General features: G+C 46.8%; 2 protein-coding genes across 2 annotated transcripts; one reads left to right on the top strand and one right to left on the bottom strand.

Annotated features, from left to right (window-relative positions):
• Positions 1–6,516: 6,516 nt before the first annotated feature.
• On the top strand, positions 6,517–124,081 carry SERINC4 (serine incorporator 4). Its single transcript, XM_075343721.1, has 13 exons — positions 6,517–6,925; positions 7,111–7,238; positions 7,513–7,620; positions 27,736–27,914; positions 32,027–32,106; positions 37,719–37,812; positions 56,187–56,398; positions 65,134–65,229; positions 68,527–68,653; positions 98,868–98,940; positions 99,220–99,265; positions 116,424–116,577; positions 123,544–124,081. The coding sequence occupies exons 1-13, from the start codon at positions 6,517–6,519 to the stop codon at positions 123,755–123,757; spliced, it is 1,920 nt and encodes a 639-aa protein (XP_075199836.1). The 3' UTR covers positions 123,758–124,081.
• A 9,360-nt stretch (positions 124,082–133,441) lies between these two features.
• Positions 133,442–285,538, bottom strand: ADAMTSL5 (ADAMTS like 5). The gene is made up of 13 exons (XM_075342792.1): positions 285,204–285,538; positions 226,518–226,587; positions 215,847–216,010; positions 211,403–211,463; positions 207,217–207,319; positions 200,582–200,709; positions 187,591–187,714; positions 185,465–185,548; positions 173,408–173,571; positions 170,152–170,320; positions 164,027–164,122; positions 134,721–134,792; positions 133,442–134,617 (listed from the first exon to the last, which is right to left on the bottom strand). Exons 1-13 carry the CDS (start codon positions 285,218–285,220, stop codon positions 134,283–134,285), a joined length of 1,587 nt encoding a protein of 528 aa, XP_075198907.1. The 5' UTR covers positions 285,221–285,538; the 3' UTR covers positions 133,442–134,282.
• Positions 285,539–288,358: the final 2,820 nt, after the last annotated feature.

The following is a 288,358-nucleotide window of genomic DNA, read 5'->3' as shown; positions in this document are numbered from 1 at the left end:
TTGTTGGAGGAAAATTATGATATGGTGGGGATAACAGAGACATGGTTGGAAAACAGTTATGAGTGGGCTGTCAATCTACAGGGATATAGTGTGTATATTGAACCTATCCTGTATATGAACCTAGCCTATGTGATAATATATGTGAGGCTAATGAAAATGTAGAGTCCCTGTGGGTAAAGATAGGAGGGAGAAAGTAATTGTCACGGGTGTGTCACGGGTGACAGACAGTCATGTGATTTCTAGCCATAGAAGGTCACAGTGTTTGGCTGTGCAGAATTCTCCCTGAATTTCCATTGTTCCTGTTGTCAGTATTCATTGGTATAGGTAGCTTTCCTGCTGGATTCATCTCTCCCCCTTTTGGACCCAGCTAGAGCTCGCCTTCCACCCAGCTGCTGATCATCAACATTCTCTTGGTGCTTAAATAACCTTTCCTTAGACTGATGCTGATGATATTTTTAAGTTCATTCAAGCCATGGTTGGAAACAGGTGGCTTGTACTCCACGGTGGTATCGTTGCTGAATTTCCACCTGTGCCATTTGTAGATAAGTTCATGCATTTTCACCCTGTGTGTCCTCCTTTTGTCATCTGTAGTTGTTTAGTTGGGTTGATGAAGAGCTCATCCCATCTGTTCCCTATTTAGGGCCCAGCACTAGGGAGACCTAGGGTCAGGTACCTCGGCGCATAGGTGTGGAACCTATCTCGGGTGGTAAGGGACCCAGGGACCAAAAGCAGGTTTCCATTCCCATTCGTCGCTCACTTGGTACTTCCCCTTACCTAGCGTGATGGTAATAATATACTCATAGACGTTTGTTACAAGTCTCCAAATATAATGGCAGGCGCATAAAATACCCTCATAAAGCAAATAGATAAGGCAGCAAATCAAGGAAAAGTCATTATTATGGGGGACTTCAACTACCCTGAAATAAATTGGGGACCAGAAACCTGCAGATCCAACAAAGGAAACAGGTTTTCGACAATAATGAAAGGCCATAATATTTCACAACTACTGCAGGACCCAACAAGAGAGGGACACTACTAGACCAAACTTTAACCAATAGTCCAGACAAAATATCAACTCTACGTGTTGGGGTCACTTGAGTAACCTCTTAATGACATCCACCGTACATGTCCGGCGCATGTTGGAAACGGGTGTATGGAGTGGGCTCACGGGATGAGCTTTCCCTAAACTCGGCAGGTAATGGCTGTGTGTTACAGACAGGACCTCCTGCTAACAATTCGGTGTAGCGAAGCTCTGTGCGCCATTGTCAACCTGTTAAATCCCGCTATCAAACTCTGACAGTGGGATTTAACATTCGTCACATGGCAGCGCGCCATTTTAAGCGCCCAATCGGCGCACCCATGTTGTGATCACACGTCGCCGATAGGTTTCTATGACAGCAGGGAGTCTGTTAAAGACCCGTGCTTTTCATAGCAGCGACTCCTGCAATAGTATTGTGAGTATCACAAGCGATCAGACAATCGCAGGTTATAGTACCTTAAGGGGACAATTAAAAACAGTGAAAAGTGAAAAGATGTTTTTGTTTTTTTTTTATAAATTTAACTTTTCTTAACATTATCAATAACACAGGAAACACCGTATTGTACAGAGTAAAGCACAATGTCAGAACACAAGCATTGTATCGAGGAAGTGTGAGCAAATGTGAAAAGATGTTTTAAAAAATATGAAAAAATGTAAAAAACATAAAAGTTCAAATCACCCCCTTTTTGTCTCATTAAAAATAAAGATAATAAAAAATATAAAAAATACACGCATATTATCGCGTTCAGAAATGCCCGATCTATCAAAATATCAAAACAATTGACACGGTCGGTAAACACTGTAATCAAAAGAAATTCAAGAATGCCAAAATTTCATTCTTTGGGTCACTGCAATGTCACAAAAAAGTTATAACAAGCGATCAAATTGTCATATCTATCCCAAAATGGTATCAATAAAAATGTTCTCGCCAAGTGGAAAGTAAGCCATCACACATCTCCATCGATGGAAAAATGAAAACATTATAGGTCTTGGAAAAAAAAATGTAACCACTAAAATAAGTTAAGAAAAACTGGATATGTTTGATATCGCCGTAATTGTACTGAAGAGGTGAATCTTATTGCAGGGTATTTTTTTACCACAATATACTGTATATACCGTAAAAACATTTCTCAAAAAACCATGTCAGAAGTCTGTTGTTTTACCAATTTCTCCATATTTGGATTTTTTCCCCCGTTTTACAATACATTATGGGGTCAAATGAATGTCATTCCAAAGTACAACTCGCCCCTCAAAAACAAGCCGTCATATGTCTTTGTGGACAAAAAATGTAGAAAAGTTATGTCTCTGGCAAGAAGGAGAGGAAGAAACGAAAACACAAAAAGGAAAATTGACCCCATTGCAAAGGGGTTAATAGTGATCACAAAATAAGTTTTCACATATCCTTTAATAAGATATACAGTAGAGGTAGCACAGAAATATAATAAAGTATATATATACCCCATGGGAATAAACAAGGCAGAAATAGGAGGAAACCACTACAGCTAAATAAAAATGTAAGGGGCCCAATAAATGACAAACAGAAAGTGTTTAGAAAATTAAAAACAAGAGGGTAGTGACGAGGTACTAAATAACTATAGAGAAGAAAAAAAAGCTTTGTAAAAAAAAAATCCAGGGCAGCAAACACTGAGACCGAGAGACTCATTGCAAAAGAAAGTAATCTAAAAATATTCTACACAACAGCAAGAAACTAAAAAATGATAGTGTTGGCACCCTCAAAAATAATCTGGGAGAAATGGTGGAAGATAAATGTAGCACCCAGGGGGCAGGGGTTGTCAGGCACGTGGAGTCTCATACCTGTATTTCTTGTCACCGAGCCAGTGTGATTATCTGGGATGTCGCGGTGCCCCGAGGTGTACACCAATAAGAAGGGAGGATGATGGGGGTTGTAGTAGGAAGATTGTCGTGACGCCACTTGTGGTACGCGGCCAGAGATTAGCCGCCGCTGTCCTCCAGGGCAGATGGTAGTAGCAGCCAGAGATGTTATCGCTCCCCACAGGTGGAGTGGGCCCCGGGAAGGATGATAAGGGGAGTAGTGATGGCGTTTCATCGCCAAGGTGCGGGGCGGTGGTGCCAGTAATAAGAGTCCGAGTCAGTGGCTGCAGTTCCTTTTGCTCACTCTTTGTGCTGTGCCGCTCGCCCGGATAGTACTGGACACCCGCTGTGATGGGCTCTGTCAACCCCGGATAAGTTAGAAGTCACCGGTGTTCGAAAGAAGAAGAAAGTCCTTTTTCAGAGTTGCCCTTCCAACTGTGAGGCACCTGGGCCGAGCATTCCGCTCCAAGCCCCAGGCCCCGTGAAGAGAAGAGAAGAAAGAGGTTTTGGTGTTGTGTCCCAGAACTGGTGTCCCGGCTAGACTAGCTAGTAATTGTGTGAGTGTGCTCCTACTTCTACCGTAAGTGGAACCCGGCCCCCAGGTGGCTGGCTTCAGTGACCGGGGAAGTCCCATGACTCATGATGGCAACCCCCTGCCTACCCTGAGCCATTTTTCCCTGGGAGAAGGCTCCTAAGTTTTATGGAAAGTGTGAATGTGGAACACCGGTGATTAACCCCCTCCTTACCTCGAGGCGAATAACGCAGCTTAAATGAGCTGCAATACTCTGTGGTGACTGAAGCCTCGGGGGCGCCACATAAAGAAGGAAAGGCCAATGTACTAAACATATTTTTCTGTACTGTATTTAAACAAAAAAATCCCATGACAGATGTCATGATCACGGATATCATGAATTCTCCATTAAATGTCACCTGCTTAACCCAGCAGGAAGTACAGCACCGCCTCAAAATCCACTAAAATAGATAAATCCCCTGGCCCGGATGGCATACTCCCATGAGTACTGCAGGAATTAAGTACAATGATAGACAGACAATTAATTCTAATTTTCAAGGATTCCGGAATAACAAGGTCTCTAACACAGGACTGGCACATAGCAAATTTAGTGCCACTGTTCACAAAGGTGACAAAATGGGAACCTGGAGATTATAGGCCAGTAAGTTTAACCTTTTCTATGAGCAAAATCTTTGAGGGTTTCCTAAGAGATGCGATCCCAGAGTTTCTAAATAAGAATGACCTCATGACCTAACACCAGCATGGGTTTATTAGAGATCAATCCTGTCAGACTAATCTGATCAGGCTCTATGAGGAGCAAAGTTCCAGACTGAACCAGGGTAACTCAGTGGATATTGTCTATCTGTACTTTTCAAAGGCATTTGATATGGTGCCACATAAAAAGTTGGTACATAATATTAGAAAAATGGAAGTAATAGAGAATATATGAAACTGGGTTAACAACTGACTTTGTGATAGGAAACATAATGGTTATTGGTGGAAAACACTTGGATTGGGTCACATTTAACAGTAGCGTATCATAGGGGTCTGTATTGGGCCCTCTTCTTTTTAGCATATTTGTTAATGACCTTGCAGAGGGCAAAAAGTAGAATTCCAATATTTGCAGATGATACTAAAGTCTGCAAGGCTATTAACACAGAGGAGGACAATGTAAGATTAAAGAGGGATTGATGGACGTTAGAGAAATGGTCTGAGTAATGGCATGGGACATTTAATATACATAAGGTCAGGCACTTGGGCACAAGAAATTAAATGTATAACTGTGTACTAAATTGTAGAATGCTGAATAAAACTGTCAACTGAAAAAGATACTAAAATAGATTTAAAATTCAACGGCTGTTGCTAAGGCAAAAACAATCATGTGATGCCTTAAAATAAGCATAGATGCTCCTGATAAAAACATAGTTTTGCCTCAATACAAATTAGCACCAGAGGTATGCTTAGAATACTGTGTAAAATTTTGGGCTCCAGTGTATAAGCACATAGCTGAACTAAAGTGGGTGCAAAGAAGAGCGACCAAGGTTGTTGAGAGAATGGGTGAACTGTAATACCAAGATAGGCTATAAAGCTTGGGCTTATTTTGTTTGGAAAAATGGAGGCTTGGGGAGGATCTTATTACAATGTGCTGTATAAATATTGAGGGACAGTACAGAGACCTTTCTAATGATCTTTTTACACTTAGATCTTCAATGGGGGGAACAACGTGACAAGGGGGTATTCTCTAGAGGAAAGAAAGTTAAATTATGACTAATGGTGATTCTTATTGTAATAGTAGTGAGATTATCGAACTCTCTGCCTCATGATGTTGTAATGGTTAAGATACTGCATAAGTACAGGGAGGGCCTGGATGCCTTTATTGAAATACATCATATTAAATGTTAAGGTTACTAGATTCTGTGATGGGACATTGATTAGGGGAACTGGTTTGATTGCCGTATGTGGAGTATGTAAGGAATTTTTTCCTCTATTATGGTGCAATTGGCATTTGCATCAGGGGATTTTTGCCTTACTCTGGATCAACATGTTAGCTTATAGGTTAAACTTAATGGACTTATGTCTACCTACAACCTTAAACCTATAAAACTATGAAAAGAGATTTGGTCACCAATGTTAGTTCGAAGAACCTTGTGGTCACCAAAAAGCAGTCTTCAATCCCCTGTTTAATATGAGCTGTATGATTGCCCTCAAATGTAAAAGGGTAAATCTACAAAGTTAAGTAAAATAAAAAGTGAGTATTTCTAGAAATTAAAAAGAGTAGGCTTATTTGTAGCAAAATAGGTTTGTGGGTTGATGTGGATATGTAGAATGAAAGCCGCTTATCAGCAATTGCTTCTTGTTATATGTACAAAGAAACCCCAGGTTGAAGTAAAAGTGGGCAACCATAAGATGTTTAGGGGGCTGTATGGGGACATCATAAGATGGTGTCATGGCCGTTTCCCTGTTTTTGGAAACTAGTCGCAGCTTGAGAACTGAAGCCCCTTATCTCTATCTTCAGTCTTACATTTTTCCCTGTGCCTCTATGGCTCAGGTTGCAGCGCTCTCACAACTGATGCAGGCCCTGTCTCAGGAGTTCTTAGACATGTAGTCCAAGGTTCTGCAGCCACTGCAACAAATTGCAGGGTTTATGGTCTCGGCACATGCCCAGGGGCAACCAAAACTTAATATAGCCCTCCCGGATATGTTTTCTGGTGGGAGGGACAAATTTACCACATTCAAGGAAGCCTGTAAGTTGTACTTCATGCTCCACCCTCATACTTTCGAGAGTGAGAAACAGCGAGGGGAGATTGTTATCTCTCTGTTGCGGGGAGATCCCCAGTCCTGGGCCTTCTCTCTGTCTCTTGACTACCAGTCATTGCGGTCGGTAGATTAATTTTTCACAGCTTTGGACTTGATGTGCGGAGACCCTGACGGCGTCACGCTCATGGAGTCTAAACTCCGAAAACTCCACCAGAGGGCGCGGCTAGTGGCAGAGTATTGCTTGGCGTTCCGGAGGTGGGCTACTGACACCCAGTAGAATGACCCAGCACTTAGTAGTCATTTTTGTCAGGGGTTATCAGGTAGGCATAGGGACTCTCTGGTGCAAAACTCCGCCCCAGAGTCACTGGAGTCCGCCATGGCCCTCGCTATCAGAGTGGTTCGTTGCCTCAGGGAGAGACCCTCTAAGACCCTGTCTCCTGTCGTTCTCCCCAAGGAAGAGTTCCTACTGGTGCAAGCCAACAAACCCATGCAGTTGGTGGGAGCCTGCCCTCAGACTGAGTCGCTTCTGGTTTGCATTGGTTCTGAGTCCTGCTTCTACTGTGTGTCTCAGTTCACCATTACAGCAAAGGTGGTCATAGGTGGAAAAACTGAGACGATCTCTGTGCTGGAAGACAGCGGAAACGGTGCCAATTTGGTGGATTCTTGCTTTGCTCAGACTCTGGGTCTGATTCGTAGTGCACTGACAAGATCCATTCACATACAGGCTATTGATTCAGCTCCTCTCAGCCAGAGAGAGTTCACCATACCGTGCCTAATATTAACCTGTGAGTGGGCTCGGTACATAGTGAGCGTCTGTCCTGTTATGTCTTGGAGGGTCTGCCCACTGCCATCGTATTGGGTCTTCCCTGGTTGAAAAGGCATAACCTTGTGATTGACTGGCAGTCAGGGGAAGTAGTCAATTGGGGCAGTTTCTGTGAAACTTTGTGTCTGTTTGCTACCTTCTCTGCAGTACTTATTAAAAACCCGTCACCCTGTCCACCAGTAGTGACCACCATGGTGTCTAAAAAAAGTAAGGATGCGCTACCCCCACCTCGAGGGAAGAGTAGGGATCACTGTGGCCACAGTAGAGGTGATCCGGTGAGGGTAGTTGTTCCCTTTAAGTGTGCAGTACGGGAGCATAAGGTGTTGAGTGGACAGAAAGATTCTTCTGTTGTCAGTTCAGTCAGGAATTTTTCATCTGCTACTAGTTGCACCCATGGAAATAAACATTCAGATCCGGACCTGTTTAAGAATGACTATGTGTGGGTGTCCACTATAAACACTAGGTGGAAGTGTGCATCTGGAAATCTAGGCTTGAGGCTTATCGGTCCCTTTAGAGTAACTGACATTCTTAACCTTTATGGCCGTACAGCGGGAGCTCCCCCCAGCATTTAACACCCATGAAGTAGTCCACAGGTCCTTACTTCGGAAATGTGTTGTGTCTCCTACTGGTTACCAGAGGGTCCTGTTCACATTCAAGGTGAACGATATTACAAGTCTTGAGAGTCCTGAGGTTTCTCGTTAAAGGGGGGGTACTGTAACGGCCGTCTCCATGCTTTTGGAGACTAGTGACAGCTTGAGGACTGCAGTCCCTTATCTCTACCTGGGACTCTGAATTTAAATGTAGTTACATTTCTTTTGGTTTTGAAATAGTTAATGCTAGTTTTTCTGCTTGCAGCTCTCCTGCAGTTAAGGTCAGCCGCACCTGCTTTGTAGCCATGCCCTTTCAGGAGTATATAGAGGTGTTACCCAGCAATCATTGCTGAAGATATAAATTCATTTGTTCTCTGGCCCCTTGGTGAAAGTACCTGTGAAGGAGTTTTCCAAAAGCCGGACTTTATCCTTTTGTGTTGTTTTTCCACTGTTAGTCTCCCCTACCCTCTTGTCTTATTAGTGAAGCAGTGGGTTTAGTGAATCTTACCTGCCTCTTACTAGTCAGGGCATCTATAGGGTTTCCCAGGGTCTCAGAGTGCTGCTCAGCAATAGTTGCGGAGACTGTATAGGGACTGGCTTGTAGAGTAGGGACAGCTACAGGTGAGGATAGGAGGTGTCCCATATACCCTCTCACTAGCGCCAGGGCCCACCGTTGTTCTTGTGCCCCCCCCCTGTTTGTGGTGTTGTTTTTGTTTTTTTTTTCGTTGTGCGTCAGACTCCTTTTGATCTGAACGTGCTCGGCACATTTGTAGCGTGACAGAAGGACATTGGCTGAACCTTCAGACTTTAGTTGGCCATCTGTCCATCTAATGCAGACCTGAGCAAAGTGTGGCCCATGGGTCCAAGCAGCACTTTTGCTGTTCCGGGAAATCCAAAGAGCTATATGCAGTGGCATCCCGTACCACATGACAACCACCTGCACAGCATCTCACATTCTCCAGCATCTGTATCCTCCGGATATACCGGTAACCATGAGGATGGAAGAGGAGGTGTCAGCTCCCTCTGCCATTATTGAGCCTGTGCATCTAAGAGCAGAGCAGGCGTTATTATGTAGCACCCTTGAGGCTTCAGGCACCACAGGGTACTGCACCTCACTTAAGGTCCAGTATTCATCTTGGATGCGGAGGAGGTTGTCTCTGGTAACAATCACAACCACACTCACCAATACATAATACAGGAGTTCTGTCACTGGGACCGGGCTAGGGTAGGTGCTGGGGTGGCCATCATGAAGTATGAGACCTCATACCCACTAGTTCAGGGATCTGGAGTCAGGGCTTTCACAAGGGGAAGTTAGGAGCCATCCGACACACAATAGGCAGTCTGCACCGGACAGTGTCCATGTGAAGTCGCACTTTGGAGGAGCAGCAGACAACGAACAGTTTGGGGCCCGTGGTCTGGAGCTGGAAGCTTGACCCGGGTCCTTAGGAAAAGAAGGGGAATCCCAGGATTTGCGGGGAGTGCAGAAAGCACCCATGACCCGTTTCACGGCCCAGGAGCTGGGGTGCAGGGAAACCATCCTAATGAGACGCACAGAAGGAAACACCGGCCTCGACCTCCGAGTATCCGGGATCGGCTGAAGCCCATCACAGCATAGCTCGGTACTCCAACGGCAGTGTGTGACCAGTGAGTAAAGACCTTGAACTGCACCTTCTGTGTTGTCCCATCACTGCCGTTGCTCTCACCATCATGCCCCTGCGCCATAAGGCGACTACTACCACCACCATCCTCCCTTGGGACATACAGCTTTGCCTGTGGAGAACTGAACCATCCGAGCAGCCTTGTAAGCCGCTGATATTGGCCGCACACCACAGTTGTCACGAACAAATACCCCCATCGTCCTCATACCCAGCCACCGCGGCATCCCAGGAGAAGCACCGTGGCCCAGCGACGAGTAACCCCCGACCCCGTGGGCGCATCAACTACGTCATTAAATCACATCAACTGTGCCTCAGAATACACATCGCAGACCGGAGATGCGGGCGAAATGGATGAGGACTTTTTCTACTTCATTTTCTGTTAAGAAGGGGAGGGTTGACATCTGTAAAGGATTACTCACACACAGTAGCTTGTAGCAAAAACTGATAGATTAATTAACCCCTTCATGCCATGGCCATTTTCCATTGTGTTTTGTGCTTTTGTTTTTCCTCCCCTTCCAAGAGCCATAACATTTTAATTTTTCCTTCACTATAGCGAAATAGGGGCTTGTTTTTTGCGAGATGAGTTGCACTTTTGAATGAAACCATTCATTTTACCATGCAGTGTGCTGGAAATTGGGAAAAAAAATTCCAAGTGAGGTGAAATTGCAAAACAATTGCAATTACATGATTGTTTTTTTGGGGGTTTATTTACTATGTTCACTGTATGGTAAAACTGAGCTGGTAGTATGATTCTCTAGGTCAGCACAAGTACGTAGAGACATGTATATTTTTTTCATATTTTTAAAAAACTTTTTTTTCTTCCATTTTTTATTGTTTTTACTAGTCTCCTTAGGGGACTTGAAGCTGTGATCATCGATTGGGCTGTACAGAGCAGAACATCAGCACAGTTATTTACAGCAGAAATGTTGACTCCCTGTGAACGCTGGCTCTCAGCTGGCATTCATAAAAAGTTCATCATGACAAACACAGGGGTCATCAGCTGACCCCCTGACTGTCATGACAACACATAGGCGCCCTGCGATCATGTCACGGGATCTCCAATGGGAGCGGAGAATGGCACGTTACCAGTGCCAGCACATATTAATCCCACTGTCAGATTGGTTAACAGCTGGAGGTATGGGAATGGCCAGTCTCACCCAGCTCTTCTGGCTGTTCTTAAAATCTGGACCGAAATTTCCAGGTCCATTTAAAAAACCCTTTCAGCACTACTTGTGCTGGAGCCTGCTTCTTCAGTTCCTACATTACCGAGGCTAACCACCTCGGTGGCACATACCTCCTTTCTAGGATTTGTTCGGCTGTAATTTTACACATAATATTGTGTTAGTGGACTGTATGGGGACATCATTCTCAATGGAGGCTGTGTGGGGACCTTTTTCTCAATGAGGGCTGTGTGAGGACATAATATGGTGTAAAAGGGCTGTGTGGGGACATTATTCTTCATAGGTGCTGAGGGGACACAATACAATACGTTAGGTGGCTGTGTGGAGACATCATTCTGCATGGGAGCTGTGTGCGAGACATATTACTGTCTAAGGGGGCTGTGTGTAAACATAATTTTGAATGGGGGGCTTTGTGGAACATCATTCTGATTGGGGGGCTGTGTGGGGACATAATTCTGTTCAAGGGAGCTGTGTGGGGACATCATTCTGCATTGGGGCTGTATGTGGTTATAATACTGTGCAAGGGGTTGCGTACAGACATCATTAGGAGCTGTATAGGGTCAGAATGCTGTATATGTGTAACGCCTGCCTGGATCTACAGACTCAGATGGGCTGTAAAGGGGAGGCTAGAGGGAAGCCACTCACCAAGTAGGACCCCCAGAACCCTGAAACCCTTTAACCCCTATACAGGGATTTGGAATTACACAGGACCCTGGAGATCACTATCTGTGGAAGGCTGCAGTCCGATGAGAGTAGTAGTCAGGCAGGGTCAAACCAGGAATTGTGGAACAGGGACAGAATCGGCAGGCAGTACGTAGTCAGCAAACGTAGCAGAGATCAGATCCGGGTCGGGCAGCAAGGTACAAAAACAGTAGGCAGAAGGGTAGTCAAAAACACGCAGAAGTCAACACAGGAATCACCAACAGAATAGGAGGTAACAGGAGCCAGGAAAATCAGAACTATATCTGGCAGTAATCATGTGACAGGAGGGGAAATAAGAAGGGTGTGGTGTCTCTTTCCATTGGCTGTAGCTGAACGCTGGCAACTTCAGCTGGAAGACACATGCCACCCACAGTCAGCCAGCGGTACTGCAGATCCCAAGCTAACCCAGCCCAGTGGATGATCGGAGCCTGCGCCCACTGGTGCCGCTGGCATCGACTTCTCTCCCATCACCAGCACCATCCACGGCAGGAACACGGCGTCGCCTGGCGATCGGAGCAGAAGTCGCTGGAGCAGACTCCAGCGGTGACGTAACAATATGGGGGCTGTGTGGAGACATTCTGAGTGGTGGTTGTAGGGGATCATAATGCTCTGTAAGGGGGCTGTGTGGACACATCATTCTGAGTCTGCTGCAGACCCACAAGGCAAAGGAACAATCCAAGAATGAAACCGAAAGGGTTAATTCCTGCGCCGCCTGGATGAAGAGACTGCTGACAGATGAAGTCAGAAACTCATGTAAATTAGAATTAAATTAAGTTAATTTATCAACACGTTACCAAATATCAAACTTCTTCCTCAGGACAAACCACACAGGTTGGATTGTTCTTTTTGCATTATGTAACATTGCGGGTTAGGTTTGTGCCATTCTGTAGTACATCGTATGGTAACATTATTGGAGTCATTCAAAAACTACAATTCACTCTGCAAAAAACAAACCCTTGTATGGCTAAGTTAATGAAAATAAATAAATAATGGCTCTTGGAAAAAGTGGAGTGAAAAACTAAAATAAAAATTGTCTTTGGCAGGATGGGCATAACATTTGGTTTAGTGGTTGAGATAGATCTACCGTATTTGCTACCTTAGGCTGGTCTCGCACGGACAGACCACAATGCATGGATGGTCAGGGGGTCTCCCGCTGTGAGTTCATCATCCTCATTTATGGCTTTGAGGATGACAAGTTTTGGGTCAGGAATCCCGCAACAAGAGTCAGTACATCGCAGTTCGATTTAGTCAAATCATAAAAGTCTGATAAGTAATATTGATTATCTTGTGACAATGGCATACTGTCAAATGGTGGAATATACAGTGATACCTCAGTTTTCATTGACGTTGGTTTCGGTTTTTGTCGACTTTTTTCCACTGAAAATTTGACTCTGTTTTTGTTGGTTGCCTCGGGTTTCGTTGCTTTTTGTCAGCATACCCACGTGATCGCACTGATAATTTTGTGACAACAAAGGGCGACCCACGCATTCTCCTGATCTGTTTGGCATTGTGTATCACCACGCACATTAGCTTTAGCTTCAAAATCTATGTACCACATGTAAGATAAAATTTATTTATTCTTTATATCAATTTCTTATTGTTTTTAGTATTAAACATTATCTTTATTCTTTATAAAATGTGTTTTTGGTGTATATACAGTTGAAACCACAAGTTTACATACACTATCTAAAAAGACACATCTGCAGGATATTGCATCTCCAAGGGGGGCGGGGACTATCGCGCTCGGCATCGCTACAATCGGCTAGCGATGTCGCAGCGTGCAAAGTACCCCTTACACATGATGTATTAATGCATGATGTATTCTACCCCTTTACTGGGACTTGTAGTACTTTGCATATAGCACCTTTTTGCTTCCAGTGATCAGTTTACTGCCTTTTGCAGGCTATATTACTAGCAATTTTAGGCTATATCCACTACAGCCTATTTTGGCTTCTTGTATAACTGCAATTTATGGCAAGATGCATCACTTTATGTCTCTTTTGTTGATTTAAGTTTTACACATGATGTATTAATGCATGATATATTGCATCACTATTACTATTACTATTGTAACCACTGAGGACTCTCTGTTCTTTTAAACAACACACAATTAGAGAAAAAAGGATGGATCTACCTGTGGCCAAACATTTTTGTAACTCAGACCACAGCATCATGGACATGAAATTGCTGGTATTGAAAGGAAATTTCAAGTCCCAGAGAGATAGGAGACTATGGGAATGCAAACTTATGATGACCTTTGACATATTCAGAGTAGGAATGAATGTGTCCCATGGATTCATGTCTTTTTACATCAGTTAAAAGATGTGCTCCTCTGACCATCCGAGCGCGTCACAGCCTGGACCAGACTCTTATCAGAGGACAATAAAACTTTCACACTGAACTGCAGCAAAATTTATGGCCACAACAGTTTGCCCCCTGCCATAGAGATAGTTCTGTTTTATATAACTTGTTTTTTGTTTTTTTTTTTACTGCACTATTCTAAGTCCTGTTGTGTATAAATATGTGACTCTTCAGATTTTGTGTTATACCATGCCTGATGAAGAGACCTGAGTAGTCTCGAAAGCTTGCAATTATTACCATCTTTTCAGTTAGCCATTAAAAGGTATCAACCACTGAGGACTCTCTGTTCTTTTAAACAATTTTTTTTTATATATTGTATATGAGAGTTATTACTAGTTCAGGTTACTTATATTGTACATCTATGTAGCTGTATTCCTGTCCCACTTTAAGGCTACTTTCCCCTTGTCTATGGTGTTTTACAATGGCCATTTTTTCCTTTTGTGTGTCTTGCGTGTTTGTACATAAATAAATATTGTTATGTTCTTTAGAATGAAGACAAAATCCCCTATAAAGTGATTTACAGAGTTTCATAACTTTTGATGCTGGACAAAAATTAAAAACACTCCCAAAAGTTTAGTTTACTTACTAGTCTTCCTCAACACCAATTCTCCAAGCCAAACAACAGATCGCGATTTCAGGATTTCCTTAGTATTACACAAGTGATAATTCCACCACCTGTGCATACCTAAGAAAATGCTGAAAACATGATCTGTCACCTGTGCAGTACTAAAACATGAATGGAGTTAAGAAACACCACTTTAAAGCACCACTCTAGTGCTTTTTTTTTAATTTCCCCCCTGGAGTGGTGCTTTAATTGTAAGTCTCTTGCCCGATGTATTATACTTAACTACCGCCATCTTAATCTTTTTCCAGCATCACACCCATCGATCTCCAGCGATTTGTGACCTGCGGGCAGCTCCATTATTTTACGGAGCACACCGGAGGTCACAGATCAATACAACTCTGGCCTGAAACACACATCCGTGAAACACGTGCGTGTTTGGTCCGTTTCCGTATATACCGGAGACACGGCCAAACGTGCACCAATGTTATTTAATGTTTGAGGACACATGTGCGTTTTTCATTAAGGTCCGTGGGTTCGTGTGCGTGCTACGTTTGTGTCTCCGTTTTGCACGGAAGCATGTCCGTTTTCAGCACGCAACACGCAGCACGGACCCAATGAAAGTCAATGGGTCTGTGCGCACGTCCGAGTGACACGGACGCATCTCTGTTTGGACACGGCTCCACGGTGAGTGACAGGTGTCTCACTGCACCCAATCACAGCAGCCGGTGGGCGTGTCACTATGGAGTATAGAAATAAATAAATAAATAATTTAAAAAAACGGCGTGCGGTCCCCCCCAAATTTAATACCAGCCAGATAAAGCCATACGGCTGCAGGCTGGTATTCTCAAAATGGGGAGCTCCACGTTATGGGGAGCCCCCCAGCCTAACAATATCAGTCAGCAGCCGCCCAGAATGGCCGCATACATTAGATGCGACTGTTCTGGGACAGTACCCGGCTCTTCCCGATTTGCCCTGGTGCGTTGGCAAATCGGGGTAATAGGGAGTTATTGGCAGCCCATAGCTGCCACTAAATCCTAGATTAATCATGTCAGGCGTCTCCCTAAGATACCTTCCATGATTGATCTGTAAATTACAGTAAATAAACACACACAACTGAAAAATCCTTTATTAGAAATAACAAACACAAACACATTCCCTGGTTCACCAATTTAATCAGCCCCAAAAAGCCCTCCATGTCTGGCATACTCCAGGATGGTCCAGCGTCGCTTCCAGCTCTGCTGCATGAAGGTGACCAGAGCAGCAGAAGAAACCGCCGCTCCTGTCACCTCCACGCAGCAAATGAAGAGAGCCGCTTGATCAGCTGTGCTGTCACTGAAATTACCTGGATCCAGCGGTGGATGCAGCGGTGGCAGCGGGTAACCTCAGTGACAGCTCAGCTGATCGCGCTACTCACCTCAGTTGCTGCGCGGAGCTGACCGGAGCGGCGGTGAGTAGCGCGATCAGCTGAGCTGTCACTGAGGTTACCTGCGGCCACCGCAGCATCCACCGCTGGATCCAGGTAACCTCAGTGACAGCACAGCTGATCATGCGGCTCTCTTCATTTGCTGCGTGGAGGTGACAGGAGTGGCGGTTTCTTCTGCTGCTCCGGTCACCTTCATGCAGCAGAGCTGGAAGCAACGCTGGACCATCCTGGAGTACGCCGGACATGGAGGGCTTTTTGGGGCTGATTAAATTGGTGAACCAGGGAATGTGTTTGTGTTTGTTATTTCTAATAAAGGATTTTTCAGTTGTGTGTGTTTATTTACTGTAATTTACAGATCAATCATGGAAGGTATCTCGGGGAGACGCCTGACATGATTAATCTAGGATTTAGTGGGAGCTATGGGCTGCCAATAACTCCTTATTACCCCGATTTGCCAACGCACCAGGGCAAATCGGGTACAGTCCCAGAACAGTTGCATCTAATGGATGCGGCCATTCTGGGCGGCTGCTGACTGATATTGTTAGGCTGGGGGGCTCCCCATAACGTGGGGCTCCCCATCCTGAGAATACCAGCCTTCAGCCGTATGGCTTTATCTGGCTGGTATTAAATTTGGGGGGGACCGCATGCCGTTTTTTTAAATTATTTATTTATTTCTATACTCCATAGTGACACGCCCACCGGCTGCTGTGATTGGGTGCAGTAAGACACCTGTCACTCAGCGTGGGGGCGTGTCTCACTGCAACCAACCATAGGCACCGGTGGGCGGGGAAAGCAGGGAATACGAGATTGTTTAATGAGCGGCCGGCTTTTTCAAATTAGAAAAAGCCGCCGGAGCAGTGTGAACGCCGTGCAGCGCCGGTGATCGGGGATCGGTGAGTATGAGAGAGGGGGGGACACTTCAGTCACTTGTGGGATTAGTGGTCACCGGTGAATCCTTCACACAGACAGACAGAGCTGCGGCATGACAATGAAGTCGGGTGAAGTTCACCCGAGTTCATTCTCATTGCGCTACTCTGTCTGCTGTCTGCAGACATGTAGTAAACGACATTTTGCATCACACACGGACATTCCACACGGACAACACAAACACATGTCAGTTAAGTTTCACACGCACACACGGACATTTCACATGCACATTTCATAGTTTCATAGTTTCATAGTTTTTAAGGTTGAAGGCTAGCATACGGGATACGTACGCAGGCCACACATACCATAAAAATGGACCTAAAAAACGGAAAACGGACCCGAAAAACGGCCTGTTTTACACGGACGTGGTTTTAACGGATGTGTGTTTTCGGCCTCTATGAGAGCCTCGTTCTGTCTCTCATACAGTTACTTTGAGTGCTTGTAATGTGACTTCTGAATTCTGGCCAGTCAGAGGTTACATGCACAAGATGGCATCGTGGGACTGGGGCGCCGCAGAAAAAAAGATGAAGACAGCTGCAAGTGAGTATAATACCAGGGGTAGGGGACTTAGATTTAAAGCACTACTCCATGTCACGGTCGTCTCTCTGCTAAAAGAGATTAGTGACAGGTTCTGGGTCTGAGTCTCACTTTACCTGGTGAGACTCTGCTATTTAAATGTGGTTATCTTTCCCTTAGGAAAAAGAGGGTTAATGTCAGTTTGCTTTCCAGCAGCCTCAGATTCCTGGTCAGATGTTTCTGGTTTGGACCACTCCCAGTACCTTTATAAACCCTCTGCTACCAGGAGAGGGTGCCAGTTATTCTTGATTCATTTGGATTCTGGCCTTGGAGGTGGAAGCAGCTCCTAAAACCCTCTCTTGGAGTTGATGGTGTGGCTGCAGTCTCGGTGCTGGCTGCAGCAGTCTGTTGGGGTGTTTTCCCCACCTTCCTTTCCCGGTGGTTTGTTTCAGTGCAGTGGTGAGGCTAGCATCCATCACCTGCCCACTCCCTAGCCAGGGACTATTGTAGGGCCATCTTAGGCCTTCAGCTTCCGGCTTGGTGACAGGTGAGGAACCTGTATAGGGACTGGCTAGGAGTGCAGGGTACAGGGCCAGGTAAGTGAGGAGGCGCCCATTTTCCCTCTAACTAGCACTAGGGCTCACCATTGTTAAAGTGTCCCCGGCGTACCGCTTGTTTGTCGTGGTGTTACCCCTGTTTTGTTGTGTATTTGGCCTCACGCCGGAACTCCCCTAGTCTGTGCGTGACACTCCAGCTCTGAAAAAAAAGCCTCTGGAGTGGTGCTCTAAAGGGTCTGCTGCTTATGTCATGGTGCCAGGTACCTCAGAACACATTTAAGAGTTTTATAGAGTCTAAACCTTGAAAGATTAGAGCTGTTTTGGTGGAAAGGACAACATCAGCATGAGGTTTGTGCATTCTCCATGTGTTTGCATGGGTTTTCTTCAAGTACTTTGGTTTCCTACCACACTCCAAAAACATACTGAAAGAGGATGTAGATTGAGAGCCCCAATGGTGTCAATGAGTGATGACAATATCTGTAAAATTGGGTGCAATATGCTGATGCAATATAAATAAATATTTTACATATAGACATAGTGCATGCATTACTCTGAACATACCTTGTCTGTACGAGGGGCTTCTGATATTTCTTTGGCTTTGTGATCTATTTTTTTTCTATGGTTACGAATGTTAGATCACATGAAAGTCTTATGTGTCTAATATATGTTTTCAAAATTTAGTGTTTGTTGCTTATGGTAACAGTGTTCTTCACACGCGGGAAAACAAAGTGGTGGAATCTAATGCGATATTCACAGCAATTTAGAGCAGAGGAGTGATAAAATTCTTGTTTCTGCAAGGAAAGTCCGCAAAGGATATTCATAGTGATATGTCGCAGACATTGGGGGATCAATTCCCTTCATATTCCACGCTTAAGAACTGGTTTGCCAAATTTGAAACAGGCCATTTCAGCACCAATGATGCGGAACGTCCTGGACAAAAAAGAGTGGTTGTTCTTCCGGAGATTGTCAATGCTGTGCACAACCTCATTCTGAAGAATCTCAGTTAAAGCAATTGCAGACATCATGGGATTTCCTGTGAACGTGTTTGTATCATTATCCATGAACATTTGGACATGAGGAAGCTATCTGCAAAGTGGCTCTCTAAATGTTTGATAACAAATCAAAGAAGCAAGCGAGTGAAAACTTCCGGATCCATTTGTCAGCGTTTTCGGACTGATAAGAACTTCCTGGATCGACTGGTCACTATGGATGAGACCTGGATTTATTTGTATGACCCTGGAAACAAGGAGCAGTCCAAAGAGTGGAGGCATGGTGGTTCTCCTCGTCCAAAGTTCAGGGTACAAAAGTCAGCCACTAAGATGATGGTGTCTGTGTTCTGGGATAAGGAGGGCATGCTTCTAGTGACTAGTGGACTACCTTCAAAAGGGTTTCACCATCAATGCAAGGTATTACATTGACCTTTTGGACCAATTGAAGGCAGCTCTAAAGGCCAAAAAGCTGTCCAAAGGAATCTTGTTCCTGCAAGGCAACGCCTCCGCTCACACTGCATAAGCGACCACAGCAAAACTGGCAGAGCTGGGCTTTCAACTGGTTGACTACCCACCTTATTAACCAGATCTAGCTCCATCCGACTATCATCTGTGTACCAAATTTCACACCATTTCTGATGCCACGGCTACTACGGATGCCTGGTTTGAGGCACAACCAAAATTCTTCTTTTTGCTAGGGTTACAGAACTTGAAAAACCGATGTAAGAAGTGTGTGACCAGAAAAATGCCCACACGTAAAATTGCCCACATGTAAAATTGCCCACACGTAAAATTGCCCTCATGGAAAATAGCCCACATGGAAAATTACCCACACGGAAAATTGACCACATGGAAAATTGCCAATTGCAGCATCACAAAGTTTCAGATCTAGGATATTTGAGGTGCAAGGTGAGGATGTTAAAATTATATGTGAAAAATGCCCACAGAAAATTGCCCACAGACATGAATGCCCACAAGAAAACAGTATAGCATTATAGTTGAGGTGCTCTGCAGGACAGAGAATAGTATAGAATTATAGGTTAATGCGCTGCAGGAGAGTGGGATAGTATGCAGCTATATGTGAGATGCTCTGCAGGGCAGGACAATAATATAGAATTATAGGTGAGATGCTTTGCAGGACAGAAGAATAATATAGAGTTATAAGTGAGATGCTCTGTAGCCCAGAAAAATGTTGTCGAAAATTGGCCACAGAAAATTGCCCACAAGTTTATTAAGAACAGTTTATTAAACAGGTCTAATAACAACAATAACTTCAGTTTATTAAGATCTGAATAAAAAACTACTGTGAGGCAAATCCCGGGATATGAAGATGAATTATGACTCCAGTCATAATCCCTCATCACTCCCTGGCAGTGCCCCCTCCCTTCTTGTTCTCAGTGTTCCACTTACACCTCCATGGCCATGTCCTGTGATATGGAAATTAGGTGGCTTAGGAACAATGGACACAGGATGACTCCCTGCCGTCACCCTGTAACAAGAGTTGTATCTCATTAGCAAGGCTATGGAACTAGCCAGACAGAACGACTCCAGTAAAAAATGGTTCATATCTCGCAAGCCATATTTCCGATAAATATGGCAACCATAAAAATGGTGTCTCCGCATGCGGACGATGCCGGCACACCCTTTTTATGGGAGCAGGACATTGGGAAATGCCCCAGGCGTGATATCAGCCAATGGGGAACTGGCAGACAGGTCATGAGTCCCCTCGTTCTGTAGCTAAATTCATAACTGTCACAATGAGAGCATTGGCGTCCGCCTACGACGCTCCCAGGCAAAGTTATGGCCCATATTCCATGTTGGGATATTGTCCATAACTCAAGCCAGGGGTGGAGCAGTGCTCCCTGTGAGGTCACGAAGGTAGGAGGGGACCTGGATTGGCCCAGGTTGATAACCCTACTTCGGCCATTTTCCAGTGTTCTTTCGCTGGGGGTCACGTGTAGGAAACATCTGTGGGAGTTCCTGGAAACCTGGTCTACAGCGCCCCCCTGTGGCCAGACGCAACAAGGTAACTGCTGGAACTGTGTATGCCTGTTTGTAACCCATGCTTTGATTGTAACTGTACTCTGACATATGTATATTCTGTAGATTCCCTATTGTATATATTGTAGTTTCTAGTGTGCTTTAGGCTGATTAAATTATATAATTAATCTTGGGCTGTTCTGTTATCTCGATCTTGAATCCCACGTCTGTGTGTTCGGCTAATAGTTACCGTAAATCGGTTGGTGGCAGCGAATTGTGCCAAGGATTATTGTGGGGAGGCCAGTGAGATTCGGGGAGATTTTATATATTCCGTCCGCGGAGGTCGGGGGAATATATACCTTACTCTCACCGGGGACCCTTCAATAATCGGCATAAGTAGTATAGCGGCCTCCTTGCTTATGGTCGGGCAATTCCATAATTGGCCTGACTATAAGAGGGGCGCTAGAGAGCGCGTCACGTGCTCTGTCTGTCGGTCGGGAGGTATAAAGGAGGGGTGACCCCCACTTGTTACCCCCCGATTGTGACGTACTGGTAGCCAGCGCGGGGGATTTCTGAGTGACCCCCCCGGTGGTTTGTGACATATTGGTGGCATAGCGGTGGGATCGAGATAATAGTGTGTGTGAGTGTGAGACCCATACTCCCAGACACTAAAGACTGCCTGCAGCAGCTGTGGCTGCTGGGGTCTTCAGACTAGCTCAACACTAGAGTGTCAGAGTGCAGATACTGTAAGGTGTGTGGAGGCATCAGGTGTCAGTTCTGTGTCAGTGACCAAAAGTCTGCAAGAATGGCTGATGGCACCAGGAGCAGAGCTATGCAACTGGCCAATGCTAAGGCAGGAGCCGAAGAGAGGGAGGACGGTGCTGTGGACAGCAATGAGGAGGTTGCCCACGAGTCCTCCAGGAGCTCGACGCCAGAAAACCGTTCTGCCGAGGACATTGCGCAACCTGGCACTGCTGGACAAGATGAGGAGGAGCTCACCCAAGGTTCCTCAACGAGCCAGATGCCAGCCCTCCGCTCTGAAAGGGACAGTGAATCGCCTAGCTCTGCAGCGTGCCGCAGATCACCACGTGCCATTCCACCGAGCCTGGGAGGCTCGGATAGCCTTCTTCAAATGGCTATGGCCCTTCTCCAGGCTGGAGACCAGAAGGGCTACAAGGAACTCCTGGCAGAGCGCAGGGCAGAGCGGCAGGCAGCGCGTGACGCTGAGGCTGCGGAGCGGCACGCAGAGCGTGAGGCTGCGGAGCGAGAGCGGCAGGCAGCGCGTGAAGAGCGAGAGCGACAGGCAGACCGTGACTACCAGCTGCAGCTAGCTCAGCTCCGGCCCTCATCAGCCACATGTGACCTTCGAGACACCAAACTTCCAAAGGTCCGTGTTGAGGACTTCCCAGTGCTGGAGAAGGATGGAGACTTGGACTCTTTCTTGACTGCTTTTGAACGGACTTGCTTGCAGCACCATCTGGACAAGGACCAGTGGGCCAAATACCTGACCCCCCGTTTAAGGGGTAAGGCCCTGGATATCCTTGGGGACTTGCCTGCTGAGGCAGATCAGGGCTACGACACCATCAAGCGGGCCCTGATCCAACAGTACAACCTCACTCCAGAGTCCTACCGCAAGAAGTTCCGGAGCCTACAGAAGGGACCAAAGGACTCCTGGGCTGACCACCGGCGGGCACTTGCCCGAGCTGCCGACCACTGGACCCAAGGCCTGCAGCTTTCCACCGGACCGGAGATCCTGGACTTGTTCATCACGGAGCAACTCTTGTGGAACTGCCCTGAGGATCTCCGCCAGTTCATCCGAGACCAGAAGCCAAAGGGGTCCACGGCTACAGCTGCCCTTGCCGATGACTACACCAACAACCGGGCCCCTGAGGCCAGGAGAGCGGCCACCAGCAGCACCTGGAGAGGGGGTAAGATGAATTCTGCGACTGCCCCACCTGCCCCTAGACTGCAGGGGGTGTCCCCCTCAACTCCCCTCTCCAGGCCCGTGGCGGAACCAAGACGGTGCCACCAGTGCAACCTACCTGGACACTTCAAGGCCATGTGCCCTCAGCGTCCCAAGGCCCCGGCTCCGTCCCCGTCCCAAGGGCCGCCCAAGGTGTATTGTGTGGGTGGGGGTGGTGGTAGGTCCCTGGACAGCTTCCAACCTGTCACCGTCGGCCGGTCTGTGACCATAGGACTGCGAGACAGCGCCTCGGAGGTGACTCTGGTGCGGCCTGAGATGGTGTCCCCCCAAGACTTGATCCCTGGAAAAACCCTCGCTGTCTCCGGGATTGGAGGCACTGACCCGGCGCTGCCTGTTGCTGACATTTATGTGGACTGGGGCGCAGGGCGGGGGGTGAGGGAGGTGGGGGTAACTGATCGGATCCCTGCAAACGTGCTACTTGGGACAGATTTGGGGCAGATAACCTCCCAGTTTGGGCCCCCCCCAAGGGCTGAACCTTCAGCCCGTACTGACATGACTCCTAACAATGTTAATGTGTTATCTATGAATGATGTAAGGGAGGAGGGAGTGAACTCTGATATTTCTGCTTGCATAGACACCATAGACACACACTCAGCTGCAGCTGTGACAGGGGAGGGGGTCAGAGAAAGGTGTGACAATGCCTCTACAAGTAACCAGCCTGTGAGCTGGGATCTGTTGCCCTCTGCAGGGATAAGCAGAGAGCAGGGTGCTGCAGGGGGAGGACCAGTGTGTGGGGTGGGGGCTACCACAGCAAATGTGGGGTCCCCAGAGATTTCACAGCGGGGTTCTGTTGCTGCAGGAGGGGAACAGGCAGGTGAGATTGGGGCCGGTCCAGGAGCGGAAGTGCTCCCAGGTAAGATCTCGGTGCATGGTTCCCCCACAACCGGGGTGTCAGGAAGCCAGGTAGGTCTGCCTGAACCGGCGACTTGGTCAGGAACGGAGGAGGAGCAGGCACGACCCACGGTCGCAGCGGCTGTGGCCGCTGTCACCCGCAGTGGGAGTGCTGGAAGCCAAGGGGCCTCCCGGAGGTCCGATAGCTCTTCCCCTTCTGACCAAGTGGCAGCCGAGTCAGGTGGAGGCCAGGACACAGGTCCCGGGGTACTGACTGAAGATGTGACAGTCTCGTCGATTCTGGCCACATCTAGTCAGGGGTTTCAGGCAGCGTTAGAAGCTGACGACAGCCTGAAAGCTCTTAAGGAGCAGGCGGCACAGCCTCCCTCGGACTCGGACCCGGAGCGAGTGGTCTGGGACCAAGGACGGCTGTACCGGGCCACGGTCCAGCAGGGTTCACCGGAGGCGTGGCCCAGGGACCGACAGTTGGTGGTACCCTATCCGTTCCGGACGGAGTTGTTGCGGATCGCACATGAGATTCCGATGGCCGGACACCTAGGGATCGCTAAGACCAAGGCCAGGTTAAACCAGCATTTCTACTGGCCAAAAATGGGGGCCGATGTGGCTGCCTACTGCCGTTCGTGTGAAACCTGTCAGAGAGTGGGGAAGGCGGGGCCACGCCCCAAAGCCCCACTGGTATCTCTGCCAATCATCGATGAGCCTTTCAGGAGGGTGGCTGTGGATCTGGTCGGCCCGCTGGCCATCCCCAGCAGCTCCGGGAAACGCTTCATACTGACGGTAGTGGACTATGCCACCCGGTACCCAGAAGCAGTGGCCTTGTCGTCCATTCGGGCTGACAAGGTGGCCACCGCATTGCTGGAGATTTTCTCCCGAGTGGGTTTTCCCCAGGAAATGCTCACTGACCGGGGGACCCAATTCATGTCCCAGCTGATGGAGGCCCTCTGTAAGCAAGTCCAGGTGCGACATCTGGTGGCCAGCCCGTACCATCCACAGACTAATGGCCTGTGCGAGCGGTTCAATGGCACCTTAAAGCAGAGGCTTAAGATGTTGGTCGACTCCCATGGGCGTGACTGGGAGCGGTATCTCCCACACCTGTTATTTGCTTACCGGGAGGTTCCACAGGCCTCAACAGGATTCTCACCGTTTGAGCTCCTGTACGGGCGACGTGTGCGGGGCCCCCTGGCTCTGGTGAAAGAGGCTTGGGAAGGGGATTTGGCCACCCCTGGAGTGTCGGTTATCGAGTATGTCATGCGCTTCCGGGACAAAATGCAGGCCTTGACGCAACTGGTACACGACAATATGGCTCAAGCCCAGGCCGATCAGAAGCGTTGGTACGACCAGAACGCTTGTGAGAGGACCTACCAAGTGGGTCAAAAGGTGTGGGTACTGGTCCCCGTACCACAGGACAAGCTTCAGGCAGCCTGGGAAGGCCCATACCTCGTGTACCAGCAGCTCAACCCTGTAACGTACCTGGTCACCCTGGACCCTGCCCGTGGAAGGCGGAAGCCCTTCCATGTGAACATGATGAAGGCACATCATGAGCGGGAGGCATGTGCGCTCCCCGTGTGCAACCTGCCCGAGGAGGGAGAAGCGGAAACCCTCTTGGATATGCTAGCCCAGGTTAGGGCAGGCGGATCCATTGAGGATGTGGAGGTTGGCCACCAGCTCTTGGAAGACCAACGGTCCCAGCTGTGGGCCACCCTCCTCCCCTTCCGGGGGTTGTTTACCAACCAGCCCGGAAGGACTGACTTGGCTGTCCATCACGTGGACACTGGGGATCATCCCCCGATCCGGCGTTCAGCATATCGGGTCTCCCTGGAGGTGCAGCAACACATGCGCCAGGAGATTGACGAGATGCTGAAGCTGGGGGTGATCCAGGCATCCAACAGCGCTTGGGCCTCGCCTGTAGTCCTCGTCCCTAAGAAGGACCGAACCACTCGGTTCTGCGTGGACTACAGGGGGCTCAATGCGGTCACGGTCGCCGATGCGTACCCAATGCCACGCATCGATGACCTGCTCGATCAGTTGGCCGGGGCTCAGTACCTGACCATCATGGATCTGAGCCGGGGATATTGGCAGATCCCCCTGACTCGCAAGGCCAGGGAACGCTCTGCCTTTATTACCCCATTTGGACTGTACGAGTCCACGGTGATGCCATTCGGGATGAGGAATGCCCCTGCCACTTTCCAGCGGATGGTCAACACCCTGCTCAAGGGACTTGAAGGGTACGCGGCCGCGTACCTGGATGACATTGCCGTCTTCAGTCCCACCTGGGAGGACCACCTAGAGCATCTAGCACAGGTGCTCAGGCGGATCCACCGGGCAGGTTTGACCATCAAGCCGGGAAAGTGTCAGCTGGCCATGAGCGAGGTCCAGTACCTCGGTCACCGGGTAGGTGGGAGAACACTGAAGCCCGAGCCTGAGAAAGTGGAAGCCATCGCATCCTGGCCCACCCCCAGGACCAAAAAGCAGGTGATGTCCTTCTTGGGGACCGCTGGGTACTATAGGAGGTTTGTTCCATGCTATAGTAGCCTGGCAAAGCCCTTGACGGACCTCACCAAGAAGAAGCTGCCCTCTGCAGTCGATTGGACAATGGACTGCGAGACAGCCTTCCGGGCCCTAAAGGACGCCCTGTCCAGCCCGCCCGTGCTACAGGCAGCCGACTTCACGCGGCCGTTTGTAGTACAGACCGACGCCAGTGACTTCGGCCTCGGTGCGGTGCTGAGCCAGGTGGACTCTGCGAGCCAAGAGCACCCAGTCTTGTACCTGAGCAGGAAGCTGTTACCAAGGGAAGTTGCCTATTCCACGATGGAGAGGGAGTGCCTGGCCATAGTGTGGGCCCTGCAGCGTCTGCAACCCTATCTATACGGGCGCCACTTCATCGTGGAGACGGACCACAATCCCCTCAGCTGGTTGCACACCGTCTCTGGGACGAATGGGCGATTGTTGCGATGGAGCCTTGCGCTCCAGCAATACAACTTCACCATTCGCCACAAAAGGGGCCGTGACCACGGTAACGCAGACGGGCTGTCCCGACAAGGAGAGGTCGCGGACGGGCGCACAGGGGAACACCGGAGTGTGCTGCCCCCTAGCGCCCTCAAAAGGGGGGAGGTGTGAGGCAAATCCCGGGATATGAAGATGAATTATGACTCCAGTCATAATCCCTCATCACTCCCTGGCAGTGCCCCCTCCCTTCTTGTTCTCAGTGTTCCACTTACACCTCCATGGCCATGTCCTGTGATATGGAAATTAGGTGGCTTAGGAACAATGGACACAGGATGACTCCCTGCCGTCACCCTGTAGTAGGAGCTGCTATCTAATTAGCAAGGCTCTGGAAGTAGCCAGACAGAACGACTCCAGTAAAAAATGGTTCATATCTCGCAAGCCATATTTCCGATAAATATGGCAACCATAAAAATGGTGTCTCCGCATGCGGACGATGCCGGCACACCCTTTTTATGGGAGCAGGACATTGGGAAATGCCCCAGGCGTGATATCAGCCAATGGGGAACTGGCAGACAGGTCATGAGTCCCCTCGTTCTGTAGCTAAATTCATAACTGTCACAATGAGAGCATTGGCGTCCGCCTACGACGCTCCCAGGCAAAGTTATGGCCCATATTCCATGTTGGGATATTGTCCATAACTCAAGCCAGGGGTGGAGCAGTGCTCCCTGTGAGGTCACGAAGGTAGGAGGGGACCTGGATTGGCCCAGGTTGATAACCCTACTTCGGCCATTTTCCAGTGTTCTTTCGCTGGGGGTCACGTGTAGGAAACATCTGTGGGAGTTCCTGGAAACCTGGTCTACAGCGCCCCCCTGTGGCCAGACGCAACAAGGTAACTGCTGGAACTGTGTATGCCTGTTTGTAACCCATGCTTTGATTGTAACTGTACTCTGACATATGTATATTCTGTAGATTCCCTATTGTATATATTGTAGTTTCTAGTGTGCTTTAGGCTGATTAAATTATATAATTAATCTTGGGCTGTTCTGTTATCTCGATCTTGAATCCCACGTCTGTGTGTTCGGCTAATAGTTACCGTAAATCGGTTGGTGGCAGCGAATTGTGCCAAGGATTATTGTGGGGAGGCCAGTGAGATTCGGGGAGATTTTATATATTCCGCCCGCGGAGGTCGGGGGAATATATACCTTACTCTCACCGGGGACCCTTCAATAATCGGCATAAGTAGTATAGCGGCCTCCTTGCTTATGGTCGGGCAATTCCATAATTGGCCTGACTATAAGAGGGGCGCTAGAGAGCGCGTCACGTGCTCTGTCTGTCGGTCGGGAGGTATAAAGGAGGGGTGACCCCCTCTTGTTACCCCCCGATTGTGACGTACTGGTAGCCAGCGCGGGGGATTTCTGAGTGACCCCCCCGGTGGTTTGTGACAACTACTTTCAATCAATTTCACGTTATTTTGTTATTCTGCATTTTGTTTGTCTTCTTGGACCACATTTGATTTACGTATTGTATGTTTGGAACTACAGGTGCCTTGGATTTCTCTCCTGTGCAAACATTTGCCTGGTGGTAATGACTGTGACATTCTTGTTGGGTACACGGCCGTCTACAGAGTCTGCTTTGGCACCGCATCTTTCTACTTCATCCAGTCTGTGTTCTTTGTCAATGTGAAGTCTACTCAGGAGTTCAGAGCCATGGTCCACAATGGGTAAAGTGCACTATTATATCATATCACCACTGATTTTTAGACTCCATGGGATGTAATTGATATACACATTTTGTTGTTCTGTTCTTGCATATAGTTCTGCATATTTATTTATCAAAACAGTAAAAGCTAAATAATGTAGGTCAGTGATGGGGAACCTTTCTGAGACAGAGTGCCCAAACTGCAACCCGAACCTCAATTATTTATCGCAAAGTGCCAATAAGGCAATTAAAGCTGAATAATGAAACTTTAAAAGAATCTGGCATGCTTTTGAACAAGTAATGTGATTTTTGCATTGCATGCATGCTGAGAACTTATCTAATCTTGGCTCTTACTTTGTAAGTTTGAGAGCAACACATTCATCACTCAGATCATCTGTTAGTCTGTTTCTGATGTCAGGTTTTACGTAATTCAAATATGGAAACAGTGACATCCTGGTATAGATGTCCCCATCATGGCCCCATGCTGGTATAGATGTCCCCATCATGGCCCCATCCTGGTATAGATGTCCCCATCATGGCCCCATCCTGGTATAGATGTCCCCATCATGGCCCCATCCTGGTATAGATGTCCCCATCATAGCCCAATCCTGTTATTGATTTCCCCATCATGGTCCCATCCTTGTATAGATGTCCACATCATAGCCCATTCCTGTTACTGATGTCCCCATCATGGCCCCATCCTGGTATAGTTGTCCCCATCATGGCCCCATCCTAGTATAGATGTCCACATCATAGCCCAATCCTGTCACTGATGTCCCCATCATGGCCCCATCCTTGTATAGATGTCCCCATCATCACCTCATCCTGGCATAGTTGTCAACATCATAGCCCCATCCTGGTATAGATATCCAAATCTAAGCCCCTTCCTGGTATAGATGTCCCCATCTAAGCTGCATCCTGGTACATGTGATCCCCATCACGCCGCACACAGTAAAATGAAAAATTAAAAAAAAATTATATTCGCCTTCCCTCTGCTGCCCGATGTCCACCTCCAATGCTGTCATGCCAGCAACTGACTTCAGCAAATAAGCGGCAGAGCACATGATGTCACTGTCATGCACACCCAATTACACCACTGTGCGCTGCCGGCATAGTCGCTGCTCCACATGCTCGGCATTACGGGCATGGGGAGCAATGAATAATCATTTTCTTTAATAGCAGCACATGCTGGGGCTGGCTGGTACAATTTAGCCTGGGGGTAATCACAAAACAGTGGCCCTCGAGTTGCGGTAGCCCATCTTTGGCCTGTTCATCTCTGGCTGCTGCATTAAAGCAGCAGAGATAACAGGCTTTAGGGCTCTTTTCCACTTGCGTTTACAAATTCACAGCGACACTCGGCTAAAAATGTGAGTCGAGTGTCCTGTGTATGATCTGCGTGTGGTCTGCGTACGGTGTGTGGTTTTTTTTCCTCACATAGGATCCGTATGTCATGCGAGTGTCATGCGAGTGCTATGTGAGTGTTTATGCAAGCAGCGGTGAACTGACTACTTGAGGAATTTCCAATAATGCAAGGCCTGGCCGTGGTTAGCTGCACTGAACTCCGGAGCTGTCACCTGAGCTCCAGAAATCAGCCCGGTCTGTCTGCAGCTGTGCTGAACTGAACAGCAATCGCCGGGGAATCAATAACTTGGCGCTCGCTGTTCAGGCTGCACTCTGGAGCTCAGGTGACGCTCCGGAGTTCAGTGCATGTAACCACGGCCAGGCCTGGTATTACTGGAGATTCCTCCGGTAGCCAGTCTGACGCGGTATGCAAGTGTCAAGGATCCATGTGACATGCGTATGCCATCTATATGACATGTGCATGCCACCCAGATTCTTATTTTTTTTTTTCGCTCCCATAGGAATGCATAGGGGTGCGAGATCTGAGACTCGGTGAAATCGCAGCATGCTGCGATTTCACCGAGAGCACGAGACGCCGTAAAACATTTAGCAAGAGGACACGGCCTCATTGATTAACACTGGTGTGAGTGCGATCCGATTTTCTATCGGATCGCACTCGCACATAGAAATCGCAAGTGGAGAAGAGCCCTTATGAACAGGCTGGTGCATATATATGTGAACAGAACTGCGCTTACTGAGTACATAAATACGAGAATAGAACCAAGATGACTACATAGATATGGGAACTGCAAGGAGCTTCCTACAGAGATAAAGGTGCAGAACCGAGCTTACTACAGCGATATGGGAGCAGAGCCAAACTTACTACAGAGATACAGGACTAGAACAGAGCTTACTACAGAGATACAAGATCAGAACCGAGCTTATTACAAAGATATGGGAATTACAAGAAGCTTACTACAAATGTAAGGGTGCAGAACCGAGCTTACTACAGAGATACGAGATCAGAACTGAGCTTACTACAGAGATATGGGAGCAGAACTGAGCTTACTACAGACATAAGGGTGCAGAACGAGTTTACTACAGAGATATGGGTGCAGAACCGAGCTTACTACAGAGATAAGGGAGCAGAACCTTGTTTACTACAGAAATAAGGGAGCAGAACCAATCTTACTACAGAAATAGGGGAGCAAAACCAAGCTTACTACAGAGATATGGGAGCAGAACCGAGCTTACTACAAAGATATGGGAGCAAAACCGAGCTTAACACAGAGATAAGGGGGCAGAACTGAGCTTTCTGCAGAAATATGAGAGTAGAACCGAGCTTACTATAGAGATATGGGAGCAGAACCAAGCATAGTACAGAGATATGGGAGCTTAACCGAGCTTACTGCAGAGATATGGGTGCAGGACCGAGCTTACTACAGAGATAAGGGACCAGAACCGAACTTACTACAGAGATAAGGGTGCAGAACCTAGCTTACAACAGAGTTAAGGGGGCAGAACCGAGCTTACTGCAGAAATATGAGAGCAGAACCGAGCTTACTATAGAGATGAGAGCAGAACCGAGCATGCTTACTGCAGAGATATGGGAGCTTAACCGAGCTTACTGCAGAGATATGGGTGCAGGACCGAGCTTACTACAGAGATAAGGGACCAGAACCGAACTTACTACAGAGATAAGGGTGCAGAACCTAGCTTACAACAGAGATAAGGGGGCAGAACCGAGCTTACTGCAGAAATATGAGAGCAGAACCGAGCTTACTATAGAGATGAGAGCAGAACCGAGCATGCTTACTGCAGAGATATGGGAGCAAAATCGAGTTTACCACAGAGATAAGGGGGCAGAACCGAGCTTACTGCAGAAATATAGGAGCAGAACCAAGCTTACTATAGAGATATTGGAGCAGACCCCGAGTATACTACAGAGATAAGGGAGCAGAACCGAACTTACTGCAGAAATATGAAAGCAGAACCGAGCTTACTAAAGAGATATAGGCGCAAAACCGAGCTTACTACAGAGATATGGGAGCAGAACCGAGCTTACTACATAGATACATGAACAGAACCAAGCTTAGTGTATGAATACAGGAACAAAATTGCACTTACTCAGTCTTCTACATAGAAACAGAAACAGAACCAAACCTCCTACATAAATTCGGGAACAGAACAAGCTTACTGCATATAGATAGTACCAGAACTAGGCTTACTGCTTAAATATAGTACCATAGTTGAGCTTAATATATAGATATGGGAGCAAAATCACTCTTACTACATAGATACAGTACCAAAACCCAGCTAACTACATATAGAACAAATAGAAAGCTTCTCCTATATTCAATGTTAAACACGTACAGCAAACTGATGGCGTACGTGCCAACAGAGAAGGCTCCGCGTGCCCACTTTGATATGCGTGCCATAGGTTCGCCATAACTGATCTAGGTAAAAAGATTTTTCCGAAAATATTATGTTATGCTCAGCACAGCACTTGGCTATTTCTGGCAGTCACCTAGATACTAAGTAGCGGATTTGAGCATACACACTTCTGCTTCATTCTAGATGAGGATGCAGATCCTGTATCCTGGGTTCCAGGGCCCTGATCTCATGATTGCTTAGGGTCTCAGCAATCAGACTCTCAGAGATCAGTGAGTGATCTGCCATGATATATATATAATCTATTATTTTGGAAATACCCCTTTAATTTAAGGAAGCAATGGTATCCATAATATTACATTGTGGACATAATTGTAATTACATTTCTATTATGATTTGTAGGTTTTGGTGTCTGAAGTTCCTGATTTTAATTGGAATGTGTGTCGCTGCTTTCTTTATCCCAAATGATTATTTTATACGAGGTAAGAGATGAAAACCTGATATGACATAATGGATGGTAGCTGACTGTGTATATTCATATTTCTGTACATAGAGCACAACAAGTATATGCACAACCTAAGTCTTATTGCACAAGGTTTGAAAATAAAAAAGGTGTAACCAACTTCAGACCCAAGTAAAACAGAGCGGTTGTAGTTAGATGCTATAATCCTAGTTCACCCCTTCAAATGCCATTTTCCATAGATGACATTTATCACCTGTCCACAAGATAGAACATGCAGTCCTGATTGTTGCATGTCCAAACACTGGGACCTTAACTGATCACTACAATGAAGACCACAGACCAAATTCCTCCTGGCTGCAGTTGTGATTAAGAAGAATGCTGTATATTTCAATAAAAACTTAAGTAATATAATTATAAGGGATGTCAGGGACTATTCAATTTTTTTCGCAATGTGCCTAAGTACTAATAGGCAGGTAGTTGTCAACTACGTAGCCTGTTGTGCCCGATGCCATTTTCCACCGGCACAGACCGCTCCTGCCAGCGTTTCTGTGGCTTTCGCTGATGTTACGTCAACAGAGCGGCGGCTTCTTTTCTGCTCTAGTCTGACGAGGTTGAACAGTCTAATGCAACCACAAGTTTACATTCTTAGAAGAGGATAATTATTCAGTCCTAGTAGATATGTGAACTAGTTTAACCTAGAAATTGATTTACAAATTTATTTTAGTTCTGTTAAATTAAAACATTGGTTCTCAAGTAATAATTTAGTCTATAAACCACGATTAGAGTTTACAACAAGTAACACTTTCCAAGAAAAAATTTACCTCACAAATTAATGTCCAAGTTATTGATGCTTTTATGACGTCTGTGTGTGAAGTTATAAAATTAGTCCACATTCACACGTTCAGTTTTTGGTGAGTTTTTTACCTCAGTATTTGTAGCCAGAACCAGGAGTGGAACAATAAAAGGAAAGTATAATAGAAACACGTCACCACTTCTGTATTTATTACCCACTCCTGGTTTTGGCTTACACATACTGAGGTAAAAAAGTCACCAAATACTCAACATGTGCACGTGGCCTTAATACTGAGGTAAAAACTCACTAAATGCTGAATGTGTGAATGTGTCCTAAAACTGAGAAATCGTTAAAATCATTAAAACACCCTAACATGACGATAGGTGTGCAAGTCTGAACTTGGTCTTGATTGCGGCATCACCATAAGATTTGCGATCAAGGGTGATGCTGTCGTTCTCATCATGGACACAGTGGCATAAATTGTTAAAATAAAAGAACAATTACATGATGCAGAAATCACAAAGGAACTCATGATCCAAAATTTGCCAGGATTTGAAAATTAAAGACTTTCTTGGATGAAGCTAAGAAGGACGGATCATCTCTTAACTGAAAATTTCACTACAGCAGTATTGTATGCATTACCAAAAATCCACAAACCTCTAATTGACCCTTCGGGGTAACCAATAGTATTGGGATTGTTTTTTGTATTTAAAGGGAACCTGTCAGCTGGTACATACGGCCTAAACCATGGGCAGCATGTACCAGCCATGGGCGGTATGATTACAGCCAGGTATATACTGTATATCACTCTGAAACACATGCTTTTACTAGTTGCCGGGGACCCAGCCACACTGTACGCTAGTCGTGTAGGCAGTTCCTCAGTGGCCCATATGGCCCATGTTTCAGATGACAGGTTTTCTTTGACAGAAATGGGGACAAAATATTTACACACGTTGTTTATAGAAGACTAGAAGGTGGCCCGATTCTACGCATCGGGTATTCTAGAATTTACGTATTGTGTAGTTCATGTATGATTTTTGTTATATATATATATATATATATATATAGATGTTGTTGTGTGTAGTTACCAAGTGTTTGTGTAGGGCGCTGTACATGTTCTGGGTGTGGCGGGGGGTGAGAGCGGTGTTGTATGTGTGTTGCGTGTGTTGCGTTGTTTGTGGAGCGCTGTGTGTCTGTAGCGTTGTGTGTGTGTGTGTTGTGCGGTTTGTGTGTGTGTGGTGTGTTTTGGGGGAGGTATGTTTTGAGCAATGTGTGTGTTGTGTGGTATGTGCGTATATTTGTGTGTGCTGCGGTGTTTGTGTGTTGGGTGTTGTGTGTGTGCAGCGTTGTCTGTGTGTGTGGGTGTCTGTGTAGGGCGTTGTTTGTGGTTCCCAGTGTGTGTGTGTTGTGCAGTGCGCGTGTGTGTGTGTGTGTTGGGGGGAGGTGTGCACCTCCCATCGTGCTCCATCCGCCATGCTGCGCACCCCCCATCGTGCTCCATCCCCCATGCAGCGCACTCCCCATCGTGCTGCATCGTCCATGCTGCGCACTCCCAAACGTGCTCCATCCGCCATGCTGCGCACTCCCAAACGTGGTCCATCCGCCATGCTGCGCACTCCCAAACGTACTCCATCCGCCATACTGCGCACTCCCCATCGTGCTGCATCCCCCATGCTGCGCACTCCCAAACGTGCTCCATCCGCCATGCTGCGCACTCCCCATCGTGCTCTATCCGCCATGCTGCGCACTCCCAAACGTGCTCCATCCCCCATGCTGCGCACCCCCCATCGTGCTCCATCCCCCATGCAGCGCACTCCCCATCGTGCTGCATCCCTCATGCTGCGCATTCCCAAACGTGCTCCATCCGCCATGCTGCGCACTCCCAAACGTGGTCCATCCGCCATGCTGCGCACTCCCAAACGTGCTCCATCCACCATACTGCGCACTCCCCATCGTGCTGCATCCCCCATGCTGCGCACTCCCAAACGTGCTCCATCCGCCATGCTGCGCACTCCCCATCGTGCTCTATCCGCCATGCTGCACACTCCCAAACGTGCTCCATCCGCCATGCTGCGCACTCCCAAACGTGCTCCATCCGCCATGCTGCGCACCCCCCATCATGCTCCATCTGCCATGCTGCGCACTCCCAAACGTGCTCCATCCGCCATGCTGCGCACTCCCAAACGTGCTCCACCCGCCATGCTGCGCACTCCCAAACGTGCTCCATCCGCCATGCTGCGCACTCCCAAACGTGCTCCATCCGCCATGCTGCGCACTCCCAAACGTGCTCCATCCACCATGCTGCTCACTCCCAAACGTGCTCCATCCGCCATGCTGCGCACTCCCAAACGTGCTCCATCCTCCATGCTGCGCACTCCCAAACGTGGTCCATCCGCCATGCTGCGCACTTTCAAACGTGCTCCATCCTCCATGCTGCGCACTCCCAAACGTGGTCCATCCGCCATGCTGCGCACTCCCAAACGTGCTCCATCCCCCATGCTGCGCACTCCCCATCGTGCTCCATCCCCCATGCTGCGCACCCCCCATCGTGCTCCATCCCCCATGCTGCACCAGCATCAGCCTCTCTGCCCACAGCATCAGCCTCTCTGCCCGCAGCATCAGCCTCTCTGCACACAGCATCAGCCTCTCTCCTCCCAGCATCAGCCTCTCTCCTCCCAGCATCAGCCTGTCTCCTCACAGCATCAGCCTCTCTCCTCCCAGCATCAGCCTTTTCTGTCCCTAGCATCAGCCTCTCTCCTCCCAGCCTACCCCAGCCTCAGCCTCCCTCAGCATCAGCCTCTCTTCTCTCAGCCTCCCCCTCCCAGCCTTCCCCAGGATCAGCCTCTCTCATCCCAGCATCAGCCTCTCTCCTCCCAGCATCAGCCTCTCCTCTCTGTCCTCAGCATCAGCCTCTCTCCTCCCAGCCTTCCCCAGCATCAGCCTCTCTCCTCCCAGCCTCTCTCTCTTCCCAGCCTCCCCCAGCATCAGCCTCCCCCAGCATCAGCCTCTCTCCTTCCAGCCTCCCCCAGCATCAGCCTCTCTCCTTCCAGCCTCCCCCAGCATCAGCCTCCCTCTCCCAGCCTTCCCCAGGATCAGCCTCTCTCCTCCCAGCCTCCGTCCTCCCAGCCTCCCCCAGCATCAGCCTCCCCCAGCATCAGCCTCTCTCCTTCCAGCCTCCCCCAGCATCACCCTCTCTCCTTCCAGCCTCCCCCAGCATCAGCCTCCCTCTCCCAGCCTTCCCCAGGATCAGCCTCTCTCCTCCCAGCCTCCGTCCTCCCAGCCTTCCCCAGCATCAGCTTTCCCCTCCCAGCCTCCCTCAGCATCAGCCTTCCCCGGCATCAGCCTCTCTCCTCCCAGCCTCAGCCTCTCTCCTTCCAGCCTCCCCCAGCATCAGCCTCTCTCCTTCCAGCCTCCCTCAGCATCAGCCTCCCCTTCCCAGCCTTCCCCAGGATCAGCCTCTCTCCTCCCAGCCTCCTTCAGCATCAGCCTTCCCCTCCCAGTCTCCCCCAGCATCAGCCTCCCCCTCCCAGCCTTCCCCAAGATCAGCCTCTCTGCTCCCAGCCTCCTCCAGCACGCCGTGCTCCTCTGCCGACACTCACACACACCCGATCGCATACACTCACACACACAACCGATCGCATACACTCACACACACAACCGATCGCATACACTCACACACACCCGATCGCATACACTCACACACACCCGATCGCATACACACACACACAGACACTGACGAAATCACACATACGCGCTCACACTCACAACATCCGGAGATACCACATGCTTCTGGCCATGTGATCCTCCGTCAGGTCCTGGAAGGTCACAACAGCACAGTATCGAGGCCGAGAAGCAAGCGATATCGCCGGATGCTGTGAGTGTGTGGATGCGATGTGATGTGTGTGTGAGGTGTGTGTGAGAGTGAGTGTGATCTGATGTGTGTGTATGTGTGTGTGTGTGCTGTTATGTGTGTGCGTGTGGATCTTCCGCCGCTGCAGGACCTTGATGCGCTTGTAACCATGCTAGCATGGTTACCAGCTGGTAACTATGCTAGCATGGTTACCAACGTATCCCGTCCCCCGCTCGCACGGGAGCCCACACCAGCATACGGCGGCAAAGCCAGCAATGCGAGGGTAAGTGTCGGCTGGGTTGGCGGCGTACGCTGATGTGGGCTCCCGAAGGGGGGGGGAGTACAGTACTCACCTGGGAGTCGTGGCTCCGTGACAGCCGTGTCAGTTCGGGGAATGCGCGGGGGGAGGGGGGCGGGGCCAGAGCTAGCGTGCATTGCGTGAGGGGGCGGGGCGTGGCCGAATTGCCAATGCCTGCAGGGTGCCGGGGCGAGAGGCCAACCTGTGGGGGCGGCGGAGCCTGGGCGAGCGGCTGGCCAATCCGTGTGGGGGCGCAGCCTGGGCGAGCGGCCAATCCGTGTGGGGGGGCGGGGCCATGGCGAGCCCAGCCGCCAATCAGCTTTGTGTCACCGTAAGGACACAATTTTGGAGCATGACAGACAGACAGACAGACAGACAGACAGAATAAGGCAATTATATATATAGATACTTCTGACTTCTTTGATAAATTACAAGTACATTTAAAAAAAGATGTTGTTAGCGTCTCTAGACAATGATAGAGGAATGATAGCCGTGAAACAAAAACTTTTATGTACAGCGATTGAGGGATAGATAGAGGGATAGATGGATAGATGGATAGATAGATAGATAGATAGATAGATAGATAGATAGATGGATAGATAGATAGATTGTTAAATGTCCCTTAAAATGTTTTAAAGAGGGGTTGATTGGGTACATTGCATAAATGACTTTTGGCATTTGTCTTTGTAGTATGGCATTATGTAGGTGTTTGCGGAGGCTTCTCTTTTGTTATCATCCAGCTGATACTGATAACAGCATTTGCTCATACCTGGAACAAAAACTGGTAAGATTTTTTTTTTATTCCGCTCTAGATTTTATTAGTTTTTCAGCTGATAAATTGTCACAGAAATGTTTAGGTTTCTGTATGGAGAGAACGCACCACAAGGGGGCAGTATAGGCAGTGTCTGTAAGATCTCGGCTGGTTTTTACTTTATTCAGTTTATTTCAGTTTTTATCATCTTATTACTATATATGCATATCTTTTTATACTGACAGTGGAGTTTAAAGTTTGTAAACCCCTGAGAATTCTCCACATTTCTGCATAAAACCTCAACAGATTTTATTAAAACTTCTAAAAGTAAAATGAATCCAATGTAACAAAAGATTCAAAATTATTAGACTGTATGTTTTTTAAATGAGAAAAATGATCCGCTATCACATATCTGTGAGTGGCAAAAGTAAGTGAACCTTTGCTCTCAGTATCTGGTGCGATACTCTTGTACAGCAATAAATGCATCTAAACGTTTCTGGTAATTCATTAGTCCTGATCATTGCTTGAAGGTGTTTTAGCCCATTTCTTCCTACAGAACAGTTCATGTTGGTGGATTTACTCACATGAACTGCTCACTTCAGGCCCTTCCCGTTTCTTGATGCGAGGGACTCGCATCCTGCTGACTACGCCAAATGTAACGTAGGCTGAGATGGTAGCCATGGGAGAGGGCCCCATCTCCACACCCAGGCACACTACAGAAAATTGGGGGTAAGGCTACTTTCACACATCAGGTTTTTTCCATCAGGCACAATCCGGAAAAAAACGGGTAAAACGGATTCGGCACCGCATCCGTTTTATCCCCATAGATTTGTATTGTTACCGGATTGTGCCTGATGGCTTTGCATTGCATCCGTTTTTTTCCGGATGCGGCAAAAATAATTAAAGCAGCGACCGAAGGCAACGTATCTTGTAACTTTTTTTGTCCGGCAAAAAAAACGCATCGCGCCGGATCCGGCGCGATACGGCGTGTTTTACAATGGAAGCCTATAGACGCCGGCGTAATGCGGCAAAAATCGGATGCGGCTGCCGGATCCGTTTTTGTAAACTGAGCATGCTCCAATGTTTTGAAAAAACGGATCCAGCAAAAAAAAACAGACAAAACGGATGCAAAAATGGATGCAAAACGGATCCAACAGATCCGTTTTTTTACGTATCCGGCATAACGGATCCGTTAAAAAATGGATCCGGTGGATACGGTTTTTACATTTTTTACCGGATCCGTTGGATCAGGAAAAAAAAGGATTGTGCCTGAATGCAGAAAACTGATGTGTGAAAGTAGCCTTAGGTGTGTGTGACAGTAACTCGAAGTGTGAGCTCTCCATTGTCTATCTTGATGTACTTTGTGCAGTACCGTCCCATTTGGATCTTAAAATAATGAAAGCAAACCAGCTGTCACGCTCCCCGGGTCCCGACGTCGTTTCTCACTCACCGCTCCTGTCCCCGGGTCCCCTGCCTCCAGCCACACGTCCTCATCGGCACCGCTCCCTGCTCTGGCCTCCGGCACCCGGGCGTCACACATGTGCATTAGGGCGCGCGCGCGGTCACTGACTTCCTCTTAAAGGCCCTGCACTCCCTAACAGGATATTGCATCAGTCAGGGTCAGGTATATTAGGAGCTCCCTGCCTGGAGGGCGTCGCCTGTTCGTCAAGTTCTGCAAGCTAGGAGTCCAGGTCCTCTTGTGCCTTGCCTGTGCTAACTCTGTCTCTTTCGTAGAGTCTGCTCTGCCTCCGTATCCGGCTCCTGAATCCGGGTTTGCCCAGAGGTCCTCCGGTGTCCGTCAGCGGGGAATCCCACCACCGTTACGTCTGCCTGTGCCTGTCTGTGATCCCCGGCTTCACCCGGCTGCCTCCCCGTCACATCCAGCTAACCCGGATCCCGTCTAAGCTTCCTAACCAGCACCCGTACCGGACTCCCGTAATTGTCTCCAAGAACTCTGTGGCTCTAAAGACTCCGTTCTACCCGTTCCCTGAGGGACGCTATCCCGGTCCCGCTAGTACTCCGGCTACCGTGTACCTAGGCCCTCTGGTGGGGTGACCGGACAGTCCCTGTATAGGGGTTAGCTCCAGGTTGCCTCACTGGGGGAGTCTGGTGCACGGCCCAGAAGATCCACCATCACCCGGACCTAACAGAACGAACAGGCCATGGATCCCGCCGAAGCACTAGCATCCCAACTGGCCGGATTGCAGCAGGAGCTGGTATGTCAGCGAGAGACCAAATCCCGTATGTTGGCCTTCATGACGTCAGTGGACACCCGCCTGAACACACTGCAATCCACAGCCACGTCCCTGTCCACTTCCGCCACATCCACGGCTTCCGTAGGGACAACTTCTGCGACCTCGCAACTGAGACTAGCCTCTCCGCCTCGGTTTGCCGGGACCACAAGAACTGCCGTGGGTTCTTGAACCAGTGCTCGCTGCACTTCAAACTGCTCCCACATCTCTTCGCTTCCGACCAAGCTGAGGTTGCCTTCATCATGTCTCATCTGGAGGGTGAAGCACTGGCATGGATGAACCCCTTGTGGGAGAGGGAAGATCCAGTAACCACCAACATCCAGGACTTCCTGTACACCTTCCGCACCGCGTTCGATGAACCCGGACGTGCTTCTTCATCCGCCTCATCCCTCCTCAGGCTACGCCAAGGAACTTTGACAGTTGGTCAGTATGCCATCCGGTTCCGCACGCTGGCATCTGAGTTGGGGTGGAACAATGAAGCCTTGACTGCCGCCTTCTGGGAGGGGCTTACCGGTCGTATCAAGGACGAGCTGGCCGGCCGAGACGTCCCCTCCACCTTAGACTCCTTGATCGCCCTCGCAACCCGGATAGACCTCCGCTTTCAAGAAAGGTCTAAGGAAATGTCCCGCGAGCGGCGCCATGTAAGGCACTCCGCTTCTCCACAGAAGCCTATCCTCTCCTCATCCGGGCTCTCTGGCTCCTCCATCCATGAGCCCATGGAGTCCATGCAAGTGGACCGGCTACGGTTCTCCGAGCAGCGTCGAGCGGAACGAGCCGCCAAGGGTCTCTGCTTCTATTGTGGAGACGGCGCACACCAGGTGCGTGCCTGCCCAGCGAAACCGGGAAACTCCAAAGCCTAGGGTTGGTAGGAGAGGCCACCCTAGGTACTGGGAAGCTCTCTGACCCAGTGACATGGACTGTACAGGTGACAACAGGAGAAACCCGCTTCACGGCAGAGCCATATCTCGACTCCGGGGCAGCGGGTAACTTCATCCACCAGGCCACAGTTGACAAGTACCAGTTACCTGTCACCCCGCTGCAGACACTGCTTGTGATAGCCTCTGTGGATGGGAAACCCCTCTCTGATCCCGTCCTGTTCGTCACTAAACCTGTGAAACTGCGTATCGGTGCGCTACACACCGAAGAAATCGCCTTCTATGTTCTGCCACGCATGTCTCATCCGCTTCTGCTGGGATTACCCTGGTTACGGGTACATGAACCTACGGTCAGCTGTTGTACTGGAGAAATCATCCGCTGGGGCCCGTCTTGTCATGAGAACTGCCTCCAGTCAGTCCAGCCCGTCCGTCGTCCTCCTGCCCCGGACTCCTTACCTGGTCTTCCTCCAGCCTATTGGTCCTTCGCGGATGTGTTCGATAAAAAGGAGTCGGAGGTATTGCCTCCACATCGACCCTACGACTGTGCCATTGACCTTCTGCCGGGAACCACACCCCCTCGGGGACGGATATACCCTTTGTCTCCTGCTGAGACCCGGGCCATGTCTGAATACATCACCGAGAACCTGGCACGGGGGTTCATTCGAATGTCCTCGTCCCCGGCTGGTGCGGGCTTCTTCTTCGTCAAGAAAAAAGAAGGCGACCTACGGCCCTGTATCGATTACCGGGGACTAAACCAGATCACAGTGAAAAACAAATACCCCCTGCCTCTCATCCCTGAACTCTTCGATCGGCTCCGGGGAGCCCGTATATTCACCAAATTGGATCTCCATGGGGCTTACAACCTGGTTCGCATACGCTCCGGGGACGAGTGGAAGACCGCCTTCAACACCCGGGACGGGCACTATGAATATTGCGTGATGCCTTTCGGCCTTTGCAATGCTCCGGCAGTCTTCCAGGAGCTGGTGAACGACGTGTTCAGGGACCTCCTCTATGTCTGTGTAGTCGTATACCTGGACGACATCTTAATCTACTCCCCAGACCTACGTACCCACAGAGAGCACGTGCAAATCGTGCTACAGAGGCTGAGGAAGAATCGCTTATACGCCAAACACGAGAAGTGTGTGTTCGAACAATTATCCCTCCCCTTTTTGGGCTATGTAATATCGGACACCGGACTGCAGATGGATCCCGGGAAGGTCTCTGCTATCCTCGACTGGCCTCCTCCTTCGGGACTAAAAGCCATCCAACGTTTCCTCGGTTTTGCTAACTACTATCGCCAGTTCGTCCCTCACTTCTCGACCCAAACTGCTCCGCTCTCCGCCCTGACCAAGAAGGGGCCAATCCGAAGGCTTGGACACCCGAGGCCGAAGCCGCCTTCTGCTTTCTGAAGCGATCCTTTGCTTCTTCTCCCGTCCTTCACCGTCTTGAGTTGAACCGCCAATTCACCCTGGAGGTTGACGCCTCCTCCGCAGGGGCAGGAGCCGTACTTATGCAGAAATCCGCCACCGGGAAGATGGTCACCTGCAGCTTCTTCTCCAAGATCTTCTCAGCCCCAGAACGCAATTATACCATTGGTGATCGAGAGCTCCTGGCCGTTAAGATGGCGTTGGAGGAATGGCGATATCTCCTGGAGGGAGCGGTTTACCCGGTGATCATCTATACTGACCACAAAAACCTGGAGTATATACGCTCCGCTCAAAGGCTGAATCCGCGCCAAGCACGTTGGTCTCTCTTCTTCGCCAGGTTTGACTTTCAGCTACACTATCGGCCTGCGGACAAGAACGTACGGGCAGATGCCCTGTCTCGGTCCTTTGTTCCGGTAGACCAAGAGGAGGAGCCAAGCCAGCCCATCATCTGTCCTAGCAAGGTCATCCCAGTGGCTCCCGTCTCCCTGGCACAGATCCCTCCTGGGAAGACGTACGTCACGGAGACCGACCGACTCAAGGTCCTCCAATGGGGACACTCCTCGAAAGTGGCCGGACACGCCGGTCAGAAGAAAACCTGGGGCGTCATCGCCCGTCACTATTGGTGGCCGTCTCTTCGTACGGATGTCACCGCCTTCGTCTCTGCATGTTCCTCCTGTGCCCGGAACAAGACGCCTAAGCACCTGCCCTTTGGTCCTCTTCTCCCTCTGCCGACTCCTTCCATTCCATGGCAACACATAGCCATGGACTTTGTCACGGACTTGCCCTTGTCCTCCGGTCATACGGTCATCTGGGCCTGGTGGACCGATTCTCGAAAATGGCTCATTTTGTTCCTATGGCCGGATTGCCCTCTGCTCAAGAGCTTGCGGACGCCTTCATACAGCACATCTTCCGGCTGCATGGCTTTCCTGCCCATATCGCGTCCGACAGAGGAACCCAATTCACCTCACGCTTCTGGAGGGTTCTCTGTGAACACCTGGGGGTGTCTCTGGACTTTTCCTCTGCCTACCACCCTCAGTCAAACGGACAAGTGGAACGAGTCAACCAGATCATGACCACCTTCCTTCGTCACTACGTCAATGTCCACCAGGACAACTGGTCCACGCTCCTTCCTTGGGCTGAATTCTCTCATAACCACCAGGTCAGCGAATCTACCTCCAGTTCTCCCTTCCATGTTGTCTATGGTCTCCAGCCTTCTGTGCCGTTACCAGTCTCTCCAGCTTCCGATGTACCTGCAGCAGATGCCCTGGCCAGAGACTTCTCCGCTATATGGGCCTCAGTCAAGACCTCCCTGGGACATGCTGCTGCACGAATGAAGAAACATGCGGACAAGAGACGTCTTGATCCTCCTTGCTTCTCTCCTGGGGACTTGGTCTGGCTTGCCTCCAAGTACGTCCGACTCAAGATTCCTTCGTACAAGCTGGGTCCGCGGTACATCGGTCCCTTCAAGGTCCTCAGGAAGATCAACGAGGTGTCCTACAAGTTGCAGCTACCGCCTTCCATGCGGATACCCACCTCCTTCCATGTGTCCTTGCTGAAACCTGTTGTCCTCGGTCCCTTCTCCTCTGATGCCTGTCCTCCTCCTCCCATAGCCGATGATGACATCTATGCGGTAAGAGATATCGTGGCCATGAAGACCGTCAGGGGACGGCAGTACTTCCTGGTCGACTGGGCAGGTTATGGTCCCGAGGATAGGTCCTGGGAACCCCGGGAGAATGTGGGTACTCCTCTGATTCGTGCCTTTCTGTCCCGGTTGCGGGGAGGGGGGCCTGGGGGGGGTACTGTCACGCTCCCCGGGTCCCGACGTCGTTTCTCACTCACCGCTCCTGTCCCCGGGTCCCCTGCCTCCAGCCACACGTCCTCCTCGGCACCGCTCCCTGCTCTGGTCTCCGGCACCCGGGCGTCACGCATGTGCATTAGGGCGCGCGCGGTCACTGACTTCCTCTTAAAGGCCCTGCACTCCCTAACAGGATATTGCATCAGTTAGGGTCAGGGATATTAGGAGCTCCCTGCCTGGAGGGCGTCGCCTGTTCGTCAAGTTCTGCAAGCTAGGAGTCCAGGTCCTCTTGTGCCTTGCCTGTGCTAACTCTGTCTCTTTCGTAGAGTCTGCTCTGCCTTCGTAACCGGCTCCTGAATCCGGGTTTGCCCAGAGGTCCTCCGGTGTCCGTCAGCGGGGAATCCCACCACCGTTACGTCTGCCTGTGCCTGTCTGTGATCCCCGGCTTCACCCGGCTGCCTCCCCGTCACATCCAGCTAACCCGGATCCCGTCTGAGCTTCCTAACCAGCACCCGTACCGGACTCCCGTAATTGTCTCCAAGAACTCTGTGGCTCTAAAGACTCCGTTCTACCCGTTCCCTGAGGGACGCTATCCCGGTCCCGCTAGTACTCCGGCTACCGTGTACCTAGGCCCTCTGGTGGGGTGACCGGACAGTCCCTGTATAGGGGTTAGCTCCAGGTTGCCTCACTGGGGGAGTCTGGTGCACGGCCCAGAGGATCCACCATCACCCGGACCTAACACCAGATTTTACAAACAAAGTCCTTTTTATAAATGGCCAAACTTGTGAGCAGGGGGTTAACGTGGAACACATGTGTCGCGGGCGGAGGAGGGGACGCCGCGCTCTCCCTCTGCTCGGGTCCGGCTGCCGCGGCTGCTGCGGCCTGCTGCTGCTCGGTGGCTCGAGCGATGGGCCGGATCCCGGGGACTCGAGCAGCGCTCCTCGTCCGTGAGTGAAAGGGGATTGGGATTTGGGATAGTTTATTGTTCGTGACGCCACCCACGGTTGTGGTGATTTGTTGACACCACCGCTGCTCTGTATGGGGATCCCGGGGATTGATGACAGGGAGCAGCAAAGTTGTTGGCTCTCCCCTCCGTGGGTAGGGGGGTAGTTGTCCCGGGGCCCAGTGATGAAGTGGGTGATGCAGGGCTTGGTGGGGTGCAGGGACGCGGGGGCAGCGCTGTGCCTTGCGGCACCGTGGTACTCACTCAGCCTGAGACGATGACACAGTTCTCGGTAAAACACACGGCTGGAAAGACGGTTCCCACGGACGGCTGCACTTGCTTTCCCCAGTAGGTGACGGTGACGGTCCCTTTTTCCTGCACCTAAGATGATGATGGTTTCGATGGGTTCCCACCGGTAACCCGCTCCTCGGCTTGGATATGGGCCGGAGGAGCCCTACTTTGCCCGCAGGTGCTGGCCCTGAGAAACTGGTGCCCTGGCAGTGGCGGTGTCTCTCTGTAACGGTTGGACTGTTGCCTTCAATCGGGACTTGCTTGTTGGGAGACCCAGAGGTCCCCTTCACTAACGGATTTGGCAAATTCACAGCGACTCCTAGCCTTGCCGGGATCCGAAAGGCCCCTGCCACTGGTGCTGACTGCTCTTCGTATACCGCTCCGGTACCGCCGGGCCACCACCCGTCCACGGTCCTTCCAGCAACCTCCAAGCAGTCACCCCTGCAGACAGTCACTGCCGTCTGCTGACCTTGCTGTCTCTCAGTCCGGGGCACACATCCGGACCAGCTTCAGGCTTTCTTAACTGTTCTTTTTTACTCCTTCACTCAAGCTCCTCTACCACTTCCTCCTACTTCCTCCTCCTAAACTCATCTGCCTGGTTCTCCCGCCTCCAGGGCTGTGAACTCCTCGGTGGGCGGAGCCAACCGCCTGGCCCACCCCCTGGTGTGGACATCAGCCCCTGGAGGAAGGCAACAAGGATTTTAGGTTAGCCTTGGTGTTCCTAACTGGGGTGTAGGGTGTGGTGGTGTTGTGACCTGTGACCCCTGGCTTGCCCAGGGCGTCACATTCCCCCTTAGCAAAATGCAGACCGTCCGCGGGCTGCCCGTCCAACACCGGTTTTATTTTCTGTAAATATATAAAAAGGTAAACACTTAATACAAGTTATGACATCATCCCACATCGGGAGGTTCGGTTCTTAAACGTTGCAAACATTTTAAACGGTTGCGGCTGCCGCTCTCTCCCACCCAAGTAAACTGGCCCTGATGCTGCCCCTAAAACCCAGGCAGCACCCCTTGACCCCAGTCCTGAACCAGTTACCCGAGCGGGATCTGTCCTTCCCCTCCAGAGGGTAGCCACCGGTTCCTGTGGTGGCTGGGCCCCAGCCTGCTCCACTGCGGGCCCTCCCTCCAACCTGCCTCTCCGGAGGCGGTAACGGTAGCTGCACAACATATCATTTTTATTTACAAGCCACTTAACGTTTGTGGTTGCCCTGCAAGTTCACGGGCTTGTCCATAGGAGTTCCTATGCAAATTTTTCAAACGGTCCCCACGGGGACAACGGTGCCGGCAACGGCCGGTTTCCAAATCACGGTGCAATCAGGTGACTGTTCGGTAATCAATTCTTCATTTTCACAACTTTTTCAAACACACTTTAACACACATGTTTTCTTCCCCCCTCCCCCTTTTAAAGAACGGTTTCCCTGTACCTAAGTGGGGGCCTACCTAGGTTGGGACGGGTGGACCTCCGGGGTCCGGTGTCAGTGGGGCTAGGCAGTGGGGCAGAGGGAACAATCGGTTCCTCCTCCCTGCTATCGTGTGGGGCAGGCGGGGGCATAGGGGAGCTGGGCACAGGTTCATCCCTGGGCACTGGCACTGGTTCTGGCTCACTTCTTCATCCACAGGTTGTGGGAACAGTATCACTGGAAGAATCACTGCTCCGTTCTGTGTAGGCCAGTCTGCTGGGAAGTCACCCATCACAGTGTGGATCACCTCTTTTGCCTTCTCTGCTGGTGGAGGAACTGGTACTTCAGCCGCCGCCCTCAATGCTGGTGGGCACCTTTTCAGATGGTCCCGGGAAACCGTGGCCAAAGTGCCCCCTTGGTCACGACTGATCTGGTAGGCCTTTCCATCTTCCCATCCTGTGGGTTGGATGACGTATGGGATTTGTTCCCATTGATCATCCAGCTTGTGGGTCTTTCTCTTCCGTTTTAACACCACATCTCCAGGCTGGAAAGGGCCCGCAGACGCTTTCTGATTGAAGCACTGCTCCTGTTGTTCTCGACTCCGACTTAGATTTTCCTCCACATACTCCTGAATCTGTCGGTACTGCACCCTCCGCCGGGTGTCCCATTCAGCCGTTGAGGGGAGTGTCTCTGGGGCTTCCAGTCCCATTTCCAGGTCCACCGGCAGTCGGCCGGGCCGAGCCCTCATCAGATACGCCGGGGTGCACTTCGTTGAGCTAGACGGGATATTGTTGTACATATCGACCAAGTCAGGCAGCTTCTCCGGCCACAGGTTCCGCTCCTCCAACGGCAACGTTTTGAGGAGGCCAAGGACCAGATGGTTCATCTTCTCACACATACCGTTGGTCTGGGCATGGTAAGGTGTGGTCCGGATCTTCTTGCAGCCGTACAGCTGACAGAACTCATGGAACACCTCCGCCTCAAAGGCTGGACCTTGGTCGGTAAGCACCTTCTCAGGGTATCCATGGGGTCGACAGAAGTAAGCTTGGAACGCTCTAGCGGCGGTACGGCCGGTTAAGTCCTTGACCGGGACAACCACCATGAACCTGGAGTAATGATCTACTATGGTCAGAGCGTAGGTGTACCCACTTCGGCTGGGGGTGAGCTTCACATGGTCCAAGGCGACCAGCTCCAGCGGTTGGTGTGTAATGATCGGGCGTAGGGGAGCCTTCTGGCTGGCTTCATCCTTCCTCCTCAACGTACAAGGACCGCACTCTCGACACCAGGCCTCCACAGACTCCCGCATCCCACTCCAATAGAACCGCTCCCTCAACAGCATCTCCAGCTTCTTCTATCCGAAGTGGCCGGCACCATCATGGTACGCCTGCAGAACAGTGGGTACATCAGCTTGGGGAATAACCAACTGGCGGACCTTCTCATGGGTCTTTGGGTTGATCAGCTCACGGTACAACCTCCCCTGATGTAGACACAGCCGGGTCCGTTCCTTCCACAAGCGTTGGGCTTCAGCTGGAGCGGCAGGGTCCATCCCAGCAGCGCCTTGCTCCACTAGGGTCTTGACTAGGCGGACAGCGGGCGCCTGATTTTGAGCTTCCTGCCACTCCTGACTGGGCAGCGGATCCAGGTTCACCCGTTGCTGGTGGACATGTACCTTCTCAGTTGGTGGCCAGTGGAATGCAGGCAACTCGATCTCTTCGAGGTCATCATCCTCGCACCCACCTTCTGACAAGTGGGGCATCCGAGAGAGGGCATCAGCATTAATGTTGACGCGACCGGCCCTGTATTTGATGGTGAAGTCATAGTTGGCTAATCTGGCCACCCACCGCTGCTCCAACGCGCCCAGCTTGGCCGTGTCCAGGTGAGTCAACGGATTGTTATCCGTGAAAGCGGTGAATTTTGCTGCGGCCAAGTAGTGGCGGAACCGCTCGGTGATAGCCCACACCAGTGCCAGGAGCTCGAGCTTGAAGGAGCTGTAGTTCTCAGGGTTCCTTTCAGTCGGCCGGAGTTTTCGGCTAGCATAGGCAATTACCTTCTCCTTTCCTTCCTGGACCTGGGACAGGACTGCCCCCAAACCCACATTGCTGGCGTCTGTGTAGAGGATGAATGGGCAGCCGTAGTCAGGGTACGCTAGGACCTCTTCTCCAGTCAAGGCCGCTTTCAGCTGACGGAAGGATTCCTCATGCCTGTCCTCCCACACCAGTGGGGCTCCGATGGGTCTACCACCTTTGGTCTGTCCCACGAGGAGGTCTTGCATGGGAGCAGCCATCTTCGTGTACCCCTTGATGAAGCGCCGGTAGTACCCCACCAGACCCAAAAACTGCCTTACTTCCCTCACGGTGGTTGGTCTTGGCCAGTCCTGGATGACAGTGATCTTCTCAGGGTCGGGGGTGACACCTTCCGCACTCACCACATGCCCAGGGTACTGCACTCTGGGTTTCAGCAGGTGGCACTTGGAGGGCTTCAACTTCATCCCGTATTTGGCAAGGGACGCGAACACCTCGGCTAGGTGCTCCAGATGGGCTTCATACGTCTGAGAGTACGCAATCACATCATCCAGATATAACAGGACGGTCTCGAAGTTCAGATGTCCCAGACAGCACTCCATCAGCCGTTGGAAGGTTCCAGGGGCATTGCACAGCCCAAACGGCATACTATTGAATTCACAGAGCCCCATTGGGGTGGTGAAGGCGGTTTTCTCCCGGTCTTCCGGGGCCACTTCCACTTGCCAGTACCCACTGGTGAGGTCAAGGGTAGAGAAGTAATTTGCGGTTCTCAGTGCGGCCAAAGACTCTTCAATACGGGGCAGTGGGTAGGCATCTTTATGTGTTATCTGATTAATATTCCGGTAGTCCACACACATCCGCATGGTACCATCCTTCTTCTTGACCAGTACCAACGGAGCGGCCCAGGGACTACAGCTGTCCCGAATAACCCCTGCCTCCTTCATGTTCCTCAACATATCTTTGGCACACTGGTAATGTGCAGGGGGAATAGGCCTGTACCTCTCTTTGATAGGGGGGTGTTCACCGGTGGGGATGTGGTGTTGGACCCCTTTGATCTGCCCAAAGTCTAGTGGATGTTTGCTGAAAACTTGTTCATACTCCCGCACCACCCTGTATACCCCTGCTTTGTGATGTGTAGGGGTATCATCAGTGCCCACGTGTAGCTGTTGGTGACACTCATTTACCTCCCCTTGAGGCGGGGGAGTGCTGGTAATAGGTGGGGAGACTGAGGCCTCGTGGATGGTGTGGGGATCCAGGGTGAGCAGCTTGGCAATGGTGGCATACCGGGGAAGCCTGACTTCTTCCTCCCCACAGTTCAGCACCCTCACGGGCACTCTCCCCTTCTTTACGTCTACCACCCCTCGGGCGGCCATTACAGTGGGCCAGTGCTCGGAGGGTATGGGCTCCATCATGGCAGGGTAGTCACGCCCCTGAGGCCCTACTGCTGCCCTACACCAAATCATCATCTCACTCCTAGGGGGCACAATCAACGGAGCAACATCCATCACTCTCACTCCACCAATCTCTCCTCCTGTTGAGTTTACATGCTGGCGGTACATCAAGGCTCGGATCTAACGCTGCACAGCTCTCTGTCGGCTCCCCGCCGCCGTGGCGGCCAGCTGTTGCAGTAGGGCCAACACATCACCCATACAGTGCTCCATTACATTGGTTCCTAGCACTATCTTCGGGTTATGATCACTGGGTTCATTCATGATCACAATCATACCCTGGTGTTGCAGTTCAGCTTGCCCCACTGTCATAGCCACCTGTTTATACCCCACTTGGGTCAATGGGAGTCCATTAGCAGCAATTAGCGTTATACTAGTATCTGGGGGTGCCAGCTCGTCTATCCCCCAATACCGCTGGTACAATGTGTATGGTATGGTGGTTACCTGTGATCCAGTGTCCAAGAGAGCCATCACCGGTATGCCGTCCACAGCCACGGGGATGATGGGCCGGGCCCCGATATACCGGTCCCACCAGTCTGGGGGGCCACGGTGTTCTACTCCTGAGGATTGGCCCGGGGCCCCAGGGGTTGCTCGTTTAACGGGCACTGTCGGAAGTAATGCCCAGGCTTACGGCACTTATAGCAGGTTGGAGGTCTGCTCCGCGGGTTGTTAGCACTTCTCCGCTGCATCCAGGGGACATCCTCAGGGCTGTCGGCAAGCTGTATCTGTGCTGGAGGCTGAGATCTGGTCAAAGGTTGGAGTGCAGCAAGAATCTTGGCGAGGTCTCCGTCCATGCGACGGACCTGGGCTGCCAGTTCCTCCATCGTGCTGCTTGGGGCTGTAGGTATTGGAGAGGTTGGTAGGGCAGGGGCCACCACAATGGGGGCCGTCTCAATGGGCCATGGGGCTGGCTCCAAGATTTCTGAAGCTGGGGGCTGCAGTGCTTTAATGGCCCGTTCCTTTAACACGGCAAAGTCCACATCAGGGTGTTCTAGGGCCCACAGCCGGAGTTGTTAGCGATCATCAGGGGATCTCATCCCCTGCACAAATTGCTCTACTAACATCTTGTTGCTGTCCGCCTCATTGATAGGATTCACCCTCTTTAGCGTGCGGAGGGCGGTTTGCAGACGTAAAGCATAGTCCTGAATGCTATCCATAGACCGTTGCCAGCACTGGTAAAACTGCATCCTCAGCTCAGCTTCAGTCCGGGTCTCAAAGGCAGTCTGTAGCTTCTCAAAGATGGTGGCTACAGAGAACAGGTCCCCCTCGGCCCAGGTCTCCGCCTCCTGCTCAGCCGCACCGGTTAACTGGCCCAGCACTACCGCTGCACGTTGCTTATCGGTCAGGGGGTACAGTTCTAGCAACGGGTTAAGCTTTTTCCGGAAGACCTGTAAAGCATCAGGTTTCCCGTCATACTGCGGTAGCCAGGTAGCTCCGGGCGCATAGGGCAAGGAGAACGGCATCACCTGAGCGAGCGCGGGGGCCGCGGCACCTCCCGCCAGCGTGTCCGGGACCTGGGCAGGCCCATTCCCATCCACGGGTGCCACTGCGGCTGCGACCACCGCTCCTCCAGCGGCTCCGTCGGGCGCAGACATCTTATCTCCGTCCCCCTTAGCCTCTTTCCGGCCCCTCCTCTATCGGGGCGGGGTTTTGGCCTTCGCGTCTCTACTACTCGAGAAGACGCTTGAGCGGGAACTTTTCACGCCAAAGATGGCGGTTTCTGAAATTTTCCGGCCGGACACCTCCGGCGGTAAAAAGGCGCACCTCTACCCAACGGCAGAGCGGTAAGATCCTGTTCGTGACGCCAAGTTGTCGCGGGCGGAGGAGGGGACGCCGCGCTCTCCCTCTGCTCGGGTCCGGCTGCCGCGGCTGCTGCGGCCTGCTGCTGCTCGGTGGCTCGAGCGATGGGCCGGATCCCGGGGACTCGAGCGGCGCTCCTCGCCCGTGAGTGAAAGGGGATTGGGATTTGGGATAGTTTATTGTCCGTGACGCCACCCACGGTTGTGGTGATTTGTTGACACCACCGCTGCTCTGTATGGGGATCCCGGGGATTGATGACAGGGAGCAGCAAAGTTGTTGGTTCTCCCCTCCGTGGGTAGGGGGGGTAGTTATCCCGGGGCCCAGTGATGAAGTGGGTGATGCAGGGCTTGGTGGGGTGCAGGGACGCGAGGGCAGCGCTGTGCCTTGCGGCACCGTGGTACTCACTCAGCCTGAGACGATGACACAGTTCTCGGTAAAACACACGGCTGGAAAGACGGTTCCCACGGACGGCTGCACTTGCTTTCCCCAGTAGGTGACGGTGACGGTCCCTTTTTCCTGCACCTAAGATGATGATGGTTTCGATGGGTTCCCATCGGTAATCCGCTCCTCGGCTTGGATATGGGCCGGAGGAGCCATACTTTGCCCGCAGGCACTGGCCCTGAGAAACTGGTGCCCTGGCGGTGGTGGTGTCTCTCTGTAACGGTTGGACTGTTGCCTTCAATCGGGACTTGCTTGTTGGGAGACCCAGAGGTCCCCTTCACTAACGGATTTGGCAAATTCACGGCGACTCCTAGCCTTGCCGGGATCCGAAAGGCCCCTGCCACTGGTGCTGACTGCTCTTCGTATACCGCTCCGGTACCGCCGGGCCACCACCCATCTGCGGTCCTTCCAGCAACCTCCAAGCAGTCACCCCTGCAGACAGTCACCGCCGTCTGCTGACCTTGCTGTCTCTCAGTCCGGGGCACACACCCGGACCAGCTTCAGGCTTTCTTAACTGTTCCTTTTTACTTTTTTACTCCTTCACTCAAGCTCCTCTACCACTTCCTCCTACTTCCTCCTCCTAAACTCATCTGCCTGGTTCTCCCGCCTCCAGGGCTGTGAACTCCTCGGTGGGCGGAGCCAACCGCCTGGCCCACCCCCTGGTGTGGACATCAGCCCCTGGAGGAAGGCAACAAGGATTTTAGGTTAGCCTTGGTGTTCCTAACTGGGGTGTAGGGTGTGGTGGTGTTATGACCTGTGACCCCTGGCTTGCCCAGGGCGTCACACATGTGTCATCTTGTTCTTTGCAGTATACCAGCTCCTTTCCCAGAGTTACAGACAACATCTTGTTTGTGGCAACAGAGACAACAAATAGGGAGAAATCTGGATCACCTGTGTAGCACCCAAGGGGCAGGGGTTAAATGTGCTCGTCGCCTGGCCAGTGATGTCGGGTCTGGGATGTCACAGGCGGCCCTGCCCAGCTTTGTGGCCCCGAGGTGTACAATAAAAGGGATGGATGGTGGATGGGATGAGATGATGGGGATGAAAGATGTTGAGAGTAGTAGTTGTCGTGATGCCACCTGTGGTACTTGGCAGGGATTAGCCGCCGCTGTTGTCGTTGTCCTCCATGGCAGATGGTGTCACAGCAAATATGGTTCTGCTCCGTACAGGTGGAGTGGGCCCCAAAGAGGATGATGAGGGCTGTAGTGGTCGTTGGCACCTAAGCATGGGACGATGGCACCAACAATATGAGGCTGAGTTAGCTGCTGTGGTTCCAGGTCTTTTTACTCACAGTTCAAGTGCTGCCCTCAGAGTTCTGGTCTCTGCCGTCATGGGCCCCAGCCAATCCCAGATAATTCGGAGGTCACCATTGGTGTTCTCACTGTGTGTCCTTTCTTTTCGGAGTCCCTCCAATCCCGTGGATGAAATGTTGAACAGGCTGCAGGTGTTTCCTGCACTCGCTGCAGACTCTAGAATCCTTGGTAGCTGCTGTAGAGAACCCGGGCTGAGCTACCTGCTCCAAGCCACGGGTCTTGTAGTGCTCCCAGAAGTGTGAAGGTAGAGAGAATATGCTTGGACCGAAGTCCTAACTGTGCTCCACACCACAAGCTGCCCCCGGGGCTAACAGCTCTATATGTAGAGATGCTCCTTCCTTTTCCCCAAGTGGTGCCTGCCCCCCAGGTGGTTGTCCTAGTGACCGGGAAAGTCAAAAGCCTCGTGATGGCCACCCCCTCTCTACCCTAAGCCAATACTAATGGGAAAGCACCTGACTGTGTGTAGTTTGTGAATGTTAGAAACACCAGCAATTAACCTCTTCCTTACCCGGGATGAGTACCGCACCTTAAGTGAGATGCAGTACCCTGTGGCAACTGAAGCCTCAGGGGTGCCATACCTGCATCTTCCAACATATAGGGGCACACAGGTCCATGTGTGTCGCTATGGGTACTATACCCCCATCACTTGCTTTGCTCCTTCCTTAGGGCCACTCATAGAGCCATTACTGTATTCCCAGTGTCCCCAACTGGTCGCCACCTTTTTCTTCCAAATTCCCTTTACAGCTGGCCAACACTAATTCCACAATTTTTTGGTCTGTTGTAGAAGTGTGGAAAATTATGGAGGGTTCATAAACTTTCAACAACAACTGTACGTATATTTATTTATTTTACTCACTTATATAACACCATTAATTCCACCAATTATGGGAGGAAACCGGAGTACCCGAAGGAAACCCACACAACCAGAAAGAACAAACTGGTGGGATTTGAACCCAGGACTCCAGCGCTGCAATGCAACTGTGCTAACCACTGATGCTCGATATACCCACATAAAGAGGATCCAGCTTTGTGGATAGTGAAAGGGGATTATTCAGTGTTTAAAGACTGTACCTTTTATCCTCTGCACTTTCCTCTCCACAGATACATATGGTCAATTCAGAGAAATATGTTGAAAGATATTACACTCTTTTAGAGACTCATGAACATATCATTATTATCATTATTATTATTATTATTATTATTATTATTATTATAGCACCGTTTATTCCATGGTGCTTTACATATGAAATAGGGACATACATAGATAAGTACAATAATCATGAACAATTCAAGATACAGACTGGTACAGAAGAAGAGAGGACTCTGCCCCCGAGGGCTCAAAGTCTACAGGGGCAGAGATGGTCATGCAGCGCTATAGTGGACTGAGGGTTACTGCAGGTTGTAGGCATGTCGGAAGAGGTGGGTCTTCAGGTTCCTTTTGAAAGTTTCCAAGGTAGGTGAGAGTCTGATGTGTTGTGGCAGAAAGCATGTTTCATTCTCTGTGATGTAACTGTAGCGGTATTGCCTCCACTAAATGGTTAGAGCACTGTGAATTTAAGAGGAGAGCTCCCCTGTATTCTGTATGTTATGGATTGCCTGGCTCAGCCTGTGAACTGAACTTAACTGTGAACTTGGTCTAACCTGGCCCCAAAAAGGGCAGGAGAGGGAGAAAGAGTTTGACAAGAGTTTAAGCGAGAATACTAGCAGGCGAGTCCCCTGAGGCAAGTGAGAGAGCAGGGACGCTGTCTGTATGCTGTCCAAGAGTGGTGGTTTGTTAAAATACATGGTGCTGGCTGTGAGAGAGATTTCGAGCCAAATTGTGAAAGAGCCCCGATCACCTTCAAAAGTTCCTGAGATTGGAAATTCCAAGGAAGAAGAGTTTCCCTGTGCCCTGCAAGGAGAAGATCACACCAATGAGCATCACAGCAATGAGCTCCCAGTAGTAGACCTGTCACCCCCTTATCTAGACCGTGAGTCTTACCGGTGTGTGCATTTGATAAGTCATGGTGTAGGCCTCCATAACTAGAGCGTGGTATTCGCACGGCCAGAGTAGCGAAGGCGAGCTCGGTTGCTAGTGCAGTGTACTTGTGCTTAATTAGTGTCTCCCAAGTTTTTTGTTGTGGTGTTCGTAACTGGAGCGACATACTGTTGGCCTGCAGCAGCTAGGACTTGCAGTGTGTTAAAACTTCATTATTGTCAGAATAATTACCCCGTTAACTTGTATAATTTCTGATTCCCTGACTGTTAATACAACCTACCCTTGGTTCTGCAATCTCGTTTTGTGTGCCGTAATTGCATCATGCAATGTGGTGATTTCTAGGTCACCATTACATAGCCAATGGCTATTAGAATGAAGAAATTTTAAAGGTAGCAGCTTATATCTGTTTCTCTCTTCTCAGGCTAACCGGGGCATCTAAAGACAAACGCTGGTATTTTGCGGTCCTGATTGCCACATTGCTCTTCTATTCCATTGCCTCGCTGGCCTTCTATTTCCTTTATACTTACTTCACCCATCCTGCTGGCTGTCACCTGAACAAAGGATTGATAAGCATTAACATCAGCCTATGTCTAATCATGTCATTCATTTCCATCACCCCATGTGTACAACTCAGTAAGTACAGTATATTGAAAAGGTTCTTGTTAGTTGCAACTTGCCTGGTAAAGACAAGGAATAGAAAATCCATTAGTTGTATACAATATTATCAAAGGTTTTATAATTTATTAATTTATATTCGTTGCATATATAGTGCCTAGGAAAGTCTCTTCACTAGGAGTAGCATTTTTAGAAATCGTAGTCTGATTGTTAGTTAATAATTTTCCAACATGTGATTTTTTTGCCTGGTCTTTATTAGCATTTTCACTTATACACTACCGTACTTATAAGTTCAGTTGCATCACCCAGCCAAAAGTTTGGGCACACCAGTTTATCCAATGGTTTTCCTTGTTCTTATTGGGATGTGCACATTTTAGATTCACACTGAGGGCAGCAAAACCAAGACCGAACACAAATACAAACAAGGAAGAAAGAAATTTGTGTGAAGCAAATCAGAATATGTGTTAAACTTTAGATTGATGAAAGTACCCCCCTTTACTCTGATGACAGCTTTATATACTTAGTGCAACAGAGCCTCAATTTACAGTTTGAACATTGTCTATGATCCAGATTGACAGTACTTGCTTTCCCATACTGCGCACTGTCTGAACTTAATCTGTATTACACTGTTACCGAATGTAATTTTTGTTCTGTGCTTTCTGGAAGTGTCTGGATATATTTTACCTGTATCAAAATGACTGTTACCGAAGGAGTCTAGCTGAACAATAGCTTTCCTTGATCTTATTAGAATGTGCACAATGTAGATTCAGAGTAAAGGACCAAAAAGTACCCGGGCAGTGCCCAGGATAGTAACTGTCTCTCTTCGAGTTTATGTCTGCCTCTGTGTGTCTGTCTCTGGCCTCTTTCACACGTCCGTGTCTCCGGTACGTGTTTGGTCCTTTTCCTCACGTACCGGAGATACGAGCACACATAGACCCATTAAAATCAATGAGCCTGCGCTCACGTGCGTGTTCTGCCATGGACAGTGTGTACATGTGGAGCATACGTGTGTCCGTGTGCTCCACACATCAACATGTCTGTTTTTCTCCGCCATTACAGGTGTTACATGGAACGCAAACTGACCACACGGAGGTGTTCCGTGTGACACGCGCCGGAGAAAACACACGTGTTTGAGAAAAAAAAAAAAACTTTACTCACCTACTCCAGCCCTGAAGTCTCTGCCGCTGCTGTCACTTGCTTCCGACCGCTGCTCATTATGCTCATTGCATATTCACTTCACTGCGGCCGGAAGCTGCAGCTGCGGGGAGGCAGCATAACTGGAGACCGAAGATAAGCACCACGGACAGCGACACCAGGGACAGGTGAGCAGAAAGTTCCTGTTCTCTGTGTGTTATCACGGATAACACACGGAGAACACAGGTGTGCCATAAACACGGCTCACGCAGGGCAATACGCACCTTTGACACGCCCGTAAAAAACGTGCGTGATTTTCACGAACGTGTAAAAGAGGCCTCTGTCTGTATCAGTTTCTCTGTATCAGTCTCTCTGTCTGTCTCTCTCTATCTCTGTGTCTCTCTCTTTCTCTGTGTCTGTCTCTCTCTATCTGTCTGTCTCTTTTCCCATCTGTCTATTTCACCATCTGTCTCTTTCCCCATCTGTCTCTTTCCTCATCTGTCTCTTTCCCCATCTGTCTCTTTCCCCATCTGTCTCTTTCCAGGGCTGTGTCTTTGCTTGGCTGTCACTTTGCCTATCTGTCTCTTTCCAGGGCTGTCTCTTTCCAGGGCTGTCTCTTTGCCCGGCTGTCTCTTTGCCCGGCTGTCTCTTTCCAGGGCTGTCTCTTTGCCCATCTGTCTCTTTGCCCATCTGTCTCTTTGCCCATCTGTCTCTGTGCCCATCTGTCTCTTTGCCCATCTGTCTCTATCTCTCTGTCTCTTTCTCCATCTGTCTGTGTCTCTGTCTGTCTTTTTCTGTCTTTCTCTATCCGTCTCCCCACCGACATCATATTACCTCACACACAAGCTTCTTATACTAACAGTTTATTTTGTTCCACTGACAGTTGCTATTAATAGCCTCTAGCTCCCACCTCCATTCAGTTTAATGGAGACATGTTTTTTGGAGAGTAACTGTAAAGCGCGGGGTTACATTTTCTACATGGGGCGTCTGTGCAAAATTTCGTGATTGTAAATGCGATGGTGCGGATTCCTTTAGCGGACATACATACACACACACACACACATAGACATACACACACACACACACCCACACACACACACACACATATACACTCAGCTTTATATATTAGATACAGGAACAACTTAACTGCCCCTCTATCTCCAATTGTGGAAAACAGAATTTGGAATAGTGAGAATTTCCCCCTAGGTTTTAGGAGATTTTGCAGTGAGACAAAGAGTGGCAGAGGTACTTGGCCGATTCTAATCTCTGTCTTCCCCTCGCCTTACAATGTTTATGGGGGAGCTATCATATATCTATACTTTTCTTTGTGCTTTGACTGCTAAGTTTCCTGCATTGACAAACCCATACATTTACCTGCTTCTTGATCTCAGAATATGTAAGACTCCGTTATGGCAGCGTGGTTTTGTAGGGTCCACATGGCCATTAACAGTCAAGCAAGCCATTAGCAATTTATTTGTAATGATGCAGTGGAAAGCCTTTGCAACATTTAGGAAGTGGCTTCTCAGGAAATGCACCTTGGGTGCGTGCTACTCACATGCCGATCTCTATGTGTGACTTCAGCCTAAAGGGGGCTTTATACGGTAGCGATATCGCTAGCAATTTGTAGCGATAGCGAGCGTGTAAGTACCCGCCCCCGTCGCGCATGCGATTGTTTGTGATCGCTGCCGTAGCGAACATTATCGCTACGGCAGCCTCACACATACTTACCTGGTCGGCGTTGTCGCTGTGACTGCCGAACAATCCCTCCTTCAAGGGGGAGGGACGTTTGGCATCACAGCGACGTCACCGCAATGTCACTAAGCAGCCGGCCAATCAAAGCGGAGGAGCGGAGATGAGCAAGACGTAACATCCCGCCCACCTCCTTCCTTCCGCATTGTGGCCGGCGGCAGGTAAGGAGACGTTCCTCGCTCCTGCGGTGTCACACACAGCGATGTGTGCTGCCGCAGGAGTGACGAACCACCTGGAAAACTTGTATCATATTTATAAAATAATTCTTATGGAAGCCTAATTTTCAAGCATGTAAGGTGATCAAGTGATTTAAACACCTGTTTTACCAATTGGCATTTGCATATAAACCCTGTAGCACCGTCTCTCCAGCATCATGATTAAGGCCTGCGACACACATCCGTGCCGCCGGCACGTGTTTGTCATTTTTTACACGTACCGGCGGCACGGAGACACGTACAGCAATGCTACCCTATGGTAGCAGGCACACACACGTAAAACCACACGGAACGTGTGTCCGTGTGCGTTTGTACGTGTGTGCGTTTTTCAAAGCGCTGACATGTCCGTTTTTTCTCCGGCAGCACGGGTGTCACACGGCCCGCACCCGTACTACACGGGTGTAGTGTGGATGCGGTCCCGTGTGACACGCGCCAGAGAAAACACACGTGTCAGTGAAAAAAACAAAAACATTAACTCACCTTCTCCAGCCCTCCTGTCTCTGCCGCTGCTGCCTCTTGCTGCCGACCGCCGCTCATTAATCTCATAGAATATTCACTTCACTGCCTGGCAGCAGCAGCAGCGGGGAGACGGGAGGGCTGGAGCCCGAGGATCAGCACCACGGACAGCAGCGCGGACATCAGGAAGGACCAGGTGAGTATGATAATTACCGGTTCTACGTGTGCTATCGCGGATAGCACACGTAGAACACACGTGGCCCGCACGTACCAGAGACACGTACTTACCTGCACGCAACACGCAGGGGAAATACGTGTCTCTCGGCACGTGCGTGAATTTCACGTGAATGTGGCAGAGGCCTTAGGGTGAGTGTTTCACCTGAAACGTGTAGTGCTGGTCATGTCATTCGTTGTATCTGCATGATGAAATAAAGACCTTGGTTTTCTCTGCCTGAAGAGCTGGACATCCTTTCTTCTTCTATGCTATATCGGGCTGTGGCAGTGCCTGTCCGTGCTCCAGGACGAAACCAGGACTGAGCTTCCACACGGTGAGCTGATACACATAATTGAACTCTTAATGAATCCCACACCCGTAGTAAAAAAACGCACCAAAACCGCATTGAAATTCGCATGCGTTTTTACCACGGTTTGCATTGAATTTTGTGCGGATTTGCCGCGGATTTACCACGGATTTTCCTCAAGTTGGTCCCTGCGGATGTTTACCATTATCTATACCAAAAAACGCAGGTACCTGCGGAAATAAAGTGACATGCTCATTAATTCCGCAGCAGAAAATCCGCGGGTATAAAAAAACGCAGTGTGCGCACAGCATTTTTTAAAACCCATAGGATTTGCTGGGGAATGACTGCAGCAATGTTAGACACAATTTCTGCAGCAAATCCGTGGCAAAATCCGCGGTAAATCCGCAGCGTGCGCACAGGACCTTAGGAAGATTTTTGGTTTGGTTGAATTTGAACCTGTCAAACTGCTTTCTATTTTTGAGTCAAATCTACAGGGATCTACATCTAAGTGTTTTCTTCTGTAGAGTACGCCAACAACAGAGCAAAATTTGCCTTTGTTTCCAATATAAATGAAATAAAAGAAAAAAATATATAAAATAAATATATATATATATATTTGTATAATTATTCTTTCCTTATATAGCACTAACATAATCTGCAGTGTTGTACAAAGATCATAATCATTCAAACCAGTCTCTGTTCTCAGCTCACCTTACAATCTAATTTCTAGATCTCAGACACATATTGGGGCTAATTATACTGGAGACCATTTAAGCTCTCAGCATGATTCTGTATATGGTAGAAAAGTGAGAACCTGGAGAAAATCTACAAATGTGCAGGGAGAACTTGCAGTCTCGTAGGACTAATACCCAGTGTAAGGTTCCCTTTTGTAAGTGTAGTTTGCAAACCCTGAACACCAGTAACAGACATAATGTGGAGACTATTGCCTCCTACACGCAATGTGTACTGCTCCCTTAGAGGCCAATGGCAGTGGCCTGTGATGTAGTGTGGTTGAGGTGATGATCAAGGAAGCAGAAGAGGCGATCATAACTAACAACACAAAGTTCTGTACTGAGGTAGATGGACTTGTAAAGACATAACAGCGGGTAGCAGACTTGATGGTGCTCACAGATTATCTTGATGGTGCTCACAGATATTGACAGAAATGTTACACAGATGGTTATATATGGCAACGTTTTACATTTTTTTTTTACATACGATCTCTCAATAATACAGATCTATGACCATAGAATCCTTCTTTACTACTTTCCGCAGCTACCTTTAGAGATGCTTCTGTGTCGCCCTGGGCAAGCCAGGGGACACAGGTCACAGCACCACCACACCCCACACTCCAGGTAGGCACATCACAGCTAACCACAAATCCTTGTTGCCTTCCTCCAGGAGTCTGATGATGCACACCAGGGGGTGGGCCAGGCAGTTGGCTCCGCCCACCGAGGAGCTCACAACTCTGGAGGCAGGAAGAAACCAGGCAGATGAGTCCAGGAGGAGGAAGTGGAAGGAGTAACAACGGAGATAGCCCAGGCAGGGCAAGTGTGAGGAGCTAAAGTGGAGGAGTTAAGAAAGGGAAAGTGAAAGTAGTAAGGGAGGAAAAAGCAAGTAAAGTGACAGAGGAGAAAGAAGCCTGAAGGGTCCAGCTTTGTGAGGGCCAAAACAGCAAGGTCAGCAACGGCGGTGACTGTCTGGAGGGGGACCGTTTGGAAGTTCCTGGAAGGACCCCGTTGGCTGTGTGCCCGGTGGTCTGGAAAAGTGTTCCGAAGGACAGTCAGCACCAGGGCAGGGGCCTCTCGGACCCCGGCAAGGCTAGGAGTCGCCAGATTTGCCAAATCCGTCAGTGACGGGGACGCAGATCCCCCAACAACCAAGTCCCGGTTGAAGGCAACAGCCCAACCCGTATTGGAGAGACACCGCCACCGCCACGGCACCAGTTTCTCAGGGCCAGCGCCTGCGGGCAAAGTGTAGAGCTCCTCCGGCCCAGATTGCAGCCGGGGAGCGGGTAACCGGAGGGAATCCACCGCTACCATCAGTCAACACAGGTGCAAGGAAGAGGGACATCACCGTCACCTACCGGGAGTGCAGGTGCAGCCGTCTGTGGGACCGTCCTACCAGCCGTTGGTTTACCGTACAAACTGTGTCCGTGTGTCAGGCTGAGTGAGTACCAGAGTGCCGCAAGGCACAGCGCTGCCCCCGCGTCCCTGCGCCCTCCAGGCTCTACACTTTACATCTCATCACCGGGCCCCGGGATCACCAACCCCTACCCACGGAGGGGCAACACAACACCTGGCTGCTCCGCATCACCATCCCCGGGACCCCCACACTGAGCAGCGGTGGTGCAATCACCACAACCGTGGGTGGCATCACGAACTATAACAATCCCTACACCCAACAAACACCCCCTTTCACTCACGGGCGAGGAGTGTCGCTCGAGAAACCCCGGGATCCGGCCCACAGCTCGAGCCACCAGGAGCAGCTGCCGGACCCGAGCAGAAGGGGTGAGCGCGGTGTGCTGACACCCTCCTCCCCGCCCGCGACACTTCTATGAGGCAAGAAGTAGGCCCTGATTCACCATTACTGCCGATGTTCACTCCGGTCTTCATGAGAGGATGTGCTGGGGAGAAAAGCTCCTGGTTTATTAAGTGGCACACTCATCTTAATGAATCAGGAACAAGTGGCGTGCACCTCTGTGCATAGTACCAGACATTTTTCTCCTGTCAGTGACTGGAGTAAGATTTCTGGGGTAAGGAACACCACAGCTCATAATGAATAAGACGAGCTGTGGCACCATGTCCTCGTCACATCCCAGATCCAACCATTCTGATGGTGCTTAAAGAGAATGGTGTAAAAAAGACAAAGTCATAAAATGTGGTAAAATGTTGGCGACTTTTCAAAGCAATTTACAATAGTTTTCTGGAGTAAAACCTTTAATGAATGAGCCTGAAATTTTTTTCTCTAAGGGGGGCTTTATACACAACGATATCTCCAACGATATGTCGTCGGGGTCACTGAATTCTTGAAGCACATCCGGCGTCGTTAGCATCATTGCGTGTGAAACCTATGAGCGAGTGTTAACGATCAAAAATACTCACTTAATCGTTGATCGTTGACACGTTCATTTTCAAAAAATCGTTGCTGGTGCTGGACGCAGGTTGTTCATCGTTACTGAGGCAGCACACATTGCTATGTGTGACACCCCGGGAACGACGAACAGCAGTGTTCCTGCGTCCTCCGGCAAAGAGGTGGGCATGTCATTAATGTTGCTGCTCTCTGCCCCTCCGCTTCTATTGGTGGTCTACTGTGTGACGTCGCTGTGACAGCGCACGAACCTCCCCCTTAAAAAAGAGGTTGTTCGCCGCCCACAGTGACGTCACTAGGAAGGTATGTGTTACGCGTCCTACCGATATTGTGCGCCACGGGCAGCGATTTGCCCGTGACGCACAAACGACGGGGGGCGGGGGCTTTCACGAGCGACATCGCTAGCAATGTCACTGCGTGTAAAGCAGCCTTAAGTCTTAGGACTGCCACTATCTCTGCACCACTGTTGCTCCCCCTTATGTTCCCATTTGGGCCTTTCAGCTTCCCACTTCCCACTAAGCTATAGTCACTTTCCAGGATCAGTGCTTTTGCCACTTTTCCTAAACTTTTGTTCTGTAGGGTTTGTTGTCTGGCTAACTGATGTTCCCAGTACAGAAATGCTGGTGTACTAGACCTCTCCAGCCCTTAATATTGCTGAAGCCTCCCTGAACTTCCCACTTATTGCCAACCCTTTCCTCACCAAAATCCATTCAGCTAGTATTAGTTTTCATCATACATCTTATTAAACAATGCTGCAATTAAAAATTGTACTAACATGACCCTTCACATTAATGATAACACCTTCAGGGATGCTGGTCATTTTTCACGATCTTACACCAGACCTCTATGGCTGTGATGAACCAGTGCTAACCACTGTGGTGTCTTTCTTATCATATCATTTTTATCATTTAGAGTTGTAAATTCAATTACAGTTATTATTAGAATATAATTCAGTTGATAGGCAATATCTTAAAAAAATATGTAAAACTCATTGCTCTGAGCCTCATACAACACATCTCTTTTTATTTTAAATCTGACCTGGGAGAATACAAGGGAATCTGACCGATTACTAGAGACACTTTTTGTAGAATAGTGTTTATGCCTCAGATCCCATATATTTTAAGCGTAATCCTATGACAAGCTGTGTTCTTCCTCAGCAGTGTGAATGATGGCTAGATATTTCCAGCTGTTTGGGTCAATCTGATAACTTCTTGCCCTCTGATCCTGCAAAGAAATAAGCAGACTAGATTTATGTATAAACTATTCTTCTAAATCTCATAAGAGCCCATAGCTCCCAGCGTCCCTTCATATAGTGGGGCCATGTGAGGTCATGACTTTGGCTACTTAGCATGTGAATGGTATTCCCGTATCTTGACATTTGGACCAAAGGGGGCTCTGACTCTCCATGTGTTTGATGTCGTATCCCCTGCTGTTTCTGGAGTGGCGGGATTTTCCCGGTTTAGAAGCTATGATACTGGAGTGATACTACGCTTTATACTTCCACACTAGTTTACAGCGTACGGTGTTACCAGACATTCCCATTATATAAATAGATAAATAATAATAATACTTGTTTTTTGTTCCACAGAGCAACCTCGATCTGGACTACTACAAGCCTCGATCATTAGCTGCTATGTCACATACCTTACATTTTCGGCCCTATCTAGTCGTCCTCCTGAAAGAGGTCAGTGGAAATCTAAATCAAAGTGATATTACACCTCAGCATTCATTTATCTCATTTTAATGTATTGATTAAATGGAAAAATGGATGGGATAATATCATAGTAAATGCTTTTTAGTGTGTACAATACAGTTAACCACTCCCCACTGTCACTCTGTTTGATCCTGTGTGTACAAGGGCTAATTGTGGCTTCATACACTTGCCATGGCCTTGGTTGAACCTTTGTATTGTAATGCTGTCAGCCCGTTTATATGTGTCTGTATGAGATGACAATGACTCCCCCATCCCTATTCTTCATAATAATGGGGATTGTATTCACGATGGGGGTTTTATATCAGTCTCCCAGATAGATCAAACACTGATTGTCAACACATTAAACTGAACATGGCCATTCTGTCACAGGACAAGTTCACAACCAGCAGAACAGTCATTTCCTTCCTTTAGGCTACTGTTTCCTCAGAATTACTTTCTCTTCACATTGTTTCCTTATCACTTATTTTATTATCTTGTCACCATATTATATCCATTAACTGATATCAATGTCTATGATGTACTCCATGCAAACGAGCAAGTTCCCCTGGTTTACCCATCTTTTAATTCTATCCCAGATGATGGCTCTTACAAAGCTCTAAAGATTTCCGAATATTTTTTAGTAATGAAACATATGCTATTTGTAAGGAAATATGGCACTCCTCAGGGATATAGGTGCTCAGATAAGATCCTACCCCGTAAATAGCAGTATTAGGTGAATCTGGCACTTTTAGGAAGATAACGAAGAAAATATTTATTTGTGTCATCCAGTGAATGTTACGTTTCAGTCTCAATGGCCCTCATCCAACATACACTGGTGTAGATGGAGCAGTGAAAGCTGGATGTTAGCAAGAAAGTGTGCACTTCGTATAGAGCTATCGATAATAGATGAAGGTCATTGAGACTGAAACATCACATTTCTTACACTATACTACTCTGGATGACATGAATAAACGATTTCTACATTACGGTATATTCCTAAAAGTGCTGGATTCATTCAATACTGCTATTTATGGGGTAGGACACAATCCAAGTACTTATATACTCAAGGAGTGTCGTATTTCCTTACAAATTTCATGTTTCATTTTTAAACAGATATTTAGAACTCTTTATAGAGTGCTGGATTCATTCAATACAGTTAATAATGAAAAAATGTAACATCTTACATTACCTTCTGCCAACGACCTGTCCAGATCTACACATGTAATGCTGTACCGTGAAGCTTCTGGGTCACAATGTAAAATCTCCAACAGGATTCCAACTATGATAGATATTTACAATGGCTTGCAAAAGTATTCGTCCCTCTTGAATTTTTCAACCTTTTCCCACATTTCAGGTTTCAAACATAAATATAAAAAAATTAAATTTTATGGTGAAGAATCAACAACAAGTGGGACACAATTGTGAAGGTGAACGATATTTATTGTTTATTTTAGATTTTTGGAAAAAATAAAAAACTGAAAATTGGGGCGTGCAATATTATTCGGCCCCTTTACTTTCAGTGCAACAAACTCGCTCCAGAAGTTTATTGAGGATTTCTGAATGATCGAGTGTTGTCTTAAATGACGGATGATGATAAATATAATCCATCTGTGTGTAATGAAGTCTCCGTATAAGTGCACCTGCTCTATGATAGTCTCAGTGTTCTGTTTAAAGCGCAGCTAGCATCATGAAGACCAAGGAACACAAAAGGCAGGTCCATGATACTGTTGTGGAGAAGTTTAAAGCCGGATTTGGTTGCAAAAGATTTCCAAAACTTTAAACATCCCAAGAAGGACTGTGCAAGCGATCATATTGAAATGGAAGGAGTATCATACCACTGCAAATCTACCAAGACCCGGCCGTCCCTCAAAAATGTCATGTCGAAAAAGGAGAAGACTGATCAGAGATGGAGCCAAGAGGCCCATGATCACTCTGGATGAACTGCAGAGATCTACAGCTGAAGTGGGAGAGTCTGTCCATAGGACAACAATCAGTCATACACTGCACAAATCTGGCCTTTATGGCAGAGTGGCAAGAAGAAAGCCATTTCTCAAAGATATCCATAAAAAGTGTAATTTAAAGTTCACCACAAGCCACCTGGGAGACATCCCAAACATGTGGAAGAAGGTGCTCTGGTCAGATGAAACCAAAATCGAACTATTTGGGCACAATGCCTAACGATATATTTGGCGTAAAAGCAACACAGCTCATCACCCTGAACACACCATCCCCGCTGTCAAACATGGTGGTGGAAGCATCATGGTTTGGGCTTGCTTTGCTACAGCAGGGACAGGGAAGATGGTTAAAATTGATGGGAAGATGGATGAAGCTAAATACAGGACCATTCTTGAAGAAAACCTGTTGGAGTCTGCAAAACATGAGACTGGGACGGATATTTGTCTTCCAACAAGACAATGATCCCAAACATAAAGCAAAATCTACAATGGAATGGTTCACAAATAAACATATCCAGATGTTAGAATGGCGAAGTCAAAGTCCAGACCTGAATCCAATCGAGAATCTGTGGAAAAAGCTGAAAACTGCTGTTCACAAACGCTCTCCATCCAACCTCACTCAGCTCCAGCTATTTGCAAAGGAAGAATGGGCAAGAATTTTAGTCTCTCGATGTGCAAAACTGATAGACACATAGCCCAAGCGACTTGATGCTGTAATCGCAGAAAAGGTGCGCTACAAAGTATTAACTTAAAGGGGACAAATAATATTGCACTCCCCACTTTTCAGTTATTTATTTTTTTACAAAACTTTAAAATAAGCAATAAATATCATTCACCTTCACAATTGTCTCCCACTTGTTGTTAATTCTTCACCATAACATTAACATTTTTATCTTTATGTTTGAAACCTGAAATGTGGAAAAAATTTGAAAAATTCAAAGGGGCCGAATACTTTCACAAGGCACTAGTATCGGTCTTCTTAAATGGGCCAGAGAGACCTTTTGGATCCCCCTAGGCTCCTGGGTCAATGTTCTTTCCACCCACTGTAGCTACATCCATGTTTATACGGCCACAGACCTTCTATTTAACTCAAAACAAAGTAATGCAGTGACCGGATGATGTTGGCATATGGTGTCTCTTGGTGGAACCAAACCATGGGTCATCATTGACATCAAACTACAAACCTTATATGACCTTTCCATCTGCACTACAAAGTGGATCCTTGTTGTTTACCATCTGCCTTAAAATAATGCAGCAATTTCTGAATTTGGTGCGTGTACTTACGTGTGATGTGTCGTAGTCAGATATTGATGTTTTTTATGTTTTTTCCTAGTTCAGTACAGAGGCCAGAATATCACAGTGTGTTTCCCAAGCATCAGCCGAAACGGGCTACAGACAGAAGATACATCTATTGCTGTTATTGGAGCCTGCATTATGTATGTCTGCGTCTTGTTCGCGTGGTATGTATAAACTAAGCTATTATATATAGATACCGTAGTAAAAGATAATTTAAACCCATAAGGATGAGCTGTGTGGGGAACTGCAGCACAGCTTCATTCAAGTAAATAGGATCACTGCTGTTCTGTGTAAAGCCAGCTCTCCGGCAGAGCTGTTGTGCTGCATAAAACACACTGAAGGATGATTGTCAGAATGACGCTTTACACAGTGCTGTCCCGCGATAGTGCCACTGGGCATGCGCGAGACCTCGGGAGCACTGGGCGGCATCCTCATGTATGGAAATTAGCAATGGGGGACGGCGTAAAGCGGCAGGAGGCGAATAACGGATGCAAGACAGCCCGCCCCCGTGACCATAAAAAAAATTTGCATACAAAAAAGTAAGACTTTATAAAGTATTTATTTAGGTCTCAAAGGGGGCACAATAGCAACAGGAACCTTTCTAGAATGCAGCCCAGGAGCTGCAGAAGGGGAATCTTTTAGGTTTATTGCGAAATTTCTGCTGACAGGTTCCCTTTATGCATTTTGTTACATTTTTATGTGCCATTATGTTCTTTGGACAAGTTCAGGAGATACATACGCACAGTCCTGGTTAATCAAGCCAGGTGCTCATTATCTGCTCATTCTCTTTCATTACTTTCAGAATTTTCATCCAGTTTTAACTTTATAAATAGACCTTAGGAATAATTTACCTTATGCATTTATGCAGAGGCTGTCTCTGCAACAGACCTTTAAAAAAAACTAATAGACTGCACATAAAATCATCTTTCACCATATAGTAATGTGTAAAGATTAAGAAGAGTTGAAAACAGAAGTGATGCAAACATATTATTTTGGAGATAATTTACTAAATCCTGTCCCATACATGTCTATGAGTCATGGTCTAACAAGACAGCACAAGTGTTAGTCTTCATACGTGAGTAATGTCAGCATTTCACCCCATTCATTATTGCTTCATGAATCAGTAGATGAAACCTCTCATGACCCAATCTTATATTCACATTCCTAGTCAAAGGGAACAAGTCACTAGACATTATTCTTTAAGAAAGAGCATCTCTAACACTTTCTAAAGGCCGCTTATAAAAAGTGGATATACCAGAAGTGTCTGATAGTTGCAAATCCCACATCTTGGACCCACAACTTGGATCCCCCGTCCAACCACCAGTGAGTGGAGAGGTTCTGACTAGTGATGAGCGAGTACTAAAAAGCTCGGGTGCTCGAAGCTCGGGCCGAGCCTCCCAAGATACTCGTGTACTCGGGCCGAGCAACGAGCCCAATGTTATCCTATGGGAGACCCGAGTATTTTTGTGAAATGACCCCCCGGCAGCATGGAGAAACCCTAAAAATGGCACAAAAGTCTCAGAAGAGTGCTCAAATGACATGGCAACAGCATGGGGAAGACCCCTTGAAGCATTTATCACTCAAAAGTCACAGCTGTGAACAATTTTGTCCGCGTTTCACGCCATTTTTACGGACTCACCAGAAAACCTTCCAAAATGACCCCAAAATGATTTTTCATGGCAGAAATGTTAAGGGCACATACCCTATAGTGAGATAGAGCTGGTGTATGTTACTTTTTGAGATTAATACATGAAAGATTTTACGTGAAAACATTGTGTGGCACTCCGATGTCCCTGAGAAGAGACGTACATGAAGGCCTCTTGAGTCTAATGTGCCCATTTTGAGGAAGTGAGTCTTTGTAGTATTTTCCTTTGCCAGGGCAGTCCAAAATTGTGAGGTTCACCAATGCCCCTGCATACAGACGTGCATGATGGCCTGTAAACCTGAAGTGCCCATTGTAAGGAAGTGGGTCTATTTCAGTATAGCCCTTTGCCAGGGCAGCCACAAATTGGGAGGCTCCACATTGTCCCTGGATAGAGACGTGCATGATGGCCTGTAAACCTGAAGTGCCCATTGTAAGGAAGTGGGTCTATTTCAGTATAGCCCTTTGCCAGGGCAGCCACAAATTGGGAGGCTCCACATTGTCCCTGGATAGAGACGTGCATGATGGCCTGTAAACCTGAAGTGCCCATTGTAAGGAAGTGGGTCTATTTCAGTATAGCCCTTTGCCAGGGCAGCCACAAATTGGGAGGCTCCACATTGTCCCTGGATAGAGACGTGCATGATGGCCTGTAAACCTGAAGTGCCCATTGTAAGGAAGTGGGTCTATTTCAGTATAGCCCTTTGCCAGGGCAGCCACAAATTGGGAGGCTCCACATTGTCCCTGGATAGAGACGTGCATGATGGCCTGTAAACCTGAAGTGCCCATTGTAAGGAAGTGGGTCTATTTCAGTATAGCCCTTTGCCAGGGCAGCCACAAATTGGGAGGCTCCACATTGTCCCTGGATAGAGACGTGCATGATGGCCTGTAAACCTGAAGTGCCCATTGTAAGGAAGTGGGTCTATTTCAGTATAGCCCTTTGCCAGGGCAGCCACAAATTGGGAGGCTCCACATTGTCCCTGGATAGAGACGTGCATGATGGCCTGTAAACCTGAAGTGCCCATTGTAAGGAAGTGGGTCTATTTCAGTATAGCCCTTTGCCAGGGCAGCCAAAAATTGGGAGGCTCCACATTGTCCCTGGATAGAGACGTGCATGATGGCCTGTAAACCTGAAGTGCCCATTGTAAGGAAGTGGGTCTATTTCAGTATAGCCCTTTGCCAGGGCAGCCAAAAATTGGGAGGCTCCACATTGTCCCTGGATAGAGACGTGCATGATGGCCTGTAAACCTGAAGTGCCCATTGTAAGGAAGTGGGTCTATTTCAGTATAGCCCTTTGCCAGGGCAGCCAAAAATTGGGAGGCTCCACATTGTCCCTGGATAGAGACGTGCATGATGGCCTGTAAACCTGAAGTGCCCATTGTAAGGAAGTGGGTCTACTTCAGTATAGCCCTTTGCCAGGGCAGCCAAAAATTGGGTGGCTCCACATTGTCCCTGGATAGAGACGTGCATGATGGCCTGTAAACCTGAAGTGCCCATTGTAAGGAAGTGGGTCTATTTCAGTATAGCCCTTTGCCAGGGCAGCCACAAATTGGGAGGCTCCACATTATCCCTGGATAGAGACGTGCATGATGGCCTGTAAACCTGAAGTGCCCATTGTAAGGAAGTGGGTCTATTTCAGTATAGCCCTTTGCCAGGGCAGCCACAAATTGGGAGGCTCCACATTGTCCCTGGATAGAGACGTGCATGATGGCCTGTAAACCTGAAGTGCCCATTGTAAGGAAGTGGGTCTATTTCAGTATAGCCCTTTGCCAGGGCAGCCACAAATTGGGAGGCTCCACATTGTCCCTGGATAGAGACGTGCATGATGGCCTGTAAACCTGAAGTGCCCATTGTAAGGAAGTGGGTCTTTTTCAGTATAGCCCTTTGCCAGGGCAGCCACAAATTGGGAGGCTCCACATTGTCCCTGGATAGAGACGTGCATGATGGCCTGTAAACCTGAAGTGCCCATTGTAAGGAAGTGGGTCTATTTCAGTATAGCCCTTTGCCAGGGCAGCCAAAAATTGGGAGGCTCCACATTGTCCCTGGATAGAGACGTGCATGATGGCCTGTAAACCTGAAGTGCCCATTGTAAGGAAGTGGGTCTATTTCAGTATAGCCCTTTGCCAGGGCAGCCAAAAATTGGGAGGCTCCACATTGTCCCTGGATAGAGACGTGCATGATGGCCTGTAAACCTGAAGTGCCCATTGTAAGGAAGTGGGTCTATTTCAGTATAGCCCTTTGCCAGGGCAGCCACAAATTGGGAGGCTCCACATTGTCCCTGGATAGAGACGTGCATGATGGCCTGTAAACCTGAAGTGCCCATTGTAAGGAAGTGGGTCTATTTCAGTATAGCCCTTTGCCAGGGCAGCCAAAAATTGAGAGGCTCCACATTGTCCCTGGATAGAGACGTGCATGATGGCCTGTAAACCTGAAGTGCCCATTGTAAGGAAGTGGGTCTATTTCAGTATAGCCCTTTGCCAGGGCAGCCAAAAATTGGGAGGCTCCACATTGTCCCTGGATAGAGACGTGCATGATGGCCTGTAAACCTGAAGTGCCCATTGTAAGGAAGTGGGTCTATTTCAGTATAGCCCTTTGCCAGGGCAGCCAAAAATTGGGAGGCTCCACATTGTCCCTGGATAGAGACGTGCATGAGGGCCTCAAAACATTAAGTGTCCATTTTAAGGAAGTGGGTGTATTATAGTATAGCCCTTAGGCAGGGCAGCCAAAAATTGGGAGGCTCCACGTTGTCCCTGGGTAGAGACGTGCATGAGGGCCTCAAAACATTAAGTGTCCATTTTAAGGAAGTGGGTGTATTATAGTATAGCCCTTAGGCAGGGCAGCCAAAAATTGGGAGGCTCCACGTTGTCCCTGGGTAGAGACGTGCATGAGGGCCTCAAAACATTAAGTGTCCATTTTAAGGAAGTGGGTGTATTATAGTATAGCCCTTAGGCAGGGCAGCCAAAAATTGGGAGGCTCCACGTTGTCCCTGGGTAGAGACGTGCATGAGGGCCTCAAAACATTGTTCCCATTGCAAAGGAGCGGGTCTCCTGTCGTTGTAATGTCCATTCTGCAAAGAATGGGCGAAAAAATTTACCACTGGGGGTATACCTGAAACAAAGGCCTAAGTATTGCAATTTGTAACGGTCATCATCATGGTGGCGCATGAGGAGAAGGAGGAGCAGTCCAGCGATTATCCAAAGTCCAGAAGTGTGTACCCATGGGTGAGTGGAGGTACATGGCAAACTTTAAATTCCGCTCTCATTTGCTGGTGGTGTGGTGAAGTCTGGCCCAATCCAACCCTTGTTCATCTTGATCAGAGTCAGCCTGTCAGCATTTTCAGTTGACAGGCGGGTGCGTTTATCTGTAATGATTCCACCTGCGGCACTAAAAACACGCTCTGACAAAACGCTAGCAGCAGGGCAGGCCAGGACTTCCAAGGCGTAGAGAGCCAATTCATGCCACGTGTCCAGCTTGGATACCCAATAATTGTAAGGCACAGAGGAATGTCGGAGTACAGTTGTTCGATCTGCAAGGTACTCCTTCAGCATCTGGGCAAACTTAGGATTTCTTGTGGCACTACCCCGCACCTCAGGCGCTGTGGTACGTGAGGGGCTGAGAAAACTGTCCCACATCTTAAAGACTGTTCCCCTACCTCTGGCGGATTGGACTTGTGCCTCTCTCGGCTGTACGCCTCGGTTGTCCACTGATTCCTGACCTATGCCGCTAGCGTTTTGTGAGGGGAATGCTTTGCCTACTTCCGTGAGTATGGCCTTCCGGAACTGCTGCATTTTGGTTGACCTCTCCTCCACGGGAATAAGAGACAAAAAGTTCTCCTTGTAGCGTGGGTCTAACAGTGTTACCAACCAGTAATGATTGTCGGCCAAGATGTTCTTAACGCGAGGGTCACGAGACAGGCAGCTTACCATAAAGTCAGCCATGTGCGCCAGACTCTTAACAGCCAGGACTTCAGTAGCCTGACCAACAAGATGACTGAACATGCTGTCCTCCTCCTCCTCCTCCTCCTCCTCCTCCTCATCTACCCTGTCCTCTGGCCAGCCACGCTGAACCGAGGATATGACTGGTGTGCATGTCATATCCTCAATTTGGCCGGAGAGTTGCTCCATGTCTTCATCCTCCTCCTCGTCATAGTCCTCCACTGCACGTTGTGATGAGACGAGGCTGGGCTGTGTGTTATCACCCACACCCACTACTGTTTCTTGCTGCAACTCATCGCGCTCCGCCTGCAATGCATCATGTTTGTTTTTCAGCAGAGACCGTTTTAGAAGGCAGAGTAGCGGTATGGTGACGCTAATAATGGCGTCATCACCACTCACCATCTTGGTGGAGTCCTCAAAGTTTTGGAGGATGGTACATAGGTCTGACATCCATCTCCACTCCTCAGGTGTTATGTGTGGAGTTTGACCCATTTCCCGACGGCTTAGGTGATGCAGGTACTCAACAACTGCCCTCTTCTGCTCACATATCCTGACCAACATGTGCAGAGTTGAATTCCAACGCGTGGGGACATCACACACCAGTCTGTGAGCCGGAAGATGCAAACGGCGCTGAAAGCCGGCAAGGCCGGCTGAAGCAGTAGGTGACTTTCGAAAATGTGCAGACAGGCGGCGAACTTTTACCAGCAGATCAGACAGCTCTGGGTATGACTTTATAAACCGCTGAACCACGAGGTTGAGCACATGGGCCACGCATGGAACATGTGTCAGCTGGCCTCGCCTCAAAGCCGCCACCAGGTTCCGGCCATTGTCACACACGACCTTTCCTGGCTTTAGGTTCAGAGGTGTGAGCCAGTGATCTGCCTGCTGTTTCAGAGCTGTCCACAGCTCTTCTGCATTGTGGGGTTTGTCACCTATGCAGATTAGCTTCAGCACAGCCTGTTGCCGCTTCGCCGAGGCAGTGCTGCAGTGCTTCCAGCTTGTGACTGGTGTGGAGGGCACAGTGGATGAGGATGCGCAGGAGGAGGAGGAGGCTGAAGAGCATGACATTCCGGAGCTGTAGAGTGTGGGTGAAACACTGACTGAGGTAGGGCCTGCAAACCTTGGTGTGGGAAGGACGTGTTCCGTCCCTCGCTCAGACTGGGTCCCAGCTTCCACAATATTAACCCAGTGTGCCGTCAACGAGATGTAGCGGCCTTGCCCACAAGCACTTGTCCACGTGTCTGTGGTTCGGTGGACCTTGGGTGAAACAGCGTTGTTCAGGGCACGTGTGATGTTTTGTGACACGTGGTTATGCAACGCGGGGACGGCACACCGGGAGAAATAGTGGCGGCTGGGGACCGAGTAACGTGGGACAGCTGCCGCCATCAGGTCACGGAATGCTTCTGTCTCCACCAGCCTAAAAGGCAACATTTCCAGCGCAAGCAGTCGCGAAATGTTAGCATTTAGAACTGTGGCATGTGGGGTGTTGGCAGTGTATTTGCGCCTGCGTTCAAAGGTTTGCTGAATGGATAACTGAACGCTGCGCTGGGACAAGGACGTGCTTGATGATGGTGTTCTTTCTGCGTAGGCAACTGCAGGTGCAGGAGTGGAGGAGGCTTGTTCGCAGGCAGCATGGACAGGGGATTGGCTCGCATGCACAACCAGCGAAGACGTAGCAGTGACATCAGCAAGCACTGCTCCTCGACTCTGTTGTACTTCCCACAAAGTCGGGTGCTTGGCTGACATGTGCCTGATCATGCTGGTGGTGGTCAGGCTGCTAGTTTTGGTACCCCTGCTGATGCTGGCACGGCAGGTGTTGCAAATGGCCTTTTTTGAATCATCTGGATCCAACTTAAAAAACTGCCAGACTCGGGAAGACCTAACATTTGTACAGGCACCTTGTGTCGTCGTGTTGTTCCGGGGAACGGTTGCCTGACTTCTGCCTGGGGCCACCACCCTGCTTCTTACTGCCTGTTGTGATGCTACGCCTCCCTCCCCCTGTGCACTGCTGTCCTCGCTCTGCATATCCTCCTGCCAGGTTGGGTCAGTTACTGGATCATCCACCACGTCGCCTTCCTCTTCCGCACCCTGCTCCTCCTCCTGACTTCCTGACAATTGTGTCTCATCATCGTCCACCACTTGTTGAGACACGTTGCCAACTTCGTGAGAACGTGGCTGCTCAAATATTTGGCCATCTGTACAGACGATCTCCTCATGACCCACTTCAATATGAGCTGGCGAGAGGCCAGAATGTGTGAATGGAAACGTGAACAGCTCTTCCGAGTGTCCAAGTGTGGGATCATTAATGTCCGAGGAGGACGTGTACTCAGCCTGGTGGTAGGAAGGAGGATCAGGTTCAGAAATGTGCGGTGCAGTATCACGGCTACTGACACTTGACCGTGTGGAAGACAGAGTGTTTGTGGTGGTGCCAATCTGACTGGAAGCATTATCTGCTATCCAACTAACAACCTGTTGACACTGGTCTTGGTTCAAGAGCGGTGTACTGCTGCGGTCCCCAAGAATTTGGGACAGGACGTGCGAGCGACTAGATGTGGCCCTTTGTTGTGGCGAAATTAGAGCTTGCCCACGACCTCGGCCTCTGCCTGCACCACCATCACGTCCACTTCCTTGTTCCTTGCCAATGCCCTTGCGCATTTTGCAATGCTGTGCACTGCTGACGTGTATATTCACTACTTGTGCGTTATATTAAAGTTTCTGGAAATTGCACACAAGTGCACCTGTACGCTGCCACCAACAGGCACACACGTGCGGTTTTAAAAACCAAGCACGGACGCAATAAGAACCTAACAGGTTTTTTTGGGGAGCGACAATTACAGACAAGTCAGACACTATCTGGACTGTTTTACACTGTGTACACCAGCCCCAGATATGATGAAGGCTGGTATACGGTCACCACTACCCTGCCTGCCTGCCTGCCTGTATACTGGTACAATAGTCCTGACAAGGACTCTTTTGGTCACTAGCCTGTATTCAGACCTGGCTATCCCCTGCCTGTATATAGCAACAGTAGTCCTGAGAAGGACTCTGCTACTGTACTCCGACCTGGCTATACCCTGCCTGCCTGTATACAACTAGAATAGTCCTGAGAAGGACTTTTGGTCACACTGTTTGCAGCCCTGCAACTGAAAAAGCTATAAAGGGCCGCAAAGCTTTCCCTGAATCAGCGACACTCTCCCTGCACTGACAGTCTGGATAGCTGTGAGCAGAGCACAGCGCGCCGGCCGATATAAAGGCTCGGTCACGCTGTGCAGGCCGGCCAATCACTGCAATTCCACAACTAACAGGGCTGTGGCATTGCAGTGGTCTGCCAGCCAATCCCTGCATGAGGGCTGACTCTCAAAAGAGCGCCAACATGCAGAAATGAAGACCACGAGTACAGCACGAGTATCGCGAGATTACTCGGTCCCCGCCGAGCAGACCGAGTACAGCGATACTCGTGCGAGTACCGAGTAGTGACAAGCATGCTCGCTCATCACTAGAACTTCTGACTCAAGCACTGGCTCTTTCTTTTCACTAGTATGGGAGTTCTGAATACAGCCAAGATTATGTGCGATTTCCTGTTGGCCACTTATGACATCTCCTATGGATATACCATTAATGTCTTTTGTAAGGGGTACTTTGCACGCTGCGACATCACTACTGTGATATCGTCGGGTCAATTCGAAAGTGACGCACATCCGGCGCCAGTAACGACGTCGCAACGTTTAAAGCCTAGATGCTCCAATAAACGATCGCAAAAACGTTGAAAATCGGTGATCTGTGTAGCGTCGGTCATTTTCATAATGTCGCACCAATAGGAGATACGATGTTGTTCCTCGTTCCTGCGGCAGCACACATCGCTGTGTGTGAAGCCGCAGGAGCAAGGAACATCTCCTTACCTGCCTCCACCGGCTATGCGGAAGGAAGGAGGTGGGCGGGATGTTTACGTTCCGCTCATCTCGGCCCCTAGGCTTCTATTGGCCGCCTGCCGTGTGACGTCGCTGTGACGCTGCACGACCCGCCCCCTTAGGAAGGAGGCGGGTCGCCGGCCAGAGTGACGTCGCAGGGCAGGTAAGTGCGTGTGAAGCTGCCATAGCGATAATGTTCGCTACAGCAGCTATCACAAGATATCGCATGTGCGACGGGGGCGGGTACTATCGTGCTCGGCATCTCTAGCCGATGCTAGTGATGTCGCAGCATGCAAAGTACCCCTTAGACCAGAGGTTCCCAACTCCAGTCCTCAAGGCACACCAACAGTGCATGTTTTCAGGATTTCTTTAGCATTGCATGGGTGTTGGATATAGGCACCTTTGCAGGTGATTAAATTATCACCTGTGCAATACTAAGGAAATCCTGAAAACATGCACTGTTGGTGTGCCTGGAGGACTGGAGTTGGGAACCTCTGCCTTAGACTATGCTTTTAAAATCACACAACTTGGTGGTTGTGTACAGCATGTGTGTGGTGTGGAATGTGTATAGAACAAGATTCTTACAGATAGAGGCTCATTCTAAAATTATGATGAATTCCTTTGTAAGAGATGGTCTGTTGTAGAAGAAAATGTTTCTAATCCCTTAGGCCGGTTTCACACGTCAATGAAAAACACTGACGTTCTTCACTGATGTGTAAAACACGCACATGTCCCTCCGTGTTCCATGATTCACGGCACACGTGGGTTGTCCATGTGCAATCCGTGATCCGTGATTGCATATGGACATTACTCACCTGCCCCCGCTCCTGCTGTCCATGGTGCTGAACTCCTCGGCTCTGCAGCGTCCGCCCACCGCTCTCTGCAGCTACTTCCGGGTCAGCTGTTCCTGCTTTCATGAATATTCATGAGCCGGGCAGGAGCTGCAGAGAGCGGAGGCTGCACAGCGCGTCGCTGGAAAGGTGAGTTGAAAATGTTTATTATTTCATATGTCAGTGTTTTTCTGGTACGTGTTTCACGGATCACACACGGATCACACTATAGTGTGGTCCGTTGGTCATCAGTAATGCCAGAAAAAAACGGACTTGTCTCCGTGCAGAATCACGGACACGCATGTACGCTGCATGGAGACACGTTCAGTGAAAAATCACTGATGTGTGAACAGACCCATTGATTATAATGTGTCTGCGTATGTCAGTGATTCTGGTACGTATATAAAAAAAAGCACATACGTACCAGAATCCCTGACGTGTGAAGGGTGCCTTATTCTGAGATCATAAATGAGGCCCTCATCTAAAAATCACAGGGAAGACCTGTAATAAAGAGTGAAGGAAAATAACCCGACATTCCAATATCTTCAACCCATTTTCTTGCTTTATTCACCTCTTGAATGTTTCAGTTCCATCCCGAGGTTTCAACAGCAGTATTGTTTTTTTTTTTTCTTCTTTCCTGTACTGCTTTCCACGTGCACCAAGGTTTAAGGGTGGAGTGCCGATCACCTGTTGGATCTTAGGCCGGTGTCACACTTGCGATTGCTTCACGTGTATCTCGCGGTGCATCAAGTGTCACAGACTCACACTCTCCTCACAGGAGCGGGTCGGTTGCATGCATCTCTAGAAATACTCCTGTGAGGAGAGTATGAGTCCATGACGGGTGATGCACCGCGAGACTCGCGCGAGATACACGCGAGGTAATCGCAAGTGTGACACCGGCCTTACTGTAATAAAGTGTGTCTCTTGTTCTGGAGAGTCCATCACGTCCATTCCGTTCATGTATTTGGTAGTAAACCATGTAATGCTTAATTTATCCTTTGGTTGGGCTTTGGTGAAATTAAATACTTACGCCATGGGTTCCTAGATTACATTTGATCACTGGTGGTCCTAGCAGTGTTTCTTCTTATTGTTATGGAACTCTAAAAATAAAAAGGAATAGTGGAAAACTTCCATCTTTTTTTACCATGCACGTAACTATATGCTGAGTGAAAAGTACTAGGAAATAAATTATTGCAGAGAGTTGTGGCTCCATGTCAAGGCTTCATCCAGATATAACTTAAGTAAATAGTTTTTCTTTTATGTTGGTGCCTTGTTGCTATTCAGCACTATAAGCAGCAATGTCCACAGGGATCTGTTGGTTTGACCTCCACTGGTGTAAATGTTTTCTTCCTTAGATAACAGTCATCGGCATGTTGCAGTGAAGGGAGAGGGAGGAAGCACGTTAAATAAAGATGATGCCCACGGTTGGTGAATACAGGAAAATATTTACAGCTATCTCAGTGAAGGCAGCAGTCTTCGCCAGCTGTTATAAATAATGGTGCTTACTATACTTAACTGAGCTCCGAGTGGAAATGTGGAGAGGTCATAAACACAGCAACAAGAGAGCCAGAGGGAATTGCTGGTTCTCAAAGTATGCAAAATATCTTTTCTAATTAAGCCAACGATATTAGATGTTGAAAACACAGAGGCGAGAAGCAGCAGCTGCCCTCCTGATATCAGTCCTCCAACGCATGCCTACTACCCACATTTCCTAACTCTGTGGTGCAGTAAATAAGTAAATACCATACACTATATTGTATTGTATTATGCAAGTAAAGGCTACTTTACACACTGCGATATCGGTCCCGATATCGCTAGTGTGCGTACCCGCCCCCATCTGTTGCGCGACACGGGCATATCGCTGCCCGTGCCGCACAACATCGCCCAGAGCCGTCACACATACTTACCTGTCCGGCGACGTCGCTGTGACCGGCGAACCGCCTCCTTTCTAAGGGGGCGGTCCGTGCGGCGTCACAGCGACGTCACTGAAACGTCACTGAACCGCCGCCCAATCGCAGCGGAGGGGCGGAGATGAGCGGGACGTAACATCCCGCCCACCTCCTTCCTTCCGCATAGCGGCCGGGAGGCAGGTAGGGAGAGCTTCCTCGCTCCTGCGGCGTCACACGCAGCGATGTGTGATGCCGCAGGAACGAGGAACAACCTCGTTACTGCTGAAGTAACGATAATTGGGAATGGACCCCCGTGTCGCCGATTAGCGATTTTTCACTGTTTTGCAACGATGCAAAATCGCTAATCGATGTCACACGCAACGGCATCGCTAATGCGGCCGGATGTGCGTCACGAATTCCGTGACCCCAACGACTCCGCATTAGCGATGTCGTAGCGTGTAAAGCCCGCTTTAGTCCTTATACTGCCACTGTAGATAACAAGGGGGAAGAGCTGTCCATAAAAAGCTGGCGGCTCCTAATAATATAAGTTCAGTGGCTAAAATCTATCTCTCCATTATAAATAAGGATCATGGGGTTGGGCCTTCTCTAGCACCAAAAAGCAGCTGTAAGGGTATATTGGGTCCCAGACCTACATGGTTTCTTCACTTTATTGTGCTTCTAGGAGATACATAACCATTATTGCTTTACGTTAATGAACAGAGAACAAGTCGTAGAATAGATTGCGTTATAGTATATCTCCCTTCAGCCTCTATTTCTGCTGACAGATGACTCCTTACAGCCACTAATTTTGTAAGATTGTACTCACAGATATACAAACACAGTGGCTTGAACATGTATTAATACTCCGTGACATTTTCCACATTTTTTCATTTTACACCCACAAACATAAATTTTATTGGGAATTTATATACAGTTAGGTCCAGAAATATTTGGACAGTGACACAATTTTCGCGAGTTGGGCTCTGCATGCCACCACATTGGATTTGAAATGAAACCTCTACAACAGAATTCAAGTGCAGATTGTAACGTTTAATTTGAAGGTTTGAACAAAAATATCTGATAGAAATTGTAGGAATTGTACACATTTCTTTACAAACACTCCACATTTTAGGAGGTCAAAAGTAATTGGACAAATAAACCAAACCCAAAAAAAAATTTTTTATTTTCAATATTTTGTTGCAAATCCTTTGGAGGCAATCACTGCCTTAAGTCTGGAACCCATGGACATCACCAAACGCTGGGTTTCCTCCTTCTTAATGTTTTGCCAGGCCTTTACAGCCGCATACTTCAGGTCTTGCTTCTTTGTGGGTCTTTCCGTCTTAAGTCTGGATTTGAGCAAGTGAAATGCATGCTCAATTGGGTTAAGATCTGGTGATTGACTTGGCCATTGCAGAATGTTCCACCTTTTTGCACTCATGAACTCCTGGGTAGCTTTGGCTGTATGCTTGGGGTCATTGTCCATCTGTACTATGAAGCGCCGTCCGATCAACTTTGCGGCATTTGGCTGAATCTGGGCTGAAAGTATATCCCGGTACACTTCAGAATTCATCCGGCTACTCTTGTCTGCTGTTATGTCATCAATAAACACAAGTGACCCAGTGCCATTGAAAGCCATGCATGCCCATGCCATCACGTTGCCTCCACCATGTTTTACAGAGGATGTGGTGTGCCTTGGATCATGTGCCGTTCCCTTTCTTCTCCAAACTTTTTTCTTCCCATCATTCTGGTACAGGTTGATCTTGGGCTCATCTGTCCATAGAATACTTTTCCAGAACTGAGCTGGCTTCATAAGGTGTTTTTCAGCAAATTTAACTCTGGCCTGTCTATTTTTGGAATTGATGAATGGTTTGCATCTAGATGTGAACCCTTTGTATTTACTTTCATGGAGTCTTCTCTTTACTGTTGACTTAGAGACAGATACACCTACTTCACTGAGAGTGTTCTGGACTTCAGTTGATGTTGTGAACGGGTTCTTCTTCACCAAAGAAAGTATGCGGCGATCATCCACCACTGTTGTCATCCGTGGACGCCCAGGCCTTTTTGAGTTCCCAAGCTCACCAGTCAATTCCTTTTTTCTCAGAATGTACCCGACTGTTGATTTTGCTACTCCAAGCATGTCTGCTATCTCTCTGATGGATTTTTTCTTTTTTTTTAGCCTCAGGATGTTCTGCTTCACCTCAATTGAGAGTTCCTTAGACCGCATGTTGTCTGGTCACAGCAACAGCTTCCAAATGCAAAACCACACACCTGTAATCAACCCCAGACCTTTTAACTACTTCATTGATTACAGGTTAACGAGGGAGACACCTTCAGAGTTAATTGCAGCCCTTAGAGTCCCTTGTCCAATTACTTTTGGTCCCTTGAAAAAGAGGAGGCTATGCATTACAGAGCTATGATTCCTAAACGCTTTCTCCGATTTGGATGTGAAAACTCTCATATTGCAGCTGGGAGTGTGCACTTTCAGCCCATATTATATATATAATTGTATTTCTGAACATGTTTTTGTAAACAGCTAAATTAACAAAACTTGTGTCACTGTCCAAATATTTCTGGACCTAACTGTATAACACTAAGTGAAGTGCAAAGGAAATGATACATGGTTTTATAACACTGGGGAACGCAATTTTTTAGGAGTTAGGTCAGACAACTGTTCTTAATTAATTTTTGGATGCTGAATCCAGAAATGATCTCAGTTTTTCTCTATCACGTCAAGCTTTTGAACTATAGGATTTTTGTCTTCTCAAAAATATGTAAACTACTGTACCTAAAAAGTGTTGTTGTTTTTTTAAATAGTACAAATATGAACAAAAAATGAAATATATAAGAAATAGGCATGACAAATACGTTTTTTAGTTGTGACTACTCTTACAAGTTGCCACGTAGCTCGAATTGTACTCAGATAACAAGTCTTATTACAGAAATCAGTGCAATTGTGCTTCTATGGCAGGGAAGTTGAGGAGGAAAAACTTGATGTGATAGAAAAAAACTGACTACATTTTTGGAATCAGCATGCCAATTTTAGTATAAATCAGCTCAAAAACCTAACTCAACAGAAATTTTTTTTCAAATTGTTCCCCAGTGTAATTGTTTTAAAGATATCTCTCTGAAAATTGTGACATGGCCTGACGAGACATCATATGTATGTCACGCTGCAATGCTGGCTTGCTCCATGCCATCTGGTAAGAGGCCATTCTTCAGTCTCCCACTCAGCAGCCACACATAACTGATGCAGCCGACGGACCAGGTCATGTGAATTGATTCACACAAACTCCACTCCTGGAGTAAGATGTGACAAATATTACACGAAGGTGACGCCGAAACGTGCGCGTCGGGGCTGGCGTCAAATGTGTATACAGGCCCTCTCCTGCACAGGTAAATACTCCTTATCTATCATGTTTATACATGGGTGGCTTCCCTACATACTTGCTCTGGACATTAGTGAATAACATGCTGTATTTGAGCTACCCTATGCTGTAACTATACTATATATTTTTTCTTCACAGTTACATTTATCAGCATATTAATACTATGTACTACAGCTACAACTGTTATATATACTAATACAAGCATTATTAGCAACATACATAGTTCCAGCCCCCAATAACATTAATAGCCAGCTTTATATCACTACAACAATATATACTATGGCTATTGCATGATTACTATACATACCACATCTGTGTACTCTGTGTTCCAATCTATATATATAATTGCCTTATTCTGTCTGTCTGTCTGTCTGTCTTGCTCCAAAATTGTGTCCTTACGGTGACAAACAGCGGATTGGCCGCTGGGCTCGCCATGGCCCCGCCCCCCGCATGGATTGGCCGCTCGCCCCGGCCCCCTGCACGCATTGGCAACTCGGTCACGCCCCGCCCCCCCTCACGCATTGCACGCTTGCTCTGGCCCCGCCCCCCGCACGCATTCCCTGAACCGACTCCCAGGTGAGTGCTGTACCCCCGGGAGCCCACATCAGCGTACGCCGGCGCACGCTGGTGTGAACTCCCATGCGAGCGGGGGGGGCGGGGTACGCTGGTAACCATGGAACACATCGAGTAATATTGTAGCATGGTTACCAGTGTACACCGGCTCCCAGGTGAGCGCATCAAGGTCCTGCAGCGGCGGAACACACACACACGCACACACATAAGAACAGACACACACACACACATCAGATCACACTCACTCTCACACACACCTCACACACACATCAGATTGCATCCACACACTCACAACATCCCGTGATATCGCTTGCTTCTCGGCGGCGATACTGTGCGTGCAGTGACCTTCCAGGACCTGCCGGAGGATCACATACCCGGAAGCATGTGGTATCTCCAGATGTTGTGATTGTGTGAGCGCGTATGTGCGATATCGTCAGTGTGTGTGTGCGTGTATGCGATCGGATGTGTGTGAGTGTGTTCTGATGTGTGAGTGTGTGTGTGTGAGTGTATGCGATCGGATCTGTGAGTGTCGGCAGAGGAGCACGGCGTGCAGCACAGCTGCTGGGACCGCCCACCATTGGGCACAGGGAGAAGTGGGGTGTGTGTGTGAGTGTATGCGATCAGATGTGTGCGTGTATACTGTCTGATGTGTGACTGTGGAGCACGATGGGGGGTGCACAGCATGGGGGATGGAGCACGATGGGGAGTGCGCAGCATGGGGGATGGAGCACGATGGGGAGTGCGCAGCATGGGGGATGGAGCACGATGGGGAGTGCGCAGCATGGGGGATGAAGTACGATGGGGAGTGCGCAGCATGGGAGATGGAGCACGATGGGGGTGCGCAGCATGGGGGATGGAGCACGATGGGGAGTGTGCAGCATGGGGGATGGAGCACGATGGGGGAGTGCGCAGCATGGGGGATAGAGCACGATGGGGAGTGCGCAGCATGGGGGATAGAGCACGATGGGGAGTGTGCAGCATGGGGGATGAAGCACGATGGGGAGTGCGCAGCATTGGGGATGGAGCACGATGGGGGGTGCGCAGCATGGGGGATGGAGCACGATGGGGAGTGCGCAGCATGGGGGATGGAGCACAATGGGGGGTGCGCAGCATGAGGGATAGAGCACGATGGGGAGTGCGCAGCATGGGGGATAGAGCACGATGGGGAGTGAGCAGCATAGGGGATAGAGCACGATGGGGAGTGCGCAGCATGGGGGATGGAGCACAATGGGGGGTGCGCAGCATAGGGGATGGAGCACAATGGGGAGTGCGCAGCATGGGGGATGGAGCACGATGGGGGGTGCGCAGCATTGGGGATGGAGCACGATGGGGGGGTGCGCAGCATGGGGGATGGAGCACGATGGGGGCTGCGCAGCATGGGGGATGGAGCACGATGGGGGGTGCGCAGCATGAGGGATGGAGCACGATGGGGGGTGCGCAGCATGGGGGATGGAGCACGATGGGGGGTGCACAGGATGGGGGATGGAGCATGATGGGGGGTGCGCAGCATGGGGGATGGAGCACGATGGGGGGTTCGCAGCATGGGGGATGGAGCACGATGGGGGGTGCACACCTCCCCCCAAAACACACACACCGCCACACACGCACTGCACAACACACCACACACACACTGGGAACCACAAACACTGCCCTACACAGACACCCACACACACAGACAACGCCGCACACACACAACACCCAACACACAAACACCGCAGCACACACAAATATACAGCACAACACACACATTGTACAAAACATACCTCCCCCCAAAACACACACACACACCCCACACCCACACAAACCGTGCAACACACACACACAACACTACAGACACACAGCGCTCTACAAACAACGCAACACATAAACAACACCGCTCTCACCCCCCGCCACACCCAGACAACACCCAGAACATGTACAGCGCCCTACACAAACTCTTGGTAACTACACACAACAACATCTATATATATATATATATATATATATATATATATATATATATAACAAAAATCATACATTAACTACACAATACGTAAATTCTAGAACACCCGATGCGTAGAATTGGGCCACCTTCTAGTTCTAATATATTTTTCTTTTTTTTACCCTTAATGACCCTGATTTTCACAGCCAAATGTTTTTCTTATTTTTTGGATTTTTTGTATCTAATCTTATACCTCTGCAGAGATACCTGTATTTGACTTTTAAATATTTATACATGTTACACCTCTGTTTTAGTCATACTACCAGTTGGCATTCATTAATTTTTAACCATTAATAAAATTTGTTATCTTTGATCAATTCCGTTTTTCTTAGAATTTACTGTTCTAAAAAATGGGTGCCTTCTATCATTCCCGTAGGTCTATTACATCCATATGACCCACACACTGCTTCAACATATGCACTTGTCATCTAACATTGTAATTTTTATCGTGTTGTGTACGGTCGTTTTTACTTTGATCAATTTCTGTATGATATAATGGAAAGTGTACAGATCAGCCCAAATATCAGATGTCAAATCCATCTACAATGGACGAATACAATGAATATGAAGCTGGATTTAACTGTTTCTCCATTGTCTTCCCAATGATCGTTCTCTTTTATTTCAGTTCTTTATACCTTTGCTACATATCATTTTGGGAGAATATTAACCCGATCTATAGGATTTTGCAGAGCAGGCTTATGTGGCAATTTCCATACTTTCTAAACCATTGAAAATCAAACAAGGAATCGTGAAATCCCAGTGACACTCATTGTTACCCTTCTGCAGTGAGGAAGTTGGAATTAAATTAATGTGGATTGTTGTTGATATTGAACACTAACATTGAAGTTTGTATTTATCTGTTTTCTCTACCTTGTTCTTGAATTATGATATAATATCCCACTTACCGTATTACAGAATGAAAATATATAAACTTTGGGTTATAATTACATTTCAAGTTCCATTTTTTATAGAGCAAATTGCATAAGTTGTACAAACTCCCTACAGAGAGGCTCACTCCAAGGGTTAACTGTGGGGTGAAGAAAATGCTATATGATGGAGTACAGAACAGGGAATTGGTTATTTTCCTGAACCATAACACACGACTTCCGTCAAAGAAACAGACCCCACACGATTCCTCATTAGCTGTTCTGCCATCTGCTTTCCATCATCAGCCCATACTCAGCAGTCTGACTGACACAAAGCAGAAATTTAGAAGATTAGGATAGTTATTTTGCAGATGTAAGAATATACAGTTAGGTCCAGAAATATTTGGACAGTGACACAATTTTCGCGAGTTGGGCTCTGCATGCCACCACATTGGATTTGAAACAAAACCTCTACAACAGAATTCAAGTGCAGATTGTAACGTTTAATTTGAAGGTTTGAACAAAAATATCTGATAGAAATTGTAGGAATTGTACACATTTCTTTACAAACACTCCACATTTTAGGAGGTCAAAAGTAATTGGACAAATAAACCAAACCCAAACAAAATATTTTTATTTTCAATATTTTGTTGCGAATCCTTTGGAGGCAATCACTGCCTTAAGTCTGGAACCTATGGACATCATCAAACGCTGGGTTTCCTCCTTCTTAATGCTTTGCCAGGCCTTTACAGCCTGGTCTTGCTTGTTTGTGGGTCTTTCCGTCTTAAGCCTGGATTTGAGCAAGTGAAATGCATGCTGAATTGGGTTAAGATCTGGTGATTGACTTGGCCATTGCAGAATGTTCCACTTTTTTGCACTCATGAACTCCTGGGTAGCTTTGGCTGTATGCTTGGGGTCATTGTCCATCTGTACTATGAAGCGCCGTCCGATCAACTTTGCGGCATTTGGCTGAATCTGGGCTGAAAGTATATCCCGGTACACTTCAGAATTCATCCGGCTACTCTTGTCTGCTGTTATGTCATCAATAAACACAAGTGACCCAGTGCCATTGAAAGCCATGCATGCCCATGCCATCACGTTGCCTCCACCATGTTTTACAGAGGAGGTGGTGTGCCTTGGATCATGTGCCGTTCCCTTTCTTCTCCAAACCTTTTTCTTCCCATCATTCTGGTACAGGTTGATCTTTGTCTCATCTGTCCATAGAATACTTTTCCAGAACTGAGCTGGCTTCATGAGGTGTTTTTCAGCAAATTTAACTCTGGCCTGTCTATTTTTGGAATTGATGAATGGTTTGCATCTAGATATGAACCCTTTGTATTTACTTTCATGGAGTCTTCTCTTTACTGTTGACTTAGAGACAGATACACCTACTTCACTGAGAGTGTTCTGGACTTCAGTTGATGTTGTGAATGGGTTCTTCTTCACCAAAGAAAGTATGCGGCGATCATCCACCACTGTTGTCATCCGTGGACGCCCAGGCCTTTTTGAGTTCCCAAGCTCACCAGTCAATTCCTTTTTTTCTCAGAATGTACCCGACTGTTGATGTTGCTACTCCAAGCATGTCTGCTATCTCTCTGATGGATTTTTTCTTTTTTTTCAGCCTCAGGATGTTCTGCTTCACCTCAATTGAGAGTTCCTTAGACTGCATGTTGTCTGGTCACAGCAACAGCTTCCAAATGCAAAACCACACACCTGTAATCAACCCCAGACCTTTTAACTACTTCATTGATTACAGGTTAATGAGGGAGACGCCTTCAGAGTTAATTGCAGCCCTTAGAGTCCCTTGTCCAATTACTTTTGGTCCCTTTAAAAAGAGCAGGCTATGCATTATAGAGCTATGATTCCTAAACCCTTTCTCCGATTTGGATGTGAAAACTCTCATATTGCAGCTGGGAGTGTGCACTTTCAGCCCATATTATATATATAATTGTATTTCTGAACATGTTTTTGTAAACAGCTAAAATAACAAAACTTGTGTCACTGTCCAAATATTTCTGGACCTAACTGTATGTATGACTGTGTGTAATTTCATTAACAATTAAAAGATGCAGTGGCTGACACAAACAGAATAGGGCCACTGAGTCCTGTAGTCCTGTTTAGGACATAAGCTGCCTGCTGCTTTGGAGGTGATAATAGGCCCTCTTACCTTTTGTGCCCCTGTACATCTATACTGGTTGCACCTATAATATGTCCTGGAAAGATGAGAATGTGTGGCTTTCATTTGTGAATGAAGCTGGGGAGTTTTCTTTTGAAACCAGATGTAGCTCTCGCAGGACAGGTAACGGGTTAATGGATCTGGACCAAGACACCGATCACTGACCTGGAGGAGCATACCTGAACGGCTACTGCTCTATTTTTGTAGAGCAGTTAATCTATTGCTTGACTCCTAATTTAATATATATTTTAATTTGCAATTTAATGTGAGTACATATTTTTATACATAGGCACAAGAAATCAATAGTCAGTTTGTCAACACCCTCTATGCCACCTTAGGCATCTAACTCTTGGCAACTAAGATCTCCTATGGTATTATTTAAGACAGTTTTAGATTAGATACATCAATGTAGCAAAACATGAAAAATCTTCTTAAAATTTATGGTGGATTTTGCCTCTTTATGAGCTTTAGAGGGCTTATTTTATTTTATTTTATATGGAGCTAAGAACTAAAGGCCCAGTCACACACGACTTACCAGCGATCCCAAAAACGATGTGACCTGATAGGGATCGCAGGTAAGTCGCTGGGAGGTCGCAGTTGAGATGTCACACAGTCAGATCTTACCAGCGATGCAGGAACAATACAGGTCGCAGTAGCGACCTGTATAACGATCTCAGCAGTCACTGTGACCCTGTCACACGGTGTCAAACACAGCGATGGGTCCTGCCCAGCAGGACATTGCCTTTGAAGAAAATAGCCTGGACCATTCTGCAACGACTAGAGATCTCACAGCAGGGGCCTGATCGCTGGTAGGTGTCACACATAACAAGATCGCTAACTGGATCGCTACTGCGTCACGGAAACCGTGACTCATCTGCGATCTCGCTAGCGATCTCGTTATGTGTGACGGTACCTTATTAACAGACCGATGCCAGAGCGCTAACGTCAAAGGCAGAAGCCGCTTGCCTCTGATTGGTCAGCACGCTGCCTTTGAGAAGCGGCTGACAGCGGAAGTTCCTCCATCAACGCGATGGTTACCCGATACACATCCTCTACCGGCGAACTACAAGAGCACGGTGAAAGTACGGAACCGGAAGTGTGTGCGGTGAGTAGTTGCTCGTACAGCAAAGCTTGCTTGTAAACGGAGTTACAAATTTACAGCAAGCTTTGCTCGTGTAGCGAAATACTCGCACACCAAGTTATTCATAAACCGAAGTTCCACTGTATTCATATGGTTGTGATTGAGCACCATGTGACCAGGCTCGTATTAAGACCGGTTCAAGGGTAGCGAAGCCATTCTATTCTGAACCTGGTGCAGAAAGCCCTAATAGAGTCCGGTGCACAGCACTCTTAATAGAGCTCAGTGCACAACATCCTAATAGAGCCTGGTGAACATCACTTAGAGCCTGGTGCAGGGTGCCCTAACAGAGCCTGATGCACCGCACCCTAATAGCTTGGTGTAGAGTGCCCTAACAGAGCCTGGTGCAGCAGAATGCCCTAATAGAGTCTGATGCAGAGTGCCTTAACAGAGCCTGGTGCACAGCCCCCTAATATAACCTGGTGCAGAGTGCCCCAATAGACCCCGGTGCAGAGTGCCCTAATAGAGCCTGGTGCAGAGTGCCTTAATAGAGCCTGGTGCACAGCAGCCTAATAGAGCCTGCTGCACAGTACCCTAATAATGTGCCGGCCCCACGTCAGTAGCAGCCGGGCTGCTCGGATCCGGACCCGCAGTGTGGCTCGAGGGATTCTCTGGACCCAGGGGTCACACGGACACTCCAAATCAAAGGGGGACGTATTTGTACGGGATTTGCCGTAGTCAGTCTGTGACACCACCCACGGTGTGTGGTGAAGTATGGCACCACCGCTGCTGCTGTGAGACACCCGGGGCGACGGGAATGGCAGCTGGTTGTTAACCCCTCCATGGGTAGGGATGGTTGCCCCGGGACCCGGTGACTTGGTGCAGGGGACGGTGATGGCAGGGTCCGGCGCGCCTGGTCAGACCAGGGAGTCTCAGCTTACTCACGGTTAAAGAAATCAGACAAGTCCAGTGGTTAACCAAGGTGCTGGTTGACGTCCGCCGCAGACGGGTGTACTCTGGTCCCCCACTTGGGCTGGTGGTCTGTGTCACTTTCCTCTGCACTGTGTTGTGATGTGGCAGACTTCCCGGTGTGGAACGCGGAAGTCCGCTCCCAGTACTATTGTTGGGAGCCGTGCCCACTGACGCTGACCCGTGGGATCTACTGGGCCCTGGCGAATGCCCTATCCCTCTCTGTGGGTGGTTGTCTGCTTTTAGGACTTTGGTTGGGACAGGACCTATAATCCTGCCTCAATTGGTTAATTAGCTAGGCCGTTGGTTCCGGTCCTGGCTTCAGGGTCCAAGTACCCCCTCTGTGCACAGTTTCCGGGTCTTTTCTCCGGTGTCGGTACCGGCGGGCTACAACCCTGCCCCGGTCCACCTCGGATCTCCAGCTGCTGTCTTCCCGTCTCCTGCTAGACACGGACCACCGTCTGCCGCCTAGCCAATGCACCAGGGCTCCAACCCCGGCGCCTCTGCTCTCGAGCTTCACCTCCTCCACTCCACTCAACTTGAGCTCTCAACTTGAACTACTCCTAAACTTGACTGACTGTTTTCCTGCCCCAAGCTCTCCAGACCCCTAGGTGGGCGTTCTCCATCCGCCTGGTCCCGCCCACTGGTGTGCCTGTCCTTCCTTGGGGGGGGCTGACTAGGGTTTCAGGTCGGCTGTGTGTAACCCTGTGAGGGAAGGTGTTGTGCGGGGGCCTAATCTGTGTGACTACCTGGTTTGCCAGGGTGTCACAATAGAGGCTGTTACAGAGTGCCCTAATAAAGCCTGGTGCATATTACTCCAGTTGAGCATGGTGCAGAGTTCCCTAATTAAATCTGGTGCAGAGTGCACTAACAGCCTGGTGCACACTACCCTAATTTAGCCTGGTGCAGAGTGCCCTAATAGGGCCTAGTGCAGTATACCCAAACAGTGCAATAATCTGCTGGGTAGTCTCTTGCTTCTCTACTGTGCACTTTTTGGGTTGCAAAGAATGAGGAGAGCATCAAATAGGGGATGTGGACATGTCCTTGGTGCTGCTGGTGTTGGTGGTGTAACTGTTGTAGGTAGAAGATGGGATCGATCTGTGCCTGCAATGCGCTCAAATGAAACTCCTTTCTCGGGTGCATGCAGGTGACAGGACGTTGCAGGTAATTTCGTAGGCCCGAGAACTGCTGCCCAAATGGTAAGACCAGAACAAGTAGAGGCGGTTTTTGATTGGATGTCTGAGCGTGCTTCCAATTCTTTTACTTTGTATTCCACCCCGTTCCCCGCCGAAAGTGCACAGTTTGCACCTGCAGCCCTTGGGCCTCTGTCTTCCGCCTCATCCCCTTGCAAATCAGCCAAGCAGTTTGAGACAAAAGTTATGCAACAGTCAGTTCAGCTTTTTGATAACTCCTCTGGCTGGGGTTCAATGGGCCATCCACCTGACCCTGTCCAAGAAGTGGAAAAGATTAAGCGCACTGATACCCACCTACTTGTTGTATTGGAGGATGAGTACATGGGAGGGCTAGTGCACATGGTCAGCGGAACACCGCAGCACATCTCTGATACTGACAAAACACAGGTGCCAACTGCTGTGGCTTTCTGCAATGTGCAGATCAGCAAGAAGGGCAGGAGTGAGAAGTGGGTAGAAGATGATGTGGGGATGATGAGGTTCTAGACTCCACATTGAGTGAAGGCTATCCGAATGACATGCACAGTTTGGAGGAAGAGGAGGTGGTCATGTTGCCTTAGCTCCACAGCAAAAGAGGGAGCTGGGTGTAAAAGCACAGCAAGCAGCCCCTAGCTGCTACTGCACACCGCAATGACGAACTGAGCACACTAAAGCCAGCAAACAACAAAATAGAATTGGAGTCCTATTCCATTATTCCAACTAGGAGTATTCAGGTGTGGCTGCCTGCTTTGAACAATATTTTTTCAAAAGTCAACACTTCAGGGGCTCAGGCAACAGCATAGGGGAGGTTCCTCAAGGCAAAGGGGCTGGAACTGGCAGAAGCAAACCTTGTGGAGGACGACTAGCTTGATCCCAAATCAAACAGGCTTTTTATCTGCAGCAGATGTAGTGTACTCAGGGGCGTAACTACCACAGTCGCGGCGGTCGCCATTGCGACCGGGCCCGGGAGCTCAGGGGCCCGGCGGCCGCCAGGCAGATCAGCAGCCATCTCCTTTCAGTGAGAGAGGAGCTGCGCTGATCTGTCACAGACCACGCGGCCGCTATATGACCCGGTGCCGCCGCCGACACCGGGCCCCCTGCCTGGTGTCAGCGGCGGCACCGAGGCCCCCTGCCTGGTGTCAGCGGCTGTGGCGGCTCCCCCATCACCGAGCACAGTAATGATGAAGCATAGCGCGGCCGGTGCCGTGCTATGCATTACCATTCTCCCCCTGTGCTGAGTGCACAGAGCGCAGGACGGGAGGACGCCGACCGGAGCACCGGGAGAACGAGGAGAGGGGAGGACGAGCAGCGGTGGAAGAGGAAAGCGGTGAGGACAGAGCGGCGGTTGGGGAACGAGAAGAGAGGTGAGGACAGCAGCGGTAGAAGGAAGAGAGAGGGTGAGAACTTGTTTTTTTAATATAAATTAGTGAGTACACAGTGGCCAGAGGCTTGGGAAGGCTGCATTATACATGGAGGCCTGGAGAGGATGCATTATAAATGGAGGTCTGGGGAGGCTGCATTATTCCTGGAGGCCTGGAGAGGCTGCATTATACATGGAGGCCTGGAGAGGCTGCATTATACATGGAGGTCTGGGGAGGCTGCATTATTATACATGGAGGCTTGGAGAGGCTGCATTATACATGGAGGTCTGGGGAGGCTGCATTATTATACATGGAGGCCTGGAGAGGCTGCATTATACATGGAGGTCTGGGGAGGCTGCATTATTATACATGGAGGCCTGGAGAGGATGCATTATACATGGAGGTCTGGGGAGGCTGCATTATTATACATGGAGGCCTGGAGAGGCTGCATTATACATGGAGGTCTGGGGAGGCTGCATTATTATACATGGAGGCCTGGAAAGGCTGCATTATACATGGAGGTCTGGGGAGGCTGCATTATTATACATGGAGGCCTAGAGAGTCTGCATTATACATAGAGGCCTGGAGAGGCTGCATTATACATGGAGGCCTGGAGATACTGCATTATACATGGAGGTCTGGGGAGGCTGAATTATACATGAAGGCCTGGGGAGGCTGGCTGCCTTATTCTACATGGAGGCCTGGAGAGGCTGGCTGCTATATTATTGATGGAGGGTTGGAGAGGCTGCATTATACATGGAGGCCTGGAGAGGCTGGCTGCTATATTATACATGGAGGCCTGGAGAGGCTGGCTGTATTATACATGGAGGCCTGGCGAGGCTGCATTATACATGGAGGCCTGGGGAGGCTGGCTGCTATATTATACATGGAGGCCTGGAGAGGCTGGCTGCTATATTTAACATGGAGGCCTGGGGAGGCTGGCTGCTATATTGCACATGGAGGCCTGGAGAGGATGGCTGCTATATTAAACATGGAGGCCTGGAGAGGCTGGCTGCTATATTATAAATGGAGGCCTGGAGAGGCTGCATTATACCTGGAGGCCTGGGGAGGGTGCATTATACATGGAGGCCTGGGGAGACTGGCTACTATATTATACATGGAGGCCTGGAGAAGCTGACTGCTATATTATACATGGAGGCCTGAAGAGGCTGGCTGCTATATTATACATGGAGGCCTGGGGAGGCTGGTTGTATTATTATAGATGGAGGTCTGGGGAGGCTGGCTGCATTATTATACATGGAGGCCTGGGGAGGCTGGCTGCATTATTATACATGGAGGACTGGGGAGGCTGGCTGCATTATTATATATGGAGGTCTGGGGGGGCTGCATAATACAAAATGAAGGACACCTTATACATGGAATATAGGGGTGCATTATGCATGGAGGAGTATGGGGCTGCATAATACAATATGAAGTTTTATGGGGTTGTGTTATAATACATATAGGACTATATGGGCTACATTATAATATATGGAGGACTATGGAGCCTACCTTATACATGGACTATGGGGGTGCATTATAAAACATTGGGGACTATGTGGTGCACTATAATATGTTGAGAACTATGGGATGAATTATAATATATGGAGAACTATGAGAAATTCATGATAATAATTGAAGGGCTACTTTATACATGGAGGATTATGGGGTGCATTATAATATATGGAGGGCTATGTGGTGCAATATTATATATTGAGTACTTTGGGGTGAATTATAATGCATGGAGAACTATGGGAAATGCATGATAATACATGGAGGACTATGGAAGTGTATTCTAATATATGAAGGGTTATGTGGGACCCTTTATACTATTTGGAAGGCAATGTTGGGGCCATTATTGTATTTGGAGAACTATATACAAGGGGGGACAAAGATACAATCAGGGGATGGGAACGTTTTGTGCTAAGGGAAAATGGCTCTTTCCTTCAGCACCCAACTTTCCCATGCTCTGCTATACATCTTCTCTCAGCACCCAGCTTTCCCATGCTCTGATATGGAAAAGCTGGGTGCTGAGGGAAAGATGTATAGCAGAGCATGGGGAAGCTGGGTGCTGAGGACAAGATGGATATCAGAACATAGGAAAGCTGGATGCTGATAGAGGGATTTCAGATCATGGGAAAATTGGGTGCTGTGGGTAAGAGCCAAGTGTCAGCATCATTATCCTGTACCCCGAGTGTCAGTGTCATTATCCTGTACCCCAAGTGTCGGTGTATGTGGAGGGGGGGGCCCAGGTTTGAACTTTTCACCAGGGCCCATCAAACTCTAGTTACGCCACTGAGTGTACTCTACTGGAAGTGAAATGTTTGCTCTCTGGGGGAACTATGAATGCAGGCTCTGTAGGGGCACTCTTTAAACTGTTGCTCTGTTGGTTAAATATTCCAATTTTGGTTGTGTGGGTGTACCCTGAAAACAGGCTCTGCAGGAGCATTCTTTGAATTATTGCTCTGTGGGGGGGGCTCTTCCAAGCCTCACTGCAAGCCGCCAGCTCAATTCCAAATCCAACTACGAGCTTTTTAGCAGCAGCAGCTTTTGTGTATGCTACTGGAGTTTAAATTTTGACTGTGGGGGAACAGTGAAAACAGGCTCTGTGGTAGCAGTCTTACAATTTTGGATTTGTGGGGGAACTCTGAAGTCTGTGTCTGTAGCAGTACTCATAAAATGTTTATTTTACTAATTTACTTCCTATTTAACTATGATTGCTAATGAGAAAGAACTCCTTTAAGTAATTTCCTTATCGACATTTGTTTGCAGGGCAATTCTCCTGATCTTAAGCTGGTGTCACACACAGCGACAACGACAACGACGTCGCTGCTACGTCACCATTTTCTGTGACGTTGCAGCGACGTCCCGTCGCTGTCGCTGTGTGTGACATCCAGCAACGAGCTGGCCCCTGCTGTGAGGTCGCCGGTCGTTGCTGAATGTCCAGCTTCATTTTTTGGTCGTCACTCTCCCGCTGTGACACACACATCGCTGTGTGTGACAGCGAGAGAGCGACGAAATGAAGCGATCAGGAGCCGGCACTGGCTGCGGTAAGCTGTAACCAGCGTAAACATCGGGTAACCAAGGGAAGACCTTTCCCTGGTTACCCGATATTTACCTTCGTTACCAGCCTCCGCTCTTGCTGCCAGCGCCGGCTCCTGCACTGTGACATGTGGCTGCAGTACACATCGGGTAATTAACCCGATGTATACTGTAGCAAGGAGAGCAAGGAGCCAGCGCTAAGCAGTGCGCGCGGCTCCCTGCTCTCTGCACTGTGACATGTAGCTGCAGCACACATCGGGTTAATTAACCCGATGTGTACTGTACCTAGGAGAGCAAGGAGCCGGCGCTAAGCGCGGCTCCTTGCTCTCTGCACATGTAGCACAGCGACGTTATGATCGCTGCTTCTGCTGTGTTTGACAGCTAAGCAGCGATCATAACAGCGACTTACAAGGTCGCTGTTACGTCACCGAAAATGGTGACGTAACAGCGACGTCGTTGTCGCTGTCGCTTAGTGTGAACCCAGCTTTAGCCTCATATTGCTTCCTTTTACACCCACCTAGCTTTTACTATGACCATTTTATAGCATATACTAGAGGTGGGGAGACAGAAGGCGCAATAGGGTCTTACCCGGTATAACGTGAGATAAAGAGAGGAAATAGGTACACTCATCTGATGGGGTTGTGCCAGTCACAACTCTCTTAAGCACATGTGAGTGTCCGAGTGGTTCAAGCAGCGGCCCCGTAGAAACGTGGTGAATATATATGCAGGAGGAAAACGGGTATAAGCCGCGCTTAAAAACCACTGATGCAGAACTGATGTAAAATTTCTTTTTTATTTCAGCATTCCAACGCGTTTCAGAGACAAGGACCGTCTCTTTCTTCAGGGAAATAGAAATCACGGTCCTTGTCTCTGAAACGCGTTGGAATGCTGAAATAAAAAAGAAATTTTACATCAGTTCTGCATCAGTGGTTTTTAAGCGCAGCTTATACCCGTTTTCCTCTTGCTTATATAGTCACCATTTTATAGAACAGAAGTGCTGGTCCATTGACTTCTATGGGGTTGAGGATCAAGTTCAAGGACTGAACCAAACTTTCAACTAAAGTCTGGCCTAACCTGAAAGTCCACGGTCCACTCAGCCCTATCCAAGACCTCTCTGAGCTGGGAGAGACCAGCATCAGCCAGAACAGGCAGGTAGTTATTAGATCCATATGCAAAAATAGTAGAAGTCTAGGATAACCATTTTCTAGCTACTTTGCTAGTCATGTTTTATTCTTTCCATTCTCCCTCAATTCTTCCTAACTTATAGACGAAAAAAAACAAACAAGTGACTTATGGACTGCAAGATCAGGCTGAACATAGGATGTGTTTGTAGTCTGTAACAATGGAGACACATGGGTCTGTACAAGAGCTGTATACACAAAACGGCAATTTTAATCAAGACTATTTGCACTGCTGCTGTTTTTATTACAGATACATTTCGAGCAGTTAAGAATCAAAATCGTGTATATATCATATAAGATTGCGAATGATTTAATGACTTCCAGAAAACTTGTAATTTACAATCTGTGTCAGTGCTGTCATCTTTAATGTTACTTGTATTCTCATATGTTTACAGCAATGAAGCCTCCTACTTGGCTGAGATGTTTGGTCCAATGTGGATGATAAAGGTTTACACATATGAGTTCCAGGTGCGTAACTATAATTCTGTACTGGAAATACAGTTTGGTGTATTCAGAAACTCCATAACTTGTTATCGCTCAGAGTCATTTTCTCACATTTCCTTCCTGGTGAGTAATGATTCTGTGAGCTCAGGATTTTAAGAGGTTCATTACTAGTTCAGATCAGCAATACTGTAGGAGTGATACACAGTGCAGACATGTCACCTGGTCTGCGATACGCAGATTGTAATGTGAGAGAATATATTACATTATCTATAAATTGCACTAATTTTTCTATCTTATTTGTAGAAAGCGTCCTGCTGCTTCTGCTGTCCTGAAGAGGATATGGAAGGAGGTGATAACATTTTTCTGTTTCTTTTATGTGAACTTATATCCAAACAATTATCCACATATAATATATGATATAAAGGCCTGCGGTTTATCATTTTCATAACTCATCACAATGACGTTTACGCTATGTGCCCACGGGGAAAGTGTCTTGCGGATATATCCGCAGGACATTCCGCAGGAGCTCCCAGAAAACCGCAGCACAACTTTGTCTGTTTACATGCTGCGCTTTAATTGCGGAATGTCCTGCGGATATGCTGCGGTCATTCTGCATTGAGGATACAGTACCATGGCTTCGGCACTCCATCCTCAATGCAGAACAAGTGCTGAGTGATCGGGGAAGTTCATACTTACCTCCATCACGCAGCACTTCACTTTCCGGCCGTGTTTCTCTGCACTTTGCAGGAGAAGGTGGGCGGGCCTGAACTAGCTTCAGCTGTCACATGACCGGAGCTCGTGCAGGCCCCGCTACTCCTTGCTCCACTGCGCTCCTCCCGGTGTCTTCTATCAAGGCAGGTAAGTATTGGATCGTGCGGAAAAATCCGCATGAGTAATTGACATGCTGCAGATTTTTCCGCAGGGAAATCCGCATTATTTCCGCTGCAGAAAAAAATGCAGCATGGGCACAGCAGTTCCAAACTGCCATAGATATGGCTGGGGACTCGCTGTACTGCGGATTTTTGAAAAATCCGCAGAATTTCCGCGAAAAAATCTCGGCAAATTCAGCAAATTTTCTGCAGCCTTACAGTTTTTATAGGTCAATTTCTAAAAGGGTTATTCCTAATATTCCTTCTTCACCTGAAGTCAGCTTCTGCCTTAAAAGGCGACGTTCGTTTTGGAGTTAGGGTAGGAGCCCAAGTGTTTGGACCTGCATTTATTACAAGTTTATAGTATTTTTTTTGGCTATACCATAAATATCGGAGTGCTGGCTGTGAGTGTTTAGTCATGTATTTTTCAGCTGTTCTTTGCACTGTTACTTATTACTCCTGTCGAAGGCGAATCTACGTTTCCCGGCAGCCGGGACAAGAATTCAGTTTCTGTCATGCGTTGTTTGGATCCACACTCACGGGTTGCCGCGATGGCATCAGACTCTGTTCAAATTGTAGCGCTTGACAGGCAACCTGTTGTTTCCTAGTTGCTCAGCTAGAGCCTGGCATTGGCTGATAAATTTCTATTTCTAACCAGTCCTGCAGGAGTTAATTTCTTTGGATTGGTGTGCAGCTCCTGGGAGTTCAGGTTGCTGATTACCACCCACTCCTTCCTATTTAAGGCCTCTGTCACACGTTTGTGCCTCCGGTACGTGTTTGGCAGTTTTTTCACGTACCGGAGGCACGTACACACGTGGACATATGATTTCATAATGTTTTGGATACACGTAAGTATTTTGGAACGGAACGTGTGTCCGTTCCGCACTTACGCGTGTCCGTGTGTTTCTCACGCCGACATGTCCACGTTTTCTCCGGCAGCACGGGTGTCACACGGCCCGTACCACACGGATGTAGTGTGGATGCGGTCCCATGTGACACGCGCTGGAGAAACAGGTGTTATTATTTTAAAATAAAAAAATCACATACTCACCTCTACCAGCCCTGCAGAATCTTCCGATGCAAATAGTTGCTGACGACCGGCACTCATTATAAGCGTGTTATGGAGGTGGGTGTGCTGTCACAGGCTGTAATCTCTGCCCCTCCGCTCGGTCGGAAGCAGCATCAGTGGGGAGTGGGTGGGGCTGGAGCCGAAGTTCAGAACCCTGGACAGCAGCATCTATCACGTGAGTATGCAAATTACCGGTTCTCCGTGTGTTATCGCGGATAGCACACGGAGAACACATGTGGACTGCACGTACCGGAGACACGTACTTACCACACGCAACACGCAGAGAAAATACGGGTCTTGTGGCACGTGTGTGATTTCCACGTGAGTGTGGCACAGGCCTAAGGGATGAGAGTCTGTTTCTCTTAGCCGATAATAGCTTCAGCATAGCTCCAGCGATTCCGGTCTTTTGTGGTGATCCAGTTCTTGGTGATTTGTAGTTGCTATTTTGAGTGGTGTGGACGTTTCCCTGTTGTATGTTTACTTCCTTTTTTCTTTATTCCCTATGTGAACATATAGTCTCTCCTTCGTGTGTGAGTGCGTGTGTAGGAGTTTTGGTTCTCCCTTGTCTGTGTCATGTTCGTGGGGTTTTGTTACTGTGTTTTCTGGCCCACCCAAAAGGTGGTGGAGATGGAGAGTAAGATCAGGGCTCAGACAGGAGTTGAGGTCATGCTGGGGGCTCAGTCATTGCTTCCATCAAGCGTACCTCTGAGATAAGGGACAGCACAGGATCTCTAGTCTGAGAGTCAGTCTAAGAGCCCCGGTACACTCATTTCATACCCAGTGACAGTTTGGCTCAAACCTATTCCCCTGCTCTCTTAAGTGGTTTGATTAGTCGTCATGAGACCACTAATATGTAATTTGTATATTTACAGTCACGTGCCATCTAGCTTCTCTCCCTAAATCTTTCAATGTTCAGTGGAAAACTACAACTCCTGCTTCATTGAGAAAAGCAGAAATAAAAGTTAGTTGACCATCAGTATGAAATTCACATTTCAGTGGCCTTGTGATGACTGCTAGAACCAACAAGCAAAGCTGAATCCTGACAGTGAGTATATTACACACTGTTAAGATTGACCATAGAACATTGCTTAATTTTAGAATTAAAGTTATTATCTAGGTTTGGGAAAAAAGTCTGCATATACTTTAGTTGACTGCAGATTTTTTAATTCTCACAGCACACACTCTGCAAACTTTCAGGATTTTCCCATACCAGAAGGTCATGTGAGCAATTATGTGATTTGCATACTTCTGGCAACATTCCAAATAGAAGTGTCTGGCCTTGTTTAATTCACTTGTATTAGGCGAGGTCAAGTATGTCATACTTGCAATTTTATGGCCTTCCGTTCTCATCACCTGTACCAAAGAATCCTGATATCCTTCAGAGCATGTGCTGTGAGAATTCAGAAGTCTGCAGCCACAAAGAGTGACTGCAGACTTTCATCACAAACTTGGACAAAACCTTTAATGCTCTTAACATAAATACAAATCTAGTAGCCCCTAACTTTTCAGAGGGCACAATACTTTATTAACATAGTCATGTATCGCAAAATCTTACAAGTTATAATGGATTGTTACAGGTGTACAGGATCAGAACCAATAACCGCGTAAGAATACATCACAAAAACCATTAGCAGTACATTCATCCATCACCAGAAACACCATCAGTACAGGAATACATCACAAGAACCACCATTAGTACATGAATAAATCAGCAGAACCACCATCGGTACAGAAATACTTCACCAGAACCACCATTAGTACACAAATACATCAGCAGAACTACCATCATTACATTAATCACCAGAACCACAATTATTACATAAATAAATTACCAGAACTACCATCATTATATGAATACATCACAAGAAACACCATCAGTACTTGAATACATCACCAGAACCCCCATCATACAGAAATAAATCACCAGAACTATCATTAGTACAGAAATACAACACCAGAACCATCATCATTACATAAATAAATCACCACAATCACCATCAGTATGGAATACATCACCAGAAACATCAATAGTACATGAATAAATCACAAGAACTACTATCGGTACATGAATACATCACTAGGACTACCATTCATACATGAACTCCGCACCAGAACCATCTTCAGTTCATGATACATCAATTGTAATGTCAGATCAGACCCATGTACATTTGTATCACATTAACTTACAACTCCCAGTATGTCCTTAACAATTGTAAAGAGATACTGAGAGTTGTTGTTATCAGTCATCATTAGACTGCAGACCATACAGGAACTACAGTTATGATGAGAATTAGTCAGCATCACAAATAAACATTTACATACAGGTACTTGATTGGGCTTGTTTTCTTTCTTTTTCTTCATCTTGTCCAGACACTATGACCACTTTTGGCAATCACAGCTTGTTTCTGCACACTACCATCTTTTCCATTCTTCTGCAACTCATCCCAACACGATGCTCTTAAAAATAACAGTGTCGTTATAATGTTCCTGAATAAAAATAACTGCCCTACACTGTGCTCTTGAATAAAGAATTGCCCCTCACTGTGTTTTCTGCACAAAATATGTCCCACACACTGTCCCTCTGTGGTACATGTCCTCCACACTGCCTTCTTTTTTCCACACTTCACACTGACCTCTCACACTGTATCCTACTTCTACTGCCCAGTCTCTATCATCATACTCAATAACTTCAATAGTCTCTTCATACATTTCCCCCCTCCCTCATACTGTTTCCTCACACGTTACCCACGCTCACCATACTGTCTCCTCACATATTTATATCTTCGCGCTCCATACTGTCTCCTCACACATCACACCTACTCTCCATACTGTTTCCACACCCATTCCTCCCTCTCGCTGCTCATTATATTTCCTCAGATATTCTCCCCCTCACTCACCATAGTTTATCCATACTCAATCCCCCCCCCACTCACCATATTGTTCCATAGTGTTTCCTCATACATCCCCCTCTTGCTCACCATAATGTTTCCTCATGCATTTCACTCTTCTCTATCTATACTGTGTCTGCACCCATTACCTCCCCACTCACCATACTGATTCCTCACACAATCATGTTGGGTAGCTCATGCATACATTTGACTGGCAACTATTTAGATTATGATTAGTTATGCAAATTTTTTTTAACAAACTGCATCATGTGATTGCATAGTTGGAAGAATATGAAATGAAGTCTATCCATTCAAAAGCCAAGGTGTGGTCATCCAGGCAAAATATCAACAAGTAAACAAGTTGGCTCATCACAAGGTCTATTAGTTCTGGCGCTACAAACAGGACAGTGGAGGTGGCTCGTATGCATTGTAATAGTGAAATCAGAGACATTCAAGTAAGCACCGTGCAATGTACATATAGAGAAGTCTATAATGTACGTATAGAGAAGGCCTGTAAAAAAGTGAAGAAGCTTTAGGTTCAATATCGTCATAAGAAGTGTTGGCTCAATTTTGCAAGAAAATAACGAAAAGTGGATAGTAGAAGATTGGAAACAGTTGATTTGGAGCAATGAGATGAAAGTCAATAGACTAGGCTTTGATGGGTGCAAATGGATCTGAAAGAAACAAAGGAAAACGGGCTAACAGATTGGGAAATTAAATGAACTGCCAAATTTTGAAGAGCAAAAGCAGGTTGATGATATGAGATTGTTTGACAGCCAAAGGCATTGGATACTTGACCGTGATCAATGGTGGTCTCACTGCTGAGCTATATATGAGTATCCTACAAAATAAGTTACTTCATACACTGGAGTACTGAGTATGAAAAAGACAATATAGTGTTCCAGCAGGACAACAGCCCAAAGCATATGTTGAGATTGGCAAAGAAATGGTTGAATGACAATGAGGTAGAGGTGCTGGATTGGCCCCCACAGTCCCCAGGCCTTATATCAAACACTTGTGGGAAGAGTTGAAAAAAAAGCTGTTTACATATGCAAGTTAGTCGATCAAAATGCACCAACACTCGGAACATGTGGAAAAGACCTGGGATCAGGTTTCGGTCAAGACATGCTTAAATGTGATCGAGAGCATGCGCAGAAGCATTCAGACAATGTTGAAAGCAAAAGGTGGATATACAAAATACTAACAAAATAAGAAAACTTGAAATTTAGATTTTTAGAAGCAAAATAGTAACAATGTAGTAACGTGACAAGAATCTGCATAGCTAATCATATGCTAAATAGTTGCAAGTCAAATTTATGTATGAGATAGCCAAGATGATTGTCTATAAAATGAAGGGAGTCTCATGTTCAAAGAAAGTATTGAATACATCAGCAATTGTCTAAGTAAATATATTTCTAAAAGTGCTATTAACATGAAATTTTCACCTGATGTTGATAAAAACCTATCCAATCCACAGAGGCAAAGAGTTCAAACGATAGATGTCCATGAATTCAGTTTATGTGAAATAGTGTGAAAGAGAGGGGCAAAACAACATGGAAAGTCATGACACCAGCTGAAATTTATCAGAAATTAGAAAGCAATCCTGCCACCTAGTGAACAATAATATCATCTGGTTCAATTGATTGACCATAGAAAGGTGTCTGATTACCAGCTAGCCATGACCAGGTGCCCCCCATGAGATTTCAGACAGAGTATTGAAAAGATCATCAGAAGAGTTGTCCAACAGCCAAAAGATCACCTGTGGAGAGGTACAGAAAGACCTGGAATTAGCAAGTACAATTCTTTAAAAAAAAAAAAAAAACCAATAAGTAATGCACTTAACCTCTATGGGCTGTATGCAACCTCACAATACAAGACTACATTCCTGAACAAAAAAGAATGTTGAAGTGCGTTTAAAGTTTGCTCAACAACATTTACACAAGCCTGTGAAATACTGGGAGAATATAGTCCGGTCAGATGAGTCCAAAATTGACCTCTTTTTATGCTATAATACACACCATGTTTGGAGGACAAAATGCACTGCATGTCAAGCCAAAACACCACGCCAACAGTGAAGTTTGGAGGTGGGAACATCATGGTGTAGGGTAGTGTTTCAGCATACGGCACTAGGAAACTTCATATAATTGAAGGAAGGATGAATGGACAGATATACCAAGACATTCTTGATAAAAATCTGCTGCCATCTACCAGGATGTTGAAAATGAAACATGGTGGATATTTCAGTAAAACAATGATCTCAAACACACAAGCAAGGAAACTCTCATATGGTTTCAGAGAAAGAAAATAAAGCTGCGAAAATGGCCCAGCCACTCACCTGACCTGAATCCAATAGAAAATTTATGGAAGGAACTGAAGCTCAAAGGTCAAAGAAGGTTTTGATGGAAACTTCAGGATTTGAAAAGTGTTTGTGTTAAAGATTAGTTCAAAATCACACCTGAGCAAAGCATTTTCTAGTTTCTCCATACAGGAGACATCTTGAAACTGTCATCACCAACAAAGGCTTTGTATGAAATATATATTTAATAGGGATGATCGAATACTTAGATTATTCGGCTTCGCAAATATTTTCCGAATACCTTGCCGCTATTCGCGAATATTCGATGCGCAATGTAAGTCTATGAGAAACCCCAATAACAACTATTCGAAACTATTCGGGCTTCCCATAGACTTACATTGTGCGTCGAATAGTGGCGAGGTATCCGAAAAATATTCGTGAAGTATTCGATCATCCCTAATATTTAACTTTCAGTCTGCTTGTTCAATACTTTTTCCTTTTGTCATTTCTCATTAAAACAAATAACTTTATTTGTGAACAACTTTGGTTTGATTTCTTTGCCTGTGTGGATTGGATGGGTTGTTACTTACATCTTGTAATAATTTAATGTCATTAGCAAATTTGGAAATATATTTACTTACAAAATATTTGACGTGTTTAATACTTATTTAATCTGCTGTGTATCTAATAATCAGTGTAGTGAGCAGCGGGCGCAGACAGGGCCAGGGATGACAATGTTCCTGTACAAACTTTTTGTGAGCCTTTACTGGGCTCCTTCAGCAGCAGCGTACTACGGATTGAATTAAAGCAGCACTCAGTGTGAGGAAGTGAGAGTTGTCAATCAGGATCAGTGACAGTGTTCAGAATGCAAATTGAAGGGCCGTAACGGAGACCTTGGCCATGCAAAAGGTGAACCAGAGCATCCTCATTTGCATATGAAATGAAAGTATATTTTTGTCACGATTTCTACAGAGGCTACATTCCCTTTGTAACTGTTTAACCCCTTCACCCCCAGCCTGGTTTTCACCTGCATGACCAGGCCCATTTTCTTTCAATTCTGACCAGTGTATCACTTTATGAGATTATAACTCATTGGAACGCTTCAACTGATCCCAGTGATTCTGAGATTGATTTTTCATGACATATTATCCTTCACAGTAGGGGTAAACTGAGGATGATATTTTATATGTTTTTGTTTTTTTTGCTTATTTATGAAAGTATCGTAAATTTGGCAAAAAAAATAGCAATTTTCAAACTTTTACATTTTTATACCCTTAAACCAGAGAGTTATATTACACAAAATAGTTACTAAATAACATTTCCCACATGTCTACTTTACATCAGCACAATTTTTGAACATCATTTTTTGTTAGAAGGTTAGAAGGGTTCAAAGTTTAGCAGCAATTTCTATTTTTCCTACAAAATTTACAAATCATTTTTTAGGGACATCATTACATTTGAAGTGACTTTGAGAGGCCTATGTGATAGAAAATACACCATTACACCATTCTAAACACTGCACCTCTCAAGCTGCTTAAAACTAGAGATAGGCAAAGCCACCACAGATGTTCGGGTTTGGCGGGTCTGGCTGGACTTAAAAAAAAAAAGTCTGGTTTGGGACAGGACTTGAACCTGAACATGAGCACAGACGCCAAATTCTATATACGGTAAGTCTATGGCAGGGGTCTCAAACTCGTCAGAGTAAGTGGGCCGCACATAAAAAAAATTTAAGGCAGAGGGCCGCATTCCTTTCAAATTTAATACAATATAATTGCTAATCAATTATTTCAACTATTATAACAATGCTACATTAGTATGCGCTGAGAATCAAAAATACCATGAAGCGAAACGTCATTTTTTTATATTATTTATTTGTCAAAGAGAGTGGGCATCTGTGATTGGCATCAGCATCAAAATGTATAAGCAGATTCCAGGTTATTCCAACAGCCAAGCACAGACACTCATTCTCTGTCACAGCATTAAAAAAATTACATAGCGCTCCGCAGTATTTTTGATTCTCAGAGCAGATAAAGCGGACAGGTACGGGCTGCCACCCCCAGCTGCCTGGCTTTACCTTAGCTGGCAATCAAAATACAGGGAAGCCCAATTGTTTTTTTAATTAAATAATGGAAAAAAAATGCGTGGGCTCCCGCCATATTTTGATCACCAGCCAGGTAAAACCAGACAGCTGAGGGCTGGGATTCTCAGCGTGGCAAGGCCCAAGCATTTTGGGCCCCCCGCAGCCCACAACCGCCCCTGGAAATGGCGCATTCATCACAGCGCTATTTCCAGGTGCTTTACCTGGCTCTTCCAGCATCCCTGGTGGCAGTGGCACGCTGGGTAATAATGGGGTTAATACCAGCTTTGTATTCTCAGCTGGTAGTAAACCCGAAATTCATGGTGTCATGTCAAATTAGATGTGACCACCATGAATTTTTAGTAAACAGTAAAAAAACACAACACAGAGAAAAATATTTTTATTAGAAATGAAACAAAAAACACATTTAGGGACTCCATCTTTTTTAGAAAAAAAAAAGCTTCCCTCTGACGTAGTTCAAAGTCAATGTCAGCTCAGCTTCATCGCTCTGAACAGATGAGCGTCTGTCCAGACCGACAAGAAGGCTGAGACTGAAAGTAACATTTTCCGGTCTTCCAGTCACCATCAAAATCATTTTTATCATCATCATACACACACAGCCACCATCATCATCATACAAACACACACGGCAATCATCATCATCATCATACACAGCCATCGTCATCATCATCATCGTCGTCACTCACAAACAGCCACCACCACAATCATCATCAGTCACACACAGCCACCACCGCCATTATCATCAGTTGCACACAGTCACCACCACCATCAGTCACACACAGCCACTACCGCCATCCTCATCAGCAGTCGCACACAGCCACCACCACCACCATCATCATCATCAGTCACAAACAGCCACCACCGCCATCATCAGTCACACACAGCCACCACGCCATCATCATCATCAGTCGCACACAGCCACGATCATCATCATCATCAGTCACACACAGCCACCACCGCCATCATCAGCATCAGTCACACAGCCACCACCGCCATCATCATCATCAGTCACACACAGCCACCATCACCATCATCATCAGTCGCACACAGCCACCATCACCAGTCACAAACAGCCACTACCACCGCCATCATCATCATCAGTCACACACAGCCGCCACCACCATCATCATCATCAGTCACACAGCCACCACCGCCATCATCATCATCAGTCACACACAGCCACCATCACCATCATCATCAGTCGCACACAGCCACCATCACCATCAGTCACAAACAGCCACTACCGCCATCATCATCATCAGTCATACACAGCCACCACCGCCATCATCATCATCATCAGTTGCACACAGCCACCCCCGCCATCAGCATCATCAGTCGCACACAGCCACCATCACCATCAGTCACAAACAGCCACTACCGCCATCATCATCATCAGTCACACACAGCCACCACCGCCATCATCATCAGTCGCACACAGCCACCACCGCCATTAGCATCATCAGTCGCACACAGCCACCACCGCCGTCATCATCATCAGTCCCACACAGCCACCACCGCCATCATCATCATCAGTCACACACAGCCACCACCGCCATCATCATCATCAGTCACACACAGCCACCACCGCCGTCATCATCATCAGTCCCACACAGCCACCACCGCCATCATCATCATCAGTCACACACAGCCACCACCGACATCATCATGATCAGTCATACACAGCCACCACGCTATCATCATCCTCATCATCATCAACACACAGCCATCATCATCATCATCATCATCCACACACACATACAGCCATCATCACCATCAACACACACAGCCATCATCATCATCACACACACAGCCATCATCACACACACAGCCATCATCATCACACACACAGCCATCATCACACACACACACACACACACACACACACACACAGCCATCATCATCACACAGCCATCATCACACACACACACAGCCATCATCACACACACACACACACACACACACACAGCAATCATCATCATACACACACACACACACACAGCCATCATCATACACACACACACAAACACCACAAACGTTCTAACGTGCCCTATGCTCTTGTTCCTTCCGCTGCACCCGCCGGCAAAGCAGCTGACGTCAGCGCTGCTCGGGTCGCGCTGCTGAGCTCGAGTTGAATGCCGCCGTCGATTGCTTCACCCTGACATCTGATTGAACTCCGGCTTTGATTGCTTCTCCCTGGCGGCTTCTCCAATGCGGAAGTGTGGCCGGCCGTGGCTGCAATGTGAAAGTGCGGCTGGCGACCGCTAAATGACTGGAGGCAGTGGAGGGCAAATATCAAGTGTTCTGCACTGTGAGTCTGCGGGCCGCATAAATCAGACTGGCGGGCCGCATGCGGCCCGGGGGCCGCGTGTTTGAGACCCCTGGTCTATGGGGACATAAATATGTGCACTGTAAAATGGTGTCAGTAATGCTAGAGGGATAAGAGCAGGAGAATTATACTTACCGAGCCTCCTGCACCACTTTCACACTGCTTCCACGTCCCCTCATTAAACCTCATGCATAGTCACCCTGTGTGACACTGCCTGCGATTGATTGCAATCGGACTACTGGAGTGCCGACATCTGTGATTGGTTTTGGAATGTAAAAATAAATAAATTTAAAATAATGATGTGGGGTCCCCCGTATATTGATTGCCAGTGCACATAAAGCAGACGACTTCTGGCTTCAGCCCCCAGCCATGTCCTTATCATGGCTGTGTATCAAAATATGAGAGACCCCATGCGGCTTTTTTTAAATTACTTAAATTGGGTCCCATTCAATTGGGTCTCAGCCAAGTTTGATACCCAGCCAAGATAAAGCCACAGCTGAGAGCTGGTATTCTCAGGTTGGGAAGGCCCATGGTTATTGGGCCCCCGAACCTTAAAATAGCAGCCTGCAACCGCCTTATAATTGTCACATCCATTAGATATGACAATTCTGGTGTTTTACCTGGTTCATCCCGATTGCCCTGGTGCAGTGGCAATCGGAGTAATATATGTGGTTAATTACAGCTGTAATTTGTCAAAAAAAATCACAGCTGTTATCAAACTCGAATTTAATAGGGGAGAGGGGTCTATAAGACTCCCCATTACTATCCCTGTAAGTAAAAAGAAAGAAACACAAAACACAGAGAAAAATCCTTTATTAAACAAACCCCCCCCCCCAAAAAAAAAACACTGCAGGTCTGACGTAATCCACACGAGGTCTCATTACAATCACAGATCTGCCACATCTGAGGTTGCAGTGCACAGACATATTACAAAGCGTTACCACTCACTGTGATGTTAGGGATACACTGAGCCACAGCTGTGAACGGTGAAGGCACTGACTTCCCCTGAGCTCACAGCTGGAGTTCCCAGGGTACCCCAGCTGTGACCTCAGGTGAATTGACCTGACATGAACTCATTGAACTCAGTCACCTCACTTCTGGTGAAGTCATTGAAGTCAGTACTGGATTACCAGATTAGACAATGTGTGCACATTGAGTATTTTGGTGCAGACATTTCTGTAGCAAATCTGCATCTCCTGGCAAAAAAAACACACCGAAACTGCATCAGAACGCAAACAGTTTTGATGCATTTTTTTACTAGAAGATGCAGATTTGGTATAGAAATGTCTGCACCCAAATATTCAATGTGCACACATTTTCTAATCAGGTAACACGGCATTTAGTTCAATGACTTCCTCTGAGGTGAGGTCACTGAGTTCACCTCAGGTCAGGTCACCTGAGGTCACACATGGGGTACCAAGGGAACCCCAGCTATGACAGGTAAACTCACTGACGTCACCTCTCACAGCTGCAGCTCCATCAGTGTGTCCCTGACATTGCAGTGAGCGGTCACGTATTTTTAAGGTGACCCCCACACTGCAACCTCAGATGTAGCAGGATCAGGATCATCATGGGACCTCGTGTGGACCACGTCGGACCTGCAGAGTGTTTTGGCGGTTAATAAATTGGAGAAAGAGGGTGTTTGTTTTTTCTTAAAGAATTTTTATGTATTTTGTGTTTATTTCTTTTTACTTACAGTACAGAGTTAGTAATGGGGGGGTCTCATAGTTATCTCCCCATTACCAACCTTGGGCTTGATAACATCTGTGATTTTTTTTTTTTACAAAAAATACTACAGTACAATCGAGATGAGCTAGGTAAGCACCAGAATGGTAGCATCTAATGGAAATGACAATTCTGGGGCAGCTGCGGGCTGCTTATTTTTAGGCTGGGAAAGGCCCAATAACCATGGGCTTCCCAAACCTGAGAATACCAGCCCCCAGCTGTCCGCTTTTTCTTGGCTGGGTATCAAAATGGGGGACTGCAAGCCCTTTTTCATAAATTATTTATTTAAATAATTTTTAAAAAGTTGCATGGGGTCCCTCATACTTTGATACACAGCCAAGATAACGCGCACAGCTGGGGACTTCAGCCTGTAGTTGTCAGCCTTATCTTTGCTGAGTATCAATATATGGAGGACCCTATGCCATTTCTTTTAATTCTTTAGTTATTTTTAGAATACACATCCAATCACAGACGCCGACACGCTGGCATTCTGACTGCAACCAATCACAGACACTGTCATAGAGGGTGGACGGGGGAAGCATTGAATGTGCATGAGGGTTAATGAGCAGACCCAGAAGTACTGTGATAGCTGTTCGGGAGACTTGGTAAGTACAACTGTCCTGTTTTAATCTCTATGTTGCTTCCTTTTTACTTTTTTTTTCCAAAGTTTGTCCAGGTGGCAGAATCTGAACAGTAACATGAACGTCCATGAGAAGTCTGTGTTCGGGGTCCATGCACAGACGATAGGAGTCCAGTATGGACCCTGAACTTTACAGTTTGGGTTCACCCATCACTACTTAAAACCACATTCAAGAAGGTTATTAACCCTTTAGTTGCTTCACAGGAACTAAATCAATGTGGAAGGGAAAAATGAGAATGTTACTTTTTCTCACAAAAATGTTACTTTAGCCCCAAATTTTGCATTTTCATAATGGTAACAGGAGGAAATGCACTATACAATTTCTTGTGCAATTTCTTATGAGTACGCAAATAACTCAAGTGTGGTGGAAATCTACTGTTTGGACGCTCGGCAGGGCTTGGAAGGGAAGGAGTGCCATTTGAATTTTAGAGTGCAATATTGACTGGAATAGATACCAGATGCCATTTTGTGTTTGGAGAGCCCCTGATGTGCTTAAACAGAGGACTTCCCCCACAGGTGAACTCATTTTGGAAACTAGACCCCTCAAGAATTGAATCTAGATTTTTGGTAAGCACCCGCAGCGGCTTCACAGAATTTTATAACATTGAGCCGTGAAAATGAAAAAATACATTTTTACTACAAAAATGTTACTTCAACCTCAATTCTTTCATTTTCGCAAGGGAAAGAGGAGAAAATACACGTAATTTCTTTTTTCTCCTGAGTACGCGGATACCCTATATGTGATGTGAATCTACTGTTTGGACTCATGGAAGGGCTCAGAAATGAATGCCATGTCATGTTTGGAGAGCATCTGATGTACCTAAATGATGGAGCTCCCCCACAATTTGTTGTGCAATTTCTTCTCAGTACCCAAATAATCCAAGTGTGGTGGAAATCTACTGTTTGGATGCTCGGCAGGGTTAGGAAGGGAAGGAGCACTATTTTAATTTTAGAGTGAAACATTGACTGGAATAGATACCGGACGCCATTTCGCTTTTTGAGAGGCTATGATGTGCTTAAACAGTGGACCTCCCCCACATGTGACCCCATTTTGAAAAACTAGATCCCTCAGGGAATTAATCTAGATGTTTGGCGAGCACCTTAACCCCCTCCCCCCTCTTTATGGGCTTCACAGAATTGTAAAACATTGAGCCATGAATCTGAAAAAATACAATTTTACCACAGAAATGTTGCTTCAACCTCAAATATTTCATTTTCACAAGGGAAAGAGGAGAAAATAGATGTAAAATATGATTTTTTTCTGCTGAGTACACCGATGCCCCATATGTGCTGTGAATCTACTGTTTGGGCTCATGGCAGGGCTCGGAAGCGGACACCATGTCACTTTTGGAGAGCATCTGATGTACCTAAACGGTGAAGCTCACCCACAATTTGTTGTGCAATTTTTTCTGAGTATGTAAATAACCCAAGTGTGGTGGAAATCTGCTGTTTGGGTGCTCGGCAGGGCTCGGAAGGGAGGGAGCAACTTTTGAATTTTAGAGTGCAACATTGTCAGGAATAGATACGCCAATTTGTGTTTGGAGAGCCCCTGATGCTTAAACAGGGGACCTCACCCACATTTTGAAAACTAGATCCTTCAGGGAATTTATGTAGATGTTTGGTTAGCAGTAGCACCTTAACAACCCCCCTCAGGTGCTTCACAGAATTTTATAACGTTGAACCGTGAAAATAAAAAAAAAAAATACATTTTTACCACAAAAATGTTGCTTTAACCCCAAATCTTTCATTTTTACAAGGTGTAACGTTGCGCCCTGCAACGTGGGGGTTTCACTCGCTTGCAGCGGTGTGAGGTAGCTTCAGCAACACACGTACACAGTCTCTTCATAGAAATTCTGGCAGTTTATTAAAAACACTCAGCATAAACTGCCCTCAAACATAAACAATAAGTCCATATTGGAAGTTTAGCAACTTCCCCACTCTCTGGCTCCTGCCAGCGTACAACTCTAGCCAAGGTTCCTTCCAGCACCCAGGGCCCTCTGCAGACCCCTGTCTGTCTCTCCTCCTGGAGAGATTCGGCCCTACAGCCCTGGCCTGGCTGCACTCACCTCAGACTCAATATCAGAGCCTTGTGATCAGCCTCCATGCAGGCTGATACACCGAAAGCTCCTGGCTCTGCTTTCACTTGTTTCCAGTCCACACACTGGACATCTAGAGCCAGTCTCTCTCTAGACTGCCCTAGACACACTTCCACCCAGGTTCAGAGACAGGATTGCTTTAACCCCTGGAGCCTCACCCACAGGTGGTAAGGAGTGTGTAATCAGCATCACACACCCTTCCATGGCTCTGCATGTAATGCAATCCTGTGGAACCACAGGTCACAGCCAGCTTCACATTGCAGAGCACCCACGCTTCTGCAAAACATACCGGCCCTTTGTAATACAGCCGGTTGATACCTCACAAAGGGTAACAGAAGATAATGGACCATATATTTTATTGTGCAATTTCTCCTGAGTTCGCCAATACCCCATATATGCTGAAAACAACATTTGAGGCACAGTACAAAGTGAAGAAGGGAAGAAGCTACATATTTGAGTTCAGATTTAAGGCCCCGTTACACGCAACGACATCGCTAACGAGATGTCGTTGGGGGTCACGAAATTCGTGACGCACATACTGCCTCGTTAGCAACGTCGTTGCGTGTGACACGTATGAACGACTGCTATCAATCACAAATACTCACCTAATCGTTGATCGTTGACACGTCGTTCAAATCCCAAATATCGTTGCTGGTGCTGGACGCAGGTTGTTCGACGTTCCTGAGGCAGTACACATCGCTACGTGTGACTCCTCAGGAACGACGAACAACAACGTACCTGCGTCCTCCAGCAACGAGGTGGGCGTGACTTTACTTCGGCTGCTCTCCGCCCATCCGCTTCTATTGGACGCCTGCCGTGTGACGTCGCTGTGACGCCGCACGAACCGCCCCCTTAGAAAGCAGGCTGTTCGCCGCCCACAGCGACATCGCTAAAAAGGTAAGTATAGTGTGACGGGTACTAGCAATATTGTGCGCCACGGGCATAGATTTGCCCGTGATGCACAAACGACGGGGACGGGTGCTTTCATGAGAGACATCGCTAGCAATATCACTGCGTGCAAAGCCCCCTTTAGTTTGAATTGCGGGTGCCATGTCAGATTGGCAAAGCCCCTGAGGTTCCAGAAGAGCTTATCAGACAATGACGGACAGATAATGTTTTGCAGAAAACCATAATAAATCATTATTAATAAAAAAAACTATCCATGTCTACAATCCATAATTCTGATTTGACAACATCAGCTACATTCACTGTAAACTGTCAAATGAGTGCAATCAGAATAATCTGTATAAGTTTCTTCGGCCTCAAAAAAATCATGGACGTTTTAAATATTTTTTACAGACAGAGCAAAATATTGACCAATTTTTATGGACTGCCCTGAAATTTCCTCGAAGGAAAGCTATTTTCAAAGTGACAGTTTGCTCAGCTATAACTTCAGTGGTTTTGTCAGATTTTGTGCCATGACCAAATGTGCAGCAATAAGTAGAGAGTAGGTCATGCTGCATGAAAACTGAATCACCTTTTATTTACTTTTTATAACAGGGCAAAAGAGCCGCGAGGAGGATGTGGCCACTGGAGGCGGACAGACAGTTATCCATGACGAGCACGAGCAAGTGATCTACAGCTACTCCTTCTTCCACTTTGTATTTGTGCTCGCCTCCCTCTATGTGATGATGACGCTGACCAACTGGTTCAGGTGCGCATTCCGAACATTCCCAGGTGCTTAGTCTCCTCGCTGGGCTGGATGAAGGGCCTGCTGAGAAATAACTCAACGTGATTTACAGAATGCTTAGATACAAGCCAGAAGAGCCCTTATACGCCATTTGAGCCACTTATTGACATTCTCTCCTTACATGTTGATTGAGCAATACAGGCAACTTGTCTCATAATAATAATATAATAATGCCCAGTATTCCTTTGTTGGTTCTGATTTGGAAACTGTTCAGGAATGTAAGTGGTCTAAGGGGTGCTTCACACACAGCGAGCTCGCTGCCGAGATCGCTGCTGAGTCACGCTTTTTGTGACGCAGCAGTGACCTCATTAGCGATCTCGCTGTGTGTGACACTGAGCAGCGATCTGGCCCCTGCTGCGAGATCGCTGCTCGTTACACACAGCCCTGGTTCGTTTTCTTCAAAGCCGCTCTCCTGCTGTGACACACAGATCGCTGTGTGTGACAGCAAGAGAGCGACAAATGAAGCGAGCAGGGAGCAGGAGCCGGCGTCTGACAGCTGAGGTAAGCTGTATCCAAGATAAACATCGGGTAACCAAGGTGGTTACCCGATATTTACCTTAGTTACCAGCCTCCGCAGCTCTCACGCTGCCTGTGCTGCCGGCTCCGGCTCTCTGCACATGTAGCTGCTGTACACATCGGGTTAATTATTCCATGTACCACTATAGCTGGCCTTTGTTCTTTTATCTAGAATTGTTTTACAATCTCTAAAGTAAAGACAGAAAGGAGTGGCAGGTTGTTTGTCACATCAGGTCAGAACATTTGGCATGAAAAATGTTCTTTCTCTTACAAACACAGTATAAATTTATCTGTTACATGAGGTGTGTGATAATTATTGTGTATGTAATTGCCATAAAGTATCCCATAATAACATAATCCTTGGATCAAGTCTGTTCCGGATCTGCAGAGACTTGACAAGAATTGCACAACGGTGTATATTAGGTACACCTTGAAAAGCTCAGATGACAATGCTAAAGACTGTCAAAGAGCCATTCAGAGTCCACCCATTTCCCAAATAGGTGCAATAATATGGCAGTCTGTATCTGCTGAAAAAACACACAAACTAAGAAAACCACTAGAATTTGTAACTGAGAAGGGCTTATGTACCATTCAACTTTTTCACAAGAGTAGCATTGCTCCTGAAGAAAACCAGTTGTTTTTTTTTTTATTTGAAATGTCCCATTATATTAGGGTGGTCTCATTCAGCAGAAAGGATATATGCAGTCATGGCCGAAAGTGTTGACACCCTTGAAATTGTTTCAGAAAATGAAGTATTTCTTCCAGGAAATTATTAAAATCACACAGTTTGTTACACACGTTTATTTCCTTTGTGTGTACTGGAACAACACAAAAAAAAACATAAAAAAGACAAATTGGACATAATTTCAAACAAAACCTTCAAAATTGGTAGGACAAAATTGTTGGCACCTTTGCAAAATTGTTGGTAAACAATATTGTTCTGGTCGTTGAAACTCACCTAAAGCAAGTAACCAGATAAAAAAGGGAGACGTTGACTCAATCTTTTCATTGTATGTCTTTGTCTGGCACACTAAGCATAGAGGATAGAAAGAGGAGATGAGAACTGTCCGAGGACTTGAGAACCCAAATAGTTGAAAAAATGTCAATAATGTCAAGGTTACAAGTTTATCTCCAGAAATCTTGATGTTTCTTTGTGCCTGTGTTGTAACTATGTGCAACATAATCAAGACGTTTACAGCCCATGGCACTGTGGCTAATCTCCCTGGACATGGGTGGTAGAGAAAAATTGATGAAAGGTTGTATGGGGAGCTGGCTGCTGAGTCTGACTAAAGACTATTAGACCAATGAATGTAAAGTGCAGTCCACAACTCCAATGGATGCAGACTTCGAGCCAGGCACAAGATTGGTAATTAGAGTAAAACAATCATTCGATTACTCTCATTAGTGTCTCAGGGGCCTCAATTAAGTCATTGTTCACCCAGCCACTAGTCTCATTATGTGGATGGGGATTGTAGACCCAATACCTCCACCAATGCACAGTTAGCTTTAGGGGAGGGGGTGATTTCCTGAGTACTGGGCTCAATACCGGGGTACTTAGGACACTGACAACAGAATGGGGGGATGCTTCCAGCTGGAGCTGGATACATGTGCTATGGTCGTGGTATCCATTGTCTGGTAGAGCATAGGCTGTGACTTCACAATATACCGGCAGAAAATACAAAAGATGTGGGCCCACCAAAAGTTGGGAGACAATGGGTATCGTATGGTACGGTGACAGTAGAACTACCTGTCCCAGTTTGGGATCTTGTAGACTTGGGGCATCTCATTTTGGCCATCTTCTTGTAGTTGCTGTAAGAACATGGACAGAAAAATATAAATAATTGCATTGTTAACATGCCTAGGTGATTAATACAACCCACAACCTCAGATCTTCAAACCACAGGATGGTCCAGATGGTAAATAAGCAGCCCCTATCAAGTTCAAAAGAAATTTAAGCTGTCCTGCAGGTTCAGGGTGCATCAGTGTCAGCGCAAATTATCAATCCACATTTGAATTAAATGATATACTATGGCAGGAGACCCATGAGCACCCCACTGCTGACACAGAGACATAAAAAAGCTAGACTGCAGTTTGCTAAAATGTGCGTGAGTAAGCCAAAATCCTTCTGGGAAAGTGTCTTGTGGACAGATGAGACCAATATAGAGTTCTTTGGTAAAGCACATCATTCTACTATTTATTGAAAATGTAATGAGGCCTACAAAGGAAAGAACACAGCACCTACAGTCAAATATGGTGGCGGTTCAAAGATTTATTGTGCTTGTTTTGCTGCCTCTGGCATTGGGTGTTCTGACTGTGTGCAAGGAATCATGAAATCTGAAGATTACCAAAGAATTTTGGTTCGCAATATAGTGCCTACAGTCAGAAAGCTGGGTTTGCGTTCTAGGTCATGGGTCTTCCGGCAGGACATTAACCCCAAACATACTGTAAGAAGCACCAGAAATGGATGGAAACAAAGCGCTTGAGATTTCTGAAGTGTCAGCAATGAGTCCAGATCTAAATCCCATTGAACACCTGTGGAGAGTACTTAATATTGCTGTTGGGAGAAGGCACCCTTCAAATATGAGAGACCTGGAGAAGTTTGCAAAAGAAGAGTGGTCCCAAATTCCAGTTGAGAGGTGTAAGATGTTTCTGGATTGTTAACGGAAACCATTGATTGTGGTTATTCATTGCAAAGGGTGTGCAACCAAAGATTAAGTTGTGGGTGCCAACAATTTTGTCTGGCCCAATTTGGGGGTTTTGCGTGAAATTATGTCCAATTTGCCTAATTTCTCTGTTTTGTTTTGGGGGTTTTTTTTGTGTTGATCCAATATACACAAAGGAAATAAACTTGTATGACAAAGAATGTGTAATTGCAAACATTATTTAGAAGACATACTTAATTTCTGGAACAATTTCAAGGGTGCCAAAATTTTCAGCCATGACTGTAGATGTCCTTTCTTTATATTTCATAATCCCTTTAACTTCACGTTAGGCTTTGGTTCAGTGCACCTTAGGCTGGAAACACATCTATGCGAGTAAAATCGGTCCGAGTTGGCTGAAAAAAACTCGGCTGATTTTAGTTTACGTTAGGTCAGAGTGCAATGCAACTGCACTGCGATCCTGAGATTTTTCTCATGATTGCAGTGCGTGTGCAATGTGTGTGTGATCCATGTGTGATCCTTTTTTTTCTCAGCAGCTGTCATCTGCCATTCAGCTATGCTACATGGCCGCTGACAGCAGCCACAGACAGCTATGTAGCAGAGCTGAATGGCAGAAGGCAGATGACAGCACACACAGACAGAGCCGCACGATCAGAATGAACTCGGGTGAACTTCACCCGACTTCATTGTCATGCCGCGACTCTGTCTGTGTCGCGTCCTGATTAGCGGTCACCCGTGCAGGACTCACCGGTGACCGCTAATCCCCTGAATGACTAAATTGAGCAGCGCGATTAGTGCTGCCGTCACTCAGATTACCCGCGGCTAGCTGGATCCTTCCCCCGTGACCGCAACTCACCTGTGACTTCATCGCTGTCACTCGGGCGACTTGCTGTCACTGTTGGAGGATCCAGCGGTGGCTGCGAGTAACCTGAGTGACAGCTCAGCTGATCGCGCTACTCACCTCAGTTGCTGCGTGGAGCTGGCAGGAGCGGTGGTGTCTTCTGTCACCTTCATGTAGCAGTGCTGGAAGCGACGCTGGACCTCCGTGGATTACGTCGGACAAGGATGGGTTTCTTGCGCACTTAATAAAGTGGTGAACGAGGGTCTTTGTTATTGTTTATTATTTCAAATAAAGGATTTTTTCACTGTGTGTGTTTATTAACTTTAATTTACAGGTTAATCATTGGGGGTGTCTCATAGACGCCTGCAATGATTAATCTAGGATTTACTGGCATGCTATGGGCTGCCATTAACTCCTTATTACCCCGATTGCCAACGCACCAGGGCAAATCGGGAAGAGCCGGGTACTGTCCCAGAACTGTCGCATATAATGTATGCAGCAATTCTGGGTGGCTGCTGACTGATATTGTTAGGCTGGGGGGCTCCCCATAACGTGGAGCTCCCCATCCTGAGAATACCAGCCTTCAGCCGTATGGCTTTATCTGGCTGGTATTAAAATTGGGGGGCCCGCACGCCGTTTTTTTTTAATTATTTATTTATTTTACTGCTCAGCATAGACACGCCCACCGGCTGCTGTGATTGGTTGCAGTGAGACAGCTGTCACTCAGTGTGGGGGCGTGTCTGACTGCAACCAATCATAGGTGCCGGTGGGCGGGTAAAGCAGTGAATACGAGATTGAATAATGAGCGGCCGGCTTTTTCAAAAGAGGAGAAGCCGCCGGAGCAGTGTGAACGCCGTGCAGCGCCGCGCTGGTGATCGGGGATCGGTGAGTATGAGAGAGGGGGGAGAGGGATAGACCGACATGCTCAGAGAGAGAGGGACAGAGATAGTGACCGACCGACAGAGAGAGAATAGAGAGCGAGAGGGAGAGACCGACTGACAGAGAATAGTGATTGACAGACATTGTGAGACATCACTCGTTTCCAGTGTTTTAGGAAACATGCGAGAAATGTATTTAGAAAATCAGATGTCACTAGGATGGTGTGAGTGCCGTCCCGTGACATCCGATTTTTTACATGCTCCCGTAGACTTGCATTGGAGAGACTCGCAGTAGAAACTCGCAAAAAAGCAGCATGCTGCGATTTTTTTCTTACTCCAATTTGGACTGGGAAAAAAAAATCGCAAATGGGAGCTGAATCATTCACTAACACGTGTCCGATTCCAATGCGAGATTTTCTCGCATTGCTCTACTGCGAGAAACTCGCAAGTGAGAAGCAGCCCTTACATCCGTGCTCCAATATCCATTGCTGGTTGTAGGATGAGTTAACTGAGAATCATTTGGTCAGCTAGCTATGGCAGCCTGACCTAGTTTGGAACTTTAGCTGTCTTTTGTCTGAGCTTCTCTCAGCTGATTTATAACCACAGACCACATCAAAGTGGAATGTACAGGAAAATATTTTTTATGATACTCAGTTGAAAAAAATATATATTTTGAGCTCCAAATACATGCATTTTAGTGAAAAAAAAAGTTTTCCTGTATGTACAAATTCCTGTAACTTTCTACATATAAAACATTAATAAACATAGGCCATCTAATATGTTAGAATGCCTCTGAAATCAGCAGGTTTGCCCAACCTTAAAGAGGTGGTTCACCCCTTTTCATTACTGGCCAAATCCATATTATGTTGAGAAACAAGGTTTCTCTCAAATACCTTGTGTTCCCAATAATGCCTGTGAGCGGCACTATTGCTGTCCCCTGAGCTCTATGATCTCTAATGTCCGGTGAGGTCACATCAACTTCCTGTTGACCTGACTTCACCGCGGCTGGCCCCCGTCTCTGTGAGTCACTGGGCTGTGGGCAGAGTTTAACCACTCGTCACAGCCCAGTATCACTCCTGCTTACTTCACTCTGCAGTGAAGAAGGATGCGGCAGGGAGCTGCTGGGCTGTGATGAGTGATAAAACTCTGCCCCCAGTCTAGCCACTGAGGAAGACTAGAGTTCGCCTCAGTTGACGTGACATCACTGGACATCAGAGGTCACGGATCCCGGAGGTCACGTGAAGGGGGTGAGTGGACCACAATAGCGCCGCTCACAGGCACTATTGGCAACACAAGGTATTTGAGAGAAACCTTGTTTCTCAACATGATGTAGATGTGGCCAGTAATGAAAAGGGGTGAAGCACCCCTTTAAGTGTTTAAAAGAAAAAAAGAAATATAAAAAAAAAAACAAAAAAAAACGCTCATGGGGTCCAGTCCCAGGGAGGGTGCTTGAAGCCTCAATTACACTCAATAGGCTTTGTTGAGGACAGGCCGTCAATAAGATTCAGGTGGTTAACATTCCCATACACTGGTATTTTTGGTATGTTTGCTGGCATAGAGTAACATATTACACATTTTAATTTAGTGGGGGGGGGGGGGGGGGTTCCATCATGATAAATTGTGACCAGACCCACTAACCTATGGACTGTGTATAGTTATGTGATAAAGGCAGCATATAGTTATGGTACATTTTATCCTTCCCACTTCCCAGCATTGCATAGAACACATAGAGTTGGCTATATCCCAGTTTCATTATTTATCTGGAGGGTGGAATGATTTCTGTGTCTTGCTTGTTGTGATGTGGACTTTGCATTAAGTATCAGCAAATCTATACACTCTCTCTACATTGAATTGCATAGAGTGGCCAAAGGGCAAAATAATTGTTCAGAAGTGCTGAGGTTAGTATGTATATAAAGTCATGCACAACATGCATAGCTTCCAGCCTTCTGAACACCTCATTGTGACTAATGTTTAAGTATCACTGTGACTAATGCTAGACAATTGTGCATTCTAATGCAATGTTTTGTGGTTGCAGCTACGAGAACTCTTCACTGGAGACTGTGTTCACCCATGGGAGTTGGGCTACATTTTGGATCAAGGTGGCATCCTGTTGGACATGTGTCTTACTTTATTTATGGATACTTCTGGCACCGACATGCTTTTCTGGAAATGGACATAACCAAAAGAATGGCCCACCACAACAAATACTGAGACGAAGACAGTTTCGTAGGGTCACAGTGTCCAAGTGAAATGTCCTAACACCTTCATCTGATCTAAGGACATTGTGATAGGATTTATAATGGGCATGTGAGATTAAGGATTTAACAAAATGTGGAGGGAATACATGCACAGAAATTGGATTGTTCCCATGTTCATTACTATGACTTTCTTTGATGGCACTGAGGAAGTAGAAGTAATCTGGAGCTGATAATGAGGGCATCTCACCAATGACACAAACTTTACAATTTTCAGACTTTTTGAGGGGGATATTAGTACTCTAAGGGGTACTTTGCATACTGCGACACCGCTAGCCGATTGTAGCGATGCCGAGCGCGATAGTCCCCGCCCCCGTCGCAGATGCGATCTCTTGTGATATTGTGATAGCTGCCGTAGCGAACATTATCGCTACGGCAGCTTCACACGCACTTACCTGCCCTGCGACGTCGCTCTGGCCGGCGACCCGCCTCCTTCCTAAGGGGGCGGGTCGTGCGGCGTCACAGCAATGTCACACGGCAGTCGGCCAATAGAAGCGGAGGGGTGGAGATGAGCGGGACGTAAACATCCCGCCCACCTCCTTCCTTCCTCATTGCAGGCAGGACGCAGGTAAGATGTTCCTCGCTCCTGCGGCTTCACACACAGAGATGTGTGCTGCCACAGGAACAAGGAAAAACATCGTACCTGTCACTGCAGCGAAATTATGGAAATGACCGACACTACACAGATCACCGATTTTCAACGCTTTTGCGATCGTTTATCGGTGCATCTAGGCTTTACACGTTGAGACGTCGTTACTGGCGCCGGATGTGCGTCACTTTCGATTTGACCCTGATGATATCGCAGTAGCGATGTCGCAACGTGCAAAGTACCCCTTAGGCTATGTGCGCACGCTGCGGATTTACCGTGGATTTTCCCGCGGATTTGCTGCAGAAAATGTGTCTAACATTTCTGCAGTCATTCCCCAGCAAGTCCTATGGGTTTAAAAAAATGCTGTGCGCACACTGCGTTTTTTTTTATACCCGCAGATTTACACGAGGATTTTCCGCTGCGGAATTAATGAGCATGTCACTTCTTTTCTGCGTTTGTTGCAATGTTAAAAAGGGTGCGTTTTTTTTTCCGGGGTGTGGGATTCTTTAAGAGGGTCCGGATTTTCCTTAAGAAAAAGTCACTTTCTAGTGCGCACATGGCCTAAGTTCATTTTTCAAATGTCTTTGTAATACATTATATGGATGAAAGTACACTGAACATAAATATAACCGCAACGCATTTGTTTTTGCCCCATTTTTTCTTGGGCTGAACTCACAGATCTAAGACTTTTTCTATCTACACAAAAGGCCTTTCTCTCTCAAATATTGTTCACAAATTTGTCTAAATCTGTGTTAGTAAGCACTTCTCCTTAGCTGAGATAATCCGTCCACCTCACGTGTGTGGTATATCAAGACGCTGACTAGACAGCATGATTATTACACAGGTGTGCCTTAGGTTGGCCACAATGAAGGCCACTCTAAAATGTGCAGTTTTATCACATAGCACAATGCCACAGATGTTGCAAGATTTGAGGGAGAGTGCAATTGTCATGCTGACTGCAGAAACGTCCACCAGAGCTGGTGCCCGTGAATTGAATGTTCATTTCTCTACCATAACCTGTCTCCAAAAGGTATTTCAGAGAATTTGCCATTATATCCAACTGGCCACAGAACCAAAGACCGCCAATCCACCCAACCCAGGACCTCAATATCCAGCATCTTCACCTCCAAGATCATCTGAGTCCATCCACCCAGACAGCGCTTGAAAAATGGGAGCAAAAACAAAATTGCATTTATATTTTGGTTCAGTGTATTAAGACACCTATACATTACAGCTACAGGAGCTTTTATGAAATCCCATTGAAAATCCATCGGCATTAATATGGAGTTGGTCCTCCCTTTGCAGCTATAAAAATTTATACTCTTCTTGGAAGGGATTCTGCAAAATTTTGGAGGAATTTTTCCCATTCATCCAGAAGAGCATTTGTGACGAATGACAATAATGTTGGATGAGAGGACTTGGCTCACAATCTGCAAAGTGAAGTTCTAACACAACAAACTCATCCAATCATGCTATTATGGACCGTTGTGCACTCCTGCACATTTATTCTGAAAAAGAAGAGGGCCTTCTAAAACTGTTTTCACAAAGTTGGGAATATAATATTTTTGAAAATGTCTTGGTATGCTGAAGGATTAAGATTTCCCTTCACTGTAATTAAGAGTTCTATGCCAATCCTTGAAAAATAACCCCATAGTATTGTCCATCCACCACCAAAATTTACTGATGGCACAACGCTGTCAGACAGGTAATGTTTTCCTGACAATCGTCAAATCCAGACTCGTCCCTCAGACATCTAATAGAGAAACCTAATTTGTCCCTCCACAGAACACATTTCCACTGATAAATAGTTCAGTGGCCGCTTACTTTACACCACTCCATCCAGGACTTGCCTTTGTTCTTGGGTATGGAAGGCTTAATTGTGGAGAGAGCGCATTTCACAAATGGCATCCTTTGACAGGACCACATTTGAATTAATTGAGCTCTGTAGAGTAATTTATTTCAATTTTTTACAGTAATTCACAAATGTTAGTATAGGCAGAGTACATGGAGAAGGGCTGTATTATATATACAGTATATAACAACAAAAGTGAGTACACCACTCACAGTTTTGTAAACACTTTATTATATCTTTTCATGAACAACACTCAAGATATTACACTTTGATACAATCTAAAGTTGTCAGCATCCAGCTTGTATAGCAGCAGGAATTTGGTGTGCCCTCTAAATAACTCAACACACAGAAATTAATGTCAAAACTGCTGGCAACAAAAATGAGTACACCCCTAAATGGAAATGGCCAAATTAGCCATTTTCCTCCACGATGTCATGTGACTCATTAGTGTTACAATGTCTCAGGTGTTAATGGAGAGCAAGAAAAATAGAAAGAGACGTCCAGCGCAGCCCTCAGGTTATAAATAAAATCCATGTTCTTTATTAGTATAATTCCATTAAAAAATAGCGGTGTGCAGAGTGACAAGAATGGTCTAATGCCCCATCAAACTACGCGTTTCGACACAGACATGATTTTGAACATGACTAAGAATGTCGAAACGCGTAGTTTGATGGAGCATTAGACCATTCTTGTCACTCTGCACACCGCTATTTTTTAATGGAATTATACTAATAAAGAACATGGATTTTATTTATAACCTGAGGTCTGCGCTGGACGTCTCTTTCTATTTTTCTTGAATCATTGGCAGCCAAGCCTTCTGTGCGCTGGGTCCAAACAGTTAGCGGTGAACAGCAGGATCGGTGAGCTGAATTTCTCCTTCTTTCTTTAATGGAGAGCAGGTGTGTTAAATTTGGTGTTATCACTCACACACTCAAACTGATCACTGAAAGTTCAACATGGCACCTCATGGCAAAAAATTCCCTGGGGATCTAAAAAAAAAAGAATATTTGCTCAACATAAAGATATCATAGGCTATAAGAAGATTGCCAATACTGTAAGACTGGGGTGCAGCACGATGGTCAAGACCATTCAGCAGTTTAACAAGACAGTTTCCACTCAGAACAGGCCTTGCCTTGGTCGACCAAAAAAGTTGAGTGAATGTGCTCAGCGTTATAGCCAGAGGTTATCCAAATGTATGAGTGCTGCCAGCATTGCTGCAGTGGTTAAAGGGGTGGGGGTGAGACTGTCACTGCTCAGATCATGCATTGCACACTACATCAAATTAGTCTGCATGGCTGTCAGCCCAGAAGGAAGATCTTCTAAAGATGATGCACAAGAAAGCCCACAAACAGTTTGTTAAAGACAAGCAGGCTAAGGACATGGATTACTGGAACCAAGTGCTGTGATCTGACGAGACCAAGATAAACCTATTTGGTTCAGATGGTATCAAGTGTATGTGGCAGCAACCAGCTGAGGAGTACAAAGACAAGTGTGTCTTGCCTATAGTCAAGCATGGTGGTGGGAGTGTCATGTTTGGGGCTGCATGAGTGCTGCTTGCTGTGGGAAGCTACAGTTCATTGAGGGAACCATGAATGCCAACATGAACTGTGGCATACTGAAGCAGAAAATGATCCCCTCAGAAACTGGGCATCAATGCAGAATTCCAACTTCATAACAACTCCAAACACACCTCCTAGATGACCACTACTTTGGTAAAGAAACTGAAGGCAAAGCATGTCTCCAGACCTAAATCCTATTGAGCATCTGTGGGGCATCCTCTAACATATACCAGCTCCATGATTTCATTATAGAGGAGTGGAAGAGAAGTCCAGTGGTTCCTGTGAAGCTCTAGTGAACTCCATGCCCAAGAGTGTTAAGACAGTGCTTGATAATAATTGTGGCCACACAAAATATTGACACTCTGGGCACAACTTGGCCATTTTCATTTAGGGGTGTACTCACTTTTTGCCAGCGGATTTGGCTGTGTTGAGTTATTGTGTTGAGGGCACACCAAATTTAAATTATCATACAAGCTGTACACTGACTACTTTACATTGTATCAAAGTGTCATATCTTCAGTGGTGACCCATGAAAAGATATAATAAAGTATTCACAAAAATGTGAGGGGTGTACTCACTTTTCTTATATTCTGTATATAAAATACAGCCCTTCGCCATGTAGTCTGCCTATACTAACATTTATGAAATGATTACTGGAAAAAAAAATTACTCGTACCTGTGACTTTGGGAGTAAATGAAAAGCCTGAATTCAGAGAGTAAGACGTTTGTCCCAATGCTTTTATCCATATAGTGTAACAAGCAGAGAAAAATGCTTCATTAATTGATTCCGCCATGGACTACTTAGAACCATAACTTGCTTTTACTAGTTCAGTTTTACATCTTAACTAAACTCTAGTGATCTCCATGTACATTTCAGCTTGTGATACACAGCACATCTAGCTATCCAAAAGACATGGAGCCATATATTTTGATGTATTAAGTGCAGTGAATTGGAGGATCCCTCCAAAGTCCAACAGTTTAGGTATCACTGATGAAAATCTGTAATAAACTGACCTTTGTGGACTAAATCTTAAAAAAAAAAAAAGTACCCAAAACTCCTGAAGTGGCTAAAGACGACTTATTATGGTGTGTATTTGTAACTCTATAGCATGCTTGTTGTGAGTTTCAGTGAATGACTAGTCATTTCCAAAACATTATCCTTTTTTTCTGTCCCAAATGCCAAACTAGTTTTACAAAGAACGTATCCTGAGACCAAGCAATGTAGAAATGACGCCTACAAGCAACACAATAGGACTTGCGTACAAGCTGTGCAGTCTGCATACCTCTGCTCTCATCTATACATAATGGGATTAGTGCACCAAAGCTACCTGACATGTCCCATGAAAGCCCCAAGCTAAAATCCGGGGAGGGAATTACCTTGACTCGCAAGGTCAGGCAGGATCTGCACTGAAATATCGTTAGAGCAGTTGTCCTTTGTGTAGCAGGGGGGTCAATGTCCAGTATTTATAGCTGCCGTGATTGCATGGAATACAATTACTGTTTACATGGCGTCATGACAACACTTTTCAGGCTGTTGTAACAGATATATTGGGAAAAGGGAAATTTACTTTTGCTTTATTGTTTTGTTGTTTAGGCTTCAATTAGGATTATGTGGAGAACATCAGGGTTTATAATGCTGCAATCCATGCCCTATTCTTTTACAACCATGAATGGTCGAAAGCAGGCATCAGCTTCAAGGCGTTTCTGAATTTAGGGGTTACATTAACTACAAGACAAATAGATTTATTTAGCATTTTCATGATGCATAACAAAAAGTAATAGATTGATAGCACTAGCTAGAAAAATAATCTAGGACCACACAGTAAGATTCCTAAAGGGTTTGACCACTACTCGCACAAGCCTCTCTCAATCACTTTGTTTCCCACAAATAAAATAATACCAGCTATACTCCCCTCCTTTTGCAGGGCACCATTACAGCTGTGTTGGTACAGACTCTCCCGGGGCTCAAGTGACATTGTTGTGACACTTGATCCCTGCGGCCACTTTATTTTCCCCTCCATTGGACTTAACGGACATCCAACGGAAGTGAAAGCTGCAGCTGTTCTCTCACTTCCTCCAAGTGTATGATTTGTCCGAAGATGGGGACAGTGAAGTGGCTGCTGATTGTTCTGTCACACGATCCCTGCGGCAAATATCATGTGATCCCTGGGAGAGCTAGTGCCAACACCGCTGAAATGGCGCCAGCATCGAAAGAGAGTATAGCTGCTATTATTTTTACTTTTGGGGATACATAATGATTGAGAAGGGGCTGTCCGAGTATTGGACAACCCCTTTAAAGGAGTTATGGAGGATTTGGATAACATGACTGCTTTCTCTCATGTGTGCACACAGGATTTATGTGATGTTGTACCCCAACCGTATTCACTTCAGTAGAGCTCAGCTCCAATATCAGAATTGCACAGTTGTGGCTCTTTTTCTGTAGGAAAACACTCATGTTTTAGTACAAACCCAACAGTTCATCTGAATTGAGCACCAATAATTTGCAGAATATTAATAAGTAATGAACAACAATCTGTTAAACATAAGAGGCTTTCGGCATCTTTTATTTACTACTACACGCAATGCCAACATAATGGTCTCAAAGCAAAAGCAAAAAGCAAATTTGTGGGATTGCGGACTATATGGAATTTTTTTTACGGTTGGCTATTTGGCTGATTTCTTTTTACCTTTGCGAGTTATGACCTATCAGTGATCAGTTACAGATTTCCCTTTAAAGAGAACCTGACACCAGTTGAGAAGTGACCATTTTTTGCTCTGACTATTCCGGTTTCTCCTTTGAGTAATTTGCATTTTTTTTTTATACTTTCACCATACGGTTGCAGGGATTTGGGCCTTAATTCATCAAGACTTGTGCTGTGTACGACAGGCCTGATGAACATTGGCGTAAGATGTGCCAAATTCATTAAAAGGTGTGCACTTCTTAAAAGGAACCTGTCACCTGATTCATACTGGTCAGACTGCAGACAGCTTGTATCAGAGCCTGACTGCACAATAAACGTTAAAGAGAACCTGTCACTAGATCTGGAGACTATAATCTGTAGCAACCACCAGTGAGCTCTTATATACAGTATTCTAGAATCCTGTATATAAAAGCCCAGGCCGCTTTGAATAACTTAAAAAACACTTTTAAAATACTCACCTAGGGGTGGTCCCGTCCGATGGGTGTCACTGGTCTCCGGTCTGGCGCCCCATCTCTACAACAATCACCGTCCTCCTTCTTCTGAGGCCCATGTGCAGGACGTGTCCTACGTCATCTACACTGGACGGCATTGAGTTCCTGCTCATGCGCACTTTCTGCTCTGCTCAGGACAGATCAATGTACTGAAGTGCACATGTGAGGACTGTCTTTAAGCTTTCCAGGCACATGCGCTTTAAAGTACTTTGATCTGACCTCAGCACGGGAGATCAAAGTGTGCCTGCGCAGGACTGCAATGTCGGCCTTTGTGGATGACGTAGATGTGTCATCCACACTGGGTTGGGTACAAGGAGTACGGAGATCAGAACACAGAGTAGGCACCAGACCGGAGAGAAGAGGCGCCCATCAAATCGGACCGCCCCTAAGGTGAGTATCATAAAAGTGTTTTTCACGTTATACAGAGTGGCCTGGGCTTTTATATACAGTATTCTGGAATTCTGTATATAAGGGCTCACTGGTGGTGGCTGCAGCTTGTAGGGGCCAAATCTTGTGACATGTTCACTTTAAAGATTGGCCTCCCAGCAGCTTTCCCTGCACCGCTCCAGATGATTGCTAGGTCTTTCGCAATGGGAAAGACCTGTCAATCACCTGTAGCCACATTGGGAAAAGCCAGTCAGAGGCAGCGACGGACTTGTCTTACCTCTTTCAATGCTCCCAAGCTGGATCATTACAGCATATCTTCTCTGAAACACTCTGAGTATTTGAGAGGCTCGGATTCATGTTGCACGCGGTTTGTTCAACATGAATCAGGTGACTTGTTTCTTTTAATGAATCTGGCTCTTCTTTTAGCTGCCGTGTGCAACCATAAGAATTGTACTCCAGTCAGACAACTGGAGTACATTTCTGTCATGATTTATTCTACTTTTGTGGCATAAATGAGGAATTTACAGGAACAAACTTGGCCACGCTACCTTTTATCAGAGTTCCGATCACTTTTTAAAGTGTTGCCAAAACTGGTGTAATAAATGCCAAAAGGTAGCAATATTTTGGGCAGCTATGAATTGTACAAAAATCTTGCTCCTTTGCAAAACAGTTTTATGCCAGAATTTTGTTCAAAACTGTTTGACGAATCACTTATTTTTAATGTGCCCAATCTGCTTATTTTTTCCCCATTACCAATGGGATGTACATTGCTTTGGAGATGCTATTGCGATGTGTCTTAAGGCTGCTCTATATAAATTCCCTGTGAGCAACGTTCCCTTGTAAAGACCATAAAATTAGCATATTGTGCATTCTAAAAAACCCCCACTACATCTGGCTACTTTTGACAGGTCCTCTTTTAAGGCTTTCTCAACTAAGTTTCTGACTATGAGTGACTGCAGATTGCAGCATGCATACAAACAGTGCGCAATGTGCACACTGTTAGGTTTCAGCTCTGTCATCTGCTTGAATGGTTGTCACAAGCAAACTCTTTTTATATCCATTTAATAAATAATTGAGGAAGCAAAAAATGTTGCTATTTTACACGTCTGTGCAACTATGCAAATCACATACTGGCGGTCAAGTGACGGCAACTAGGGGGACGCAACATTGCACACAGTTAGGATTTGATAATCTGCATTGACATAGAGTGACTGCACATATATATGGGGAGTCCGGAAAACCTCTTTAAGCTGCATGGCCGCCCAGTGCAGCTCAAAGTCTACACTTTACACAAACTTTGCATGTGGAGGAAGAATTACAATTGACCCCATCACCTTACTGCCATCCAGGAAAAGGGACTGACAGCAGAGGAAGCAGCTAATGATGAAGAGGACCCTTGGCCCTGCAGGAAGTGGACTGAGAAAATTGTGGGAATTAAAGAAAGGAGCAGAACAAGCAAGTAGTAAGGAGGATAGAGAGACCTCGTGACTTAGCGGAAGGGGTGGAAAAGGAGGGCTTGAACTGGAAGCAAAACACTAAGTTGCATGGAAGGGCAGTGGCTTAGAGAGCAGTACCTGCTCACAATGAATAAATTACTGGATTAGTGACATTTTAAAGCATTTTAGAACTTAGCAAGTGGCGTCTAATACAAGTAACTCATGGAAAAGTGTGCAAAACCTTGCATTAACCTTTTGTAAAAAAGATGGACCCCCAACCCTGCGTCTTTTATAAAGAAAGAAGCAAGACAAGTTTAGGTTTTATGTTATTTTTTAATAAATGCATTGTAAACATATGTCATACATACCGCTGCACTCGTACGTACACTCACACCTTTCCGTTACACATATCACCTTGTATAAATAGATATTCTTGCACACTGGTGCACGACGCTCGCTGCTTTAATAAGAAAAAGTTCATTTTGCAAAGCATGTGAAAATAAATTATGCATACCGCATATGCATCTCTGCGTTTTTGTCTATAAATATATGGCTGAATATACATTTTAATACAATCTGGTAAAAAATAGGATGTCTAGGATTGGAATTTGGTTTATAAAATGTAAATAAACGTGATATACATTTGGCAAGTTTTATGGTGAATATACCATCCATCGACATGTGAAGCAGTATAGCAAATTACAAAATTATGGTATTGCTGTGTAATGTGGAGAAAATATAGGCTTCTGTCCACACACCACTCTGTGTATATGCATATATCCTTTTATATCCTAAATATATGCATATGTATACAAAATAACGGTGTGTATTTGGAGTATCCTATTGTGTATTGCCCTTTCATATTCCTTTCTTAGCTATTTAGCCCTTCCCAATCACTGTTTCCCACAAGTAAAACAATAACAGCTATACTCACCTCTGGTGCTGATGCCATTCCAGCAAGGAAGGCACTGACTCTCCTGAGGCTCATGTGACATTGCTATGTCATGCAATCCCTGCGGTCAATGAGTAGGGTCTTCACTGTTTCCACTTTTGAACGTAACGGACATCCGAAGGTATGGAGAGCAGCTTCTCTCTAACTTCCTCCACACGTCTGATTTGTCTGAATTAGGGGACAGTGAAGCAGCTTCTCACTGTCTGCAAGGATCGCATGACATTGTTATTGTGAGCCCCAGGAGAGCCAGTCCTGACACTGTTGGAATAGAGTTTGCACTGGATAAGAATATAGCTTTTATTATTTTACTTGGGGAAAACAGTGATTAAGAAGCGGTTGTCCTGAGTAGTAGACAACCAACCCCTTTAAGACTTCTACAATTAGGTAGACTAGCAACACATGCCATTATAATCACGTTATATGTCCTAGCACCAGTATGAAATAGTACATAACATCTCAAATAGAGATCTGTCCAAAAATACTTTAAATAGTCTATACACATGGACAGTACATACTGCCTGTACATAGTGAATTCTTGATTTTCAGAAAAATTATTCGTTCAGTTTTGGATGTAGTTGATACCCGTACTTGGCACATTCTTGGTCAAGATCTCGAAGCATCTGGTCTTCCTTTGGTTTGTATGGACGTACAAAACTGTCTGTTTCAAGCAATATCCTGTTCAGCGTCTTTTCGTAGTTGACATGCCTCCTGGCCATCAGAATATATTCCCGTTTCTCTAGTAAACTGGGGCAATCACAGGTGTTGGGGACCCACATGTATTCCCGCCTCAGGATGGGGAAATTGTTCTTGTAGGTAATTATCACCTGAATATCATAGCAGGTCTCCTTACCCACAATCCTTTTGCTGACAATTCGCCCTCGGAAAACTGCAAAAATCCAAGTGAAAACATTCAAGCTTATTAAGATCGCAGCCAGACATAATGGTCTCTTCTGTTGGCAGAGGAATAAAGGAAAATCATTTTGACTTACCGAAGTCCTTCTGACAGTATTGCTTGATTTTGTTTTGCCGTCCCTTGACTTTCCTGCACTTTCCACAGTTATCTGCAATTAGAATATTAATCTGGTGATTTCTCAGAAGAAAAAAACCCCAACATAAATATTATAGTCTTATCAGACTGTCTTACTGTTTTTCCCATTTGATCATTAAGGCTGGTTTCACACTACGTCTTTTTAACATCCGCTGAAAACGTTATTTTAGCGGAAGTACGGATCCTGTTTTTACAGCAAATAACGTATGCAAACGCATCTGTTATTTTGCAGGATCCTGCACTGGATGTTTAGGGGCGGGCATTGGAGTCATGTGATCGGGAGTGAGGGGAACTAGACTGGGAGCCGGCTTCTGACAGCTGCAGAAGCTGGTAACCAAGGTAAACATCGGCCTTGGATACCCGATATTTATCTTGGTTACGAGTGTCTGCAGCTGCCAGGAGCAGGGCTGCCTGCACACGTAACCAACGTAAACATCGGCCTTGGATACCCGATATTTATCTTGGTTACGAGTGTCTGCAGCTGCTAGGAGCAGGGCTGTCTGCACACGTAACCAACGTAAACATCGGGTAACTAAGAGAAGTGGTTACGCGATATTTACCTTGGTTACGAGTGTCCGCAGCTCTCAGGTGGGAGAGAGAGGAAGGGGGAAAGACATAGATAGAGAGAGAGAGGGTGAGGGAGGGAGGAGGAGAGAGAGACAGATCACGCGAGACTGGTTCTGGGCATGCTCAGTACTTTCTGGGCATGCTCAGTACAAAAGCAGGATCCTGTCTATCAGCACGCCAGCGTTCACCTGCGTTCGCGTGCTGTTTAGTCAGGATCCGGTGACTTGCAGTATTTTGACGCAGCTCAAAAACGCTACAAGTAGCGTTTTTGAAACATGTTAAAAAACTGCAAGTCACCGGATCCGCACTATAACGCACGCAAACGCAGGTGAACGCATGTTAACGCGAGTCCATTGCAAATGCATTGAAATTAAAACGCATTTGCACTGGATCCGTACTTCCGCTAAAATAACGTTTTCAACGGATGTTAAAAAGACGTAGTGGGAAACCAGCCTAAGCTAGCTGTTGCTCTTATATTTTTATGTTACATATCAGGATACAGTTTAAAAAAAAATAGAGCCAAATTATGCCCTAAAGAGATCTCCAATGGGTGGAAATATCTGAATATAGCTCTCCTGTACATGAAGAACACAGCCAAACCCCTCATACTGTGTAAAATCATCAGGAGCGTAGTGGTTGTTACGTATGTAGATAACGTGGCATCTGAACACTATTTATTCAAAAACAGAACAGATCTTGGCTCCACAGAAGGTATGCAAGCTTTTTCCTCTTCTTACCAGGCAACACAGATCATGAAAATGAAGAAGAAATGAAAGCCATTTATACAGTGCCTTGAAAAAGTTTGCATACCCCATGAACTTTTACACAGTTATTCACGTTACACCCACAAACAAAAAAATTATTTTATTGGGATTTTATCTGATATATCAAAACAAAGTAGCAAGAATTTGTGAAGTGTAAAGGAAATGATACATTGTTTTCTAAATGTTTAAAAAATGTCAATACTTTGTAGGACCATATTTCACTGCAATTACTACTGCAAGTCTTTTAGGGTCTATCTCTACCAGCTTTTCACAGCTAGAGGCTGAAATTTGTGCCCATTCTTCTTCTTGGCAAAATAGCTCTAGCTCAGTGAGATTGGTTGGAGGCGTCTATGAACAGCAATTTTTAAGTCTTGCCACAGATTAATAAATCTAAATAGGATTTAGGTCTGGACTGTGACTGGGCCATTCACACAAATGAATATGCTTTGATCTAAACCAGTGATGGCGAACCTATGGCCCGCGTGCCAGACTGGGTACGCAGAGCCCTTTCTGCCGTCATGCGCGCTGTCGCCACATTCAGCCACTTTGAACTGCCGGTGTGATTGCGCCGGCAGTTCAAAGTTGTGTTGGAGCGGAGGAGACATTTCTCCTCCCTCTGACACTCCTCTTCCCCTACGTCGCAGGCCCGTTACCTAGGAGACGGCAGAGCATCAGTAAGCAGCGCCGGCATCTTGTGGCCACGCGGGCACTGACTGAGGACCCAGCGGTGGAGCAGGTGCTGAAAGGGGAGTTTTTTTTTAATTTTTAAACTGTGTGCGGCTGTGCCAAGGTGTGGGGAGACAGTGCCAGCACGGGGCAAACATGGAGAGCACGGGGCAAACATGGCTGCAAGGATGGGGGAAACATGCAAGGATGGGTAAAACATGCAAAAATGGAGGGAAACATGCAAAGATGAGGGAAACATGCAAGGATGGGGGGGAAACATGCAAGGATGGAGGAAACATGGCTGCAATGATAGGGAAATATGGCTGCAATGATGGCGAAACATGGCTGCAAGGATGGGGGAAACATGCAAGGATGGGGGAAACATAGCTGCAAGGATGGGGCAAACATGCAAGGATGGGGGCAAACATGCAAGGATGGGGGCAAACATGCAAGGATGGGGGCAAACATGCAAGGATGGGGGGAAACATGGCTGCAAGGATGGGGGAAACATGCAAGGGTGGGGGAAACATGGGTACAAGGATGGGGCAAACATGGCTGCAAGGATGGGGGAAACATGCCTGCAAGGATGAGGGGAAACATGGCAGGATGGGGGGGAAACATTCCAGGATGGGGGGGGAACATGCCAGGAAGGGTGACATTTAACAGGATGGGATACATTTACCAGGATGGGTGATACATTTACCAGGATGGGGGGAAACATGCCAGGATGGGGAACATTTAGCAGGAAGGGGAACATACCAGGGAAGGGGACATTTACCAGGATATGGGAATATGCCTGGATGCGGTACATTTACCAGCATGGGGGAACATGCCAGAATGGGGTACATTTACCAGGATGGGCGAACATGCCAGGATGAGGTACATTTACCAGGATGGGGTTATTTAACAGCATGGGGGAACATGCCAGCGACGAAATACATTTACAATAATGGGGTAAATGGGGTACATTTACCAGGATGGAGAACATTTACTAGGAATGGGGTACATGCCGGGATGGCGGAACATTTACCAGGATGGGGAATATGCCGAGATGGGGTACATTTGCCAGGATGGGGCCATGATGGGGACAAATATACCAGAATGTTGGAAATATATGTAAGGATAGGGGACATGTTTACCAGGAAGTGGCCCAGGAAGGGGGGCATAACTACACAATTAAAGGGTAGGACAGAAACTCGTACGTCTTTATGGGTTTTCAAGATATTCAGACTTTGAAATGTAGATGTGGATTACAGGGTGAAATCTGATTGCATTCCATGCTAAAATCTCTGTCTGTCTAATATGCTGCAATTTTTTCCAGAAACATCAATCCAACTGCTGTGTCTGGAAAGTGCAGTGGGAGAGGCTCAGCTTCAATGTGTGGTAAGCATGCATGAGTGTGATGCCTCCTGCTGAAGAGAAGACTGCAAAGGTAAAGGCCCCGTCACACTAAGCAACATCGCTAGCAACATCGCTGCTAACGAACAACTTTTGTGACGTTGCTAGCGATGTTGCTGTGTGTGACATCCAGCAACAACCTGGCCCCTGCTGTGAGGTCGTTGGTTGTTGCTGAATGTCCTGGGCCATTTTTTAGTTGTTGCTGTCCCGCTGTGAAGCCCAGATCGCTGTGTGTGACAGCGAGACAGCAACAACTAAATGTGCAGGCAGCAGGAGCCGGCTTCTGCGGAGGCTGGTAACCACAGTAAACATCGGGTAACCAAGAATCCATGTCCTTGGTTACCCGATATTTACCTTTGTTACCAGCCTCCGCCGCTCTCACTGTCAGTGCCGACTCCTGCTCTGTGCACATGTAGCTGCAGGACACATCGGGTTAATTAACCCGATGTGTGCTGTAGCTAGGAGAGCAAGGAGCCAGCGCTAAGCAGTGTGCGCTGCTCCCTGCTCTGTGCACATGTAGCTGCAGCACACATCGGGTAATTAACCCGATGTGTGCTGTAACTAGGAGAGCAGGGAGCCAGCGCTCAGTGTGCGCTGCTCCCTGCTCTCTGCACGTGTGGCTGGTCACTGGTTGCTGGTGAGCTCACCAGCAACTCGTGTAGCGACGCTCCAGCGATCCCTGACAGGTCAGGTTGCTGGTGGGATCGCTGGAGCGTCGCAGTGTGACATCTCACCAGCAACCTCCTAGCAACTTACCAGCGATCCCTATCGTTGTTGGGATCGCTGGTAAGTTGCTTAGTGTGACTGGACCTTAAGGTTAAAATCAATTATTTACATAATAGGATTGGTTGGCACTTCAGAAAAAAAATTGGGTTTAGGGCTACAGTTTGGGCTCTTGGCCTGTGAAAGGTTCGCCATGACTGATCTAAACCATTCCATTGTATTTCTGGCAGTATGTTTAGAGTCGTCCTGCTTCTGCTGAAAGGTGAACTGATGCCTTTGTCTCAAGTCTTTTGCAGCCTCTAACAGGAAAAACATCCCCACAGCATGATGCTTTCACCCCCATGTTTGACGGTAGGGATGGTGTGTAATGTTAAGGGACACCCTGACTGAGGGTAACTTTCATATCGTTAAACAGTATAGAAAAAGGGGTCTCCTGACTGTGTGTGGTTACCTCTTGTAAATGGAACAGTAAACCGCATTCTGCAGCTTAACAAGGCAGGCAAAGTAGAGACGAATGAAAGGGACAAGAGTACGAAAATAAAATCTTTACTAAACAAACTGGTAAAACATATGTACATTCAATAGCAGGCATGGCACCTAAAAAATAAGTCTTCTGCACAGATCAAAGGTATAGGCTTGATGGTTGCATGTAGCTGTCATTGCTGATTACACTGAAAACGCAGGTTACTATGGGGGCCTCTATTTTCCTTCTTGTGCGAGCTGCATGGGTCGACGCATCACCGACACAGCCGCACACACTTCTGACAGGAACGTGCATGTGTTTCTAGGTACATGCACGCTCATGCTCAGAGCGCGGCAGGCCATGCCGGCTGATGTCATGTCAGACTTGTATGACTCTGACAGCGCATCACCGTCACAGCCGCACACACTTCTGAGAGGAGCGTGCATGTATTTCCAGGTACATGCACATTCATGCTCAAATAGCGCAGGCTGTGTCGGATGAAGTCATGTCAGACTTGTACAAATCTGACAGTGCATCACCGACACAGCCGCACAGTTCTGACAGGTACGTGCATGTGTTTTTGAAAGACACGCACGTTCACCATACTGACCCGCAGAAACTTGCACTGCTTTCCCCGCACACCGGCATCCTGCCGCCTGTGATTGGTTGCAGTCAGCTGACACGCTGACACTCAGGGTGGGGACGCCTCTAGCTGCAACCAATTACACGCGCCGGTGGGCAGCCAAAACAATGAATATTGAATTGTCGGCTCCGGAAGGGACAAGTGTGACCCGGAAGGAGTTTGCTGCCATGACACAGCCTCGGGTGAGTATACTGCGCACACTCCTACCACCCTCCACAAACGTTTTTAATCTCCGGATTCTGATCCCCATAGACTTATATGGGCACCGGAATCCAGAGCGGATCCGGATTTTTTGTTCAATCCGGCAGGGATCCGGATTTTGTCAGATTCAATCAGCCCTACCGAAGACCACAGAACAGATAAAATAACATACAACACAGGTCAATGCATTATATCGCTATAAGATCTTCAAGAGGGTTGTCAACGCATCTCCTACACTCCATTACAGGGGTTTTCAGGGTGATGTGCAGTGATAGTTGTCTGCCACACATAGCACTTGGCATTTAGCCCAAACAGTTCTACTTTGATCTCATCTGACCAGAGCACCTTCTTCTATGGACCAGCTGTGTCCCTTACATGTTTTATTTATTATTTATATTATTGCAACCCGCAAATGAGACTTTTTATGGCTTGCTTTCAAATATGGCTTTCTTCTTGCCATTCTTCCATAAAGGCCAGATTTGTGAAGTATACAACTAATAGTTATCAGATTTTCCCACTTGAGCTGTGGATCTCTACAGCTGCTCTAGAGTGAACATGGGCCTCTTGGCTGCTTCTTTATTTAGTGCTCTCCTTGCTTGGGATGTCAGTTTTGGTGGACAGCCGTGTCTTGGTAGGATTGCAGTTGTGCCATTCCCTTTCCATTTTTGGATGATGGATTGAACAATACTCTATGACATGATCAGAGCTTAGGCTATTTTTTGGTGACCTACTTTGCTTTTATCTCTTCTGCAACTTTATCTCTGACCTGTCTGGTGTGTTTCTTGGTTTTCATGTTGCTGTTTGAGCTCTAATGCTCTTAAATAAACCTCTAAGGCCTTCACAGAACAGCTGTAGTTATAATAAGAAAAAATTACACAGATGTGGCCTCAATTTACTAATTCGGTGACTTCTGAAGACAATTGGTCACTCAAGTTTTATTTAGGGGTATCAGACTACAGGGAGCTGAATACAAATGAAGGTCACAATTTTCAGTTATATGTTTAAAATATTTAGAAAACTGTGTGTTATTTTCTTTACATTTCCCAAATACTTGCTGCTTTGTGTTAGTACATCCCATAAAATCGAAATAAAAGACATTTAAGTTTTAGCTGTAATGTGAAAGATGGAAATTTCACGGAGTATGAATACAGTTTCAAGGCACTGTATCTATACCAATTAATTGTCCCATGTTTCGCTAAATATGAAGTTCAGAGGATTACCTAAGTTGATCTTCACTTTCCTAAATCAATGATGATCGATTAGTAGTCCATATGTGCTGAGTGTATACAACATATAATTCACTTAAGAAGTTTTCAGGTTTTGAGTAACAGGAGCTTTCCCATCATCATAAATTGATAAAATTGCAAAGTGCTCGTCAAAACAGGCATCTTTGTTATTAAAAAATTTTTTTTATTAAAAATCCTCTCAGTTATCAAGAATAGTGGGATTTTTATTTCTACTGTATACTGCTCATAACCTAAAGGGCCATTTACCCACTTCGACATCGCTAACGATATATCGTCGGGGTCACAGTGTAAAAGGGGCTTTATACGCTGCGACATCACTACCAATATATCGTCGGGGTCACATCGTTAGTGACGCACATCCGGCGCCGGTAGAGACATCGCAGCGTGTGACACCAATGAGCGACGATCAACGATCGCAAAATCGTTCAAAAATGGTGATCGTTGACACGTCGCTCCTTTCCTTAATATCACTGCTGCCACTGGTAGGATGTTATTAGTCATTCCTGCGGCACCTCACATCGCTATAGGTGACACCGCAGGAACGACGAACATCTCCTTACCTGCGTCCACCGGCAATGAGGAAGGAAGGAGGTGGGCGGCATGTTACGTCCCGCTCATCTCCGCCCCTCCGCTGCTATTGGCCGGCCGTTTAGTGATGCCGCAGTGACGTCGCTATGACGCCGAACGCACCTCCCCCTTGAGGGAGGGATTTTTCAGCGGTCACAGCGACGTCGCTGACAAGGTATGTGCATGTGACGCTACCGTAGCGATAATGTTCGCTACGGCAGCGAGCACCAAATGTCGAACGAACGATGGGGCAGGTGCTATCGCGCTCAAGATCGCTAGCAATCACTAGAGATTGTGGCAGCGTGTAAAGCACCCTTTAGTGACGCACATCCGGCGTCGTTAGCGATATCGCAGCGTGTGACAGGCTGGAGCGACTTTAAACGATCACAAAAGAGGCAAAAATCATTTGTCTGTGAGAGGTCGTTTATTTATGAAAAATCGTTGTCTGGTCAGTAGCGATGTTGTTCGTCGTTCCTGCGGCATCACACATCGCTATGTGTGACACCGCAGGAACGACGAACATCTCCTTACCTCCGTCCACCGGCAATGAGGAAGGAAAAAGGTGGGCGGCATGTTCCGGCCGCTCATCTCCGCCCCTCCTCTGCTATTGGATGGCTGCCGTGTGACGTCATTGTGACGCCGCACGAACCGCCCCCTTAGAAAGGAGGCGGATCGCCGGCAACAGCGACGTCTCAGGGAAGGTAAGTCCGTGTGGCGGGTGTAAGCGAAGTTGTGCGCCAAAGGCAGTGATTTGCCCGTGACGCACAACTGACGGAGGCGGGTACGCTCGCTAGTGATATCGGTACAGATATCGCAGCGTGTAAAGTACCCTTAAGTTACCGGCAGCAACTTTTGTTGCCTAACAGATGTGTTTCCTAGGAGTGTGCACTTTCAAGCTCTTTGTTAAAGACTAAGCAAGCCCTGCTCTGAATCTTGAATGCTATAATGCAATAATCTTGTCAATATACAATTCAGCAGTTGCAAAAATCTCACCAATAGTTTATTACAATGTATCAATTTGGAATTTCCGCTTTTTAGCTTGCAGAACATTGCCCTGACACTACACAACTGTATTGACTGCTCAGCTGATAGCAGGAATAGTTTTGTAAAGTATGTTTGCAGTGAAGCAGACGAAGACAGAAGAGGGCCCATGTGAAAGAACAATATATGGCCTATTTGTGGTCCAATAGCTGACCAAAATTGCACAATTCCACCTGCTTTGGAGATAGAATTGGGCCCACTCATGTCTTGGGACACAGGTTGCACCAACGGTATGTCCATCCTTGTTTTGCAGCCTCTGCCTGAAGAGGCTTTAGTAAACACACTTCTTGAAATGGAACTGAGAGAAAAGTATATATTAGACAGTTGTATTAAAATTAAAAACCCTTTTTAATAGTGATTACATAAATGTAAGCCTAATGTCACAATCACTATGCTACTTCTCCTATAGGACACTGATAGGATATTCTCCAGGTCACCAAAGGCATTTGTATTTTGTGAGCAAGAAGAAATAATCCTTTCTTGCATCTATCCCACAAAAGTAAAATATTCAAATCCTTTTTAAATTAAACCCTTCAAAATCTATATGGTGATGGCAAGTTACTTATAAACTTCCTCTAGAACAGAGGTCTCAAACAGGCAACCCGCGGGCCGCATGCGGCCCCTGTGGGCTGCTTGTTGCGGCCCTCAGACCCCGTGACAATTGCAGCTCTATGCCCGGGAATCAGCACCGGCAGGACTTTACTACAACTGAATCATTTACGGCGCGGCGCAGGAGAAGCTGTCTGCACTATATCAATGGCTGCTGCCCGCCAATCAGATGCAAGGAAGTGACGTCACTTCCTTGCATCTGATTGGCCGGCGGTAGCCATTGGTATAGTGCAGACAGCTGCTCTGCGCAGCACCGCAAATGATTCAATTGTAGTAAAGTCCTGCCGGTGCTGACTCCCGGGCATAGAGCTGAGATCGTGACGGGCCGCAACAAGCAGGTACGTGCTCACAATCAGGACCCGCTGCATCCTGGACATGGCTGGTCCTGACCTGCGGGGCCACAAGTCTCCTCCTTAGGAGACCGCAGCTACCGATGCTCGCGATCAGGGTTTGGGGTGCTGCAGTCTCCTCGCTGTGTTCTCCCTAGGGAGAGCATGCGACTCTGCAGCATAAATTCACATGCTGCGGGCCTCTGCAAGCTGCACCGCAGGTCAGTTTTCACTGCTGACCACACAAGCACAGAGAGCATGGGATTTTGTACTGTACATCGCAGCTTTTTTTTGGATGCAGCTGAAAAATGCTGCATTCAAAATGCTGCAAACACTGATCGTGGGCACGCAGGGAATGGAGGAAAGGTGAGGAGAATTTTTTTTCTTGCGTATTACTAAAGGATGGCCACAATACCACAAGACTGAGCACAGTACTGCAAGACACAATACTGCAGGGCACAAGGATGAGCACAATACTATAAGGATGGAAACAATACTGTAGGGCACAATACTACAAGGATGGACACAATACTACAAGGATAGGCACAATATTACAGGGATGGAAACAATTACTACTGGGCACAATACTACAAGGATGGGCACAATACTGCAGGGCACAATACCAAAAGTATGGACACAATACTACTGGGCACAATACTACAAGGATGGGCACAATACTACTGGGCACAGTACCACAAGGATGGGCACAATACCACAAGAATAGGCACAATACTGCAAGGATGAGCACAATACTACTGGGCACAATATTACAAGGATGAGCACAATACTACTGGGCACAATACCACAAGGATCGGCACAATGCCACGAGGATGGGCACAATACCACAAGGATGGGCACAATACCACAAGGATAGGCACAATACCACAAGGATGGGGGACAGTACTACAGGGCACACAGATGGGGACATTACTACAATATTTTGGCTAAGGTTACTATATGATGCTACCAATTTTAAAACAATATTACAAGGTGATAAAATTCAAAATAAAGCATGAAATTATTTTTTTTGTGCCATTAAAAACTCATATATTTATATTATAAACTTAACTAAACAAAAAAGTGCAGGTTTGTTCTAACAAGCAAAAAATGTTCAAAAAAGTGATCCAAAAGGTGTATAAAAAAAAAAACAACATGGAATCATTAAAAATGTCCCTTTGTCCTGCAAAGAATGCGGCCCCTCTCAATTTTTTTTTTCTATATGCGGCCCATACACCCAGCTGAGTTTGAGACCCCTGCTCTAGAAGAACCACCTGTTCTGCAGGGTTCAGGTCATATATATATGAACACATTCTCCCCAAAGTACACAGGAGAGGTAGAGACAGAATCCAATAATTGAATCTGCCCTGCTGAAGCCAGAAAATGTGACACTGATATTCCTCAACCATTTCCACATGTCTAGCATTTATCAGTCTGATACACTATCTTCTCAAAAAACAACAAGGTCCTGAACACTCACACACCCCATTCCTTTCCACACTGTTGGAAGTTTACCATACAACAGCCTTTGGGAAATGAAAACCTGGCAAAGTGCCAGCGTGTTTTTGCCAAATAGCTGACATCCTGACATTTTTTTTCCAGATAATTTTCTGCATCTTCGCTTTGCCACTCCTGAAATGATATCCTGCTAACAGATCAAAGGTAACATTTACAGGCAGCCAAGCAGAAAGTATGAAGGAAAATGGACTTCAACACTAAATCAGGAATATAATAAAAGATAAGTACATTTATATATCTGCATCTCCCCGACTGCCATGACTATTTATTAGCTGTGCAGGGCTTTATTTATTAAGTATTAAAGGTGACCCCCATTCAGTGTTGTCCCATAAAAAAAATATATTAAAATATTTACAAAAATGTTAGCTTTTGTAATATACTGTACATATCTGATCATGTAATATTGAGCTGTGATGAAAAATGTGTCGTCTACCACCCAACACTGGGCCCTGTTCACAGGGTGTTCGTGCTTCCTTGAGCAGGCACTGGGAATGTGACACTGAGCTGCAGCACTAGCTTATTTCCATCACAAATATGTTGGGTTAGCAACCTTTAAATATTTTAGGCTAAGTTAATTATGAAGGACAATGAACTTCCCGGATTCAAGTGAAATTTGGCAAAAGCCTCTAATGGCAGTGGCCTATGTATGTGGCATTGACCCAGAGTTATGGCTTTATGCCAGTATATATAGAAGATTGCTTTTCCTAGTGTTATAGGTAGTCATGTTTTGTAAGTCGCAGCTATGAGCTTTTGTTTCCAGTAGTTTTAGTGTCATGTACCATGGATCATGTGGTGTGGGGTAGTTATCACGCCACCATGGCAGTGATAAAAGAAGAAAACAAATAAAAAAAAGGAGTTTGTGACGACAGGGTGCACTCAATTTACCTCTATTTCCTGGCAGTGCTGTGTTATATGGTGCACTACAATTAGTCTAGAAAACAGGGAAGCCATTGGGACAGTAGGAAAACACATTTACTCATTGTACGTTTACATAGGTACAGCCAGATGATTGATGCTTGCACACAGGCTCGATTCCTATTCAGCAATCACAGTTATTTTCCAGGGTAGTCATGGGGTGATACATCAGTAATTCCTTAGCTTCGCATTCTGCTGATGTGCACAATCCTAACCAAACAATTCTCTGCAGTGGAAGCGCTGGGTTAGGATATATATACCAGGAGCTATGGCTTCTCCCTTACCTTCCCCCTCAGCTTCACCAGATCGACTCACCCACAGATAAAATGTCTCCTGTCCTTCCTGCTAAGGCCCCTTTCACACATCAGTTTTTTTGCCGTCAGTCATAATCCATCAAATTTTGAAAACTGATGCTGCTGGGTCCATTTTTTTCTCATTGACTTGTATTAGCGATGGATTGTGACAGATGGCCTCACGTTTCATCCGTCATTCGACTGATCCGTCGAAAATTGTCTGTCGGACAGAGACGACGGACAAAATAACGTTTTTTCGTCTACGTCGAAAAAATGTACTGCAACAGATCCGTCGCCGTCCATCGTTTGGTAGAATGGAAGCCTATGGGCACAGGATCTGTAGTAATCCATCAAATGACAGAATCCAGTTACGGATTCCTTTTCTTTAAACTGAGCATGCTCCAATTATTATTTGGCCCCCAGCTAGTCGGATCTGTAGAAAAATGGATCTGTCGCATCAGTTTTTCCACAATCTGCGACGGAACCCTCGATCCGTCGAGAAAGCAAATTGTGACTGACGGCAAAAAACTGATGTGTGAAAGGGGCCTAAACCCAGAGACATGGTCATTTGGTTTTACCATGTGACATGCCCAGGGCCGGCGTCAGCACCCGGCATACCCGGGCAAATGCCGGGGCCCTGGAGAGCCGGGGGGGCCCACTCGGCCTCGTCAGCTCTGGTGCACCTTGGCCGGGGCCCACTCTCCTTAGTTCTGCGGTCCCCGGGCCGAGTTCCGGGGACTGCAGTTCTCGGCAGGAATCTGCGGCGCCGTCTCTTTAAGGCGCGCAGACTTCCTGGTTTGAACTTCATCTGTGGGCGGAGCTACAGACCAGCATCCTGCTCAGTCCCACAGATGAGAGTTGCAGTGCCAGCCAGCGACCCCCAGCCCAGCGTGTCCCTCCGGCGCTGTGTGGGCCCCTTCTCCACCGTGACCTGAGCGGTATGTGCCCTCCCCAACCCCGATTTATGCCCCCCCCGGAGCCGCGCGTGTCTGTCTCTGTCTGTATGTAGCAGAGCTAGGTGTGTATGTATATAGCAGAGCTATGTGTGTATGTATATAGCAGAGCTATGTGTGTATGTATATAGCAGAGCTAGGTGTGCATGTATATAGCAGAGCTAGGTGTGTATGTATATAGCAGAGCTATGTGTGTATGTATATAGCAGAGCTATGTGTGTATGTATATAGCAGAGCTAGGTGTGTATGTATATAGCAGAGCTAGGTGTGTATGTATATAGCAGAGCTATGTGTGTATGTATATAGCAGAGCTATGTGTGTATGTATATAGCAGAGCTAGGTGTGTATGTATATAGCAGAGCTATGTGTGTATGTATATAGCAGAGCTATGTGTGTATGTATATAGCAGAGCTAGGTGTGTATGTATATAGCAGCGCTGTGTGTATGTATATAGCAGAGCTAGGTGTGTATGTATATAGCAGCGCTGTGTGTATGTATATAGCAGAGCTAGGTGTGTATGTATATAGCAGAGCTAGGTGTGTATGTATATAGCAGAGCTAGGTGTGTATGTATATAGCAGAGCTATGTGTGCATGTATATAGCAGAGCTAGGTGTGTATATAGCAGAGCTAGGTGTGTATGTATATAGCAGAGCTAGGTGTGTATGTATATAGCAGAGCTAGGTGTGTATGTATATAGCAGACCTATGTGTGTATGTATATAGCAGAGCTAGGTGTGTATGTATATAGCAGAGCTATGTGTGTATGTATATAGCAGAGCTAGGTGTGTATGTATATAGCAGAGCTAGGTGTGTATGTATATAGCAGAGCTATGTGTGCATGTATATAGCAGAGCTAGGTGTGTATATAGCAGAGCTAGGTGTGTATGTATATAGCAGAGCTATGTGTGTATGTATATAGCAGAGCTAGGTGTGTATGTATATAGCAGAGCTAGGTGTGTATGTATATAGCAGAGCTAGGTGTGTATGTATATAGCAGAGCTAGGTGTGTATGTATATAGCAGAGCTATGTGTGTATGTATATAGCAGAGCTATGTGTGTATGTATATAGCAGAGCTATGTGTGTATGTATATAGCAGAGCTATGTGTGTATGTATATAGCAGAGCTATGTGTGTATGTATATAGCAGAGCTATGTGTGTATGTATATAGCAGAGCTAGGTGTGTATGTATATAGCAGAGCTAGGTGTGTATGTATATAGCAGAGCTATGTGTGTATGTATATAGCAGAGCTATGTGTGTATGTATATAGCAGAGCTATGTATGTAGCAGAGCTATGTATGTAGCAGAGCTATGTGTGCATGTATATAGCAGAGCTATGTGTGTATGTATGTGGCAGAGCTATGTGTGTATGTATGTAGCAGCGCTGTGTCTGTATGTATGTATCCAGCAGAGCTGTGTGTGTTTGTCTGTATGCATGTATGATGTGTATCTATGTATGTCAGTGTATATGACTGTATAGATGTGTCAGTTCTATATGTATTTTTGTGAGTTTGTCGTTAAATATGTATATGTATGTGTACGTATGTGTGTCTGCGTGTGGATGGGGCCCACTGGGACTCTTCCGCCCGGGGCCCACAAAAACCTGGAGCCGGCCCTGGACATGCCATATATGGAAATCTGGACTGCTTCATTAACCATTAACAACCTCCTAACAGCAGTACTTAAAGAGAACCAACTATCTGGATTTTCATATATAAAGTAAAGCCAGTGCTATACTGGAGCTAGGATGCTGAATATAAGCACGCATTTTGTTCTGAGACTGGATGTTTTATTTAAAAAATATGTGCAAGTAAAGTTCCATTAATGCACTGCTATTTGACTGACAGGTGCAACAGGAAGGGAATATGTGGTTTGGGTCTTGCTATGTATTCCCGCACCTGTCCGTCTGTGCCAGAATTAACGTCTATGATAGTGACGGGAAGGAAAGCCAGGCAGGCAGACAGTGGCGGGAATAGATAGCAAGACCTGACCACATATTCCCTTCCTGTTGCACCTGTCAATCAAATAGCAGTGCATTGCTGGAACTTTACTTGCACATATTTCTGAAATAAAACATCCAATCTCAGAACAAAATGTGTGCTCAGCATCCTAGCACCAGTATAGCACTGGCTTTACTTTATATATCAAAATCCTGCTGGATGTTTAGATAATTTTGTGCATATGTAAACCACTTCTATGTGCTGAATTTTCATATACATTATCTGCAAGGATAACAAAGTGCAAACATAATAATGGGGGTTGTTAGCTCTGCGTCATCTTAACAGCACATATCCAACAACTTTGGGGCATTACCTTAGGCCAATACGACAATCAGGAGTAACCCTACGTCTGGTGACTGGGACCTAGTCGCAGTTAGTGCCGTATCGCCCTAGGTATGAGAGGCATTATTTGCTGAAATGGTAATATCAATGTAAGAATAATGAAAATGCTCTGAGTCTTTCCTACTGCTTGTATTGTGATGCTTACAAGTGCCTGCAGCATCTGGTGTTGTGCAATTGAGGACTACAAATGAAAAACAAATTTGGTTTACTGCAAGTTGCCATTGTTTCAGGATGCAGCACTTTTTAGATTTCCAACTTCTGCTAACTTAAAATTTCATAAATTAAAAATAGCAACAATAGTAATCCCTACATTTTATTTTTTACAAGATTCATGCAGTTTTCTGTTTATTTCATAGGGAGATATGACCCTTTGATACAATGTAAAGTAGTCAGTGTACAGCTTGTATAACAGTGTAAATTTGGTGCCCTCTAAATAACTTAGCACACAGCCATTGATGTGTAAACCACTGGAAACAAAAGTGAGTACACCCCTAAAATGGCCAAACTGTGCACAAAGTGTTAATATTTTGTGTGGTCATCATTTATATCAAGCAATGCCTTCACTCTTTTGCGCATGGAGTTCACTAGAGCATCACAGATTTCCACATCAAGGAGCTGGGGGGTGTTAGACACCTTGTGCTCCTCCTCCATCTGAGGATGCCCCACAGATGCTCAATACGATTTAGGTGTGGAGACATGCTTGGCCAGTCCAGCATGTTTCAGGTCATGATCATGTTGCCCTGTGATCAGTTTCTGAAGGGAGGGGATCCTGCTCTGCTTCAGTATGTCACAGTACATATTGGCATTCATGGTTCCCTCAATGAACTGTTTCTCGTCAAAGTCGGCAGCATTCATGAAGTCCCAAATCATGACACTCTCACCACCATGCTTGAATGTAGGCAAGACATACTTGTCTTTGTACACCTCACTTGACATCACCTGACACAATTAAATTTATATTTTATCATCAGATCACAGGACATGGTTCCATAATCCATGTCCTTAGTCTGCTTTTCTTCAGAAAACTGTTTGCAAGCTCACTTGCGCATCATCTTTAGAAGAGGCTTCCTTCTTGGATGACAGCTATACAGACTAAATTTAGAGTGTGTGGTGTATGGTCTAAGCACTGGTCAGTCTGTCCCCCCACCTGGTAACCTCTGCAGCAATGCTGGCAGCACTCATGCTTTTATTTTGAAAAGACAACCTCTGGATATGACGCTGAGCATGTACAGTGCACTCAACTTCTTTGCTTGACCATGGTGAGGCTTGTTTTGAGTGGAACCTGTCTTATTAAACCACTATATGGTCTTGGCCACCGTGCTGCAGCTCAGTTCCTTGTTGTTGGCAATTTTCTTATAGCCTAGGCCATTTTTATGTAGAGCAATTAGTCTTTTTTCAGATTCTCAGGATTTTTTTTGCCATAAGGTGCCATGTTTAACTTCCAGTGAACAGTATGAGAGAATACGTGAGCAATAACACCAAATTTAACACACCTGATGCCAATTCACACCTGAGATGTTGTAACACTAAAGAGTCACATGACATGGGGGAGGGAAAATGGATAATTGGGTAGACTTCGGCCATTTTCACTTGTTTCCAGCGGTTTAGATATTAATGGGTGTGTGTTGAGTTTAGAGGGCACCAAATGTACACTGTTATACAAGCTGTACACTGACTACTTTATATTGTATCAAAGTGTCATATCTTCAGTGTTGTCCCATGAAAAGATATAATAAAATATTTACAAAAATGTGAGGGGTGTACTCTACTTTTGTGATATACTACATACCAATACCTATAGCCAACACCTCAGTAAATCATATTATTTCTTGCCCTTTCTAAGGCACCAAATTGCAGGACTCCTCCATCCATCTCTGATGAAAGACAACACTGACACTCAGTCAAAACATGTTTGAAGTTCTCATACGACCCAACAGATAAGAGGACAGAAACACCTCAAATTCTAAGATAAAAATACATTGCAAGCAAATTTGGATAAAACGAGCTACAGTATAAACCAGTAACCACATTTTTTTGTGGAAGAAGGAGAAGGTAAAAGGGGTAGCCATGCCAGTCCTCTCACACAGTGGGGACCACCCAGAACCACCGCCACTCTTAAATATATTGCATGCATATGTTAAGGTCTCCCTGACTTATTACTCACTGTTGTGTAAGCCATAAGTCGACTTTGGCCTCCAGCCACCAGACTGGCAGTGGCACACATGAGATGTCAATGTCCCGGCACAGGTAGTATCATGACATAACCATGTCGCTCTGCCCCTAGATTTGTCAGGTCTTGGTGTTAGGTGAGATATATTATATATATATATATATATATATATATATATATATATATATATACACACACACACACACCGTGTTTTTCCAAAAATAAGACAGGGTCATATTATTTTCATTTAAAAAAAAAAAGGTCTAGGAATTGCTTTTAGGGGAGGGCCTATTTTTTTCCATGAACAGCAAATCACACATTTATGCTTCAACTTATCTTGAAGGTGTTTTTAGGGTTAATAACTTTAACCCTACTTTAAAAGCAATTGCTAGTGCAGGGTCAGTGTCTCTTATGGTAACATTTACTGGCACTCTGAAAAAAAACAAAGGTTTGACACCATTTCGGTGCAGTTTTCTTCAAGGAGGTGAAAATTTGGTGTTGAGATGTGTGCACCAGGTTTCAGCACCAAATTTGCACCTCGTGGCAGAAAAAAAAAAAGTTTTTTTCCATTTTGGGCCAAGAGATGCAAAATTGGTGATGAAATTTTTACACCATATTCATGCACACAATCTACACCAACAAGCCTGAGATATGATACGGTAGTGATGCAATGTTTTTGCCAGGAGGTGTAGAATGGGTGCAGGAATATGGTGTAAAAATTTCAGCACCAAATCTGCATCTCTTGTCAAAAAAAGCGTTTTTCTGCCAGGAGATGCATGTGAGCTCACGGAGTTTAATGAGTTCATCTGATGTGCACTGAAGTCAGGCTACCTGTGGTCAGAGGTGATGGACCATGGGAACCTCCCGGTGCAACCACAACTAACCTTAGTGACGTCACTGCTGATCGCATGGCTCATTCATTTTCTGCCTGGAGCTCACAGCGGCCAGTCATGTTCCATGATCGTGCGCTGTGCCTTCAGATGTTGTAGAGCTGGAATCATTGTGGGACCTCCTGTGAATTACGTCGGAACTGCAGGAGTGTTTTTGGGGTTAATAAAGTGGTAAAAGAGGTTTTTTTTTTGTATTTTATTCCAAATAAAGGATTAATACGGTGTTTGTGTTTATTTACTTTCACTTACCGATTAGTAATGGGGGGGTCTCAATATAAGAGGATAATGGCAGCTGTGGGCTGCCATTAACCTGTTATATTGCCCCGATTGCCACCACACAAGGGCCGGGTAAAGCGCCGGGCTTGTCGCATCTAATAGATGCAACAATTCTGGGCGGCTGCAGGCTGCTATTTTTAGGTTGTGTGGTGGCCCAATAACCATGGGCCTCCCCAGTTTGAGAATACCAGCCCCCAGATATCGGGCTTTATCTTGACTGGGTATAAAGATTGAAGGGGACCGCACGCCATTTTTTTTTTTTAATTATTTTTTTAAATAATTAAAAAAAAAAGGATGTGGTTCCTCCTATTTTGATACAAAAAAAAAGGATGTGGTTCCTCCTATTTTGATACACAGCCAAGATAAGCGCATGGCTGAGAGCTGCAGCCTGTAGCCATATGCTTTACCTGTGCTGGGTATTATAATATGGGGGGAACCTATGCCAAATATTTAATTTATTCATTTTTATACCACGATAGATGCACGCAGAGCCTGTGATTGGAAGCATCAGACAGGCTGTCACTCAAGGTGGTGGCGCATGTGACTGCAACCAACTGCAGAAGCTGAAGGTAGGGAAAGCAGTACATATGCAGTGAACGTAATGCTCGGCCCTGGAAGTGAATGAATGGCCATGGGAGCAGTGTACAGCCATACCAGAGTATCAGTAAGTACAGTGCACTTGCTCCTATACCCCTATCCCTTCTACCAACATTTTTAATTGCCAGATTCTGGTCCTCATAGACTTATATAGGGGGTCGGAATACGCCAGTTCTGGTTATCTGCGATTCCGCTCATCACTAATCTCCAGATATCTCTAGGCCCAGTCTTGATGTTTCAACTTCTGTATCCTGTTCAGTGGTAGTTGGCTTCCAGCCTTCCTTACCTTGGACATCTCTCGGAGTACTGAACCCCTTGTTCTTCTATGCTCTCCAGGGAGGCTTGCAGCTCTGGAATATGACTGCACTGGAGGATGATGGATGGGTTCCTGGTTGCTTCAAGTTCTTGTCAAATCTTTAGCAGTTACTGTACGTATATTTTTCTCAACACATTTTCTGTTCGACTATTTGCAACAAAACTTTTGTTGGTTCCGTGATCACACCCCAATATTTTAGGAGTTTCCAAAGTGTATATTCATAAAAAAAAGTGTGTAAATTCATAAATGAGTTCAAAAAATTTTGTTTAAAAGAACAGAGTCCTCAGTGGTTGATACCTTTTAATGGCTAACTGAAAAGATGGTAATAATTGCAAGCTTTCGAGACTACTCAGGTCTCTTCATCAGGCATTTTAAATGAGTTCACCATTTTTTACATTTCACTCAGCTAATTCTCTTTTTTTGGCCCATTTTGCCTGAGGAAAACAAGCTGCCTAGTAATTATGCAACCTTGATGAAGAGTGTTGATTGAACAGATGGAAAAAGTGAACAACTCCATCAGAAAGAATGTCAAGTGTAAGTCACTATCTGTAACTATTCTGTAATATCTTAAGTTCTGCAGAACTAGTATAAACCACCATATGGTAACTCTATAGCAGTAATATCATTCTTGGTCTTTGCATAGTTATTAATTTTCAGTATCTGCATGGCCATCTGCTGAGGGTCTTGCCCAGTAGTGTTGACGTGCACCACTGTATTTGTAAATAGGGTTATCTAGGTTAGGGGCCCACTCAGATGTGTTTTCCCCCTGTGCTGAATCCTTAGCTATGTTTCTGACACTAACAGAGCTTTCCTAACACCTATGTACCACAGTTTCAAAAATTCTTAAAGGCACGCTACTGGGTGGAATAAGGAAACAGTGTTATATCAGCTAGGTGGGGCTACAGTACCAGCCTTCAAGGCATTCACACCCAGATTGATATTAACATTTATCAGTTGCCATGTCCCTTCCCATAGTAGAGGCAATTTGAGGACTCAGTTCATGTAAAGAGAACAGGGTAGAACTTTGTTGATATCCAATATTAAACTACGAGACAAGCTTTACATTAAGGGGAAACGTGATTTTATACTTTCATACCTAGTAGGAAGACTCATATTAATTTAGTATGTATATATACTATCTGTGTATATGTATATTATATACATCTACACAGATAGTATATATACTGATGAGCAAAAGGGTAACAATCTTTTGACCGTTTCACTTTCAGGCTCCATATCTCAGTATCCACTACAGCTTTGAACACGACATTGCCTTACTTTTTTTAGGCAATTATCTTGGGTACCTCAAACATAAACTTGATTTGCAACTGTTGATATATATGATTAGTTGTGCAGATTTGTGTCAGGTCACTGCATTGATACTGTTTTGGTCCTGGTAGTGGAAATATTTTTTCTTCGGGTACACTACAAATTACAACCTGTTCTCATGCTCCCTAATCAATGAGTTATTAGGTTGATTTGCAAGCAAAAAGTCGTTGGTTTGAATTGAGGAGCAGCCATGAAGATTTCCCAAGCAAAGAGAAACAGCATCACCTAACTCATCCATAGCAGTTTCTCGGCCAAGAAAACTGCCAGTCTGCATCATGTGAGTGCCATGATAAGTGGAAGAATATGAAATGAAATCTATCCATCTATTTCTATTCAAAAGCCAAGAGGTGGATGTCCAGGCAAGATATCGGAGTCAACAAGTTGGCGCATCACAAAGTCTATCAGTTTTGGTGACACAAACATGGCAGTGGAGGTGGCGCGAATGTTTTGTAATAGAGAAATCATAGACATTCATGCAAGCACCATGCGACACGTTACACAAGTCTAGAATAGTGCCCCCAAAAAAATGAAGAAGCCTCAAATTCAATATGGTCATGAGAAGCGTAGGCTCAAGTTTGCAAAAAATATGAAAAGTGGACAGTAGAAGATTAGAAACAGGAGATTTTAAGTGATGAGCCAAAAGTCAATAGACAGCTCTGATAGGTGCAAATGAGTCTGGAAGAAAAAAGGAAAAAAGGGGCTAACAGATGGAGAAATTGAAAGAACTGTAAAGTTTGGTTGAGGAAGCTTGATGACATGGGGTTGTTTCACAGCCAAATGTGTTGGATACTTGACCAGGTTCGATGGTTAAATGCTAAGCTTTATGTGAGTATCCTACAAGATGAGTTACTTTGTACACTTGAGTAGTATGGATATGAAAAGGAGCGACATAGTGTTCCAGCAGGACAACGACCCTAAGCATTTGTTGAGAATGGCAAAAAAAATTGTTCAATGACAATGAAGCAGGTGCTGGAATGTCCCCCACATTCCCCAGACCTCAACCCAATCAAACACTTGTGGATAGGGTTGAAGAAAAAGCTGTATGCATACCCAAGCGAGACAACCAGTATGCACCAACATTGAGGCAATATAGAAGAGACCTGGGATCAGATTTTGGTCTTGTATTTGACTGAGAGCATGACCAGATGGGGATTTATAAAATACTAACAAAATAATAAAAACTAAAATTTAGATTTAAAGAACAAGAGGAATGGAGTAGTGAATGCAAAAAATACCGTATTTCATTAAAGTGTGGTGGCAAGTTAAAACACCAATGGTTTACAGAAAAAAAAAGAGGTTAAGAATTGGAAAAAACAGCACACTGACTATATATGAGAAATATATATACCGTACAGACCAAAAGTTTGGACACACCTTCTTATTCAAAGAGTTTTCTTTATTTTCATGACTCTAAAAATTGTAGATTCACATTGAAGGCATCAAAACTATGAATTAAAACATGTGGAATGAAATATTTAAAAAAGTGTGAAATAACTAAAAAGATGTCTTATATTCTAGGTTCTTCAAAGTAGCCACCTTTTGCTTTGATTACTGCTTTGCACACTCTTGGCATTCTCTTGATGAGCTTCAAGAGGTAGTCACCGGAAATGTTTTTCCAACAGTCTTGAACCAGTTCCCAGAGATGCTTAGCACTTGTTGGCCCTTTTGCCTTCAATCTGCGGTCCAGCTCACCCCAACCCCAAACCATCTCGATTGGGTTAAGGTTTCGTGACTGTGGAGGCCAGGTCAGCTGGCGTAGCACCCCATCACTCTACTACTTAGTCAAATAGCCCTTACACAGCCTGGAGGTGGGTTTGGGGTCATTGTCCTGTTGAAAAATAAATGATGGTCCATCTAAATGTAAACCGGATGGAATAGCATGCCGCTGCAAGATGCTGTGGTAGCCATGCTGGTTCTGTATGCCTTCAATTTTGAATAAATCCCCAACAGTGTTACCAGCAAAGCACCCCCACACCATCACACCTCATCCTCCATGATTCATGGTGGGAACCAGGCATGTAGAGGTCCATCCGTTCACCTTTTCTACCAAGACACGGTGGTTGGATGCAAAGATCTCAAATTTGGACTCATCAGACCAAAGCACAGATTTCCACTGGTCTAATGTCCATTCCTTGTGTTCTTTAGCCCAAACAAGTCTCTTCTGCTTGTTGCCTGTCCTTAGCAGTGGTTTCCTAGCAGCTATTTTACCATGAAGGCCTACTGCACAAAGTCTCCTCTTAACAGTTGTTCTAGAGATGAGAAGGTGTGTCCAAACTTTTGGTCTGTACTGTATATATAATATATATACATACACATAATAGGTCCTTTCCTTCTCCCTGAGCCCTGAGGAAGCTGTTATGTGACCAAACAATGTGAAATGCATATTGGGAATCTTGCTTCTGGAACTGCATCCATGCTGACCTTTGATGCCTGTTAACCCTTTCTACCCCACATATACTGTACCCTGGTATGTTATTTGGAGTATTTTTTGCTCCCCTTCACATTTGTGGCCTCTACATTTGGTCAGTTACAGGTGTTTGTTATACTCTCTCTTTATGCACTTTAATTTTTTTTAGGGCTATGTGCAATACCCTGTTGATGTCCATTATGTGCATATATACTCGTATAATAATGTCATAGTCAGTGTACTAGTCAGTGTACTGTTTTTCCCAATTATTAACCTCTTTTTTCCTGTAAACCATTGGTATTTTAACTTGCCACCATATTTAAATAAAATATTTTTTGCATTTAATACCCCATTCCTCTTGTTCTTTAATATGCTTTCGGAGTATGCACTATACCATTTTTTGTGCACAATCGTGTAGTTTGGGTTAGCTTGTCTTAAATCCACATGGATATTGTTATTTAAAATTTAGATTTGTAAGAGTAAAACAGTGACAATGCAGTGACATGGCAAGAATCTGCATAACTAATCATATGCTACATAGCAGTGGCGTAACTAGAGTTTGATGAGCCCCGGTGCTAAGTTCAGACCTGGGCCCCCCCTCCACATACACCGACTTGGGGTACGGCATAATGACACTGACACTCGGGGTACAGAATAATGACGCTGACACTTGGCTCTTACTCTCAGCCCCCAGGTTTCCCATGATCTGAAATCCCTCTATCAGCACCCAGCTTTCCTATGTTCTGATATCCATCTTGTCCTCGGCACCCAGCTTCCCCATGCTCTGCTATACATCTTTCCCTCAGCACCCAGCTTTCCCATATCAGAGCATGGGAAAGCTGGGTGCTAAGGGAAAAGGCCTTTTTCCCTCAGCCCAAAACATTCTCATCCCCTGCTTGCATCTTTGTCCCCCCTTGTATATAGTTCTCCAAATACTATAATGGCCCCCACATAACCTTCCAAATAGTATAAAGGGTCCCACATAACCCTTCATATATTAGAATGCACCTCCATAGTCCTCCATGTATTATAATGAATTTCCCATAGTTCTCCATGTATTATAATTCACCCCATAGTACTCCATATATTATAATGCACCCCCATAATCCTCCATGTATAAAGTAGCCCTCACAGTCCTCCAATTATTATAATTCATTTCTCATTGTTCTCCATGTATTATAATTGACCCCATAGTTCTCCATATATTATAATTCAATCAATAGTTCTCCATATATCATACTGCACCACATAGTCCTCCATATATTATAATGCACCCCTATAGTCCTCCATGTATAAAGTAGCCCTCAGAGCCCTCTAATTATTATAATGAATGCTTCATAGTTCTCCATTATAATCCACCCCATAGTTCTCCATATATTATAATGCACCCCATAGTACTCCATATATTATACTGCACCACATAGTCCTCCATGTTTTATAATGTACCCCCATAGTCCATGTATAAGGTAGGCTCCATAGTCCTCCATATATTATAATGTAGCCCCCATAGTCCTATATGTATTATAATGCAACCCCATAAAACTTCATATTGTATTATGCAGCCCCATACTCCTCCATGTATAATGCACCCCTATATTCCATTTATAAGGTGTCTTTCATTTTGTATTATGCAGCCCAATAGACCTCCATGTATAATGCACTGCTTGTCCATGTATAAGATGTCTTTCATATTGTATAATGCATCCCCATAGACCTCCATGTATAATGCAGCCCCATAGACCTCCAGTATAATGCAGCCCCATAGACCTCCATGTATAATTACATAGTTACTAAGGTTGAAAAAAGACCTAGGTCCATCTAGTTCAACCTTCCTCCACCAGTTCTACATTTGGTCACTAAGTCATTTATAACCAACAATGTTTTGTATACTGAGGAAATCATCCAGCCCTTTTTTAAAAGCTGTTATAGTAACTGCCATTACTACCTCTTGTGGTAGTGTATTCCACAGTCTGACTGCTCTAACTGTAAAGAACCCTTTCCTATTTAGCTGTCGGAATCGCTTTTCTTCCACTCGCAGTGAGTGCCCCCTGGTCCTTAGTATTGTCTTTGGAAGAAATAAGTCATGTGCCAGTTTATATTGACCACACATGTATTTATACATATAAATGAGATCTCCTCTGAGACGTCTTTTTTCTAAGCTAAACATATCTAACTTTTTCAATCTGTCATCATATGGGAGGCCCTCCATTCCTTGTAGTAGTCTATTTGCCCTCCTTTGAACTGATTCTAACTTCTGAATGTCCTTTTTAAAATGTGGAGCCCAAAACTGGATCCCATATTCCAGATGTGGCCTTACAAGTGATTTATAGAGGGGTAACAATACGTTGGGATCACGGGATCTAATCTCTCTTTTTATACACTCTAGAATCTTGTTTGCTTTAGCAGCTGCTGCTTGACATTGAGTGCTGCTGCTCAGCTTATTTGTAATGAGAATACCCAAGTCCTTCTCCTGTTCTGTAGTCCCGAGTTTACTTCCATTTAATGTATACGCAGTTATAGGATTACTCCGTCCTAGGTGCATTACTTTACATTACATTACATAATACACCCCTATAGTCCATGTATAAGGTGTTCATGTTTATTATGCAGCCCCCAGACCTCCGTGTATAATATGGCAGCCAGCCTCCCCAGGCCTCCATGTATAATAATGCAGCCAGCCTCCCCAGGCCTCCACATATAATAATACAGCCAGCGTCCCCAGGCCTCCATGTATAATAATGCAGCCAGCCTCCCCAGGCCTCCATGTATAATATAGCAGCCAGCCTCTCCAGGCCTCCATGAATAATAATGCAGCCAGTCTCCCCAAGCCTCCATGTATAATGCAGCCTCCTCAGGCCTCTGGCCACCGTATACTCCCTAATTTATATAAAAAAGACAACAACAAGTACTCACCTCTCTCCTTCTTCCACTGCTGCTGTCCTCACCTCTGTCCTCCAATCACCCACATCCTCCGGTCTGTGTCCTCCCGTCCTGCGCTTTGTGTGCAGTCAGCAAAGCAGTCACACAGGAGTGACGTCACCGCGTAGGCACAGGGGGAGAGTGATGATGCATAGAGCGGCGCTGGCCGCTCTATGCTTCTTCATTGCTGTGCGCGGTGACGGGGGAGGGGACCTTGGTGCCGTCACTGACACCAGGCAGGGGGGCCCGATGTTGGCGGCGGTAGCGGGTCATATAGTGGCCACGTGGTCTGTGATAGATCAGCGCAGCTCCTCTCTCACTGAAAGGAGCTGGCTGCTGATCGGCCGCGGTAGTTACGCCCCTGCTAAATAGTTGCAAGTCAAATTTATGCATGAGATAGCCAAGATGATTGTTTATAAAATGAAGTTAGTCTCATGATCGAAGCTGTAGTGAACGCTGAGATATGGAGCCTGAAAGTCAACAGTTCAAAACATTGTTACCCTTTTGCCCGTTAGTGTATACACATACATATATACATGAGTGGCTTTTCATTGGCTGCAGCTCAGCATTAATTCTTCTGGACGGAAATCCCCGCTGATGAAAAAGTAAAACTGCAGCTGATGGGTAGTAACACAAGTCAAGTCACTCTTCAGGAACTGTTGTCAGACATTGCTGGTACGGCACCGCTTCAGGAGGGAAGTATATATTTACCATTTTATATGGGATCCTGAATTGATTTCACTGGGTTGTACAGTAGTGTACAACCCCATTAATACCGAAGTACCCGATCTTTGCTAGTGCTGGCCTTAAAAGGCTTTGAATGATGATGTTGATGGAGTTGGCTTGGTTACCTGAGAAAACCAGCGGTGGACTACTACAGGGAGGTGCCATAGGAGAAGGGCGCTAGACACAGTGCTTGTGCCAGGACAGGTGAGCACTAATGTATATGAGGGGCTTAAGGTTGGCAGTTGTGGAAGCCAAAGCCACAACTGGACCCAAAGGGAGAAAAAGTATAAAGGAAAAATTTTAATTGTCCAGAATATTTTATATCAAATCCTTTGTTTAATTAAAAAAAAAATTGTAGTAAAAACCTTAACTAAAACTGCAGGTGTGATTCCAGCTTTAGAGGCCTAAAGTGGGCTTTACACGTTGCAACATCGCTAGCAATTGCTAGTGATGTCGAGCGCGATAGCACCTGCCCCCGTCATACGGCCGATATGTGGTGATCGCTGCCGTAGCGAACATTATCGCTATGGCAGCGTCACATGCACATACCTGCTCTGCGACGTCGCTGTGGCCGGCGAACCGCCTGCTTTCTAAGGGGGCGGGTCGTGCGGTGTCACACGGCAGCCGTCCAATAGAAGCGGAGGGGTGGAGATGAGCGGGACGTAAACATCTCACCCACCTCCTTCCTTCCGCATTGACGGTGGAGGCAAGTAAGGAGATGTGTGTCGTTCTTTCGGTGTCACACACAGCAATGTGTGCTGCCGCAGGAACGACGAACAACATCGCTAACATGCAGAGAACGATTTTTTGTTTCAGGACAACCTCTCTGCAGCAAACGATTTTGCCTGCTTTTGCGATCGTTTAAGGTCGCTTGAACGTGTCACACACTGCAATATTGTTAATCACGACGGATGTGCGTCACTAACGACGTGACCCCGACGATAATTCATTAACGATATTGCAGCGTGTAAAGCCCGCTTTACACTCAGACTGTTTTCTTTAGTGATCGTTCCCACAAATGTATTTACAGTGGAACCTTGGTTAATGAGGACAATCCGTTCTGGGACTGTGTTTGTTAACCAAGTTACTTGTTCAGCAAAGCAAGATTTCCCATAGGAAATCATTGCAATGCAGAAAATTCATTCCTCAACTTGTTAAATGTCCCATCCTGGTCCCCTATTGTGCCATTCCACACATGCACAAACACACACAAACACGTACAAACACACACAAGCACGCACGCACACGCACATATTATGCTCACCTTACCTTCCGTTCCATCGCCAGTATCCTGGGACTCGGTGTTCGCTAGCACGGGCTGTGTATCGGGTTACCATCACGACGAGGGAGGAACTTCCGCACCCAGAGCGCTGACGTCAAAGGCAGGCGCCGCTTGCCTCGGATTGGTCAGCGCGCTGCCTTTGAGTAGCGGCTGACAGAGGAAGTTCCTGCCTCATCGCGAGGCTTGCTGATACACAGCCTGGAGCGGCGAACTACAGGACCCAGGAGCCCGGCGATGGAACGGAAGGTACACATATTATGCTCACCTTACCTTGAGTTCCATCGCCGGCCTCCTGGATCTTGTAGTTCGCTGAGAGGATTCCTCCCTTGTCGCGATGTACCGGCGAACTACAAGAACCATGAGACTGGCGATGGAACGGAAGGTAAGGTGAGCATAATACTGTATGTGTGTGCGTGCGTGTTTGTTTGTGTGTGTTTTGTGCGTGCTTGTGTGTGTTTGTGTGGACTGCAAGAGTGGGTTAGAGAGCAGTGGATGTATGGAACCGGAAGTGTGTGCGGTGAGTATTTTGCTCGTACACTAAAGCTTTCTCGTAAACAGAGTTACAAGTTTACAGAAAGCTTTGCTTGTTAAGCGAAATTCTCGTTAACTGGGTTACTCGTTAAGCGAGGTTCCACTGTATTCTTAGATGTCACAAAGTCAAAGCCATCTCAGGACCAGCAGAGAAAGTGAGGACTGAGGACGGTGGGGTTCTAAAATGTGCTGCACTATCCCTGGTCCCCTGACGTTCAGAAAATGTATACCTATATGGAGAAGACATAAAACACTGGTGTACATGATATAATTAGTTGCTTGTGTCAACCAGATGACACCTCTCAATTTTCAGAGACCTTTGGAAAAAAAAGTGACCTGTTTGAAGAAGTTGCAAATTGCAACCAATCAACTTACCTATTTTTTTTTAGAAAAAGGATCCATCATAGGAAGTGCCTGGGAATGTATATGTAACCATTATCCTGTGTACCCAAAACTGGTTTACATTGATATAGTTCCTGTGATGCATTATTCACAAACATACTGTGGCAAACAAGTCACATAATACATTAATACTATCACCAAAGAAGGAAAAGTGTGTCACTATTTACCATCTCTTTTAGCTTCATTAATCCTATTCAGTTCTTTGTTGCCCCTTTCATGCCGGGCCGGGGGTGGCCATTTCTTCTGTGTGGTCTGCAGTAGAACTGGAATTATAAAAATAAAGATTTTTCTTATGTCATCAATAGGCATGGGAGAAACTGAACTGCAAACCAAACCTGTACCAGACACCTGTCCAGGACTCAAACACGGACTTTTCATGGAAGTCTGCGTCCAACTTTGGAGTTCGAGGAGTGTTTATATGGTAATAAAGTTGGAAAAAGGCTGCAGCACAGCTAATCAACAATCATTTTGACTTGGGGAATATGCCAGTATGCTGCTGGGAGCAAAATAAATAATATATAAATAAATAATGACATGGGGTCCTCGCTATTTTTGATAACCAGCCAAGGTAGGCAAACAGCTGTTGGCTGGTATGATCAAGCTGGGAAGGTCCATGGTTATTTGTCCCTTCCCAGCCTTAAAAAAAGCAACCCACAGCCGCCTCAGAAGCGGCACTTTGCACAGCTCTTCCAAATTGCCCTACGGCAGTGGCAATCGGGGTAATATTTTTGGGGTTGATGTCAGCTGTGAATTAACAATACTAAGGATAACTGAAGTGAGCACTAATATATATTATGAGTGCAAGCCAAAAAAATACATAGTACTTAAGGATAAGGCTGCACATTAAAGTTAGATAATAGTATAATGCTATAAGCATACCGAAAAACATTGAAGCATACAATGAAAAATGCCACTTGCTAACTTGAAAGTGTGAATAATGAAATGCATACCTGCCATGAATATTAGGAAAAAGGAGATATTTAGCAATCGCATTGATCGATGTAACTGAGCCCCAAAACCTCGTCAAGGTATATCTCTATAGTGGGGTCCCTAGACCTAAATATCTCCTTTTTCCTAATATTCATGGCAGGTATGCATTTCATTATTCACACTTTCAAGTTAGCAAGTGGCATTTTTCATTGTATGCTTCAATGTTTTTCGGTATGGTTATAGCATTATACTATTATCTAACTTTGATGTGCAGCCTTATCCTTATGAGCTGTGAATTAACAGCTGGTATCAAGTCTAGGAGTTAGTAATCGACAGAGGTCTATCAGTCACCCCCATGACTAACCCAGTAAGTATACAGTTAAAAATACACACACACACACACACACACAGGAAGAAAAAAATAGTTTAATTGAATAAAGTCTCCCCCCACATTTCTTTGCTAATCAATGTATTAATTTAGGTTTTGACATAATCAAATTACGTAATGTACCACGACGCCCATCGAATCCTATGGAGCTTCGTTCTGAGAACATTCTCCACCGAGGCTCCATAGGTCAGAGGTAGTTACGAAATCTCTCATGAGTGTGAGAAAATGCGGGTCTACCACTGACCGGGAGTGATCTATGGAGCCTTGTTTAGAGAATGTTCTCAGAATGAGGCTTCATAGGTCACTCGCGGTCAGTGGCAGGTTCGGAATTTCTCATGAGCATGAGAAACTCCAGGTTTGCTGCTGACCAGAAGTGACCTATGCAGCCTTGTTCTCATAAGGAGGCTCCATAGGATTCGATGGGCGTCATGAGACATTACACCATTAGATTACATCGTAACTTTGAGGATTTCTTTTTAATTTAAAAATTGGTGAACATGGGAGTATGGGTTAATCTTTATTCCCCAATTTGATTACGTCATAACTTTGAGGATATTTTTTAATTAATAAATTTGTGAATGAGGGAGTGTGGAAGAGTCTTAATTCAAACAAACTATCTTTTTCCTGTGTGTATGTCCTTTTAATTGTATACTTACCGAGTTAGTAATGAGGGTGTCTGATAGATGCCTCTCCATTACTAACCCCTGCATTTGATGCCAGCTGTCAATTCACAGCTGACATCAACCCTAAAAGTATTACTCCGATTGCTACCTCACCAAGGAAATTGGGAAGAGCTGGGCAAAGTGCCAGAATTGGCGCATTTAATGGATGTGCCACTTCTGGTGCAGCTGTGAGCTGCTATTTTTAGACTCGGAAAAGCCAAATACCATGCCTGATAATACCAGCGCCAGTTGTCTGCTTTACCTTTGTTGTTTTTCAAAAATAGGGAGGATCCCACGCTATATATTAAAAAATGTAAAATAAATAATTAAAAAAAAAAAGCGGCATGGAATGCCCTCTATTTTGATAAACAGCCAAGGGAAAGCAAAATGCTGAGGGCTGCAGCCCATAGCTGTCTGCTTTACCGATGCTGGTTATCAAAAATATTTATTTCCTACTGACATTTGTTTGCAGGGCAATTGTCTTGCTCTTACCTCCATTTTGCTTCCTTTTACGGCCCCCTAGCCTCTATTATAACCATTTTAAAGCCATTTTACAGCACCAAAGTTTGGGTCTCCATTGACTTATGTACCGCCCCGCGGCCTCGGCTGCGGCCGCCGAGCCGCTCGGATCCGTGCTCGTGTACGGCGGGTGGTGGCTCGAGCCCCCTCACGGACCCGGGGGTCACGTCGCTCTGCAAGGGGGGTTGGCGCCACACGCGGGGATGTGGGGGTGTTTGGGTTTGAGGTGATAGTTCGTGACGCCACCCACGGGTTGTGGTGATCGTGGACACCACTGCTGCGGTGAAGGTACGGGGACTCCCGGGAGCGATGTAGTGGCGCAGCTAGGTGTTGACCCCTCCGTGGGCAGGGGATGTTGGTCCCTGGGCCCGGTTGGCGAGGGCCGGGGTGCAGGGAGCGGTGTTGCGGTGCAGCGCGGTGCGTGCCTTATGGCACTGGTGTACTCACTCTGACACAAGACACTGGAGTCGCTGGTAAACCAAACGGAGTGATGAACGGGGCCCGCAGCGGGCTGCAGCTTTTCCAGTTGGGGTGGCAATGTCGGCTTTTCTCTTGCACCTGTGTGTGAATCTTGACTCCTGTGCCTGGGCACTGGTAGTCCGCTCCCCGGCGTATAAGTGTCGGAGGAGCCCGTTTGCCCGGATAGTCCAGGGCGTCACACTTATATAGGGTTCAGGGTCCGGGGTAAACTTTGGGTCCCAAACCGAATTTTTAACTAAAGTCTGGCCGAACCTGTAGAACCTGATTTTCCACATGTCCGCTCATCCCTAGTCATCAGCCCTTGTTCTTTATGGAATTAGCAGTGTAACTCACAATCATTCCTGTTTATGAAAATTTTGAGAAGTGGTTTGTTGTTTCCCTAACTCCAACAGAAATAAAAGGACAAGCCACTGTGACCACATCTCTATCCCTGGAAGTGGCAGGTGGACATGTTGAGGAAATCCCAATCATTCAAGTGATCTCACATACCTGGCTATCTGATGAACCAAAATAAAGTTGTACAGCCAAATATTTAACTGGATGCCTAGTATATCCCATAGCCTGCCTAAAACGGATTTCAGAGGCTCCATAATAGGAGCTAATAGTAGTTAGCTTTTTTATATATCTAAAAAATGTACACCTAAATTAAGGATGGTCAAATGAAAGCAGAGTTGAAGTACATATTTCTATTAGAGTCTATTGCTATCCTGAGCAGTACATCGGAAAACCTGTTTTGTGGTTTTTAAATGTACTCACTTGCCAGATGCCCAGATTGTGACGTAAAATGGGAATGATTCTTGGAAGAGGGCACCAGTCCGGCTCTGCCCCCATCTACATCGAGGTCGTCTGACACAAGGTGAGGTTTTAATATTGGAGGATAAAACAGTCTCAATTGGGGTACACCTTGTTGCAGTGGAATGTCTTTTACACTTACTTGATGTCAGTCCCCTATGTTATTTACATATACTATTACTATTTACTTACTTTCTGGAGGGAATATGCTCATTTTGTTTCTGTGTTAGGTTTTGTCTGTTAAATGGTCAGTGTGAACATACTTATACACGTTACATGTATACCAACTTACACTCCGGTTCATTGATTTGGTTTTTCTGTAGTTTCTTGTACTCTGTCCAAACAGGGGTATGAGTCCCCCTCTTTGAGCTAGGCATTTCATCTATATAGCTTTCCATGGGCAGGTGTCTGAACAGTCGGGGCCCGTACTTCCCTGCCCATATTTACATTGAGGTTGGTTGATACAAGCTGAGGTTTTAATACTAGAGGATAGAAACGTCCCGACCAGGATACACCTTGTTGTTAATGGATGGCTTTTATGCTTTTTTTTTTTAAATAAAAAAAAAAACAACGTTTACAAAAAACCTTATATTATTTATATATCTATTACTATTTACTTGCTGCAGGGTATATGCTCATTTTGTTTCCATCAGGTTTTATCTGACCACTAGTCTATTGCTATTGTGAGCGGTACAAAGAGGACCTGAACTTATTTTATTCCCACTAGTCACCTAAGGTGTTTTTGTTTTCTTAAAGTTGTCATACAGTTACAAAGATATGGGTCTTTTCATTTAGTGCTAATTTTTGTAGTCTTTTACAAGGAGGCATGTCTCACTGGGTAATTATGCAGAGAAGTCTAAAGACATGCCCCCAGAGAATCCTGTACAGTTCGCACTTTTGGTAAGGACCAGAAAAATGAGCACTAAATGAAAGGGACCATGTCCCTGGGACTAGATGGCAAATTAAAAAAAATATATATATACAGCATACTCAAGGATTCAGCGGGAATAAAATAACAGGGAAAAACCTGTCCACTTGTATTCTAGTGACAGGTTCTCTTTATAATGGTGAACATGCTGATAGATGATGAGATATGTTGTGGGTCAGTAGTGTACATCAGTGGTGCTTAATGACAGATATTTAGGAATGTCGTATATATGAAAAGAAGAAGAAGATGATAGACTGCACTCTCTGTGTTGTATATCAGGATTCAAGTTATGATTTTTATCATGTAAGTGAATATTAAAGAAAAGTAAAGTTAGCACATACAGACGTAACGTTGAGTCAGTTCACATCTAATGTTTTTGTGTATTTCAAAAAGCTTGGAATCGGGAACAAAGTGGTCATAGATTGTACAGCTGCTCTCAGGCTCATTAACAGCTGTCATCACACTCCACATGGTGTTATCTAGTACATTAATTTTCACGTACTGTTATTCTAAACAGCAACGTCAACCGCCCGAATGGTAAACTAGATGCCTGTACATAACATGTAAGCAATCCATAATAATGCTAGATGATTCAGGTAGAGGGAGCCCATTTTTAAAGGGGTGGTTCACCCATATTTTTTATTGTCTAGATCGATATTATATTGAGAAACAATGTTTCTCTCAAATACCTTGTGTTGTCAATAGTGCCTGTGAGAGGCGTTATTGCAGACCGCTGTTCCCCGCTCCGGTGACGTACCCGTCCAATGCTGCCACGTCACATCCGTGCAGCTGGCTACATTCTGAGCCCATCTGCTCCCTGCTCCTCCTCCCTCCTCCCTCACAGCACGTCTCTTGCTTGCAGCGTTCTGCGAGGAGGGAGGGGGGAGGGGGGAGCAGGAGACGCGCCGTGCTGTGCTAGGAGGGAGGAGGGAGGGGGGAGCAGGAGACGCGCCGTGCTGTGCTAGGAGGGAGGAGGGAGGGGGGGAGCAGGAGATTCGCCGTGCTGTGCTAGGAGGGAGGAGGGAGGGGGAGCAGGAGACGCGCCGTGCTGTGCTAGGAGGTAGGGGGGAGCAGGAGACGCGCCGTGCTGTGCTAGGAGGGAGGAGGGAGGGGGGAGCAGGAGATGCGCCATGCTAGGAGGGAGCAGGAGACGCGCCGTGCTAGGAGGGAGGAGGAGGGGGGAGCAAATGGGCTGTGACAGCAGTGAAACACCGCTCACAGCTCAGAGTCTGGAAGACTGTAGCCGGCTGCACGGATGTGACGTGGCAGCATTTGACGGGTACGTCACTGGACGGGGAACAGCGGTCTGCAATAGCGCCTCTCACAGGCACTATTGACAACACAAGGTATTTGAGAGAAACATTGTTTCTCAATATAATATCGATCTAGACAATAAAAAATATGGGTGAACCACCCCTTTAAGGATGAACCTGCAGGATGCACAGTAACAATCTAGCCAATGCTATTTGGATATACAAAAAATGCAAATAGCATATCCAAGGATAAGTAAGTGGCATTTGAGAGTCAGCTCTCCTCCTTTTTGAAGAGAACTATTTGCTGAAATAAGAGATCCCACAGTGCCTCTTAGCTTACCACTGAGTGCTGTAGTTCTGGGACTCGGAGTGGTAGGAGGAAGAGTTGGAGATAGGGCTGTTTCCACAATTTCTTGTAAGGAGCTTCGGTCTCTCTGGTGGTTCATATAGTAATTGTTAGGAAGCCAATACTCATATTCTATGCCCAAATTCTGCTCTGTGAAGAGGACCTAGGGGATGACAAAATCATCATTAACCACCATATTCAGCCATTAAAGGTGGCCATACACATTACAGTAGTTTTGACCAAACCCATTATTTTTAGCAAGACTGGCTGACCATCCAATGTATATGGAGGCCTTCCAACTCTCCCGCTACAGATGATGTCTGAGGAAAGAAGGAAGGATATGGCAAAACCCGAGCCTTTTGTTTTCAAGAGAGGTAAGCAGTCACTAGAAGTGTGTGGCAATGGCTTATTTCCACTTTTGTAGCTGAAAACACATGCACGCTCGGCTGAACTGAGCATTCATGTTTATGGATGGATCATTGGAAACCGGTCTACAGCCAAGAGCTATTTTGACAATGTACAGACATTGCATATTTTGTTCCTTTCCTTGGGGATTTCAGACGGTCACCACAGCTACCATTATTGCTCCCATAGGAGTAGTGACCAAAAATTTTTGATTCCGGAATAGGAAAGAGGCTCAGTATTGTAAAAAATATATAATCTCCATATGAGTCTGAAAAAGCAATTGTTTAGCTATACACTAACTATATTCCACAGAGAAAGTGTGAATTACTTGATATAGTAGTTATGCTTCAAATGGATGTGAACTGTGCAGCAGATCTCACAGAAGCTGCATAGTCCATCCTCTGGCTGCAGTAAACTCAAGGTCAACAACAATTGATTCAAAATTTACTTATAGTGTTATTCTACGCTCAACAGACGAAAAAGTGATTGAAAAATATTTAGAGCATTGAATTCCACACATTATCTTAGTCGTCTGGTGATGTCCAGGGATTACCTAAGTAAGTAAGTGGAGTTTAAGAAGCTCTGCTGTTCAGGGTAGTGTAGCAGTGCACCACAGTTCCTTGATAAATACCATCAAACACTGCTCAATCATCTAATACAAATAAAAGGTACACGTATTTCCTGACGTGGTGCACGTACAGGATCAAGACCTATAGTGTCACGCTAGGTACGTGGAAGTACCAAGCGCACGGCAAAAGGGAAGGTAAGCCCTGTGTTTAGTGAAAGGAAAGATGGTGACCCCTGACTGAACCTACTGCTGGTCCCTGGGGCCCCTCACCACCCTAGATAGGTTCTGCAACTATGCGCCAAGTTGGATACCTCACCCTGGGTATCCCTAGTGCTGGACCCTAAATAGGGAACAGACGGAATGAGTTTTTAGTCAACCCCACTAAACACTGTAGACGACACAAGGAAGACAAACAGGGCGAAAATGCATGAACTACTTATCCACATCAAAAAAAAATCTGTGGAGCCTCTGTTAGGAGTCTCGACACAGAAACCAGCCGGATATCCCTCCGGGAAGGACCTAGCCAAGGAGTGGCTCTTTTTTTGAGACTGGATGGTTTCTGTGTCGAGACTCCTAACAGAGGCTCCACAGATTTTTTTGATTTGCATATTTCCCAGGGGGCAATGTACCTAGGATTTCACTGTGTTGAGCGCCCTCGCTGGCTGCTAGCAGTGTTTTCTCTGGCTGGTCTCCCCGAGATCAGTGATTGTTTTGTCTTGTTGAACTACTTATCCACAGATGACAATAGTAGAAGTTCAGCAAATTTTTCTGCAACGATACCACAGATGAGTACAAGCCACCTGCTTGCACCCAGAGCTTGGATAAAATGAAGAATATAACCAATATCAGTCCAAATGAAGGAAGGGGTATATAAGCACAGATAAAATGCTGAGGAACAGCAGCTGGGTGGAAGGCGAGCTCCTGCTGGGTCCAAAAGGGGGAGAGATGAATCCAGCAGGAGAGCTACCTATTACAATGAATACTGACAGCAGGAACAATAGAACGTCAGGGAGAATTTTGTGCACCTAAACGCTGTGACCTTCCATGGCCAGAAACCATATGACTGTCTATCACTAATGACACACCCGTGACATACAGGTACCGCCTAGGGATGGTGCGGGCACAGCAGTTGTACTTTGCACATGGGGCATTGACCTCCTTTTTTGGGCTGTGTATCTTGTCTATATAGGATTCAATGGGCAGGTGAAAAACAATCAGGTCTGGGTTCTGCATTACCCGGTTTATTTTGAGGCCTGCTGGCACATAGTGAGGCAAAATACTACAGTTAGTGGAAATCTTGTCTCAGATTCCGATTTTTGATCAAAATGGTGTTAACTAACTTTCCCTGTGTTATTTGCATGTGCTATTACTACTGTATAAGTAATTACTCATTATTTTTTATCCAGGTTTCTATCTGTTAACGACTTTAGTGTGAATGTACACCTACACCTTGCACTTATACTAAAAGCTGTGCCAGCCCATTTCTTCAGTTTTGCTTTCTTTCCTTGTACATTGCATCCAATTGGTCCAAATTCAGCCAAGGACAACATCTCCAAAGAGTTTGTATGTTCTCCAGATACTTTTTTTTTTTTTACTACATTCCTGAGAATAATATCATTGTATTTGTATTTTATCTGCTAATAATGTGACAAACCTCGGGTGTCAGATTGATGGTGATGGCTCTTCGCGGGGATAGCTGACACGCTTTTCTGAAGCCGAGAAGTCCCCATTCCCCTGTTGTTGTTAAACACAGTGCCGGCTGCCCCTATCTCGGTCAAGCACTTTGCCAGTTTCGATTCCCAGTTCTGATCTATCTTTACACATTTGTACATAAATATGCATCAGATATCAGGATACTAAAATAGCCACCACTTTATTTTTTGTCAAGTTATTCCAGTTTTGAGAACAGATGTCTGCAGGGGATTATCAAATACCGGTCTTATTTTTGTTGTCAGTTGCCTGGAAACATTATTCTACATAATGGATTATTATGGCATGTGCGGTTCTGGTTTGATTTAGGGTTCTGTTTCTGCATGCTTATCTCTCAGCTGATAATTCATTTACGTAACATATGGCTATTTTAGACACTTCACTTTAGTTCATGTCATAATTGTATGAAGAATTGGATGAAACGTTTGAGATTCTGCGCTCAAAAATGTTGCATATCTCTGTATAACATAGTCTGGATAATACAACCGTGTCCATGTTACTTTTAGGTTATTACATCCTCTATATTATTGTTTGTAGTAAAACTGAGGACAAAGACAAAACACTCACCATGACATGCAAATCCTCATTGGTTGGCCCTGTGGCCTCAAATGTTTCCTGGTTATCGGAGGAGCGTTTATACTGGACCTTTGTTCCTGCCACATTGAATTCTCCCGGGTGATTAATAGCCCAGTTGCCATTGATGACATAATGGTAATTTCGATTTCTCAAGGCTATAAAAAAAAAAAAAAAGCATAAAAGTGTAAAGTGAGAACGAAACTTAACAGAAGTAGATTACATAACGCACATTCCACAGCTCACTTAACCTAAGATGATGTCTGGCTCCACCGAGAGCTGGGCAGAGCAGCGTTACCTCACTTTACTAGTCTATGTGAACTAAAGGTGCTAATACTAATGGATATAAATGTGCCATCATATTTTATTACCAATGATTAAGTAATACATTAAGTTACAATCTAACTAGACTATTAAAAAGCAAGCGTTATGGTCTGAACATGTCTGCAAAGCCCATATTTTCAGAATGCTGGATGACAAAAATGCCCAATTTACTCAATTCTCTGCACAAAAAAGGCACCCAAAGAATTGCCATATAGAGGATATAATACATATATATTAACATGGAACATAGAAACACTTTATGTGTTGTGGCACAGGGGCCCATGAGGTTGTGGGGGGCCCATTACCATATCCAAAGCAAGGGGAATTATGCATTTTAATAAGCTCTTGGGCTGCAAAGGGCCCATATTTAGTTCTTACAAAAGGGGGCTTTTTCTGTATGTGTCCGTCAATGACTTAAACCCAGGGGTGGAATGATCACGATCGCAGGGATCGCGACTGTAACCGGGCCCGGGAGTGAAGGGGGCCCACTGACTTCAGTCCCTGCTTCAGCTGAATGTGTGTCCAAGCGCACAGATCCTAATGAAATGCATCACAGTGCAGAGATCTGTCGTGTCCTTTGCACTGCGATACAAGATGCAGACAGTTTGGCTGCCATATGACATCGGCATCCACATGACTGAAGGCGGCGCATGACAGTAATGTCATGCGTTGTTATAGCAAGGACACCGATGTCAGCTGCCGGCCACTGCGGGCTGTCTACACAGGAAGACGCCACACGACGTGGGAGCCGGGGAGGAAAAGTACAATGTTTTTTTTATTTTTACCATAAGAAATAGAATGGTGACATATTTACCAGGAGGGGAATAAATATATACCAGGAGGGACCCAGGAGGAGCACAAATAAACCAGGAGGGGGATATGTATACCAGGAGGGTGCATATATACCAGGAGGGGTCCAGGATGGGGACATACACACCAGGAGGAAAACATGTATACCAGGAGGGAGACATGTATACCAGGAGGGAGACCTATATACCAGGAGGTGCCCAGGATGAGGCCATATATATGAGGGGACCATTTATCAGGATGGGGACATATATACCAGGTCGGGGACATATATACACCAGGATGAGGGATATATTTACCAGAATGGGCAACATATTTACCAGGATGGGCTCAGGATGAGGGAGATGTACCAGGATGGGGGACATATCTACCAGGTTAGGAGGCATTTATACCAGGATGGGGAAGATATCTATGAGGATGGGGGCATATATACCAAGTTAGGTAATATATTTACCATAAAGAAGCCGAGTATGGGGTGCATTTCAACAGGATGGGGATATTACTATATAATAGGGGGAACGGCAACTCCTATATCTTGATAGGATTTAGAATGCTAAATTTATAGATACATATATGTTCATATGACCAACTTGAAGGGGGGACCCAAATCCAAATTTTGCATCAGAGCCCATCGAACTCTAGTTATGCCTCTCTTTACACCATCTACCAGTCATACCTCAAAAATAAAAAATAAACAAAAAAACAGGAGACGGCTCGGCTTCCTTCCCTCTAGTTATAAGCAGAAATTTGTTGTTTACCGTCTTTTTCGTTATTTTCATAGGGAAAATATCAAATACCACAAGATTATAATTGTTTGTAAACCTACAAATTACAGATAACATAACATACTTGTAATAAAACTGTCAGGGAGCAAAGAAAAATATAAAGTCTTGTTTTTTGTTTGCTCTCTGACAGTTTCATTGCAGACGTTCTACTGTGGTTTTGTAATGGTTTTCTTTTTTGCACGCAGCTTCATGCTTTTGGCAAGTTTTCGCACAAAGATTAAAAGAAATTTCCTAATCAAGAGCCAAAGACAAACTAAACTTGTACAAAGACAAACAGAATGTTACAATTATCAAGCTGAGACTAGTGTGTTGTCGTTCTGAAGGTGCAATCCCATCATCACAACACTTTCTTAAAGGGAACCTGTCAGGTCCAATATGCACTCAAAACCACGAGCAGCTCTGGGTGCATATTGCTAATCCCTGCCTAATTGTCCATGTATACACCAGCATAGATAAAAGGGATCTATAGAAAAAGCATTTCTAAAGATCATTTATTATATGCCAATGAGGCCAGGGACTAGTCGCAAGGGTATTAGTTCCCTTGGCTAGCCGGCCCACAAAGTATGTTATCACGCCTCTGTGGGCATACTAACATGCTAATGAATGTGCAGCTTCGCCGCACACACATCACTGTTCATCGCGGCCGGTGGAGGATGGATGCACACTGTGCATGATCCAGAGTCCCTCGGACTTCTGGTCATGCGCACTATACCTCACTGAGGCCGGGAAGCTTACATCCGGCATGAACCTAGTGCGCATGATAGGAAGTCCAGGATACTCTGGATCATGCGCAGTGTGTTTCCATCCTCCGCTGGCCGCCATGAATAGTGAGGTATGTGCAGCGAAGCTGCGCATCCATTAGCATGTTAGTACGCCCACAGGAGCGTGCTAACATGCTTTGTGGGCCGGCTAGCTAGGGGAACTCACGTCCTTGTGACTAGTCCCTGGCCTCATTAACATATAAGAAACAATCTTTAGAAATACTTTTTCTAAAGATCTCTTTATCTATGCTATATATGTACATATTATATATGTATTTGTATATATATCTATGTATAATAATAAAGGCAGCCACAGATTTGTTATAAGCACTATTTAAAGGGAAAGTCATCAAACACATTGCACTAGAAACTGGGACTGCTAGGCAGGAATCACTAATATGCACCCAGAACTGCTCGTGGTTCTGGGTGCATATTGTACCTGACAGGTTCACTTTAAATGGACTGTTCATCAAAGTTACTAGCATCAATTCACAATAATCTAAAATAACAAAAATAAAAAGGTAGCTCCGGGAAGATCTCATGGCAGTGGGGACATTGGTTTCAGTCAATACCATAAGTAACGTACTCCACCGCAATGGTCTCCGTTCCAGACGAGCCCGTAAGGTACCTTTACTTTCAAAGCGTCATGTCAAGGCTCGTCTACAGTTTGCTCATGATCACTTGGAGGACTCTGAGACAGACTGGTTCAAGGTTCTCTGGTCTGATGAGACCAAGATCGAGATCTTTGGTGCCAACCACACACGTGACGTTTGGAGACTGGATGGCACTGCATACGACCCCAAGAATACCATCTCTACAGTCAAGCATGGTGGTGGCAGCATCATGCTGTGGGGCTGTTTCTCAGCCAAGGGGCCTGGCCATCTGGTCCGCATCCATGGGAAGATGGATAGCACGGCCTACCTGGAGATTTTGGCCAAGAACCTCCGCTCCTCCATCAAGGATCTTAAGATGGGTCGTCATTTCATCTTCCAACAAGACAACGACCCAAAGCACACAGCCAAGAAAACCAAGGCCTGGTTCAAGAGGGAAAAAATCAAGGTGTTGCAGTGGCCTAGTCAGTCTCCTGACCTTAACCCAATTGAAAACTTGTGGAAGGAGCTCAAGATTAGAGTCCACATGAGACACCCAAAGAACCTAGATAACTTGGAGAAGATCTGCATGGAGGAGTGAACCAAGATAACTCCAGAGACCTGTGCCGGCCTGATCAGGTCTTATAAAAGATGATTATTAGCTGTAATTGCAAACAAGGGTTATTCCACAAAATATTAAACCTAGGGGTTGAATAATAATTGACCCACACTTTTATGTTGAAAATTTATTAAAATTTAACTGAGCAACATAACTTGTTGGTTTGTAAGATTTATGCATCTGTTAATAAATCCTGCTCTTGTTTGAAGTTTGCAGGCTCTAACTTATTTGCATCTTATCAAACCTGCTAAATCTGCAGGGGGTTGAAGACTACTTGCAGGCACTGTATGATCGCTGCTCCTAATCACTGCTAACACTCGTGACCTCAGTGGTGTCAACACGGTGGGCAAGGGAAGCATCAGCAGAGAATTAGTAATTTATGGACCACTCTTGTTATTTTAGGCCACTGTTTTGGTTTTTTATTTTTGTTTTTATTATTTTTGGCAATTTTTTTAAACTATTTAACATATGGTATCACAACTCTTTTGTCTACAGACAAATTACAACAAAAACAAACAAATATTATTTTCTAAAGGCCACTGTTGATATTAAACCAATTTTTTCATGCATTTCTACAACATTAATTTTTTTTCCACTTAAATGCAAACATATTTTCCATCATTGTAAAGCAATAAAAGTGAACAACTAATTACTTAACTTAGCAATCAAGAGGATGTGCAAATTCCAGTGCAACATGGTGCCAGTGATGAGGCAATGACTAAGATATATGTGTGATGATTGATCATCTGTCTTATACATAACTAGGGGAGCTCAGGTTTCCATACATAGCATTCAACACACATGAAAACCAGAGCTCATTCCCAAGAGGTGAAAACAAGCACGAGTAGGAGACTGAATAAATCAGATCCGCCTTGCTTAGGCTGATTCCTGGGCAAGATGTTACCTGTCTATGTAGCAAGTCCAATGAAAAGATAAGAATACGTTTTCGTAAAAAAGCCAGAGGGCTCTGAAATGCCTCCTAATGAGATATTTCGGCTCAGATTAAACACAAGCTTTCCTTGATTATTTTGGGAAAGTATGTAATTCTTTTTCCATGACATGTATCTGAGATAAAACTGTGTCCAACTCTAAATTTGATAGATTGAAGAAAATAATAAGGCCCCTGTGGAGGGGTCGATGAAAGCGCCAATTGTAGGGAAGTTAAAGAGGCATGTTATGACAATATAATTCTTTAGGATTTACAGCAGTGTCAAGTACTCCTCTTGCACTGACATACCATTACACCCATCTTCATTTTAAATTTTAATTATTGTGCTGTCAATGAGTGAATAAACTAGTTAAAATACCCCAGGGAGAATATTAAAAAGACATACACCCCTTTACAAGAATACTTTATAATATGCCAAGATTTTCACAAAGGAGAGGAAGGGGTTTATGCCGCTCTGCTGTACATAGAAGGTGAATGCTGGATCTTGATTCAAAGGGTTTCGGAGCAATTATCCTTCATCAGGATTATCACCTTTGAATGTGATAATCCTGATGGAGGAGAATTACTCCGAAACACGTTGAATAAAGTCACAGATCAAGATCCAACCTTCATCTTCTATGTACGGCAGTGCGACTTTTAACCTCTTTCACTCCTTCGCTAATTGAACGGTCTTCGATGTGCAGGGCTGCAGCAGCTGTTTATCCAAGGCTTTGTTTAGTGGTTGTGTCAGACACAATCCCTGCAGGTGAGCAAAACCATATCACAGGTTTCACCTTACATCACAGATCAGACCTTATTGTGCTTGTTTGCTCTTCATTTAGCAAGATTTTTCCCAAGTCATAGGTGACGGTGGACCAAATAACATTGACCAGTCAATTCTTATAGACTCAGTGACTTTTTCATGTTTCTTTATTAAAAATAAATCAAAATCAAATTAAAAAAAGTAATAAAAACATATTTTGTATCCTGTATTAAGTCCTCATCGTGTTCAAGATCTCTGCTTGCTTTCTATGAATGTGAATGTCTAAATCAGATCAGATTTCTGAGAAAAAGCCCTGGGTGAGGACAAGTTCCTTGACAGAGACTGATTCAAAAAGTTATCCCAAGAAAACCACAGTACATTTGTTCTTACAACAACAAAGCTGTACTTCTAAAAAGCTAGAGAAATTGATCTTGTAAATCGAATGCTATTTGTAACACAGTAAAATAACTTTGGCTAGCTCTATGTAGGCTCCAAGCTAGGAGATCTGAGAGATACACTGGGGGGTCTTAAAGATCTCATATAGGAAGCATAGGAAACAGTTGTATCATGCAGGATCACAGACAACTTTGAGTGGTGTACAAAAACCGATTATGTTGCACTTTATAGCTTGTTGTTAAACGTTTTCAGTTAATATGAAAATATGTTCCAAAAATAAAAATCAAATATTACAGCATATTTGCTGGGTTCTAATGTTATTTTTTTTTTGTAGATTTTGAAGCCACAAGGGAATTAAAAAGAAGTGTCAGTCTCTTATTTACAGGTATCTTCCGTTTATTATCCATTCTAGGCTTTGACTTTGAAAGCTGCACCAAAAAAAATATGAATTTGTAAGTAAGTAAGTAAGCCGCATGCTGATGTCCCACAAAGTGGTCCACGTGTGTCTACTATACAGCTACTTCACAATCACTCTTCTTTAACACACAACCCCAAACAGCTATTTAACACTTTTACCTCCCTCCTTTGCCCACCGCTGCCCCCTCCAACCTCCCTCATCTCCGCAGAAGAATTTGCCACATATTTCAAAGAAAAGATCGACCAAACCAGACAAGTCTTTTCTGCTGAACCACCACAACCCCTTTATATAACAGACCACTGCCCCTCCCCCATAAACTTCCTCCCCACTATCACCGAAGGAGAGCTTGCACATCTTCTCTCAAAAGCGCACCTCACTACATGCGCACTTGACCCCATCCCATCCCACCTCCTCCCCAACCTCACCACTATCCTTATTCCCGCCTTATCCCATCTCTTCAACCTATCTCTAACAACTGGTACCTTCCCTTCTGCCTTTAAGCATGCAACAGTCACACCTATCCTAAAGAAACCTTCCCTCGACCCAACCTCTACTACCAGCTATCGACCCATATCGCTACTCCCACTTGCCTCAAAACTCCTGGAACAGCACGTCCATGCTGAACTTTCCTCCCACCTCTCCTCTAACTCTCTCTTTGACAACCTACAGTCCGGCTTCCGTCCACATCATTCCACTGAAACTGCCCTGACTAAAATCACAAATGACTTACTTACCGCCAAAGCTAACAACCACTTCTCTGTACTCCTACTTCTAGACCTATCCTCAGCCTTTGACACTGTTGACCACTCCCTGCTACTACAGATCCTCTCTTCCCTTGGTGTCAGAGACCTCGCTCTCTCTTGGATCTCTTCATACCTCTCCAACCGCACTTTTAGTGTCTCCCATTCCCACACAACCTCTTCATCCCGTTCTCTCTCTGTTGGTGTCCCTCAAGGCTCTGTCCTGGGACCCTTACTTTTTTCTATCTATACATTTGGCCTGGGACAACTCATAAAGTCCCATGGCTTCCAGTACCACCTATATGCCGATGACACTCAGATCTACCTCTCTGGTCCAGATGTCACATCTCTGCTGTCCAGAATCCCAGAGTGCCTATCTGCTATATCTTCCTTCTTTTCCTCTCGCTTCCTAAAGCTCAATATGGCCAAAACTGAACTGATCATCTTTCCTCCATCTCCCCTGCACTCTCCACCTGATCTATCCATTACAATTAATAACATCACGCTCTCCCCAGCACCCAAAGTTCGGTGCCTCGGAGTGACCTTTGACTCTGCCCTGTCCTTCATACCGCACATCCAATCCCTCACCACCTCCTGCCGTTTTCAACTCAAAAATATCTCCAGAATCCGCCCTTTTCTCAATCCCCAATCTACAAAAATTCTAGTGCACGCCCTCATAATCTCCCGCATCGACTACTGCAACATCCTCCTCTGTGGTCTCCCTGCTAACACACTCGCCCCTCTCCAGTCCATCCTTAACTCTGCTGCCCGACTGATCCACCTCTCTCCTCAATACCACCCCGCTTCTCCTCTCTGCAAGTCCCTCCACTGGCTCCCAATCTTCCACCGTATCCAATTCAAATTACTAACACTGACCTACAAAGCTATCCATAATCTGTCTCCTCCATATATCTCTGAACTAATCTCTCGCTACACTCCAAAACGTAACCTCCGGTCCTCCCAAGATCTCCTTCTATCCTCCTCTCTCATTCGCTCCTCATGCAACCGACTCCAAGACTTCTCCCGAGCATCCCCAGTCTCCTGGAACTCACTGCCTCAACACGTCAGACTATCTACTACACTTGCAAACTTCAAACGGACCCTGAAAACTCATCTGTTCAGAAATGCCTATAATCTACAATGACCTCACCGCCCCACCACCGTGCGGAGCTGCCGCCCCACCACCGTGCGGAGCTGCCGCCCCACCACCGTGCGGAGCTGCCGCCCCACCACCGTGCGGAGCTGCCGCCCCACCACCGTGCGGAGCTGCCGCCCCACCACCGTGCGGAGCTGCCGCCCCACCACCGTGCGGAGCTGCCGCCCCACCTACACCCCACCTACTGTCTCCTCCCCAAAATCCTTTAGGATGTAAGCCCGCAAGGGCAGGGCCCTCTTCCCCCTGTGCTAGTCTGTCTATTGTAACGTGTACATGTATTCTGTATGTAACCCCCTCATGTACAGCACCATGGAATCAATGGTGCTCTATAAATAAACAATAACAATAATAATAATAATCACTGACAATAAGCAATCAATCCGCCATGAATTTCTTATGATACAGCTGAAAGCTGCTGCACCTTTTATGAAGTGTCCACATCATGCCCTTTGCTTCTTGGGACTTCAACATAAAAGTGATGGTTTGTGATCTGGATGCCCATTTATTTTATAGAATCCAGAGCGGCCGTTTGTATTTGAAGACAGGTGACAGCTATGCAAATTATTGGAAGCCAATTGATTTCAGTTGTATGTAATGCTTTATCTTAAGGCTATGTTTATATTCCATAGCTGGTGCACGAATACATGTGGCCGGCTTCCACAGATTACAGGAATGAAAAAGGTGAGTATCTAGAACCAATATAAATAAAACTCGAAGTTTATGTCATCATTTAAAATTATGATAAAACGTAGAACAGCTGACGCCTTTGGGACATTAGCCCTTAGTTGTAGGTACCTACGACTAAGGTCTGATGTCCGAAACACAACAGGTGTTCTGCGTTTTATCATCATTTTAATGATGAAATAAACTTCGAGTGTTATTCATATTGGTGCTGGATACTCACCTTTTCATTCCTGTAATCTGTGGAAGCCGGCCACATGTATTCGTGCACAAACTATGGAGTGCGGATGAATACTTCCTGTGCCTAATTATCTACTACACCTACGTTGAGCTGATCCCCGCTTCTTGTTTTCCTATGTCCACATTACGTTAGGGTCACACGCTTATGGTGCTGTCAGGGTTTCTGTCTGATAGAACAGGAAAAAACAGATTCAGATGGGAACCCCTATTGAAGGCCTTCTTAATTCTGAGGCAGACAGAGTCACTATGTGCTTCATCTGGCCTCTGTTATGGCAATGTCAGTCTTTTTCAGTATGGTACACCACACTTTTTTTTCTCATTTGAAAACGAAGGACTGTGCTGGAATGGAAGCCAGAGGGAGCACAAAGCGACTCTGTCTGCCGCATTATACTGAATGGCTGCATCCAGGGTTTCCAACCAAATACTGGTTTTCAGGACTTCAGAAAGAACTATAAACTGCTTAAAAGCAGCTTTGGAAAAAGACCACAATCACAATTTTAGGGGGTCTTTCAATGTCACACAAGCTTGAGTAAGGGCGGCGTCACACGCTACGATATATCGGGTGATATGTCGTCGGGGTCACGGATTCCGTGACGCACATCCGGCATCGTTAGACATATCATAGCGTGTGACAGCTACGAACGACTGTGAACGAGCAAAAATACTCACCTTATCGTTGCTCATTGACACGTCGTTCATTTTCAAAATGTTGTTCCTCCTTCTGTGCTCCAGTTGTTCATCGTTCCCGAGGCAGCACACATCACTCCGTGTGACACCCCAGGAACGAAGAACACAGCTTACCTGCGTCCCGCTGGTAATGCGGAAGGAAGGAGGTGGGCGGGATGTTACGTCCCGCTCATCTCCGCCCCTCCGCTTCTATTGGCCAGCTGCTGTGTGACGTCGCTTTGACGCCGAACGTCCCTCCCCCTTAAGGAAGAGGATGTTTGCCGCCTACAGCGACGTCGTCTGGGAGGTAAGTGCGTGTGACAGGGGGTTAACGACTTTGTGCGCCATGGTCAACTAATTGCTTGTAACGCACAAACGACGGGGGTGGGTACGATCGCTCGTGCGATCGCACGATAGATCGTAGCGTGTGACGCCGCCCTAAAATAAAATGCTTTGGTCAACCTAGCAGCGTTGGGTTCTTCAGCAGGCAAATATTTACTTTTTTTTCATGTAGAACAATAATAAATGCCTTCTAAAATGGAACTTCAGTCGATGGGAGCGTTAGTATCATATATCAACTCTTCATTGGCCAATTAGCAGAAGTGAAAAACTTCAATGCATTTGTGTAGGTTTTAAATTAATGCAAGTGTCTAATGACTACCATGTCTCCATCTGTTGCCACTTAAATATATTCTCACTTCTCCAGATGTTCTGTATAATGGAGTCATTTCACATTAGGTAGAATAGTGAAGCATGAAACAAAGGAAACTAAAATATAAGCAGTCTTGTCAGCATGTATGTAGAAATAAGATGTAAAAAACATTGGCAGCTCCAATGAGCTACAATCCAAGGCAATGTACAGAGTACTCTCAGCTACAACAAAAGATACACAGGTCAAAATGGATGAAATACCTGAATGCACGGGTTGCTTTATGTAGGAATGTAAAAAAACTAAGTAAACATACAAGTCTTCTACCTAGGTCAGTCGGAGAGTACACGGTGTCAGGTATGAGTCAGACCCTGATGAAGGGGAACCATGATTCTTTGAAAAGCGTTAGTCTTTTGGCCTTCACATGACGCCGTACGTATCAGCCAAGTGATGTCACAAGCCTTACCAAAACCTGCTCATGTGGTTACGCTTCTGGTTTCACCATCCAGGATCTCAGAGGATAAATATCTACTGCATACGGACAGTGCAATGGCTTTTGGGGATCTCGGCACAGTGGATTGTGAACAATGCTACATTTCACGATAGAGGAAATTACTTTCATTAAGTGAACTATATTTCAGCATTCCTCCATTGACAGATAAGACATTTCCTCATCACCACCTTGTTGTACCTGATTACAGACTATTGTTTGAACATTCATCTAGTTCCACCTCCTGGTGCCTATCATGTGGCTGTAGCTCCATTGTTCTTTGCATTCTGGTATTACATCTGTTTTAACCAGTGCATCTTTTTGTGGTAGCTGAGAATAATCAGTATATTGCCTTGGCTTGTATGTCATTGGAACTGCCAATCTGTTGTGTATACACCCAGTCTTGGAGTGGCCTACAGGAGAACCGGAGAATCCTCCGGTGGGCCTCTTTGCAGTAGAACATCACTTATTGCCCCCAACATAATCAATAGTTGGCACAATACACTTGTTTCCCTATGTACAGACAAAGGAAGCATCTCATCATTCATTTTACAAACCAGCCAGTATATTGCTATATAGAAGCATAGATACATTTGTGAATGTAATATTTCCATGTAGTTGATCAGGGAGCCCACAGAGTCAACGTTGTTGGTGGTTCCTGCCACCTCAGTCTGACACTGTATACACCTCTCTGTGTTTTAACCCTTTTTTTGTCCATTGTGGACACTTGTAGCGCAGCAGTACCTCATTTCTTTGCTTCTACTTACAGTGGGCACTAGTGTTTATGGTTTTCGGATTTATAAAAGATTTAATAAAATAAGTAAAACAATTTTAAACAGTAAAGACTCCACCTTTTACACATTAGATGTTTCATGGCTCAAATTTTAAAATATTCAACACATGCAATAACTATAGAAGCACCTGATTACTCTCCTAATGTGACAAATAAGTGTTAATAACGTTGTGTAGTAGACATGCGCCGGCCTCAGTCTCTGGACATCCACATACCTGGAGCAATTTCCCGTAGCCTGTACTTACCCAGATAATTATTGCTCTTGTCAGTCACCCTGATGTTAGTGGCACCTGCAGGGATCATGGTCACTTCATTGTATCCAAATAGCCCTAAAAACACAACAATGAGGAACACTGAGTCTTGCTAAAAAAAAAAAAAAACCCATAGGAACTATTTTAACAAGGTGAAACCTTATCCTCTCCCCTGAGGCCTGTCATTTTACTAAAGGGAGATAATGGAAAGATTTCTATGGGCAGACACCACCATGGTACAGGGGTTAATAAAACACAGAGGTGATGCGTACTCAGTGACTTGTGTGTATTGGAACATGAATGTGAAGAATTCCATTTACTAACACCGGGAAGAACCTGATTGTTCTCAGCTGTTTCCAGTGCACTATGACCGGCCAAGTTTCTATACACTGGTATACCTGCGTGTTTATTTTGGATCCTTCACATTTCACCGTACAGACTGAGTCTACAATGAGTAACACGTAAGTAAAATTAATTGTACTAGTTATACAAATTAAGATATTAAGTAATCTGATTATACATTTGCAAAAATGTATTTTAATTTATTAAAAGGAATTTCTCATAATGATGGCCTGACACTCACTTCCTCAAGAAGTGTGATATTACATGGCATCCAGTAAAATAATAGGCATAAATTTAATACACGGATCGGTCAGGGAGGCCACTGATACTTAGGGTTTCTCTTCTCTGACTTAAGCTGGGTTCACACATAGCGACAGCGACGTCACTGTTATGTCACCATTTTCTGTGACGCAACAGCGACCTTGTAAGTCGCTGTTATGATCGCTGCTTAGCTGTCAAACACAGCAGAAGCAGCAGCGATCATAACGACACGCGTCGCTGTGCTACATGTGCAGAGAGCAGGGAGCCGCGCACACTGCTTAGCGCTGGCTCCCTGCACTCCTAGCTACAGTACACATCGGGTTAATTACCCGATGTGTACTGCAGCTACACGTGCAGAGAGCCGGCACTAGCAGCAAGAGCGGCGGACGCTGGTAACGAAGGTAAATATCGGGTAACCAGGGAAAGGTCTTCCCTTGGTTACCCGATGTTTACCCTGGTTACAGCTTACTGCAGCTGACAGATGCCGGCTCCTGCTCCCTGCTCGCTTCATTTCGTCGCTCTCTCGCTGTCACACACAGCGATGTGTGCGTCACAGCGGGAGAGCGATGACCAAAAAATGAAGCTGGACATTCAGCAACGACCGGCGACCTCACAGCAGGGGCCAGGTCGTTGCTGGATGTCACACACAGCGACGGGACATTGCTGCAACGTCACAGAAAATGGTGACGTAGCAGCGACGTCGTTGTCGTCGTCGCTGTGTGTGACACCACCCTTAGAGAGGAGGATCTCTAGCAGGCCCCCACGACATCAGCAAATGTCCCCCTTTGGTCATGTGGGATCAATAATATCTGTATTTCCAAAAAGAAAATGCCCCATCTCTACAGGTCTGCGTTTAGCCCCATTAACTATAAGTGGCTGCAATTCTGGATTACTCAAGCCGTTCTTGCATTCATCCGGACAGCCACCATGTAATGGGAAAATGCAAGAAAAATGCGGAGTTTGCCATAGTTGAAAAATTGACCATGTTACAGATGACAACTGGAAAACAACTGGAAAATTGTCTTGGCAAATGCATTCTTTAAAAGGATTTTGTTTTTTGTTTTTGTTACCAAGACAATAGGATCGTAAGGGATATTATATATGAATATACAAATGTATATTTAATTAGAAGCATCTAGAAACTATATACAGTATATTGAATAGTACAGTGAAAAGTGGGGTGACCACCAACAATTCCTCCTACATTTTTCCTTAAAATGTATTTTTTTTTGTGCGTGTTTTCCAATGAGTTTGATCTATAACAGAATATCTGATCCACATTGTTGGAGTGCTCCTGACAATAATTGTTTACGTGAATGAGACCATACTAAAAAAAAGACATACACTACACCACTGACATTTGTGACTGAGTGCATGAATTAGGCTCTGACCTATGTAACCCAGTATAGAAACAATGATAAATCAGCTACTGTGAGCGCCATATCTCTGTTCTGTCCCTGATGCCGGGCTGGCAGTGTGACCTGTGCCCATTGATGTAAGTGCAGTGTGACAATTACCAGAAGCTGGGTACTTTGTAGTGTAGATATTGCGATGGTGTTGGCAGGATACATTTTGTCCTCCACAAACCCCACAGATATCAGTCTTTTCTTCAGACCCAAGTATGAAGTCACAACCGACTTTCTGGGAAAAACAAAGAAATAACAATATTGTGTCCTCAAAATAATCTTAGCAGAAGATGGATTATCATGTTACAATATAAAGAGTCAACTTTAAATGTTCTTAAAAGGCTATTCCTAACTGTGCAAGCTATCACCTATCTCTTATGTAGTACAAAGATGGCTGGACTGCTCACTGCAAGCACGTTTTACCTTTTGTGTCATTCCTTTAAGGCCCTGTCACACACAGAGATAAATCTTTGGCAGATCTGTGGTTGCAGTGAAATCATGGACATATTGTTCCATTTATACTCAGCCACAAACCTGGCACTGACTGTCCACAATTTCACTGAAACCACAGATCTGCCGCAGATTTATCGCCGTGTGTGACAGGGCCTTTAGATTATAAGCTCTTGTGAGCACAATCCTCACTCCTCTTGTTTAAAATTGTTGAATTAGGTTTTACTCTTTAAAGGGGTTGTCCAGGCTTGGGGCGCCAGTCTCCAGTCACTCTATATGACTACATACTTGTGAATCCTTACAGCGTGCATATGACTGCAAGTATGCAATTTGCATACATGTAGTCATGTGGCACCTATATGTGAGTAGCCTTGATCAATACAACTGAATTGAGAGAGGCAGGCCATGTCTAGACAGAATACAGCTGGGAGTATACAAATCAAATACTTGTGGTTGCATAACATCCGCACCCTGTGCAGAGAATCCTGACAGTGTGCACACTATTCTCTGACATGTAAGGTGATTCAGAATATAAATACCATTAGTGATGAGCGAGCGTGCTTGTTACTCGATCAAGTATCGGGGTTCTCAAGTGTGAATCGATTACCGGCTATAATGAAAGTCATTGGGAAACGCAAAAAAATTTAAACTACGATGCTTGATTGAGTAACGACGAGTAGTAGAGAGTATGCTTACTTAGCCCTAATTATTACTTTTGCTGGTGTCCAACTACTTAGACCACCAAAGATCCAGGAAAAGGAGCTGTGAAATACTCCAGTAAAGTAGAGCATTGACAGCACAGGGCTCCACACTCTTGTTTATTAGAATGCTGGCAATCTCCAATAATCCCAGAGGCAACAATGGAACATTTCAGATCCCCCTTCTGAGAAGCAGTAAAGCTGGTGTCACACATAACGACAACGACAACGACGTCGCTGCTACGTCACCATTTTCTGTGACGTTGCAGCGACGTCCCGTCGCTGTCGCTGTGTGTGACATCCAGCAACGACCTGGCCCCTGCTGTGAGGTCGCCGGTCGTTGCTGAATGTCCAGCTTCATTTTTTGGTCGTCACTCTCCCGCTGTGACACACACATCGCTGTGTGTGACAGCGAGAGAGCGACGAAATGAAGCGAGCAGGGAGCAGGAGCCGGCGTCTGGTAGCTGCGGTAAGCTGTAACCAGGGTAAACATCGGGTAACCAAGGGAAGCCCTTTCCCTGGTTACCCGATATTTACCTTCGTTACCAGCCTCCGCTCTTGCTGCCAGTGCCGGCTCCTGCTCTGTGCACATGGGGCTGCAGTACGCATCGGGTAATTAACCCGATGTATACTGTAGCAAGGAGAGCAAGGAGCCAGCGCTAAGCAGTGCGCGCGGCTCCCTGCTCTCTGCACTGTGACATGTAGCTGCAGCACACATCGGGTTAATTAACCCGATGTGTACTGTACCTAGGAGAGCAAGGAGCCAGCGCTAAGCGTGGCTCCCTGCTCTCTGCACATGTAGCACAGCGACGTTATGATCGCTGCTTCTGCTGTGTTTGACAGCTAAGCAGCGATCACAACAGCGACTTACAAGGTCGCTGTTACGTCACCGAAAATGGTGACGTAACAGCGACGTCGTTGTCGCTGTCGCTTAGTGTGACACCAGCTTAAGGTTCCAGAAGTCAGATACCCTTCGTTCAGCAAGTCAATTAGGGAAGCCTATTGGGGTGTCTGATAACATGTGCTTCCTCCATAATCTCATGAAGATATCAGAGGCAGTGTAAACTCAGCGGTATCAGTTTTGAAGGATTCTGGTGGATAAGCACATACAGGTATGTGTGTCGCCCTGGACAAGCCAGGGGCCACAGAGAACAACACCAACACACCCCACACTCCCTGCAGGCACATCAAGGTCAGACACAAAAATCCTTGTTGCTTTCCCCAGGGGCTGATGTCCACACCAGGGGGTGGAGCCAGGCGGTTGGTCTCCACCCACCGAGGAGTTCACAGTCCTGGAGGAGGGAAAAGGAGTAGTCTAGTTTTGGAGGTGAAAGTGTGAGGAGAAAAGTAGTAGTGGAGCAACTGACTGACAGAGTCCGGGTTTGTGGCCCGGACAGAGCAGCAAGGTTGGCAGACGGTGGTGACCGTCTGCAGGAGTGGCCTATCGGAGTTTGCCGTAAGGACCGTGGACGGGCGGTGGCCCGGCGGTACCGGACCAGTACAAAAAGAGAAACCAGCACCAGTGGCAGGGGCTTTTCGAACCCCAGCAAGGCTAGGAGTCACCGTGAAGTTGCCGAATCCGTTAGTGAAGGGGACCTCCGGGTTTCCAAACAGTCAAGTCCCGACAGAAGGCAACCGTCCAACCGTGAAGGGGAGACACCACCACCGCCAAGGGCAACCGTTTCCCAGGGCCAGCGCCTGCGGGCAAAAGGGGCTCCTCCGGCCCACATCCAGGTCGGGGAGCGGGTTACCGGTGGGAACCCATCGGAATCAACATAGAACGTAGGTGCAGGGAGAGACAGTCATCACTAACCTGCAGGGCACAACAACACTGCAGTCGTCCGAGGGACCCGTCCATCCAGCCGCTTGTTTTACCGTGAACTGTGTCATGATCATTGGGCTGAGTGAGTACCTCCGTGCCGTGCGGCACAGCGCTGCCCCTGCGACCCTGCACCTCATCAGGCCCCGCAACCCGCCTGTCATCAATCCTTACCCCATCACCGGGCCCCGGGACAACCAACCCCCTACCCACGGAGGGGAGAAATAACAACTCAGCTGCCCCCTGTCACCGCTCCCGGGATCCCCGTCTAGAGCAGAGGTGGTGTCACCAAAATCACCACAACCGTGGGTGGCGTCACGGACAATATCCCCAAAACCAAACCACCCCTTTTCACTCACGGGCGAGGAGCGCCGCTCGAGTCCCCGGGATCCGGCCCATCGCTCGAGCCACCGAGCAGCAGCAGCCGCAGAGCAGCGGCAGCCAGACCCGAGCAGTGGGAGAGCGTAGCGTCCCCTCCTCCGCCCGCGACAACTTGGCGTCACGAACAGGATCTTACCGCTCTGCCGTTGGGTAGAGGTGCGCCTTGTTACCGCCGGAGGTGTCCGGCCAGAAAACTTCAGAAGCCGCCATCTTTGGCACGAAAAGTTCCCGCTCGAGCATCTCCTCGAGTAGTGGAGGCGCGAAGGCCAAAACCCCGCCCCGATAGAAGAGGGGCCGGAAAGAAACTAAGGGGGACGGAAACAAGATGTCTGCGCCCGACGAAGCCGCTGGAAGAGCGGCGGACGCAGCCGCGGAAGCACCCGTAAATGGGAATGGGCCTGCCCAGGTCCCGGCCGCGCTGGCGGGAGGCGCCGCGTCCCCAGTTCTCGCTCAGGTGATGCCGTTCTCTTTGCCCTATGTGCCCGGAGCTGCCTGGCTACCGCAGTACGATGGGAAACCTGATGCCTTGCAGGTTTTCCGTAAAAAACTTAGTCCGCTGCTAGAATTGTACCCCCTGACTGATAAGCAGCGTGCAGCGCTAGTGCTGGGGCAGCTAACCGGCGCGGCTGAGCAAGAGGCGGAGACATGGGCCGAGGGGGACCGGTCCTCTGTAGCCACCATCTTTGAAAAGCTGCAGACTGCATTTGAGATCCGTACCGAGGCAGAGTTGCGGATGCAGTTCTATCAATGCCGACAACGGCCCGCAGATAGCATCCGGGACTATGCTCTGCGCCTGCAAACCACACTCCGCACACTGAAGCGGGTGGACACCATCAGCAGTGTGGATAGTAACAAGATGCTAAGTGAGCAGTTCGTGCAGGGGATGAGGTCCTCTGAGGACCGTAAGCAGCTTCGGCTGTGGGCCCTAGAACACCCTGACGTGGACTTTGCCGTATTAAAAGAACGGGCCATCAAAGCTCTGCAACCCCACGCATTGGAAGCTCCTGAGCCAACCATGTGGCCAGTTGAGACTGCTCCTGTTGTGGTGGCTCCTACCAGACCAGCACCTCCAGTGCCTGCAGTCCCAAGCGGGGCCATGGAGGAGCTCGCTGCTCGAGTTCGCCGCATGGATGGGGACCTTGCTAAGATTCTCGCCGCACTCCAGCCTCCAACCAGACCTCAGGCACCGGTGGAGATGCAGCTCGCCGACGGCCCGGAGGACGTCCCCTGGATGCAGCGGAGAAGGGCCAATGGCTCGCGGAACGGGGCCCCAATCTGTTACAAGTGCAGCAAACCCGGCCACTACGCCCGACGGTGTCCGTTAAACGAGCAACCCCTGGGGCCACGGGCCAATCCTCAGGAGTAGAACCCCATGGCCCCCCAGACTGGCGGGACCGGTACATTGGGGCCCGGCCTATCATTCCCGTGGCTGTGGACGGCATACCGGTGATGGCTCTCCTGGACACTGGATCACAGGTAACCACTATACCATACACACTGTATCAACGGTATTGGGGGAAAGACGAGCTGGCTCCCCCAGATGCTAGTATAACACTGATTGCTGCTGATGGACTCCCATTGACCCAAGTGGGATACAAACAAGTGGCCATGACTGTGGGGCGAGCTGAACTGCAACACCAGGGTATGATTGTGATAATGAATGAACCCAGTGATCATAACCCGAAGATAGTGCTAGGAACCAATGTGATGGAGCACTGTATGAGTGATGTGCTGACCCTACTGCAGCAGCTGGCCGCCACGGCGGCGGGGAGTCGACAGAGAGCTGTGCAGCGTGAGATCCGAGCCTTGATGTACCGCCAGCATGTGAACTCGACAGGAGGAGAGATTGGTGGGGTGAGAGTGATGGATGTTGCCCCGTTGATTGTGCCCCCCAGGAGCGAGATGATGATTTGGTGTAGGGCAGCAGTAGGGCCCCAGGGACGTGACTACCCTGCCATGATAGAGCCCATGCCCTCCGAGCACTGGCCCACAGTAATGGCCGCCCGAGGGGTGGTAGATGTAAAGAAGGGGAGAGTGCCTGTGAGGGTGCTGAACTGTGTGGAGGAAGAAGTCAGGCTTCCCCGGTATGCTACACTTGCCAAGTTGCTCACTCTGAATCCCCACACCATCCGCGAGGCAGTTCCCCCAACCTCACCACCGACTGCCAGCACTCACCCGCCCCAAGGGGAGTTAGATGAGTGGCACCAACAGCTACATGTAGGCACTGACGATACCCCTACACATCACAAAGAAGGGGTATACCGGGTGGTACGGGAGTATGAGCAAGTTTATAGCAAACATCCCCTAGACTTTGGGCAGATTAAAGGGGTCCAACACCATATTCCCACCAGTGAACACCCCCCTATCAAAGAGAGGTACAGGCCTATTCCCCCTGCACACTACCAATGTGCCAAGATCATGTTGAGGAACATGAGGGAGGCAGGGGTCATCAGGGACAGCTGTAGTCCCTGGGCCGCCCCGTTGGTACTGGTTAAGAAGAAGGACGGCACCATGCGGATGTGTGTGGATTACCGGAAGATTTACCAGATAACGCATAAAGATGCTTACCCACTGCCCCGTATTGAAGAGTCTTTGGCCGCACTGAGAACTGCAAATTACTTCACCACCCTTGACCTCAACAGCGGGTACTGGCAAGTGGCTGTGGCACCGGAGGACCGGGAGAAAACTGCCTTCACCACCCCAATGGGGCTCTGTGAATTCAATAGTATGCCGTTCGGGCTGTGCAACGCCCCTGGAATCTTCCAACGGCTGATAGAGTGCTGTCTGGGGCATCTAAACTTCGAGACCATCCTGTTATACCTGGATGATGTGATTGTGTACTCCCAGACGTATGAAGCCCACCTGGAGCACCTGGCCGAAGTGTTCGCGTCCCTTGCCAAATACGGGATGAAGTTGAAGCCCTCCAAGTGTCACCTGCTGAAACCCAGAGTGCAGTACCTGGGGCATGTGGTGGGTGCAGAAGGTGTCGCCCCCGACCCCGAGAAGATCACTGCCATCCAAGACTGGCCCAGACCAACCACAGTGAGGGAAGTAAGGCAGTTTCTGGGTCTGGTGGGGTACTACCGGCGCTTCATCAAGGGGTACACGAAGATGGCTGCCCCCATGCAAGACCTCCTCGTGGGACAGACCAAAGGTGGTAGACCCATCGGAGCCCCACTGGTGTGGGAAGAGAGGCATGAGGAATCCTTCCGTCAACTGAAAGCGACCTTGACCGGAGAGGAGATCCTGGCGTATCCCGATTACAGCAACCCGTTCATCCTCTACACCGATGCCAGCAATGTGGGCTTGGGGGCAGTCTTGTCCCAGGTCCAAGATGGGAAGGAAAAAGTGATTGCTTATGCTAGCCGAAAGCTCCGACCGACTTAAAGGAATCCTGAGAATTACAGCTCTTTCAAGCTCGAGCTCCTGGCGCTGGTGTGGGCTATCACCGAGCGGTTCTGCCATTACCTGGCTGCAGCAAAGTTCACCGCTTTCACGGATAATAATCCGCTGACCCACGTGGACACGGCCAAGTTGGGCGTGTTGGAACAGCGGTGGGTGGCCAGGCTAGCCAACTGCGATTTCACCATCAAATACAGGGCCGGTTGTGCCAACGTTAATGCTGATGCACTCTCTCGGATGCCCCACTTGTCAGAAGAAGGGTGCGAGGATGACGACCTCGAAAAGATCGAGTTGCCTGCATTTCACCAGTCACCCACTGAGAAGGTGCATGTCCACCAGCAACGGGTGAATCTGGACCCGCTGCCCAGTCAGGAGTGGCAGGAAGCTCAAAAACCAGGCGCCCGCTGTCCGCCTAGTTAAGATCCTGGTGGAGCAAGGTGCTGCTGGAATAGGCCCTGCCGCCCCAGCTGAAGCCCAGCGCCTGTGGCGAGAACGGACCCGGTTGTATCTACACCAGGGAAAGTTGTACCGTGAGCTGATTAACCCGAAGACTCATGAGAAAATCCGCCAGTTGGTGATTCCCCAAGCTAATGTGCCCACCGTTCTACAAGTGTACCATGATGGTGCCGGACACTTCGGATGGAAGAAGCTGGAGATGCTGTTGAGGGAGCGGTTCTATTGGAGTGGGATGCGGGAGTCTGTAGAGGCCTGGTGCCGAGAGTGCGGTCCTTGCACGCTGAGAAGGAAGGACGAGGCCAGCCAGAAGGCGCCCCTACACCCGATCGTTACACATCAACCGCTGGAGCTGGTCGCCCTGGACCATGTAAAGCTCACCCCCAGCCGAAGTGGGTACACCTACACTCTAACCATAGTAGACCACTATTCAAGGTTCATGGTGGTTGTCCCAGTCAAAGACCTAACTGGTCGTACTGCCGCTAGAGCGTTCCAGACTTATTTCTGCCGACCACATGGATACCCTGAGAAGGCGCTTACTGACCAAGGCCTGGCCTTTGAAGCGGAGGTGTTCCATGAGTTTTGCCAGTTGTACGGCTGCAAGAAGATCTGGACCACCCCTTACCATGCCCAGACCAACGGCATGTGTGAGAAGATGAACCACTTGGTCCTGGGTCTCCTCAAGACGTTGCCGCTGGAAGAGCGGAACCTGTGGCCGGAGAAGCTACCCGACTTGGTCGATATGTATAACAATATCCCTTCCAGCTCAACGAAGTGCACCCCAGCATACCTGATGAGGGCTCGCCCAGGTCGGCTACCAGTGGATCTGGACATGGGATTGGAGGCCCCAGAAGCACTCCTTTCGGCAGCTGAATGGGAAACTCGGCGGAGGGTGCAATACCGACAGATTCAAGAATATGTCGAGAAGAACTTGAGTCGGAGTCGGGAACAGCAAGAGCAGCGCTTCAACCAGAAGGCGTCTGCTGGCCCTTTCCAGCCTGGAGATGTAGTGCTGAAGCAGAAGAGGAGAACCCACAAGCTGGATGATCAATGGGAACAAACCCCATACGTCATACAGCCCACAGGATTGGAAGATGGGAAGGCCTACCAGATCAGTCGTGACCAAGGGGGCACTTTGGCCACGGTTTCCCGGGACCATCTGAAAAGGTGCCCACCAGCATTGAGGGCAGCGGCTGAAGTTCCGGTTCCTCCACCAGCGGAGAAGGCAAAAGACGTAATCCACACCGTGATGGGTGACTTCCCAGCTGACTGACCTACACAGAACGGCGCGGTGATTCTTCCAGTGATACTGTTCCCACAACCCGTGGATGAAGAAGTGATGTAGGAGGTCAACCGTGAGCCAGAGCCAGTGCCAGTGCCCAGGGATGAACCTGTGCCCAGCTCCCCTATGCCTCCGCCTGCCCCACACGATAGCAGGGAAGAGAGACTGATTGTTCCCTCTCCCCCGCTGCCTGTCACCACTGACACCGGACCCCGGAGGTCCACTCGCCCCAACCTAGGTAGACCCCCACTTAGGTACAGGGAAACTACTATTTAGAGGGGGGGTGAACATTGTGTGTTGAAAGCACTGTTTAAAAGTTTTAAAGTTTTGAAAGTTTTAAAGGAATGAATGATAAGTCAATGATAACCGTGAAAAGTCACCTGATTGCACCCTGATTTGGAACCGGTCATAGCCGGTAACTGGTCCCCGTTGGGACCCCCTTTACAAGTTCACATAGAAACTTCTATGAACATGCCTGAGAACTAGCAAGGCAACCACAAACTTGTGGCCTGTAAATAATTATGTTGTTGCAGCTTCCACCGTTGCCGCCTCCGGAGAGGCAGGTTGGAGGGAGGGCCCGCAGTGGAGCAGGCTGGGGCCCAGCCACCACCGGAACCGGTGGCTACCCTCTGGGGGTTCCAGGGGCTCCCTATGGACGTGGGTCAACTGGAAAGGACAGAACCCGCTCGGGCAATTTGTGCAGGACTGGGGTCAAAGGGTGCTGCCTATTTGCTTAGGGGCAGCATCAGGGCCAGGTTGCTTGGGTGGGAGAGAGCAGAAGCCGTAACCGTTACCGTAACGTTTAAGTAAGAGTACCTCCCGATGTGGGAAGATGTTATTATAATTGTAAGTGTGTTACCGTTTTTACCTTTTCATATTTTCCAGTTGGTGAAAATAAAACCGGTGATGGACGGGCAGCCCGAGGACGGTCTGCATTAAACTAAGGGGGAATGTGTCGCCCTGGACAAGCCAGGGGCCACAGAGAACAACACCAACACACCCCACACTCCCTGCAGGCACATCAAGGTCAGACACAAAAATCCTTGTTGCCTTCCCCAGGGGCTGATGTCCACACCAGGGGGTGGAGCCAGGCGGTTGGTCTCCACCCACCGAGGAGTTCACAGTCCTGGAGGAGGGAAAAGGAGTAGTCTAGTTTTGGAGGTGAAAGTGTAAGGAGCAAAGTAGTAGTGGAGCAACTGACTGACAGAGTCCGGGTGTGTGGCCCGGACAGAGCAGCAAGGTTGGCAGACGGTGGTGACAGTCTGCAGGAGTGGCCTATCGGAGTTTGCCGTAAGGACCGTGGACGGGCGGTGGCCCGGCGGTACCGGACCGGTACACAAAGAGAAACCAGCACCAGTGGCAGGGGCTTTTCGGATCCCGGCAAGGCTAGGCGTCGCCGTGAAGTTGCCGAATCCGTTAGTGAAGGGGATCTCCGGGTTTCCAAACAGTCAAGTCCCGACAGAAGGCAACCGTCCAACCGTGAAGGAGAGACACCGCCACCGCCAAGGGCAACCGTTTCCCAGGGCCAGCGCCTGCGGGCAAATGGGGCTCCTCCGGCCCACATCCAGGTCGGGGAGCGGGTTACCCATCGGAATCAACATAGAACGTAGGTGCAGGGAGAGACAGTCATCACTAACCTGCAGGGCACAACAACACCGCAGTCGTCCGAGGGACCCATCCATCCAGCCGCTTGTTTTACCGTGAACTGTGTCATCATCATTGGGCTGAGTGAGTACCTCCGTGCCGTGCGGCACAGCGCTGACCCTGCACCTCATCAGGCCCCGCAACCCGCCTATCATCAATCCTTACCCCATCACCGGGCCCCGGGACAACCAACCCCCTACCCACGGTGGGGAGAAATAACAACTCAGCTGCCCCCTGTCACCGCTCCCGGGATCCCAGTCTAGAGCAGCGGTGGTGTCACCAAAATCACCACAACCGTGGGTGGCGTCACGGACAATATCCCCAAAACCAAACCACCCCTTTTCACTCACGGACGAGGAGCGCCGCTCGAGTCCCCGGGATCCGGCCCATCGCTCGAGCCACCGAGCAGCAGCAGCCGCAGAGCAGCTGCAGCCGGACCCGAGCAGTGGGAGAGCGTAGCGCCCCCTCCTCCGCCCGCGACATATGCACAGTGCCTTGTGAAAGTATTCACTCCTTTGGCTTCTTGCTTATTTTGTTACATTCTAACCTGTGTTTATCTATTTTTGTAATTCGATTTGTTTGTGATGCATCAGCACTACATATTCTAAGTTGGGGAAGTGAAGTGAGAAAAATATAGGCAAAAATTAAATTTAAGGCATAAAATTAATAAAAAGTGCCGTGTGGATATGTATTCACTACTGCTGTAAAGCCCCTAAAAATTTCTGGTGCAATCAATTACCTTCATAAGTCACATGCTTAGTGAAGGGAAGTCCACCTGTGTGCAATCTGTGTCACATGGTCTGTCAGTATATGTACGCCTTCTCTGAAAGGCCACAGAGGCTGCAACACCATTAAGCAAGAGGCACCACTAACCAAACAACAGCACGAAGACCAAAGAGATCTCCAAGCAAGGTAGAGAAAAAGTTGTTGAGAAGTACAAGTCAGAGATCGGTTTTAAAAAAAATACTCCAATCTCTGATGATCCCCGGAGCACCATCAAATTCATTATCATCACATAGAAAGAACATGGTTCCTCAACAAACCTGCCAAGAGAGGGCCTCCCACCAAACCTCTCAGCACGAGCAAGCAGGGCATTAACCAGACAGGCAACACATAGACCAAAGGTAACCCTGAAGGATCTGCAGAGTTCCCAAGCAGAGACTGAAGTATCTGTCCATACGACCACAATAAGCTGTACATTCCATAGAGCTGGCCTTTATGGAAGAGTGGCCAGAACAAAGCTTTTACTTACAGCCAAAAATTGGAAGGCTTGTTTTGATTTTGCCAAAAGACACATAGGAGACACAACAAATGTATGGCAGAAAGTGCTGTGGTCAGATAAGACCAAATTTGAACTTTTTGGCCACCAAGGTAAACGCTATGTCTGGGGCTACACCAACACAGTTCATCATCCCAAGATCACCATCCCCACCATCAAGTTGTGGGGATGTTTTCAGCAGCAGGAACAGGGAAAATGGTCTGAGTTAAGGGGGCAATGGATGGTGCAAAATACAGGCATATTCTTGAGCAAAACCTGTTTCAGTCTGTCATTGTCATTTGAGAATAGGATGGAGATTCACCTCCAACAAGCCAGAGACCACAGAGACCCAAAGCATAGTGTTAAAGCAACACTTGAGTGGTTCAAGGGGAATCGTGTGAATATATTGGAGTGGTCTAGTCAAAGCCAATTGAGAATCTGTGGTCAGACTTAAAGACTGCTGTTCACCAGAGGAAACCATTTTACTTGAAGGAGCTGAAGCAGATTTGCATTGAGGAATGCACAAAAATGCCAATGGCAAGATGTGGAAAGCTCATAGAGACTTATACAAAGCGACTTGCAGCTGTAATTGCCACAAAAAAAGGCTCTGAAAAATACTGAATTTAGGGGGGGGGGGGGGGGGGGGGTGAATAGCTCTGCAAACTTAAGGGGCACTTTGCACACTACGACATCGCAAGCCGATGCTTGCGATGCCGAGCGCGATAGTCCCCACCCCCGTCGCAGCTGCGATATCATGGTGATAGTTGGCGTAGCGAACATTATCGCTACGGCAGCTTCACATGCACTCACCTGCCCTGCGACGTCGCGCTGGCCGGCGACCCTCCTTCTTCTTAAGGGAGCGGGTCGTGCGGCATCATAGCGACGTCACACGGCAGGCGGCCAATAGAAGCGGAGGGGCGGAGATGAGCGGGACGTAAACATCCCGTCCACCTCCTTCCTTCCGCATAGCTGGCGTGAGCCGCAGGACGCAGGTAGGAGATGTTCCTCGCTCCTGCAGCTTCACACACAGCGATGTGTGATGCCGCTGGAACGAGGAACAACATCGTAACATCGGTCATTTCCAAATTATGGAAATGACCAACGCTACACCGATGATACGATTACGACGATTTTGCGCTCATTAATCGTATCAAAAAGGCTTTACACACTACGATATCGCGTGCGACGCCGGATGTGCGTCACTTTCAATTTGACCCCACCGACATCGCACCTGCGATGTCGTAGTGTGCAAAGTGCCCCTAAGTCTTTAGTTATTTTGTCCTATTTGTTGTTTGATTCAAAATTAAACAGAAAACCAAATGTTCACATATATAGGCATGTTCTTTACATGAAATGATGCAAACCCTAAAAAAAAAAAAGTGAAATTCCAGGTTGTGAGGTAGTAAAACATGAAAAATGCCAAGGGGGGGGGTAAATACAAGGCACTGTATTTCTGACTGTTTCAATACATCTCCCATCTCCTGCTCAGATTTTTATTGGCTCATTTTTTTATTTTGGTTGTTCCATAGAAAACAAATGTTGTATGTTATCATTCAATTCCAATCACATAAATTTTGGCAAACGGAGATAAGCTATATTGTGAAGAAATGATATAGTCCATACAGTCCAAATCTATTGAGTTGGAAATGCAGCTGATCTTATACAAGCAAATAATGCTTCAAAAATGACGTAGTTAACCTTTTATGTAGACTTACAAGACAGTGGCCATTGATACATATGCCATTTTGCTCTCCATGGCAGGACGTCCCATCCAAAACTCTTCCAAAATTGTAATAAAAGTTTTGCCCTTGTGCCAAGCAACTTAGCTCACAGTCTCCTTGTCCTTATTGCGAAATATAGAGAAAAAACATTCAGACATTATTCAGAAAAACTAAAACATCAACTATGTGACATAAAAAGCTTCATTGTTTGAGGAATATATCTACTGAGTTGTATTAGGGAAATACTCTTAGGAGTATACAGTATGTGCACATGGCGTTTTTGAGAAGTGGGAAATTTGGCAAGTTTTTCAGGAGAAAGACACTTCAGACAGGCCGGTGTCTTTTGAACAGTAGATGGAACAGCATTCCAAAATAAGTAGGTTTGTCTCAAAATATATTTATTAAGTTTTTCCAGAACCAAAAAGACTCACTGCATTCATAAATTTCTTTTCTTATGAGTGCAACATTTGTGAAACAGACTCTTCGTCAGACAGGAGCAAGTGGCGGGATACATCAGAAGATCATGGTGGTTTCAGTGAGATAGCATAGTGGGTATTTTCACTTTAAGATTCACGTCATCTGAAGAATGGTCAGGAAACTTCTTTTAACTGCTACATCTTTGGAAACCTGAAGGCCTCATTCACACATCAGTATTTAAATGCCAAAACCAGGAGTGTCTCCAAGAGAACGAGGCCAATATTTCAATTATAGTTTTTCTATGAAAGTTCCACTCCTGGCTTTGACATACAAACATTGTTGTGTGAATGAGGCTGAAGTTGTTAAATTAATCTCAAAAGACCGAACATACGCACAGCAGTACATGTGTTCATTCTTTTTAGCATTTATTTAGTAAATTTTTAAATGAAACCATGAGTTTTACCATATATTGTACTGGAGAACGGCAAAAAAATTCCAAATGCGGAAAAAAATTACAAAAACAGTGCCACTGCACTACTGTTTTTGAGATATTTTATTCACTGTGTTCACTATATGGTAAAACTGATGTGTTGGTGTGATGCCTGAGATCGCGTGAGTTCGTAGACACCAAACATGAATAGGATTTTTATCTAAGGGGTTAAACAAAATCAAAAGTTTGTCTGAAAAAAGTGACGTATGTTTTGTGCCATTTTCCGTGACTCATAGCGTTCTCATTTTTCGGGATCTATTGCTCAGTGACGGCTTATTTTTTTCATCTCTGGCTGAAGTTTTTACTGGTACCATATTTGCTCCAATGCTATGTTTTGATCGCCTGTTATTGAATTTTGCGCAAAATCTGCAGCCACCAAAACATAATTTTGGCGTTTCGAATTTTTTGCTGCTATGCGATTTACAGATCAGATTAATTGATTTTATATTTTGATAGATCGGGCATTTCTGAATGCGGGGATACCAAACATGTGTATTTTTTTAGTTTTTTAACCCTTTAATTTTCAAATTGGGTGTGATTTCAACTCTTAAGGCTACTTTACACACTGCGATATCGGTCCCGATATCGCTAGTGTGGGTACCCGCCCCCATCTGTTGCGCGACACGGGCATATCGCTGCCCGTGCCGCACAACATCGCCCACAGCCGTCACACATACTTACCTGTCCGGCGACGTCGCTGTGACCGGCGAACCGCCTCCTTTCTAAGGGGGCGGTCCGTGCGGCGTCACAGCGACGTCACTGAAACGTCACTGAACCGCCGCCCAATAGCAGCGGAGGGGCGGAGATGAGCGGGACGTAACATCCCGCCCACCTCCTTCCTTCCGCATAGCGGCCGGGAGGCAGGTAAGGGGAGCTTCCTCGTTCCTGCGGCGTCACACGCAGCGATGTGTGCTGCCGCAGGAACGAGGAACAACCTCGTTACTGCTGCAGTAACGAAATTTGAGAATGGACCCCCGTGTCGCCGATTAGCGATTTTGCACGTTTTTGCAACGATGCAAAATCGCTTATCGATGTCACACGCAACGGCATCGCTAATGCGACCGGATGTGCGTCACGAATTCCGTGACCCCAACGACTCCGCATTAGCGATGTCGTAGCGTGTAAAGCCCGCTTTAGGCTACATGCGCACGCTGCTTTTTTTCCTGCTTTTTTGCTGCTTTTTTGGCTGCAGTTTTGTCAGCAGAACTTTCTGACATCTGACTTCCCAGCAAAGTCTATGAGAAGTCAGATTTGTCATGCGCACATTGCAGTTTATTTGTTAGCGGTTTTTTTGTCAAAAGTTTGTGACAAAAAAAAATGCAGCATGTTCATTCTTCCTGCGTTTTTGTCAACATTTGTCACCCATTGAAATCAATGAGGGCATCAAAAACGCAGGAAAAATGCATGCTAATCAAAAGTGGTGCATTTTACCTCCCTTTTACCTGCGTTTTTGGTACCAAAAACGCAGGTGATTTGTCAGGAAGTGAGGTCAGGCAAGTGGTCCCGTCCCGTCCTCCACGTGTTCCCCGAAGTACCGCTGTCCCCAGGGGAGATGATGTGGAGGACGGGACTATCAGCGGCGGCAGCGAGAGGGGGATGGACATTGGCAGCTGATCGCGCGGCTGTCTTCATTAGCTGCATGGAGGTGACCGGAGCGGCGGTGTCTGCTGCTTCTCCAGTCACCTCCATGCAGCAGAGTTGGATGCGACGCTGGAGCATCCTGGATTACGCCGGACATGGAGGGCTTTGTCGGGGTTAATAAATTGGTAATGAGGGAATGTGTTTGTGTTTTTTATTTCTATTAAAGGATTTTTCAGGTGTGTGTGTTTATTTACTGTAATTTACAGATTAATCATGGAGGGTGTCTCATAGACGCCTGACATGATTTATCTAGGACTTATTGGCAGCTATGGGCTGCCAATAACTCCTTATTACCCCGATTTGCCAACGCACCAGGGCAAATCGGGAAGAGCCGGGTACAGTCCCAGAACAGCCGCATCTAATGGATGCGGCCATTCTGGGCGGCTGCTGACTGATATTGTTAGGCTGGGGGGCTCCCCATAACGAGGAGCTCCCCATCCTGAGAATACCAGCCTTCAGCCGTACGGCTTTATCTGGCTGGCATTAAAATTGGGGGGGGACCGCACGCCAGTTTTTTTTAATTATTTATTTATTTCTAAATTTTTTTTTTTCAATTCAACAAGCTTTATGGGCTTATTTGAACTGAAAAATACATGCAACAATTGTTGACAAAACTGCAGCCAAAAACGCACCAAAAAAGCAGCAAAAATGCACCAAAAAAGCACCTACATTTTTTGTGACATTTCCAGGCTCTCTCTGACAAGGTGCAGTTTTGGCTGCAGTTTTGGCTGCAGTTTGTGAACACGAAAAAGAAGCAGCGTGCGCATGTAGCCTTAGATTTTATTTTTTTAAAATTTTTCAAAACTTTTTTTTACTTTTTTTTTTTTAATTTTATTAGTCCCCCTAGGGGGAGTAGTAGCAGCAGTGTCAGTGGATCAGCAGTCTGATCACTCATTCATTTCTACCGATCAGAGCAGCACCACTCAGACTGGGAGAAATGATCATCTCTTGTAACAGCGAGTACTCGGCTGTTTCTTACAGAACCTGAGTAATGTGAGCTACAGGAATCATCACATGACCCTGTGCTACCATGACAACCATCGGATCCATGTGATTACATCACATGACTTCCAGTGGAGGCCTGTGAGTATTCGATTACTGTGATCGAAGTTAAAATGACATCTTGACCACGCAATTTAAGGGGTTAACATGTATGGGTGGATAGTGATTCCACTCATACCTGCGAGGCACACATGTCATCTGTACAAATAAGTTGACATGTGCGCGGATCCCCGCCTGCAGCCCACAGCAGCAGTTGGGGATTAACACTATGACCGCAGGGACGTAATATTAACTGCCTGCAGTCGTTAAGGGGTTAAAGGGGTGTTCTCAAGTTTTTGCTTACCTAGACAGCATGAAAATAAGCAAGTCTGCTGTCATTCTCCTGTAATGAGAGATTTTATCTTTTATAGTGTACAGCTCTTTTCTATGGAGCTTTGACTTCAGAGCTTGGCCAAGAGTGCACAGTAGTTACATTCCAGGAGAGGGGTTAACTGTTAACACCCCAGTCTTCTCTCTACAGTCCATTGATTTCTATACAGCAGTTCATCATACCACCCAAAAACAGAAAGACCTCCAAATTATGCGGCGCCTGCCTTGGCAAATTTTGACCACGCCCTCAGCCACATTCCAAGCCACACCCATTTAGCAGTGTGGGACATTCACCAGATACTCAAGACTACAGGGGGCTTAGACCCAAATCTGGGACTGTCGAGCTGCGTACAGGATGGTTGAGATTAGAGATGAGCAGATTGATTCATGGGCCTCCGGTCCAGCATCCAGGTCAGTGGTACCTAGCGGCTGGATGGGAGGCTGCGAATCCCTTACCCTCTGGAGTCCCTGATGCGGTTTTGATTATCCAGGACTAGTGTGATGTGATCTGTGCATCCTGCTCATCTCTATTTAAGACATGGGGATTTATTGTTTTGTTCATTCATCCATACTCGTAGCAGCCACAACTTTCTAATTTTGATGTAAGCTTCACTATATGACATCTGACTTTTTGTGTATGTAAGGCCGTGTTTACTCATTGATTATTTGGTGGGGGGGTGGGAGGTTACCTCAGTATTTATAAGCCAAAACCAGGAGGGGAGCAATTAGAGGAAAAGTATAATAGAAACACGTCAAAATTTCTGCATATTTTACTTGCTCCTGGCGTTGTCTTACAATTACTGAGGTAGCAAACGTACCAAATACCCAACATGTGTACATGGCCTAAGGCCGTGTTCACAGGTTGTTTTTTGTTTTCTGCAGGTGTCCACATCAAACTGCACAATATTAATCTTCCCTGGTTATTGCATTTCCGCTGTAGTTTTTATGCCATTTCCCCTGTATTTGATGCATTTTTGGTGCAGATGTGAAGCCACATTTTAATGTAGTTTTTAAAGTACAGAAAAGCTTTGATTCTGCACTTAAAAAAGTAACTGCAGTTTTTTACAAGCATTTTTTAGGTTCCACATAGAAGCCTCTAGAGAAGAAAGGCACCAAAACCGCACAGCTCAGCTGTGTCTTTAGGCCCTGTGCGCACTGGAAAACGGAATTTTCTTAAGAAAATTCTGCAGGGTCTGAAAGATTACTGCACCCGCAGTAAAAAAATGCGGCAAACTGCACCCGAAAACCGCATGCGGTTTGCCGCGGTATTGTTCACGGTATTGCCGCGGTTTTGCAGCCTGCGGGTTGGTACATGTGCTTTAATGCATTCAATGCAATAAAGCACATTGAAAGAAAAAAAAAAAAGTAATTTCCTTCTGAGATAGATAGCAGACAGACAAATAGATAAATAGACAGACAGAAGAATACATAGAGGGATAGATAGATCGAGTCCCTGTGAGCACACGCTACATTTCTCCCGAGCGGTAATGTGTGTTCACATTACCGGCTGTGGAAAATGCTCTGTGGTTACCTCTGCTGTCTCATTGCGAGGCTGCATTCAGCAGTGTGTCAGTCGCGGCTAGATGCAAGCAAGGGGTTAATAAAGGGGTGAACCAGGGGCTTTTTTGTGTTTTATTTAAAATAAAGGATTTTTCGGTGTGTTTTTTCACTTTACTTACGGGTTAATCATGAAAGCGGTCTCATAGACGCTGCCATGATTAAGCCTGGACTTAGTGGCAGCGATCCACCGCCATTAACTCCGTATATTACCCTAATTGCCACCGCATCACGGCAACAGGAAGAGCCGGGGACACTCCTGGACTGCCGCATAATGTATGCGACAGTCCCGGGGCAGCTGCGGGCTGATATTCTCGGCTGCGGGAGGGGGGGCATTAACCCTGCCCCTCGCCCTCCCCAGCCTGAGAATACAGGGCCGCCGCTGTGTGCTTACGGCTGGACGGTAAAAATACAGCGGAGCCCACGTGGTTTTTTTTCTATATGTCCGTTTTCTTTCTATGTGTATTCTATATGTCTGTGTGTGAGTGTGATGTGTGTGTGTGTTCTATGTCTGTGTCTGTGATGTGTGTGTGTGAGTGTGATGTGTGTGTTTACTCTCTGCTCCACTTCCTCTTCCTGTCATAATGACATCACTTCCCTGCAAACCGCAGGGCAGCGATGAACATTACCGTAGGTAAAACGCGAAATACCGGAGGGAATAATGCAGGAAAATGCAATGAACCGCACAGAATTTGCTGCCTGCGTTATTCCCTGTGGGATTTCACGATTACATGGCAGTCAATGGAGTGAAATCCCGCAGCGACGTGCGGAAAAGAAGTGACATGCAATTGTTTTTGCTGTGGGAATCCCGCAGCAAAACATGCAGCTGTCAAAATCCGCATAGTGCGCACAGCAATTTTTTTCCCCATAGGTTTTGCTGGTGAATCACTGCAGAGATGTTATGAACATAACATGCAGCGAAACATGCAGCAAAACCGCAGGAAATCCGCGTCAAAAACCGGCAAGTGTGCACAGGGCCTTAGAGGCACAGTGGGTGAAGTTCTCAGGAAATCACATCCACTTTGCTTTGAGAGTGAAACACAGCAGTATTTCTGCAAAAAAGCAGCAGAAAAAATGCAACATTTACACTCTCGAATCCAGTTTATATGCTTTCTTATATTATGAAATAAAAGAAATTTCTGAGCAAACTTACCTGACTTGAACGGCTCCCATTTGTAATAGTTTCCCATTAAAGGCTTATTGTTGTAAGCAGAGCACTGGAAATGTCTGAAATCTGTTACTCCAGATGGACAGTCCTATAGGAAAGAGATATATAACCTATAGCATTTTTCACGGTAGCAAACGGTTTGTCCAGGACTTTTATACTGTCAGCCTATCCTTAGGATTAGTGATGATCGGAACCACAGATACATGGGATCAGTGGGTCTGACCAGGTTTAAAACAAAAACAAAACAAAACACTGTTTGAGCCCGGACATCATCCCAGATATCTGGCCAGTTGTCGATCCCCATATAAGTCTAAAGGTACCAAAATCCAGCGCTTTAAAATGGTGGTAGAAGGGATAGAAGCATTTGCGTTATACTTGCCAAGTCTCCCGCGCTGCTCCAATGCTCTGGTTGTAGTCAGACGTGCCCCACCCTGGTTAGGTTACCTGCTATCACAGGTGGAGGACCGTGGGAACCTCCAGCTGTGACCGCAAATAACCTGAGTGACGTCACAGCTCAGTTTCTGCCTGAAGCAGTGGGCAGCATGTTCTATGCCCGCTTGGTGTGCTTTCAGATGTAGCAGAGCTGCAATCATTATGGGACCTCGCGTGGATAACATCAGACCTGGGTGTTTTGGGGGTTAATAAATTCGAGAAAGAGGGTGGAGTTTTTTTGTATTTTATTTTAAATAAAGGATTTTTTCGATGTTTGTGTTTATTTTTTTTCACTTACAGATTAGTAATGGGGGGTCCTGATATACGCTTTACCATTACTAACCCAGGGATTAGTGTCCTATTACCGTGATTGAAACCACACCAGAGCAATTGGGATTAGCCGGGTAATGTTCTGGGAGTGTTGAATCAAAAGGATGTGACAATCCTGGGCACCTGCAGGCTACTATTTTTAGGCTGGGGGCCAAATAAGCATGGGTCTTCCCAGCCTGAGAATACCAGCCCCCAGCTGTCAGATTTATCACGGCTGGGTATCAAAATTGGGGGGACCGCACACTAGTGTAATGACGAAATTTTTTTCTTATATGAAACCATGTGCAATCGTGGAACTTTTATGGGTAATTTAAGAATAAGTATTGCTTTTTAAAAAAAGTTCCCCCTTTCATTCAAATGAAATAAGGCAAAAATGATTTTTTTCCCCCCAAAAAAGGACATGCAATTTTGCATTATTGAAACGATAATAGTAATAACTAAGCAACTTTTATTATTTGTTTTAACAAATACGGTATAAAACAGTTAATTATAAGTACAATATGTACAAAAGAAGTGTTTAAAAATTATTTTTTCCTATGAATTTTAGATTCCAAAATTCAATTTTTTTCGATTTCGCATGTAGTTCCTCCATCAGTTTTACAGCACGTTCAGCATTTTGGTTAGATCTGGGAATATCAATTAATGACTCCTCGACCAACCATTGCGCCTTCAAACACTTAATTGCCTTCTTGCACTTTGTCTTGGTGAGTGAGGTTAACAGTTCATTGAAGGACGCTTTGTTGTAGTGTTGCGACTGGAACCAGGCATTTGCCCATTCATAGCATATGAAGTCGCATGCTATACCGAGGACGCAGTGCCACTCTGGTATCAGAAAAAATGCTATAACAGCATATACAGCTCGCGAGTTCCATCTTGCCATGTGCAGGTTTGCGAGTTTCTTCCAACTGATTCGAGGCCAACGTGATGTTGTTTTGTAATGACGATATGCCTGACATAGTTCATATAAGAACTTGAAATCATCTCGCCATCCAGGATTTTCGCCTGTGTTGACATCATCTGTTGCAACTTGGTGGTAATCAATCTGAAGTGAGGCATAGTTTTCTGTTAATTTGTCAATGAAGAAATAATTGAGTTCTGGTTTCTTCGTTGACTCTGGAATAAGGAAATTCATGACGTGCTTCCAGTAGGAGGTCGAGTACATGGTGTTAATAGCCAATGTATTGTGGCTTCTGAAAGCCCTTTCTCAAGACATCATCCTGTATCAGCGTTACAATCCCGTTCAAACGACCAGTATTTACTGCTGCCGTATTGCAGATTATCATGCAAATATTTTCCCAAGCGTCGTATTCATCAATTAGCTGATGTAGTTCCTTGTGAATAGCCGTGGCAGAACCATTCTCACATTTCAGAATACCGAGTTTGATTTCGGTTGTGGTATTTTTCAGCAGAACTACTTGATACTCTTCCCCTTGGATTCTTTTACCATCGAAGTGGAGACAATGGGGATCTTTGCTTTGAGGTTTTTCAAAAATTTTGGCTTTCATTTTCTGTCCTTCTGAGATTATTCGTCTCCAGACACCCGACTGACTTGGAACCGGTACATCATGACCTTGTTCAGCAATGGTTGCAAGCACTTTATTTGCTTTATGTGTAGAAATGTTGATTTTCAGTACCAGTAAACTCGCTGTTGTAGTGCTTGCTCTTTTGTTTTTCGGTGTGCGTTCAGGAGAAGATGACGCGGAAGAAGAGGTTGGCTTTGGAGTCTCGGGTAAAGATTCAGAGACAGTATCATGTGTGGGTTGCGATTGCGAAGTGCTGGCTTGAGCTTGAAATATTGATAGTCAGATTCGTTTTCTTGGATGAATTGATTCCAAAGGAGATTGTTTGAGCGTCGAATAACCAACCTGGCCTCCACTCTCAACTTGCCTCAGGTAGAGCTCTTTATCCTCCGAGTTTTTCCATTCTCCATTAACGTTGGTGACATCAAATAACTGAGAAAGTGTTGCAGTGAATTTATCAGAGGGTTTCTTTTTAGTATCCAATTAAATTAAATTTTTAATGGGTAACAATTAAAAATGTCATTTTTTCACTAGATTATTCTTATTCTAGATGTTCTAAATTATTCCTGAATATTCTAAATCATTCCAGAATCTTCAAAAAATGAAAACACGAAAAATCATTTATTAAAATGTTAAAATTTTGAAATGAAAAAGAGGAGGAACTTTTTTGAATATTTTACAAATTTGATGATACGAATGTCATTTCAATGCAATTGTTCCTCAAATGTAAGGGGTTTCATTTTCTTTTTGCAAAATTTTTAAAATAGTCATCACACTACCGCACACTGTTTTTTTAAATTATTTAATTAATTAAAAAAAAAAAGCAGCATGCGGTTCCTCTTATTTTGATACACAGCAAAGATAAGCGCATGACTGGGGGCTGCAGCCTGTGGCCGTATGCTTTATCTGTGCTGGGTATCATAACACGGGGACACTCTACATCAATTTATTTATATATCAATCTAAAGTGACCCACAGACAGGGTCTGTGATTAAAAGCAAAAAAAGAGACAGTTTGCACTCTGAAATAGTAGTGCATTTCAGAGTGCAAACGGTCTCTTTTTTTGTAATTTTGTCATGTTCAGTTATGCACCTGTTCACACTGCAGTTTGGTGAGTGCCGTCAGTCTTTTTGTTGTGATTGAAAGCAGTCAGACACGCTACCAGTCAGGGTGGGGGTGAGTCTGTCTGCAACTAATCACAGATGTGAGAACTGCCAGTGGGCAGGGAAGGCAATGAAGATGGATGAGAATAATAAGCGGCCCCAGAAGTAGAATGAGCGTCCCGGAAGCAGTGTACAGCTGCGCCGGAGACTCGGTAAGTATAACACGCTAGCCTTACTCTTTTTTTCTTTATTTTTTTTTTTTTAAATTTAAGTCACTTGAGTTGCCACATCCAGATTGTTACCCGGAGTTGCCTGAGAATGCCAGGCCCAGCAATCGGGTACTTTTACAGTTCGGGGCCACTCATCACTACCTAGGATGCAATATCAGATCGGTGGAAGTGCAGCACCAGGTAACCTCGCAGATCAGTTGATCTCAGTCTTGGTGGAGGCTGGAAGTACTCCACTGAAGAACTGCACAGAATAACTGCACAGTATAGTGTACTGTATGGTGGTCGCAGCCAGCAGTGTACATCCACACTTATTGTTTAAAAAATGGGGCAGATGTACAGTATCTGGCTGTGGTTGCTACACAGTTAATGAGCATGAGCACGAGCACTTCTGGCCACCACAGGCACCGGGAACAGCTAATCGTCGGAGTGCTGGGTGTCGAACCCCGACCGATCAGATATTGATGACCTCTCCTAACAGTAGACTATTAATATAAAAGTCCCAGACAACCCTTTTAAATGTAAATTAATGAAGTAAGCAACAGTGTAATGGACAAACCTTCATGTTGCACACTTGATATTGTCTAGTGTCTCCAGGGCAGTCTGGACCTGCAGAATCTCTGTTATGAAACAGCAATGCAAAGAAATAAGAAGTGAAAAAACACAAATTATCACAGAAATATATTTCTTCTAGAAGACAAACACAAGAATTCTGCAGGCAATGTAGGAGAAGAGAACAATAATAAAAAGAGTCATAACAAAGATATCTCACCAAAATATTAATTTCAACGTTAGGAATAGCATGTACGGTAAATGTACAAGATAAATGATCTTTGTATAGAACAGCAAACAATATGCACATGTGTAGGCACACTGTGTTTTATTAAAAGATCTAAAAGGAAGTGGAAATGTGTTTTTTTACGGAAGCAACTAACATGAGCATAGAAATATAAACACAAGTCCGCTCTCTTCTACTGGATCCCAGCAGTCAGACATGCAGAGCTCAGGGATGCCTGGGTCTCTCTAACACTTAATAAGGTCCATCCCAAAAGCAAAAATAATTTTTCCAGAATAAAAATAATGTTAAAAGATTCACTTAAGTTGCCAAAATTGAGATTTCTGTAGCCACACCTCACCAACAACTGAGGGCATTACAAACTTTTTGAAGCATTGAATTACAGTAAGGTACTTTGGATACATAACATAAGAGAATCTAGACATATATATATATATATATATAAAATATATATTACACGTAATATGTTGTTATGACTTTTTTGCCATTTGCACTTAGTTTTCAGTTTATGTTCAGGTTTATTTATTTTCATTTTTTGGAAAACATTCAACAAGCTGATTAATTGCTGCTGCCAACAGATCTTATTATAGCATGTGTGAAAACATTGACCATTGACGAGGACAGTGTTTCCATTGCAACCTTAATGCTCCAGTTTGTTAAAGGGTAGCCATACTTTCAAGTAGCTTTTCGGACTAAACAGTCCTATGTGTGTAGATGAGTAATAAGTGCAGGAATGAATCCAACACTGGAGTGCAGTAAAAGGGTATGTGCGCACTAGGCGTTTTTTTCACGCTGCGTTTTTATGTGCGTTTTTGTCTAAAAAACGCACCCGCGGCTAAAAAAACGCGGCAAAAACGCGATTTGGTGCGTTTTTTGCTGCGTTTTTGCTCACTGCGTTTTTAATCAGTGCACAATGCCATTAAAGATTGTTGATGAAAAAAAACTGATGTCATTTCCTTCTTCAAAATGTTCATTGTATGCAGGAGAGCAGACAGCTGCAGAACTAGTGTATGCAGGAGAGCAGACAGCAGCTGCAGAACTACAAGTCTCAGCATCCTCCATTCACTAGTGTAAGCAGGAGAGCAGACAGCAGCTGCAGAACTACAAGTCTCAGCATCCTCCATTCACTAGTGTATGCAGGAGAGCAGACAGCAGCTGCAGAACTACAAGTCTCAGCATCCTCCATTCACTAGTGTATGGAGGAGAGCAGACAGCAGCTGCAGAACTACAAGTCTCAGCATCCTCCATTCACTAGTGTATGCAGGAGAGCAGACAGCAGCTGCAGAACTACAAGGCTCAGCATCCTCCATCCAGGACTGTATGCAGTTTTTTGCCCAAAAAGAAAAAAAAAATGACATGGGCTTCGCCATATTTTTGTATGCTAGCCGGGTACAGCAGGCAGGTACGGGCTGCCCCCAACCCCCAGCTGCCTATTTGTACCCGGCTGGGAACCAAAAATATAGAGAAGCCCTTTTTTTTTAATTATTTCATGAAATAATTAAAAAAAAAAATGACGTGGGCTTCGCCTAATTTTTGAGTCCAGCCGGGTACAACTAGGCAGCTGGGGATTGGAATCCACAGTGCAGGGTACCCAAGCTTTCTGGGCACCCCCGCTGCGAATTGCAGTCCGCAGCCACCCCAGAAAATGGCGCTTTCATAGAAGCGCCATCTTCTGGCGCTGTATCCAACTCTTCTAGCTGCCCTGGTGACGGGTGGCTAGCTAGGTAATAATGGAGTTAGGGCTAGCTGTATATTATCAGCTAGCCCTAAGCCCGAAATTCATGGTGTCACGCCAATATTAGACATGGCCACCATGAATTTCTAGTAATGATAAAAAAAAAACACAACACAGAGAAAAATATTTTTATTAGAAATAAAACACAACACAATTAGTGACTCCATCTTTATTGAAATAAACCCCCCTCCGCAGTAATCCTGGGTTAGGGTCCCGCGCCGTCCAATCAGGATCCAATATCATCTGATCGGTTTGCTGGAAAGCAAAGCGATCAGATGATGTGTCAGGATCAAGTGCCTGAATCACATCACACATCAGCTGATTGTATAAAAGCCGATTATACAATCAGCTGATGCATTAGTAGAAAAAAAAAAAAAAAAAAAATAATACTCACTTACGTGCTGTGGTGATTACCGGCAGCTCCTGGAGCGATCGATTGGACAGGAGTCTGATCCTATACGATCGCTGCCGGAGCTGCCGGTAATCAGCTGATGAAGTCCCCTGACGGCAGGATCAGCTGATAGCCGGCCGGGCGCGAAAAAGCCGGCGAGACTACGATCAGCTGATGCGTCAGGTGACTGCATCAGGTGATCCACAGCCAGGTCCTGCAAGCAAGGTCCTGCCCCGGGGAGACTGCACACAGCCAGAGCGGCGGTACCGGGAGGAGATGGGAGCGGGCATGGCACCGGGACCCTGCGGACAGGTGAGTATATGACATTTTTTTTTTTCTACTGTTCACTTTGTTTTTCGCCGCTGCCTCCACCTCCCGCCCAGACATGGCGCCGCACGGAGCTGACATGCACAGGACGGGAGGTGGAGGCAGCGGTGACGGTACCGGGAGGATTCATGCTTCTGTGTTTACCAACAGAAGGAATCCTCTTCCTGTACACATCACTGTAGTACCCACCCCTTGCGTTTATAGCTGCGTTTTTAGTCATAGAAACGCGGCTATATGCGTTATTCATTGCGTTTTTAACATCTCATTGAATTCAATGAGTGAAAAACGCAGTGGAAAATGCAGAAATAATTGACATGCTGCGTTTTTGTGGTCACCACAAAAACGCAGCTAAAAAAAAACGCTGTGTGAGGACAGCACTTCTGAAAACCCATTGACATTGCTGGGGAAGCAATGTCACTGCGTTTTCAGCACAAAAACGCGGTAAAAAACGCCGCTAAAAACGCGGCAAAAACGCCTAGTGCGCACAAGGCCAAAGACTTGTTAGAAAGCTCAGCACAATCATTCTGTATCTCTATATGCCTGACTTCTCTCTCCTCCCTCTTCTCCTCTCCCTACTCAGTCCGTCTTGCACAACAGATTTGAGCTGCTTTTTATCCAAATTAAATGATGATTACAGTGAAAAGTGTCTTATAAGTGGGAACAGAAGCAGATTTCCCTGATAAGCTATAAGGGGTACTTTGCACACTACGACATCGCAAGCCGATTGTAGCGATGCCGAGCGCGATAGTCCACGCCCCTGTCGCAGCTGTGATATCTTGTGATAGCTGCCGTAGCAAAAATTATCGCTACGGCAGCTTCACATGCACTTACCTGCCCTGAGACGTCGCTCTGGCCGGTGAACCGCCTCCTTCCTAAGGGGGCGGGTCATGCGGCGTCACAGTGATGTCACACGGCAGGCGGCCAATAGAAGCAGGGGACAGAGATGAGCAGGACGTAAACATCCCGCCCACCTTCATCCTTCCTCATTGCAGCCGGGACGCAGATAAGGCGATGTTCCTCGCTCCTGCGGCTTCACACACAGCGATGTGTGCTGCCGCAGGAACGATGAACAACATCGTAACATCGGTCCTTCCGAAATTATGGAAATGACCGACTCTACACCGATGATACGATTTCGACGCTTTTGCGCTCGTTAATCGTAGTATAAACGATTCACATACTGCGATGTCGACAGCGACACTGGATGTGCGTCACTTTCGATTTGACCCCACTGACATCGCACCTGCGATGTCGTAGTGTGCAAAGTACCCCTAAGTTTCTTAGATTCTCCTGTAGTCTTGATTTATGGAAAGTTTGTTAAAGATACAGTTCTTATTTAAACAGGAACACATAACAATAACAAATCCATCAAGAGCAGCTTTTTATAGGGTAGTGGGTGGAAGGAAATCTGTTCCTACACTATACAGTAAATATAAATGTCCAGAATACTGCCGAAAGGGTAATGATGATATTTTTCTTACAAAGATTTGTATAGTATTAATAAAAAAAAATTGTATACATTTTTATATTATTATTTTATCAGTGTAGTCTTCACCTTTTATTTTACCATTGCTGTTATTATGATTCAATTATTTTCTTTGTGAAAATTTCACCACTAGCTCAGTACATCGTAATCTTTGAAAGCTCTTTACAAAATGATTTCAGTTAAATCTGTTGATTGTTGATAGAAATTCCTGTTAAATACAAATGCAATCAGCATATCAATGAAGGAACCTTTGTCCTTAGTTTTATACCTTTTATTACATTGTCGTGTACGCACTGCAGCTCCCCCTCCACACGTCCGAGAACACGGAGACCAGCTTTGCCAAGAACCCCACTCATTACTGGATTTCAGAGGTGGACTTTGCTCAGGACCAAACCAGTTGACAAACCCTCTTTCTATTGGTGTCCTCTGAACCTAATAAAATATTAGGCAAATCTGTATTTAGTTTAATACAATAAAAGTTCATAAGCTCTAAATGTAGACTATAACAAAACGTTTGGAAAGAGGAGTCAACCATAAGTATTTAATGGAACCAAAACATGATTATTATCGTTGGTTCCTGCCCACCGCAGCTTCCTTTAAATGAATGACATTGTTAAGGGGCATTCAGCCCTCCAGACACACAACAGTACCCTTATCAGGCAGATCATGTTTACATAAACTATGTTATGAACTTGAGCTTAGGTTGTCTGCTCCATAACACATAGTCCTCCAAAAAGGCAGGGCCCGGCTTTATCACAAGTGAAAAAACATGTTTCCTTTATTTCCAAAGCTTGTAAAACATAGATTTGCTGAATGAAAGACAAATAATAAAAGCAAGTCGAAACAAAGAGTCTCACACAATCTGAATGAGTGGTGTAAAAAGAAACAAAAAACAGCCAAATACTCTAGTGACAGAAGCATCAAAATCTCAAATTTGTAAAGAAAGCGCTCAACCAGAAAGTCTAAAAAGCAAACAGAGAATGTGATGGCACCAGATATTCAACTGTCCATCATGATCCCGTATCTCTAGTAGTAATTTCATCCATATAGTGATTTTATTACTTTTCATGTTATTTCATCATATCCACTTTAGTGTTTTCTAGTAAAAGAAAACCCTGACTAACAAGCATTGATAAGGAACATTGCTGCCTCAAATATATAAAAAATCATTAGCGGTTTTTAGTTGATGGGTTGTCCTATTCTGTCCTTTTGCATTCTATTCATTACCTTTGCAATCAGTGAATATGAATCTATTTTTGTCTAAGGCTACTTTCACACATCAGTTTTTTTCCATCAGGCACAATCCAGAAAAAAACGGATAAAACGGATCCGGCACCGGATCAGTTTTATCCCCATTGATTTGTATTAGTGCCGGATTGTGCCTGATGGCCTTGCTTGGCATCCGGCTTTAGCCGGATCCGTCGTAATTGGCTAATGCGGCGGCCGGATGGAACATCTCCTGTAACGTTTTTTGTCTCTGACAAAAACCCGCATCACGCCGGCATGGTGCATAATGAAAGTCTATGCACACCAAATTCGGTGGCATGCATCAAATGCCGGAAGCATGTACCAGATTCGGTTTTTACTTCTGAGCATGCCCAGAAGTGATATAAATTCATTGCTTGTCAGAAAATCTCTCTCTCTCTCTGGCCTAAGAAAATCAGTGTGAGTGGAGTGTGATAAAACATCGCATTCCACTCGGACCAATTCTAGCCTGTGTGTCTGTGCACATGAGCGATTATTTTCTCAGTCCTAATCGGACCGAGAAAACAATCGCAGCATGCTGCGACTGTAATGTAAGACTCTTTTTCTCGCACCCATTCAAGTGAATGGGGCGAGAGAAAAATCACACTGCACTCGCGGTACACTGGTGTACCGTGCGTGCAGAGCGAGAATCGCAATAACCGGCTACGGAGGAGAGAGGGAGAGAAATCCCACCTTCCCCTCCTCCGTGCCAGCCCGCCCCTCCTGAGAGCCTGGCCGTTCCCCCGCAGCTGTGGTCTGCTCGCACGGTCGGACCGCAGTCGCAGGGACACTAGCATGACACTCGGCTCCTGCTGTACTGCCAGCGCGAGCCGAGTGTGATGCGAGCATGGCAGTAGTGCCCCGTGTGGCCCCAGCCTCTCTCTCACACTCACCATTCACCGTCGCGGCGCTGCACGGCTGTCACACTGCTGGCGGCTTCTCCTGATTTGAAAATGCCGGCCGCCCATTATTCTATCTCGTATTCACTGCTTTTCCCGCCCACCAGCGCCTATGATTGGTTGCAGTCAGACACGCCCCCACACTGAGTGACAGCTGTCTCACTGCAACCAATCACAGCCGCCGGTAGGCGGGTCTATATCTTGCAGTAAAATAAATAATTTAAAAAAAACGCGTGCGGTCCCCCTCAATTTTGATACCAGCCAAGATAAAGCCACACAGCTGAAGTCTGGTATTCTTAGGATGGGGAGCCCCACGTTATGGGGAGCCCACTACCCTAACAATATCAGCCAGCAGCCGCCCGGAATTGCTGCCTCCATTAGATGCGACAGTCCCGGGACTCTACCCGGCTCATCCCGAATTGCCCTGGTGCGGTGGCAATCGAGGTAATAAGGGGTTAATCATGGCAGGCGTCTATGACACCCCCCCAATGATTAACCTGTAAGTGAAAGTAAATAAACACAAGCACCCAAAAAAATACTTTATTTGGAATAACAGACAAAAAAACACCCTCTTTCACCATTTTATTAAAATCCCCAAATACCTCTCCAGGTCCGACGTAATCCACGAGGTCCCGACGATTTCAGCTCTGCTACATGAAGCTGACAGGAGCAGCAGTAGAACACCGCCGCTCCTAGGAGCTCCACGCAACAACTGAAGGGAGTCGCACTGTCAGCGGCGACGTCACTGAGGTAGTGCCTGTGTGTGTGCGGTGATGATGCGTGTGGGTGTGCCGGGATGTGTGCGGTGATGATGCGTGCGGGAGTGCCGGTGTATGTGCGGTGATGATGCGTGTGGGTGTACCGGGATGTGTGCGGTGATGATGCGTGCGGGAGTGCCGGGATGTGTGCGGTGATTATGCCTGCGGGTGTGCCTGCGTGTGCAATGATTATGTGGTCTCTCTCTCAGCTTTAATAAAAAAAAAAAAAAAAGGATTCATTTTTTTTACCGGATCCGTTGCATCAGTTTTTACACACTCTGAGACGGATCGGTTGCATCAGGCGCAAACCGGATTGTGCCTGATTGCAAAAAACTGATTTGTGAAAGTAGCCTAAGCTACAATGGAGAAAACAACATAGACTCTTAAAGAGGACCTGTCACCACTTTGAGCATATTAAACTGGCCACATCATGAAATAGTGGCTACAGACCTGAATGAAATGTGTTTATTTTTTATTTTTCCTCTCGTGATATTAGGTTGTAAATTAAGGATATAATTTATGATAAGCACAACTAGGTGTTCTCAGAGAATTGTCTGTGGGGGTGTCTACTTTATCCCCTGCATAAGGTTATCCAATTATAAGTAGGCAACAACAAACAGGGGAGAAAACACGCACTCTTAGTATCTTAGAGCAGGTTTTCTCCTGTATGAGACATGTAATGACAGACAGTCTGCTCTCCTTACTGGCCTCACTGCATAGCTATCTTTGATCATAAACTGCTGAGAGCAGTCAGTCATGGCAGTAAGTCTTGAGGGAACATATGCTCCTCCTCCCAACCTGACTGTTGTGAGGTGGAAGCTAGTTAGAAATCACACTCACCTCCGCTGTATTTCAGGCACTCTCAAACTGACTGTTGTGAGGTGGAAGCTGGTTAGTAATCACACTCACCTCTGCTATACTTCAGGCACTTTGTAGTTACACATAGATGTCTGCCATTTAATGTGCTACCTTCATTTACTTGGATTTTGCTTGGGTAAATGAAACATCCCAAATTTGGCATTCATGTATTCAAGTGGTATTGATGTCTGATTGCGGTCTGAACACCAATATTCTCTAACAATACATGTCTCACACAGGAGAAAGTCTGTTCTAAGCTATTGTAGGGAGTGGTCTTTATTCCCCTGTATGTTACTGCCGGCTTATGATTGGTCAACCTCATGCAGAGACAAATCTCTGGTAACGCCTAGTTGGGCTTATCATAAATTATAACCTAAACTTTACAAGAAAATATCTCTGCAATGGAGAAGATGAATTCTAAAATAAAAACTATTTTATCCAGCTCTGTAGTCACTATTCCATGACATAACCAGGGTAAAATGTCCAAACTGTTGTAAGATTCTTGTTAAGGACTTTGTTGGCCAAAACCCCTAGGTCTAAAGGGTGCTTTACACGCTGCGACATCACTAACGATATATCGTCGGGGTCACGGTGTTTGTGACGCACATCCGGCATTGTTAGCGACATCGCAGCGTGTGACAGCTAGGAGCGACGATCAACGATCGTAAAAAACGGCAAAAATCGTTGATACGTCGCTCCTAATCATAATGTCATTGGTGTTTCATTCCGCAGGTTGTTCGTCATTCCTGCAGCACCACACATCGCTGTGTGTGACACCGCAGGAACGACGAACATCATCCTACCTATGTCCACCGGAAAGGAGGAAGGAAGGAGGTCGGCGGGAGGTTCCGGCCGCTCATCTCCTCCCCTCCTCTTCTATTGGGCGGCCCTTTTGTGACGCCGCTGTGACGTCGCTGTGACGCTTAACGCACCTTCCCCTTGAAGGAGGGATTGTTCGTCGGTCACAGCGACGTCGCTGAACGGGTATGTGCGTGTGATGCTGCCGTAGCGATATTGTTCGCTACGGCAGCAATCACCACATGTCGCACGAACGACGTGGGCGGGTGCTATCGCTCGCGACATCGCTAGCAATCGCTAGCGATGTCGCAGCGTGTAAAGCACCCTTTAGACTTATACTTTTAAGACCTCATTCAGATGTCTGTCAAAAATGCGCATGTTCTATCCATGATTTCCACAGATAGAACACATACACAATAAAGTCTATGGTGCTTTTAACATGTACTTTTTTGTAGAGATTTCCATTTTTGATGGATCATAATTACCCATACAAGTCTATGAAAATCTTGGACAGTACACAGATCGCATCAGTGTGCAGTCCGTGTGCTCTCTGTGACTAACACTGTAGAGTAAAGTAACATTTTTGCTGTTTATTCATTTATCCAGACGTGAAAAAAATCACTGATTGTAAAAACTGACACACTGACCAAACTCTGATGAAAATCAGATCCAAAACAATAATGAAACTTGGACCGTTTTTTGTGAATGTGAAAAAACACAGATGTCTGAGTGATCATTTTTCCAAGTGACTTCTAGTGCAGGGAGTACATTGCACTGAGCAGCAGTCATCATAGTGCGCAGCGTAAGTGCCCAATTACATTGTTTAACATCAGGATGGAAGTCTTTGTTCTTTCCGTTCGTTATACACATACAGGCGAGACTTTCATGTATCCATTAAGGCAATTTTCTATTCCTATTGAGAGGTTACACCCAGAGTACATATCAAGCTGCAGCTTGAGAAGAGCAGACACGCCTGGACCGACTGAGATGCTATGTACTGGGGTGTTGAAAGAAACAGTTTCTTTCTTTCTTTTTTTTGTTGTTAGTAAAAATACTTCCCCCACCCCCGGGTCACAAGTTCTTACTCACTTTGGATAAAGCACAGACAAAGCGATGGACTTTGACAGGATTCCAATATGTCTGCACTTTGTCCTCACCTGTAAAGTTAAGAGCTTGGAGAGGGTGATGACGTGCCCGCACCTCAGGCAGCTTTTACAACTTTAATCAATTCAGTAATAAAAATTGCTTTACAAAGTCACTTGAACTCTACAGACCATTACACACAGTATTAATGATGTATGATATAAACACTGGGAAAAGCTGCAGATAGTAGATTATCTCTATACAATTAGCAGAACCAAATGCTTTTCTTTCTTGTTAGTGATTGTATAACTGTCTATATGACCAATCATAAGGCATTTCCATGGGAATGAATACAAGCTTCGCTGCTGAAATAAAGGAACTCCAGAAGCTGATAGATGATTTAGTCCTAACGCGTTTCTGAGTCAGACTCCTTCCTCAGGACGAGCACACGCACAACCACCTGAGGAAGAGTCTGTTTGACTCAAACGCTTTGACATAAACCATCTTTCATTCATCAGCTTCTGGATCTCCTTTATTTTTGCAGAGGGTGACATATATTACTGTATATTGATTATGTACATATATCCATTTTTCTACACTTTTACCAGTGAACTGATGAAGGTCCATTGTATGACCGAAAACTCTTTAACGCACTGAATCTGTTGCTTTTTCAATTAAATCCCTATTGCACCTTATTGGAGTGACTGGTTAGAATTCTGTTTACATTACAGGATTGATTCCTTTCTCAAGACAACTACTGTACATGGAAAACAACCTCAGGAAGAGTCTGTTTGACTCAGAAATGCATTGACATTAAATCCCCTTTCATCTATCAGCTTCTGGATCTTCTTTATTTCAGCAGCGCAGATTATATCCATTCCAACGGAAATTAATTACATTTAAAGGGAATCCGTCACCAGGTTTTTGCTCCCCCATCTGAGAGTACCATAAAATAAAGACAGAGACCCTGATTCCAGCGGTCTCACTTACTGAGCTGTTTGCTGTCATTATGATAAAATCTATGTTTTCTCTGCTGCAGATCTAGCAGTTATACAGAACTCATGAATATGCTGGACTACCTGGCAGCACGCAAGTAGTCCTCTAATGATAATCTACTTCTGATTAAACAGTTATTTTATCAAAACTACATGAAGCAGCCCAGTAAGTGACACATCGCTGGAATCAGGATCTCTGCCCCTACCTTATGCTGCTCTCAGATTAGGTGGCAAAAAACCTGGTGACAGATTCCCTTTAATTTTGGATGCTGCAGCAGCCTGAAACTACAGTCTATAGTGGTTGTGTCACACACAGCCCCAGCAGGTGAGCACACCCCAGCTCTCCCACACTTTCCCCCCACTATGCTGTTGCAGAACCAGGCCAGTCTATTCATTACATTGCTGTGCCGGATTCTTTCTGAGACAATCTCTTTAGTTAAAGGGAACCTGTCAGCAGAAATTTCGCCCAAAACCTAAAAGATTCCCCCTCTGCAGCTCCTGGGCTGCATTCTAGAAAGGTCCCTGTTATTATTGTGCCCCCTGTGAGACTAAAATAAAGACTTTATAAAGTGGTACCTTTTTGTATGCAGATTCTGTAAATGTTACACGGAGCGGGCTGCCTGATGGCCGTTATGCTGCCTCCTGCTGCTTTAGGCCGTCCCCCATCGCCAATTTCCATAGCTGTGGACGCCGCCCAGTGCTCCACAGGTCCCCGCGCATGCCCAGTGCTCATCTCTCGTGGATGAGCACTGTGCCCAGTGTCACCGCTGGTGATGTGCGCGCAGGCTTTAGATTATGGGCGGTGCTGTGATGTTTATTACCAAGCAACCGCCCATAATCACGGGACCGCGCTTTCCCCCTCGGCGTCTTGCATTCTGCGCAAGCGCGGTGCTGCTGACCCACGTCACCTCCTTCCCATCTTGCCCTGAGGCAGGAAATAGAAGGAGGTGACGTGGGGTCAGAAGCACCGCGCCTGCGCAGAACGAAGGACGCCGAGGGGGAAAGCGCGGTCCCGTGATTATGGGCGGCTGCTTGGTAATAAACATCACAGCACCGCCCATAATCTAAAGCCTGCGCGCACGTCACCAGCGGTGACACTGGGCACAGTGCTCATCCACGAGAGATGAGCACTGGGCATGCGCGGGGACCTGTGGAGCACTGGGCGGCGTTCACAGCTATGGAAATCGGCGATGGGGGACGGCCTAAAGCGGCAGGAGGCAGCATAACGGCCATCAGGCAGCCCGCCCCCGTGTCACATTTACAGAATCTGCATACAAAAAGGTACCACTTTATAAAGTCTTTATTTTAGTCTCACAGGGGGCACAATAATAACAGGGACCTTTCTAGAATGCAGCCCAGGAGCTGCAGAGGGGGAATCTTTAAGGTTTTGGGCGAAATTTCTGCTGACAGGTTCCCTTTAAAATAGCTATAAAATAGCATATTTCTAAAGAGGGTTCTTCAAGACTGTAATTGGTCCAGAGATTGGTGATATCTTACCTACGGGTTCTCTGCTGAAGAGCACAATAAAGGGCCGATATGGCTCTCTTATACAGGTACAGCAGCTCATAGCCGGTACTGTGTTTATGTCACATAGGGCCCTATAGGCTGGATCAACAGAAGCCTGAAGGCCCCATACACTTCAGAGGAGATTTTTCCTAACCTGCTGATTTCGGTGGAACCATCTGTAGTGTATGGGGGTAACTGTACTTCCCCCCCCCCCCCCCCAACACAGATATTGTCAATGGAAAAAAAAGGATTGGATCAGAACCTCTACTTTTTAGGGGAGATAAGCAACAACCACAGGAGTCTGGCAGCAGCTTTCTCCTCACTTAAAACACACGAACAATCATGTGTATGGAGACGTTGAGAAAGCCGTGTGCCTAACAAACATTTAGACGACTGTGATCTCATGTACAATGTTACATTCTTCATCATTCTGCTATATTATTCCTAGTGAACAAAGTTCTTAAAGAGCCAATAAGCAAATAAATTATTTGATGTTCTCAGCAGGTAATAGTGACAGGTTAAAGTTTGTAAGACGTACAGATAAAATGGAGTTCATTTTGAGGGAATGATATCATTATGTTGAGAACGTCTCCCACTCCCAGTATTTTTACTATTGACAGAGCGTCCCTTGATAAATATCTAAGATAGTGCTTAACTTTTAACCGGGTAAGGCCCCTTTCAGACATCAGTTTTTTGCCGTCAGTCACATTCCATTTTCTAGACTGATCCGTCGCAGATTGTGGCAAAACTGATGCGACGGATCCATTTTACGACGGATCCGACTAGCTGGAGGCTAAATAATAAATTGGAGCATGCTCAGTTAAAGAAAAATGGAATCCGTCGCTGGATTCCGTCATTTGACGGATTACCATGGATCCTGCGCCCATAGGCTTCCATTCTACCAAACGACAGACGTCGCGAATCCGTCGCTGTCCGATTTTTTGACATAGATAACAATTGTTACTTTGGCCTTCGTCTCCGATGACCGGACAAACAATTTTCAACGGATCCCTCGAATGATGGATGAAACAGTAGGCCATTCGTTGCAATCCATCGCTAATACAAGTCGATGAGAAACAAACAAATCCAGTGACCTCAGTCGCCGAATCCGTTTTGTTTTTTTTCAAAATTCGACGGATTGTGACGGACGGCAAAAAAACGATTTGTGAAAGGGGCCTAAGGAACACTGAGGGAAATCCTGAGATATGATGAGAATTATGACGTTTAGTCATGTCAGTCAGCTACTACCTGTTGTCACCCCCCTCCCTTCCCACACAGAGATTCCCCTCAGATCACTCAGCATCTGGGAAGGTGTCAAATCCAATTACACTGCCAAGTCAGAGGAAGACGCCCTGGGGGATATGTCTATTCATCAAGGGAGTGGGTGGGAAACTGGAAAACCCTGAGAAGCTTGAAAGGGATTGAAGACCCTCGTTCTCAGCAGGAGTTCATATTCCCGACTCCGTAATGTCATACACAGTTATGATATTACCGTGCGTCTGAGCCATACACCCCCTACATCGTTAAAATTGGGACTCCGAGCCACATCTCTGTATACCCTCGAATTCTTTGTCGCGCCCTGGGGCGGCGAGATACAGATAACTGCAAGTAGGAGTTCGGTAGAGGAGTCGTGCTTGGACTCAGTAGGCAGAGGGGACACAGATGGATCTGATGACACCAGAACCGTCCCGATCGGACCTCCCAGTCCGGAGTTGCGGATAATATTCACTTTGGGATATTATTTTAGACTCAAGACAGGGGTGGGGCAGTACACCACTGCGAGGTTACCAGGGGAAGGGGACATGGATTGTAGCCAGTTTGATAAAGACAATGTGGATATTTTTTGGCTTTTCTTTACTCGGGCGTCGTGTGTACTATAAACATGTGAGAAAGTCCATGGAACCCTGGTCGAACAGCGCCCCCCTGTAGCCAGACAAATAAGGTAATTGATACAACTGATAATTGTTTGTGAAACCGTCTTATCTGTAAATGTACTCTGACATTATATATATATATATATATATAAATATATATATATATATATATATATATATATATATATGTATATATATATATATATATATATATATATATGTATATATATATATATATATATATATATTCTGTAAATTCCATATTGTATATATTGTAGTATGTAGTGAGCCCTTACGGCGATTAAGAATATATAATTTAATCTTGGGCTGTTCTGTTATCTCGATCCTGAATTCCACGTCTGTGGGCTCGGCGTAATAGTTATCGTAATCGATTGGTGGCAGTGAGTTTATGCCAAGGATCATTGTGGGGCAGCCAGTGAGATCAGGGGAGGATTACATATATTCCGCCGCAGGAGTCGGGGGAATATATACCTTACTCTCACCGGGAACCCTTCAATCATCAGCATAGTAGAACAGCGGCCTCCTGGCATATTGTCGGGCAATTCCATAATTGACCTGGCTATAAGAGGGGCGCTAGAGAGCGAATCACGTGCTTGCTCTGTCGGGTGGTGGGAAGGGGGGCTGTAACTTCCTCTTACTCCCCCTTTTCATGACAAACACTATCTATGAAATATATCTCCTACATTACTGGATCACATGGTAGAAAGAACTCAACCTGACATCTGAATAGCAAGTAACCTGCTCAATGTTGAAGACCATTCTACTCCTAAATGCTTGGTTGGTCAAAAACAATTAAAAGACATGCAGTGGGATAAGCAGGGTATTAATTACATAACCTTATTAAAGTGATAAATGGGCATCAGTGTATGCCAGTTAATAGAGCAGACTCAACTGTACTGTACCTGGCTGTAGGATGGAATAATAAGAACCACCAAAACTGCATACAGAGTAGCCAAACATCGATGTGCCAATCTGTAAGGGAAAAAGACCAAGTAAGTGAATGAGTACACAGACAAATTGTGTTTAATGTTTGCCAAAAATGGTTGGTGACGGGCAGCATTATAAGTTTAATCATATCAATAAATAAGGATATCAAAATCAGCGAGGTGGGGATTAGGCTCTTGGCACCACCACCATCAGCTGTGCCATTTTTGTAGTTTAACAATCAGATCTGTACATTTGCTAGTACCTGTGCCTGGGATTGCTACAGAATGTACAAACATACGTCTAGTAAACAAAGAGGACATGGTCCTTTCAATCAGCTGATTGTAAGGGGGGTGGGATGGGAAACCGCGAATCAGACCCCTACAAATTTGATATTCTTACTATCATTTTGTAGGCCTAGAAAACTTCCTTTAATATGGAGATATTTATGTGCTACAATGTTTATGGAGAGTAAGTTTTTTTCTAAACCATGGTCTTTGGAAATTCTAGTAACAGATTGAAAAAGCTATCAAAGTAGGTGGGAAATAAAAACTGCAATCCATATGCACCAATGTGTAAATTATGTTTCAATGGAGGGGAAGAGCCCAACATTTAGGCTATAAGCATCCAAGAAATAAGTCTTGTATGTCATCTTCAGCACTACAGAAAAGACTGTAGAGGAGTGTAATAATAATAATAATAATAATAATATTTATTCACTTATATAGTGCTATTAACCCCTTCAGCCCCCAGCCTGTTTTCACCTTAAAGACCCGGCCATTTTTTGCAATTCTGACCAGTGTCACTTTGACAGGTTATAACTATGGAACACTTCAACGGATCCTGGCGATTCTGAGATTGTTTTTTCGTGACATATTGTACTTCATGTCAGTGGTAAATTTAGGCCGATATGTTTTGCGTTTATTTGTGAAAATTTCGGAAATTTAGCGAAAATTTTGAAAATTTTGCAATTTTCAAAATTTGAAATTTTATGCCCATAAATCTGAGAGATATGTCACACAAAAAAGTTACTAAATAACATTTCCCACATGTCTACTTTACACCAGCGCAATTTTTGAAAAAAAAAAAATTTCCGTTAGGAAGTTAGAAGGGTTCAAAGTTCATCACCAATTTCTCATTTTTCCAACAAAATTTACAAAAAAAAATTGTTTAGGTACCACATCACATTTGGAGTGATTTGAGAAACCTAGGCGACAGAAAATACCCAAAAGTGACCCAATTCTAAAATCTGCACCCCTCACTCTGCTCAAAAACACATCCAAGAAGTTTATTAACCCTTTAGGAGCTTCACAGCAACCAAAGCAATGTAGACGAAAAAATGAACATTTTACTTTTTTAACACAAAAATGTTACTTTAGCCATAAAAATTAGTATTTTCACAAGGGTATCAGGAAAAATGCATCATAAAATGTATCGTGCATTTTCTCCTGAGTACGCAGATACCCCATATGTGGTGGTAATCAAATGTTTGGGCACACAGCAGGACTCGGAAGGCAGGGAGCGCCATTTGAATTTTTGAGTGCAAAATTAGCTGCACTCATTAGCGGACGCCATGTCGGGTTTGAAGACTCCCCGAGGTGCCTAAACAATGGAGCTCCCCCACAAATGACCCCATTTTGGAAACTAGAGCCCTCAAATATTTTTTCTAGATGTTTGATGTGCACTTTGAACCCCTGGGGGCTTCACAGAAGTTTATAACGTTGAGCCGTGAAAAGTAAAAATTTTTTTTTTACCACAAAACTGTTGCTTCAACCAGGTAGCTTTTTTTATCACAAGGGTATCAGGAAAAAATGCACCATAAAATTTATGGTGCATTTTCTCCTGAGTACGCAGATACCCCATATGTGGTGGAAATCAAATGTTTGGGCGCACGGCAGGACTCGGAAGGCAAGGAGCGCCATTTCACAGCAAAATTGGTTGGAATTATTAGCGGACGCCATGTTTCATTTGGAGACCCCCCTGAAGTGCCTAAACAATGGAGCTCCCCCACAATTGACCCCATTTTGGAAACTAGACCCCTCATGGAATTTATCTAGCTGTTTAGTGAGCACTTTGAACCCCTGGAGGCTTCACAAACGTTTGTAATGTTCAGCCGTGAAAATATTTTATTCTTTTTTTTACCACAAAATTGTTTTTTCAAACAGGTAGCTTTTTTTTCCACAAGGGTATCAGGAAAAAATGCACCATAAAATGTATTGTGCAATTTCTCCTGAGTACGACGATACCTCATATGTGGTGGAAATCAATTGTTTGGGCGTACGGCGGGGCTCAGAAGAGAAGGAGCGCCATTTCACAGTAAAATTGATTGGAATTATTAGCAGACGCCATGTTTCATTTGGAGACCCCCTGAGGTGCCTAAACAATGGAGCTCCCCCACATGTGATCCCATTTTGGAAACTAGACCCCCCCCCATACAAAAAAAATTAGTTTGGCGAAATAAAAAATACAGACATCAGTAAAAAAAAAAAAAAAAAAGAGCGCCTGCCACTAAGACCAGTGCCAAACAAGAGAGCAATGCACGAGTCTCGCATCGCATCATCCACTGCAGTCTGGAAGCGAGCAACTGCGCTGGATAATGCGATGCGAGAGGGCGGGGTGGCAGATGAGAAAGGGCGCAGCGGATGGAAGATGGGAAAGGGCACAGCGGATGGAGGAGCGGCAGAGGATGGGAAAGGGCGCAGCGGATGGATGATGGGAAATGGCGCAGCGGATGGATGGGAAATGGCGCAGCGGATGGAGGAGCGGCAGAGGATGGGAAAGGGCGCAGCGGATGGATGATGGGAAATGGCGCAGCGGATGGAGGAGCGGCAGAGGATGGGAAAGGGCGCAGCGGATGGATGATGGGAAATGGCGCAGCGGATGGATGATGGGAAATGGCGCAGCGGATGGATGGGAAATGGCGCAGCGGATGGAGGAGCGGCGGATGGATGCTGGGAAATGGCGCAGCGGATGGATGGGAAATGGCGCAGCGGATGGAGGAGCGGCAGAGGATGGCAAAGGGCGCAGCGGATGGATGATGGGAAATGGCGCAGCGGATGGATGGGAAATGGCGCAGCGGATGGAGGAGCGGCAGAGGATGGGAAAGGGCGCAGCGGATGGATGATGGGAAATGGCGCAGCGGATGGATGGGAAATGGCGCAGCGGATGGAGGAGCGGCAGAGGATGGGGGGGTGAGATGGGGATACCTACCTTACAGGATGGATCTAGGCAGCAGGATCACAGCAGACAGAAGAGGCAGCAGATGAAGGAGGCAACAGATCGAGGAGGGTGAGAGGGGGCAGTAGATGGAAAATGGGAGAGAGCAGGCAGCAGATCGGGGAGGGGGGCAGAGTCTGATGCGAGAGAGAGATGGCACATGTAGGGGAAGGGAGGGGGGCTTGCAGCACATGTAGGGGGAGGGAGGGGGGCTTGCAGCACATGTAGGGGAAGGGAGGGGGGCTTGCAGCACATGTAGGGGGAGGGAGGGGGGCTTGCAGCACATGTAGGGGGAGGGAGGGGGGCTTGCAGCACATGTAGGGGGAGGGAGGGGGGCTTGCAGCACATGTAGGGGGAGGGTGGCTGGCTTGCAGCACATGTGCTGCAAGCCAGCCACCCTCCCCCCACATGTGCTGCAAGCCAGCCACCCTCCCCCCACATGTGCTGCAAGCCAGCCACCCTCCCCCCACGTGGGGGGAGGGTGGCTTGCAGCACATGGAGGGATAGGTGGTGTGGCGATGGAGAAGGGGCAGCCGATGAAGGAGGCGGCGGCCGCCGCCGATCGGGGGCAGCAGCGGCTGAAAAAGGTGGGTGCGACGGCGGCGGGGACAGTGGCGAGCATGGCGGCGGGGACGGCGGTGGATCGGGAGCGGCGGCGGGGACAGCGGTGGAGCGGGAGCATGGCGGCGGGGACAGCGGTGGAGCGGGAGCATGGCGGCGGGGACGGCGGTGCAGCGGGAGCATGGCGGCGGGGACGGCGGTGGATCGGGAGCGGCGGCGGGGACAGCGGTGGAGCGGGAGCATGGCGGCGGAGACAGCGGTGCAGCGGGAGCATGGCGGCGGGGACGGCGGTGGATCAGGAGCGGCGGCGGGGACAGCGGTGGAGCGGGAGCATGGCGGCGGAGACAGCGGTGCAGCGGGAGCATGGCGGCGGGGACGGCGGTGGATCGGGAGCGGCGGCGGGGACGGCGGTGGAGCGGGAGCATGGCGGCGGAGACAGCGGTGCAGCGGGAGCATGGCGGCGGGGACGGCGGTGGATCGGGAGCGGCGGCGGGGACGGCGGTGGAGCGGGAGCATGGCGGCGGAGACAGCGGTGCAGCGGGAGCATGGCGGCGGGGACAGCGGTGGATCGGGAGCGGCGGCGGGGACGGCGGTGGAGCGGGAGCATGGCGGCGGAGACAGCGGTGCAGCGGGAGCATGGCGGCGGGGAAGGCGGTGGATCGGGAGCGGCGGCGGGGGACAGCGGTGGAGCGGGAGCATGGCGGCTGAGACAGCGGTGCAGCGGGAGCATGGCGGCGGGGACGGCGGTGGATCGGGAGCGGCGGCGGGGACAGCAGTGGAGCGGGAGCATGGCGGCGGAGACAGCGGTGCAGCGGGAGCATGGCGGCGGGGACGGCGGTGGATCAGGAGCGGCGGCGGGGACAGCGGTGCAGCGGGAGCATGGCGGCGGAGACAGCGGTGCAGCGGGAGCATGGCGGCGGGGACGGCGGTGGATCGGGAGCGGCGGCGGGGACAGCGGTGGAGCGGGAGCATGGCGGCGGAGACAGCGGTGCAGCGGGAGCATGGCGGCGGGGACGGCGGTGGATCGGGAGCATGGCGGCGGGGACGGCGGTGCAGCAGGAGCATGGCGGCGGGGACGGCGGTGCAGCAGGAGCATGGCGGCGGGGACAGCGGTGAAGCGGCAGCAGCGGCGGGGCGATCGGAGACAGCGGCGGTGAAGCGGGAGCAGCGGCGGGGACAGCGGTGAAGCGGGAGCAGCGGCGGGGGCGATCGGGGACAGGGGCGGGCGGCGGGGACAACAACTTACCGCTCTCCTCGGCTTCTAGGGACGATCACAGGCCGCAGATCCACGTTGATTGGAGAGAGCGGTCACAAGACCGGTCTCTCCAATCAGAGCTGGGGGCGGGTGAAGCATCGATCACCCAGCTCCAGCCAATGGCCAGTGCTACAGCAGCACTGATCAGGGCTGGATTTCAATGTTCCAGCCATTTTCAATGGCTGGAACATTACAGTGGCTGTAATTGGCTGAGCGGCGTTCGTCAGCCAATCACAGCCTCTGTAGGTTCGGGGAGGAGGCACCACCCCTCCTGAGGTCAGGCAGAGGTCCCCTCCTTCCCGAATCTACCGTTTAAGTAAATAAATTTCACTCCCCGGGGCTCCGGGACCGCGATTTCGCCATGACGTACTGAGTACGTCATGGGTCGTTTAGCACCATGTCACCATGACGTACTCAGTACGTCCAAGGTCGTTAAGGGGTTAATTTCATAGCACTTTACATACGTCAGCAACACTGTCCATTGGGGCTCAGAGTCACAATCTAAGGTCCATATCACTAGGTCTTTGGAGTGTGGGAGGAAACCGGAGGAAACCCATTCAAACTCCTTGCAGATGCCCTTGGTGGGATTTGAACCCAGGATGCAAGACTGCAGTGCTAACCACTGAGCCACTGTCATACCCTAACAAGGAAGCATGAAAGCACAGTACCTGCTATAAAATTGACAATCTAGATATCAGTTCGTCAAAGGTATAAACGGCGGACATATTAGTGCAATCTGTACATCCACACAGGGGTCCATGAGGTAAGGGCGCCCACTTATACATCCAAAGTAGGTGGAATTGAGCATTTTGATGAGCTAAGGCCCCATATATTGTCTTTTTGCAGGGCCCTCTCCTGTCTGTGTCTGCTCCTGAGTTCTACTTAAGTGTATTTTACCTAAAAAAGCAACATAATATGCATAATATATTATATATATATATATATTTTTTTTTATAAGACATCATTTGTATATTTGGCTCTAAATACCTTGGAGGAGCAAAGTGTCTCTTAACTCTGTCAGTACAGAAATGTTTAAAGATCTCACTTGACCTCGGATCCTGTAATGCACATCCATAACAGTCTATTAAATTGACTCAACATGAAAGAAATGTTCCTGATCGGAGAGATTAGGCACTAAAGGAAGCACATGATAAGGTGTGTACTCTGTGGTTGTGTGAATGAGTGACAAGTTGATGCTATGGTGTCAGAGAGGCCCTCTGGACAGGAACCATTGAAAACCTTTAATTCCACTAAAAAGCATAGAAGGCACACTGATATGCTGAAAAGTTTTATGTTACACCATATGACAGACATTTCCACCTCCTACCTCAATTCTCCCATGATATTATTTAACGTACATTCCCCAGTTCCCATTGCAATAAAGCCTTGATGTCCATCACACAGCGTTAACTACTTAATCCCTACCTCAAATCCCAGCCAACATTCAATAGACGACTGCAATTACAGGGATAAGAACTTGTCTCTCACAATGATACGTCAATAATCCTAGGCAGCAGGTCATCACTTATCAGAAGATATCAGATATGTGAATGGTGAAAGCTGAACTGACATGTGCTCCTTGACCTGTTTCATGGTTCAGCTTTGAAATCTTATCAGAAGCAGATGTGGCTTTCTGATTCTCTCTCTGAAACCCTACCGCCCTACACTTCAAGAAACATCAACACCCATGTTTTAGTATCGATAGTTTCCACTCAGTGTCAGACTGGGGCAGAAAGGGCCCACCAGTAACATTAAATCTAGGGGCTCACTGCTCAGGTACACCTGACCCTAGCACACAAGTATACATTTGCTTCTATATTACATTAAACCGGGTAAAACCATGATTAGAAAATGCCTTTTTCTGTAAATACTGAACCATATGTATAGGGACCACTGATTAGCACTCCTTCACAAGGACCCTCCGGGATTTTCACCTGTTCCTCTGTGGGCCAGTCCGAGCTTACCCCCAGTAAATGGCTGACTATGATGTACATATTAACTATCACCGACATGTTCCACTAATTAATAATAAATCAATTTCACTACTAATTTGTTCCCTAAAATTATCATTCAGTGATCGAAATGTAACAATCATTATATTACAGAAGGCGGTGTTGTTTTACGTCACAATGCCCTATATCAGCGATATACAACCCTTTTGGTTTAGGGCTCCAATGTCAGAAGAAACCAATCCCATGAGTCACAAGCAAATTTATAGTAGTAATACCATCCAAAACACTTACGGCAAAAGTACGGTATATGCCATAAACATCAGACTTGCGCTGGACATGACAAATATAATCTACTTCTACACCATTTGTACTCCAGAGGGAACTGACCATACAGCTCTCTCCATTGTGGTTTATGCAAGTTTCTGGGACTTCTCCTGTAAGCTGTAAGTATGGCCACCTCTCTGCATAACCTACTTAACTGGTTAATGTGCAAGGGGAAGGTGCTTCAGGCTAAGAGTTTGTATACACTTGTAATGGAGGCCAAACAAAACCACATCACTCCAGTAGCTCCTGTTCATATTGCTCATACTATAGCACTAAAGGCAATTTCTGTCTCCTACTACATGCTGCAGTAAAAAAAAAAAGCCTGGGAGCCAAAACAGGCTTTTCCTATATCGCTGTGTGTATTATCTCTATTTTTTAATTAGATGGTTACGGGCAGCTCAAAATGTTTTGCACTGGGTATCACTCAAAGAGCCCTGCATCAAATGTGCTGTTTTAGAATGCCTTGCAAGAAAATAAAATGTATAGAAATGGCTAATTCTATAAATTTTGATATAGTGTAGTTTCGTCAGTGCCAGCCACAGTGCCCCAGGACAATGCCAGCCACTGTACCCCATGACAGTGCCATCCTCTGTGCCCCAGGACAGTGTCAGCCACTATGCCCCCATGACAATGCCAGCCTCTGTGCCTGTGACAGTGCCAACTGCTGTGCCCCCATGACAAGGCCAGCTACGGTGCCCCCAGGACAGTGCCAACCGCTATGCCCCATGGTAGTGCCAGCCTCTGTGCCCCCATTACAGTGCCAGCCACTATGTCCCATGACAGTGCCAGGTTCTGTACACAATGACAGTGCCAGATGCTGTGCCCACATGACAGTGCCAGCCGCTGTGCCCTCACGACAGTGCCAGTCGCTGTTCCACTGTGCCCCCATGACAATGCCAGGCGCTGCGCCCCCATGACAGTGCCCACTGCTGTACCCCCATGATAGTGCCAGCCGCCGTGTTCCCATGACAGTGCCCGCCGCTGTGCCCCCACAACAGTGCCAGTCTCTAAATAAATAAATCATGGCTAAGGCTATGTTTACGAGGATTCACAGTGTGGATTCGGCATTGCATAGTTGCAGAAATTTACAGCACAATTCAAGTGAAAGGGGTTTAAAAAAAAAAAATTCACACATTGTGGAAAAAAAATTGTATCAAAAGTGACTGCATGAAATTCTCAGCCAAATCCAAAACGATATGTATAAGTAACGTGCAGATTTTTTTGCAAATTCACTGGGGATTTGTCGTAAATTTGTTATCAATTCTAGCAATGATTTTTTTCTGAAGCATTGCTTATAAATATAAGTCATCTTTCTAATAGCCACAGGATTTCACCACAACGCGTCATAAAATGGAAGGCACCAAAGCCCTGATGTCCTCCACGGTTTTTCCTTCCCAGCTTTTCTCTACAATCGTAGGCACACATAGCTGCAGTGTGGTTACACAGAGATTACTACATGACGTGCATTTACAATGGATAATAATAGATGTTCCTTCTGCTTATACAAGTAATGAATCAACATCATAGTTACTATATTTAATCTTGTTTGTAAGGCTTTGTGTTTGCACAGTGTTACATGTGACAAGGTGTGTATTTCTGTACACAGATCAATCATCTTTCTCACCCCTATAGTCATGTGTGCTCACTGACCAAGATCATTTTGCGTCTACATTCCTGTGAAACCAGCGAGATAGAAAACAAGGGACTTCTATGTGTAAATCATGATATAATGGGGAAGAAAACAACAAAAAAAATACGTAATTACTTACCGGTAATGTGTTTTTTCTGAACCCATGACGGCACCACGAGAGAGGGGATCCGCCCTTCAAGGACAGGAAACCTCCAGAATAAAAAGGGGCGGCACCTCTCCCCGCATCAGTTGATTACCGAGCATCACAGGACCTCCGAAACAAGCAACATCGTTAAAAAACATATCCCGCCACCATAACCGCCCAGTGAAGAGGAGTGAAAAGGGAAGCAAACTAGCAACCCCCAAGTGCAGGGAGGGAATGTAAGGGTGCCGTCATGGGTTCAGAAAAAACACATTACCGGTAAGTAATTACGTATTTTTCCAGCACCCATGACGGCACCACGAGAGAATTACAGAGAGGAAGACCTAGGGAGGGACAACAGTTTGCAGAACCCGCCTCCCAAAGGTGATGTCGGTGAACGACAAATCAAGACGATAGTGATTAAAAAAGGTGGACGGAGAAGACCAGGTTGCCGCCTTACATATCTGCTCGATGGAGACCTCCGATCTCTCCGCCCAGGAAGATGCCATCGCTCGCGTGGAGTGTGCCTTCAAACCAGGAGGTACTTCTTCCCCCCCGGCTGCGTAGGCAACCGAGATGGCATCCCTGATCAACCTCGCCAAAGTGGATTTAGAAGCCTTAAGCCCCTTGCTACAGCCCTGGAAGACTACAAACAGAGACTTATCCCTCCTCCCTTCGAGGTGACCAACAGATACCTTTGAAGACAACGCCTAACATCCAGGCAGTGCCATCCCATCTCCTCCGGAGTAGAAGGGTTGGCATAAAAAGAGGGGAGCACTATTTCCTGTGATCGATGGAAGTGGGAATGCACCTTCGGCAAATAGGCAGGGTCAGTACGTAAAACTATTCGGTCCTCAAAAAACTGGGTATACGGAGGAGAAATGGATAAGGCCTGAAGGTCACTAACCCTACGGGCAGAAGTGAGGGCTACCAGGAGAATCGTCTTAAGGGACAGATGCTTGAGAGAGATAGAATCTAATGGCTCAAATGGGGGCCGTGTTAAAGCTGAAAGGACCAAGTTAAGGTCCCAGGACGGAAGAGGCATGGTTCCCCGAGGCTTAGACCTAGCACAGGACCTAACGAACCTAGATATCCAGGGATCACCAGCCAGGGTATGGTTATACAAGGCGCTCAGTGCGGAGATCTGCACCTTAAGGGTACTAACGGATAGACCCAGTTCCCAACCCTTCTGGAGAAATTCCAGGACAACCGGGACGGAGGGTGGCTTAGTCGGATCCGCACCCGAAGATGTCAGGAATTTCGCCCAAATACGCCCATAAATGCGAGTAGTGACAGGCTTCCTGCACTGCATCAAGGTGGAGATCAGACCCTGAGAAAACCCCTTAGTGCCTAACAACGACCTCTCAAGAGCCACGCCGTCAGGTGTAACCTGGTGCGCTGTGGGTGGAAGGCTGGCCCCTGGGATAGGAGATCCGGTAGGTCTGGGAGAATCCATGGATCGGTGACTGACAGACGCGTCAGCCAATAAAACCAAGGTCTCTTCGGCCAAAAGGGTGCTATGAGAATCACGACTGCTTGATCCTCCCGTATCTTCCTGAGTACTGCAGGGAGGAGGATGAGTGGAGGGAAGGCATATGTGAGGCGGAAGTCCCACTTGAGCAACAGTGCGTCCACCGAGTGAGGACGATCCCTTGGATCCAGGGAACAGAATCGGGGAACCTTCCTGTTGGCCCGAGTTGCAAAGAGGTCTATCTCGGGAACACCCCACATCCCCGTTATCCTGTTGAAAACGGACTGATTTAGAGACCATTCGCCCTGGTGAAACTGCGTGCGACTGAGAAAATCCGCCAAATCGTTCTCCTTCCCTCGGATGTGTACTGCCGACAGGGAACCCAGATGAGCCTCCGCCTGAGACATGATCCTGCTTGCGACGGACATGAGGTGTCTGGAGCGAGTACCCCCTTGGTGGTTGAGATAAGCCACCGTCGCTTGGTTGTCCGACAGAACTTTTACATATTGACCCCTCAACCATGGCATGAAATGACCTAACGCCTTTTCCACCGCCAGCAATTCCCTTGTATTCGAGGAATTTTGAGCTTCTTCTCCAGACCATCGTCCCTGAATGAAATGAGCGTCCAGATGTGCCCCCCAACCGTAGAGACTGGCGTCGGTGGTTACCACCACGGGCTCTGGCGCCCTCCAAGGCACCCCTCTGCCCAAGTGGACTGTATCTAGCCACCAATAGAGGGACTGCAATGTGCGATGTTTGAGAACGATGAGTCTGTCCAGATGGCCCCCGTGAGCCGTCTGATGCTGTAAGATATTCCACTGTAGGACCCTGGTGTGTGCCTGAGCCCATCTGACGGCCGGGATGGTCGCAGTCAGGGAGCCCAGGAGGGACATCGCCCCCCGGAGAGTCAGACGCCGGTGCCTCAGAGTCCGGTCTATCTGGGTCCGAAGGGCTGCCACTTTGGAAGGAGGCAACCGACAGAGTTCAGTATCGGAGTCCCAAGTGAGTCCCAGAAACAGCTGAACCTTTAATGGAAGCAATCTGGACTTTTCCTCGTTGATCAACCAGCCCAGCTCCCGCAGGGAAACTTGCACCTGCCGGAGAAGGGCCGCGCAATGAAGAGCCGAGGCGCCCACGATCAAGAAGTCGTCCAGATAAGGAATCAGAAGGACCTCTCTCTGACGCAGATATGCCGACATTTCTGCTATTATCTTCGTAAAAATCCTCGGGGCGATGGCCAGACCGAAGGGGAGGGCTTTGTATTGGAAATGGCAGACCCGACCGTCCATGTGGAGGGCTATCCTGAGGAAGCATTGGAAGAGAGAGTGGATTGGGACAAGAGAATATGCATCTCGTAAGTCTATGACAGCCATGTGACAGTGGGGATACAGATATTTCACTATGGACCGCACGGACTCCATCTTGAAGCTGTCTATTTGAAGGAACCGGTTGAGGGCTTTCAGGTTGATGATTGTGCGATAGGAACCGTCGGGCTTCCCTACCAGAAAGAGAGTGGAATAGAACCCTTCTCCCTGTTCCCTTGAGGGAACTTCCACTAGAACCCTCTTGGAGAGGAGGTGACGGACCTCTGCTTCCAATGCCAGCTGTTCCGCCGGGGAACGACGCAGAGGGGTAACCACGAACCGGTGAGGAGGAGGCCGAAGGAAGGGAAGCCGGAGGCCGGAGCGTATAAGGGCCAGTATCCATGCACTTGAGGAAATCCTTTCCCAGGCCGGAAGGAACTGAGAGAGCCTCCCTCCGACCTGGGAAAGCGAGTCACTTGGACGACTTATTCTGATGTTTTGAGGGGCCCTTGAACATGAACCCCTTTCCCTGAGTCTTTCTATCGGACCAGGTATTCCGATCCCGCGGTCGGGTGGGGCGGCGAACAGGCTTCCTCCGAAAGGACCGCCGTGAAGAAGGAAATGATGGAAAGGGAAAGCCGCCCTTCTTGTCGCTAGCTTTTTCCAGGATGTCATCCAGCACCGGCCCGAACAGAAATTCACCTTGACAAGGGATATTGCAGAGTTTAGACTTAGTCTGCAGATCCCCTGGCCAGCACTTCAGCCAGAGAGCCCTTCTAGCCGCATTGGAGAGGGATGCTGACTTTGCAGCCAACTTAGTGGAGTCCGCCGAGGCATCCGCAAGGAAGGCCGCCGCCCCCCGCAATTTGGAGAGGGAGGATGCAATCTCCTCCTTAGGTGCTCGGGATCTAAACTGGTCTTCCAGTTCGTCAATCCATATAGTCAGGGATCTAGCCGTACAGGTAGCCGCAATGGCGGGCCTTAGTCCTCCGGCAGCAGCTTCCCAGGTATTTTTTAGGAAGTGATCAGCTTTCTTATCTAATGGGTCTTTCAGGGAGCCCATGTCCTCAAATGGCAAGGCAAACTTTTTGGATGCCTTAGCGACAGCCACATCCAATTTTGGCGCCTTATCCCATGTGGAACAGGAGGCCTCCTCAAACGGGTATTTTCTCTTCAAGGCGCCAGGAATGGAATGCTTCTTATCAGGCCTCTTCCATTCCCGGGCAATCAAGGCTTGTATTTTATCCACCACTGGGAAGGAGCGGCGTTTCTTCTGTTCCATGCCCCCAAACATCCTATCCTGGATAGACTTTTCAGGTTTCTCATCCGTGAGGCCCATGGTGGTCCTCACCGCCTTAACTAACTTCTTCATATTATCGAGTGGGAAGCACTGGCGACCCCCTGAGTCACTATCAGAGGAGGAGCGGGAAGTAGAGCCAGAGGAATCACATTCCCCATCAGACCTATCAGAGTCCTCGTGGACCGGCGAAGGAGCCCGAGAACCCCCAGCACTTTGTGCTCCAGACAATGATCGGAGGGAGTCCCTGACCTCTTCCTGTATGAGGGACCTGAGGTCGGAGGCAAACCCTGGCTGTTCCTCTGACAAGGTTTGCTGAATGCAGCCTTTGCACAATCTCTTAGTCCAAGAACCAGCAAGTTCTTTACAGCACAAGGCACATTCCTTATGTCTGGATTTAGATAAACACTTCTTAGGTTTACTGCGCTCCTATAAAAAAAACACAGACAATATGACCGCCATTAAAAGCGGAACATCTGAGGTGCACTCACCCACCGATGCCCAGAGGCTATACCGGTTCAGCAGGGCCCTCATCTGACTTCCGTCCTCTAGAAGGCCGTCTTCTGTCAGGAGAGTCAGGTTCCTTTCGTTTGGAGGACCGGTCATCCGTCCCCCCACGCTTGCCCCCTGAGCCAGCGACATTGTCCTCCTTTCCCCCCTTCTGCTGCCGCTTCAGGGAGGCTGTATCATGATCAGAGGGAGGTTTTGGAGAGGAGGGAGGCGAAGGGGACGCTGCTGACTCTTTGTCCGTCATGGCCACAGAGCACAGGCACCATAGAGAGGATTGCCGCTCTAATTTTCAAAGATATGCTGGCGACTCCGCCCCCACTTCCGGCGGACGTCCCATCCGGCTCCACAGGCCGCACATTGGAACAAACGCGCGCCTGCGCACATCCCGGACATTTCCTATCCACAATATGGCGCTCCTCGGAAGCGCCACATCCTCAGCTGCCACGAGGACGCCCCGCAGGGATTGCAGCAGCCGCCCCCCCCATCTCGGCCGGCACGCGCCCGGACACTGTGTCCTCCAGAGGCGTCGCGGTTACATCTCACCACTGACAGCTCCTCAGCAACAGGACGCCGGTAAGGAGAGGAGGGGGGGAGGAAGGGAAGGAGCCCGTGCGCAGACATAACCCCCGTGGGTATGCCGCGACAGGAGAGCCCTGCGGACAGGTCCCCTGGAGGATCCACTTACCTGCCCCGCAGGCTCCCGGCGCTCCAATCGGGCGCGCTGCACGCACTCCGGACCCCCGTGGGTCTGATGCGGCGGCTCCCCAGCACCGCGGCCGACCGCAGCAGGACCCGTGCCGCTGCCAGAGCCGGTCGACCGGGCGCCGGACTTGAATCTTCGGCCCCTCAGGACCTTCTGGAATCGATTAGATCTCTGGAGGCTCCCTGTTCAAGGACAGAAAACCAACTGATGCGGGGAGAGGTGCCGCCCCTTTTTATTCTGGAGGTTTCCTGTCCTTGAAGGGCGGATCCCCTCTCTCGTGGTGCCGTCATGGGTGCTGGAAAAATAGCTAGTATTGAATTCTGTCTCTCATTTTGACCTTTGCATAATGATCTGATTCTCTTCAATGCAATAACAGTTAGGGATCATCTACTGTATTCCTTATGTACTTGGATGTATATGTAATACTAGCTGTACTACCCGGCTTCGCTCGGGTTAATAACTGTTGTTAACAAAATAGAATGTATTAACAAAAATTTATTCTGCACACAATATCCGCTGCTCGGGATAGTAACTGTCTCTCTGTTTCTCTCCCATTCTCTGTCTGTCTCCCCCTCTGTATATATCTCTCTGTCTCTCTCTCTCTTCGTCTATCTCTTTCCCTGTCTGTCTCTGACTGTCTCTGTCTCTTTCTCCATCTGTCTCAATCTCTTTCCCTGTCTGTCTGTCTATCTCTGTCACTTTCGCTGTCTGTTTCTTTCCCTGTCTGTCTCTGTCCCTCTTTCCCTCTGTCTCTTTCCCTCTGTCTGTCTCTTTCCCTGTCTGTCTGTTTCCCTGTGTCTGTCACTGTCTCTTTGTCTGTCTCTTTACCTGTCTGTGTCTGTCTCTTCACCTGTCTCTCTCTTTCCCTCTCTTTCCCTGTCTGTCTGTTTCCCTGTGTCTGTCTCTGTCTCTTTGTCTGTCTCTTTACCTGTCTGTGTCTGTCTCTTAACCTGTCTCTCTCTTTCCCTGTCAGTCTGTCTCTTTACCTGTCTGTGTCTGTCTCTTAACCTGTCTCTCTCTTTCCCTGTCAGTCTGTCTCTTTGTCTGTGTTTGTCTCTTTGTGTCTGTCTCTTACCCTGTCTATGTCTGTTTCTTACCGTGTCTGTGTCTGCCTCTTTCCCTGTCTGTGTCTGTCTCTTTCCCTGGCTGCATTGTGACACGCCAACATTCCATATAAGGGTGTGGCTGCGCATTCTTCTGAAGTTCTGGCTGCATTGTGGCTCCCAGCTCCATTCGCTTTAACGGAGGCAGGTTTTTTGGCAAATAACTGTAAAGCGCGGGGTTAAAATTTCCCCTCAAAACATAGCCTATGACGCTCTCGGGGTCCAGACGTGTGAGTATGCAAAATTTTGTGGCTGTAGCTGCGACGGTGCAGATGCCAATCCCGGACATACACACATTCAGCTTTATATATTAGATTTGAAACACCCCTCACCACTGGTGAAGTGAAGGTCCCCAATATGTCTTATGCGTCTTCATCTGTTTTCACTGACGCTCCCGGTGAGAGGCTCTTTGTGACCTCTGTGTCCTGCCGGCAGATCCACTGTTTCATGGAGCGTGCCGGAGGTCACAAATCAATACATCTCTATGTGAGCCCCATTCTGTCTCCCATAGACATGTATTGAGAACTTGTAACGTAACTTCAGACTTATGGGCAGTAAAAAGCTATGGGCACAAGATGGTGCCATGGGACCTGGATGAAAACGCCGCAGGCTAAGTATAAGGCAGGGGTCTTAGATTTAAAACACCACTCCATGGATGATTCTATCGTAAAAGACATATGAAAATATTGAGTTCAAGTAAGTAATCTAGGCTCATGCTTAAAATACTTTTAAGTATACTTTTTTATCATTTAATATTCATCTTTACCTATCAGCAGCTTTTTGCTACCCCCACAGCTCCACTATTGTCTGACTATTCTGCTGCCATACCTTCCCAAATGTGTCCATTGTAGCCCAAGATTAAACTTCATTATGATACAAAGAGGAACATTAAGACTATGTTCACACATGGCGTTTTTTTTTTTTTTTAAACAGCGTATTTAGTGCATAAAATACGCAATGTTTTACAGTACCGACATAATCAGATTTCTGAAATTATGGACATGCATAGTTTTTTGGGTGTGAATTTTGAGCCCTGCAGCTTTTTTGCCAAGACGCAGCATGTCAATTCTTTCAGTGTTTTTGCAGTGCTTGTCACCATGGCTTTAAAACGCAAAAAATAAACAAAACATAAAATTGCAGTAAAAAATGCATGGCTTTTATGCAACATGTGAACATTCATTGATGCTTGTTACGTCAAGGAGGTGGAAATTGTTGTAAGATAATTCAAGATGTCCGTCCCCTATTCCCACCCGATCTGGAGCACAAACGTTCCCAGATGTGGGCAGTGGAGCACACATTTTTGTTGGCCTAATGTAGATGTACCTTGTTCTCATAGTAGGTTCACAAGACCATATAAAAATAGTTCAGATTTTCATCCAGGAAAGTGGGATGATTTTTTTTCTTGCTTGTCATCTGTGTGTAATCCATTTTTTACAGCAGCAGCTATTAATCATTTACAGGACCATTTACACATTCTTAAATTACAGAATTGTAATGTATCCATAAAAATCTGATGACATCCGTTTTTTTTCTCACATCCATACACTTGAATGGGTGAGTCTCATCCAATTTCTGAGTCAAATCAGCATCCTGCGATTATTTTTACTCGCAGATTTGGTCAGTGAAAAAATAAGTACCGTATTTTTCGGTTATAAGACGCACTTTTCCTACCAAAAAATTTGGAAGGAAAATGAGGGGTGCGTCTTAAAATCCGAATATAGCTTACCGGTGGGGCTGTCTGTGCGGCTCTGTGCGGTCGGGCGGGTTGCATGTGGACAACCGGGTGCCTGTGGCTGCGTGCGTGCGTGTGGCGGGGTGCCTGTGGCTGCGTGCCGGCTGCCTGTCGGTGCCAGCTGCCTCTCTGTCCCGGCGGTCAGCTGCTTCTCTGTGCAGGTGGGCGGCCTGCTAGCAGTCACTCTGTGCATGCTGGCGGCTAATCGGACTGCAGTGGCTGTGCAGCGGGTGTCCCAGTGTGTTCGCGGTCCCAGTTTCAAATGATGGTGCTGGGAGTCAGCGCGTGCGCAGATGGAGCCCTTGGATGAGGGCTCCATCTGCGCCTGTGCCGCTCCGGGTGTCATCACTTGAACCGGGACCGCAGACAGACTGGGACACTCACCGCACTGGCCTGCTCCACCACTGACCCATCGCCGCTGCCACCACTGACCAGTTTTTTTTTTACCTATTTTTATCTCTAAATTTGGGGTGCGTGTTATAATCCGGTGCGTCTTAGAATACGAAAAATACGGTAATTAGTACTGCCTTATTGAACAACATTGGTCTGAGTGCGGTCCATTTTTTTTTTTTAATGGTAGTACTCTGATCAAAAATACCGTCGTGTGATCGAGCATCTTACAGACATACAGTTAGGTCCAGAAATATTTGGACAGTGACACAATTTTCGCGAGTTGGGCTCTGCATGCCACCACATTGGATTTGAAATGAAACCTCTACAACAGAATTCAAGTGCAGATTGTAACGTTTAATTTGAAGGTTTGAACAAAAATATCTGATAGAAATTGTAGGAATTGTACACATTTCTTTACAAACACTCCACATTTTAGGAGGTCAAAAGTAATTGGACAAATAAACCAAACCCAAACAAAATATTTTTATTTTCAATATTGTGTTGCGAATCCTTTGGAGGCAATCACTGCCTTAAGTCTGGAACCCATGGACATCACCAAACGCTGGGTTTCCTCCTTCTTAATGCTTTGCCAGGCCTTTACAGCCGCAGCCTTCAGGTCTTGCTTGTTTGTGGGTCTTTCCGTCTTAAGTCTGGATTTGAGCAAGTGAAATGCATGCTCAATTGGGTTAAGATCTGGTGATTGACTTGGCCATGGCAGAATGTTCCACTTTTTTGCACTCATGAACTCCTGGGTAGCTTTGGCTGTATGCTTGGGGTCATTGTCCATCTGTACTATGAAGCGCCGTCCGATCAACTTTGCGGCATTTGGCTGAATCTGGGCTGAAAGTATATCCCGGTACACTTCAGAATTCATCCGGCTACTCTTGTGTGCTGTTATGTTATCAATAAACACAAGTGACCCAGTGCCATTGAAAGCCATGCATGCCCATGCCATCACGTTGCCTCCACCATGTTTTACAGAGGATGTGGTGTGCCTTGGATCATGTGCCGTTCCCTTTCTTCTCATAGTTACATAGTTACATAGTTACTTAGGTTGAAAAAAGACCTAGGTCCATCTAGTTCAACCTTCCTCCACCAGTTCCACATTTAGTCACTAAGTCATTTATAACCAACAATGTTTTGTGTACTGAGGAAATCATCCAGCCCTTTTTTAAAAGCTGTTATAGTATCTGCCATTACAACCTCTTGTGGTAGTGTATTCCACAGTCTGACCGCTCTAACTGTAAAGAACCCTTTCCTATTTAGGTGTCGGAATCGCTTTTCTTCCACTCGCAGTGAGTGCCCCCTGGTCCTTAGTATTGTTTTTGGAAGAAATAAGTCATGTGCCAGTCCTTTATATTGACCACACATGTATTTATACATATAAATGAGATCTCCTCTGAGACGTCTTTTTTCTAAGCTAAACATATCTAACTTTTTCAACCTGCCATCATATGGGAGGCCTTCCATTCCTTGTAATAGTCTAGTTGCCCGCCTTTGTACTGACTCTAACTTCTGAATGTCCTTTTTAAAATGTGGAGCCCAAAACTGGATCCCGTATTCCAGATGTGGTCTTACAAGTGATTTATAGAGGGGTAACAATACGTTGGGATCACGGGATCTAATCTCTCTTTTTATACACCCTAAAATCTTGTTTGCTTTAGCAGCTGCTGCTTGACATTGAGTGCTGCTGCTCAGCTTATTTGTAATGAGAATACCCAAGTCCTTCTCCTGTTCTGTAGTCCCGAGTTTACTTCCATTTAATGTATACGCAGCTATAGGATTACTCCGTCCTAGGTGCATTACTTTACATTTATCAACATTAAATCTCATTTGCCAAGTATCTGCCCATTCTGACATCTTATCCAGATCTTTTTGTAATATTGTACTATCCAGGTCAGTTTTTAATATCCTACATAGTTTGGTGTCATCGGCAAAGACTGACACTGTACTATCAATCCCATCCACAAGGTCATTAATAAAGAGAGTAAAAAGAATCGGTCCAAGCACAGATCCCTGCGGCACCCCACTGCTGACTATAGCCCATTTAGAGAATGTACCATTTATGACTACTCTTTGTTTCCTATCTCTTAGCCAATTCCTTACCCAGTTGCATATTGTGTCCCCTAGTCCTTGCTTCTGGAGCTTTAGTATAAGGCTATTATGTGGTACAGTATCAAATGCCTTTGCAAAGTCCAAATAAATCACATCAGCTGCATTACCAATATCCAGGTTTGAACTTACCCCCTCATAGAACCCCAACAGGTTGGTTAGACACGACTTATCTTTCATGAATCCATGCTGTTTGTCAGTTATCATATTATTTTCTGCAATATATTTTTGCATGTCATCCCTTAAAATGCCCTCAAAAACTTTGCATACTACTGATGTCAGGCTTACTGGACGGTAGTTGCCTGGATCTACCCTCTTACCTTTCTTAAATATCGGTACCACATCAGCAATCCTCCAATCCTGAGGCACCAACCCCGTTACAAGTGAGTCTAAAAAGATGAGATACAGCGGTCTGTCGATTACGGAGCTCAATTCCCTCAATATTCGTGGATGAATGCCATCTGGCCCAGGGGATTTGTCAATGTTTAATTTACTCAGACGTAGGCGTACTTCATCTTGTGTTAAATTAATTATATCGGGTGGTGGACTTTGATTTTTCACTTGTTGAATGATCCCTGGTACAGTCAGTTCCTTGGTGAATACAGATGAGAAATTTAATATCTCAGTCTTTTGTTTGTCCTCTATAACTAACTTGTTATTATATTTTAAGGGTCCGATACTATCCTTTGTTTTCCTTTTGGCATTAATGTATTTATAAAAGATTTTGGGATTTATTTTAATGTCATTGGCGATTTTTGTTTCAGTAGCTAGTTTTGCTTGTTTGATTTCTTTTTTGCATTGCCTATTGATATCTTTATACTCCTGCAATGCTATTTCTGTATTCTCAGCCTTTAAGATTTTAAACGCCCTTTGTTTTTGTTTTATTATACTTTGTACAGTCTTATTTATCCATAGTGGTTTCTTTTTATTCCTGGACATTTTATTACCAGAGGGTATACGTTTTTTACAGGACTCTAGTAGTATATCCTTAAACTTACCCCATTTATGTTCGGTATCCCCAGTTACCATGACTCTGTCCCAATCTACACATTTAAGCTCTTCCCTTAATTTGTTGAAATCAGCTTTCCTAAAATTCCAGGTTTTAGCATTCCCCCTTTGAAATGTTCTATTGAATATTACGTCGAAGCTTACCATATTATGATCGCTGGTGCCCAAGTGCTCCCGGACCTGTAGATCTGAAATTGTATCCGGTCTATTTGACAGGACCAGATCTAGCAAATTATCTCCCCTCGTCGGTTCACCTACCATCTGAGAGAGGAAATGGTCTTGAATGGTAGATAAGAACTTACAGCTTTTAGCAGAACCAGAAGATTCTATGTCCCACTGTATGTCTGCATAGTTGAAATCCCCCATAATAAGAACCCGATTATTATTATTAGCTGCCTTTTCAATTTGTTCCAGAATTTCACCCTCTATTTGTTCAGGTATGTTAGGAGGCTTATAGCAAACTCCAATTAGCATTTTTCCATTATTCCCCTCCCCATGTACATTTACCCATACTGACTCTACATTGTTGCTGTTCCCCTCAATGTCATCATACAACACAGGTTTTAGGTTAGATTTGATAAATATACACACCCCACCACCTTTTTGGCCTTTCCTGTCCTTCCTAAATGTACTATAACCCTGTATGTTTGTCACCCAGTCATGGCTTTCATCCAGCCAGGTTTCCGTAATGCCCACCACATCATAATCCATGGTTGACATAAGAGTCTCCAATTCATTCATTTTGTTTGCAAGACTTCTTGTATTTGCCAGTAGACATTTAATCCTATTAACACCTTTATTACTCCTAGCCTCCCTACGTTCCTTGTATGTCCCATCCCCCCCTAATCCTTCATTGACCCCTACCGTTTCCCTGTCTCTATCTGCTCTATCTATCCCCTTATTTGCTCCACTACCCTCCCTCCCCCCCGATCCTAGTTTAAAAGCTCCTCCATCCGTCTGACCATTTTCTCCCCCAGCACAGCTGCACCTTCCCCATTGAGGTGCAGCCCGTCCCTACCGTAGAGCCTGTAGCCGACTGAGAAGTCGGCCCAGTTCTCCATGAACCCGAACCCTTCCTTCCTGCACCAATTTCTAAGCCACATATTTATCTCCCTAAGCTCCCGCTGTCTTTCTAGTGACGCTCGTGGCACCGGTAGTATTTCTGAAAACACCACCTTGGAGGTCCTGGACTTCAGCTTCTCTCCTAGTTCCCTGTAATCATTTTTAAGGACCTTCCACCTGCCTCTAACTTTGTCATTAGTACCAATGTGCACCATGACCGCTGGGTTTTCCCCAGCCCCACCCAGCAATCTGTCTATCCGATCCACAATATGCCGAACCCGAGCACCCGGCAGACAACACACTGTTCGGCATTCACGGTCTCGGCGACAGATGACCCTGTCTGTCCGCATAATTATAGAGTCCCCTACCACCAACATCTGTCTGGGCTTTGCTGCACTCCTATTTCCCACCTTCCTACAGCAGTTGTTTTCCTGGTTGCTAGGAGCAACATCCTGCTGTAGTGACCCTAGTCCAGGCCCTTCATTCCTAATATCAGCCAAACAGGCATATTTACTAGGTTGTGCCAGGTCAGGACTAGGCTCTCTGACACTTTTCCCCCTACCTCTTCTTCTAACTGTTACCCAGCTACCTACCTCTGGGTCCTGATCTTCCCCACTTCCACCCTCCTCCATATCACTGGCCCCAGCCAGAGAAAGCTCAGTGAGCGCTAAACTCCTCTCCAGGTTTGCAATGCCCCTTAGTGTTGCAAGCTGCTTATTTAGATCAGTTACCTTGGCTTCCAAATACGCAACATGCTTGCATCGAGTGCAGACATATTCACCCTCGAACGGCTGCTCAAGGCATGCATACATCTGACAAGATACACACCTGGTAGCATTGTCCATGGAGCACCTATCAAATGGGGATCAACAGTAAAGTAGAAAAACAAAGAGAAAAAAAACTAAAAAAAACCAATGGAAAAAGTATAAGGATAAATTCAAACTATGTTCTTGTGTCAAACTATGTAATTGTGTTGAAACTATGCACCTATCTTAATTTCAGCACTTTACTTCAGTTCAGAACCTCGCTCGCTCAGAACCTCCCTAGTACTGGCTGGTTTATATAGATGTACAATGACTATCAGAAGCTGCTGGAAGCTTCTAGAAACAGGTGTGACTAATCCTACTAATTAAATCACAAGACTAACTTTTTTTTTTTTTTTTTTCCCTTTTCACAGAATCACAAACAGACACACAATTCCCTAATGAAATTCAACAATTACAGTTATCACCACTATGTAATTGTGTTGAAACTATGCACTTATCTTAATTTCAGCACTTTACTTCAGTTCAGCACCTCGCTCGCTCCAAACTTTTTTCTTCCCATCATTCTGGTACAGGTTGATCTTTGTCTCATCTGTCCATAGAATACTTTTCCAGAACTGAGCTGGCTTCATGAGGTGTTTTTCAGCAAATTTAACTCTGGCCTGTCTATTTTTGGAATTGATGAATGGTTTGCATCTAGATGTGAACCCTTTGTATTTACTTTCATGGAGTCTTCTCTTTACTGTTGACTTAGAGACAGATACACCTTCTTCACTGAGAGTGTTCTGGACTTCAGTTGATGTTGTGAACGGGTTCTTCTTCACCAAAGAAAGTATGTGGCGATCATCCACCACTGTTGTCATCTGTGGACGCCCAGGCCTTTTTGAGTTCCCAAGCTCACCAGTCAATTCCTTTTTTTCTCAGAATGTACCCGACTGTTGATTTTGCTACTCCAAGCATGTCTGCTATCTCTATGATGGATTTTTTCTTTTTTTCAGCCTCAGGAGGTCCTGCTTCACCTCAATTGAGAGTTCCTTAGACCGCATGTTGTCTGGTCACAGCAACAGCTTCCAAATGCAAAACCACACACCTGTAATCAACCCCAGACCTTTTAACTACTTCATTGATTACAGGTTAACGAGGGAGACGCCTTCAGAGTTAATTGCAGCCCTTAGAGTCCCTTGTCCAATTACTTTTGGTCCCTTGAAAAAGAGGAGGCTATGCATTACAGAGCTATGATTCCTAAACCCTTTCTCCGATTTGGATGTGAAAACTCTCATATTGCAGCTGGGAGTGTGCACTTTCAGCCCATATTATATATATAATTGTATTTCTGAACATGTTTTTGTAAACAGCTAAAATAACAAAACTTGTGTCACTGTCCAAATATTTCTGGCCCTGACTGTAGATTAACACAGATTGGGCTCCATAACAGAGAACACACATACTTTAACGTTCTTTTTATTAGTCTGAAGCATGCTGGTGGTTTTGGGGGCCCAAAACTTCTGACATGTTCCCTTTAAAAGTTTAAAATTTAAGTTATCTATTTTATTTTCTTATTTTGCAGACAGATAGCTTCTAAAGTAAGTTTATTAAGATGAATGACTATGTTAAAGACCTGAAGCCAGCCACAACCATTCACAGATGAATATAACATAATGGAAAGGTTAAGTTCCATCTTGGAACCACTTCAAACGTATGTTAGGAAATTATGTGATAAGAAATTCCAGGAAACATATCTGTCATCAGAAGTGCTCCCTTGAAAAGCTGAAATATTATGAGCAATAGACCACTCATTGCCCGCCAAAGCCATGAACGCACCATCATAAGAAACATGCACTATTTATAAGATTCACTGGCAGAGGAGCTGTCAAAATGAGCCCTGTACTTTATTCATCCATTGAGAACATTCTGCTGACTGCACTGGGAGCACAATGGCATCAGCAAGATGGAAGCCTTGAATTTATGGTAGGGCTATAATATAGATTTTACGTACAATCGTCACAAAGTGGAATAAGAAAAGATCTACAACTAGAGGTTAAATAAAACGTGAAGGAATAAGGAAATAATGCTGCTTCCCGATGTGGCGCCCCTGCATCTTCAGGCGCTACAGGGTACTGCATCTCACTAGAGGTGCAGTATTCATCTCGGATATGGAGGACGTCATCACCGATAAACCACCAACAACACACTCAACCAACACAACACGGGAGCTCTTCCACTTGGACTGGGCTAGGGTAGGTGCTGGGGTGGCCATCATGAGGTATTGGACCTCTTGCCCACTTGTTCAGGAACCCGTGAGGCGGGGCATCAACAGGAGTAGTTGCGAGCCATCACACACAATAGGCAGTCTGTTCCGGGCGCAGCAAGCGCCAGGTCACACTCTGGAGGAGATAAGCAGAGACATGGACAGTTCGGGACCCGTGGTCTGGAGCTGGAGGCTCGACCCAGGTTCTTAGGAAAGAAGGGGGATCTCAGGGTTTGTGGAAAGTGCAGAAGGCACCCGTGACTCGTTCCACGGCCCAGGAGCTGGGGGTGAAGGGAAACAGACGAAAGGAGACGCACAGAAGGAAACACCGTCCTTGTCCTCCGAAGTATCCTGGATCAGCTGAAGCCCATCCCAGCATAGCTTGGTGCTCCAACGGCAGTGTGCTTCCAGCGAGTAAAGACCTTGAACTGCAGCCTCTGTGTCGTCCCGTTACTGCCGCCGCTTCCGATATCGCGCCCCATCGCCATTGGCGACTACTACCACCTCTATCATCCTCCCTGGGGCCAAGCTCTGCCTGTGGAGAGCTGTGACACCCGAGCTGCGTTACGATCCGCACCAGAAGAGAGAAGTCCCGCAGCGGTGGCTAATAATTGGCCGCACACCATAGGTGGCATCTTGAACAACTACCCCCATCCCTTCATCTTTATTGACACCACTGGGGTCACAGAACCGGGTAAGGCCACCGCGGCAACCCAGGAGAAGCACCGTGGCCCGGTAACGAGTAGCCCAAAACTCCGTAGGCGACACACTTTGCTTTGGGTGGCTTCATATAGTATGATAGATCAAAAAAGATTACGCACTCTTCGTCCAATCATTTTGTGGCACATCGGCTATAAGATCAAGCTGAGCAAGTCACATTTATGATTTACAACAAATGTGTAATTAAAGCTGAGGGTGCACAGTAACTTTGGCTGCCCCAGAGAAAACAGTGTGTTGCAGCTACAAAAAAATAAAAACAGCTAGATTCAGAACGGTGGTATTTAAACCTAGTAAAAACGTATGCATGGCAATTATCAGCTTCTCTTTAGTCCGGGACTTCACGGCAACGTTGAAGACAGCTATGTCTTGCTGCTACATTACAGCACAGTACAAGTGAATGAGGTCGCAATGGTTGTGCTGGACTTTTTACAACTTGCTTGTCGCAGCACCCTCGGGGTCGCAATGTGACTCCACTCACTTGTATTGTGCCGTGATATAGCAGCAACACGTGGCTATCTGCAATGTTACCGTGTAGCACTAGCTTAACAAGAACTTGACACTTGCCAGAAATATGATGTTTTTTTGTTTTTTACCTGGTGTAAATGCCACTGTACTGAATCTAGCACTGTTTTTTGTATTTCAATTTTTTTTGTTACCGTGCCTCTCCAATTATGAAATTTGGCTTCCACTTATTTTTTGTGCAATCTATTCATATCTGTAATGGGGTGCCGGGCCTGTGAGTCCTATACTGAAGACCACAACCGACATAGAGAATAATAACGTAAATGTAAGGGGGTGGTGAACTAGTGCAGTCCATCAGACCTCAGTCCATCTAGAGAACAGTGCAAAAAGTGTACATATTGTGGATGTGATTATGCTAATATTGTACATGTGGCCACCTAGCGGCTGATTTCTGGTACTGATCCTTGGCAATACGTTAAAGGTTGCCTAGCAATAGGAGTAGGCAGACAGAGAACAGTTACAAACACTGGGAGGGGTTAATGGGAATACATATTATATATATATATATATATATATATATATATATATATATATATGTGACGCCCTGGGCAAGCCAGGGGTCACAGGTCATCACACCACCACACCCTACACCCCAGTTAGGAACACCGAAGCTAACCAAAACCCTTGTTGCCTTCCTCCAGGGGCTGGTGTTCACACCAGGGGGTGGGCCAGGCGGTTGGCTCCGCCCGCCGAGGAGTTCACAGCCCTGGAGGCAGGAAGAAACTAGGCAGATAAGTCTAGGGAAGGGAGTGAAGTGGAAGTGAAGTAGTAGTGGAGCAAAGGAGAAAAGCTGAAGTGACAGAAAAAGTGAGAGTAGTAAAGCCTGAAGTTGGTTCGGCTGTGTGCCCGGACAGTGTCAGCAAGGTCAGCAAACTACGGTGACAGTCTGGAGGGGGACTGCTCGGAGGTTGCTGGAAGGACCGCGGACGGGTAGTGACCCGGCGGTCTGGAGCAGTATACGAAGAACAGTCAGCACCAGGGCAGGGGCCTCTCGGACCCCGGCAAGGCTAGGAGTCGCCGTAAATTTGCCAAATCCGTCAGTGAAGGGGACGTCTGTCTCCAAACAACCAAGTCCCGATTGAAGGCAACAGTCCAACCGTTACAGAGAGACACCGCCACCGCCAGGGCACCATTTTCTCAGGGCCAGCATCTGCGGGCAAGGTAGGGCTCCTCCGGCCCATATCCAAGCCGGGGAGCGGGTTACCGGTGGGAACCCATCGCAACCATTATCAACATAGGTGCAGGACAGAGGGACCGTCACCGTTGCCTACTGGGGAAAGCAAGTGCAGCCGTCCATGGGAACCGTCTTTCCAGCCGTGTGTTTTACTGAGAACTGTGTCATCGTCTCAGGCTGAGTGAGTACCACAGTGCCGCAAGGCACAGCGCTGCCCTCGCGTCCCTGCGCCCACCAAGCCCTGCATCTCCCACCTCATCACTGGGCCCCGGGATCACCAACCCCTATCCATGGAAGGGCAACACAACAACTGGCTGCTCCATACCATCCCTCCCGGGATCCCCATACAGAGCAGCGGTGGTGTCAACAAATCACCACAACCGTGGGTGACGTCACGGACAATAAACAATCCCCACACCCAAAAACCCCCTTTCACTCACGGGCGAGGAGCGCCGCTCGAGTCCCCGGGATCCGGTCCATCGCTCGAGCCACCGAGCAGCGGCAGCAGCAGGCCGAAGCAGCCGCAGCGGCAGCCGGACCCGAGCAGTAGGGAGAGCGCTGCGTCCCCTCCTCCGCCTGCGACAACTTGGCGTCACGAACAGGATCTTACCGCTCTGCCGTTGGGTAGAGGTGCGCCTTGTGACCGCCGGAGGTATCCGGCTGAAAAATTTCGGAAGTCGCCATCTTTGGCGCGAAAAGTTCCCGCTCGAGCGTCTTCTCGAGTAGCAGAGGCGCGAAGGCCAAAACCCCGCCCCAATAGAGGAGGGGCCGGAAAGAAGCTAAGGGGGACGCGATGGCGGCTGGCTGCATGTAAGCGCAGCTATGAAAGCAGGGACGCCAGGACTCTGCAGACATCTTGTTCCTGGGAAAAGCCGCCAGCAGCATGTGGATGCCGTCCCGCGACACCGTATCCCCCGCGCCTGGAGCCGCGGCGTGGGTGGAGATCCGGACCGTGCAGCTCTACCAACGGCTGCAGGTTAGGATGCAGCTCCTCATGGAGGAGTGGGAGACCGACATGGCGGACGTTATAGCAGCCGTGCGGAGACGCGAGGAGGAAGCGGAGGAAGGGAGGGTGAGTGACCCACGCCCCGATGCCCTGGAAGGGCCGGTCATCGCGGCTGCAGGACCCGGTCCGAGCCCTCTCCCTCCGCTGCCTCCCTCGCCACCCGTCTCAGAGGCCGTGACCCCGCCACTAGGCCTGCTACCACCGCAACCGGTAGCATTACCCAGCATGCCCGCCCAGGCGGGCCGACCTGCAGCCGGAGCCCGTAGTCGACCGGAGGTGCTGCCTTGGAAGGCTCCGAAAACCGCACCGGAGGCGTCTCCAGAGAAAGTCCCCAAGCCGGAGCTGATGAACCGTTCCGAGCCGGAGGCCCAGCTGCGGAAAGCCCCTGTGCCCATCCCCCACACCTTGGCTGAGGTAGCGCCGGGTTGTCGCTGCAAGGCGGCGCCTAAGGCCAAGACGCCGCGGGACTTGCCGCCCAGATCTCTGACAGTGGGCAACGTCCAGAATGTCCCGCGGGGCCCGACCCGTGCGCCGGAGCTCGCAGCAGCACCGTATTGGGACAGGGAGCCGGTACCGCTGGGCCTGGAGATCGGTGAAAGAGAAAAGAAGAAAGCGGAATTGGTGGCCCGTGCAATCCGGGAGAAGGAGAACCTCCGCCAGGCGACATTCCGTGTCCGGGGACCGCTGTATGAAGGACAGGTGAGGCGGTTTGATGTCCGCCGGGGCTATGGGTTTATATATGAACCGGGCCTGGAGGCCGAAGTGTTTGTAGCCCGGCAGGATGTGAATGCCCACCTGCCCGAGGAGCACCCCGGCCGTAATCTGATGCCGGGTGACATTGTACAGTATACCCGGCACTGTGGAGAGAGGGGGTGGTTCGCCCTAGATGCCAAACTGAGGGGCAGGCAAGAGAGCCGAGTGAGTTCTGCACCCCCTCCCTCAGATGAAGCCGACGACTTGGAGTAGGGCAGCGGAGCACCGTTGTCCAGTCCCCGTTGGGACCACCTGTGTGTTTGTTTGCAGTGTTTAAAAGTTGGAAAATGATAAAAGAAAATGATTACCGGAGCTTTACCTGATTTACCGTGATTGAGAAAACCGGCCGTTGCCGGCACCGATGTCCCCGTGGGGACCGTTTAAAAAAGTTGCATGGAGGACTTTCCATGGACAAGCCCGTGAACTTGCAGGGCAACCACAGGCGTTAGTGGCTTGTAAATAAGTTGTTTTACCATTACCGTTTCCGCAGTTGCCGCCTCCGGAGAGGCAGGTTGGAGGGAGGGCCCTCAGCAGAGCAGGCTGGGGCCCAGCCACCTCAGGAGCCGGTGGCTATCCTCTGGAGGGGAAGGACAGATCCCGCTCGGGTAACTTGTGCTGGACTGGGGTCAAGGGGTGGTGCCAGGGTTTTAGGGGCAGCATCAGGGCCAGGTTGCTTGGGTGGGAGAGAGCGGAGACCGGAACCGTAAACCGTTAGTAACGTTTAAGAAATGTGCCTCCCGTTGTGGGATGTTGTCATAAATTGTATGTGTGTTATTCTTTTTACCTTTTACAGAAAATAAAACCGGTGTTGGACGGGCAGCCCGCGGACGGTCTGCATTTTGCTAAGGGGGAATGTGACGCCCTGGGCAAGCCAGGGGTCACAGGTCATCACACCACCACACCCTACACCCCAGTTAGGAACACCAAAGCTAACCAAAACCCTTGTTGCCTTCCTCCAGGGGCTGGTGTTCACACCAGGGGGTGGGCCAGGCGGTTGGCTCCGCCCGCCGAGGAGTTCACAGCCCTGGAGGCGGGAAGAAACTAGGCAGATAAGTCTAGGGAGGGGAGTGAAGTGGAAGTGAAGTAATAGTGGAGCAAAGGAGAAAAGCTGAAGTGACAGAAAAAGTGAGAGTAGTAAAGCCTGAAGTTGGTTCGGCTGTGTGCCCGGACAGTGTCAGCAAGGTCAGCAAACGGCGGTGACAGTCTGGAGGGGGACTGCTCGGAGGTTGCTGGAAGGACCGCGGACGGGTAGTGACCCGGCGGTCTGGAGCAGTATACGAAGAACAGTCAGCACCAGGGCAGGGGCCTCTCGGACCCCGGCAAGGCTAGGAGTCGCCGTAAATTTGCCAAATCCGTCAGTGAAGGGGACGTCTGTCTCCAAACAACCAAGTCCCGATTGAAGGCAACAGTCCGACCGTTACAGAGAGACACCGCCACCGCCAGGGCACCAGTTTCTCAGGGCCAGCGTCTGCGGGCAAGGTAGGGCTCCTCCGGCCCATATCCAAGCCGGGGAGCGGGTTACCGGTGGGAACCCATCGCAACCATTATCAACATAGGTGCAGGACAGAGGGACCGTCACCGTCACCTATTGGGGAAAGCAAGTGCAGCCGTCCGTGGGAACCGTCTTTCCAGCCGTGTGTTTTACTGAGAACTGTGTCATCGTCTCAGGCTGAGTGAGTACCACAGTGCCGCAAGGCACAGCGCTGCCCCCGCATCCCTGCGCCCACCAAGCCCTGCATCTCCCACCTCATCACTGGGCCCCGGGATCACCAACCCCTACCCACGGAGGGGCAACACAACAACTGGCTGCACCATACCATCCCTCCCGGGATCCCCATACAGAGCAGCGGTGGTGTCAACAAATCGCCACAACCGTGGGTGGCGTCACGGACAATAAACAATCCCCACACCCAAAAACCCCCTTTCACTCACGGGCGAGGAGCGCCGCTCGAGTCCCCGGGATCCGGTCCATCGCTTGAGCCACCGAGCAGCGGCAGCAGCAGGCCGCAGCAGCCGCAGTGGCAGCCGGACCCGAGCAGTAGGGAGAGCGCTGTGTCCCCTCCTCCGCCCGCGACATATATATATATTAGACAAGAATTAGATAGGTAGAGAATAAGGTAGAGAATAGTGTAAAGAAGAGTACAAGAGATATCTGGTATTGTGGAAGCCAGCAAGTACCTCAGGTTCAGAGAACGGGTGTACAGTACCTGGCCAAAAGTATTGGAACCCCTGCAATTCTGCCAGATAATACTCAGTTTCTTCTTGAAAATGATTGCAATCACAAATTCTTTGGTATTATAATCAGGTGAACTTCTCAGATAATCATTTTTACTTATCATTCAAAAACTTTTTCAAACAACGTTGCTGGTGGTCCCCACGGGGACAACTTGCAGCGGAGCTCCGCTGCCATCACTGCTCACCTTCCGTTGAGGTGGCCTCATAAGTAATGGCAGGGACGATGCGAGGGCCGAGACTGGGCCGGGCCCCCCAGCCGCAGTGGCCTGTCCTGGTAGGACATGGGGACGTGGGTCACCCATCGGCTCCGTCACATCTGCTCCCATCCCATACATTGAGGCAGCCGCAATCAGCATTTCCACCTCATTGGTCCACTGCTCCATCATGAGGTATATCTGATTCTGCTGGCGTTGGTTGAACTCAATTATTCCGGCCTTCATCCACATCACGGTCCCAGGCTCGGGCACAGCGACTGGTGCCATCCTGGCCGGGAAGTCTGATACATCTTCGTTAAGGGGTCGCGGCCTCGGCGGCTCCCATAGGAACGGTTCAGGGCGGCCCTGAGCGTCTGCAGCCGGTCGGTCCACCGGGGCGGATTGGCAGGGTATCGCTACCGGTTGGACGGGTAGCGGGCCTAGTGGCGGGGCGGCAGCAGCTAACACGGGTAGCGGGGGAGGAGGTAGGGTAAGTGGGTGCAGGCCGGGCCCCTCAGCCGCAGTGGCCGATCCCTTGGGAATACAGGGGCGTGGGTCTCTTACCCGCTCCTCCAAATCCTCCTCCACCTCGCGTTTCCGCATAGCAGCCACCACGTCCGCCATGTCAGTCTCCCACTCCTCCAGGAGGAGCTGCATGTGGGCCTGCAGACGGTCACTCAGCGGGGCAGTCCGGTCCCTCACCCACGCCGCCGTGCCGGGCGTGGGGGCTTCACTGTTGGTAGTTGGACTGTGCATCTCGGCAATGAGGGTTTCCAGGAACCCAGTATCGCTGCAGAGTCCTGGCGACCCTGCTTTTATAGCCGTGGGCTACATGCGGCCAGACGCCATCCGTCCCCCTTAGCCTTTTCCGGCTCCTCCTCTTCAGGGGCGGGGTTTAGGCCTTCGCGCCTCCACTGCTCGAGGAGACGCTCGAGCGGGAATTTTTCGCGCCCAAACTGGCGGCTTCTCCAAATTTTTGGCCGGACACCTCCGGCGGTCACAAGGCGCACCTCTACCAGACGGCAGAGCGGTAAGATTCTGTTTGTGACGCCAAGTTGTCGCGGGCGGAGGAGGGGATGCTGCGCTTACCCACTGCTCGGGTCCGGCTACTGCTGCTGCTCGGTGGTGGCTCGAGTGGTGGGCCGGATCCCGGGGACTCGAGCGGCGTTCCTCGCCCGTGAGTGAAAAGGGGAATGATTTGGGGGATTTATTGTCCGTGACGCCACCCACGGTTGTGGTGAAGTTGGGACACCACCGCTGCTCTGGACGGGGATCCCGGGAGCGATGACAGGGAGTAGCTTGGATGTTGGTTCTCCCCTCCGTGGGTAGGGGGTTGGTTGTCCCGGGGCCCGGTGAGGGTTTAGGGATGGCAGGCGGGTTACGGGGCCTGGTGAGGTGCAGGGTCGTGGGGGCAGCGCTGTGCCGCACGGCACGGTGGTACTCACTCAGCCAGTAATCCACACAGAGTCTCTGGTCAAACAAACGGCTGGATGGACGGGTCCCACAGGCGGCTGCGGTTCTTTCTGCTCCCGGTAGGTTGATGGTGACTGCCTTTCCCTGCACCTGTGTAGTGTGTACGGTTCCAATGGGTTCCCACCGGTAACCCGCTCCCCAGCTTGGATGGGTGCTGAAGGAGCCCCTTTTGCCCGCAGGCTCTGGCCCTGGGAACTTTAGCTTTGGCGGTGACTGTGTTTCCCTTCACGGTTTGAGCTGTCGCCTTCTATCGGGACTTGACTGCTGGGAAACCCAGGAGGTTCCCTTCGCTAACGGATTTGACAAATTCAACGGCGACTCCTTGTCGGGGTCCGTAAGCCCTGCCGGATGGTGCTGGCTTCTCTTTGCTCGCCGATCCGGTACCGCCGGGCCACCGCCCGTCCACGGTCCTTACGGTTTTCTCCAATAGGCCTCTCCTGCAGACGGTCACCACCGTCTGCCAACCTTGCTGAGTGCCCGGGCCACACACCCGGACGACACGGTCAGTCTGCTACCATTTCACTCTCCAAAACTGATCTCTTACTTTTCCCGCCTCCAGGACTGTAAACTCCTCGGTGGGCGGGGCCAACCGCCTGGCCCACCCCCTGGTGTAGACATCAGCCCCTGGAGGAAGGCAACAAGGATTTTTTGTTTGGCTTCGGAGTGCCTAGCCGGAGTGTAGGGTGTGTTGGTGTAGTACCTGTGACAACCTGGCTTGTCCAGGGCGCCACACTTGCAATGAAAAAACACAAAAGAGAATGAAACAAAAATAAAATCATTGATCATTTCACACAAAACTCCACAAATGAGCCAGACAAAAAGTATTGGCACCCTTAGCCTAATACTTGGTTGCACAACCTTTAGCCAAAATAACTGCGAACAACCGCTTCCGGTAACTATCAATGAGTTTCTTGCAATGCTCTCCTGGAATTTTAGACCATTCTTCTTTGGCAAACTGCTCCAGGTCACTGAGATTTGAAGGGTGCCTTCTCCATACTGCCATTTTGGTGATCTCTCCACAGGTGTTCTATGGGATTCAGGTCTGGACTCATTGCTGGCCACTTTAGTAGTCTCCAGTGCTTTCTCTCAAACCATTTTCTAGTGCTTTTTGAAGTGTGTTTTGGGTCATTGTCCTGCTGGAAGACCCATGACCTCTGAAAAAGACCGAGTTTTCTTACACTGGGCCCTACATTATGCTTCAAAATTTGTTGGTAGTCTTCAGACTTCATAATGCCATGCACACGGTCAAGCAGTCCAGTGCCAGAGGCAGCAAAGCAACCCCAAAACATCAGGGAACCTCCGCCATGTTTGACTGTAGGGACCGTGTTCTTTTCTTTGGATGCATCTTTGTTTTTCCTGTAAACTCTATGTTGATGGCTTTTCCCAAAAAGCTCTACTTTTGTCTCATCTGACCAGAGAACATTCTTCCAAAACGTTTTAGGCTTTCTCAGGTAAGTTTTGGCAAACTCCAGCCTGGCTTTTTTATGTCTCGGGGTAAGAAGTGGGGTCTTTCTGGGTATCCTACCATACAGTCTCTTTTCATTCAGACGCCGACGGATAGTACGGGTTGACACTGTTGTACCCTCGGACTGTAGAGCAGCTTGAACTCGTTTGGATGTTAGTCGAGGTTCTTTATCCACCATCCGCACAATCTTGCGTTGAAATCTCTCGTCAATTTTTCTTTTCTTTTCACACCTAGGGAGGTTAGCCACAGTGCCATGGGCTTTAAACTTCTTGATGACACTGCGCACCGTAGACACAGGAACTTTCAGATCTTTGGAGATCGACTTGTAGCCTTGAGATTGCTCATGCCTCCTCACAATTTGGATTCTCAAGTCCTCAGACAGTTCTTTGGTCTTCTTTCTTTTCTCCATGCTCAATGTGGTACGCACAAGGACACAGGACAGAGGTTGAGTCAACTTTAATCCATGTCAACTGGCTGCAAGTGTGATTTAGGTATTGCCAACACCTGTTAGGTGCCACAGGTAAGTTACAGGTGCTGTTAATTACACAAATTAGAGAAGCATCATATGATTTTTCAAACAGTGCCAATACTTTTATCCACCCCTTTTTTTGTGTTTGGTGTGGAATTATATCCAATTTGGCTTTATGACAATTTTTTTTTTTTTTTTTCATTGAAGACAAATTAAATGAAGATAATAATAAAAAAAGAATTTGTGATTGCAATCATTTTCAGGAAGAAACTGAGTGTTATCTGACAGAACTGCAGGGGTGCCAATACTTTTGGCGAGCACTGTACATGGCAGGACCCAAAATCAGAAACAGAAACTGTAATGTACAATGGAAGAGTGGGGTGCTCTATCCAATTATAGTGAGTACCAGACCCAACCTGGGTATCCTGGGTTACAGCTGTGTTTAGCGGTACTAGTCCTATAGTAGAGGATTGACATAGACTTTGGCAAACGTCAGCACAGAGAAGCTAGTGAACGAACTCTGTCCATCGGAAGAACCGTTAGTAGGAACGGTTCAGGACTGGACCGACCCGGTCCGAGCAGGACTCTATGACTTTACTGGGTGGAACTGCTGTGTCAGAAAGTGAAGGAAAGGACAGTGTAAGAGCAGCAATAGTACCAAAAGCTATGGAGCAGTCTGCAGTAGAAGTGTGCTTTTAAGTAAAGGTAACAATCCTACAATGTTCAAGTGATGTGCCCATAGTAACGATGTGACTGAAGTACTGTGTGTAACCATTAGTAAAAGACTGTTAAGTAAGAAAGCTGAATCTGTGTCATCAAGCCCTGGCGGGAGTCTCTTGGATTGTTCGAAGACCTGCATGAAGGCATGTCTTGCACTCACAAACCACCCACCCAACCAGGAGCCCCGCTAACCATCATTAGCCCCTTGCTGTGTGGAGAGGACCAGAGAGCATGTCAAAGTGAGAGAAAGGCCACATCACAGCAGTAGGTCCGAGACCGGGCTTCGGCCCCCCGCGCCTCTACATATCTAGGCTTGTTAGCTAAGGGAACTCTTCTTTCTGCATGTCTCCAGGAGGATCATGCCCAAGAATAAAATAAAAATACTGCTAGATTCAGGGTAATAGCAACATTTAGGTAAATCAAATATATATTTATGACAAGTTACAGGTTCTCTTTAATAAAAGTAACAAGCTAGTTTCTACTTAAGCTCTCAAGAAACAAACTTTAGAAGAGAATCAGAAAACCATATCATGTAAAACATTGAGTGGCACAGAAAAAGGCATCTCATTCCTCAACGGGTTTTGTTATGCTTTAAGGCCCTGTCACACACAGAGATAAATCTGCGGCAGATCTGTGGTTGCAGTGAAATTGTGGACAATCAGTGCCAGGTTTGTGGCTGTGTACAAATGGAACAATATGTCCATGATTTCACTGCAACCACAGATCTGCCAAAGATTTATCTCTGTGTGTGACGGGGCCTTTAGAGTATGAAACACACTTAATTATCTAAACAGACTGGGGAACATCCGTCTTAGCGCGAAACATACAGAAAATAAAAGAGCTGCATTCATTTTCCATCTGCAACATGGGCCAGAGGGATGTGAAAAACCTATTAGGATCACAGACACAATGCCAGCAGACTACATCCTGTCACCGCCTGGGGCTAGGGCTACATGGAAGATTCATATCTACATATTTAGATTAGAAGTTACATGTTTCAAATTAGGAAAAAAATGCATGTGTTAGAACAATATTTTTTGTGGATTCATGTTGCATTGCTCCCAGCCGTACAAAATAATCCACACCTCTACCAACTGCACTTATCAATTAACAATCATGGAGACCTGCAAATCACTTTAGCCAGCCTTTCACATTAGATAATGCTTCAGCAGAACGTTGAGCCGGAAAACATCTTAGCTGTCTATGCCATACAAAAGGAGTACTCGTTCGTCCAATATCTTATGTCTACTCTATGAGAAAGCTACCGACAGACATCTTTGCCGGCAACTTCTCTGGTAGAACAAAGTAATTGTCAGACTGAAATCGGAGATGCCCAACTAACACTTTCTGTGATGATCAGTCGGCTGATGCCCCTACACATTGGAGATCCGACCGATCCATCGTCAAGATCACACATTTTTATAAGAAAAAGATAATATGGAAAGGTATTTGAACCAAGGCTATAGAAGGGAGAGTGTAACAAACATACCATCAAGATAAGACAAGACTGGAGAAGGGTTACATCTGTAAATTCTTCTCTAATGGGCAAATGTGTAGGATAGCTTAGTATTAAAACTCGTAAGAAAATCTTCAAAGTACTTTAGCAATCAGGTTACAAACTGCCACTGATCTAATTGGAAGGAGCAGTAGAAAAATTACAGGAAAAAACCCAAACAATATATTATCTTTATAACATGTCGACTGCCACATGGGGGTACGGTGAATATTCTGTGCTCAAAATATCTCTTATCTACTTACATGTACTTCTAAATGTCTATGTGTCCATGTATATACCTGCAGAACGTCTTGTTAGACATACAGTTAGGTCCATAAATATTTGGACAGTGACACAATTTTCGCGAGTTGGGCTCTGCATGCCACCACATTGGATTTGAAATGAAACCTCTACAACAGAATTCAAGTGCAGATTGTAACGTTTAATTTGAAGGTTTCAACAAAAATATCTGATAGAAATTGTAGGAATTGTACACATTTCTTTAAAAACACTCCACATTTTAGGAGGTCAAAAGTAATTGGACAAATAAACCAAACCCAAACAAAATATTTTTATTTTCAATATTTTGTTGCGAATCCTTTGGAGGCAATCACTGCCTTAAGTCTGGAACCCATGGACATCACCAAACGCTGGGTTTCCTCCTTCTTAATGCTTTGCCAGGCCTTTACAGCCACAGCCTTCAGGTCTTGCTTGTTTGTGGGTCTTTCCGTCTTAAGTCTGGATTTGAGCAAGTGAAATGCATGCTCAATTGGGTTAAGATCTGGTGATTGACTTGGCCATTGCAGAATGTTCCACTTTTTTGCACTCATGAACTCCTGGGTAGCTTTGGCTGTATGCTTGGGGTCATTGTCCATCTGTACTATGAAGCGCCGTCCGATCAACTTTGCGGCATTTGGCTGAATCTGGGCTGAAAGTATATCCCGGTACACTTCAGAATTCATCCGGCTACTCTTGTCTGCTGTTATGTCATCAATAAACACAAGTGACCCAGTGCCATTGAAAGCCATGCATGCCCATGCCATCACGTTGCCTCCACCATGTTTTACAGAGGATGTGGTGTGCCTTGGATCATGTCCCGTTCCCTTTCTTCTCCAAACTTTTTTCTTCCCATCATTCTGGTACAGGTTGATCTTTGTCTCATCTGTCCATAGAATACTTTTCCAGAACTGAGCTGGCTTCATGAGGTATTTTTCAGCAAATTTAACTCTGGCCTGTCTATTTTTGGAATTGATGAATGGTTTGCATCTAGATGTGAACCCTTTGTATTTACTTTCATGGAGTCTTCTCTTTACTGTTGACTTAGAGACAGATACACCTACTTCACTGAGAGTGTTCTGGACTTCAGTTGATGTTGTGAACGGGTTCTTCTTCACCAAAGAAAGTATGCGGCGATCATCCGCCACTGTTGTCATCCGTGGACGCCCAGGCCTTTTTGAGTTCCCAAGCTCACCAGTCAATTCCTTTTTTCTCAGAATGTACCCGACTGTTGATTTTGCTACTCCAAGCATGTCTGCTATCTCTCTGATGGATTTTTTCTTTTTTTTCAGCCTCAGGATGTTCTGCTTCACCTCAATTGAGAGTTCCTTAGACCGCATGTTGTCTGGTCACAGCAACAGCTTCCAAATGCAAAACCACACACCTGTAATCAACCTCAGACCTTTTAACTACTTCATTGATTACAGGTTAATGAGGGAGACGCCTTCAGAGTTAATTGCAGCCCTTAGAGTCCCTTGTCCAATTACTTTTGGTCCCTTTAAAAAGAGGAGGCTATGCATTACAGAGCTATGATTCCTAAACCCTTTCTCCGATTTGGATGTGAAAACTCTCATATTGCAGCTAGAGTGTGCACTTTCAGCCCATATTATATATATAATTGTATTTCTGAACATGTTTTTGTAAACAGCTAAAATAACAAAACTTGTGTCACTGTCCAAATATTTCTGGACCTAATTGTAAGACCATAAGATTAGAGAGCATGGAAAAACAAAAGGACTATGCAAGTGCTAATTAATTAGAATTTTTCACGTTCTGCATAATTTGTCCAGATGTAACCTCTTACACATGTCACTGCCATTAGTCATCATTAGTCCCCTGAACGATTGTGTCCTTACAATGGAAGGGAATAAAGGACTAAATTAGCCCTAGGAGCTAAGACCTTGTACAGCAGGGCCAATTAAGACCCCACCACTGAAAGCTGTATTTTATGTCAGCAAAATGACCTAAATTTATAGCAGAATGTTTACACAACATAAATAGCTCATTTCCTTCAATAGAAAACACATGTTGCTCAGCAGACAATATAAGCACCTGGAGGTACAAGATATAACATGAATCTATTGACCCAAGATGTGAATGGATCCATCACCATGAAGATGATGGAAAGAACTCATTGAGAAAGCTTCCTCCTGACATCCAACAGTCAGTAAAGGCGGAGGAGAGTGGAAAGTTGGTAATGAAGGTAAAAAAGGTCATTTCATAAAATGTCCAGTTCAGCTCTTGGGAAATAACCATTGCAATCACTGCAGTTCCTGGACTCTGCGGTGAGGGCATGCTCACATATTGCGAAATACTTTTTTTTTTCTATGGAAAATCTGCTTTTTTATATTTAAACACAGCGTGCGTTTTTTGGGGGAATTGGTTTTTTTTTTCACCTATACACTCCTTAAGAAAAATATATGAAAATTCCCAACTTGTTTAACTGCAGAATCACATCATATCTGAACTAATAAGATCACCAAATCCGCAATGAAAATTCATAACAAAAGGAGATGGGCAGAAAAGCAGTCAACTGTAATTTGCTGCTTCTGAATGGTGCAAACATTTTACAACTTATTGAGGTGTTTTACGCAAGAATTCTGGTGTAAAAACCTCAGCCCCCCAGCCCGAATCCATATTCTCTATTAAGACATAAAAATGCCCTTCACTCAGTAAACCCTACGTGAATCCAAAAAGAGGAACTCTCTTTCTCGCAGACCTGACATAATGTCTACACTGAAGACAATATAATGGATGATTACTTAGTAATATTATTTCCAACCAAAATCAGCTTCAACAGGCGATAGCAGCTGCATAGCGTTGAGTAAAAAGAAAGACCATTGTCCAGTTTGGTAGATAAAGCTCGTTTTGGGACCAGGAGTTGACTTGAACCCCAATGGAAGTCACTAATTTGGCATTTCGGGTCTCCGCCCACATGCAGCCAGCTATAAATAGAACAGGGAGGGTGGGCAGAGGATTTCCTTTTTTTTTTGTTTGCTATACACTACATACTACCACACTGTTATTACCCTCAGTGTGAGACGTTCAAACACTGCAAGCAGCTTGCACTGGGCTAAGCACCAAGTGTACCCAAGCACAGTGATGCTCACACAAGAGGTTTGCATATGTAAAGCATCTGAACTCCAAACCCTAACTCTGGGTTTTTTTGGAAAGTCTGTGTTTGGTACGAACACCGAACGTCGGGTTCGCTCAACTCCACGGAGCACGCTTGACATGGGTCTCACCTGCTGCATACACGTCTGCTCCCTTGGTAATCTTGGATCCAACTCCACCTTCTCGCTACCAGCATAGCCCTTTATATTTTATATCTGCACCACTTGATATGATGTCCCCCTCTTCCCTCGAATAAACATACTCCTTGCAGGTCAGTTCCTGACAATCCTGGTCTTCTGGCAGATTACAATGTTGGTACGCTGATGTCGTGGAGCAATGAACAGAAGTATCCTTCTTTGGCCACTCTGTTACATATACTTGTACTGCATCAAAAATTAGAAAAATTCAGCAAACTGAATGGGATTTATAGAAATCTCCTACTGTACTGTTTTTTTACTCATCTTAAACTGACCTTTTTCAAATCCATAACATGTAAATTTCTCTTGTAGACACGCTAATTTTTATGTGCATATTTTTCTCTTAGGCCACGTGAACCCCCTGAGTTTTTGGTGAGTTTTTTACCTCAGTATTTGTAAGGCAAAACCAGGACTGTAACAATCAGAGGAAAAAGTAAAATAGAAACACGTCACCACATTTGTATTTTTTACCCCCTCCTGGTTTTGGCTTACAGATACTAAGGTAAAAAACTTACCAAAATACTGAACAAGTGAACGTGGCCTTAGACTTGCATCAGATGCAGGAAAATCCACAAGTAAAAACGCACATGTGGTTTTAGTGAGTTTCCTCTGCAAAAACACATGTAATCAGCACAAGTATATCAATAATGTTTTGTCAAAGCCAAATATCGGGAAGTATCAAAAACAAAGAGAGCAATCATTGGAGAAGGACATAATGATCAGAAGAATAGAAGAAACACGGTGAAAAGGAAGATCAGCAAACGATGGCTTGATGTTATCAAGAAAACAGCGGAGAAGACTTTGGTGGGCCTATCTAGGCTGTACAAGATTGATCTTCCTACAAAATGTTCATCCATTAACTCACCATGGCTCGAGATTGAGCTGAATGCCATTAATCCTTCAAAAGCAAGGCAGCTTTATTTAAAAGATGACATACCGAAAAGACAAAAAACTCAGGGTCAAAAACGCAATAAAAATGAATGTAAAAAAGCGCAAGAAACCTAACTTACATAATAGGTGCATAGATGGTGCAGAAATTGTGGGAACGTACCCGGATATGTTGCTGATTTGAAATATGCACCACAGGTCAGTTTACAGTCAGGAAAAAACACAGTGGACATGAGATATCTCTAAATCCCAACCACTTTACTAGAACTATAAAAAGCTACATTTTCGATGCAAAAAAAATACGCAGCATCAAAAGCTCACAGGCTCCACACAGATGGTCTTACTGTGTACGCAAACCCTAATATTTATACTGAGGAGTGAAATATGGGTGGAACTGTAGACTGATTGTCAAGTCTTCCCCTGGGTCTTGAGGCATGAGTCTGGGGTATAAGAACACTGGACAAAATGTTATATGAATTATAAAACACAATTTATACAAGAGAGTACACACAAACATGTCACAAAATAGTACCAAATTAAATCTACAATGTACATGATATTGCTGCAAGCTGTATACAGAGATGTTCTAAATTATTCACAAAATTGATTCAAACATAGCGATATAAATTTTGAAAATATTAAGTCTTGAGTTCAACAAAAAGGTCTGCAGGATGCATGACTAGGGATGAGAGAATCCTTACTGTAAAGTTCGGGGTTTGGATCTCGGACACAAACACATACTTTTTACTGTATGTCCACTTCCTGTTCGGGCTTGTCATCGCAATAAAGCTACAGTGCCTACAAGTAGGATTCAACCCCCTGCAGATTTAGCAGGTTTGATAAGATGCAAATAAGTTAGAGCCTGCAAACTTCAAACAAGAGCAGGATTTATTAACAGATGCATAAATCTTACAAACCAACAAGTTATGTTGCTCAGTTAAATTTTAATACATTTTCAACATAAAAGTGTGGGTCAATTATTATTCAACCCCTAGGTTTAATATTTTGTGGAATAACCCTTGTTTGCAATTACAGCTAATAATCGTCTTTTATAAGACCTGATCAGGCCGGCACAGGTCTCTGGAGTTATCTTGGCCCACTCCTCCATGCAGATCTTCTCTAAGTTATCTAGGTTCTTTGGGTGTCTCATGTGGACTTTAATCTTGAGCTCCTTCCACAAGTTTTCAATTGGGTTAAGGTCAGGAGACTAACTAGGCCATTGCAACACCTTGATTTTTTCCCTCTTGAACCAGGCCTTGGTTTTCTTGGCTGTGTGCTTTGGGTCGTTGTCTTGTTGGAAGATGAAATGACGACCCATCTTAAGATCCTTGATGGAGGAGCGGAGGTTCTTGGCCAAAATCTCCAGGTAGGCCATGCTATCCATCTTCCCATGGATGCGGACCAGATGGCCAGGCCCCTTGGCTGAGAAACAGCCCCACAGCATGATGCTGCCACCACCATGCTTGACTGTAGGGATGGTATTCTTGGGGTCGTATGCAGTGCCATCCAGTCTCCAAGCGTCACGTGTGTGGTTGGCACTAAAGATCTCGATCTTGGTCTCATCAGACCAGAGAACCTTGAACCAGTCTGTCTCAGAGTCCTCCAAGTGATCATGAGCAAACTGTAGACGAGCCTTGACATGACGCTTTGAAAGTAAAGGTACCTTACGGGCTCGTCTGGAACAGAGACCATTGCGGTGGAGTACGTTACTTATGGTATTGACTGAAACCAATGTCCCCACTGCGATGAGATCTTCCCGGAGCTCCTTCCTTGTTGTCCTTGGGTTAGCCTTGACTCTTCGGACAAGCCTGGCCTCGGCACGGGTGGAAACTTTCAAAGGCTGTCCAGGCCGTGGAAGGCTAACAGTAGTTCCATAAGCCTTCCACTTCCGGATGATGCTCCCAACAGTGGAGACAGGTAGGCCCAACTCCTTGGAAAGGGTTTTGTACCCCTTGCCAGTCTTGTGACCCTCCACAATCTTGTCTCTGATGGCCTTGGAATGCTCCTTTGTCTTTCCCATGTTGACCAAGTATGAGTGCTGTTCACAAGTTTGGGAAGGGTCTTAATTAGTCAGAAAAGGCTGGAAAAAGAGATAATTAATCCAAACATGTGAAGCTCATTGTTCTTTGTGCCTGAAATACTTCTTAATACTTTAGGGGAACAGAATTCTGGTGGTTTGAGGGGTTGAATAATAAATGACCCTCTGAATAAACTTTTCACAATTTAAAAAAAAAAATAAAAAAAAAATAACATTCTTTTTTGCTGCAGTGCATTTCACACTTCTAGGCTGATCTACAGTCCAAATGTCACAATGCCAAGTTAATTCTGAATGTGTAAACCTGCTAAATCTGCAGGGGGTTGAATACTACTTGTAGGCACTGTAATAACCATCTCATCCTAATTGCCATGGTTCAGTGGTAATCGAGTTATATGGGGTTGATGTCAGCTGTGATTTGTCAAAAATCACAGCTGCCATCAAGTCCTAAGTTAGTAATGGGGAGGTGTCTATGAGACACCCTAATTACTAACCATGGAAAAGAAAAAAAACAAACGCAGAAAAATCCTTTATTTGAAATAAAAAACACACACCATCATTCACCCCTTTATTAACCCCCCAAACACCCCTGCAGGTCCGATGTAATAAATACGACATCCCACAATGATCCAGACTGTGCTACATCCAGAGGCTGCAGTGATGGAAAACCTGACTGATTAGTACAGCCACTGGGACACACTGAGGGCAGCAGGAGATCTGGGCTCCACCGGTTCCAAGTGTGATCGCTGGTGAACTTGCTGCTGGGTTGCCCCTATTACAGGATACGGCATTACAGTTGTCCGTAAATCTAGCAGTCACATCACCGGAATTCACACTCACTTCCCCGCTGGATATCAAAAATAGGGTGGGAGCACATGCCATTTTTTAAAATGATTTCTTTCTTTTTATACAGCAAACTAATCTGCAACCAATCACAGACGTCGACACAGAGAGTGGGAGTGTGTGTATAGCAGTCTGCAACCAATCACAGATGCTGGCACAGAGGGTGGGCGGGGCAAGCTGTGAATATTCATGAAGCTTAATGAGCGGGCCCACAAACGAGTCTAACTGCAATGTTCTCTTCCAGGAAACAGAGGTATGTATAATTGTCCTGCTCTTACCCCCATTTTGCTTCCTTTTGTAACCCCCTAGATCTTACTATGACCATTTTACAGCACAGAACTTCTTGTCCCCATTTACTTTTATGAGGTTTGTTGTCTGAGGTCTAGTTCGGCTCCAAAACCAAAATTTTTTTCTTCAGTCTGCGCGGATTTGGCGAACCCAAATATTCACAGGTCCTCTCATCTCTATCTAGGATCAGTGGGCACCGCACCCGAACATGGCGAACATCCTACTACTTACGGAATTCCTGGTGCATTTTATGACTTGTAGACACTTTGAGGTCATTACATTGTAGCGGAACAAACTCATGACATTGAGAGGGCCTACTTCTCAAAGAGGCACCATGGATGCAACATACAGCAGGAGATTCAAAGTACCTGCAATTTTTTTGCACAAATTTAATTATATCTATCTGTATATCACATTTGTGCATCAATGCATCGCGATGATAATGTTGCACCAGCTTGGCTAATCAAAAGCTGCATTGGGGGTGCAGGAGTTTCACAGAGTTCCCATCCTGTGACTAGAGAATGGGCTGGAGTTCCATGAATTGATCAGCCTAACTTTGCTTAAAAAGTAACTAAAACATGAATATTATTTTTCATATTTGAGAGACACTTTAATTATCTGAAGATCGATGTGGGTCCAAGTCCCCACCAATTACAGAACAGACCCCAGAAGTGCAAAGCTTAGCAGACAGGACCGTACAGCTGCTGCCTGTGCATGCACTCATTGTGGGGAATGGATTCAAAAGAAAGGAGGCTTTGTACCACACCCATATGACTCCGGAATGTCTGACTGAAGGCCTTTGACCTTCCCCAACAACCCCCTACCCCCTAGGGTTCTTATCTAAAATAAACACAAACACTGCGTGACGTTGGATATAAAGGCCACAGCAGCCCCATTTATTCGTAACAGAAACATAAGCCATGTAACAATACAATTCTTCATTGAAGAACCCCCGAAAAGGAAGGGGGGGGTACCTGAAGGTTAACCAAAATGTTCTTTGCAACATCAGCCCATCTCCTGACCCTCAGCCGCAACACACCAACTCGAGAGCCCAAGTCAGATGTTGCCCACACTATGTCCCGCTGAGACTCAACCCAGCAAGGACCCGTTTACCAAACAATTGCACCGCTAGAGGTAACCCGCTCCGGCACTGGGTTCCGTCCTCTCCTCTGTGCAAACCCCCACCTTCAGACACCCCCCTCCTTTCCGCCGCTGCGACAAATACGATCTTCCTTCTTTTCTTCATTGATGTCGAATCCACAATCAGGGCGGGCGGGCGGGAACGATTACAGTCACCGTCCAGGTAGGAATGGCCCACCCCCCCTCTGACCTGCCCTATATACTACCCCCTATAGCACCACCCCCTGACCAATCACACTGACCCCTGATCCTAGCTGCCCCTTAGCACCACCCCCAAATTTCGCGCCCAAACTGACTTCTCCATTAACCCCTTATTAACCCTATGGCCTAGCATCCCTCCTAGTCATGTAGCCCTCCCTTGAGCCCCTTCGGGTCAGCAGTCCGGGCTCTTCCTTGACTCCGGAATGTCTGACTGAAGGCCTTTGACCTTCCCCAACAACCCCCTACCCCCTAGGGTTCTTATCTAAAATAAACACAAACACTGCGTGACGTTGGATATAAAGGCCACAGCAGCCCCATTTATTCGTAACAGAAACATAAGCCATGTAACAATACAATTCTTCATTGAAGAACCCCCGAAAAGGAAGGGGGGGTACCTGAAGGTTAACCAAAATGTTCTTTGCAACATCAGCCCATCTCCTGACCCTCAGCCGCAACACACCGACTCGAGAGCCCAAGCCAGATGTTGCCCACACTATGTCCCGCTGAGACTCAACCCAGCAAGGACCCGTTTACCAAACAATTGCACCGCTAGAGGTAACCCGCTCCGGCACTGGGTTCCGTCCTCTCCTCTGTGCAAACCCCCACCTTCAGACACCCCCCTCCTTTCCGCCACCGCGAGTGCGCATGACCCCTTGTGCGCGCGAGTCCTCCCACACCAACAAAGCCTTCTCAACCCCCTCCATCAGCCCTAAGGCCCAAATATAATTTCCCACCGAATTTAAATGGACCCCGTCCCGGCGCAACAAGTCGGCGGACGCCGCTTCCAACTCCGGGTGTCGAACAGAGACACCCCCGACCCGGGAAATGAACCGCCCAATCTCCCGATTCACTTTGCTTCGCGCCCTGTTTACTGCCTCCACCGACCTAGCGTGCCGCCATGCCAGCCGCGCCACCATATCAGACCAGACAATTATTAGACCCGGGCGGGAAGACAGGAGCCGCAGGCAGTCACATTTTATGTCTTGTATCAGGTCCCTGGAAGCCCGGAGACCCAGGTCATTCCCACCCGCGTGTAGTACTACCACGTCCGGTGCTCTGTCCAACTGCGAATGGTGGCGCCAGGTAGGCAACACCTCACTCCACAGCATGCCCCTGACCCCGATCCATCGCACAGTCGCCTTTTCCCTGGGGACCCCCAACTGGCGGCCGTCCGGTCGTATTCCCGCACGAAACGCCCCCCAATACACGTATGAGTGGCCGAGCACCCACACCAACAATGGTAAACCTACAAAACAAAAAGGTGACAACACGGAGGGGGGGGGGGGCACGAGGAAGAAAAAAGAGGGGTAATGAATACCAAACAAATACCGCCCCCGACCCCCCCCCCCCCACCAATATCTCACAACAAGTGCGGCCGGACGTAAGATCTAAACCTGGCCGAGTCCCATCGTCCAATCTTACGGAGAGCCTGCGCGCCCAGACCCCAACGAGCCGCCTGAGTCGCAGCCCCAATCCGAAAGGAATGCGACGCGAACTCAGCCTCGTTGAGACCGCAACACTGCAGGCACCTCCGAAAGATGCAGACAAATTGGTAACTAGACAAGGCTGACCCGTCCTGGTGGGACAAAAGGGACCCCGGGCGAGTTCCCCTCACTTCTAAAAACGCCGACAACCATCTGACAGGGCATTCCGCTAAACCAGGTACACTCCATAGTTCCACCATCCGACCTCTACCCAGCTGGTCCGTCTTTGACCGTCTCAAGCAACACCGTACCACATCCATACCGCATTCCACGTCCTCCAACAACAAACCTCCGTGACTCCTCGTGTTTCTGCTCACCAGTTCACTAATTCTAAACGCCCCAAAGAAGGCCAAAACAAAAGCGGTCCCGAACAACTGGCATTCATACTCCGAACAGCACACCCGAGGCAAAACCGACAACAGCTTGCCCAGCAGCTCAAAAGATACCGGGCGCCGAAGGTCTCGGCGCGCCCCCGCCCTACGGTAACCCTTCAGCGCCTGGCGCACCCAGAAATCCTTCGTAACATCCTTCCAGCCCAGTAACTTGAAAAAGAAAGCAATGCCCGCCAACCTGCCCGCCACGGCCGACCACGAAAGGCCTTCTTCCTTAGCCCTGCCCATCATGAACAAAACTAAATAAACTCTGTCACCTTCAGGTACATCACCTCCCACCTCATCAACCAACTCGAGCCAACGGTCCCACGCTGAATTATAGCTGCGCCACGTACTGGGTGCCACCGAATGTCTGATCAATTCCCAGGCCGGCTGCAAACCAGGTCCCACAACCAGACGGGCCACACGGTCTCCTGCTGCTCCGCGTCTGACGCCAGCATTCGAAAGTGGTCCCACTGGAAGCGAGATAAAGCATCAGCCACAGAATTCAGCACCCCCGGCACATGTACAGCGCAGATTCACAAGTTCAACTCCAGACATTTCAGCACCAAATGACGCAGGAGATCCACCACTGGGGGGGAATCAGCTGTCAACTTGTTAACACACTGAACGACCCCCAGGTTGTCACACATGAAACGCACCTTCCTGTCTTTCAAATCCTGTCCCCAAACCTCTATGGCCACGACAATAGGAAAAAGTTCCAACAGGGCCAAATTCCTAGTCAGACCGCAAACCCGCCACGAATCAGGCCACCTGCCGACACACCATCTCCCCCCAAAATATGCGCCAAAACCACTGGATCCCGCCGCGTCCGTATACAGTACCAACTCCTCATTTGACACCACCTCGCGAAGCCACAATGACCGTCCATTATACAGCTGCAAAAAACGGGACCACACTCTCAGGTCCGCCTTGTGCTCCACCTTCAAACGCACAAAATGCAAAGGGTGCAACACACCGGTAGTGGCTTGAGCCAAACGACGGGAAAAAACTCTTCCCATCGGCAAAATCCTACACGCAAAATTCAACTTCCCCAACAGGGACTGCAAGTCCCGTAAACGAATCTTCTTGGCCTCAATGGCCCCTTGAACGCAACGCCTCAAATCCGCCAGCTTGTCCTCCGGCAAGCGGCACTCCATGGCAACCGTATCCAGCTCGATACCCAGGAATTTCAAAACAGTAACCGGACCCTCCGTCTTTTCAGGCGCCAACGGAACGCCAAAGCGGCGAGCAACCTGCTCCACTGTCCGAAGCAAAAGGGAACACTGCGAGGATCCAGCAGGTCCCATGCACAAAAAGTCGTCCAAGTAATGCAACACTGAATCTAGACCCGCCTCCTCCTTAATTACCCATTCCAAAAAACAACTAAACTTCTCAAAATAGGAACATGAAATTGAACAGCCCATAGGCAAACAACAATCTACATAAAACTTGTCCTCCCACCAACACCCCAACAGGTGAAAACTGTCCGGGTGCACCGGCAACAGGCGGAAGGCCGCTTCTATATCCGTTTTCGCCAAAAGCGAACCACAACCCAACTTCCTTAACCACTCCACCGCCTTATCAAAACGGACATACGATACTGAAACCAGCTCAGGATCAATACCGTCGTTCACCGACCTGCCAGTAGGATAGGACAAATGGTGGATAAGCCGATACTTGTTAGGTTCCTTTTTCGGGACCAACCCCAACGGGGACACAACCAAGTCCGGCAATGGAGGGGCATCAAAAGGCCCCGCCATCCGTCCTAGTTCCACCTCCTTCTGTAACTTATCCGCAACAATCTCACCATGCAGGCGAGTCGACTGTAAATTTTTCAAACGAATCTCTCCCGTCTTAACCACAGACGGTATCTTGAAACCAAAACTAAAACCTTCACTCAACAATTCCGCCGACACCCGATCCGGGTATCTACTTAGAAACGGCGCCATCCGATCTACCCTCACCGGGGTCCTCCCTTTTTGACGAAGACTCAGCGGCCTTCCCTTTTCCCTTCCGGAAGCACTTAAGGTGACTGTGGGCGCCACCACAGCCCGAACACTCGTGCTTGAATCGGCAGGAGGAACCAAACCGGCATTCCTTTTCATTGAACTGCCAGCAAACGCCCTTTTTGGGCCCCGGCGAGGTGCCAAATGATCCCCCGCCGGTGCCCCCTGGAAAGGACTGCGATGCCGACTTCGGTGCAGCCATCAGCCGCATCCATAGACTAATTTCTTTGTGGTCCCACCGTAAACTGGGTCTGACCGCCTTCCTCTGGCGAAACTGCTCGTCATATCTTAGCCAAGCAGTCCCCCCATAGGTCCTATACGCCTCACAGATAGAATCCAGATAACAAAAAAGCGCCGAACAGTTATCCGGAGCCTTTTCCCCCACCACACTGGCCAGTATCACAAAGGCCTGCAACCAGTTCTGAAAAGTGCGAGGAATAAGGCAATAACGCCGCCGTTCTTCCTCGTCCTTCTTGCTCTCATCCGGTTTAACCCGATCCAGATTAAACTTTTCCAACGGAAGCAAGGAGAATATTTCAACATATTCATCCTTCCATATTTTTTCCCTGGTCTCCTGCTTCAGATGCGCCCCCAACGGTCCATCAAAGCAGACATACACTTCCCCTCTCGCCTTGTCATCTAATCGAACAATGTCCACTGCAGCCGCAGCTGCGGCAGCGGGAGCCACAGCTGCGGCCGCGGGAGCCGCCACCACCGGCTCACCAACCACATTGCCACTAGCAACCCCTCCAACCGCAGGAGTCACAACCTCCTGCCCCGTCGCTCCCTGCCACACCATGCTAGGGCCCCCCACAGGGGCAAACAAACCCCTGACCAACCTCAACAACTCAGCTGCCACACTGCCGTCACCCGTCACTGCATTCATGACCTGCCCACCACTCGGGCCACCAAGCAAACCACCCGTACCACCAACCACATTCACGCCCAGCACGCCATCCATATCACCAAACACACCATCCATAGCCAAACCAGGTGTACGAGAAATAGGAAAAACCGTGGTCTTACCAGGCTGACTCCGAGAAGATCCCGAAACAGCCGTCACATGTCCTCCGCGTCGCACTCCAGCCGCTTCGCCGACCTCCACGATCTGGTCCCCGGTGTCGTCCTCCGCGACGTCCTCCTCCAAGGTGGCCTCATCCTCCTCACTGGACCCAGGCCCAGGGAGCCCGCCGTCCGGCAGACTCGACCTTAGGCCCCGTCTGCCCGCAGCACCATCCATCCTCCGCGCCGTCCGCGACGATCCAGACGCTGGCTCCGCCATGTAATCACCGCCTGGGGCATGCCGTCCGGCATCCCCGCGTGCTCCAGCTGATCCCAACGCCGTCCCATCGCTGTCCATCCTCTGTGATCCAAGGCCGGGCCCCGCTGATCCGGGCCGTCTCCGTACGGACTCCCCCGCCGACACTGGGACCCCATGCTCCTGCATAGGCCCCGCTCTGTTCCTGGCCCTTGCTGCCGCTGCCACTGCGGCCTCCTCTGTGCCCTGCGTTCCCGCTGGCCCACGCAACCCAGCTGGCCCCCATGACCCCGCTGGCACATGCGGCCCCGCCGGCCCACGCGACCTCGCCGACCCACGCGACCGCGCCGGCCCACGCGACCGCGGCGGGTCGGGTGACCACACCGGGTCAGGCAAGCCTGCCGGATCGCGGGGACGCGCCGGGACGGGTGAGTACGCGGGGTCACATGACCGCGCCAGGTCAGGTGACCGCGCCAGGTCAGGTGACCGCGCCAGGTCAGGTGACCGCGCCGCCCCACGTGACCGCGCCGCCCCACGTGACCGCGCCGACCCACGTGATCGCGCCGACCCACGTGACCGCGCCGGCCCACGTGACCGCGGCGGGTCAGGTGAGCGCTCCGGGTCAGGTGAGCCCGCCGGAGCACAAGGGGACGCCGGGCCATGCGAGCGCAGCGGGTCACGTGACTGCGCCGGGTCAGGTGACCGCGCCGGGTCACGCGGCCGCGACGCGCGCGTCACTGCGCCGTGCGCCGCGAACCGGAAGAGGAGGGGAGGCCGGCCATGTCGCTCACCGCCCCGCTGCCTTGGTGCCCGCGGCCCGACTTCCGGCCGGGGCCTCGCGACGTCCCGGCTCCCGGATCCACCGCCGCACGTCCACTTGGGTTCCGTCTCCGCTGCCGGCTCCTCGGCGTCATCTCAGGGCTGAGTCGCTCCGGAGGCCGCGTTCTTCGCTGCCGCTTCGGAGGCAGGGGGGTCCCATCTTCCTCACCGACGCCGGACCATCGCTGGAGCTGTTCGTCCATCCACCGCTGTCCACGCTGCTCCGCCATCCTCTTCATCTGTGCCATGAAGTCCTCCATCTTCGGGATCCAGCCACAACGATTACAGTCACCGTCCAGGTAGGAATGGCCCACCCCCCCTCTGACCTGCCCTATATACTACCCCCTATAGCACCACCCCCTGACCAATCACACTGACCCCTGATCCTAGCTGCCCCTTAACACCACCCCCAAATTTCGCGCCCAAACTGACTTCTCCATTAACCCCTTATTAACCCTATCGCCTAGCATCCCTCCTAGTCATGTAGCCCTCCCTTGAGCCCCTTCGGGTCAGCAGTCCGGGCTCTTCCTTTATAGTCTGTGTGTCCGCTCGGACAGGAGCTCTGTGCTTCTCTCTGCAAAGCTCTGCACTTCTGGGGGTCTATTGAGCAATCAGTGTGGCTCTCAGGACCCAGACACTACCAATCTGCTTGTAATAACAGTGCCTTTCAAATATGAAAAATCATATTCAAATTTTAATTATTCTTTAAATGGGTTATCTGCTTGAGTTAAATAGGAGGCAGGTACCACAATTTGCACCATACCATAATTTGTAGCTCCGGCTAGCCCTTTTTATATTTTAATGTATTGCCATATTTTTTAAGTTATAATGACTATTATACCAAACGTTCTGTTTCCTTAGTCTTTTAAAAGACAGTTTTCTAAAAATGTGCAAAGGCAGATCACTGCTAATGTACAGTATATAATCAGCGCTCAGATGCTCCCTCCTGTGGGTTTTAGAATAATTGCAAGATCAAGGCAAAAAGCAAATTTAAAGTTCCAACAAGTGCTGAACTTTGCGAACCACTCATGTTCGCAAATGAAGGGATGTGAATGGCTGTGTGTGCAACTGTGTGCGCATCCACATGGCGAATGGATACAGCAGCTGCCTTTACATGCACTGGTCTGTGTGGCAAATCGTAAATGTGCCCTAGCATAAATGCCTCAATTCATTTTACCGGAGTAAGATTTCAGGTGCTCCTAATGTTTTGCGTCTCATAACTATTGCGTTATGTGAAGTGTAGTGTATTGTTTTGTATTTTTATGTGATATAGTACTGTTGTATTGATTTTGTAATGTGTAAGATGTAGAAATGTAGGAAAAGGATAGTTAATTCGAGGAGTCAGCAAAGGCCTACTGAGTGAGCGTGACAGACGCATAGTTGGTTGGTCGCGCAAGTTGCATACAGTGAGTGCTTTGTGGCAACAGAGCAAAGGAGACAGGAGGGAAGATAGTGTGATTCTCGAGAGAGGTAAGAGACTTTCCACTTTATCCTTTTTCATGAGAAGCTTCGGAGTCTAAGCTGTGTCTGGAGACCCAGACAAACAAAGCGGACTACATCATTCAAATAACACACGGTGAGGCACGGTTATATATATAATTTCTGCTGGCAAGAGACCTGTTGTAAGTAAAGGCAGCTTCTCGAACGGAGTTGCTTCAGGCTGGAGGATGGATTCCTTACATCCAGGCCCTTTAACTTTCAATGTACTGAGTAGCTTTTATTGGTGCGGGACTCTAGTGGCGAGGACCCTTAACCATCAACGCACCGGGATAACTTTTACTGGCATATGACGGCGTACGACATAGTTACTAACCGAGCGGTGTCCTGCTAGACGTCTGGGTGTGCAAGCTCTTACTGTGGTCATTAAAGGTGACTGTCATGGTGTGCACTGTAATGCTAGACTGGGTTGCACCGGGACTCACTGGCCCAGTTAGATCGGATGCAATCCAGCAGGAAGTAGAACTGTGTCTATTAATGCAAAGTGAAAATGTAACGTTCCAGAAGATATGTGGAGTGTAAAATTACAAACAACATTGCAACCAACATAAATTTATTAGAGGGATGAAAAAGTTTATCAATCCAGCATAATGAAGCTAAAAGCAAAAAAATATTTATTGTGACTCCATTATATACTTACACGATGGGAGAGATCTGTCAATCCAGGGCAGCAGGTGGGGAAAAGTCTCCGGAGACCCGGTTGTCTCACTAGTTTATAGAGCGGCTTGGTCCCGAGCAGCTGATAAAAGTTTGTTTTCCGCTGATACGCAGCACTGCTTAAAAGTCAACCATACCTGGCTGAGGTCATACAGCCAGTGCCTGATACATGCTGCCCGTGGATTGTGCAGCATCTATCAGTTGTCAGGTTCTCTTTAAAATAGCAGCAGCAATAGCTGATGTTTTTCGAGTCTGTCTCATTCATAATTGTAGATTAGTTTAAAAATGACCAAAATATATATTGACAGCACCTAAGAAGCAAAGTGTTAAAACCTAGAATGGGATGTTGTGGACATACATGTGTCTCATAGATGCATGCCCACAACATCCCATTCTGGGGTTAACACTTTGTTTTTCAGGTGCTCTGAATATGTGATGTCATCTAATTATAATGGGTTTTATGTTTTTTTATAAGCTTTATCTATGATTGAGAGTCAGTCTGACATTTTCCTGTGCCCATGCTACTATTTTAATGAAGTCACAATAAAGAATGTTTTGCTTTTATATCGTTTTGTTGTATTTAAAAATCTTTTTCATCACTTTGAACAAAGCTGGTTGATATCTGACAAGCCTTGTCCGTGCACAGGGGATTGGCCTGGAGCCAGATTGAGCCGCACACATACACTGGATGGGGTGAGCTGTATCCACAAACTTTTTGCCATAAATTTATTAGGCCATCCATTTTACAAGCATTCACAGTTGCTAATAAAACTTAAAATCTGACTGTGCCAAGTAACATGACAGCTCCTGAATAGCGAAACATGAGCATGCTCGGGCTCCATTATCACCCACTGGCCTCACTCCTCCCGCTTTGTTGATGTGTGTCAGAATAACTGATAGTCACCGTGACTTATAGCTCATTGCTCTTGGCATGGCCGCCAACTAGTACCGACACCCTATACCCAGGTAATCTCTGTAAATCCTTGAATAATGCACATGGCATCTAGTACAGAGAAGTGCAGCTGTCACTTGATTCATTCATTCCTGATTTTCCGTGTCCAACCTTGGTAAATGAGGGTATTATTACAAAACATTTGCCTGACTATTAGCAAATCCAGCTGATTAACCTCTTCCCTTCCAATGACGATAGCGTAGGCGAGCCATGTGAAAATACAATAAAGACCCTGCACTATAGAGTTCATAGAAAGAAATGCCGGGCACTATTCACACTGATGGAATGCATATATGTCATGCTTTTTGCTTGAGAATAGAGTCAAAACATTAATGTTCATGTAAAACCAGACCAATATACAGGCAGTGTCGATACAAAGTTCCGTGGTGCTCTTTTCAAAGATAAAGCATGCCACAAAATATATAATCCATAGGATCAAAGGCACTAACCGGTATTGCTGTATCAAAAAGACTTTATTCCTGAATCAGGTTACATGTGAAGGCAAGCGGGGAGGAGGAGACACAAAACACATAGGACAACGATCGTTTCGCACCTTGCACATGGCGCTTTCAGTTTTTAACATGAGAATCCCAGCACTCCCTCCACAGTATGGCCGGAGACACACTTGCAAGTGACTCGCGAGAGTCTCACATCTTGTCACCCGGCACGGCCACATGCTATCTGGACAGGAGTGTCTCAGCTGCATTAAAATACATGCAGCCAACCCGCTCCTGTCAGGAGAGAGTGCGGCCATGCCGGGTGATGAGATGCGAGACTCGTGCTAGTCACTTGCAAATGTGATTCTGGCCTATAAGTGATGATAACTTCTGAGTTGATAGGGGTCCTACAATTGAGAACCCCACTGATCATCAGAAAGGTAAACTTTTTTTCTCTCACAAATGGAGCATCAGAGTTGGAGATGAGTAGATCAATTTGCGGGACTCCCGCCTAGTTGCCGGGTGCCAGTGACCTGGCCAGAGGTCCGGAGAACTGCGAATTGAATGACTCATCTATAGTCAGAGTGCACGCTCATTTACCACTCCATTCATTCTCAATGAGAATGTTGGAGAAGGCTGAATACCGTGCACAGCTTTCCATGGCAGTCCCCCCAAAAAATGTGCATAGCCCCTCAATTCAAATGAAGGGGTATACAGCTTGGATCACGTGATTTACACTCACATTAGTGACTCTGTTGGGGTTTACATCTGAAAATGGGATTTGGGAATATACAGTGATGAGACTGTAATGATGCAGACGGAGTCACTGTATGCTTTGTTGGACATCATTTTTGGCCATGTTCTGCCATTTGAGGTGGGCTCCAAAATAAAGTTGACCATGTCTTGGTGCCCACCTCAAACAGGCAGATATGGCATAAAATGTTGTCCGACAGAGCACACAGTGACTGCATCTTTACATTCATTGGCCCCATGCCTGAATTCTGTTTTCCAGGGCTTTAGTCATGAGTAAAATGTGACGTGAACATAGCCTATGTCTAACCGGGGCAAGGAGAAGCCACCGAAAACCTGCCTGTCCGACAACCCTACAGGATGGCTCGGTCCTCAGCCGGCTATTAACGTATATTCTTCTCTGAAACACTTCAGGGTTTCAAAGCAAAACACACCTGGCTGTAATCATACAGACAGTGGTTAATGCATGCTGCCTACGGTTTGGGCAGCAAGTATCACCCTTCATGTTCCCTTAAAAATAGATGTAGGTTAAACAATGAAGGTGAAACATAAAATTCACCAATAGAAACATTTTTACTCCTAAGAAAGGCACAAAGCAAATGTGTTTCACCTGTAAAAACTGCAAGGCCAAAAAATAACTACATAGTCAAGCAGCAGCGACTAAAACGGGCTAGGTTCACATTTATACAGTGCATTCTGCTGGACGTATACTGTATATGTCTGAACTGCAAAAATTGGGATTCAGATCTATTTGGAGGCAAACCCATAAACTAAAAGGCAGGTGTTGTGATTTATTTTTTCCTTTTTGACTATATATTGTCTGGATCGCATATGGTTTTGTTTTTTAATGCACTGAAAAACATAATTGACCAAGGATACATGTTTTTAATGAATGTGGGGAAAGAAAAAAAATGTGGCATCTTCCACATAGTTTATGCCAAAATCAAGTAGGGTTGACCTGTCTAAACCAGGCCGGAAAAAAATGGATACTTTTTGAGCAAAAAAAAACGTAGACAGGCGAAAATAGACGTGTGACACATATTAAACATACAAGTCTAAATTTAGGCAGATGTGAGATGGCCTATAGCACAAATTTCTATTCGCTTTACTAAATACGTCCAATACCTACGTCGGCAAAGATACAAATGTGAACCTATCCTTACAGACAAAGCACGCCGTATTGTGCGCTCCTTTATAAGGCTGAGTTCACATGTCCAGTAATCATCCATTAGAGAGGATCCAGCAGCAATCCGTTGTCAAAAAAAGTTCTTTAAGCACAACTCTCTTCAAGAGAGCTTCAAGAGGAACCTCAAGAACCACCTCTTCCAACAAGCCTACAACCTACAATAGCCCTCAGTCCAGTACACAACTGCGCAACCAGCTCTGTCCTCACCTATTGTACTATTGAACCCTCACCCATTCCCTGTAGACTGTGAGCCCTCGTGGGCAGGGTCTTCTCTCCTATACCAGTCTGTTTTGTACTGTTAATGATTGTTGTACGTATACCCTCTTTCACTTGTAAAGCGCCATGGAATAAATGGCGCTATAATAATAAATTATAATAACTCATGTCAAGATTTTTGCAGGATCCATTTTTTTTTTTAGCATTGGAGTCTATGGAAAATGGATCTGTTACCGAATCGCTATTTATCATCTATTTGAAAGTGATCCAGTAAGTAAAAAAACGGATCCTATACAAATGCAAGAAAACCAGATGACTAAATAGCAAACTGTTAACGGGTCTGTTTCCCATAGACTCCAATGTTAAAAAAAAACAAAAAAAAACGGATCCTGGAAAAATCAATTTTTGTCAAAATGGATAAGAAAGTTGCAGAATTTTTTGTCAATGGATCTCTGCAGGATCTGCTCTAACTGGATTACCGGACATGTGAACTCAGCCTAAGGTGCCTAATTTGACAGCAGGTAGAAGCAATGTCCATTGTATGAATGACAACACATTATATTCATGAGGTTATTAAAGGCGGATGTCAGATCTTTGTATTTGACAAGATTACAATATGTAGACGTTATAAAACGTGAACACAACGACAACACACGTTTTATCAGGATAGATCGATCGATCTTTGTAAATAATTCCAGGTAAAGTGATACAGACATGTCACACACACACACACACACACACACACACACACACACACACACACACACACACAGACACACACACACACCATCTTCCATAATAGTGCAGAACTTGCACTCATCCTGAGCTCAGCACACCCCATTGCTGTCTCCCAGGTGCATGCCTCTGGGGTGAAGGAGCAGAATAAATTAGTAACACTTATTGGCTGCACCATGATTTCTAGGGCATTGCACATTCTTAGTATGACATTACATGTACAGAACATGCTGATACATTGTTGCACACCTTGACAATGAAGTAGGTGGTGGGACATGTAGACTGGACAAGGTCTTACCTGCAGCTAGGAAGCATCCTCCTGCCTGGTGGTGGTGCAGGGGTTAAATCACATGAAACCAGCTCTAGTGGAGAAGCAATGTGAGGAGTGCAGCAGGGTGACTGGTCCCAGGAGACAGCTATGATCCACAAGTGATCAGGGCAGTGTCAGGGTGCCCTGTGGCTCCATGCTCTGTGGTACACAGGAGGACTGGCACAGCCATGCTCAGGCAGGCAGGGTGCCTCCTCTAGCCCATGGCTTCTAGCTCCAGCTAAGTTCCTTGTAATAACAGAGGCAGACAAGTCAGAAGCAGTGAGATGAGAGGAATGCCTGAGAAGTGCACAAGCAGGCTGAGATCAGAAGCTCTGCCCTCCCTGCTCCTCTCACACCCTCTCCCTGTCACTCTGGAGGTGTCCGTGCACATGTGCAGGCTGCTTCCTGCTCCCAGGCTGGGGGAGTACTACCTTACCTGAAGAGACTCCACTGCCAAAACATGGGGTTCCCCCACATAATGAGTAATGTGCAGCAATGACATAGGGACTTTCCATTGTACTGTTAGGCCACATGCACATGTTGAATATTTGGTGAGGTTTTTTTACCTCAGTATTTGTAAGACAAAACCAGGAGTGGGTAAAAAAAAAATGCAGACATCATGGTGCATGAGTTGATTATTTGGTGAATTTTTACCTCAGTGTTTGAAAGGCAAAACCAGCAGTGGGACTGTGCCGCCCCAGCGTCAGCAGCCAAGTCTGCTTGGATCCGGATCCGCGGTGGCTCGAGGGGTCTCCGGACCCAAGAGGGGTCGTGCGGCCACTTGAAATAAAAGGGGGTATTTACAGGGGGGTTGTGTGTTTAGAGTTTGTGACGCCACCCACGGTGTGTGGTAAGGTGGAGTACCAACGCTGCTGTTGGGAGCGCCTGGTGGCGATGGGATGGCAGCCAGGTGTTTTACCCCTCCGTGGGTAGGGGGAATGCCCCGGGGCTCGGTGATGGTGGTGAGGGAATACCGTTGGGGAGGAAAGAGTCACTGCATACTCACTCAGTCCAATAAAGCTGACACCGACAACTTGTAAACCAAAATTTTGAGCACCGCTGCAGCAGGGAGGGAGCACACCTGGATCCCGATCCCGATGGTGTTGCTTGTTAGCCTGTGACCTTTCCCTTGCACCTTCTTTACTGGTTGGCCCCTGTAGTATAGAACTAGTCGGGTCCCACTCACCCGTATGGCTAAAGGAGTGAGCTTGCTCTCGGGGTTCACGCTTGGGATTTTCTGGACTGTATATTGGAAAAGTCCTATCCCCCTCGTTGCGCTAGTACCCCGATTTTGGAGCGGGTGGAGAACGGATCTTGAAGGCTCCGTCCTCGTCGGGTGAATTACCAGGACGCTTGAAGCTACTTCCCGGCCTAGGGTCCACGTACCCCGTCGTGCCCTGGCCCCTGCCCAGAGATGGCTCAAGGCCACCAGATGCCCTCCTTGGCAGTTCCGTGCCCCTTGACACGATCCCCTGCGACCGGGGTTCCAGCTCCTACCAGGCGTAGACCAACGTCTGCCACCTAGTATCAGCAAGGAGCCCAGCTCCTGACCTCTCCTCTTGAGAATCACCACTCTACTCACGATCTCCTGACACTCCTGACCCTCCCTAACCAACCCCCCAAGTGGGCGGCCCTAATCCCTTCAGGCTACCCATTGGTGTGTCTGGTGGGTGTGGTGCAGAGTATTCCTAGGATTTCGATTGGCTGGTTCTTAGCAACAGCAAAGGTCAGGGACCCGTAACCAAGGAGGAGATGGATATCATGCAGAAGGGCAGATTGCACAATACCCTGTGACGACCTTATAGGCCAGGGCATCACATTCCCCCTTGGTTAAACGTAGCTCATCCCCGAACTACAGGACAACATTTTTATTTTGCAATTTTCATCCCACGCAGGGGAGGCACTTTTCTTAAACGTTACTTAAACTTTAAAGAGTTCATCTCCCAACGATGGGACACTACCGGTTTTGGTGGTATCGGAGACTCAACCTGCTCCGTTGCAGCCCCTTCCTGCGACAGTCCAGTCCCAATGTCCCGGATCCCAACAACCCGCCACCCAAACAACCTGAACCCCTGCAAACCTATCCTCCGGTCCGTGAGCAGGTTAAGGTCCCGGGTGTGGCATTAGACGACTCTGGTTGGCACAGGAGGTGCAACTATATACAAAACACAAGTTCGTGTTGGTCATGCCAGTCCTATGACCGTGGTCAATGTTTACTTATATCTATTAAACGTAACGGAGTCCATGTACTGGGTGTACACTCTATAAAGGAATCTGGTTGTTAATCAAGTAACTTCTTCGTTCAATTGCAATTGGTTACTCATGCATTCATTTGCTAACATTTCTACAAGAAAAACAACAAACTGTGGAAAATAATAACCGAAAACACCGATACCTAACAGTTCTATGGCATCGTAAAACTACTGGCATTATAACATTTTCAACACTCTTCTCTGTAAAAACCCTGAGCAACCTGGTAGCCGTTGCCCCTTGCGCCGACCCCCATTGGGGCCTCCTGGTGACATCTACCGGCACCGCACCATCCAAGGCCCTGATGGCCTTTTACCTGGAAGAAAGAGTGGGAGAAAGGTTCAACAAGCAGGGCGCAGACTATGTAAAACTTTAAAACTTGCAGGTTCCGGTCCCCATTTTAATGTTGGGTACCTCCTGGGCACACTCTTGCAAAGTGCCCTGGTAAACCACAGCGACGGCAGATAGGCAGCACCTCCGTAGCATCAACTGAGATCTCCTCATCTGAAGTGGACTCTGTTTCCATTTCTATGATCTCCAACGCCAACTGTGCCCGTGACGACAGGATCATCCTGTGGCCGTTTCCTCCATAACGTGGTACCCATGCTGCTTCTGGGGTACTGGAACCCGAATCGCCTTCCTCCATCGCCTCCGGGTTCCGAGTCCACGGTAACCTGGTCAATTTGGTCGGAAGCCACAGACTGATCATCTCTTTCAGAAGTTGCGAGATCCACTACCGGTGGTGCGGGCAGCGCCTCCGGATCAGTCGCAGCGGAGGGTGGAGGCGACAGCGGCTTGGTGCTGGCTTGGAGCGGGGGCGGCTCGGATCCCACAGCCGTATCGGCCGGATTAGGGAAATCATCTGGGACTGGGTAACCGCTTACCCGCTCCGC

The sequence above is a fragment of the Anomaloglossus baeobatrachus genome, chromosome 4, assembly GCF_048569485.1.
Source record: "Anomaloglossus baeobatrachus isolate aAnoBae1 chromosome 4, aAnoBae1.hap1, whole genome shotgun sequence".
Lineage (NCBI taxonomy): Eukaryota > Metazoa > Chordata > Amphibia > Anura > Aromobatidae > Anomaloglossus > Anomaloglossus baeobatrachus.
Note: the sequence above shows the minus strand (reverse complement) of the source record. Positions and strands in the feature narration are given on the sequence as shown.

Bases quoted from the DNA above. Each gene is read 5' to 3' on its own strand.
- SERINC4 (XM_075343721.1), top strand. From the start codon at position 6,517: ATGGCCCTCGCTATCAGAGTGGTTCGTTGCCTCAGGGAGAGACCCTCT. The intron at 32,107-37,718 runs GTAAGAGATGAA...TTGTCTTTGTAG, and splicing joins AAATGATTATTTTATACGAG to TATGGCATTATGTAGGTGTT. The intron at 65,230-68,526 runs GTCAGTGGAAAT...GTTTTTTCCTAG, and splicing joins TAGTCGTCCTCCTGAAAGAG to TTCAGTACAGAGGCCAGAAT.
- ADAMTSL5 (XM_075342792.1), bottom strand. The intron at 200,710-207,216 runs GTAAGTTTGCTC...TTTCGCAATAAG, and splicing joins ATGGGAGCCGTTCAAGTCAG to GACAAGGAGACTGTGAGCTA. The intron at 134,618-134,720 runs GTAAGTCAAAAT...GGATTTTTGCAG, and splicing joins ATACTGTCAGAAGGACTTCG to TTTTCCGAGGGCGAATTGTC.